General features: G+C 36.0%; 10 protein-coding genes and 3 long non-coding RNA genes across 15 annotated transcripts; 6 read left to right on the plus strand and 7 right to left on the minus strand.

The window, feature by feature from the left end:
* Window positions 1-24,340: 24,340 nt before the first annotated feature.
* Window positions 24,341-158,722, plus strand: LOC129758463 (synaptic vesicular amine transporter-like). Of its 3 annotated transcripts, XM_055755967.1 has the most exons (9): window positions 24,341-24,993; window positions 89,602-89,885; window positions 136,283-136,432; window positions 142,502-142,640; window positions 142,740-142,798; window positions 142,951-143,546; window positions 143,626-143,822; window positions 148,176-148,296; window positions 157,124-158,722. In XM_055755967.1, the coding sequence occupies exons 2-9, from the start codon at window positions 89,621-89,623 to the stop codon at window positions 157,190-157,192; spliced, it is 1,596 nt and encodes a 531-aa protein (XP_055611942.1). In that variant the 5' UTR covers window positions 24,341-24,993; window positions 89,602-89,620; the 3' UTR covers window positions 157,193-158,722. The 3 variants fall into 3 exon arrangements, with proteins under 3 accessions (XP_055611942.1, XP_055611939.1, XP_055611941.1); XM_055755964.1 differs by lacking the exon at window positions 157,124-158,722 and having other exon boundaries at window positions 148,176-148,710; XM_055755966.1 differs by lacking the exons at window positions 24,341-24,993; window positions 157,124-158,722 and adding an exon at window positions 75,446-75,830 and having other exon boundaries at window positions 148,176-148,710.
* LOC129753322 (uncharacterized) lies at window positions 64,550-70,876 on the minus strand. The gene has a single exon (XM_055749123.1). The coding sequence runs from the start codon at window positions 70,874-70,876 to the stop codon at window positions 64,550-64,552; it is 6,327 nt and encodes a 2,108-aa protein (XP_055605098.1).
* A 15,628-nt stretch (window positions 158,723-174,350) lies between the features above and the next one.
* On the minus strand, window positions 174,351-175,257 carry LOC129758475 (ATP synthase subunit s, mitochondrial-like). Its single transcript, XM_055755983.1, has one exon. It carries the CDS (start codon window positions 175,095-175,097, stop codon window positions 174,492-174,494), a length of 606 nt encoding a protein of 201 aa, XP_055611958.1. The 5' UTR covers window positions 175,098-175,257; the 3' UTR covers window positions 174,351-174,491.
* A 595-nt stretch (window positions 175,258-175,852) lies between these two features.
* Window positions 175,853-178,922, plus strand: LOC129758455 (polyphosphoinositide phosphatase-like). The gene is made up of 5 exons (XM_055755958.1): window positions 175,853-176,142; window positions 176,212-176,927; window positions 176,987-177,870; window positions 177,934-178,525; window positions 178,586-178,922. The coding sequence occupies exons 1-5, from the start codon at window positions 176,071-176,073 to the stop codon at window positions 178,905-178,907; spliced, it is 2,586 nt and encodes an 861-aa protein (XP_055611933.1). The 5' UTR covers window positions 175,853-176,070; the 3' UTR covers window positions 178,908-178,922.
* Window positions 178,923-179,261: 339 nt separating this feature from the next.
* On the minus strand, window positions 179,262-183,125 carry LOC129758454 (KAT8 regulatory NSL complex subunit 3-like). The gene is made up of 5 exons (XM_055755957.1): window positions 182,830-183,125; window positions 182,382-182,674; window positions 181,503-182,327; window positions 180,866-181,430; window positions 179,262-180,803 (listed from the first exon to the last, which is right to left on the minus strand). The coding sequence occupies exons 2-5, from the start codon at window positions 182,666-182,668 to the stop codon at window positions 179,370-179,372; spliced, it is 3,111 nt and encodes a 1,036-aa protein (XP_055611932.1). The 5' UTR covers window positions 182,669-182,674; window positions 182,830-183,125; the 3' UTR covers window positions 179,262-179,369.
* A 381-nt stretch (window positions 183,126-183,506) lies between these two features.
* Window positions 183,507-185,666, plus strand: LOC129758471 (DNA-directed RNA polymerase III subunit RPC4-like). The gene is made up of 3 exons (XM_055755977.1): window positions 183,507-183,902; window positions 184,054-184,412; window positions 185,122-185,666. Exons 1-3 carry the CDS (start codon window positions 183,661-183,663, stop codon window positions 185,637-185,639), a joined length of 1,119 nt encoding a protein of 372 aa, XP_055611952.1. The 5' UTR covers window positions 183,507-183,660; the 3' UTR covers window positions 185,640-185,666.
* A 418-nt stretch (window positions 185,667-186,084) lies between these two features.
* LOC129758474 (probable 28S ribosomal protein S26, mitochondrial) lies at window positions 186,085-186,995 on the minus strand. The gene is made up of 2 exons (XM_055755982.1): window positions 186,880-186,995; window positions 186,085-186,821 (listed from the first exon to the last, which is right to left on the minus strand). The coding sequence occupies exon 2, from the start codon at window positions 186,794-186,796 to the stop codon at window positions 186,140-186,142; it is 657 nt and encodes a 218-aa protein (XP_055611957.1). The 5' UTR covers window positions 186,797-186,821; window positions 186,880-186,995; the 3' UTR covers window positions 186,085-186,139.
* Window positions 186,996-189,394: 2,399 nt separating this feature from the next.
* Window positions 189,395-196,091, plus strand: LOC129758462 (V-type proton ATPase catalytic subunit A). The gene is made up of 6 exons (XM_055755963.1): window positions 189,395-189,552; window positions 189,981-190,104; window positions 192,562-192,756; window positions 192,819-193,902; window positions 193,961-194,357; window positions 195,048-196,091. Exons 2-6 carry the CDS (start codon window positions 190,029-190,031, stop codon window positions 195,138-195,140), a joined length of 1,845 nt encoding a protein of 614 aa, XP_055611938.1. The 5' UTR covers window positions 189,395-189,552; window positions 189,981-190,028; the 3' UTR covers window positions 195,141-196,091.
* A 605-nt stretch (window positions 196,092-196,696) lies between these two features.
* On the plus strand, window positions 196,697-212,216 carry LOC129758485 (uncharacterized). The gene is made up of 3 exons (XR_008739997.1): window positions 196,697-200,312; window positions 200,374-200,402; window positions 211,846-212,216. It is a non-coding gene; the product is annotated as an uncharacterized LOC129758485 (long non-coding RNA).
* LOC129758481 (uncharacterized) lies at window positions 205,718-207,547 on the minus strand. Its single transcript, XR_008739993.1, has 3 exons — window positions 207,051-207,547; window positions 206,118-206,230; window positions 205,718-206,057 (listed from the first exon to the last, which is right to left on the minus strand). It is a non-coding gene; the product is annotated as an uncharacterized LOC129758481 (long non-coding RNA).
* Window positions 212,217-221,888: 9,672 nt separating the features above from the next.
* LOC129753323 (uncharacterized) lies at window positions 221,889-223,655 on the minus strand. The gene is made up of 3 exons (XM_055749124.1): window positions 223,518-223,655; window positions 222,983-223,133; window positions 221,889-222,907 (listed from the first exon to the last, which is right to left on the minus strand). Exons 1-3 carry the CDS (start codon window positions 223,653-223,655, stop codon window positions 221,901-221,903), a joined length of 1,296 nt encoding a protein of 431 aa, XP_055605099.1. The 3' UTR covers window positions 221,889-221,900.
* Window positions 223,656-234,510: 10,855 nt separating this feature from the next.
* LOC129758476 (uncharacterized) lies at window positions 234,511-235,350 on the plus strand. The gene is made up of 2 exons (XM_055755984.1): window positions 234,511-234,662; window positions 234,731-235,350. Exons 1-2 carry the CDS (start codon window positions 234,618-234,620, stop codon window positions 235,262-235,264), a joined length of 579 nt encoding a protein of 192 aa, XP_055611959.1. The 5' UTR covers window positions 234,511-234,617; the 3' UTR covers window positions 235,265-235,350.
* Window positions 235,351-249,293: 13,943 nt separating this feature from the next.
* LOC129758480 (uncharacterized) lies at window positions 249,294-252,164 on the minus strand. Its single transcript, XR_008739992.1, has 3 exons — window positions 252,037-252,164; window positions 249,641-249,739; window positions 249,294-249,565 (listed from the first exon to the last, which is right to left on the minus strand). It is a non-coding gene; the product is annotated as an uncharacterized LOC129758480 (long non-coding RNA).
* Between the last annotated feature and the right edge of the window lie 36,194 nt (window positions 252,165-288,358).

The following is a 288,358-nucleotide window of genomic DNA, read 5'->3' on the forward strand; positions in this document are numbered from 1 at the left end:
TCCTTTAAAATGCTATAGTATATGCCCTTTTTTCCAATCCATTTTTCTTGTAATTTAAGCATTATTGACGAAATGTATTAAAAAAAGAAAAACAAATGGTAGGTACTTATTTGGAAATTGAACTTTTGTATGGTAGGTTCCATATGTCCAATACTTCTCCCTGAAGTGTCCATTCCAATGCAGTCGGGGAAAGTTAAATAAATTCTGCTGTGAGCTTGATGTCAGCTGCTGGGAAAACCTTTTCTTCATTACCGGCATTGAGTACTTCTTCCATGGTTGAACAAAAACTTCTTCAAGCGTTTCGTCAATTTGATGATCGTTGTTACACAGACTATTTCCACCTGGTACTTGATAGATTTTTCAAGTCTTGGACTAACTTCAAAAAATTTTCTGGAGAGTTTTCAAGATTTTTTTCGAATTTGTAAATTTATGCAAATGTGCCTACATCTCGTAGCAAAACTCGATTTTCCAGCACTTGACGTAATAACCCAACTTGGAAAGTCTAGTTGGATAAATTTACGACTCGTGCTGAAAAAAATCATCCTATTGACACTTTTTGAATAAATAACTATTTTGTTGTGTTCTCTGTATAAAAAATATTTTTGTGTAAAATTTTATCTCGTGGAAATGTAAACAAGAAATAAAAAAAAGCAGAAGAATGAATAAATTGATGAACGAAGCATTGGTGAATTCATTTGACTTATTTTGACTGATCGCAAACTGAACGCAAAAATACAGTGCGAACGCATCGTACAATACAATCAAACTCATCGTAGCTGTCAATACACCTTTCGTTCTACTAGAAATAATATCATCGAATTGACGCCATCACTTAGGGAAGCAGACAGACACGCAACGGAAAACCATTTTCCACTTCTGATGAATTGATTTTTTTATGGTTCCTCTCTTTTAGCTTTTCCATTCCAATTCAGTCCCGAACAGTGAGTCGAACCATTTAAGGACACCAGAGCGAATGTCTGAGAATACATTAGAGGGGTACATTTTCAGCGGAAATACTTGATTTTCCATCGATCGCTATCATCGTACAGAAGCCAAGCGGCTTCCTCGGATGCACATTATGCCCTTATTCACACCCTCCTCGCCCCGTATGATTCTCATTTCCGACTTCGGTTCACCAAGATGTGGATAAATTCCGGGCTAGGTACCTACATAGCTATTCCATCTTCGCATGTCGGCATGTTAGCTTCTTAACCCATGTCCACGTTTATTCTTATTTCGCTCATTTGTTATCGCTCCCTGATACGAGAGTGCTGGTCTTTAACATTCTATTGGCACAGTGGGAAAATATTGAAAAAAAAAAATGATTTTTTGATGGTAAAAAACTGAGAAGGCTTCACATCGGATAGATCCATTCTGAGTTTTTGGCTTGTGATATAGCTCAGTTGGCAAGGCTGTTGTCTCCTGAGCCGATGTCCGCGAGTTCGAGCCCAAGAGTAAACATCGAACACAGTTGTACCGGATAAGTTTTTCAATAACGATCCGCCAACTGCAACGTTGATGAAGTCGCGAATGCCATAAAAATGGTAAAACGACTATAATCGAAACAAAAAAAAAAATTCTGAGTTTGAGGTAGCTTATCTGAGCGATCACGTATCTACCATATTTTAGTTTATTCGCACTGCAAGTTTTCCCGCTTGAGGGGCGAACCACGCTTGGCCTACTAATGTTTGGTGGTAGATGCAACTCTATCTATATCTACCACTTCAAAACAGTTGGCCCGTTAAATCGGTTAAATCGTTTATTTTAAAAATCAAATAAAATTTATTTTTCAAGTTTAATTAGTATAAAATTCAGAAATAATATACAGTTAAGCTTCCGCTTTTTCAAATCCGAATTGCCGGGCCTTACGCGTAACCCCTGCCATCAGATTTTGAACAGCCACCTTGTCCACCTTCTTCGCCGCAGAAAGCCAGTTTTTCTTGAACTGCTATTCGTCCTTAGAAGTTTATTGGTCTTCTTTAGGTTCCGCTTGACAATAGCCCAGTATTTTTTTATTGGGCGGAGCCATGGCGTGTCGGGAGGGTTCTTATCCTTGGGAACCACCTGCACGTTGTTGGCGGCGTACCACTCCATGGCCTTTTAACCGTAATGGGAAGATGCCAAATCCGGCCAAAACAGTACGGAACAACCGTGTTTTATCAGGAAAGGCAGCAGACGTTTATTCAAACACTCTTTCACGTAAATTTCTTGGTTGACAGTCCCAGAAGCTATGAAAATGCTGCTTTTCAAGCCAGAGGTACAGATGGCTTGCCAAACGAGATATTTCTTCGCGAACTTTGACAGTTTTATGTGCTTGAAAATATCTGCTACCTTTCCCCTTCCTTTTGCCGTATAAAACTCCTGTCCCGGAAGCTGCTTGTAGTCGGCTTTGACGTAGGTTTCGTCGTCCATTACCACGCAGTCAAACTTCGTCATCAATTTCGTGAGTCGATAGTCCGGTTCGTTTTTTGGCTCGATGCACGGTTGTAAACGATACACCAAGCTTATTTGCGGCATCTCGGAGAGAGAGGTTAGGGTTTCGCTTAAAACTACCGGCAACTCTCTTTGTCGTCTCAGCGGCTTCCGGTTTTCGATTTCCCCCCGATCCAGACTTCCTGGCTGTCAACAAACGTTCCCCAAACACTTTAATTACATTTGTAACGGATGATTCAGCAACTTTTAGCGATTTTGCCAGCTTTGCATGCGAGTAACTCGGATTTTCGCGATGCGCGAGCAATATTTATATTTGCTAAATAGGCATTGGATTTCTGCAACCTCTTCTATGGGCATGGAATAGTGTGTTTTACAGCTCGAGGTGGGAATAAAGGTCATTGGCCCCAGGTGGACTTTATGGCGTAGCGGGTACAATGTTACCTGTAGCATTGTATTATGTGTTGTCCATAGGGACTAGAGTGGCTCAAGTTTGTAAGGGAAATTTAAAACCTGTAAAATGTAATTTGCTGCAGACTAAAATTGATTATAGGTCTAGTACAAAGTCCCATGTCGAATTTGGGCCAGATCAGAACTTGAGAAGGGGTCACTCAACGAGCCTAAAGTTTGTATGGGATTTTGAGACACTTTGTTCGAGAGAAACATGAAAAATCCATTTTTCAACAATACCTTTGGTTTCTTTTGAATATTGGTTTTCTTAAAGCTTAAATCATTACAAATATTTTATCCGAAGAACACATTTCGATAAGAATAAAGATCTCTCGTCAAATATTGACCAATTATTATTAGCAACCAAATATTTGAAAAATCTATAGATTTTGCAATCTAAAGCAACAAAAATGGTTGAAATCGGTCATCATTTGACAGAATGGCTTGCATTTCAAATTGGAGGTGCCGAACATTTTGACGCGTCATCAATATCACCCATTTTAGCCCATTTTTGAAGCCTACCCAAGCAACCAAAAGTCACATATTTACTTGAATATAGGCATTGGAAGTTACATTTTGGCTGACAAAGAGAATAAACTGCCTAATTCCCTTTAGTGAACTTTATGCACTCATTAATGAACTTGAAAGTTGCAAAAGTGATCTATACGTACGTTATACGGGACTTAAGTCACATAAAGGGTACAAATGTGCTCAGTACGGAATTTGTTAAGTCACATAAAGGGCACAACAGTGCTCAAAACGGGATTTGGTAAGTCACAAAAAGTGCATTGATGTGCTTTCAAAATCAAATCACCACTTCGAGTTTTAGTTTCAGTTAGAACAACATCTAGGTGTGGTCTTGTGGTAGCGTGTTCGATTCTCACCACGAAGGTCGGGGTTCTATACCCAAGCCGGGCAAGTTTTTTTTCAACAAGTAATTTAGTAATTGAGAGACCATTCTGATGGGATATATACAGAAAACGTAGGAAAGAAGCAATTGAGCAATTTGTCGAGTTTGGAATCCGGCGCGTGGCATCATGGCGGCACCAGTACAGAACACAGTAAATAATCGAGAGAAAGTGATATGAACCAAAGCCAAGGGTTCAGTTGAGATAGAGAGAGATTTTTTGCTCATTTTGCGATTTTTTGGAAGCTTAATTTCATTAATCAATCATTAAGACATGTTTTGGAACTTGAAAGTATCAATAAGAACTTAAATTTTGAGCTACATAGAACGTACTTCATATCAATGATGGGGCTGAGTAAGCGTTTTTGTACCTGTTTTATGGGACTTTTGGTTGCTTGGGTAATAACTTTTATGTCTTAACTGTAATCGAAATGCGGTTTTTGGATGAAATATAGTCAAAAAACCCGTATTGAAAAAAATCGCTCGAAGGGGACCAAAGTTATGTATGTTGTATGTTGATAATCTACCATGGGTGCACGGATTCACCGCAGTTTGACCGAAGTATGGAATAAAATATATTATGTAGACAACAAAACTTCATACCCGGCACCATGGCTTCACGTAAGCTGTTATGAAATGAATGTATATGTGTTTATGTACGTATATTTGGAAGAATGAATCAATCTGGTACACAACCAGTTAAAAACGCTCGAAGGTGACCAAAGTTATTGTTAAAAAACTTGTTTTTATGTTCTTCTCTTCCTGAACAAAATGTCTCAAAATCCCATACAAACTTCAGGCTCGATGAACGACCCCTTCCCGTGGTTCGATCTGGTCCAAATTTGATATGGGACTTTGAACTTGACCTAGAATCAATTTTAGTCTACAGCGCATAACATTTTAGAGGTTTTACAGGTAATTCAATTTAACATTTATAAAAAGTCGATAAAAAGTTCCCTTTTATAAAAAACAAATAATTTTTTTTAACAGCCATTTGCTCAATGTTCTTCCTTCCGAGTACTGCGCTTCCCGGTACCACTTGGCTTGATTTTTCCCTCTTGCTGTTGTCAATAGAGAGCTCCGAAGTCATTCATTGGACCAGCATCCATCCATCGGGCACCACCCATCCCAGCCAGCAGCCCCATTCCCAGCCGGATATCCGCTTGCGGCTCAAAGTGATGCGTTCAAGTGTTTGATGTTCAAATGATTTGCCGTGCTGATGACATTTGAATAGCGAACTAATTTACCATGTGATATGGGGTGCAAAAAAAGTGAGAAGTAAAATGAGAGGGAAAATGCTTCCATCCGATCTGCGCGCCGATAACTCTGCTGCTGCTTTTGCTGGCTGGGCGAGCTTTTCGTTTGGGCAAAGCAAAGTTGGTTGGGCTCATCATGATCTAGCCGGTATCAAAAGGACTCAAATTGAAAATTATTGAGAGCAAAAAATACGGAACCGTAAATTCAGCATTGAGAAATGTATTGGAATTGAAATTTAATTTCAATGCTTCGGTTGGTGATAAGAGTGAGTAAGTGAATAAGTGAATGATGGAAAATGTAAGTAAGTTTTGCAAAATCGATTTAGGATTTGAAGGTTTCCAAGTCTGACACTCAGTTAAATGGGACGGATACGAGTCCTGATATGCTAGAAAATTTGTTCATGTACAGCTAACGAGAATAGTTTATCTTACTTTATTCTGAACTAAATAGCTGATCCCATACGAACTCCGTTTCGCTTTCAACTTGGAATATGTCATGAATAGTTTGTATGAAATTCAATTGCCAAGCATTTTCCAGATGCACTCCTGAATTTTTTATTAAGTAATGATTGCAAAAATATTGGACGACCACTTTGTCTGTCGTCTGCTACTAAATTTGAAATCAGGAATCATCCCTTTCGGTTGCTTCTTGTATAATCTTTGATGTTTGAAATCGATTGCCCTTCCCTCTAAACTCCCGTGTGCAAATTTTCAAAGCAATTCATTGTATAATAACGTCAATATTGCTAAAAAAGTAAAAAATAAATTCATATGGACGACCCCTTACGTCGACCTCTGGCAAAACATTTGACATCTAAAATCGATTGCTTGTCCCTGAAAACTATCGTGTGCAAATTTTCATCCCAATCCGATGTCAAATAACGACGATATTGCAAAAATATTGAAAGGTTAATATGACCCCCTTTGCTTGATGGCCCCTTACACTGAATTTAATACCTGGTATCCATTGCCCGTCTCTCTAAACTCTCGTGTAACAATTTTCGTCTGAATCCGATGTATAATAACGACAATATTGCATCAACAGTGAATAGTTAATATGGACGACCCCTTTGGCCGACCCCTGATTTTTGTTTGGATAAGTGAAATCAGTTGTTTGTCTCTTATAACGCCTATGTGCAAATTTTTATCCCAATCCTATGTATAAAAACGTCAATATCACTAAGATACTAAAAATTTAATATGGACGACCCCTTTTGCCGGCCCCTTACACTGAATTTGATATTGCGGTTACTGGGAAAATTTCTAACCGTGCGACGGTAGGCTTCCGTGCGGTAGGCTAGCGAGATTGAATTATTTACGAGATACACACAGATTTTTGTATTTACCTGTTTCATTTCATTCAAGGTTATTCGTTACCTTCATTCATAACAACACAAATGCGTTTTTTAAGGAAGCTATCTCCTCTTCTGGGGGCGAGGATGGAAGCTTCTACATTATTAACAGGGAAGAATAACGTGAGAGCGTTGAAATCCCAGACAAACCAACAAACAACAAAAAACAATCTACATTATTGACAATACATTTTTCCATAACCTGAGAATTAACGAATTTGGCATGACGAAGATTTTTGATGCAATAAATGCGTCCTTGATACTTTTTATGATGGTCGAATTCGATTATGTTGTCGTTTAAATGTAACAAATCGTATATGAGAAGTTAAAAAAAGGAGTTTTGTGCGGTGAATATCTATTATAGGAAATAATACCATTCGCATCGCAAAAAATTGGACTGCGCACTTATAACTGCGAAATTTGTGCGATCTGTCAAATGTATGTATGTATGTATGTATGTATGTAGTTGAACCCACCAGTGGCTGATAGGTCTTTCGACCCGAGGCGGTACGGGAAGTCTCGATCACACATTCAAATATTGTTCATGCTTAACTCACAAACAATAATTGCAGCACAACCAAGGGGTCCGTTACCACTGGCTTGGGACAGGTTTGACTCATCTTACTCACTTCAAACTGTTCGAAACAAATAAAGATACCTGGAAAGGTCCCTAAGAAACCCATTCCAGATTCCAAATTTGCCGAGATACTCCGGCTGGCTTGAACCCACAATCCATTGTATATCAGTTTTCCGCTCGTTTGGTGCCCTGTCCAACCCCCCACTAGTCCCCAAAAATAGAGTTAAGCTATTTTATTATTTAATATAATGAAATTTAAAACGATCAATGTTCAAGTGGTACTTAGCTGATTTTATTCCTTTGTTGATTCCTTTCGCCTTGAAGAAATCCAAGCAATCTACAGGAAAAAGCTTCGACGCTGGCACTCTTATTTTACTACTGTACCCGGAAATAATCTCCCTTGTCAGAAAGATAATAAACATTAAAAAAATCACTAAAGTTTCTCCACCTTCATCACTGATTCAAAATAACTTTTATTGAGTTTTTAATTCTAATCGATAAAAAAAATCCTTCCGGATCTAAATAGACATCTTCTTCACTCCACAAATCGACAAAAAAGCACGGATTGAACTCGAATTCTATTACCGGTTTCCCGAAAATCTATCCACACCAACATCAAGAATTTTCGTTATGTTAAAGTAAATTAATCACTACAATGACTAACTTCGAAAAAAATCTTAATAATGGAAAACAAAAATTTAATTTAAAGACCACAGAAGAAAAACTCGGTCGCGGAAAAACAAACGACCGTTCTCGAGCAAGGCCAACTTAGCTCCAAATTTGTGGGATCTGTCAAATCAGTATAAAATCTGACGGTTTTCTACGCGCTAACCGCTTTTCAGTTAAAGTTTATACGGATAACTGCGACTGCAAAACATAGCACGAAATTCAACTTTCAATGAAAGGGACAATATTCTTGAATATTTTTAACCGACTCGTGTTCAGCAGACACTTTAATTTGCAATAGGCGATGGAAGCAGTGCCGAATTTGAGTGATGGTTTTCCACTAGTGCAAGTTAAAGCCCTAAAATAAAAGTGCGGCAGACTGTCACCGCGGAGTTCCAATCGAACTGTCAAAAGTCGTTCCAATCGAGCATAACCATTTTTACCATTTCAAATTCGTGGCAAGTATTGCAATCTGTATGACTGTGACTTTCAATTTTTTAATTGAAATTAATCAAGAATTCAGAGAAAATTCATTGGAGCAAAACGGAAAGAAGCACTTAATTTTTATTTTAACAATTGACACAACGGAGAACAAATTAAATAATATTCACAAAACGAAAATCAACTTGACAATCTGCGACACAGTTGCACATCAACAAGAAGTCATGCGACTGTTTTCGTTATTGGCAGTGTTGAAGGAATACAGAAGCTTTTTCAGTGCTGCCAAATCGGTGAGAAATTCGGTCTGCCGCACTTTTACTGTAGGGCTTTATATAGTGCAAATGGGATGCAGATACAATTTAACCCAACTTTTGACATATCTTTACAAGTTTTTCTTAAGGAGAGAAAGAATAACTTTTCGATTCCATCGTCCATTGATGTGGTGAATGAAAAAGAAACATAATAAATTCTACCACTTATTGCATTTGATCGCTACCGTGTCGTCAAACTCTAAACTTATTTAAACAACTACAGGTTTTCATTTTTTTCGTGATTTTGTCCGCTGATTGACCCCATCGCGAAAATTTTTTTATTGTTCATTTTTTCCGTGATTTTGACCGCTGATTGACCAATCCCAAGGCAAAAACAATTTTTTTTATAAACAATTGATAATCCGATAATAATATTTGGTATACATGTTTGTTTTGACAACTTTTTGTTAAATCATCTTTCAATGTTTTTCGCTAGTTCATCCGATTTAATTTCAGTCGATAAATAATCCTTATATAGAACAATGCTCATTTTTTTCTTGAATACATACTGTAATTTTTTTAACAGTGGTACCCTACGGGAGCCATAATCAGCTATCGCAAAAATAGAAAAAAAGAGTGGATCAGCAATACCTCAACTCGATTGCACGTCACTCAAAACTATCGTGAACCAATTTTAATCTGAATACGATGTATAATAATAACGTCAATATCGCAAAAACAGCGAATAGTTAATATGGACGACCCCTTTGGCCGACCCCTTACACAAAAATTGACACTTGAAATCGATTGCTCGTCTTTCAAAACACTCATGTGCAAATTTTCAACACGATCCGACGAAAAGTAACGTCAATATCGCGACTACAATATTTGTCTTCTATGGACGATCCCCTTCAGAAGGGGTCATCCGAAAATCTTAAAACATTTTCCATCGTTCCTGGTTCTAATTTTCAATAATCACATCTGGTGTTCCGCGTTCTAATTTTCAATAATCACATCTGGTGTTCCGCGTTCTAATTTTCAATAATCACATCTGGTGTTCCGCAAGGATCGGTTTTGGGACCTCTTTTATTTTCAATGTTTATCAACGATCTTCCATTGGTCTTAGATTTTTGTCAAGTCCACATGTTTGCTGATGATGTGCAAATATACTTTTGCAATACTGGTGAATATGATCGTTTTTTGGTTGCTAATAAAGTGAACAATGATCTATCGAAGCTTTCTGAATGGTCTGCTAACAACCTTTTACCGATAAATTTATCAAAAACTAATGCCATCTTCTTTTCAAAAAGTAAGTTGGATTTGGGGCCTCCCGTTCTATTCGTGAATAATGAAGAAATCAAATTCACTGATAAAGTCAACAATCTAGGAGTCATATTTGAAAAAACTCTCTGTTGGAATTCCCAGATTAAACAGCAGACTTCAAAAATCTATTCTACTTTAAAAAGACTGAACATATGCACCAGACACTTAGACTCCACCACGAAACTCAAACTGTTCAAAACCTTCCTTCTACCTCATTTTACTTATAACTGTTTTACGTTCTCCAACGCGGATGTATATCATTTGATTCGCATCAAAATAGCGTTAAACGCTTGTGTAAGATATGTCTACGGTCTTAACCGTTTTGCTAGTGTAACTTTTCTTCAAAAGCATCTCCTTGGTTGTAGTTACGCAAATTTTTACCAGTTTCGCAATTGTATGATGATTTTTAAAATTATCAATAGTGAAAAACCTCCTTATTTGTATTCATTGCTTACTCCTTTACGTAGTTCACGCTCTTCCAATTTTCTCATCCCACATCATTCATCATCGTACTATGGTAACTCTTTCATAATTAGAAGTATAAAAAATTGGAACCAGCTCCCGACGCGTATTAAATTAAATTTTTTCAAAAAAGGATTCAAAGAGAATTTACTGGCTTTACTAAACGGAAATGCGTAAAACCTAGAATAGTATTGTTTCATGCTACATAACTTCAGGAATAGTTAAATCAGATTGAATAAGTTGTTCTTATAAAATCTAAATTGTAACGATTTAAAAGATCTTTGATCTTATGTTACATGGTAATAGTAAATAAAAAAATAAATAAATAAATAATGAGCATCCATGCCAAATTTCAGACCTCTAGCTTTTAAGACGGCTGAGTCTATAGAGGACAAACAAACAAACAAACAAACAAACAAACAAACATACAGAAACTGCTTTTTATATATATAGATTCACTTTTGATGCAATATTGTCGTTATTATACATCGGATTCAGACGAAAATTGGTACACGAGAGTTTAGAGAGACGGGCAATGGATTTCAGGTATTAAATATAAAAATCACAAGTTAAAAATTTAAAAGACAATCGGTAGGTTGTTTTATGATATACTCAGTGATTGTTTATGTTTAGTTTCCCAGATTTAAAAAATAATGAATGCATAAATTAAATATGTAATAAAAATTTCTTCAAAAAAGTAGAATAAACTCTTACTATTCCATGCAGTTTTCAAATAGCAATACCGCATCAGTAGTAGGTAAATGATGTACACAACTCAAATACGTCATGAAGTGTAATATCACAACCTTTTATGTTATATCGCATCTAGTAGTCAATGTTTTCCTTTGTTGACGTTCAAATTTGATTTCATCTCAAAAATTAAGAAACGGATTACGGACCTCAGCTGTATTTGTTTGTCTTGTAAGTACTACCAAAATTAATTAAAAATATAAGCAAACCCACAGCTTCAAAAACAAATTTCATTATATTTCTTTTTTTTAGGAAATCGGGCCTATATGGATAAGCGGTACGAAACATATTCTTTGTCTCCAAACAGCCGGGTACATCATGATAATGTATATTTAGGTACTTTATGCGACTCAAGTTATGTGCAGGTATTTGATGTAATATCGCATTACTTGTTTTAGCTGTGTAGTTGCCGATCATGTGCTTCACTCCAATGGTTGATTTGAACTTTGTGGACATTTTTGACAGTGTTTGCATGCTTTTCTACCACTCACACACAGTAATTCTTTGAACAATCAACGGTTTTGTCAGCTATCAATTAGATAATGATGGATTTTGAAGTAAATTATGCAAAATTTTTTTTTTCTTTTTCTCTAAACACGTAAATTTAAAATTTTGAAAAAAAAATCAGATTGTACTTTTTACAGGCAGCAAAATGTAGTTAAAATTTTGAATGTCCGATTACAAGTAAATGAGCTATACGTAAATGAAAGTGTCCCATTTCTAAAAGAACTAAGCTTTAGATTGAATCAAGTGGTTAGGTGTTAGGTTTCAATAAAGTTGGAAGGTAAGATCTAACACGATCAAGTACCTCCTTTTTCATCATTGGAGTCCGCTTTGTTTGTGTCCGTGTTTGTTCCTCTACATTTCAGTGATTGAAACTATCAGTTTTAATCCCTGGTTCCATTTGTGATTGCCAAGAAAATTGATTAAAATCCGTTCTTCAAAATTTGATAAACTTTCGGATTTCTGGATGCGATTTGTTAACAACTTCTAAGAAGCTTTTCTATAATTATCGTTAGTTTTCTAAAAGAGTTTATGAAAATTCTTACACCGCTTCATACAATAAGTTTTCAGTTGACATTTTAGTTGACATTCTATTTGAAGGGACGAAATTGCACATTTGAACAGGCAAATAGAATAGATTATAGAAAACCTTAACGTATATAATATTGGATCGTGTTACAAATGATCGAATTTATTATTTAAATTGTAAACTCAGGAAAAATGTAGAACCCGAAAAATATGAGTTAATGATAAGTTCCTTATATATTTGTATGAGTGAATATAAAATAGGAAATATTAACATAGAACTAGAATAAAATAGATATTTCAAAATTGAAAATTTGAATCGGAGTTCAAAATGAAATGAGATACTCAGGACTGGAAGTGAAAAATTTCGAACTAAGAATACCAAACGATTTTTTATATCTCAATCGGTGCAAAACTAAGTACCGTGAAATTATAGCGAGTTTAAATTAACGTAAAAGGTATTTCGCTCTACTTTTTCCTTACTCTTTATCACCTAACAGAACACCAAATAAAAAAAATACCAAAAGCATGATGGTTTTTAATATTCAAATGATTACACAAGCCGAATGCAGTGTTAGCGTAAAAGAGCAATCGGAGACTTCCGAATAACGCCACATTCTGTGTATCCTGAATCAGCAAATGATTCCAGGTATCGGGATAGCGATACCGCGACTGATTACCCTGATTGAGGCGGCATCACGTTGCTGTTAGAAACAACTTCCATTCCGACTGGCAGTAAGCAGCAAGATCCCCCAGATAGGTCCCTGGAGGGCTGCTGCAGCATCGGAAAAACTTTTTTCTCGATTTTCCTAAATTGATAGGGATTTATTTTATTCCCTGCTCTGCTTCTTAAACATCACTAATCAATAAAATCACGTGCCACTACTCTTCGACAGGGGGCTCCGTGCAGGTTGGTCCTGGCTGCCCGATGATGGGTGTATCTGTATATGTGCTTCTCCAGCCAAGGAAGGACAATGAAAGCTTGGAAACAAATCTTTAATGTAAATAGTCAGCGCCGCCACACTGGGGCAGTATTCTGCCTGGCAGTTACTATCATACGAATGGAATTTGATTTTCATGGAGCCATTGCTCCTCGGGGTTTTTCCAGTAATGTTATAGGTGCTTAACATACAGGGCCACATACACACTGAGAGTCGCCTGCAGTACGACGACGGAAGCCGAGCCGAATAAGCAACTGGGAAAACACTTGTTGAAGCTTACCGAGCAGAACCGTTTCCGCTCACTCCTCATAGATCTCTAGGGTGAGGGGTGATCCCATGCCGAAAGTCTTCTTAAGAGAATCGTTTTTTTTTGTTTCCCTTACAACTCCCTGTCGTCGAATGGTTAACACAACATACAGATCCTAAGCAATCATTTCGGCTTCTGGGCTTTCTAACTAACGACTGTGTCTGCCTCCGGGCCGGTTTTATGCCAACATCGAACATACATATGCGTACATAAATTTTCATCTCATTTTTTATCCCCCCCAATTACAATAAGCGATCCATTCCTGAAGCTACGCAGAGTAGGATAGCAAGAACTTTTCTAAGCGGAAACCGAGAAGACGATGGGAAACTGCTACGGAAGCATGGAAGCAACAGAATGACTCTGCTGTATCGAAAACAATAATGATGGTTGGTTCCGTGAAAAGCTGTTATAGTTTTACAGCGAGACCCTCCCATTCCGGAACACGGATGATTGCCATAATGAAGTCTGGTTGTAATAATTCAAGCGTATGCTGAGTAATTGCATTTAAGGTCTTGGTGTAGACTTGAAACACTCGTCAAGTGATGATAAGCAAGGTTTTTGGTCTTCTGATGGCTGTTACTAAGGGGAATAGTCGTATCTATTAGGTATACCAGAAGTCAACATCTGGTACTAAGCAGCTGAGTTGTAAATATGTAGTAAAATTTTTGTTTTGTCTTGTTTTTCTCTGCTTTCGTTGGTGTTGAATCGGAATAGAATTCAGTTCAATTTCGCAGAAAGAATGTGTCCTGAAGATTTTTCTAAAATTTGAATGATTGAAGCGATAGAGCATAGTACTAAACTCTGCTCTATGAATTTATGAAATTTTTAATTTTGCATCATCACTTTTTATGGATGCTCCCTGAAAGCTCAAATTGACACTACTCGCTTTTTAAGCGAATTAATTTTTCCAGTGAAAAATCACTGTATCTCTTTCGATAAAATCTCAGAAAAAAATAATTTTAAGCAAAAGCTTTGTTTCTCAACCGATTTGTACAAAATTTATAGTTTTGAAAAGATCTTGTTTTTCAGCTGATTTGCACATTTTTCAAAGTTTTGGAAACCTTAGCATAATGTAACTCCAATATGATTTACAGAAAAATATCAGCTACAATTATTCATTTTGTGATTTTTATCCGTTCTTGAATAAAACAATGTTAAAACCGTCAATAATTTCGGTAGGTAATCCAAGTCACAAAAAAAAACAACGGAAAATAATGTAAAAAAATATTTAACATGTTTTGAATATCAATTTTTTTATGAGAAAATTTTGACAACTTTTATAAAATAATGAATTACAAATATATAGATCGATTTTTTGACAATTATCATAACAAATGAAAATGAAAAATGAATTTGTTTATACCAAATGGAGTTGCTTTGAAAAGCGATAAAAAACAGTCGCCAATGATTGAATTCACGTCATAAAAAAGGAAACTTTTGAATTTTACGAGGAAACTTTGAAATTTTCTAACAAAAAGAATGAAGATAATTCATAATTTAAAATTGAAATCAAAATTATTGATTAAATTTGTTTGGTGAATATTGAAATTGTTAGAAAAAGTAGTAATTTTTGCGTACAATTCTTCTATATGTTGTTGTCTAAGTGCGAGTCAAAATACGGAAAAAATAGAGAAAGATACTGGAAATTTAAGATTAAAGTCGGAATGACAAGATTTTACTCTGAACACATATAATACCAAGGTCAACAAATAGTTCACTAATCACTAATCACTAATCACTAATCGTACTTCCATAGCCAGAACTTATATCTGAGTCCCAAAGAATAATAAAATGTGTTATTATTCCTCTTTCTTTGTTCATGTTTTCAACCATTTTAACATAAACACATTAAAATAATCAAAAACATAAATTGGTTGGGCCTACCATGGAGCAGAGAACGCAGAGACATCTGGAACACAGGAACAGGAAGAAACGTGGACCACCAGTACCATACGTTTCAAATGGGCAATATCGTTGGAAGCATGCTAAGAAAAATGCTCCTTGTTGATGAAACCAAGCTTAATGTATAGTGATTTCACCAATCGCAGGGACTATTCTTCAGTGGCTGTAAATGATTTATTTTGTACACAGAAATCGCAAAACCTTAGAATACAAGATTTTGAAAAATTGGTGTAGTAAATAAAAGGATTGGAAATTGCTAAGCTATAATTTCTGTTCTAGATTTCTGTGTTCAATCATTTCTGGTCATCGACCAAGGATAAAGCGCCTCAATATAGCGAGCTTTCATAGAGAACATAAATATTGATCAATGAGTGACCATTTATGTTCTAAAATCAAAAAAATAACTTTTCATTTAGAAAGAATTTGTTGTATCTGATTGTACATTTCCTTCAGTCACCAGATTTAGCTCAGTCTTCTATCAGTTCCACATTGATGTACACTTTCAGCTCATATGCTACAAATCAAAATTGAAATAAAACTTGAGTTAATTTAAAACAAAACTAATCTTTTGAATTTTTATGTATGCATTAAATACAACTAAATATGAAACTAATATAAAAATATTTAAATCATTCAAATTTTAACTATAATTAAAAGATACTTATCATTTAGTCATTAGTTGGCTTCAGCAATTTTAAGCGGCCCACCAGCAGAAACGACAAATTGTTTTTGTCATAGCACGCCTTGAATTATTATTCAGGGGCTTCCCGGAAAACTAACCTCCCCCCAACATTTCCAAACTTAACCACTGCCTTAAGCTTTTTTACCCAATCATCACGACTACCTTTCTTCACTTAGAAGCATTTCATTCATTGGACGTACAAAACACAATCACTAAAAGTGTAAAACCTAAAATTAATAGGAATCAAATTTTTGGCCCAACTGTCTTTAAGATCCACTTTTTAATTTTTCTTGCCCAGCAACACAAACTGGCTTCAACACATTTGCTCAAAGCAAATTTAAGGCAGCATAAAAAAAAACCAAAATCACAAGCTTTCAGGAGCAACTTTCGATTTTTAATCATTGTACATATATCCGTCTGCGCGTTAAAAACATTTTCAAATAGATTTTCTCAAAATTCCTTTAAATAAAGAAATAATTGATAATTTTCACTGGAACGAAAAACAAACACGTGCGATGCCATCGGGTCACCGCCTACTTCCATACCAAGGTCAACAAATAGTTGGTACCAAAATTTCAAACAGCTTTAGTTTGTAGAAATTTATTTTTTTCCAAAATCAAAAAATTTTGAAATTTATTTAGAAATGCAATAGGGGTAACTTTTTTTTTTTAATCCCCGACTTTATCCATGTTTTTCACTGGATGAAAACATTACTAAACATTGGTTCAAATGCTGGATAATCCTTGACTTTCCAACTTATCGATTGTGTCGTTACTTTTGAATTTTCAAAAGTACATAAATTCAATAAAATCGTTCAACAAAGTAATTTTGAAGCCAAAAGATCTTATCAATTTTTATTGCAACCAACCCAATGCTCAGCTCACATACCATACAATATCCCTTTTATTTATTATTGTAATTTTCAGATTCTGAGGAATCTTATGGTATGTGATATGCTGATTTTTATAAAAATATATTTTTACTTGTATATTTTTAAAAACAAGGAAAAATATCTAACGCGCAAGCAGAAACATGAAATCCAACAAAGCACCTGGGATCGATAATATGAGAATTTAAACGAATTTAGAAAGTTTTAAACCAATTTGAATTTGAGATATTTTTAAACAAATATCGAAACGTTTTGCTGGCTTCTACAAATTTTCTTGATGAAGTAAAACGTTTTTTCTTTACTTTATTTAGTAATGACAGTAATACTAGTAATGATATTTTTCAGAAATTTTAAAAACTGTAGAATGATTGATCACACTTAAATCAAATTCATGTTTAACCATATAAATTCCATATTACCAGAACTAGAGGTGATAGACATAATCTGACAAAAGTTTCGTGTTCAGGAAGCCGAAATCTTTCATATATGTTTATCAGAAAAACAAAAGCACTGAATTACTGTTCCTATTTTTGTAATTCTATAATTAGTATAACTAAGCTTTAAAAATGATAGAACGTTTTTATTGGAAAAATTTCTTTCTAAAATGATCAAAAATCTAATTTTTCCATCTTAATATTTTGTTTTAACACATTAAGGACCGCAAAGAAATCTATTCCCGAAAACACAAAAATTTGGCGTTCTCTCTCTCTCAGAAATGACTGGACCAAATTCTACAATTTTAGTGACTTTGAGTTAACAAATGTGTTGTTTACAATTTTGTAGAATGAAAGTTTCTACATAATATAACATTTGAGTTATGCTTTTCAGTGAAGCGCACACGCGTGAAGCGAAAACAGAAGATAGGTATCTCGTAGTTGGTCCGCAATGTGTTAATATTTAATTATATTTATCAATTTTTGTTTATAGAATTCATCAAATTGTTCAAATATTTCTAAATTTTCAAATAAATTTACCGAGTTCTAAAGTCAATCTTATAAAAAAATTTGATTTTTAAGTTGACTTTGTTCTTCATTTCGGAAATTTGTGTATAAATCTAAATTTTTATTAGAAAAACATTGCTTGTATCTCTCATCCTTTCCAGGACCAAATATTTCAATTGATGGCAACAGAATATTTAGAACATGAAATTAAAATTAAAATTTATAAACTTTTACTTATTTTTATTATTTTAAAAAATCTTTCAATCGATCGTGATTTTTCGAATCATTCTATGAAAAGTTCGAATAATAATTCGGAATAGAAATTTTAATGAAAATTTTTTAATGCGCAATGTTAACTAGTTAATTATTCGTTTTGTGCTGTCAATATTTACAATAAAAGTTTTTTCATTTTTTCATAAATGTCTTATTGATCATTAAATAAATTAAAGTCGCCAAAGATAGTAAAACGACTATAATCGAAACAAAAAAAAAAGAATTAAGTAAATAAAATGTCCCAACCTACCTGTTCTTTGTCAGTATAAGAAGCATTCAAAGATGAATTGAAATGTTGTCAAGTAATTATTGTTAACATCAAAAATGAACTTTTGAGGCATTTGATTTTGCTTACTTATAGAATTTGAACATAAAAATGATTTTATCACTGACTTTGATCCGTGGTACTCTTAATATAAAAATAAACATTTTCTTCTTTTATCAAATTAAATTCAATAATCAATTATTTGTTTTTCATAAATTCTTTTGACTTCAAAACGTATATTTTTCCTTAGCAATACTCACAATTTAAAATTTTGATTAAATATTTTTTCAAATTTAGGATGTTACCGTGAAATTCCCGAAGCTTTAAATTTTGGTTCAAAATTTCGAAATTTTAATTCGCATTCGTTTTCTGGTGTTTCGGAAATAATGATTTCAAATTTGCAAACTAGACTGCTAAAATTCATTTTCGAGCAAATTTATAGCACTCTGTGTTTACAGTTTGAAACAAGGAACATTATTTTCGAAAATTTATTCATGGCTTACCGGAAAAAATCATCGATTTGAAACTTTGATTCTGATTTATTTTGAATTATATCAGTTACATTTATTATTTTTATGAGTTCGTGTGATAGATTTCCAATTTTCGTATTTTTTGTGCATTTTTGGTATTGCTATAACATTTCTAGCTTAATTTGAATTTCGAATATATTTTTAAACATCTCAATTTTAGATATTTTTCAATTCATAATGTATAAGTTTCATTAACTTGTTAGTGATCATTCCCATTGAAAAAGTAGAATAATTTCCGCCACCAACTCTTCTAATCCTTTTAAACATTTTTCAGCGACAAACGCCGACGAGCTAGAATAAGTGATTGGGTCACGTGTCGGTGAAAATCTTGACATTTTCTGTGGGTCCATTTTTTTGATAGTAGATGGAAAGCGCCCCATGATCGTTGATGCATGGGGAAACTCACACAGCTCAGCTCAGTCCCAATAAATTATGGGGGATTTCGGTGTCTTATCCCTGTCGTCTCAAACGTCCGTTCTGGTTTCGTGCTCTCGCTCAAAGCCGGAACCGGGTCGTTTGGCGGAGGGCGTTCAACAAGTTGGTAGGAATCGGATGAACTGAACAGAGAATCCATTCAGCTCCATCCATTATCAGTCATTGCCACTTGTTGGAGTCTGCCCATCGTCATCGTCATCGTCACATCAGCATCGTCAACGATGACCAGACCATCATCGAAGCCAATTCGCATGTTCACCACGGAACGTGGGGGATTCTTAAAAGGTTGCAAGAATTATCATTCCTGACTACTGGAAAGGATGGCATTAAGGTGGAAGCGAGCAGAGGCGCCGCCGTTTGTATTTTCCTACTTAGTACTTAAAAATTTATTTCGATCATGGATTCAACGAAAAGTTATTTATTTTGAAATAGTTTCCCCCACAGGTTTCCCTGTTCTCTTGAATAGATATTTTTATTTTTATGTATGTATGTATGTATGTATGAGATAATCCACCATGGGTGCACGGATTCACCGCAGTTTCGCCAACGTATGCGCTGAATTGCATTCTTTAGATCATGAGTTCGATTGCTATCGATAGATAGCGTTGCTAGTCTTTGGAGCTTCTCTAGTTTTTGCTGGCATACGAGGAGAAAACGCTTCTCGGGAATGTGAGTTGGTTTCCTTTAAAGCCCGCAGGCCTATGCGGCCCTCATAAGATGGGAACCGATAAAAGAAAGAATAATCGTAGCCAGATTCAGAACACGGGTTAGAAACCTTACAATGGTCCAGTGTTATGCGCCAACTGACGTTGCCGATTTGCAGGAGAAAGAGCAGTTTTACAGTCAATTGAACAGCGTTGTTGAGAAAATTCCAAAGGGTGACATTCAAATCCACTTTGGCGACTTCAACGCAAAGATTGGCTCCGATAATCAGGACTTTGAGCGCATTGTAGGGTGCCTTGGCCTAGGACTGATGAGCGAAAACGGAGAGCTGCGTGTAGAGTTTTGTGGCTTCAACAACATGTTGATCGGTGGATCGCTCTTCCCTAATCGACCAGCACATATGGTCACTTGGGTATCCCGAGATGGTCGAACAGAAGATCAAATTGGCCACATCTGCATCAGTCGAAACCTCTGAACAATTCTCCCGAGTCACAAATAGCGATGGCCGCAGCTCGAAGCGCCAACAGTAAGTCGCATTAATGGCGTCAACTAGGAAGCGCCCTCGCTGGCTGAGAAAGAAGCAACAATCAAGGACATGAAGTCGAACAAAGCGTCTGAAATCGATTGCATTCCTGCTGAGATGCTCAAAACCGTCCCAAAGCTTTGTCAGCACAAATGTTGCACCGTCTTTTCGTTAACATTTGGGATGCTGCAACATTCCCGGCTGACTGGATGCAGGGTATCCTAGTAAAGATCCCGAAGAAAGAAGACCAGACCGAGTGTGGTAACTGACGTGGCATAACTTTGATCTGTACAACTCTCAAAGTACTCTGCAAAGTGATCCTGAACAGGGTCCAGGAGAAAATCGACACTACTCCCCGACGGCAACAAGCTGTATTCCAATCCGACCACAATCCGACCATGTGTGGACCACATCACAACGTTACGAATAATACTGGGCGGCTCTAAGGAAACGAGGAGTCCCAGAGAAGCTAGTCCATCTCATCGAAGCACAATACGAGGCATTTTCGTGCAAGGTCCTGCACGAAAGGTGTCTTGTCTGATCCAATCCCGGTAACTGCTGGAGTGAAACAGGGATGTATCTTATCACCGCTGATTTTTTTTATCGTAATGGGTGAGATCTTGACTGAATCGATTGACTGTAGACCAAACCGAGGATAACTGTGGAATCCTTCGATAATGGAGCAACTGAACTACCTTGACCTGGCTGACGATATTGTTTTGCCCAAAGACTACAAGACACGCAGAGCAAACTCGACGACCTCATCGAAAGCTCCAAGGCAGCAGGTCTCAAAATCAATGTCGAAAGACCAAGTCGATGGAAATCAACACAGTGAATCCTTCCAATTTCGTGGTAGCTTCAAGTATCTTGGTAGCCAGATAACGCCTAATGGTGAAACCAAGAAAGACATCGAAACCCGAATCAGAAAAGCCCGATTTGCGTTTGCGAGTCTCCGAAACATCTGGCGCTCACGCCACTCTCTACGAACTAAAATCCGAATCTTCAACTCAAACTTCAAATTCGTATTATTGTACGGGTGCGAAACTTGGTGCACATATGAGGTGACGACGCAGAAACTGCAAGTGTTTGTGAATCGCTGCCTGCGAAACATCATTTGCGCTTGGTGGCCTGGCAACTGGATCTCAAACGTGGACTACATCGCCGTTGTCATCAAAAGGCGCTAGAAATCGAGATTTGGGAACGTAAGTGGAGATGGATTGGGTACACGCTGCGAAGAAATGAAAACGAGATTTGCAGAGAGGCGATGCCCAATCCAGATGGGCATCGAAGAAGAGGCAGACCCAGAAGCTCGTGGCGGCGTAGTCTAGCCGTTGAAATCCGCATAGTTGACGAAAACCTTGGCTGACAGCAAGTGAAGACGCTGGCTCAGGATCCCCAGTTCCCAGTGGAGCAGGACCTATGAAAGCTTGGTGAAATAAAAAAAATAGCATGGATGTGTTCAGAAAAATATGAAATTTATTTATTTTGGGTTGAGGAATTGAAAAAAAAATCGTGATTTTTTTACGAGCATAAAGGTTTAACGTTAAAAAATTACTAATTTTCATCATATTCGGACATCTAGAAAACATGTTACCCCACTCTCATTCCTGCTCAAACATTTTAATGGAAGTCTCAGCTATCCAACAAAAAAAACTAGTGCCTAATCAAAAGTTATTCACGTTTCAGTGAAACATGTTTTTGGACAATTTTCGTACTTTTGAGATTGCTTTTTATAATGGTTTTTGCTAGAAAAACTTGAACTCAATCGAATTTGGTATTCAGCTCATTTATTTTTTTTTTAAATTAATTTTTTTCTTAGTTATTTTGATAATACTATTTCGGTTTTTTAAAGTTCTATTTTATCTACAGACACGCAGATAAGATTCTTTGGAATATAAACTTTCTATAACCTTCTCAAATCCTTTTCGGTCAGATGCTTAGTATCAGTTAACTAACTTAATTTTTTAACCCTTTTTTTCTATATAATGTTTCTACAACATTCGTTCGGAAGGTAAAAAACTAGACCTTCTAGTTTTACTCAAAAATAAAATAGAAACGATTTACACACTGAATGTTTAGATATTAAAAAAACAATGCAACCGTGTTTTATTGCGGTCATATTAAGCAACAGCCTACTTGATCCATTAGCTACTGATATAATGTACCAATATGAGTTTATGGCTTATTTATCTGAACTTTTTTGTTCTGTAAATGAGCTCTGACCCCGAGCACGTGTTTTTTATTGGTTTGAAGAAAGTTTGGCTGATTTTTTCTTAAGTTTTTTTTTCCGAGGTTCGGTTCAAAATGTTCCGAAGACGAGACTCAATGCCCAACTTTAGTTCGGTTTAATTGGTGAATTCAAGAGTTATACATACAATTTATATTTAATTTGTATGGAAGGATTCGTTTCACAGATGGAATGAGTTTTTTTCCATCATGTTAAACGATTTGTCGTTCTTCGAAATCATCAGAGGTCGAATTTGGTTCAATTGGCTTGATTTGTTCCTTATCAAGTTCCTAGCAGTTGTTAGATCTTTTGTGGTTGCTCGATTAGTTTTTTGAAATGTAGAAATTTTGCACCATTTCTATGAAAGCTCCTTCTTCCAGTGAAAAAATGGGTCTCTAACTAGCGTTAAAATAACATGGATTTCTCTCTTGACAAATTTGGATCCATCTGCATTATTAATTCAAGAGTTGTGCAGATATTCAGGTAACATTTTCCCATACATGCCCCCTATTCTTGTGAGGAGAGGGATCTCAAAACGTCATTTAACTTGTTAACGGTCCTTAAAACCTTTACATGAAAATTTTCACGCCGATCGGCTGAGTACCTTCCAAATTAATAAGGATATTAGCCATACAAAGTTATCTAGATCAAATTTCACAACATCTAGATGAACAAAAATTACATCAAATTTAAGATTTTGACCAAATGAACAACTTTTCAGAAGACTTCAAAGCAGTAGGATTTGATTTGAAAAAGTTATGAGGTTTTGGCCATCGATTGGTCAGGTCTGCCCCACTGTGCGTCGGTCAATCGGCGCCGGACCCTTAGGTAGGTTGGTAGCAACCTGTATACACATCTCAGGTGGCGATGGAAATCCCGTGCTAAGTGTTAATAAATGTTTTTTTTTTGTCAACATTGTAACCATGAAAATTCGTGACGTCAGTTGCATTTTCAAATAAACAACCAACAGCGAAAACTATAGAGAAAAAATCATTGCCAACTGCTGTTTAGGTTCTCGCCTAGGATACATAAACATCCTGGCAAGTGACATAGGCTTTGTTTACCTTTTTACAATTTGGATAACGAGTTTTGTAATAGTATGCGTGTTTGTACATCACCTGTCTTTGTACCACATTGGGTTGGTAGGTTTGTTAAAAAACACAAGGGCTGCTATTCCTATTTCGCACCCTTTTTCATATTTTTCGTCTTTAACGCCAACTGCTTCGTCCTCAAAAAGAAAACTTATACCTGATTTATTTGTTAAACAATTTTAACAAAATTTTAGAAGAAAATTTTAGATTTTTTCAATCATTCTTATTTTAACATGCAAAATACATAGTGGTGCTATTCTTATTTAGGTTACTGTATTTAAAGTTTTGAACTTACTTCCAGTTTCTTCGAATTTTTCAGATAATTTGTTTCCATAAAATAAAATATCTCATTTATGTCATAATTATGTTCCGAATTGAATGTTTTAATATTTAAAAAAAATTATAAATTTATTTCAGACCCAATCGGGCGCCACTGATTACTCGAGTCAGATGAATGTAGGAAACGACCTGAGTCCATTCCAGCGGTTAAACGAACTGTGCCAAATTCATGAATTTCCACTAGAATTTCGAAGGCGCGTGAAAAGTATTTTGATTTCGTTAGAGCTGCTGCCTCTCGCCTCGGTCCGTCTTCGGAAGCCGAAGGAAAAACGAACGGGAAAAGGATGACTCTACAACACGCTGGCTGCCACGTTGGGTGAATCTGATGGGTGGCATTTTCTCTGTCATCTGCTCGAAGCCGAACAATTCTATGGCTGGCTGGCTGGATGCTGGTTTTGTCTATTTGGGCTCGGAAAATCCTTTCAGTACGAGACCAGATCTCGTCGTCGAAGGCTGTGGACAACAGCAGCAGCAGCTCTGGTAGTATTTGGGGTAGCTTTTCCAGAGCCTATCAGTTCTGGTACTGTGTGATTGGTGGAATTGACAATTTTTTCTTCCTGGCGCGGGACTCTAGCAAGGACTAAGACCAAGTGGGCCGTTCAAGAATAAGGGTGAGTGAAGGTGCGTGCGAGTGTGTGTGAGTGATTGTTGCGGTAGTGTTAGTGCGACTAGTGTCGGTGAGTGTTGTGTAAGCGGCAAAAAGAAGCAACAGTTCAACAGGATTTCGGAGTGTGTACGACCGAAACGATTTTCCTTGTGAAACTACGGCTTAGCTTCAGTGATTGTGGAGAAGTTGGAGTAAGTGGTTCTTTTTCTGGATCTTTTTGAGCGCAACAGGCTGCACTGGCCTAAAGGGTGGCACAAGTGATTACCTACAGTGATGGTTGCAAGCGCTCAGACGTCACAGTGCTTGGAAAGTGATTAACAAAATCTGGAAATAATCTGCAACACCCACGAGATGTTTCGTATGTCCGTCGGCCAAAGAAATAACAGTGAATTGTTTTGAGTTTTCCAATGAGATATCACAGCACGAAGTACCACCAGTAATGAAAATCTAGAGCTGTTCCCGGAAGCCAATTTTGGAGGACCCGGTAAACAAAACCATTCATTCTACAACAATCATATCTTCTAGGACTGAAATTGATTCTCGCACACCAATCGAACAAAACGGTCAATGAAAACCCCCATTCATATATAGAGCGCTCCAAATGAGTTTCGCGAAAGTTGACTCGAAAAGTACTATTTCAATACTACTGAATATGAAAGTTGTGTTTGCCCGTCTGGTCGATGGTCTGGATGGTTTGGATGAACCGAAACACCAAACAACTTTGATTTCCAACTGAAATGATGCTGTGTGTGGGTTTAGCGATTTGGATGTGAATCGGTCTCGCAGTTATCACTACCAGATCAATATAAATATTCCACAGTATTCAATTTAACATCTACAACATGTTCCGATTCATTGGAATAGAATTCCTATATGAAGTGATTTATAATTTCAAACCGGTGACGTTAGACATGATTTGACTATTTGCCTTTTAACGGTTGTGCCGGGAAAGTAAAAAAAAAACGTTGGAATGAAAGACATATTTCTTCTTTAATTTTTTTTAATTTACGGTTAACTTATTTCAATTATGATCAATGTTTATTTTGAAATCAATTTCAAAACAGATAACTTTTTAAATCTTCAATGTTCAAATTTTGGGTTCTTTAGGCATACAATAAATAAATTATTACTGCTGAATCATACGATAAAAGTTTAAAATTAAAAATGATTTAAACGTATTTCAGTAATTATCTCAGGAGTCCTGTGGAAATATATATATAAAATTTGCAGTCTGTTCTGAAAACCTAATTGTGCTTTGACATTAAAACAGTTGTTTTATACCTGTTGAAACGAACTGTCGAAATTCGATGTACATATTTGACTTCAGAATTGTCAAATCCAAATTTTTAGATATTCTCAAAAATACCTTATATTAAATTAATATTTCTTTTCGAGCAGTGAATTGTTTTGTAAGTGGTTTTGTGGATATTCAAATCAAAAAATTTTGAGAATTCCAAATTCCCGGGAATTCCCGAACCCAAAAAACAGAGAAAAAACGAGCTGGTCTAGATGTAGATTAATAGACACATATTCTGTACATATCTCAGCTTCTAAAACTAATACAACTCCTTCAATTCATAACTTTTTTCTCCCACGGTAGACTTTTTGGCCCCATAGCGACTTTGAAACCGTATATTACACATTCGTGCACACCAAAAAACCTAAATTCATAAATATTTATTTAGTCTCCTTTCCAGATATTAACTGGAAAAAGGGGTCAGATTCAGCTAGGAAATGATTGTTCTGCCTTGATATATGGATAAGATTTGAATTTTTTTCTCTAAATATGGTTCATTAAATAATATAAAACAAAAATAAATGGTTTTATTCGAAACAACAAAAAAAAAACAACATTTTAAGCCCCCAGGCTCTGGAGGGTCCAGTTCCAAAATTATCAATTCAAAGTTGAACAATTTATTGAAAATCCAACATCCCTACGACTCTAACGCACATTTTTTCGAAAGTAGCTTCTGAACACTTACACCCCCCAAGCCCGTGCGAACGGGGGGAGTTTTAAGGGACTAACCCCCCCCCCCATGGAGATTTTTTCCAAGTAAAATTTTCAGATTAAAAAATGAATTTACTATATTAATCGGAGATTTCTTAATCCCAATTGGTGTCCAAAAATAAGTGTAAACAAACATGTCAGAAAATTGGCTAATCCTGAATCCTGAAACATTTGGGCCAAAGACGTTTCATTTTACGACAATAAGTATATAACCTTCATGGATCAAAACTTTTTTTTTTGTAAGTTTCGAATTGCAATTCAATAAATCTTATGTATTGAAACTCAAATCTTGACACACGAAAACCGTACTACAAGAATGGGTTGTGTATATGAAGTGTATGTAGTGTATGTAAAGTTACAGAATTCAAAACCAAGCATTTTAAATTCCAAATTCATGCATTCATTGAATACTAGTTTTATACATATACACGTTTTAACCATGAGCCGGCTCAGGAAGTAACTGACTTGCCCACTGAGCTGGGGGTTACCATGATCAGAAAAAAAAACCTTCATATCCATTACCTTATTTCTAATATTTTTGATAATAAAAGAAATCGTGTATGTCAATAAAAATTTTAAGCTAACACTAAATATTCTTCAAGAAACCAATTTCAGGCTCAATTTATGTTTTTCTTGTTCTTTTCGATGCTAAAATATACATTCAAAAGAGTTTTGATAAATTACAAAGGCCACAAAATTCAAAAATTTCAAGGTATCAAGAATTTGAGAACTTATTATGATTAATTTTGCTGCCCTGAATCCAAATTTTTAAAAAACTTTCGAAAATAGGTAAAAAAAAACAAGTACTTTAAACTTCTGCGATAAAAAAAATATAGAAGATTTCTGTTGGATTTCTGTACCCCATTTTTCATAAAACGGGAATTTAAACGAATTTTTTGAAAAGTTTTAAATCAAACTTAATTTAGGATATTTTTAAAAGCAAACATCAAATCGTTTTGCAGGATTTAACAAATTTGTTCAAAGAAGTAACACCTTATTTCGCACTTCTTTCAGTAATGTCAGTAAAACTAGTAGTGCTAAATTTTCAAGTTTTTAAAAACTGTACAATTAATTTTTTTTAAGATCATTTTTAATTTTCTTCATCAAAATATTATTGTTTAATTGAATGAAGTATAATAAACTAATTCAAAACTCACTCACTTTAGATTTCACTTAAAACTTAACTCGCTCTATTTGAAAACTCATAAATATTAGAAATGACATACTAAATATGATAAAAGATATGACTTCAGAATGCCAAAATCTACCAAATTTTTAAAACAAAGGCTCCTAAAAGCTGTTTCCTTGAGTAATACATTTAATTTTTAATACGTTTTTGAAATGGTAAGATGTTTCCATTGAAAAATTTTCCTTCTAAATTGTTAAAACAAACTTATCTTTTTTTATTTTCTTATTTTGTTTTAATCTTCAAATAAATTAATCGAATTTTACAGAATCGTTTTCCAGTTTGATTAAAAAATATTCGAAAATTTGACTAAAGAAAAAACTTTTTGAATTTTTTGTAACATTTTTTATAAGTTTGGCTTTGATTTTCAGTCAAAAATTTTTCTGTTTTGAAAAAATAATCTTCTTGGAAGCCTAGTTATCTTAATTTTTGATAAGAAAAATATAGTTTCGTGTACATTTTGTCCTTTCCAGGACCCAATATTCCAATAGACGGTGACAAAAAATTCAGAGCTTAAAATTTTAAGTAACAAAACCTGCGCTCAAAAATTAAAATTTTTTAACATATTTTTTATATTTTAAATCATCTTGAATCGATCATGATTTTTTTAAATTAATCTATGAAAAATTCAAAAAGTGATTTAAAGCTGTAGAGCTTAATTTCAATGGGTAATGTTAACAAAATTAGTATATGCTTCGTGCTTCCAATATTAAAAATATAATCGGGAAATCCTTATTCCTTTTTTTATCATTTCCTTATTGATCATTCAAGAAACTACCAATTATCCAACCTGTACATTGTCAGTATAAGCTTTCAATGTTGAATTGATTATATTGTTTTATAAACCTTTCAATTGAAAATGTAGAAATGGAATTTAAACTAAGATTATCAATAATAAATAATTTTCATAATTTTGCTGATCAATTTTTTATCATGGGTAATTTCTAGCCTGGTTTGAAAATGAATTTTAGATTTTATTATGGTTTCTTTTTAAATCTGATGTTATATTTTGTATGCATTCTATTTCCATGCACTGATTCTTATCTCCAAATCTATAAACTCTAGTTTTTATCGAAATTTCAATTCGCATTCTTTTTCTGGTGTTTCTAAAATTTTGATTTCAAATTTGTAAATTAAACTGCTTTAAATGATAAACTTTCAGAATAAGAATAATAATTTTCGATAATTTATTTATGACTTACCGGAAATCGCATCAATTTAAAACATTGATTCTGATTGATTTCGAATCTTATCAGTAAAATTTAGCATTTTATAAAGCATTGGTCATACGTAAGTAAGAAAATGGTTTTAGAAATAAATTTGCTTATTTGTTGTGCATTTTTGGTATTGTAATTAATTCTAGCTAAATTAAAATTTCGAAACCCCCCCCCCCCCTCCCCATGGACGGGTCCTTCGCACGGGCCTGCACCCCCCTAATCCTCAGCTTCTTATTTATGTATATTAAAGTGTTCACATCAGTTGAAAACACGTCACAAATTTGGGTTTTTTAAACAAACATTGTACTCGTAATATGTACTTGAGAATCCAAACCTCTGATTGAACTAAAACACAAAAAGTAAAAACAAACCGCTTGTGCTTCATAAGTTCCACATAAGCTGAATAAAGGTTTTCCAATCCAAATTTCTAATTTTCTTGTCTGCTCTGAGCATGTTAAATACTAAATATCGAACTTGTATGTATGTATGTATGTATGTATGTATGTATGTATGTATGTATGAATGTATGTTAAACCCACCAGTGGCTGATAGGTCTTTCGACCCGAGTCGGTACGGGAAGTCTCGATCGCACATTCAAATATTGTTCATGCTTAACTCATCAACAATAATTGCATCACAACCAAGGGGTCCGTTACCACTGGCTTGGGACAGGTTTGACTCATCTCACTCCCTTCCAACTGTTCGAAACAAATTAAAATCCTGATTAGGTACCTGAGTAATCTACTCAAGATTCCAAATTTGCCGAGATACTCCGGCTGGCTTGAACCCACAATCCATTGTATATCAGTTTTCCGCTTGTTTGATGCCCTGTCCTACCCCCCACTAATCCCCAATAGAGTTAAGCTATTTTACTTTATAATCAATCATAAATACAACATGTCTACATGTTACCACCTGCAATTCACCACCTGTTATCAAAGAAATATTGAGAACCTTTCCATTGCCACCTTATTTTTACGTCTAAACAAGTACGAGAAAACATTAAAACATAATGAAAAAAATTTAAACACAGAAATCAAGAATGTCTTACTACATGTGTTAATCGCAATTCTATTAAAATTAAATTGAATGTAAAAAATGAAGCATTCTAACCCTTTTACGGGAGGATTGAACAACCACACTGCACAGAATTTAAAAAGTAGTTAAGGTCGCAGCAAGCGTAGCACTACCAGACTGCAGTTTGACAAAAGCATGGAAAAGAAAAAAAACCTCCCAATACCGGCGATAGCAGTTATTTACCTGTTTCCAATTTATAATTTCTATCATATCTATTATCAATTTGATACAAAATTTTAAATTATTCACTACATAATCTCCTCTTAACACAGATTCATTTGATAACAGAATTGCAGATGGTAACTAAGAATAATGCAAGGAACGAGCTCACCAAATTCTCAGCAGCAAAATCCGCATCAGCTAGCAAACACTCCCAGAAGGTATCTTCCCACGATTTGAAAGAGATCAGATAAAGATCTTACAGAGGAACTTTCACCAAATATCCTGTGCTCATCTTCCTTGAATCTTCCCAATAAATGTTTTAATCATTGAAGTTTTTCTTTATTCTTGAATTACCGCATGCATCGCACTTTTCCATTCCATTCATTATTAAATTGTTGAAATTAATGAATGATTCTTGTATAGAAGCACTTTAATCATATTCAAGTTTGGAACAAACGATTTCACTACCTTATCAACATAAATTTAATCGAATTTGATAAAAAATCCATGAAATTTCTGTAAATTTTTGGAAAATATTTGAAGCCGAAAAAAACGCGTGCTGCCGATTCAGCAAACGCCTACTCCTCTGTTAAATACTAAATATCGAACTTGAATAGAAAATGGGAGACATCAGATGCGTTTTTATAACTGGTCAATGAGAGTAAAATAGGGATTTTAACACATTTTTTTTTAAACTAGGGAGTATGAATTAGCGTTGATTTCGAGCTGATTAAGAGACTTTCGGATATTTGGAGAGTTCAGTTTTTTTTCTGAACAAACTCTACTCCGACGGCAAGAAAAATAAAGAAATTGACCTGGCTTGATCAAATCTTCCAATGCTTTAAGATTCTACAATCGTGCTATATGACTTTGTTGCATACATAAGGATAATAAACATTCCCGATTATTTGAAAACGTTTAATTTAACTACTCAAATGGTACGCCTGAAGATGTTCCGGAAACAATGTCATAAAAGCATTAGGACTTCAAATATTTTTGTCAAGATCTTAGTAGATCGAAAAACTTTCTGTAATTTAATGATAATTCATGAACAAGTTTAAAAAACAGAAATTTATCGTTTTTTGTTAGAAAAATTTCTACTTTATGTTTGGTATCTCCGTTGGCCAGGGCACACTCTTTTCAGATGATATTGATCAGTTTTCCCAACTCATGCTTCGTCAAATCTGTACTTTGGGTGGCTGCATCCTCCTCCTTCAATTTCTGATCCTTTTCGGTCCAATACTTCTCTTTTAAATGAAACTGGAGGCAGTTTAGTGGATACAGCTGTTTTATTTTTACAAAACAACCAGCAAATACATACTTTAATGCGCCAGGGACCTTGCTACGAGCAGACATGGTATAGGATTCAAACGCTGGAATTTATTTGAAATAGGGTTTTTCATAAGTTTTGTCGTCCATCAGAAATCATCTGTCTCATAATTAGCCTCGTATCGGCTATACAGCTTCCGAGCTCTAGACCTAGCAAAAATTTGTTGTTCGAGGTTAGATTTGAATGACTCATCATAACTAGGCAACACTATCAGCTTATAGGAGAAAAATTTGCTGGACATTTCAGCGATCTACACTTAGTTTCTCGCTTATTAAAAATTGAAAATTCTGTGACTTGACTTCTCTGATGACCCTTAACCATAGTTGCCGATCATGTGCTTCACTCCAATGATTGATTTGAACTTTGTGGGCATTTTTGACAGTGTTTTCATACTTTTCCACCACTCATACACAGTAATTCTTTGAATAACCAATGGTTTTGTCAGCTAACAATTTAATAATGATGGGTTTTTAAGGAAACTGTGCAATATTATTTTTTTCCTTTTTCTCTTGCATCGTAAATATCTCAGAAACGCGTAAATTCTAAATTTTGGAAAAAAAAGTCGGATAGTACTTTTTCTGCAGCAAAATGCTGTCAAAATTTTGAATGTCCAATCACTAGTAAATGAGCTATCTACAAAAGAAAATGTCCTATTTCTAAGAGTCATGTTTGTTTCTCCTTTATATTTAGTCCATTTAAATTAGGCGTATTTCTAACAACCAAACTACAAGGAAATATTTTTCTAATAATGCATATGGTTACATTTAGTTGTTTCACACATTTCCATGCACTACGTAATAAAACTTTGTGTTCTCTCTGCATGGTTAAAATTTGCTCGCGTTTTAACCATAATGTACAGTAAAGTGACTAATCTTAGAGCAAGTTCACTCGTGTTGGTAAAAAGTGGTAGAAATTTTGACACTTGTAGCACATTTTGAAAATTTTACCATGCAAAAATGTTTTCAAGATCTTTGGGCGTTGTATTCTTTTAACAGCACTGTTTCTATTTAGCCGTATGTAGGTAATAAAAATATAGCTATTTCTCATCACAGCATGCGAAAAAACAACACGTGTTGTAAAATAACTTGAAAATAAGAATTCTTGAAAATGTTTTTGCATGGCAAAAATTTTCAAAATGTGCTTAAAGCACTGACCAGTGCTTAAAGTGTCAAAATTTCTACCACTTTCTCCCAACACCAGTGAACTTGCTCTCAGTATATAGTATATTTCACACAAAGAAATCACTATATCCGCACAAGTTTACAGAGCGTTGAAATTAACAAATGTAAACTATAGGTAATGAACAGTTAAAACTGTTAAAAAAACATGTTAAACGTAAATAACTATTCCGAACAACTTGTAGCAAAAATTGTGAAAGAGAAATCGCATAAAATTCACAACAGTTCAAGTTAAGGAAAAATCGAGCAATCCAAAAAATATATAACAATACCGTATTGGACAGGTCTAGGGGAAAACTAGCTCGATATTTTAATAATGTAACATTTTTAAAAGTGTGACATTTTACAAATTTAGTATCTTTGAGTTTTCGAAAGTGTTGTGTTCAATTTTGTAGACTAGAGTTTCATCCTTAAGACAATAACTTTTGAGTTTTGCTTCTAAAAGTTGCACATGTACGCCAAGCAAAAAAAAAGAGAATTCTCGTATTCGGTCCGCAATGTGTTGAGTTAAGGTTACCGATTATGGTCAAAGCTCAGAAATTATTTTTTGTATTTTTTTTTATTTAACAATCTTTGCAGATGCTTCCAATTATTTACAGAAATTAAACTATCCTATTCTAGATTTGAAAACAGATTTCGAAATATTAAAATCAAATTCACTAGCAACTTCATTAAATCTAACACAGCATACATCTAAAGGGTTGTTTTGACCGTATTGAGTTCGACGATGAGAGAGTCTCAGAAATTCCTGGGATCGGGTAGTCCTCAGAGGAGCATTAAACGGTAGAAGTGATAACAGTTCTGGACAATCCACGTTATTCTGCAAGATATCGAAAATGAAGAGTCGTTGTAAGAATACGCGCCTTGATGCCAGCGTCGGTAGATTAAGTAGCAAGCAACGTTGTTCGTAAGGCGGAAGTTCAAGGGCGTCGTTCCAAGGTAGCTGGCGTAGAGCGTATCTGACGAAGCATCGTTGCACTCTCTCTATTTTTTTCGATTGCACCGCCTGATATGGTGCCCAAATTTGCACTCCAAATTCGATAATGCTACGCACAAGAGCACAATACAGTGATTTCAGGCTGTAGAAGTCACTAAAAAACTGCGTGTTCCGTCGTATGAAGCCAAGAACTGCGAAACTTTTGGCTACTGTCGTGGAAATATGCTGGGAGAAGTTGAGCTTGTTGTCTAAAGTGATGCCAAGGTCTTTGACGACCGATGTGCGATTCAAGTTAGTCGTTGACATTTTGTACTCGAAAGTGATGGGACTTCTTTGTCGAGTGAACGTGATGGTAGTACATTTGGTAATATTCGGAGTCATGCCGTTTTGATGGCACCAATCTAGCAGACTGTCAATGTCCTTTTGGAGAGCGCAGTAGTCGACTAACGAAGAAATAGTTCGGAAAATTTTGAGGTCGTCGGCGTACAGCAGTTTTTCTGACTCAAGAGTAGCAGTCAAATCGTTGATAAAGAGAAGGAATATCAGAGGTCCCAGGTGACTTCCCTGAGGCACTCCCGAGGAAATTTTGAAAGGTGTCGAGTAAACAGAGCCCAGTCTTACGAAAGCAGTTCGGCCTACAAGATACGAGGTTATCCAATTGCAGAGCCAATCAGGAAACCCCAATCGCCGCAATTTTTCAACAGCCAAATCATGCGGTACTTTGTCGAAAGCCTTACTCAGGTCTACGTACACGGCGTCAACTTGCTTACGTTTATCAAGCCTGTCAATTAATTTCGATACGTACGTCATGAGGTTGGTGGTCGTCGATCTTCTTTTCATGAACCCATGTTGATCTTCAGAGATTGTATGTCGCACAGTTTGGTACAGCACATCATAAACGAGACACTCAAAAATTTTCGGAAAACAGCTAAGAATCGATATTCCGCGATAATTTTCTGCTTGGTGTATGTTCCCAGCTTTATGAATTGGAGTAATTGAAGCAGTCTTCCAGATCCGGGGAAATACAGCCTCCTCTAGCGATTTGTTGAAGATTATCGAGAGAGGGATGGACAAAGATTCAGCGCATTTTTTAACCACGAGCGGTGGGATGCAATCCGGGCCTGGACCTTTCGTTTCGTCCAATGAAGCCATCTTATGAAACACATCATTAGGAGAAAAGTTCAGCATACTTAGGTTGAAATCTCGATTCTGCAAACTACTCAAGTATGATTCTGACAAAGGTGGTGTGTAAATAAATAAAAATCAAGAACAAAAGCACTTGAAACTATTTTTTTTATCAAGACATATCGACAGATTTCAAATCGTATTGTCCCGTTTTTTGTCACGCAATAATAAAAAATTATTACAACTCAATTCGAGTTTTTGCTTTTGCAAATAAAGTTAATAAACTCGGACATTTTTCAACGGAATCCGGGCAACCGGTCGGCCCTTTACCGAAACTGGTTTCAAATATCCGGGCAAGTCCGGGTAAAATCGGGCAATCTGGCAAGCTTACTCCAAGTCCTCAAACAAAGTTTAAATCACAATTTAAAAAAAAACTAAAGATAAAATTTAAAAGAAAAAAAAACATCAAATGTAGTTTACGACATAAAATTTGGAGAATTTATTTTTTATATAGGTGAAATAAGTCAGTTTTGTATAAAAGATTAGACCAACATAAAAACGTTGTTAAGAACAAAAAGGTTGGAGGATCAGGACTAGCCCAACATAGCACAGAATATGGTCATATTTTTGAAAAAGTCTCAAAATATAACTCAAGAATTTGGGCAGAAATATACCACATTGAAATTGATCCAAATTTGGCATGTCAGGGTATTCGAATACGAAAAATGTTTCTATAATAAATAAGCCCCTTCTTTCTTTCAGCGGGAAGATTCAAAGGAGGAATTTGGAATGTGAAGTTTTTTTAGATACTTAAAATATTTCTATAGTATAGTTCGCAGGGGCGGTCCTAGAGTCGGCTCTTGGGGGGGGGGGGGGGTGATTTTCCAATTTTCAAAAATCAGTCAATATAAAGGAACGTTAATATCTGGTGAAAAAAACAATCATTTGAGTGAGCGAAAGGAGAAGGGAGGGGTTGCCGGGGGGGGGGGGGGGGGGGGGGTTATCCCTTTATAAAACAACCAGCGAATCTATAATAACCATTGCGAAAAAAATGTAGATATTTTTTTTATTTGTCGGTATATCAGGTATTTTAGAATTGTCATTTTAAGAGCCTTTTAAAAAAATTCTCGTTATAAATGTATTTTTTGCAATGAAAAAAATATACACGTTGTTGAGAGATGAACACGTAGAAAAAAAATCAAGTTATCTTCATTTATTTCCTGAGCTTCTGAATATTAGAGCTCTGGTATTTTATAATTTATCGAAAGTATTTTACTTTTCACCGATAAGCCCGATAAACAAATTAACAAACATAACTAACGGGCATTGAATTCTTCATTGGGGTATTCTACTGAATCGTGATTTGGAAATAGTATTATATTAATACTTAAATACTTAATAGTATATTAGTATTATAATTTTCAAATTTTTCAAACACAATATATAAAATCATCACTTTAAATATAAATTAAGTAGAAGAAACCGATTATCAAAATCAGTTTCTAAATTTTGGAACCGAATTTTATTTGATTTGCTCTTGAATTTAAAGTTTTCATCAAAAATTTTCAATTTAAATTGTATTACAACAAATAAATTACAAACAAAAGTGATTAATCTTTGTTCACCTCCACATAATTACCAATTTTTTATATAATTTTGAGTTATAAAGAAAATAATGAAATGAAGGGTTAATTCTGAATGTTAATACTCTTCTTTAGTTAACAGTCTCAATCATTTGCAATTGAAATAGCCAGGCCTTCAGATTAAGAATATCAAACCTTAAGCTAAATTTTAAATTAAAATTTCAATATTATTGTGTAGATGAGCTGAAAGCAGTATCGGTGACATAATTGCTGTAGATCTATAGAAATCCAGGAGTGTTGGTTAAAAATCACTAAAAGATCTTCTGACTGTTTTGCATGGTAGAATGCCTTGTTGCCAAAAAAATAGTGGAATGCTAAGGGGAAAGTTTTAATTCACAAGGGATAAATTAAAACCGTGGCAAACTGATTTTAGAAGCTTTTTGCGTCTTAAACTCGATTTTTTTGTCTATTTTTTCCGTTCTTATTTTCTGGCATTGAGTAATTTTAAAACTTAGCAGTTCAGAGTGAAATCGATGAATGATAATTGATGAAGTAACTAACCTGAACAACAAAAAATATGGTAAATCTTTTCATTATCCTTTATTTATTCAACGATGCAGGTCAGAGGGAAGAATGCCGAGAAGTTACAACTTCCCGAAAAAAACAATACAGATTTCGTCAAGATAATCTTCGTATTTTACAAAATGGGGAAAGATACTTACTCCTATAGTTTTTTCTCATGGTAAATTACTCACAGTCTTTATGAAAATTGATCATTAAGTTAATACCTTTTTTTCTAATTTCTTTTTGATATTTTACACTTTTGCTAAAAGTGCACAAATTTCTCCAATGAGCCTTGTATTTTCATTATTTATACCGGAAAAAAGCGCTGATAAAATAATACAAATTTGCATTTAGAGCTCCTAAATAAGTTGAAATCAGTTTCAAATTCTTTGCACTTCGGAAAATGTGAATTTTATTTTCTTGTGTTAAAGTTTTGAATGCAGATTTTGCGTTCTAGGGATGAATTTTTGAATCTCTATCTCCAACACCAATTCCTGAAACAGCTGATATAAATACTTTTTTGTTCCTTTTTGGCACTAAAAACTCATAGGAAACGCAAAAGTCATAAAACGTAATCTCTTTCTTCGATTTATTATTGCTGAAATCTCTTGAGAGGTTTTTTTTTTAAATTTAAACTTTTCCCGATCAGGAGGAAAAATCAAAATTATATCAAAATGAGATATTTTGATACTCAATTTTTCTCTATCAATATGAGTTATAATTCAATACTCGTAGAATGTTGAAATATTTTAAATCATATAAAAAGTCTATACGATCATAGCTTAATTATATCAGTTTTTGATATGCTCAAATCAAGATTATATCTCATTCAGATAGCATAGCTTGATATTGGGCAGAACAAAATCTTACATAATTATAACTCGTCAAGATATGAATGCTTCGAGTAAAATTTCTAGAGGAATTTCAATAACTCATATAGTTTTCTAAAACCTTGCTCCATTTATGGTTTCCCAAAAATTGAATTCAATTTTATGAATGGGTTGAGCGAATTTCATTAAAGCACGGTTTGGGCCGTTGACTTCGATGTCCGTGTTTTATGGAATGTTGTATGCATATTAAAATAAGATATGATCATAATATTTTATAACAATTTGAAGCAAATTCTTTATCGTTGAAAGTGAGTTCAATCCTGTTCGAGAAATTCAATCAAAATAAGATATTACCCAGTTTTAGGAAACTTATAGTCGAAAACCTTGAGATCCAAATTTTATCTAAGAAATATATAAATATCTCCTTGAAATATGTTTTAGTTATTGTTTTGACATGCTCTCCTGATCGGATTACTATGAATATTTTATATTCGATTTTTGTTTGGCAGTACTTGTAATTTTTTCACAGTCATCCATAACATGAATGTTTGATGTAATACATTTAAAACAGAATTAAATAATATCAGATCTAAAATTTAAATTTTTGTTTTTGAATTTCATAATATAGGTTATTAATTTTAAGTTTATAATTCATATTTGAATGGTGGATTAACTGTGATTCAGAATCTGATTTTTTATTTTGCAATTGAAGGCAATAAATGTATGATGAAAGCAGAACAAATATTTCAAGTATTTCAGTGTTATAACCATTTTCACCCCCCTGTATGACTTTCCCAAATTTTTCATTTCATTCAAATTCAAAACAAAATCAAGAATTCAGAAGCTCTGAATTTGAAGCAAATACTAAAATTTGTTGCGATTTGCTGTGTTAATTGAGGCCTATGAGGGAAATTAGTGACAATTTAAAAAAAAGTTGTCCCTACATTTTATTAATAGCAAATTCCAAATCAACACTCAACAACACACTTTCGTTGAGTAACTTATCAACAAAAGTTATTTGGTATAATTCAGTCCAGGAAATCCTAAGTTACAGCTGCTTGAGTTTGGTGAACCGACTTTTTTCAATACTGAGCCTTTTAAGTGATAAATTAACTTTTTTGTGGAATAAACACCCCCACGGAGTGGAAAATTTTTAAAAGTAGAAAGCACATCTACTAAGAAAAGTTCCAACTTTTTATAGAAATTCGAGCATTTGCGGGTATTTTGTAACGGATCACCCCGATCACGCCCCCCCCCCCCATAGGACCGCGCCTGATAGTTCGTGAGCCGCTCTGGCAAAGGAAGTGGTAATTAGTGGGGAATTTTTATCAATTCAATAATCGAAGATCTTCTGAAGCTTATAAAATAGATTAATATTATCAGATCTTAAACACATATTTATAGTTTAAGTTTAAGTCATCTTTGTCTTGCAATTCAAAACTCCAGCTGCAGCTCTCATTTTATAGCGGTTGCTTTTGAACTATGTTGTAATTTGATTTAAAATAATGCCAACAGAACAATAAAAATGGGAATAACTTATGGAAATTTCATCATTTTTTGAAAGGTGTTGCAAAACACACAGGGTCAGCTAGTAAAAAAAAAGTTGAATAGTGGGTCCGCTGAAGAGAAGTGAAAAGCCAAAAGTAACTCAAAACGGCCGGACCAACTGACAAGTAGATAATTTTGTAGTTTTTTATTCGCCGAAAAAAAAGTGGATAATAAAGCTAATTCAATAATCTTGGTATATGAAGATTAATCTTACACGCTTTAGACCAGGGGTGAGCAACGCGCGGCCCGCGGGCCGCTTGCGGCCCTCGAAACATGTTTGTGTGGCCCGCGAAGCAAGTCTCAAATTATTTTTTTTTCTGTTTCTGTGAATTATCATAAAATAGCAGTAACAACTAACCAAAACAAAATTCAAAAAAAAAAACCAAGAAACAAAAATTCCATCTGCATTTGCCCCATAGTTATCCAGATTGTTGACTTTTTTGTAGGATTTAAGCTTTTCATTGAGTTCTTATGAAGGCATGGATGCAATATTGTTTATTGGAAAAAACGTAATATTGGTTTAGTCTTTCAAGCAAAGTTAAAATTGTATGAAAATGTGAAATATTTTAGTTCTTGATTATTGACGGAAATAAGGAAAGTTTTACAATGAAGACTGGGTGAACGATTATAGATTTCTTATCGACTTGAATCAGAAATTCTGATTTCTCGACTACAATCATATCTGTAATTCTGTGATTCAACCAAAAAAGTTTGTAACAATTACACAGGAGGGCTGCATTTTTGGTGCCTATGATTCAATAACTGATTTTATAAGATTTTGATGTCCTGAATTCAAAACATTTAACAGATATTGTCTATCACTTGCGTGTGAAAGTTTTTAAATTGATCAGTTTTAAGTATAATCGATCTTTCATAAATGACAAACCAATAAACCTCCATAAAAATCAAAAGCTGACTTTCAATAATTTACTACCCTTCATTCAATCAAGGACTCAGATATTGCCCAGATACTCATGTATCCAAGATATAATGCTTTCAAAAATTTAATTCTACTTACAATTTATAGAACGAATATGAGACGGAATACTATGTAAATAAATAAAATAATTACAATCTATAGAAATTAAAAAAAAAATTAAACTTCTTCTCACATCACTAAATAAGGTCATTGAATATTGGATATTAAAATTTTAATTCATTCAACAACTTCGTTTTTTTCTCGAGGGATTTTTTAAGCGTCTTTATGGCTTGCTCATCCCGAAGTTCGTTAAAGACTGCGAAATGATTTGACTTACGGTTTTAAAAATATCAAAGATTTAATTTAGTTTAATTTTTCTATAAAACTACGTCAACATTCCTTTTTTTTGCAGGATTGAAAAAAATAAATTGAAAACTGCCATAACTTTTTTCTCAAAATTTAAAATTACTCGCGGTCTCTGAGAAAGTTGATCATTGAGTGTGTTTGTATTTTAAAGTTTTGTCAAAAGAGTACGCAAATTGAATAACTAATTTTTTAACCTAGTTTTTAAAGTTATCTCGAAATCTCGTGCTGACAAAAAAATGATATTTGGACTCAGCAACTCCAAATAAGTAAAAATCAGTTTTGAGATTCCTTGCACCTCGAAAAATGAGAATTTTGTTGTCTGGTGTAATGCTATTTTCAGAAATTTCATGGGCAAATCAAGCTTGATGAACATTTATTAAATTAATGTGATTGAATTGAGTCATTTCACTTCAAAATAAGCAATCCACATTACCAAGATTTTCATAGTTCAGCCTTAGAAAGCCCATACCATGGGTAAATGAATTAAATTAAGAAAATTTATGAAATTTGTAAAAAATTACTAGAATCAAAAATGTAAACTGTAACATTGACAAATCTGGTTTAAAATCTGTGAAATTATGAATTTTTCATGAACTTGGAACCAATTATAAAAAACCGTTGATAGGAAAAAGGAGGCTTTATGAAAAATATTAAATAAATTGTAGAGAAAACTTTTTCGAAAATAAGCACAGAAAAAAATCGCTATGGTCATGCTCCATGAAACTTTTCAATGGAAGTGATGACGAAAAATACCATGGCATCAGTTCGAACAAAAAACGGGTTTTTTTTTTCAGAAAACGGTTCAAATCTTTTTACGAATCTTCGAAAGACTTTCGAAAATTTTCGTTCATCGCCACGCTCATTTTGACAGTTTTACTAGCCAGCCCCAAAAATTTTTCGGAGCAAGGAAGTAAAGAGAAAAAATTCCAAAATTTGAAATGTGTTGCTAAACTGAGCGGGTAAAGAGTTTTTTAATAAAAGAAATGAAAGCAAATGATGTTTGCTTTTTGTAAAAATAGAATCTTCATTTCAAATCTTTGAAAACATTCAAATTATTGAAAAATGATCCGGTTTTAGTCATGAAACTAAAAAATACGTTTAATTCTACCAATTATTATTAACTTAATTTTATTTTTAATGCGGCCCGCTGAAAGAATTTCATATTAAAAGTGGCCAGTTGCTTCAAAAGGTTGCTCACCCCTGCTTTAGACTAATGTTGATCATTGGCTTACCAAAAGATCTAATGCCAAGTTTTAACAAGATCTGACTTCCAGGAAAGGTGACATTGAATCATGAAAAATGATAAAATATGAAAATGAAACAAATAATTTTGATGTTTTGTAATCCGAGATACCGTCAAACGGGGCATCATGCAACAGCGGGGTAGATGCAACATTTATATAAAACCACACTGAATCAATTTTTATTTTAATGTATTGTAATAAAGTTATCTTTTAATGATTACAAAATGATGATGACATAATTTCTCGCATCTCAAGCTAGTTTTTTAAAGTTTTTTATTTTTATATAAAATTTGAAAAAATCGAGGAACAAATGTACAAATTTTAACATTTTTCGATGCCGAAAAAAACTTAACCCAGTATGACGGATTGGCTTGATAATATTACCTACAAATTTTTTATTGGTTTTCTCATGCTATACCAACACTGTTGGTGTAAAAATATTATTCGAACAATCACCCAATTTTTTAAAAATAAATATTCTAATAGTTCAGTTAGGTGTCTGGAGTAAAATGCAACAAAATACAAATCAAATAAACACCTTGTAAATCTCGTTTCCATGTGCTGGAATATGAATGTTTTGCATCACGCGTTTGTAAACATTGAAATTTCTTTCATCAAAATATAAATTTTTATGATTTTAGCATAGGGTTGCCATCCGTCCCGCAAAAGCGGGACATGTCCCGCTTTTTTGTTGAATGTCCCGCTGTCCCGCTTTTTCCTCCAAATGTCCCACTTTTTTTTCTTGGAAAATTTTTACAATGTTAACTGACTAACACTGTACAAAATCAAATTTTACTTTCAATTTATTTCTGTGCTAAACAGAAAATCTTTCAAATACGTCTTTTTCTAAAAATAAGCAGAATTTTCCACAGTTTATTTAAGACAATACTGAATAACTCTAAAGCTCTTAGCATTACAGTATGATTATGATTCAGGTAAGTGTTCTTGGAGCCCGTTCAATCAATGTATGAACGAAATGTTGTTAAAGTTGCTTCCAAAAAAATATGGTCATAGAATCATAGAGATGAATGTTTTCGCCGGGATCTTACTTAAGTTGGCTTATACACCACCTTTTTTCGACTCAATTTTCCGAAGTATAGAAAGATGGAAGTTTTCTTGAGTTTTCAGATTTTTATACAAATTACCAAACAAACTAATTTTTTATATGCATTACGCAAAGGCTTTTTACGCGGTTTATAATCCACCGTTTACATTTACGACTTGAATTTTTTTTTCCCAAATAAGTTAAAAGTAAAGGTGAATATGGGAAAAAACTCGTAAATAGAAGTCATGTAAGAAAAACTGAACAAAATCAATCTGCGTTAAAATGAAAACCTTTGTGTACTTACTATAAATTTTGGGTGATGGTAAACGTGTCAGTTTGGCTACACAATTAAGCTTTTTTAAAGATTTTCTCCCGACATTTGTCCCGCTTTTTTCGACTGTGTCCCGCTTTTTTTCGTGAAATGTCCCGCTTTTTTCTGAAAGTATCTGGCAAGCCTATTTTAGCATGTAGAATTTTTCGTAGTATTATTTAACCCCTAAATGTATGCAGCATCCTTGTTTTAAAAAAAAATTGTGAAAATAAGTTTTTACAGAACAAAAAAATACTGCAATTGGTGTTTTCATGCGTAATGGTCTTTAAGGCATCGCAAATATATTAAAAACTATAAATTTTCATACGTGTTCATAAGATTTTTCATTAAAAACAAAGTTTTTTGCAAGTTACTCCATTTTCTGAGGAGGGTGAGCACGTTTTTAGAAAATTAAAAATAACTAAAGAAATCAATAATTTTTCTAACTACGCCAATTTGATGTCCCATCATCCTTAAAACTTTTGATGCATAAGGGGTGGGATTTACTTTGAACCTACGTTTTTTATAAGACATTGAAGTTGAAAATTGTTGCATGTTGCCCCAGTTGACGGTATTTGGATTCATATCAAAGCTCTTTTTTCTGTTACCAAAATTTAATAATTGGGACATAACTCAAAAACTGTTCTGGGGAATTTTTTTTTGAATTTCCTATTTTTTATTCAGTGACCAATTTTGCATTAGAAATATGGGTCTGTATTTTTTTTTAATTTTGTAAATTTTGTGATCAAGAAATCTTAACCAAATCTGCGGACAAAACTCACAAAATTGTCCTAGAAAAAAAACTTACCGAATCGGAAAGCTTTGTTATGTTTACAACCTTCCCTGTCCGAATCAGCTGCAAACACTGTTAATGAAAGGAAAATTTGCTAACATTTCTCACTTCCGATTAACATTACTATGGAAAGAATTGCCGGACTCTTACTGTACTTATTTGTTGTAACAAGCCAACAATAATCGCTATAATAGGCACGACAAGTAAGGAAATATATAACAACATCACGAAAGGAAATCGACTTGCTCAACATTTCTCCAAATCACTAGCACTTATCTCGATCGCAATGCCTAATCGAACTGATGAATCGAAACAATGTCCAATCCAAACGCCCACGCACTCTGTTAAGGCTGCTGTTAAGAGCAAAACATTTTGCTAAGTAAAACAACTGCCGGGCACGCGGTAAAGATCTTGAAAAATCATTCGCGCTAGGGAAATCGTGAAAATTCTTACACGAACATGGGTGTTGATATTGAAAGCCGTGTAGTCCGACTGCAGTCGAACAATAATCTAAACAAATCTGTGAAATTGTTAATTCGATGCGTTCAAGCTCGCAACTTACCACGGTGCGTGGGTAGAACGAGGAGAACTGAGTTGTTGATGAGCTGGTGCTATACAGAACTGAGTGATGTTGAAGTTCAAACCTAAGTAGGTATTCGCAAAGTTGCTAACTTGTGCTAAAGCGGAAGTTTTCGTTGCTGCCTGCTGTCCGTCTGCTGTACAATATGATATTATTGTTGGATTGTTACTAAACACTGGTTTGCCGCGCGCCGGCTGGATGGAGCAGAGAGAAAAAAATTCTCCTGTTTTTCGGCGAAGGTCATGTGGCTTTGTTTCCATCCAGGCGCCGAAACCAAACCAATACCTACTTCCCGAATGTTTCTGGCGAGGTCATAAATTCTCTGGGCTGTGACCATGTTATGTATCGACGAGCTAAACACGGCATCGCTGACACGCAACAGCAACACAAGCCGCGTCTCGGATGGATGAACGCTCCACAGTTTACGAAACCACGAAAAGACGTCCAGGTCCAGGAACGCGTCCCGTACATAAGACATAGGTATCAACCGGTTTCTTGTTGTAGGTATTGCAAAATAGCGGCCTCTTCTTCACTTTCATCACATACCGGTTTTTGGGACCACCGCCAGCTCCAAAATTGAGCGAGAACATTTTTCGTGGCTCTAGAACATTTCTTCGTCAGTTTTTGGGAGCAGGGCTTTCCACGAAAAACGTATCATTATTTTGAACATTTTAGTTAAATGGAAACTTTTGAAACAATCGAATTACAAAACATTAGAAATAATCAAATTACCAAAAATAACAATGCTTGCATGAGTCATTGTTCTAAAACCTTTGATAAAAACATGTACGAAAATGTACAATATTCACTGCAACGTTGAACAAAAATTCAGCACACCGCCAAGCGGGGCATTAAGCAACAGCAGGGTTAGATGTAACATTTCTATACCAAAACTCTGATTCAATTTTTATTTTAATATAACGTAATAAAGTTATCATTTGATGATAATATACAGATGATGACATAGTATCTCACATCGTTGAATAGTATTTTTTTGAAGTTTTTGATTCTCATAGATAATTTTAAAAATCGTGCAATAGATGTACAAATTTTTACATTTTTCGATGCCTTAAAAAATTTACCTAGTATGACGGATTGGCTTGATGATATCACATACATACTTTATATTGCATTTCTTATCCTTTACCAACACTGTTTGTGTAAAAATATTTTAAGGACAATCACCAAAATTTTTTAAATAAATATTTTTGGAATTTAGTTATCAGTCTGGCAAAAATGCATCAAAATGCAAATCAAAGATTCATCTTTTAAATCTAGTTTCCATATGTTGAAATATGATTGTTTTGCATCTCGCGTTTGTTAATTTCAAAATTTAGTTCATCCAAACATCAATTTTTATAATTTCAGTTAGAGGAATTTTTTGTAATATTTTTTAACTCTAAGTGTATACAGCATGTATGCAAATGATTGACAGAAAAAAATTCACTGCAATTGGTGCTTTATGCGTTATAGCATCACAAATATATAAAAACTATAAATTTTAAAACTTTTCCAGATGATTTTTCATTAAAAACTAAGTTTTTGGTAACTTACCCCTTTTTTCTTAGTAGGGTGAAAATCGAATGTTTTTCTAAATTTAAAAATAACTGATGCAACCAATAATTTTTCTGACTACGTCAATTTAATGTCCCATCAACCTTAAAATTTTTGATGTAAAAGCCGTTGACAGTAATTTTTTTTATCGACAAATAAAAAAAAATCCTGTTTTATTCTACTTACAATTTTTGACCAAAAAAGATACTTTTTCCTGCTCATTTTTATATAAAAAAAATTATTTTTTAGATCATGTCGAAATTAAGAGCCACAAAATTTTCATTAAGCTTTAAAAGAGCCCAAAACCGTTTGATATTTTAAACGGGTAAATAAGACTTTTCTTGTGTTTATGTTTATCGCTCACTGTTTTCGAAAACTTAATATCACGCAGACTAGTTACGTAATCTTAACTTCAAACTTAAAACTATGCTGACTTAAATTGAAACGAAAACATAAAAAACGAAAACGATTAGTTCACAAAAATCTTTTTTAATAACTTGATCCAAAGTGGACCCAGATGACTTCCTTGAGTTATTACTGATGGAACCCTGATGTTTCGAAATGTTCAAGAAATGACTCAAGCCATTCTTCTTTTTTTCTTTCTCACTACCATTTTTTTCACAAGGAAAATACATGGTCTACAAGTTTAAACTTTGTTTTGAGAAGACAATTGAATAAGACCTATTGCGTTAGCCCTAAATAAAACATTCGTGGCTTTTTCATCAATTTCAATTTAAGGTCTTTGCAAAAAAACTTTTTGGAAGCAACCATTTTCAAATGATTTTTTATTTTGGTCTAGAAAATAATGCTAAAAAAATAAATTTCAAGATCGAACTTCTGCAAATATGATTTGCCTACCATAGAGCTAAAGCTTAGTTTTTTTAGAAATGGGACACTTTCTTTTGCTAATAGCTCATTTACTAGTAATCGGACATTCAAAACTTTGACAGCATTTGGTTGCCTGTGACAATTACTAATCGACCTATTTTTTTCAAAATTTTAAATTTATGCGTTTTTGAGATATTTACGATGCAAGAGAAAAAGAAAAAAATTATTTTGCACAGTTTCCTTCAAAAACCATCATTATCAAATTGATAGCTGACAAAATCGTTGTTATTCGAAGAATTAGTGTGTGTGAGCGGTGAAAAAGTATGCAAACACTGTCAAAAATGTCCACAAAGTTCAAATCAAGCATTGTAGTGAAGCACATGATCGGCAACTACGGTTAAGGGTAATCAGGGAAGACAAGTCTCAGACCAACAATTTTAATTTTTAATAAACGAAAAACTAAGTGTTGATCGGTGAAATTGTAACAATTTTTTCTCTGATAAGCTGACAGTGTTGCCTACACACTTAGAAAAATCCACGTAACATTACATGCAATAGCATGGGTAGAAGGGAATCGGGTATTTACATGTAACAATACTGCTTGTTTCATGTAAACTTCCCATCGCATTCAACTGCTTTGTTTACTGTAGGTTTACATTTCCCGTATCATCCTTAGGTATATGGCTATTTATCCAATAAGAAAAATATCGGGCTTTCTTTTATAATATGTACTTTTATTTTCGTAAACAACATCTACAACATCATACATTTTAGTCGAATTTAACACTTTACATTGCACACTACTCACTTTCACAAAACGCTGGTTGATGTTTTTCGATTCCCTCAGCAACGGAAACGACGACAGGTGCCGGACGGAGGACATCGAAGCCCTATCGAACTTCTGCAAAAAACAAATGGTACAAGTTAATCAACATTGTAACTATTTCTTAAAACGATATTTTAATATTTTTTCACTTACCTTACTTATAATAACTTTGTGCCAACTACCTCCGGGAAGAGGCTCCAACTCGAAAAAAAACAAACAGCATACGAACAGGTACAACGAAATTAGAACGAAGGTTGCGACACTGAGATTTACATGAAATTGCAAGTTAATTTCATCGCAAATGCCAAGGTGCTATACTCTTTTTCATATTTTCTGTGACGAGGATGCGAAAAAGTGTAATGTAAGTTTACATTTTTCTTTCTGTGTAGTTATGAGTCATTCAAACCTAACCTCAAACAACAAATTTTTGCTAGTTCCAGAGTTTGTAAGCTGGTTCTGAGGCAATGGGACTGGTGATTTCTGTTGGACGACAAAACATGTGAATAACCCAATATCAAAAACATTCCAGAGTTCGAATCCCATAACATGTCTGCTCGCGGTAAGGTCCCTAGCATATTAAAGTATGTATTTGCTGGTTGTTTTGTTTAAAATATAATGGTTTGCCAAGATTCTGCTCCTATGGAAGAAACAACAATTTTCAAAACAAAAACATTGTTTTTTTCACAGTTTTTAAAAGCCTAAAAAGAGTAATCTTGTATGTATTATTCGCAAACTACGATCTCTACTAACCGATTATACTTTAACATTAATCTTATGATGGTTTTACTTCGTTATCGTCAGATTTTGGCAGCAGAAATTCCATTAGAAACGCTTTTAAATGGCTCAAAATTAATCAAGTTTTGTTGATTTTGAAACAGCTTTATCCACTAAATTGCCCTTAGTTTCTTTTAAAAGAGAAGTATTAGACTAAAGTAGTAGAAATTGAAGGAGGAAGATGCATCCACCTAGAATACAGATTGGAAGAAGTAAAAGTTGAAAAAAACTGAACAATATCATGGCTGAAAAAAGTTTGCGCCGGTCGATTGGAGACACCGAGAATAAAGTAAAGATTTTTCTTACAAAAAACGATAAATTATTTTTCTCATGATTTTGTCATGAATTATCATAAGATTAACTTCATTTCTTCCATAGAAAGTATTTTGATCAAACGAATGGTTTTTGAGATACACGCATTCGTAACTGCCCCATTTCTAAAAGAACTAAGCTTTATACAGAGTATTTGGCAGGCCCAATATTTGGTTCGACTATCACCCAAATTCTTAATTTGGCTCAATATTTGGCTAACCTAACCGAATAGTTGAGCTTAAGATAAGCGTATCAGATCAAATTGAAACTTTTAAAGAAATTTAAAAATTAACAATGAAAAACTAATACTTGGATGGAACAACCAAAACAGTGTAAAACAGCATTGCAGAGCATTTCTAAGATCTTTGATTGCAGGTGTGTTCTCCAAGTATATCCTATGAAACTGTTTCAGTTAGTACTAATTTACAAAAATTAAATGTTAATGCTGAACCCAACTCAGGCTAGAAATCAGTTCCTTCGAAAGTTTCTCAATTGTTTTAAACTATTTAACATTTAAGCCCAAAGAGAAAAAAAAACCGATCATATAAACTGACACAGCGGTAATTTTAAATTCGCTGGGCCAAATTTGACCAGATAACTTGAAAGTTGAGTTATATAAATTGTTGAGATTCAATTTGTTGACCATTTATTAACTACGTTTTGACTGTGGAGGCAAACTGTTACTATTTTTCTGTCGGTGTGCTTGAATTAATCACGAGCAAATAGTAATGAATTTTCTATTTGCTGCAACTTCTGAGCTTCTAAAATCATTGTTTTATTTTGAATTTCAATAAAATACATTTGCAATTTTCTTCAACTTAAAAAAAAGTTCTACCATTCTTCTAAAAAATATCTTCTACCATATTTTCAGGGTCAACAGATCTTAGGCCTTTCAAAAAGTGAAACAGTCGTCGGGCCTTTATGTCACAAGGAACCGCACATTCAAGTTTATTTATGAAAAAATAATCATGATTGATCCAGAAAACTTAGACATAAGGGCCCGACGTCTTTGCAATCATGATCGTTAATCTGAATAGTAACACATAAATGTTGAAAGCAGAACTTCAAATAAGTAGTTTTAGATCAAACATAAGAGAGCTGAGAGCTACAAACGTGACAGATGATCTTTTTCCTTAAAAAGGGAACTTATGTTTCTTTGTAGGGGAGAGGAAGGCTATATGCGCATATTAAGGAAATCACTCATTTTCTCCTATACTCCAAAAGATAGGAGTCTGAAAACTATATGCACATGAGCGGACATCTGTTTTATATACGTTAGTGAAATTTGTCTGTTAAAATCTCTTACAGTTTTTGTGAAAATAATTTTATAATAAAAGAAGTCAAAATAGCCGATTTCCGAAACTGGCGGGCTAAATGCGCATATTTATGTTTTTAGCTATATTTCATTACCACTTGCAATATTTTAATATTATTTAATTGAAAATGGTAGAAACGAATGTTAAGCATACGTCAAGGCCGAAATTTTGGTGAAATTTTTTACATAACTAGTTCTTTTGCATGAAACATAGTTAAGTATGCCATATGGCCATATTTCAGGGTAATATTTTGTTCATATTGTATTTTTATCGGATCAATAGGAAGTTCTTCTTTTTTCGCTGTAAGATCGTGATTTGAGCGTAGATTTCATGTTTAAATGATAGAAAGTAAAAAATTTATAAGACTAATCTATTTTTCTTGATATAGGCATTTAACCTACCTTGATATGGGCATTCAGAACCTGTCTCTTATAACAATATCTTCTCATTTACAACTTTGCCAAAAGCTTCGATTTGTTGAATTTTTGATTTCCAGATGAATAAGAAAGAAAAACCACTAAAATTTTTGTTCACAGAATCTGTATGCACAATAATTAAAGTTCAATATATTATAACAAAACTGACAAAAATCTTGTTTGAATTTTTAAATTTTTTCGACTTTATATAATAATTTAATTTTTTTATGCCATGTGTTGAAAGCGTATTACCCTCAAACTGCACTAATTAGATATGATGAATCTCCAGCCATATCGTCAATCGGCTGTATGCGCATATTACCCAATATGCGCATATAGGAACACTTCCCCCTAATGCTACTTAAGTGTCAATTTTCACGTATGAAATCACACACGCAAAATAATCTGCACTTAGCGGCTACGTGAAAAACTACATAACTTCTATCCAATTGATTTTCACGTAGATGCTACGGAATAAATATGTAAACGCGTCTCTATAGGAATTGACGCTTCATGAAAGTCAGCTTCAACTTACGTGAATTTTTAATGAGTTCAACGCGATGTGATGATAAAAGTTGAAATGTGTTCAGTATAGAAATGATCTTTTCTATTTTTTTCGATTTTATTTTCGGTAAATAAAAAAAAATAAATTCAATTTCATGATAAAAAAAATATATTTCAATTATCATTACTGTTGACATTGTCGCACACGTTCACTGTCAATAAACTTCATTAATCGATATTAAAAAAAAAACTCAATTTCGGGACCTCTTGCCAGCGAGTTGGTTAGTGGAATTCTGTAGAAATTGGAAAACAATTAATAATAAAAATACCATTTTCAAAATGATGAATAATTCACCTTGGCAAATGGGAAATTTGGCTCATGTTTGTCCACATATGTTTTTAATTTTTTTTTAAGTTTTTATTGAGATTATTCACTGTGTTTATCGATTTAATTTTTTTTTGAAGAAGCATACAGTTTTGAGCATATTCAATAGAATTTCAAAATAATTTGCTTTCCCTTTCCCTATCACGAAAAACTTTTTTTAACCCACCTTTTTTCTAAGAAGCTCGAATAGATTCGGCCTTTAATTTTTTAAATGCAAATGATAAAATAATTTTCTATCTTTCCCATCCTCTATTCAATGAAAATCTTTTTTATGAGATTATCCCACTTTTCAAGATGGATGATGTACTTGTACAGTGGTATATTTAAGTTTTATTCACTTAAAAATTTCCAGAAAATACTTCCGAACCTTGTTGAACTATGTTTAAGACTCATTTTGCAGGTTTTTAATTGTATGTGTGCTTTTTTCGCTTTTTAATTGAACACTGTTTTATGATTAGTTTTCCTTACATGTAGAAACTTTTACTAAAAGTTTCTTGGAGTTATCGAAAATAAATCATTTCTGAACCGAAATTACCATTTAAATGTTATGGTAATGGTCTTATTTTAGTTCTATTTAAGTTTTTTATCCTCGGACACAATCATTCTATTAATTATTTTGAAGAGTGATCAATGTTAAAATTCTTTGATATCATTTGTTTGAACTCGCATTACCAAACGATTTTTTTTCCAAATTAGATGGAAGAATTGAACACATTGATACAATACAAACAATTTCAAATCGGAAGCAGTAGGTTGTTAGCCTAAAGTCCCTATCCCGCGATGGGGCTGCCATCTTGGACTTAGCTGGCGGGAGCCGCATTTCATAAATTCAGCCGCTTGCTGCAAGACAGACAATCAAAATCAAAAGTTATAAATTGGTCAATGAAATAGAATTGTATAAAGCTTAAAACCTTTGATTTAATTATCTAATAAAATTTCTACTCCCCCGTTTTAATTTCCCGGCGGCTATCAAAGCATTGAAATTGCAGCCTTCAACGTATAACTCTGAATCTTATTAATTTTTTTTATCTTTATAAGGAATCCTAAAAATATGAAAATGGTTGCTGGAGCTGGAGTCTATGAAACGCTGTTCATTAGTTTTTCAGCCTCCAGTCCAAATAGTTATTCACTTTTCAGTTCACTGTGTATCCTTGTAGACTCTCAAAGCCCCCGGGCGGTGGTAGGGAGCACTTTGAAAACCACTGAAATTCTAGTCAATATATTCCTAACATTGTAATTGCATTTTTCAATCCTTAATTAAGGCATTGCAATCAATTGCAATCAAATACCTCGTACCAGTACCACGTGCTTTGAACAGTAGAAGGACAAAAACCCGCCAAAAACTTCGCTTTGAATTTTTAAATCGCTAGCAGGCTTTGATTTGCTATCCAGTATTGTGAACTCTGGATGGTCGTTTCTAATGCCCAGCCCATGGTGATGGTGAAAACAACCCCGCCAAAGGAAACTAAAAACGGTTGGCAAAATGGGTGCCATGACTTTTGGTTCGTGAAAGAAAAAACGAAAGTTGTATGGGAGGGTCCCTTTCCTTAGGTGGGAGGGGCTCAAAGCTATTACTAAAACCTTACCATGGTCCAAACACATAACTGTACCAAATTTCAGGCTGATCGGTTAAGCGGTGTGGATTTGTATAAGGTGCATACAAACAAACATATATAGTCCAACTCATCTTTATATATTAGAAGATTACATTAGTTACTACAAAGCACACGAAGAATCGATGTGATACATCGAAAGCTTAGTTTATGAGAAAAATCCCGTATATTTAATTTCAAAATTATTTTGGGTTCAAGATATCTGCGCTGAAGTGACGCTTATTTTTTTTTAAACCCTCATCCGCATTAGATTTCGTTACCCTAATCAGCACTAGGAGTGTCAATTTGACACTACAAGCTCAAATCGTTATATTTTTTGGCGTGTTCAACCGATCGAAACCAAACTTATATCAATAGAAACCTTGTAATGTCAGTAAAATATGTTTAGAACATTATGTATACCTTAAGCTACTAGTTTTCTCATCATTCATCATGAAAGAAAAAAAAAAACGAAAAAACATGCCTCAGGAAAACTGCTGTGGTTCATATATTACACGTCCAAAAAATTGAGTTAATGTCTACATCATGAAGCCAGGAAATATTTTTTTAATTTTTATTTCAATGGAATTGTCACAAAAAGTTCAAAAAAGTGGTCTGAAAAATCTACTTTTCATTCGATTGCTAGTAAAAACTGTTTGAGCGGTGGTAAAGGTTTTGGAAAAATATGACTACAAAATTTATTCTAATTGTAACATTTTGTTGTCTTTTGATTTTTGATGCAACAAAAATTGAATTTACTGGAATTTTTCAAAATTGACTACTTTGCGCGATTTTTTTACACATTGAAATTTCATCTGTTTTTGTGGGCCACCGTCAGGTTGTATCCGGATTTTCAGTGCTTTTACTTTGTTTGAACCAATAAAAAGTATATTCATTGGAAAGAAAATTTATTCTACATTCTAGTGATGTGCAACAATTCACGCTGTGAGATTTCATAAAAATATGTAAATTATAAACGTAAATCATTCCTGTATTTCTAGAACCAAAAGCAGCGCGTCCAGCAGAACGTGTTTGTTTGCTCTCCGAGTAGGTACGTGGTGGTGGTGATTTGGGAAGAGAGCCAAGTCGAGAGCCGAAATAATGATGCGTGTCGTGACTGGCAAACGCGAACTACTATCAATAGAAAATTTTCAACCAAAAAACGCACGACACGCATCATTATTTCGGCTCTCGACTTCGCTCTCTGCCTAAATCACCACCCACCGTACCTACTCGGAGAGCAAACAAACGCGTTTTGCTGGACGCTTGTGGTTCTAGAAATTCAGGCATGATTTTACGTTTATAATTTTCATATTTTTGTGAAATCTCTCAGTGTGATTTGTTGTACCTCACTAGAATGTAAATTAAATTTGCCTTCCAATGAATATAAATTTTATTGGTCCAAACAAAGAAAAGCACTGAACATCCGTGTTCAACCTGACGGTGGACCACAAAAACAGATGAAATTTCAAGTAGTCATCTTTGAAATATTCCTGTAAATTTCATTTTTGTGGCATCAAAAATCTAAAGACAACAAAATGTTACAATTAGAATAGATTAGTCATATTTTTTTCAAAAACTCTATCATCGCTCAACCAGTTTTTACTAGCAATCGAATGAAAAGTAGGTTTATCAGACCACTTTTTTGAACTTTTTGTGACCCTTTCAAAAAAAAAATTAAAAAAAATATTTCTTGGCTTCATGATGTAGAAATTAACTTCAGCTTTCATATGCATTGTTTTTTGCATATGCATGTTTTTTCGGATTTTTTTATATCATGCTGAATAACGAGAAAACTAGAAGCTTTAGCTATATATAATGTTTTAAACATATTTTACTGACATTACAAGGTTTCTATTGATGTAAGTTTTATATGAAATTCATAATAATTCAAACGACTTAGATAGATTTTACTTTTGGAGTGTCAAATTGACACTCTAAGTCGGAAAAGGTAGTTTTTTTGTCCAGGCTTCCAGGGTTCGTCCATAAAAAAAGCAAAGATACAATATTAAAGAACTTTTGAATTCATTTAGGGTCCCCGAAGAAATTTTTGTATTTTGAACCTTCTGAAAAAAGTTACAAGCCTTCAAACTTGCAATAGTGTCAAAATGACACTCTAATGCAGGTGAGGGTTAACTGAAGACTTTGATAAAAATTGCATGAATTTGAAAATATACAAGATTCACTGAAATGTTGAACAAAAATTCAACATAATTTTTTTTATCGATAAAAAACAAAAATTCCTGTAGGTAGAATTTATTTAGAAGCATTATCATCACATATCAAATTTTTGTTCTGCACGGGCCAACTACTATTTATGAAGTGGTAGATACAGATAGAGTTGCATCTACCACAACACATTAGTAGGCTAAGCATGGTTCGCCCACAAGCGGGAAAACTTGCAGTGCGAACGATTAAGATGTCTCTTCTAAAAAGGTCATCACTTTTCACCGATAAGGCCGATAAATTAAAGTAACAAACATAAATAACGGTGTTTAATTTCTTCATAAGGTTCTGGATTGAAAATTAAAATTTTATATTGAATCCGAGTCAGTTTTTAACACAAACCAGAAGAAATAACAATAAAATTTAGATTTTTGAGCAACCTTGTTTATTTTTTAATTTTACAGGATTCTAATCATGAAATGAATAATTAATGATAATTTTGTGGCCAAAGAATTTGTTTTTGTCTTCAAGTTAAAATCTAACTGAAAAATATTTCACTGGATTTTTGTTTAGTATTATTTACATTGCAAAGTTTCAAACAAAAGTCTTTTATTGTATTCGAGTTTAAAAGAGTAAAAATTGATCTGATTTCAACCTCAAACTTAATTATTTCCTCATGTTTGATGAATTCTTACTAATGTCTCAAATACTTATTCTCGTGGTTAAAAAGAATTAGCTAACTACTTTCTAATGAAAGAAAATAAAACAAGTTTTTTCTTCAAAATGAAAACTCCAAATCCCTAATTTATTTTTTTTTACTTTTTGAAAAAAAAAATTGTCTTCTTCTAGGACCTATTTTCAAAAATTAGAATTTTGAACAAAAACCCTACTTTTAATGTAAAATAACTCAAACTTGAATAATTATAAAGAACCTCCAATCGTTTAACTTTTCTTTAAGTATGCATTGTTCAATAAACACCACCACGCGAAGTATTGCTTGAAAAGAAATCATGCAATACCTTGCTTTTTTTTCAATGCCACAAGACATATCCCTGTTAAACAGTCAATAACTTTTTCGCCTTAATATATACGAAGTTACAGTCTCGGTTCCACAGAGGAAACAAAAATGCTGTTGATTTTTCAGTACAAAATATTCAATTTTCCCATACAAATACAAAGTTCAAATTTACTCATGCAAACGTTACTTAAAAATTCTGAAAAAAAAATCATGAATGGGTTTTGAACTGAAACGCAGCTTTCGAGACCACAGAGTTGTGAAATTCAAAAATGACCCGGAATCGATTCAGTCTAATGCCGCATATCACAAAATTTTTGATTTTTTTTACTGATTATACAGTGTTTTTTAAATATTTCTTTCTAATTTTTACCAAATTACGGGAGAAATGCAATGGTTTTCTTTTAATTCCTGGGCTATTCTAGTGTTCAGTGTACACTCATTTTTGGAATAACTGTAAGTGGTTGCCTAAACTACAATTCAATTTTAACCCTAGATTGTAAGATAGCAGTTGAGGACTCTGGAAATAAATTATTAAATAAATGAAGAAAAATATAAACGCGTTATCTATATCTATATATATAAAAAGCAATTTCTGTATGTTTGTTTGTTTGTTTGTCCTCTATAGACTCAGCCGTCGTAAGGGCTAGAGAGCTGAAATTTGGCATGGGTGCTCATTAGGACCAGGAAGGATGAAAAATGTTTTTAGATTTTCGGATGACCCCTTCTGAAGGGGGTCGTCCATAGAACACAAATATTGTTTTCGCGATATTGACGTTACTTTTCGTCGGATCGTGTTGAAAATTTGCACATGAGTGTTTTAAAAGACGAGCAATTGATTTCAGGTGTCAAATTTTGTGTAAGGAGTCAGCCAAAGGGGTCATCCATATAAACTGTTCGCTGTTTTTGCGATATTGATGTTATTATACATCGTATTCAGATGAAAATTGGTACACGATAGTTTTGAGTGACGTGCTATCGATTTGAGGTATCAAATTCAGTGTAAGGAACCGGCAGAAGGGGTCGTCCATATTAAATTATCAGTATCTTAGTTATATTGACGTTTTTATACATCGGATTGGGGTGAAAATTTGCACAAAGGAGTTATTAGGGACAAACAACTGATTTCCCTTATCCAAATTAAAGTAAGGGGTCGGCAAAAGGGGTCGTCCATATTAACTATTCACTGTTAATGCGATATTGTCGTTATTATACATCGGATTCAGACGAAAATTGGTACACGAGAGTTTTGAGAGATGAACAATGGATTTCAGCTATTAAATTCAGATTAAGGGGCCGGCAAAGGGGGTCGTCCATAAAAACCTTTCAATATTTCTGCAATATCTTCGTTATTTTACATCGGATTGACATGAAAATTTACACACGGTTGTTTTCAGGGACGAGCAACCGATTTCAGATGTCAAATGTTTTGCCAGGGGTCTACGAAAGGGGTCGTCCAAATAAATTAATTTTTCACTGTTTTTAGCGATATCGACGTTATTATACAATGGATTGCTTCGAAAATTTGCACACGGGTGTTTTGAGGGAAGGGCAGTCGATTTCAGTCATCAAAGATTGAATAGGAGCCCCCGAAAAGGGTTTAGCTTTTTGGCAAAAATTTATACACGTGGTTTTTTGGGACGGCCAAAGGATTTCTGATTTCAAATTTAGTAGCAGACGACAGACAAAATGATCGACCAATATTTTTGCAATTATTACTTAACAATGAATTCATAAGTGCAACTGAAAAATGCTTGGCAATCGGCTTTCATACAAACTGTTCATGACATATTCCAAGTTGAAAGCGAAACGGAGTTCGTATGGGATCAGCTAGTATATATATATAAAAAGCAATTATCTGTATGTTTGTTTGTTTGTTTGTTTGTTTGTCCTCTATAGACTCAGCCGTCTTAAGAGCTAGAGATCTGAAATTTGGCATGGATGCTCATTAGGACCAGGAATGATGAAAAATGTTTTTAGATTTTTGGACGACCCCTTCTGAAGGGGGTCGTTCATACAAGACAAATATTGTTTTCACGTTATTGACGTTATTTTCCGTCGGATTGTTATGAAAATTTGCACTTGAGTGTTTTGAGGGACGAGCAATCGATTACAGTATCAAATTTAGAGACAGGGGTCGGCCAAAGGGGTCGTCCATATCCACTGATTAATGTTCTTGCGATATTGGCGTTATTATACATCGGATTGTGATGAAAATTTGCACATGAGTGTTTTAAGAGACGAGCAATCGATTACAGTTATCAAATTTAGGGTCAGGGGTCGGCCAGAGGGGTTGTCCATATCCACTGAATAATGTTTTTGCGATATTGGCTTTATTTTACATTGGATTGTGATGAAAATTTGCACAAGAGTGTTTTGAGAGACGAGCAATCGATTACAGTTATCAAATTTAGGGTCAGGGGTCGGCCAAAGGGGTCGTGCATATCCACTGATTAATGTTTTTGAGATATTGGCGTTATTATAGATCGTATTGTGATGAAAATTAGCACATGAGTGTTTTGAGGGACCAGCAATCGATTTCAAGTTTCGAATTGCGGATCAGAAGTTGGCTGAAAGAGTCGTCCATACCCAACTTTAATGTTTTTGCGATTTTGACGTTATTCTACATTGGATTGAGATGAAAATTTCCGCATAGGAGTTTTGAGGGACGTTCTTTTGCTTTCAGGTTTCAAATCTTGACTCAGGGTCGGCAAAAGGGGTTATTATCTGTTCACTGATTTTACGATATTCTCTTGATTGAGCATAGAATTGTAATGAAAATTGACACATGGGAGGTTAACAGAAAAGATAATTGATTTCAGGTGTCAAGTTTTGAATCGTGGTCAAAAAAAAGGCCGTCCATGACAAAAGGGAGTTTTGAGGAACGTAAAATTGGTTTCAATTATCGAATTTCGGGCCATGGGACAGAAAAAGAGGGTTTCATTGAAAGTTCAGTGTTTTGTGCAATAATTTTGTTGGAGGCAGTTAATTGATACCAATTTAAGTGTGAAGGTCAAGCAAAAGAGTCGTGCACATAAACAAATAGTACATGTTTCTGCCATAATGTCTAGATTTTGCAACCGATCGAGAAGAAAACACTCTCACATAAATTTTAATAAAAAGCCAATCAACCGTTTAATTTGAATTTCAAGTAATAGTAACAGTAGCGACTTTAAACACTGTTGAATTTTTTCCCCAAAATTGTCGAATGAATGTTTCGAATTCATTTTCTAAACTCATTTTGACGTACCAATGATTTAAAGCGAAACGAAGTTCGTACGGGATCAGCTAGTATCATATAATTTCTGCCATACATTAATTGATATTTTTAAAATGTCCGAGTTAATGGACGATCCCTCTTGTTTATCCGGTGGCTTTGTTATCCCGAATAAGCATTAGGATGATTATAAACGTGCCTCAAGCCACACTCTTCAGCAGGGATGGATTCAGTTGCAGAATGGTCTATTTTTAAAAGACAATCGATTGAAGAAGATGTAATGTTGATAAATTTTCAAAAACTTGTATTAACATTGCTGTTTGAGTTGATTGATTCGAAGGTTCAATTTTCATTTAAATCAACAAACAAATCCGTTATTTAAACAGATGCTCAAAAGTATCAAGATGTTCCCCGCAAACATACAGCAGAATTGAAACCAAATTCGAACTTGTTCTGAATGAAAGATTTTTTTTTCGTATTGGGTACCTACCTACTTCAGATTTATTTTAACAACATAATCTTCATTTATTACTTGTAACAGTGAACGTTTACGAGCCAAAGTAAAGAACTCAAATTTATTACAATCAACCTTGTTCTTCCGCTCAATTCTCTCTTCAAACCATCCGCTTGCTCGTCAATCAGGTGTCTAGTGAATTGCTCGTTTTACAAGGCTAATTCGAATTTCAATCGCAATGCAAATTTCCGAATCATTTCTTAATTTTCCTCCCTTTTCGTAGGCAGATCTGAGTCAGATCAGCAAAGATGAAAGAAAAAATACACCTAACTTTATTGCCTTCTCTCGCATTCGGTTGAACAGAACGTTCCATGCGCCGCCTGTTGAACTTTTTCTTCACGTAGATTTGTACCTTATATTACATTCGACGTTTGTTGCCTGTTCGAGTAGGTACCTGCCTGGTTTTTATTTTTTGCTGCCTAGAGGACACTTAAAGATCACCTTTGACCGGATTCCAACGTGGTGGGAGGAGAAAGAGATAAAATATCTTTAAAGATTCGGGCTATTCGTCCGAAACATTCCCTTTGCATCATCGCTTCATCGGTATCATTCGTTTAACCTGTATAGACATGTCAGATCACTGGAAAAAATTTGATGTCTGGCTGGCTGGAAGGGTCAAAATTCTCCGAGTCGTTTGCATATCATCGTTATGGTTTAAGAATTTTGGTTGTCAGTCATTCATATGCCACAACTTATTGGAAAGCTGGTTTGGTCGATTTGAATATTAAATTAAAAAAAAAAGGTTTCGTGCACTATCATATCGACTCCAATTTTTATAGTTTCAACTTCAAGTTTAAAAAATAAGTTTATTTTTTACAACTTCTTAACCTCAGTTCCCCCTATGCTTGATTTTACTGATAAGTGTAACTAACTTGAACCAATTATTTACACAGTTTTAATGTGTCAAGGATGGAACGTAATCCGAATTTCGGATTCCGAAATCACTATATAGGAAATTACTAACTTTTTGAACGCATTTCGTGTACACTCAAGTGCAAGTGTTGATGTTCCTGCTAAAAATACCGAAAGTAGCTCAGTACTGTAAACTGTAATTTTTGCAGATAATCATCATTAACTAAGTCTGAAGTTAAAATATCTGAAAACTGTTTACTACGTTTGAAATCCTATAAATTGATTTACAAAGCTAAATTTAGTTATTATTCGAAGATTTTTGATATTGCTGAAAATGTCAATTTAAAAGCTTAAAATATCTGGTTTTTGAAAGGCTCACAAACAAACATCTCTCCTGATCAAATTTAAGCATTTAATAGCGAATGGTTTGTTTCATGTGAAAGTTCAACTCTTTTCCTTGGTTAGGTTTAGTTTAAGTGTTATTTTTAAGGTCATTTGAGGATAATTTTTGGATATTAAAAAAAAAAACGGTGATTTTTTATAAGAAAGCTTGTTAGTAAAAAAATGGCTAAAACCCTATCAAATGGTTAAATTTGAAGAAAAGAAGAACATGCGAACAGTGCGAAGACCTAGGAAATTGCATGGAGGTAAAATTTCATGTGTTTTTGAGGCCAAAAATAATTTGAGAAATGTTTATAATTTTTACTCCTAGACGTATGCATCAACTTCGTCCATCTTCTGATTATAAATGTTTTTTGAAAAAAAAAACGTTGAAAAAATTATTTTAGTGCTAACAAAAATTACTGTTATTAATTTTTATTCCTTTCTGTGCTAAATGGCACCTTAACAATAAATTTAAAGATGTCGAGGCACTTAAAAACCATAGTGATCAAAGTTACTCCGAACCTTGATATCAGGTTTTGTAACAAACCTTGATTTATAGTCACCAATGTCGTTTGAATTTACTGCAATCAATGATCATGTTTTATACTCCTCACCTCAGTAAGTGTTTTAAAACTTTTAGGTATTACGAAAAAGCAACCCCTTCCAAAATTTTCAAAAATGAATGAAAAAAGTGATCAAAGTTTCCCCAGTTTACGGTACTCTTTTTCATCGTAGATGGTACATAAACCTAGTAATTGTTATTCTTCAGCTTACCAGAACTTCTTTATTTAAAATTTAAATTGAAGGACCAATTTTCTCTAGAAGCTCATGATCCATAGAAGAATGATCTTGTGTCTCCTTACCTATTCCGTAAAATATGGTAATTTAAAGTTATGTTTGCACAAAAATTAGATGAAACTTTTTGCAGTCTACAAAAAATTTTTTTAATGTATATCCGACATAAAAAAAACCCAGACCTTTTTTTATGCAAAGTACATCGATTAACAGCCGTTTTTGTGGAATTTTAATTAAGATGGAGTTGTATCTGAACATGTAAAATCCCAGCATTGATTCATTTGGTTTACGATTAAGAACCATCTTTGGCGGCGTACAGGAGAACGGAATGTGGAGGCGAAGGATGAACCACGAGCTCGCGCGACTCTACGGCGAACCCAGTATCCAGAAGGTGGTTAAGGCTGGCCGGATACGCTGGGCGGGACATGTTGCGAGAATGCCGGATGACTGTCCTGCAAAACAGGTGTTCGCCACGAATCCGGTAGGAACAAGACGAGCTGGAGCGCAACGAGCGAGGTGGTTAGACCAAGTGGAGCGTGATCTGGCGAACGTGGGGTGCCCGAGAAATTGGAGAACGGTTGCCATGGACCGAGTGAGTTTTAGGAATTATGTTCGTCAAGTTATGTCGTGAGACGGAATACTATGTAAATAAAATAAATAATAACGATTAAAATAGTTTCGCAAATTTGGATATCACGATTTAGTTTTTTTTGACAAAATCATAAGCTATGATCCTCAAAAGCTAATTTAAAAGTTTGAATTTTTGATTTCCAAAACAAATATCTTTTGTTTTTCAAAGGTTTTGACTGTGGCGGCGATCTTACATGAAGCATTCAGCATTTTCTAGAATATGAATAATGTAGGACTTCAGAGAAAAAAAACATTTTTTATCTATATACTTTACTTTTTGAAATCATTTTTAGAATTTGAAATTACAAATCATAAATTCAGAAAATGGTGAATTTTAAAATCCCTTTGAAAAAGGAAAAAAAGGAAATGGTGGGAAATGATACAGAACCGGTTGAAAATTTAAGAAGTTAAACAGTACCTAATTCCTACTTGCATTTTTGATTTATTTAACGATCCGCAGTTTTATACGGGAGAAGTAAAAAAATACTGGATTTTCATTAATGTCTGTTGTCTTCACTAGCCGGTTGATTTTTATGAATGCTTTTCTTCAAGCCTAAATTAGGACAAAAAAAAACTGAAAATTTGTGTTCCCTTCAACGCATAGTGTTGTTTTAAAAATGTAAATGTGGATAGTTTTGAGTCGGATTTATGTATATACCAAACTTGTGCCAGAGATTAATAAATCGGATTATTGTATGTATGTAAACAACTTATTTTTATGGTGTTTCAGAATTTCGATAAGATACCCAAGCAACCAAAAGTCCCATAAAACAGGTACAAAAACGCTTACTCAGCCCCATCATTGATATGAAGTACGTTCTATGCAGCTCAAAATTTAAGTTCTTATTGATACTTTCAAGTTCCAAAACAAGTCGTTATGATCTTCTATTCAGCTTCCAGCGGCCTCTTAATTCAGCTTCCAAAAAATCGCATGATGAGCAAAAAAATTTCTCTCTATCTCAACTTAACCGTTGGCTTCGGTTCATATCACATTCTCTTGATTATTTACTGTGTTCTGTACCGGTGCCGCCATGATGCCACGCGCCGGATTTCAAACTCGACAAATTGCTCAATTGCTTCTTCCCTACATTTCCTACATATATCGCATCAGAATGGTCACCCAAATACAAAATTACTTATTGAAAAAAACTTGCCCGGCTTGGGGATCGAACCCCGAACTTCGTGGTGAGAATCGAACACGCTACCACGAGACCACGCCTAGATGTTGTTCTAACTGAAACTACAACTCGAAGAGGTGATTTGATTTTGAAAGCACATTAATGCACTTTTTGTGACTTATCAAATCCCGTTTGAGCACTTTTGTGCCCTTTATGTGACTTACCAAATCCCGTATTAAGCACTTTTGTGCCCTTTATGTGACTTAAGTCCCGTATAACGTACGTATAGATCACTTTTGCAGCTTTCAAGTTCGTTAATGAGTACATATAATTCACTAAGGGGGCGTCCATAAATTACGTAACGCAAAAAATGCACTTTTTTGACCCCCTCCCCCCCTGTTCCGGACGTGGTGGTGATGAAAAAACTGATTTTCAAGAGCAGATGCTGAGCAGCTTTAAACTGCAAAAATTTTGTATTTAGATCGGGTGTTAGGAAAAATAATTAGGTAAACTTACAGAATCAGTGAATCAGGTATAATTTTTACCACGCGGGAACAAACTTTAAGTTCCTTCCGATTGCTATCGCTTTGTTAACGCTGTAAGTATTTTAAGGTTAGGTAATTTACATAAATGATACTAGAAAAAGCGAACCTTACGCGTATCCTAACTGTGATGATACAATCGTTAAACGTAGATACGTTTGCGATAAACTTTATATACGATGGAATAAACTATAGTAACTTGTAGTAAACTTTTATAATTTTAATCTGCAGTAACTTTTCTCGATGCTTCTGGTACCGATGATTCACCGAAATAGACGATCCGAAAACCGCCCAACAGCTAAACGTCACTTGATTGACAGCGACGATCCTCGTCGCAAAGTGCACCTCCTGCAGTGCTCCCAGTTGTCAACATCCTCCCCCCCGTAACACAGGTCGATGAAGCGGGAGATCCTTTGTTACAAGTAGGTAAGACGTCCAAAACGGCCAACTTGGACACTGCTTGACGACTAAGACCTCTGGTCGTCTGAATAATCGCTTTCCTAACTCGACCATCTGAGCCCAATATGACCTCTAAGACCTTACCTCGAACCCAACCATTTCTTCTTCCCTCGTTTACGACTACTACTAAGTCTCCTGCTGCAACCGGTTTAACTTCTCCGAACCATTTCGTACGCTTCGTGATAGTCGGGAGGTATTCCCGAATCCAACGCCGCCAAAACCCATCCAGCTGGTTTTGAATAAGATTCCAGGTTCGGTTCGATGTTCTGCCCAAGTCGATGAAGTTCATCGGCGGTTGTTTGACCCCTGTAGAACTACCCAAAAGAAAATGGTTTGGGGTTAGCGCTTCATTCTCCTCAGACTCCAGCGGCAAATAAGTAAGCGGCCGCGAGTTAACAATTCCTTCGGCGTCGACGATTAAGGTGTACAAGGCTTCATCGTCTAGCTTTCTCCCATCTTGAATACTGGCCTCGAGAGCTGTCTTAACTGATCGTACCATGCGTTCCCAGCAACCCCCCATATGAGGGGTTCCGGGAGGTATGAAGACCCATTTCGTGGAGGTATTGGTAAACGTAGCGGCCATATCTTCGTGGAACTTGAGAATTTGTTGCTGCAGTATGTTGTCCGCACCACGGAAGTTAGTCCCGTTGTCGGAATGGATCTCAATAGGAGCTCCTCGTCGTCCTATGAACCTGCGGATACCCATGATGCAGGATTTTGTACTCAGCGTGTAGACCACTTCTACGTGAACGGCTCTGATGGTCATGCAGGTGAAAAGGGCAATCCACCGCTTGACCGAACTTCTTCCCACTTTCACCAACACCGGGCCAAAGAGATCCAAACCCACGAAACTGAAGGGGCGTACGTAGGAGGCAAGCCTTGCCTCGGGTAGGGGTGCCATCTTGGGAATCTTCGGCTTCGACTTGTAGATCTTGCACCACTGACATTTACGGATAACTCTCTTTACAGTTGGGCGGATCTGACTGATGTGGAAATGCTGCCGCAGCTCATTAACAACGGTTTCGAAATTGGCGTGTAGGTACTTCTGGTGATAATAGTGGACTATTAGTTCTGTCACAGGATGATCTTTGTCGAGGATTACCGGAAACTTAGCACCGGTGGAAACATTTTTCGCCGCTCCGACTCGTCCGTCTATACGAAGTACGCCACGTTCATCGAGGTACGGTGTCAACTTGTAGAGTTTACTCGACTTGGGTATAGTAGCTTGGCATTTAGTTGGAAGATCTTGATTGGCTTTCAGTAGAGCTACTTCTTCTGGGAAGGCCTGCATCTGGACCATACGAAACAAGGCATTTTCTGCTGCTAACAACTCTTCTTGTGGCCCCGGGAAATGTCCACGCGGCAGCCTGGCGCGAATTGGAAATCCGTTCAGGTATCGGTCCAGAAATCGGTACACGAATGACATAGATCGTAACAGCCGCTCCCACTTTGAAAATCGGGAAAACGCGACCACTACTTCGAGATCAACGGGCACGTGATGTACGCAGGTGGCCTTAAGCTCTTCTGGCGTCGATGTTAGCTTTCTCGGTTGAGGCCATTCCCTCTCGGTCTTCTGCAGAAACTCTGGACCACTAAACCACGTATCGTCCGCCTGCAGCTGTGGCCCAAGGGCCCATTTGGTGGCATGGTCAGCAATGTTCAACTTCGACGGAACCCATCGCCAGTCGGTGATGTTGGTTGTTGACAATATCTCTCCTACACGGCACGCTACAAACTGCGAATATCGCCGGTGGTCGGACTGAATCCACGAAAGAACGGTACTTGAATCGGACCAGAATATTACACGTCGGGGAATTACTGTATGACCTTCCATCACGAACTTCTTCAGACGCGTTCCAAGCACTGCGGCCATCAGCTCCAAACGAGGAATAGAACAGTGTTTGAGCGGCGCTACTTTAGTTTTGGCTGATATTAAGTTACACTTGAATTCCTCTCGATACGAAATGCGGAAGTAAGCTACGGCGGCATAGGCGTCTTCGCTGGCATCTACGAAGATGTGTAGTTCCAAACTCTGATAATGACTGGTTCGGATTTCAGAAAAGTAGCAACGAGGAATACGCAAGCTTTCAATCTTCGGAAAATACTCTATCCATTTCTGCCACTTCTCGAAGGACCTTTCATCGATTTTCTCATCCCAAGATGTTCCGAATCGCCAGACGTCTTGCAAAAGGACTTTTCCGTAAACGACGAATGCTGCCAAGAGACCAAGGGGGTCGAAAAAGGACATTAGGCATCGTAGTAGTTGTCGTTTCGTTGGAGGTGTTTTCGTAGCAATGACTTCATTTATTTCGGATGGTAGAACTGTGGAGTAGCTTAAGGTATCTTCCTGGGGCAACCAATGCATGCCGAGAACACGTTCAAAGCCATGAGAGCTCTCTATGCTCAGATCTTTTGGTTGTGATGTGGTTCCACCATCAAGATGTTGTAGGACTTCCGGTCTATTAGATCTCCAGTCACGTAAATTGAACCCGCCTTTTGCGTGGATCATCTTAACTTCCGGCGCAACCTTTGCCGCTTCTAGTTCCGTCTCGAAACTGTCAAAGTAGTCATCCACGTAGTGACACTTAACTATGGCTTCAACCGCCCGTGGATAGACCTTCTCAAACTCTTGCGCGTTTCTATTTTTGATATACTGCGCTGTAGCCGGGGAACAGGTGGAACCAAATGTTGCTACATCCATCACATAGACTTCCGGGGGTTCTTGAGGGTCTGTACGCCAGAGAAATCTCTGCGATTGACGATCAGCTTGGATTATTTGTATTTGGTGGAACATCTCGGCTATGTCCGCACAAACGGCGACTGGGAACTGACGGAAACGGAAAAGCACATGAGGCAACGTTGTTAACTCATCAGGTCCTTTAAGCAGCATTTTATTCAGCGATATTTGATCAACGGTAGCAGACGCATCCCAGATAAGACGTACTTTTGATGGCTTTTTAGGATTGGTAACAACTCCGAGCGGTAAGTACCACACACGTCGCGGATCGGAGTTCAGGAGTTCTTCTTCTGTGGCTCTATGAGCGTATCCCTTGGCTTGGTAGTTCTTGAGCTGCTGGATAACGTTTTCCCGTAACTGTGGGTGTCGATTTAGTTTCCGCTCCAAACACTCTAGTCGTTTGACTGCCATCGGATATGAATCTGGAAGTTCGAAGTCATCGCATCGCCATAATAGCCCAGTTTGGAATCTATCCCCTACTCTGGAGGACGTATCTTGCATAATTCTTCGTGCTCGCTTATCAGCTTCGGACTCTATCTGAACAGAAGGGTAAACACCAGCTTCTTCCAACGAAAAGTAATCGCGGACTATGTTGTGCAAGGTTTCATCACTAGTGCAACTACAAGCATGATAGTTCAGCAATGGAGTAGATCTACCCGTTGAAACGCCTCCGTACACACACCAACCCATCCTGGTTTTGGTAGCCTTTGGTTCATGAAATAGGCCTTCTTTGATTTTCAGCGGAACAGTGAGATGGATGTTGTTGACCCCGATCAGAACGCGCGGAGTAGCATTGCTGTAGCTCCTGACCGGAAGTCCCTTGAGATGGGAATATTGCTTTGTTAAACTTTCGAAATTCAGTGACTGACTTGTGAGGCCCAACTTCTTTACAGTCCTTGTCTCTTTCAGAGTTGCCTTCAATCCCGTCACGCTCGAAACTTGCAGATCAATCACCTTCGATTCTCGTTCTGTTCGTGATACTTTACCAGTCCATTGTAGACACAGTTCTCGCGGGGTACCTTCAATGCCAAGCTCTTTCACCAACGCTTCCTCCACCAACGTAAGCGCAGAACCTTCGTCGATGAATGCGAACACCTCCTTCGAATTGCCATTGCCGTGAACCGTAATAGGTAGAATGCGGAACAGAAACGGAACCTCTGAAGCACTATGAGAGAAATTTCCGCTTGCGACTGGATGTGATGGCGAATTATCTTGAGTACCACTAGCTGCTACTGGTTTGGTTGAATGAAGCAATGGATGATGTCGATTGGTACATGCATTGACTCCACAGCGACTACTGCTTCGGCAAGATCTTCTTCCATGTGGGAACAGACAGATCCTGCAGATGTTGTATTGTTGAACAAAATGCCACCTTCCGTCCACATCGAATGACTTGAATTTGCTGCAGTCCCGCAACCGGTGATCTCGAGAACAGGCGGGACACTTCTTCTTATCGGGCATATTCTTGGGAACTTCTCTGGGAGTCTCGGTGTGTGTATTCACTGCACCCCGCTTGGGCTTGTACTTCTCCTCCTTCAACTGAGACCCACTGTAACGAGTCACTCTACTTGCAGTCTTCACCAACTTGGCCATGAACACACCGAAGATTTCCATGTTCACTTCACTGAACTCAACACTAAAATCAGACCACTCGAGTTGCTGCTGCGTGGGAAGACGACCGACAAGCTCAGACATTAACGTGGGATTCGACAAATGTGCGCGTTGATTCGCGGCTACTAAATGGTCGCACAGGCTTTGCACCGCTATACCGAACTCCATCAGTGTTTCTAACTTGTCTGCTTTAGGAGCGGGAAGGGATCTGACCTTTGTCAACAGGGAATCAATAAGAAGCTCTGGTCGGCCGAATAAAGAACGCAGAGTGTCTATAATTTGAGGCACAGACTCGGGAAGTAGAAGTTTACTGCGCACGGCTTCTAAAGCTGCGCCTTTCAAAGAGCGCTGCAAACGATCGAGATTCTCAGCTGGGTTGAAACCGCACGCCAGGGTAGTATTTGTGAAAATGCTGATAAATAACGGCCAGTCGGCTGGGTTACCGGAAAATTCTGGCAAAGGTCGGTTCATGACCTGGCGTGTGGCTAGTTGCGAGGGGGATGGTTGATACGAGGTCATAACATTTGCAACAACTGGCAGCTCATTAGGTCCGAGGCCGAGTTGCTTAATATATGGTTCGAGGTGGTCATTAACATGGGCATTATAATCATTTATTGGTCTGGGCAAAGTATTAAGTGGAATGTTCCTACCTTGTGTTTGCTGGAGGGGGTTGAGAGGGGGAGGATGGCTGTTACGGTTCGCCGACATTGGGCGGCTGAACGAAGGCTCTCCAGTACCTCCCAACGACGCCTGGTTCCTCGTCCCGATGTTGCCACCTTTCGGCTGTGCACCACTTGGACCTCGAAAACCGCATCCGGCATTCAACTTTGGTGTCGAATTTAGCTGAACCTTCGATTTGGTTGATTGAAGACTCGGGGGATGTTCCTTGGATGGTCCCGGTTGAGACCCAGACGAATTGTCCACCAAATGTGGGATCGGAAAATGTCGATCCGGTAGCGATGCTCGCCGATAACTAGCTGGTTCTGTTGTTGGCTGCTTTTCCACTCCTTGCCTTCTAGAATTGGATTCTGTGGCCTCGGTACCTGGATTCGCGATGCTGGCGCGCGATTTCGGATCCTGCATTCGAAGAACGCCTTGCTGTAGCATAACCGACTCCCACTGGTGCACGCCCATGATCGACCAAGCGTGTGATTTGCTCCATAGGTTACGGGAGCTAGAGCTTTCCTGTGCGCTAGTATTACTACGGGGAAATGCACCGGTGTATCGTCGTTGTCGATCGGAAGTGGTGAGTGTGACTGTGCTGCTCGTATGGGGCTGCTGCTGGTCACCTTGATTGCGCGAAGTTTCCGAAAGAACTACCTCGCTTGCTGCACCTTCCGATTCGGGTGTTGATTCCAACCAGCTTTGAACCTGCGACTCATCCGGATCTATTTCGAAACCGCTTACCTCGCTGTCATCGGAATCCATTTGTTCCTGGAGTAGATTGAACCGTTCATCAACATAAATTTTTTCTGCATCAAGTTCCTCTAACTTGGCCTGCAGTTTCAACTTCCTTGCTTGACTCTCCAGTGCGCGCTTTGCCTCTAGCTGCTGCAATTGGAGGTCGCGACGACGAGCCTTGGAACTGGACGTGCTGGGAGCTCGTGTGTTCTGAACCGGAACACAAAATTTGCAGCTCCACGGTCGCTTCTCGACGGACTCCGTTACACCGGCACATGTTTGGTGCCACCAAGCTTGACACGTGTCACACTGCACCATATTGCTGGCCGAATTCGGAAGATCGCATCCTGGGCACAGGAAGTCCGTTTCCTCCGGTTGTGGCGTTCCAAGTTGGCCGCTTTCATGGTTATTTGCCATGATTCTTTTAAAGAATTGTTCCGGACGTGGTGGTGATGAAAAAACTGATTTTCAAGAGCAGATGCTGAGCAGCTTTAAACTGCAAAAATTTTGTATTTAGATCGGGTGTTAGGAAAAATAATTAGGTAAACTTACAGAATCAGTGAATCAGGTATAATTTTTACCACGCGGGAACAAACTTTAAGTTCCTTCCGATTGCTATCGCTTTGTTAACGCTGTAAGTATTTTAAGGTTAGGTAATTTACATAAATGATACTAGAAAAAGCGAACCTTACGCGTATCCTAACTGTGATGATACAATCGTTAAACGTAGATACGTTTGCGATAAACTTTATATACGATGGAATAAACTATAGTAACTTGTAGTAAACTTTTATAATTTTAATCTGCAGTAACTTTTCTCGATGCTTCTGGTACCGATGATTCAGCGAAATAGACGATCCGAAAACCGCCCAACAGCTAAACGTCACTTGATTGACAGCGACGATCCTCGTCGCAAAGTGCACCTCCTGCAGTGCTCCCAGTTGTCAACACCCCCCGTTTGTCACAAATGGTCACGCTTCGACGTACCCCCCTATGGAAATTACGTAACGCTGATAATGACCCCCCCCCCCCTCCCTCCATCTTTTCATGTCTTTTACTAATGATTTTCGATGGTAAGAAAAGATTTTAATGTACAATTTTTTAACGTTCTTCGAAACGGAATTAATATCTATAAAAATCGCTTCTTAGTGCTCTTTGATAAAATAAAATGATTGTCTTATTACTAGTTGTTCTTTGCTTGTTAACTGATGATCTACCTTGTTTAATTTATTTTGTTTAAGGAGCAAAATAAATTAAACAATTATGCAAAATATACTCCTCTAAGTATTATTCGTCGGAATAACCAAAATTGCATTTTTTAAATAAATTGAGAAAAAATAGTAAAATTTCCGTCTTAAGGTTAAATTGAGTTCTTGGGGGTAAATATACATAATAATCGGTTTTCTAGAGCTTATTTCTTGGATATCCAATACACAGTTTAAGGAGTCAATCTCGGAATCATTAAAAGGGAAGGTTACAAACCAGTTTAATCATGTTAAAGCTTACAAATTTTAAGCTGATTTTGGTGTGCTTATCATTCTGAAAAAATTGCATGACATCAAAATAGCTGCGATGAAACTATATTTTTTTAGAAAAAAATCGTTACGTAACGATGAGCATACCTCCCCCCCTCCCCTATGTCACAATTTGTAACGCTCGAGCTCACTCCCTCTCCCCCCTAGGAGCGTTACGTAATTTATGGATGCCCCCTAATGGAAATTGGGCAAAACAAGTCACATACAACGTACATATTAATCACTTTTGCAACTTTCAAGTTCAATAATGAGTACATAAAGTTCACTGAAGGGAATTGGGCAGTTGATTCTCTTTGTCAGCCAATATGTAACTTTCAATGCCTTCATTCAAGTAAATATGTGACTTTTGGTTGCTTGGGTACACTCCAAGTTTGAGAAAACCCAAATTCAATAACAATAACCCTGTTGCCGATCCGGAGCCAGCGTGTTCATTTGGCCCCATTCAAGACGCTTCATATACGTTTTTTTTTTGTAACAAATCAATAGGGGAGGAGCGGGCTATATGCGCCTATTAAGCAGAACACTGTTTTAATCAAATATCACATAGAATATGTGTACAAAAACTATATACACGTGTTCAGGCATCTGTTTCCTATACATTGGAGTAATTTTTATGTTAAAATTTTCTTCTGTTTCCAAGAAAATGATTTTATTATAAATGTTGTCCAAAATGCCGAACCTCAAACCGTGCGGGCTAAATGCGCCTATTTATGTTTTGAACAAAATTTCTGTTTTTTGGGCAATATTTCCGTATAATTTCATTGAAACTGCTAGAAAGTAATAATTTTCGTACGACAAAGCTGAAGTTTTGTAAAAATCTATGTATATTATAATTTATGGAATAAAACATAAGTTAGGGTTGCCATACTATGGAGGCAGTTCATCTATAAGAAAACTTTATCAAATCTGTTTTTAGATCTTCAATTCTCTCCAAAGATGTTATTCAGAGCTTAGATTTGAAGGTTCAATGATAAAAATAATTTATTTATTCTATTTAACCTGTTATTTTACGATGGAGGCATTTTACAAACATGATGGGGGCATATAAAAACACTCTATTATTCCAATATATAATCATTATTAAACCTTCACAAAAGCTGAAATATGATAAATTTCTTAAGTTCATTTGAGTAAGAAACAAAAACCATCCTAGTTTTTGTTTTTAGCTTCTTTACGTATAGTTTTTAAAAGTCTAAATATTACATCAAAATGTATCAAAACCTTGTATGATTTTTTAAATTTTTTGAGTTTGTATATTCATAAAATTCTTTCTTGCCTTATGTTCTAAGCGTATCACCCTCAAAATGCATTGGTCAGTTAAGCTGTCTAGTCAGCCATTTCATCAAACAGCCGTAGGGTCATTTAACCCGATAGGCCCATTTAGGAAACCTTTCCCCTACAATGTTAAATCGAAAACTGTACAAAGTTTGGATCTCACCATAAAAGTTGTCATCGAGGGGATACATTTTTCCCTGATTCGGATCCGTTCGTTGTAGTTTGCAGGAGCATGGCTGATGCGTTTTTGGTACTGCGAGCTTTGTCACCGGTCCGGCGAGCTTTGTGGTTTTGTGTCCGGTGTATGAAATATTCACTGATTTTCCATAAGCTACAGTGCACTTTACAATAATGTTTATCTTCGTAATTATAATCAGCTGGATTCGATGTTCTTGTTATCTTTTTTAATACTATTTTCTTACTTCATGAAAAACTTTTCAAACGGAGCAATAATTCTGACGTCTTCACAAGTCAACGCCTACTTCTAGATCTTTCAAGTAAAATGATTCAAGTAGGTTCAAGAAAATTTCTTCTTGTTACAAAGAAGGCTCTACAAATCCACATAATCACTTTTATATAAGCTTAGCTTAGTTTAGCTTGATTAACTACTCACATCCACTTTAAACCGTGAAACCCGAAATGCATGGCTTTATAAATTGTATGCATTAATTGTTCCGAAATCAAATTATGATAACAATCACTTCGAGTTCCACGATCGCTGGTGTAGCTCAGTAAAACGAAATTCACATCACCAATAGTAACTACCTCGTGATTAACCGAGTCCACCAATTTTGTTCAGAGGTCAATTGAATGGTGCTTGGGATTAACAGATCAATCACACTGCACAAAACTGATGTTCTTTCTTTGAACGTCAATAACGGCGCCGACCACGTCCTAGTAGTCAATGGATGGATTTGGAAAAAAGAGAAAGCTGTGAAAGGTTTTTTTTGTGCATTAGGACCGAGGTTACCTGTAATTTTTGTTGGGACTGAGGTAAATGTAATTTATTGAGAGACACTTTTTACCAGTGTTACGGTGAATCATAGAAATTATTTTCCTGATTGGTATAAAATCCTATGTGAAGCTTTTAGTTAATAAGGAGGTATGAGTTTGTTTAGTTCAATGGTGACAAAAAATTAACTACCTACTATCGCCAAGTGCTTATTTTTTCCAATAACATTCCTAGTATCTTTCCCCAACATATATTAAAAATTTTTTTTTAAAAACAAATGATTGATTAACAAATAAGAATATAATTTTTGTTATGTTATCTCTGGCAATATTCATTTCCAATCTCGTTTAAATATTAAAAAAAAAATTATTTATTTTAATTTTGTGACAGCAAATCAAATAAATTTTAATAAAAAAAGGTTTGTAGAATTTTTTATCATCCAATTGATCGAAATGAAAAATTTTTATTGAAAGAATCTGTCCATTTCAATTGTTTTAAATTTTCATTAAAAATAAAAAATTAAGAATTATTTAAATGAAACAATAAACCGAATCGTATATTTATAGAATTTTTTTGATAAACCTGTAAAGAAAAATGGAGTATTTCTAATTCTAATTCTAATTTGTTCATTTAGAGAAAATTTTAACCAGGTGGAGGATTATAATAAATAAAAACATAACCAAACTCGTATTCAGAAATCTAGACATGCTCAAATCTTCTTATTTAAGATTATTTTCAATGAAACTGGAAAACCAAATGAAAAATTAGAAAAAAGTCAATTGCACAGCAAATTAAGTGACGAAAATTTATTTTTGTAACGAATTATTTAAATCCACACAATCACTTTTATATTGATTTGAAATAATGACTTTCAGTAAGTATTTCAAAATGGAACCAGCCTTTGCTAAATCGGTCATACTCTAAGCATGAATAATATGGCTCGATAAGAACACCCGATAAAGGGCTGACTGACTCTAGTTAGGCTGACCGGGAACTGGAAAAAGGTGGGAAGGGAGAAAGCCACAACGAGGCATGCCAAAAAAAGTTCTCTAAAACTGACGAAACAGCGGCGTGGCGGCATGACGAGAGGTCAGAACGAACGCACGAAAAAATCTGAGATAAACATCCAGCATCCAGATGATGCCCAAAGCTCGCAACTCAGACCTGCTGATGCTTTGATGTTGGGCAAGATGAGCTGCAACGGTCAGTCAACGGTTGGGATTGGGGAGGAAAGCATCGTTTTCTCTCGTTTTACGTCTTTCCGTCGGGTTTCGTTTTTGTGGGCTCACCTACCTTATTCGAATATTCGAATGTTGTTGCTGCTGTTCGACGTACGACAACGGCCCGGTTCGGTTGAATTATTCTAACGAAAAACACTTGTCGCGTGTTTCTGAGTGTTGCGATTATTGCTAGCCATTTTTTCCTCGTCGCACTGTTTTGATTCCGGTGTGTGCTCGATCGTTATTCCAGAATCGTGGAAATCGTAACGAATACCTAGCCACTTCTTATCGATTTAAAAACGTTTAAAGGAGTGTTTTGGGTGAAATTGGTTGTAACAGCTGCCCTACAGGTGGAATCCGCCTCGTCGCGCTTTTTCGTGTTTTGCCAGGTAGATATGGAAGAAGAAAAAATTTAAACCCGAGTAATCATCCGTTTTTATCAACATACTAGGGTATACGGGAAAGTGATCAATTAAAATTTTCAAATTGCCTCATTTTACTTGTTTTCGATACACATAACTTTCAATTATATTTTTTTAATTCTAACGTTATTGTAACTTATTTACTTTGTTAAAACGTCAATATTTATAATGACTCAATTCTACTCATAATACTCAATTTTTGAATGTGATAACTGTGATACATTGTTTGAAGAGAAATATCATATTTTGCCGTCCAACGGCCCGGAAATTTTCTAGGTTTCTTATACGAACCAGATTAAAAGTTCGAGAAAAAAATCCTTATATTTCAAATTTAAAACAAAGTAAATTTTAGTACAATCATCACTTGTGTGTGGCAGTGGAGTAGGATCGGCGCCAATCAGCTGGGTAGACCGACCGGAGGGAATTAGCTAAACTCAACCAGATGCAGACTGATATCGGCTTAATTGATGACAATAAGGAAGTTACCTTAGTTTGTCATTATCGTAGTGGTTCATGTGATAAGTGAATTGTAAGCCAAGATGCAAAAGACATTTTAAATTGCAATCAAACTATTTGATCAGTAGGGGAGAATGAGGATACTTGATCCCTGGGGATACTTGATTCCATAGCTATTTATATCTCGAAACTGGAATGTCTTACAAAGATCAAATGTTTTAGAAAAATGTGCCAAAATGAGCAAAATAACAATGCTTGTAGTTTAAAAAATTTTAACAAAATAATTGTTTGAGTAATTGAACTTTGTTTGAAAAATTTCACAAAATGTAACTTAAAGATCTTTTTCCATCACTTTAAAATGTTCCTTACATGGGAAAATTATGAAAAAAATATTTGTTCCAATATATCAATCGTTCGAGCGTAAAATGAACTTCATAATGCCATATTTTCAAAGCAATGGAAAACTCTCAACTTTTTTCAGAAAATGTTTTCTAAAATGTTGGTTATGGGTACAATTGATCCCCTAGAGTTGGGTTCAATTGATCCCCCTTCCAAACGGCATATTCTTCTTCTGAATTGATCGTTATGATTGCTGATTACGAAATTACTAATATTTATCCAAAAACTGATATTTATCAAACAATTGTCTGAAGAAAAGAGCAAAAATAATTAATTTTCTTTTAATTATAAAAAATATCGCCTTTAAGTATGCAATGTTATTAGCGTTGAGACAAAGTTATAGAATTTTCTTTTTATGTCTGCTATAAATTGTGAAATGAAAACAAACATGACCAAAATAGTCAATTAACATTCTATCTTGGGGTTTTGTTTGATTTTTATACAAGGATTAGGGCTTCCTGAATAAAAGATCAAGTCTCCTTCAATAGGGGATCAAGTCTCCCCTAACTTCAGAAAAATCGCAATTTTTTCACTCCCACGAAAATGCTTCTAGTTCATCAACGGGTTCAAGTATCGTTCTAATTTTTGGAGCATAGAAACTTGAAGTTACAAGCTGTCAGAAAATGTCAAAGACGGCGAGTTGCTAAATTTTTCCATAAAGATATGGTGAAAATAAGAAAAGGGGATCAAGTATCCCCACTCTCCCCTACATAATTAGAAAAAAAGATCCCTCATCTGAAAAATTTAAAAAAAAAATACATGTAAACATTCGCACGCAATCTAAACAAGGTACACCGGGGTAAGTGTGGACGGTTTTTCGTATAGTTCAACTTTAAAAATTCATTAAAAAATCAGTAGTGGATCAATCTTGATAAAATTACGTTCAGTGTGATACAAAACACGTTGTTTACAAATGCTGGAGGGATGAGCTTGATAGATTTTTTTTATTTACAAATGGTTTTATAAAGGCACTTTACTTATAAAGTTATTATGTGCCGGTAGTATTTTTCCTAACTTTGGGTTAGTAAAAGCAAGTTCACTGGTGTTGGAAAAATATGGTAGAAGTTTTGACATTTTGAAAATTTTACCATTTAAAAATGTTTTCAAAATCTTTGGGCGTTATATTTTTACAGCACTGTTTCTATTCTAGTCGTATGTGATAGAAATATTGCTATTTTTGCATCACAGCATACGAAAATAGAACACGTGTTTTTAAAAAATTTGAAGGCCACAGATCTTGAAAATGTTTTTGCATGGCAAAATTTTAAAATGTGCAAAAAGTGACAAAATTTCTACCACTTTTCCCAACACCAGTGAACTTGCTCTAAGAGGGGGGAGCTTGATAGATGCAAAGCGAGAAAAGTTATCACGTAAATTGTTATGTACTGCTTGTGCCTTCATTTACCTCGCTTAATGGGGTAAGTGTATACGGTAGATGACCCCTATGATTTTTCAGGAAATTCACAACAAATTTGTGTTTTCTTGGATGAATACTTTATGGCTCGAACCGTCTAAAATACCGTGATTGACACTAATAATCAAAGGTTTGAAGAACCTCTTAGCTGAATGAAACTATGATTTCAAAGTCGTCGAAGATTCCTTTGAATTCAGCTACAGTATTTGAAAGACCCAAATACTAGTATTTCACTAGCTACTTGCTAGCATCCTCAGTGGATTATCGACTCAGTCGATAGCTAGTGAAATACTAGTATTTGGGTCTTTCAAATACTGTAGCTGAATTCAAAGGAATCTTCGACTACTTTGAAATCACCGTGGTTGAATTAAAGGGAATCTTCCGATTGCTTTGATTCAGTAGAATTATTCAACAAAGTAGGTTCACAATACATAATAGAGTTCCAAGGAATATTGAAAGAAGGTAGTGCCAAGAGCCATATTGGATTTTTTTCGTGACGTCACTGTTGCCAAGCTGTCGAAGGTTTATACTGGTAGAACCCAAAATTTCAAAGTTAAACACATTAAAGAACTAAATTAAAATCCAATTTGATTCGGATTATGTTGTAAGGTTACTAGTTGATTGTGCTATGAGTTTTTTTGTGTTTAATAGACTGCAGTGTGTATTATTCTTGAATTTGTTATTGAATGCACAGTCATGCTCTATGTGAAACGAGCAGAAATAATAATTTTCCCATTTCAAAAGGTCTGATAGGTAGTTTATGGCAGTGCTCCTCATCGTCATGATTTGAATCTAACATGGTGTACCATATGAATTTCTAATTTAGAACAATTAACCCCAATAAAACCATTGCAACTTTGGTTTACTAAATTCAAATAAAAAATTGTGGTTGGATCCGAAAAAATACTATTTTTGGTTATTTTATTTTATCAACGATTCAAACCTAACTGATTTCAACATTTACAAGCAAAATTTTGAACTAATTATCAAGTTTTGTCAATTTGAGTTAGGATACCTCAGCAACTTCAATCGTCTGAATTAAAGCAAAACAACTACTACATTCAACTTTTTTAGTATCAGTCTTGAAGAACAATAATATTTCTAGAATTGTGTGCCTTCAAAGTTGAAAAAATCTTCAAATTTTTGTAATTGCTAATAAAAAAGGAAAAATTTCCATATAAATTCACAGATTATTGGCAACAGTGACGTCACAGGCGTTACTAATACTAAAGCAAGGCTGCCTCGGCACTACCTCCTTTAAATATTCCTTGATAGAGTTCATGGTACTATTAGTTAGGCATCTTTCAATGATTATTGTGTGTAATTTATGTTGCAACACACGATATCCGATTTTATCGAAAATATATATGTACTTATTGCAGAACCAACAAGTACTTTACTCAACTTTTCATGATCCGAATGCTAAATATACATAGCTAAATTGTATTGGATGAAGGAGAGTAAATTGAAAAAATATGTATCTAAACATCAAGTCTGAATAAAGCCGTCCACACTTACCCAAGGTAGGGTTTGTAGACAAAATTTTAGTTTTTTGTAAATAAACTCATGTTTCTTCATTTTTAACCGCCCCGTTTCTTTTCCCAACTGGCTGTTTCGAATAAAAGGATTGTTTCATTGCAGAGGTTTTTGCCAAGAGTTAGCTAGTGTACGAGAAATTTGTAATTGAAAAAGGGCACATCAACATGACATCACAGCTAAAAAAGAAAAAAAAAGTCACTGTTAATATCCGCTATTGTCGGAATCGTATCTCTTTTACAGTTATTGGATAGATTACAAGTAAATTTAGCATTCTGCATTTAAAGTTTGATTAAATGCCTTAATAAAACTACTTATTAAGGGGAGGGGGGTAGGGTCTAATGGGCGAAAAAAACAACAATTTCCACGATTTTTTTCTAGAGCTATCGTTCAAACAAATGTATTCAAATTTTTTGCATTATACAAAGCATTGTTAAAAGAATATTTAGTAATTTTTTCGTAAAAAATATTGAAAAATGAGCCGGTGACGGAGCACTTTCGAGGATGCCTTTTAGAAAACAGGATTTGCGGTGGACACTGTATCTCAGCACAGAATCATCTGAAGTCAAAAAATCAGAGCAAAATATTTTTAATAGATGTTTTTCTGGACCCCAACGTTTTTATTTAACTTAAACAAAATTAAATGAAATTTTTGTGGCTGTTTGAAGTAAAAACTACGATGTTTCACGAAAAAATCCGCCATTTTTTATCTGTAAAATCTCCCCAAAGTAAGAAAAAAAGAAAAACGTTGGGGTCTGGTATTTTGTATGTAGAAAATATGTTCCAAATTTGAAAAGAATCGGATAAGTAGTTTTCAAATGACGATGTCCACGGACTTTAAAAATGTGCTTTCGAGAAAAACGCGTTTGAAGTTTCTGCTCTTGCTTTCTTGCAGTATTAGATAGGAGGAGATAAAGGCCTATAATTTCCATAGTTTTGCTTCAATTGACTTGAAAATTTGATACAACATTCTTGAAATGTTTTACAATAAGAAAATAAAAAAATTAAAAAAATAGATTTTTTTAAAAGGGTAAAACCCCCCCCCCACCCCTCCCCTAATAATAATAGCTTAGTTCATAGTTCGGTTTAGCTTAGTTTTTATTTTTGTCATTTCTTCCTTACCGTGTTCACCGAATAATAACACGCTGCTGGTAGTTGCAGCAGCAAAGAGAAATTGGAAATATTAGATTTGGGAAACATTTAATATTATGGAATTCTGAGAATTCAGAACAAGTTTGAAAGGTTCCGTGTTTTTTGGAATGTTGGTGCAAGGGGCTGAAAAAGAAGATAATTTCAGTACTGACATTTTAGTACCACACTGACGTTTTGGTACCAAAATTCCATTGAAATCTGGTTCCAAAAAGTCAGTACGGTTCGTTTTTTATGTGATTTGACATAAATTTGATTTGCTTCAGTCCCTTGATTTGGTGTGGTTTTCTCTTGTATCAGAGAACCAGGCTATATGCGCCTATATTAAGCAGAATACTGATTTTATCAAATACCCATAAAATCCTATGCGTATAAAAATTATTACACATGAGTAGACATCTGTTTTCTATACATTGGAGTAATTTTTATATTGAAATCTCCTTCAGTTTTCGAGAGACAATTTTATTATAAAAGTTGTACAAACAGCCAAACATCAAACCGTGCGGACTAAATGCGCCTATTGATTCTTCTAAGCAATATTTAAGTTTCTCAAGCAATGTTCGCATTAATTTTATTGAAAATGATAGAGAATGATAACTCTCATACGACAAAGCTGAAGTTTTATCAAAATTTATGTCTTTTATATTTTTAAAGAATAAAACAATAGTGAGAGTTGTCATGTTATGAAATCAATCCATCAGTGAGAAAAAATTATCAAATCTGTTTTGAAATCTTCAATTTTCTCTTGAGATGTCTCTTAATGCTGAAAGTAAAAAAAAAAATTATTCTTTTCACTTGTTTCTTTTCTGGAATAGAGGCATTCACAAACATGAAGACATACAAGACATTCTCTTATTCCATTTTCTAATCATTATTAAACCTTCATAAAAGCTTAAATTTGTTATACTTTTGAAGTTCATCTGAATAAGAAACAAAAATTTCCCAAGTTTTTGTTTTAGGCTTCTGTGCGTATAATTTTTCAAATTCAAAATATTACATTAAAAGGCGTCAAAAACTTTGTATGAACTTTAATTTTATTTTTTTTCAGAATTTTTTTTTCATTACTTTATTATCAAAGCGTTGTACCCTAAAAATGAATTGATGGTAAAATTTTATTTTGTCAGCCACTTCATCAAACGACTGTAGGCGCAATTAACCCGCTAAGCGCATTTAGGAACACTTTTCCCTACGTTTAACACAAATGCGGTCCGGGTATTTGGAATTTATGTTTTTTTTTTTCAATCACGATATGTGCACAAGTGTTTCAGTGTAAATACCTAATGAAATGGTTCCGATTAATTGGTAGCATCAGTGATATTTTGGAGGTCGTCATTAGAGACTCGAGTTTTTACAACTGTAAATGAAGATGAACATGTTGCTTCAACAAAAACTGTCCCACATAATTAAATCTCGATTGATAAACCTTTTAAGCCTTAATTTATCTTTTATATTATGCCAATTTACTTTAGTCCCAACGGTATAAAATAGCCCATTAAGCGGTTTAAATTAGCGGTAGCTTAGTTTGACCGATCTAGCGGTGCCGAACTCTACAGATTCGTGTTTAACGAGAACGGATACTTCTGAATATCTCACTAAGTATATTCCACTTTTAAAAGAATGGCCATCCATTCCATGCGAATTTTCGATTGTTCATTATTAGAGCAATTGACCGAAAAACCTTCCCTGGGTACGACTACTAAATACATATGACAAACTTTGCCCAAAAAAAGCTGAATCGGATAGCAGTTTAGTAAATTACTTTAAAAAAACTGAAAATCGTTTATTTTCATTTTTGTGGGGAAATCGAATCGTTGGAAACTTGTCATTGAATCCTCCACTTTTGTGAAGCTACATATATGCTATTTTGGTAAGTCAAATACAATCTTTTCATCTGGTATATTTGTTTGAATAATTCTGTTGTTCCTGCGATATACCTTCTTAAATGTTTGCTGTGATGAACATTAATCAGAGATCGTAATAGTTAATTGTTACGATATTTTATTATCTCATCTGAAACACCGAACAATAAAAAAAAAACGAATACACCTTGCAATACTTAGTTTCGCGACCATGCAACATTTTCACAAGCTTGTTAATTTCCCAAAAACCTTTCTGATAATGTATGAATCGATAGCATTATGTACATATGTCTAATTAAGTAAGCGTGTTCAAAGATTGTCAGGATTAAATTATATATTTGCACGCAATAAATTGACTTCAGTTGATCATAGTTAACCAGTTTCAATAAGCTAGATTTCATATTAGGAAGTTTAAATGTGATGATTTAGGTTCATTATCTGAAAATCTGTATTTCAACGAACAATATTTAGAATTTAAGTCCCGTATGAGTTGTCATTATGCAAACTAGTTCTCAGGATATTGTTACAATTTGATTGAGACGTTTCCCATACTCAACACACATTATCTAAACAAGGTTTTTTTGCTGTTATCGAATAACATTGATTGGATTCATGTGTGTGATATCAGCACAGACGGGGAGGCAGAAGGGCCTACAGCTTCCCAGCAAGAACTGCGTGACATGGCACGATAAACATTCGGCAGAATATTGTACCTTCTGAGAACGTTCTGTAAACTGAATCACACGCTTTTGTTTCATTATAATCGATCTCAGGATTCTTAACTGTGTCGATACAACGCACACTAGTCATATGTTTATGGAATATTTCCAACATCAACTTTAAAATATCCACTTGTTAAATCAACTTTTTTCAAATTCAACACCAGTATAGTTTTTCACCGACTTATTAGCGACTGTTTGTTCGATAATTGGGAAACAAAGTTGACAAACGAGGGCCACAGTAGGATTACAAACGTTACCGGAAGTGTTGTCACAATTTTAGCAATAGATTATCAACTTTTATTGCTATTCAGAATGTGTAGGGTGTTTGGACTCAAAGTAAACTTTTCAAAAGTATGTAACTTTCTTTCATTTGAAACTATAAACTATAGTCTGAAACAGTACTTTCTCGATATCTTAAAAAACATCTATTTTAGCAACAATGATTGATCCTAGGTTTGGAAAACTACCCTAGGAGCGGTTTCAAATGTCAAATTAGACATTATAGCAATAACATTGGATGTTCAATTAAAATTGTGCAAGGAATCAACGCAATACATAACAGAAAGATTTCATTGAAACCAGTTCAGTCACCAATGTTTTCTCGTTTATCTAATAAATAACCATTCATTAGATGCCATTTATTCCATTGTCAACTCCCTTAATCGTAGTAAGCTGAATTTAAACACCTTGTTGGCAAGATTTGGTGAATGGCGCATCGTATTACAGTAAAATGCTCATATCCACATGTATAAGTAGGCGCATCCTCTGATGTCAAGCGTCACAATGAACTCGACGTACTGTACATATGGGGCCATTTAATTGGTCATCATTAAACCACACAAACTATATCAATCATCATCGAATTTCGTGCTAATCTTCACATCGTGTTGTAGTGAATTCTTTGTTACAACTCTGAGGTATGTACGATCAACTGACATGTGGTAATGAACTTGTAACTGCAAAAACTTCACTTACCGGTTGTAGGCTATGCGTGTTTTGTTTTTGCACCACGCCCACCCTTTCGCAACAACAAAACCTCTTATCAGGGTATGGTTTCCAATTTCTAGCAGTGCACTCAGAGATAATCTATGCACAGCCGACCACTTTAAATGTAGTGCGAACATACCGAATATAATTATATCTGCTTTTTTTCTCCAGATTCCACTCATTTCCTTTATTATGCAAACATGTTAGAACAATGTAACTGCTTACGGCGATAATTATTAAGCGCACCTTTTTGCCTTCTGGAATGAACAGCATCTGTTTTGCTACCTTCCGCCACACTTCACAAAACGATCAAGCGCTTGTGCTGAGTTGCTAAGTTATCATAATGCTATACCTAATAGTATGCAAGCACTTTCTTGTTCGATTCAACTGTTGTGGGTCTCAAGATCAAGACTATTGATTTGTTGAGAAAAATATTTCTACTTACAAAGGGGTCTTCCTTATATCTATCTATTATTTGATTAGAAAGCTCATAAATAAACCACATTTTTTCTAGTTGTTGCAGATCATTCACGTAAACAGCGTTGTTTATGACCGATTCTCTATTATATTTACTGTAGTTCATAATGGTGGAGTGGCACGTGCTGGAACTGAGTTAGGGGCCAACAAAAAATACGGTAGAATGTACTCTATGAGATCGTGCTAATAGATTGTTCGCAGCTAATGAAACCGAATGAAATAATTAGCTACCGTGCTATTTCTAGTTAGGCGCTAAACGGCTGCTTCTCGGGTAGTACATTGATTAGTTTGACAAATTTTGTCTGAAATCTTTTGAGGTGCAAGGTCGAGGAAGAGCTATTCTCATCGTTTTCTTCCTTCTGATATTTTGCCATCATCTCCTAAGAATGAATTGCATATCAAAATGAGATTGAGTCCTACATATGTAGTTTTAACTGGAGTTTAAATTGGATGAATTTCTCCCCAAGCAAGGAAGTTTCAAATATGATCGAAAGAAATGCATCCATGCGATTGTGTGCTAGTGATCAGGCCGATTCCGATAACGTGAATGTAAAAACCATTCTTATTCATGTGATGTAAAAAAATGTCACGTATGAGAGGAGTGGGCAATGAATGAAACTTGGAAACCAAAGGAAATCTCTAAAAAGCCATCTAGAAACTGTTATCTCTATTTTCATTTTTTTTACATTATTGTTAGTTATCGTTTGTCATAGTACAGCATATTGAAAATTAGCGTGGCAAACAAAGTTGCAAAAATTGCACTGGTGATTTTTCTCATGACGCATTTTAACCGTCATGTCATGACCGAAATTTTCGAGATCCTCATGATCGATGACATAATGGAAAAATCTTTCTTTAACAAAACAATCATTCATAGCATGCTTTCATTTCGAAAAAACCTCAAACTAACGACATGTGAGGAAAAGAATGGGTCACTAGCTCATGACTATGACATAATCCCATCCCTGCTAGTGATTCTTGTTTTAAGAACCAGATTTTTTATATGCTGCATAAGCTAGATATTCATCTGGCTGTGAGCTTTACGAGCCCATGACTGCAAAAGTTATGAGCAAAGAATAATGAACAAGAAATAAATTAGACATTCTGTCGAACTAAAATGCTTAAAAATGGTGTTGGTAGACCATGTACAGAACTCAAATAGAGTTCATTTCAAAATTGTTTATAGAATGTTATACAGCTATTTAAATATTTTACATTGTTTACTATTTAAAACCCAAGTGATCATGGTTGGTAAGCACCTCTCAAATCCGACAGCGCGCTGTGTAAATCGCATTGTTTTCTGCTACTATTTTCAGAGCGCCATACTTACTTCCGAAATGCCGAAGCCAAGTGCCGATCAAACCGGTGCCCCAATAGCAGCACTATTGTGAGAGAAGGAGAAATCCCAAAACACACAACAGAAGTGCAATTGCTCTAGCCCTCACTCTGGCGAAGCCTTCTCTGCTCTTTGATTGGGTGTACGCTGTACGCTCGGTGTCTGAAGAGTGCTGGGCAAGTGTTTTAGAACGAAAAGTTCACTGAGTTGCATTTTTCAAGCCGTTCGGGGAAAAATGGACAACCATGCAAGTGAAAATAATGCAAGTTTACTGTTCAAATTGCAAAGCATTATACTATACTCACACTATACTTATTTATACTCAAAATTAAAAATAGAGATTTCTTCAGTTTTTTTGCAGAATGAAGAGACTTGATGAACTAGCTGAAGGGAAAATATATCGAGAAGATAAAAACAAACTGGTTAAAAACAAAAAAAAAACTAAATAGCTAATGAAATTTCGCCAGAACTGCTACATATGAAAACAAACGAACAGAAAAGAATGCATTTTATACACTCCGGTAACAGAATGTTAGAGGAAAAAATCATTAATGCCTTATTCGGGCGATGATCCGTTGAGCCCAGAGTGACTCTGGGCTGACTGTAAAGAGGAACTGGGATGTCTAGTCCCTTCTTCAGTGAGAAGCAAAAGTCCAACCAACAGTTTTGAGCTGTCTAGTAGGGAGTATTTTCTACACACTTGTCCTTCGCTTACATCTTCATCGCCTTTTCACTTCTTCTACGAAGCGCACTCGCTAGATAGTATTATTTCACATAGTATTCAAATCTCTACCTTAGATTTCATGTCGCCGCAATTCCATTAAAATATTATCTAATGAAGATGGGTTGTACTATATACGTTTGTTTGTATATACACCGATCAGATTGAAATTTTCTAAAGATATGTAAATGGACATTAGAAAGGTCGTGGTAATAGTTTTGGGACCCTCCAACCTTAAAAAAAGTGCTGAAAAATAATTACTCATTTTCATAAATTCCAGATTTTAATTTATTTAAAAACCAGAATTTCGAAAAGTAAATCCACTCATTTTGATTTATATTTTACTAGCTGACCCGGTAAACTTCGTTTTACTAGTTACTGAATAAATCGTTGGAAAATGTTTACAGTTCTTTAACTTCTTCATGCTCGTGAATCAGTTTTCATGAAAATCGTCTTCAAGCTGTTCGAGTTTTGTCCCGTTTCTAGTTGATTTTGTATAGGAGCCCCCCTTCCATAAAAAGTGAGACTCTTGAAACTATTGTACAAACCATCTCTGACCCGAAAAACCCTCGGATACCAAATTTCACTTAATTCCGACCGACCATTCATACGTGATGGTGTTACAAAGAAAATGCCTCCATTTTTATATATAAGAAGATGTGAAACCAAGCAGGGCCAGATAAAATCAATTAGTCATTCACAAAATATTCCAGGCATCACTAATTCTTCTCATTATCTTGTAGGTATCAAATATTTATAGATTGCATTAATCCATACAAGTAATATTCACATTAAAAAGTTAGTTTATACATGTAGTAAAGGTTGGTTTTAGTGTTGCGAGAAAAGAAAAAATGATGCTAGTTTATGAAAAACTAATACTATCTGAATGTATAAATTGTACCGGATTCTAGTTCTTGTAGATAAAATGCAAAATTATAAAATTTCCTTACATTAGTAGTAAACAACTTATCTAAAACAAATTGAAACAAATTTTCTTCAAATGTTCTCTAATTTCATAAAACCAAATCTTTTCTAAATAATTATTGAGTGAAGAAGAAAAAGAAGGAAAAGGTTTGAGCAAAATTGATTGTGTGAGCATTGCGTGTGTCTAGGAAATGTATTAAAAAAACAGGATTGATCAAGAATTGAATTTTTAACCATGTTTAAATTAAAAAAAAAAAAGATCTATTCAATCTAAGTCTTAATAATTTTTGTAATTAAATTTATAGTTTGTTTAAAGCAATTACTTCCATCATATTTACTAAAAACTATTTTTAAAATGCCTATCTGCTAGAATGCGCATTTTAATTCTAATTCTATTCGATCTTAAATCATAAAATTTAATCTTTTTTGCTTGAAAATGGATCAAAGTACCATAATTAAGCTAAGTCTAATTTTCTTCATGTTAGATACCCTGAATTATAAAAACAAAAAATTAAGAATTACTTGCAAAATGATAAACTGCAACCATCAAAAAGTGATAATTTCCAAAATACTCAATTAATATTTTATCACACTAGTCAAAAGTGTTTCCTGATCACATTCCTCCACCCAAATTTCCAAACAAAAATTATTTGCTAGGATGCTTAAGGTGAATTCGGTTCTAAAGCGAAAATTTGTTCTTTTATCCTTTTATCTTTTTTCCAATCTATCTAAATATTGACTACTAGGACTTGGCCGGCGCCGTTATTGATGTTCAAAGGGAGAACATTAGTTTTGTACTTTGAAAATGAGCTCCTTATCCCAAGAACCATTCTTTTGACCTTTGCACAAAATTGATGATGAAATAAGTATTGCAATGCCAATTCTGGTAATTTTCATTAGAAGATAATATATAATCCAAATCCGAATAAAGTTTAATGCTTTGCAATTTTACAACAATAAAAGGTAAAGAATAAACAAAAAACCCATAAACCCATTACATATCTTGACATGTTACAGAAGATTAAAGAATTTTTGAAAGTTTTGAGTTTTGAGATTATCATATTTATCACCCTAAGCACAAACTGTTGAAACGTGTTTACTTAGCGACATTTTTCAATGCGAATCATGTCTTCTGCTTCCAGTACCACTGCATGAAAGAGTAGTATGGACTATGTAGACAGATTAAATTTTTATATTTCCCACATCAACCACTCGCATTAGCCCCCCCACATGCCATAAATTATGAGATCATTCCATTTTCGCCTCATTGTATTCTGTCTGAGACTTCAACCTCGACGGCTACCGAACTAGCGCCTAGAGATATCATACAATATGAAACAACATATTTCAATTGTCACATTCTGCCTTTCCAACTTTCGGTCTAGGATATATCACGGGTTGATTTATAAGAATCTTAAGGAGAAGGATCATCCTCCCTCGTCCTGGCAACATCATCATCATCATCATCATCCGATAAAGACTTATAAAACCTCAAAATGGGTTGGCCATCAAGGATAATATGTTGCAATCAGAACTCTATCTCGATCCCTTTCGTGATGCTACTTATGACGAGCGAATGCTTTAATCCGCTTTTTTATTTCAATCTCTCTCTTTCCATGGAAACGAAACGTTCGTTGGCTGCTCGGGAAAATCAATCGCTTATTTTCTAATATTTATTGGGATGTTGTGTCTTGACGCACCGGCACTGGAAAACCCTGGGCGCGCTTCACGCATCCCCAAACGCTTCACGGCACGCAGTCAACAAGGCTGAATTGCAATGCAAACATCCGATCCGGGGGGAAACGGCCAGGGACCCACCGCAGCGGCTAACAGCAACTATCAGACTACCACCACCACCACCAACAATAGCACATCGACGGCGGCCAGTTCTCCCCCGAAGGCGCCCCCACCGATTCCACCCCCGCCAGGATCATGGGCGTCGATGAAGGCCCAGGTCCTGCGATGGCGTGGTTCAAGAAAGCTGGTGCTCGTCATCGTTGCCATTGCGCTGCTGCTCGACAATATGCTGCTGACCGTCGTTGGTAAGTGAAATTTTACGCTATACTTTCTTTGCTAGTAAAAATTATTTGCAGCCCGAATGCCGGCATGAATTGAGAAATTTTGGGTTTAAACATAAACCTGAAGACGGTTTGCAGCTTTGATTTTCCACTTTTTGTGTGAATTATTTTTACCGAAGGTGTATTGATCGAGTTGATGGATCATATCATAACCATAGACGCTGAGTCAAGATCTTGATTTTTTCTATTTATTATTTTATGATACATTTATTGACATTAATTATTTTATGATAAAACATGAAATAAATTTAAAAAAAAATCATCCTTTTTTTTAAGAAATTTTGTTAGTTTATTCTTGGTACCTACTATCGGCCGGCGCACACTTTTTTCAGTCATGATTTTGATCAATTTTTCAATTGTATACTTCGTCTTATAATACTGATTAAGTGGTTACATCCTCCTCCTTCATTTTATACTACTTTTCGGTCCAATACTTTTCTTTTAAAAGAAACCAAGGGCAATATAGTGGATACAGTTGTTTCTAAATTAACAAAACTTGATTATTTTTGAGCCCCTCTAAAGCGTTTTTAACGGAATTTCTGTTGGCAAAATCTGACAATAACGAAGTAAAACCATCTGAGATTGAACTTAAAGAATAATCAGTTAGTATAGATCGTTGGTTTCGGAGGGTACATACAAGATTACTCTTTTTACTTTTTAGGCTTTTGAAAACAGCGAAAGCCAAAGTTTTGGTTTTGAAAATTTTCGTTTTTTTGTACAGGAGCGGAAAGTTGGCAAATCATTATATTTTATGCGAAACAACCAGCGAATGCATATTTTTATATGCTAGGGACCTTGCCATTAACAGTTATGGTATAGGAAGCGGACTTAAGATTTCATTTTGAAGAGTATGGAAGGTGTCATGAAGACAGTAAGATCAAATCGATCTATCGATTTAAAGTCATTAAAAAAAATCACCGAATCACATTCCCGTGATGATGAAAACTATATTTTAACAGTAACTCCACTAATCATGAAAATTAAATAGTTTTTTGGGACTTTTTTTAACCAACTTAGTACACAAACGAACTTTGACTTCACGAGATGAATTATTGCACTGCATTTGCACTTTCAATACGGGTGTGAGGAAGGTCTTCAACTAAATCAACGCAAATTCGATTTCAGTATATTAACTGATTCTCATGAATAATAAATAGATAGCATAGCATAGCATTGGGTGACTACACACATCTTGCATTGGCTGATACACAAAGTACAACTTAATCATTAAAACAAACACAAGATGCCAAAACGAGTAACTGGCTTCAATATTCGTTTCAATTGTTGGTTTCAAAAATAAGTGTAGTACAATAATGCACACCGCGACAAGTCAATGTAATCATAATGGGGATGATCTGATACAGCAAATAAAACTTTTCAGGTGCTGAGAACTCATACGACCCAGAGCACTGTATTCAGTTTGGAAGGGAAAGGGATATTTACATATTTAGGAAATCCTGCTCGGCAAATATGACTGAAAAAATGAGTAAAAGCATTAAATTTTCAAAAAGAAACGATCGGAGAACTAAGTTGGCCTTGCTCGAGTGCGGTTGTGTTTTTGATCACGGTCGCGTTTTGCTTCGTTATTCTTCGAAATATTTTTCCACGTGTTATTTTGGAGCTACAAAATTAAAATTAACATTGAATAATGTAAAGTGAACGTGATTGTACTTTAGTTAAAAATTCGTTAATTAACTCTAAGATAACAAGGTATTGCAGTGAAAAGTGTAATTTTTATCAGTTGTTGTGTGAAGATGTGAACTGTAAGTGGGATTGAACAAGGGCTTCTGATAGATTCGGTTTACTAGTTTTTAATAATAAGAGGAATTAATAGAACCGTACACTAAGTTGAACGTTTGAGTCCTGATGCTTAGCCTAAATTCCACAGGCCTAAGGCCACAGGTTAACGGTGAATATTCGTGAAAACGTCGGGGAAAAGGGCGCGTCTCTTCAATGGTGATGGAACCTTCGCAGAATTGCAATGATTGCTACGATTTCCAGCAAATTCCTTGAAGAAGAACAACAGAAGTTCCGGTGTTCATGGCTCGGATAAATCATGCAGCTAAGTCCTTGTTTTGAATTATTTTTGTTTTAATAAATCTTGACTGATTGCATAATGTAGATTACATAACATTTATTTAGTTATGATAACCGTTCATATATGTAAACTATTTAATCGGCAGGGTGAATGGTTGAAAACGTGTAAGTTGGTCATAATGAACTGAAACATTAAATTTTCACCACAAAATCTTTCTAAAAGTAAATTTTGAAAGGTTTTGTGGCTGTTATCACTAATTAGGATTCTCTTTTCTTTAATTTTTATTTTCAAGAGCGAGTAACGGCGCTATAACCAAGGTCTTTGACCAGAAATGATGGTGCATAGAAATTCAAAACTTGCGAAAATTTAGAAGTGAATTTAAACCACAAAACATTTCATTCAAATTCAATCAATCCATTTGCTATAGTTTTGAAGTTTTATGCTGAAATACCTCATTCCCAGCCACAGAAGAAGGAAATTCCAAGGACCATCGTCGAGGAGTACCATAAATTTTAGCATATGTGCTCCCAACGTTGGTATTTTAATTGTATATTCATAATCACAGAAACGTATGGTACTGTTGTCCACGTTTCTTCCTCCCTGTGTTCCAGTTGTCTCTGCGTCTAATACTGCACAGTGGGCCCGGCCGAGTAAAGATGGGTAGTAAATGTACTTTTACTACTCACCGGGATGCTGACAAGTTCTGGCTGTGTATGTATCATAAGCATAAGCATAAGCATAAGCATAAATTTTCAAAAAGAAACGATCTCACCAAGTCCATTAAATGGTATAGAAAGTTTAGGCCGGAGCTGTCTCCCAATTCTTCTTGATTGAAGTCAACTGGAACGGGTTGCATCCTAATATTTTCAAAATATCTGTCGCCTACAAGCAACGCGCATCGCAGCAATCTAAAAAAGAACTGCATTTTTTCGCCCATTGCGGAATTTTCCCTTTTTCACTTGCTGTGGCCTAATAATTGGGCTGCGTCACTGCATTGCTGTTTTTCCAAATTCTTCAGATGTCTTTTGAAACAATTTTTCCTGACTTTACCAGCAGTCGACCACTGAGCACATTTTTATATCGGAAAGTACGCTTCAAAATCAATCGATAAATTTGGTACTGCGTAAGCGCAAATCAGATCATACCGATAGTAATTTTTCTATTTTTTTAAGCATTTTTTTTTTGAATCGCAATTAATATATCCCGGGAAGCTGCTTTCCAAACTTCACCCATCATTACACTTTACATCTACTTTATGCTTTCTAATCTTTATGCACAATTTCAAGATTTTTTGGCTATTTACAGTATTATTTTGAAAAATTTTCACGGAGCACGAAAAAATTACGTCAGATGCCAAAAATTCATGGCCAACTTCCGATTTTTAGGAATAATAAATAGATTTTGACATAAAGAGATGATCATTTGAACTGGATCCTTTTTAAACAAGGAAGGGTTTCAAAGAAACTCAATATAAAATAGTTGCAATTCGAACGAAGTTAGAATGATTAACATCAAATTTCATATGAAAGAGAATTTAACATAACCAGAAGATTCAACTCCACTTGGCGAAAAAGCTTAACAGCGAGTAGGCAAATTTAAGAAATACAATTTTTGTATTTAAAAAAAAATCAGAAGATTCACTAATCTGAAAGTTGTCTGTGCTTTCAACAGATAAATTTAAACAGAAAAATGTATGATTACGAAAATTAAACCAAATTCGAACAGCTCAGTATTGATAACATATTCTGTATTTGAGTTGGTTTATCAATAAAGACAAACTAAATAGAAAATCCAGTTGAGTAAAATTGATCTAGATTTCAACTTAAACTGTGAGCTCGTAAGCAATATTTCAAACAGTTTTTAAATTTTCGCTTTTTAATAAGATTTTCGAAATTTTGTTTTTTTAATATAACAAAATTGTCGTTTGGCCCTCGGCAAATCTCATCTCTCAAATTTGGCCCGCCTGTTAAGAAGCTTGGCTACCCATGTGCTAAACAATCGTATGTGACCTCCCGTCTTCCCTAACTGTATCCCCAATTGAAGGAAGAAGAAGTCTCAAATAAGTAAATAACCATTTTACGTATCCAAATGCATTACCATGCCAAAGTTGTTTCCATTTGCTCGATTAGTTCTCGAGTTATACGAAAAACTTGTAAAGAAGCCCACCTCTCTCCTTCCTATAAACCCACTGGAAGGAGACAGTAATACCAAATATTCATAGAAACATTCCTTGTGCTCGAATACCCTTCCAAGCCAAATTTCGTTCCATTTGCTGGGTAAATTCCCGAGTTATGTAAAAAAAAATGTAAGGGAGCACCTTCCTCTTTTAAGATTTTCCAACTGGAAGAACGGAGGGTTCTCAAAATATCATAGAAACATTTCTCGTAATCAAATACCTTCCCAAGCCAAATTTGGTTCCATGTGCTTCATTAGTTTTTAAGGGTTGTATTCCATTTTCCCGAAAACCATTGCCCAGAATGAAAATTCACCAGAAATCCACTTCCCCAGATTTTTTTTCCCCAGAATGCACCGTTTACCAGAATTTTTTTTCCAGAATGAACCATTTCCCAGAAATTTTTTTACCAGAATGAACCACCGTATCACCGTCGGGGGACCGTCAACAGTTTTTTTCAAACTTCTTCGGTCTCAATAAACTCAATTAAAGTAAAAAAAAACCATTTCCCAGAAAATTTTTCGCCAGAATCGCCATTTCCCAGAAAATTTGATATATTTATCCAACCTGAAATTCTCCAGAAAGTTCTATCTAAAGAACACTCAAATGGACTGGGTCAATTGAAGAAACACAATGGGGAGCTAACTACAGACCCAGAAGAAACACTTCAATTACTACTAAGTACGCATTTTCCAGGATCCATCGAAGGGTTAGAGATTATGGACACTCTGGCTGGAAGACCCAGTCGAAGTGTTAGACGCGAGGAAGCTCTCCGTAAATCGCGCACAATCTTTACACCGTCAATGGTTAACTGGGCAATAAGTACATTCGAGCCATTTAAAGCTGCTGGTGAAGATGGAATTATGCCAATCCAGATACAGCAAGCAAAACAAATGGTAACACCTGCCTTGGTAGAGATGTTCGTCGCCAGTATGACCCTCTGTCATATTCCCACCCAGTGGAAAAAGGTGCGCGTTATCTTCATTCCGAAACCAGGAAAAAAAGATAAAACTCAACCAAAGGCATTTAGACCTATCAGTTTGACATCCATTATTTTGAAAATAATGGAGAAGATACTTGACGAGCACATTAAATCTCAGTATCTTAGCTTTTGTAAGCTGAACAATTTTCAGTTCGCTTACAAAAAAGGTATGTCAACGGTTACGGCCTTACATACCTTAACACAAAAACTAGAAAAGACAATGGAGGCAAAAGAAATAGCACTTGCTTCTTTTCTAGACATTGAAGGGGCATTCGACAACGCATCTCATTACTCAATCGAATCAGCTATGAAAAGACGAGGGTGCCACATGGCAATTGTTAACTGGACTAGTACCATGCTGATAGATAGAACCATTTATGCAAGTTTGGGAGGACTCACGATCAGTGCCACTCCAACTAAGGGATGTCCCCAAGGTGGGGTTCTATCACCGTTGTTGTGGTCATTGATCGTGGACGACCTCCTAAACAAACTTGTATCTATGGGTTTTGAAGTTATTGGCTTTGCAGACGACGTAGTAATAATAGTTCGGGGAAAATATGAGAATGTGTTGTCAAACAGAATGCAATCTGCACTTAATTACGCACTATTCTGGTGCAGAGAAGAGGGACTGAACATTAACCCTTCCAAAACTACTGTGATAGCATTCACTATGAGACGAAAAATTGCATTAAAACCTCTAACACTAGATGGGGAAGTGCTAAACTTCGAATCGCAGGTGAAATATCTAGGAATCATACTAGACTCAAAACTATCATGGAACCCACAGTTAGAGCATGTAATAGCCAAGGCTACAACAGCTCTATGGGTTTGCCTCAAAGGAGTAGGGAAAAAATGGGGACTAAGGCCGAAAATCATCCATTGGATATTTACAGCTATAATAAGACCCAAAATCTCCTTTGCCTCCTTAGTATGGTGGACCAAAACTGTGCAAGCTACGGCCCGGAAGAAATTAGCGAAGCTTCAAAGAATAGCAACGCTATCTATAACTGGCGCTATGCGAACCACATCAAGCGAGGCTCTGAATGCACTACTAAATATTCTGCCACTACATCAATTTATTGAGTTAGAGGCAGAACGTAGTGCCTTGAGACTCTCAAAAATCAAAACTCTCTTTGAGGGGGATCTTACAGGACATCTAAAAATCCTGAATAAATTTAAAATAAACTCACTTATTGTAAGGAATGATGACTGGATGGAGCCCGTTTTCAACCTAGACATACCATACAATGTAACTATCAACGATAGGGACGTGTGGGAGTCAGGTGGTCCTAAGGTTCCTCCCGGATCGATTAAATTCTTTACTGATGGGTCAAAAATGGATAACAGAACTGGGGCAGGGGTGTTCGGACCTAGACTCAGGATCTCAATTCCTATGGGAAACTGGCCAACAGTATTCCAAGCAGAAGTTCAAGCAATTCTAGAATGCGCTTTAGCCTGTTTGAAAAGAGGATACAGGTACACAAGTATCTATATATTCTCTGACAGCCAGGCCGCTCTGCGAGCACTAAGTACGTTCACATGTTACTCCAAGCTAGTATGGGAGTGTATTGTTGCACTAAGAAACCTGGCCATACGGAACAGAGTATTTTTATTCTGGGTTCCAGGCCACTGCGGTATCCTAGGGAACGAAGAAGCAGACCAGCTAGCTAGGGAAGGATCTCAGGGCCTGTTAATTGGACCAGAACCCTTCTGCGGAGTATCGAGGAGTGCCTTGAATATGGAACTCAAGAACTGGGAAAGCACCACTATGATCTCCAACTGGAGAACAGCAGAGGGAGCAGCTCAGGCGAAAAGATTCATCGAACCAAGCGCACGACTCTCCAAAAACATGTTGAACTTAAGTAAGCACGAGTTAAGTACTTACACAGGTCTCTTGACCGGACATTGTCCAACAAAACAACATCTCAAACGGATAAACATTATTCAAAACGACGACTGTCGGTTCTGCGGGTTCGAAAGAGAAACTGCAGAACATCTTCTATGCAACTGCTGCGCCCTCCTTAATAGGAGAGAGCGTGCTCTTGGGGCAAAGTTAATAAGCGCACAAGACATATGGTGGCATATCAGCCCTAAGAAGGTTATATCATACATCTTTGATATCATACCCGATTGGGATAAAATGCTTAGTCAGCAATCAACTGTCACTTTAACCCATAGTGCAGGTGAGCCTGATAGCATACAGTAACGCGGGGTAATTACCACAATAGATCAACTACTGGTCGCAGTGGGCTCTCCGCTACAAGGAAAAAAAAAAAAAAACCTGAAATTCAAAAAATTAAATAAATTTTTTCCACAAAAATTGGGTTCCCATAATACTATTCTTTTGCGGCAAAGTCGCAACCAACGAGGATGAATGGGGCCGAGGCGGCACAAAGCCGCTGAAGCTCTAAAATCCGGATGGCCGCCGACCCGCCGTCGGAAGCGGCGGCCCTTATTCATTGGTCTAGGTCTGCCGGGGCTTCCTAGGTCTGCGCGAAAGCTAGGGGTGATCCCTTAGCGTGAAGGACAAAATGTCTTTCAAGTTCGAACGCGCAGCGTGAGGAGTCGGATACAAAAAAGTTTTTTTAATGGACCATGGTTAGCATTAAATCAATTAAAGTACCCAAACCACAAACAAAACACAAAATTGGTTCTAAAATAAATTAAGTTGGAAAATTTCAAACCTGTAGTTTCATTCAAAAAATCATTTTGAAAAAATAAATTTCGAATCATATGAAATTTACAAAAATTTATTCGAAAAAAAAACAGATAAAAATACTAGAGGAAAAAATCTGGGATTTGTGCCATTCTGGGGAAAAGTTTGTGGGTAAATGGGATACAATCGTTTTCAAGTAATGCTGAAATTGTAAAAGAGCCCCCTCCCCACTTTCTATCTCCTTACTGGAAGGAGGAAAAGGTACCAAACATTCATAGAACTATTTATCGTACCCAAATACCTTTCCAAGCTAAAATTGGTTCCATTGGCTTGAATAGTTTTCAAGTTATGCAATAAAAAAGTTATCAAAGCCCCCCTCCTTCCTTCCTGTATCTTCACTGGAAGGAGGGAGGGGTTAGAAAAAATCATAGAACCATTTCTTGTATTCCACAACCCTCCCATGTCATATTTGGTTCCATTAGTTTGGTTATTTTTCCAGTTATGAAAAAAAAAATAAGGTAGGCCCCCTCTCCTCTCCCTATCTTCCCATTGGAAGGAGGGGGGATACCAAATATTCTTTGAAACATTCCTCTTACCCAAGTACCCACCCATGCCAAGTTTGGTTTGATTTGCTTGATCAGTTCTCGAGTTATGAATGATTATTACTTTTTTATGAGAGACCTCTTCCAGCCTTCCAGGAATAGGGAGGGGCCCCAAACTATTATAAGAACCTTCCTCGGCCTCCAATAATCTCATCTGCCAAGTTTCACGCAAATCGGTTCAGTAGTTTTCGAGTCTATAGGGAACGGACCGACAGACAGACAAACAGATAGACAGACAAACAGATAGAAATCCATTTTTATATATTTTCAAAAATTAAGTTTAGTTTACAACCTAAGTGAGAGCGTTGACATTGCAACCATTCAATATGTTACTATGTGAAGCCTTCGCTATATATATTCAACAGCTGTGTCCAACCAGCTGTATCTGCTTTAAGATTTTATTAGTTTAGGGGTCGGATAATTTTCAGCGAAAAAAATTAGAAGCATGTTTTTTTTTATAAATTTCTTTATTTGAAACTTTGAGAGTTTTAAGGAGCCAAACTCGTTTATAACCATTGATTACTTAGGTCTAGCAATTTTTGTTTCAAGAGGAGAAAAAGATAGAGAGCGAAATAGGATAATAAAAAGAATTATAAACGGAGATCGATAGCTTTTAGGAAAAGATAAATTTCGAACATGTAGTCCAAATCTAGCACAGCTAACACATCCCTCACTGGAACATATTGGGTGGTTTTCCTCGGGCCCGAAGGAATTAGAAGCATGTATAAACTAAAGAATATGAAAAAAAACCTACATTTAAAAATTGACAACTAAAACTTAAAGCCAGAAATATAAAACTAAAACTTAAAGGGCGATACGGTCAAAGTTTGGTCAATATCAACTTGACGTATTTCTTTCAATTTTGCATTTAAAAAACCTGAACACCCCTCATTTTGAAGGAGTGTGTGTGTGTAGAATGTTGCTCCTATTTTGATTTTGGAATTCACTCCTCAGTTGTCAAAATGCCGTCCAAGGAAGAAGAGCAGCGTATCAAAATTTTGCTCGCGCATCGCGAAAATCCGAGCTACCCGCACGCAAAGCTGGCAAAATCGCTAAAAGTTGCCGGATCTACCGTTACAAATGTAATTAAAGTGTTTGGGGAACCTTTGTCGACAGCCAGGAAGTGTGGATCGGGGGGAAATCGAAAACCGGAAGCCGCTGAGACGACAAAGAGAGTTGCCGGTAGTTTCTAGCGAAACCCTAACCTCTCTCTCCGAGATGCCACAAATAAGCTGGGTGTATCGTCTACAACCGTGCATCGAGCCAAAAAACGAGCCGGACTTTCGACTTACAAGAAGGTAGTGACTCCAAATCGAGATGATAAACAAAATACGACGGCCAAAGCGCGATCCCGGAGGCTGTACACGACGATGCTGACGAAGTTTGACTGCGTTGTAATGGACGACGAAACCTACGTCAAAGCCGACTACAAGCAGCTTCCGGGACAGGAGTTTTATACGGCAAAAGGAAGGCGAAAGGTAGCAGATATTTTCAAGCACATGAAACTGTCAAAGTTCGCGAAGAAATATCTGGTTTGGCAAGCCATCTGTATCTGTGGCTTGAAAAGCAGCATTTTCATAGCTTCCGGAACTATCAACCGAGAAATTTACGTGAAAGAGTGTTTGAATAAACGTCTGCTGCCTTTCCTGAAGAAACACGGTTGTTCCGTACTATTTTGGCCGGATTTGGCATCTTGCCATTATGGTAAAAAGGCCATGGAGTGGTACGCCGCCAACAACGTGCAGGTGGTTCCCAAGGACAAGAACCCTCCCAACACGCCAGAGCTCCGCTCAATTGAGAAATACTGGGCTATTGTCAAGTGGAACCTAAAGAAGACCAAAAAAAACGGCTAAGGACGAGCAGCAGTTCAAGGCAAACTGGCTTTCTGCGGCGAAGAAGGTGGACAAGATGACTGTACAAAATCTGATGGCAGGGGTTAAGCGTAAAGCCCGGCAATTACACGCGATTTCCCTTGACCAAATTTTGACCGATCACCCTTTAGACAAGCGATTGTCTGTCCAAAAGCCTTATTCGTCCTGTTGAATCAAACTCGAAGTCTAAGATGATTTTCTACTGCACATCTTCTGTAAATTAAAGAGTGATACCAGAAGCGAATGATTCAAGAGCAGCAGCAACAAAAAAATCTCTTCACATTTATTTTGCTCCGGAACGTTTTCGAGGATATCATTAACAGGCTCTCGCTGCATAATTTGTCCAGTAGTTGCCTGGGTTAAGCTCTATCGATGTGATGAATTGCCGGGACCAGGCAAACGGAACAGAACAGACAGAAACACCAGCACCAGAGCTCCAGCATCTCGTTGCTTACAATAATCAATGTATTTATGCGCCATCGTTCAAGAGGTTACTGAATATAAAACAAACGGCAGGATATAAATTTATCGTTTGGCGCTACCCATTGGCATTGGCACACATGAGGCGCCATCACCGTTTTTCGTTCTCGATTCTGATACTCTGGCTGGCTGCTGGATGTGCAAAAGCATTACCTAATTGAATCTCAACAGGTGCTTGTGCTTTATCGGCTTGGTTTTTCGGATTGTTTGCATTTATTGGCGTTCTGGGAACGTATTTAGTACTTTCTCTGATTGTATAATCCTCTTAGCCGAGAAGTTCATTGCATGAGATGAGCGAACATAAATTTCCGTAGATATAATTGCCACATTAGATTAAACTGAAGCCTCGTGCCGAAATGTAGCTCACTGGAGCCTCTTGGTGACAAAAAATAAAAATTAAAACCAGTGTTACACTCAAATGAGCGCGAAACCAGATTAAATATTTCCAGGAAAATAGTTCATTTTTTTTACCTCAAAGATATTATTTTGATTGCTCGTAGGCTGATAGTACCTGAGTAATTCTCACATAGTCGTCCGCCGTCTGAGTAGAGTAATTGGATAATCAGCTACCGAACAGTAGGTTTAAGGTTCTAATCTCAATCGCTGCCGGAGATTTTCTTCACGTGTTGCTAAACTGCCGAGTGACGTGATTGCATTCTTGTCTGGCATTAAAACGACCGAGACGATTCGGTTTATTATGATGGCGTTAAGGTCGATTAAGATGAGTTGAAAAAGTGATTTCGATTAAAAAGTAAGCTAGTGAATGTTAACAAGTAAAGCCAATAAAACGTGTCAAATTTAGAAGCAACTCTAAGAAGACATTTTATAAATATTTCATGTTACTCTTCTCAATAAGTAAATTTTGTTAGCAAATGGTTGTGCGTAGATTCAGCTACTAAATATCCAGTTATCCAAGCCACCTAAATTTAAGCACTTGCTTTTCTGCAACGAGTGCAACCTACTTATTTTGGTCGCGTGCCCTAAAGTGTGTTGTTAACCTAAAAAGATCAATATCTCGATAACCGTTGAAAGTCGGAAGAGATCACAAACGGGCTTGTTAATTGGATATAAACAAGTACCTGATTGTCTATAATCCTTTCTTTGGGAAAATTTAAGTACACGCGCCAAGTTCTAAGTGTTTCTTTTCGTCGGTTCCTTTTATATTTAATTAAAGTTTTTTATACTTAATTTAAAAAAATCTTTAAATTAATCAAACATTCAAAGACTTAAAAAGCGAAAAACAAATATGAATCTTTATGCAGTTTGGTGGCTTCAAACTTTATTCATATTTACTTGTAACAAATCCTCTCCTCAATGAATTCATGAAATGTTCAATTTTGCATCATTACTTTTTCATGGATGATTCCTTAACGTTCAGACAAAAAATTCCTCGCTCAAAACCACTAGTTTTGGAAACCTCGTTACGTTGGCTAAACTTTATTTTCAAACAATATTCAGCTATAATTTTTTTAAGTTATTCAAAGTCTTTAAAAAAATAAAGAACGTGCTTAGGATAAGAGACTATAGTGTAGGTAGATCATCTTCCAAATCTTGTGAAATTTATTCACTTATTGATGAAATAGGTCAATGTGAAATCCTTAACTATTGAACTTGAGCATGGGTGGCCAACATTTTCAGGTGGCGGGTCAAATTTAAGAAATTGAATTTGTCTACGGGCCAAAAATTCTTGTCAACATTTTTTTTTCTTTTAATACTTTTAAAGTATTTTTTCAACATATTTGATTAAGTAAAAATTTAGAAAAACGCATTTGTAAAAGTATTCCAGAGTTTCAAAGGAATTGTGGCCATAGTCATGGTATGTAGATGATATGCAGAAAAAAACCTGTTTCTATTTAATGTTGTAATTTATACAAATTAGATATATTTTAAACCTCAATGAATAACAAAAATCTTCCAGTGCTCAATAAATAATATTTGATAGAATTGGGCAAAATAGTATGGGCATAAATTGACCATTTATAGATTGTAATTATAATTTGATGAGCCATAACTTTTATAGGACCCAAAAATAACGACTTTAAACTCGTTCAGTTGTGTTATTCAAATAAAAATGATGTTATTTTGCTGAATCAATATTTGTTATACTCATTAGAAAAGCAATATCCAGAGTAATGGCTTGCGCTTGTGATATAGCTCTGTCGGCAAGTCAGTTGCTTCCTGAAGCGATGTGAAAATTTTACTATGTAAAAATGTTTTGAAGATCTTTGGGCGTTGTATTTTTTACAGCCCTGTTTCTATTCCAGCCGTATGTGATAGAAATATTGCTATTTTTACATCACAGCATGCGAGAATACTTCACGTGTTGTAAAAACTCTTGAAGGCCACAGATCTTGAAATGTTTTCGCATGGAAAAGTTTTCAAAATGTGATAAAAGTGTCAAAATTTCAACCACTTTCTCCCAACACAAGTGAACTTGCTCTAACTGTCAGCCAACTGCAACGTTGATATAAAGTCGCGAATGGCACAAAGACGGTAAAATGCCTATAATCGAAACAAAAAAAGATGTCTAGGGTTGCTAGAGATGTTTCCTTTTGAAATTTTGAAGTTTTCGAGGTTTAAAAATGATGATTTACCAGGTTTTGATTACATTAGTTTTGTTCGGGCTCGATGGGGGGGGGGGGGGGGGGTTCGGATTTCGAGGGTTTTCTTTCCGTCTCTAAGTCGACGGCATCCACCAGCAGCAAAAACTCAAGTAAGTCACCAATCAACTTTACACAACAGCTCGTTCACCCGCTGGGGGAGTGATTTTGTTTCACTTCGGTGTTCCTTGATTAGGATTTATTAGTCATTAAGCACCACTGCACAAGCCTTGCATTCGTTGCATCGAATGATTATCCGCGAATTTCCGATGTTTTATAGATAAGTCGCTTGATTGGACTTTAACTAATCGGTTTATTAGGAACGAAGTGAAAATCCGTGCGATTCGTTTTACGTTACTTTCTATTCTAACTTCTAAAATGGCTAACCTAAACTATTATGTGAACTCTCTCCGCGATGTTCGCTATGTTGCGAGAGAGAGTTGATTTTATGCTAAAGTACGATCACAAATAATGGTGTTTACGAGCAAATGGATTAAAATGTCAAGTGAATATAGATTAAGACACATATTTGAACAACAAGAACATTATTCATGACCGGTGTAGTACCGATCAAGTTTTTAATATGAAAATATGGCTTATCAAAAATTTTAACAGTTTTGCGAAAACGAGATCAACAACTCTTTTTTGAAATTTTAATAGTTTTAGACTTCTTTCGAGTCACATCACAAAAGTAAACATTTTGGCTTCTGAATTTTTTTCCAGAGCTGTATTAAAATGTTGATAGCTAAACATAATTGAAAATGTATCACGTGAAGAAAAGACTTCTTCGAAGAATCGTGTTGGCTTAACTACATAAAGTGAATATGATCCAAAACAAGAAAGTTTGATAAAAAAAATTACGACGATTTAATAATGACAATTCACCAAGTTTGTTTCCTTTTTGATATAAAATATCATAATTTTAAAAACTATCCAGGATAGAAGTCAGTGAGTAAGAATAAAAAAAAGATATGAACATGTTCACATGTGTTTTACAGCAAAAATTAAGCCTGGATGATTTTAACCCGAATTTCGATCAAATCAATTCATTTACACGTCTGCGATTAAACTTCTGCATACCGTCAAACGGGGCATCATGCAAAAGCAGGGTTAGATGCAACATTTGTTTATCACGACACTCATTCAATTTTTAATTCAATAAACTGTAATAAAGTTATTACTGAATGATAATAAATTGACGATGACATAGTTTCTAACATCGTGAAAAAATTTTTAAAAGTTGTTGATTCTCATAAAAAAATTTGAAAAATCGAGCATTAGATATACAAATTTTTACATTTTTCGATGGCGTTAAAAACTTTACCTAGTATGACGGATTGCCTTAATGATATCACCTACAAACTTTATATTTCTTTCATTATCCTAAAATAACACTGTTGGTGTATAAATATTTTTCGGACAATCACCAATTTAAAAAAAAAAAAATTTTATAATTCAGTTAGCTGTCTGGGGCAAAATGCAACAAAATGCAAATCAGAACTAAATCTCATAAATCACGTTTCTATATGCTGGGATATGATTGTTTTGCATTATGCGTTTTTTAACATTAAAATTTCATCCATCCTAAGATTTATTTGTATGATTTCAGCTTATAAAATATTTTGTAGTATTTTTTACCCCTAAATGTATGCAGCAGATTAACACTTTTTTAAACAAAAAATTTGGACAGAAAAAATGTAAAATTTGATTCGAACAAAACCAAAAATAACTGCAATTGGTGCTTCATCCGTTATGACATCACAAATGTATCAACAACTATAAATTTTCAAACGTTTTCATTTGATTTGCATTAATTACAGAGATTGTTGCAACTTGCCCCTTTTTCTTAGTAGAGTAAAAATCGCATGTTTTTATAAATTTAAAAATAACTGGTAAAACCAATAATTTTTCTGACTACGTCAGTTTGGTGTCCCATCAACCTTAAAACTTTTGATGTACAAGAGGTATGATTATGAAGCATTAAGATTTTAAAAGCCATTGAAGTTGAAAATTGTTGCATGTTGCCCCAGTTGACGGTATTTTCAAAAATTCTGATGAAAAATATATCTTTGCTTTTGAAGGAGCTTTGTTAAATGACAATTTTTCTGGTTTCTGCTTAAATTTTCAATTTTTACGGTTTCCTGGTGAAGGAATGACATTTCAAACTTAGCAACCCTTTATCAACAAACCAAGTTTATAAAATATACAAAGCTCTTCCAAACCAAAATGATGATATTTTTTCTCTTACTGGGTATCACAGCACATTTTGCGGTGTTCCATTTGTAATAACTCTGGGAAAATTGTGTTCTAAATGCATAGAAAAGCACACGATGTTTTCCAATATCTTGAATCCTGTGTCAATTTTCAATATCAAGTCCGCAACTTTGCATGTTTTGTCATTTTAGTGGTGTTTGGCTTTTTATTCAAGCTTTTGAATAAGTCGTTGAATGGTTCGCACGGATAATCAAGTCCAATGATGCTACTTTTTACTGCCTAAAGCTACGAAATCATTTGAATACAATTCTAAAAAGCGTAAATTGGAAATAAATTCGAATATTTTTTTTTTAAATTTTCAACTTACAAGATGTTCACAAATATTATGATCTTGCTCCGTGTTATAAGTATAATTCCTTTTTAAATAAATTGAAGGTTATCAAACTGCGGTGAATCCGTGCATCCATGGTGGATAACCAACATACATACAGTTGCGTTCAAAAAAGAATGAAATCGTGTGAAGCTGCGCACCCACTTTCAACTTTGACGAGCTGCCATTTCTCTCTCGGTTGATATTTTTTTATGAAAATTTCACACAATCTAGTTTAGCTATTCAACTAACACTATACGAAATTTGAAGTATTTTCAATTACGGGAAGCAAAAATAGAGCTATTTCCGTATAAAAGAGAAATTTGGAATTGTTTCACTAAACTTGCTGTATCTTCGACAATTTTCATTGAAAAATCTTACAGAAACATCCGTCCGAAAATGAATGAAATCGTATGTTGGGCGATAATGAACCTGATTTTCTACCCGGCACCATTTTTGATCACGTGCATCGATTTTGACGAAACTTGGCCTGGTATTAGATCAAATATTTTTACATCTTTGGACCAAATTTCAAGTTTTTTCAATGAAAATTGTCGAAGATACAGCAAGTTTAGTGAATCAATTCCAAATTTCCCTTTTCTACGGAATTAGCTCTATCATTATTTCCCGTCATTGAAAAGACTTCAAATTTCGTATAGTGTTAGTTGTGAAATTTTCATAAAAAAATATCAACCGAGAGAGCAATGGCAGCTTGTCAAAGTTGGAAGTGGTGCGCAGCTTCACACGATTTCATTCTTTTTTGAACGCAACTGTACATACATACATACATACAGAAGTGAAAGAAGAACTTGTTGTCTTCATTTTCAACATCTAATAAAGTCAATTAGCTCAAAAATAAGTATCCTTAATGATTGTAACGCGTTCTGTGAGATGCTTCTTTTATTAAACACTGAATTTATTTATGGGTGGAGAACTTTAGGGATCTTAAGGGAATATCGTTTGGATTGAAATTTTAGAAAAAACCTTTCGAGATTTAACCAGACCTCGAATGGTTTTATGTTCTTATAATATTTTCCGTTTCTCTTATTTATTTTTAAGAGCGAGTAAAGGCGCTTTTCCCTTGTTCGATGACTAGAAATGATTGCACACAAAAAACACAAAACTCAAGAAAAGAAGCATTTTTTATAATTTGATGTAAGGAGTAAAAGGATTTTGAATTCTAAGCTTTATTTTTCTTATTTGAACTTTTATGACTTCTGTTGATTCGGCTCAAGGTTAAGAAATCCATTGAATTCAGAAGTTTTCGAATTTTTCAAAAAATAATTATGGACAAGCAATGAACTTAGTGCAATGACCATGAGTGGTATTTAGTTATGCTGATGGTGTTACGATGAATGTAGATGTTACGGTAGCGAATGGAGCCTTTAAACACATAACAATTTTCGGTTTGCCCCCGGAAGTTGACGACAATCAGATTTTCAACGTTTTGTCGAAGTTCTAAAATCTTGTACAGGACGTTTCTTGGCTGAAACAGGGTTCAAAATCTTGGACAAGAACGTTTTTTGTCTGAACAGAGTTTCCCATTTGAAATGGAGTAAGGGGTGTAGAAATGGAGGTGGATCCCAGCGCAACTGAGCATCCAGAATGTATAAGCCAGGATTTATCATGTAGATTGTTCTCAAATTCATACATTTTATCGTGAAGTGCGAGCCACTTTAACCAAAAAAACAATGCTAAAGATTTTTTCGATTAAAAGATAGACTCCCGGAATGCCAAATGTTTTATTTTTATATTTTTAGGAATAAAGAAGCCCCAAGCAAAAAGAGTTAACAATTCGAACATTTTATTAAATGCCTGAACGTTCCCCACCAGGTACCATGTAAACAAGCTCCAAATCCTCAACAATAGCTCCAGTAATCATTTGAATTGGACAATCAACAAGTGGCTACCTTCACCACAATAAGACCCCCCTGGGGGAGGTTAATAGGGCTTCCACAGTTTCCATTAGGTATACAGGCTCAACAAGCTCCGCGTAAATATAAATTACTCGCAAGCAGCATGGCTTATCCGCTGCCATTTCCGGATACAGTATGCTTGCTTGCTTGCCTGCCTCCGAGGAACTCTGCCATTCCAGACTAAAACAAGCGCAACAAGTTGCACCAAGGACATACAACCTTACACAGTCCTACTGCAAAAAGCATAGCTATAAAAAGACGTACTTCCTTCCTTTTCACCAGCAGAGCCTTTCATCTGCTGAGTCGTATTTTCATTCAGGACGTGCTTTCCATTTTTCTCCCCATTTACATTGGCCTGTGTGAATGGTTGGGATAATAGGTTTCCTCGCTCATGTATCTACCCACTCACACACTCCGATTCCGGCGTCCGTTCGTCTTTCTACGGGACACGGTAAGACATCGTTGGGAAATGGTAGTTGACATCTCTACTTCAGGAATTATAATCCTCCGCAGCCGTATGATGTCCTTGAACTATGAAGTGCGTAGAGTTATTCATGAAAGGAGGTTAGTGTTTGGTCGTTATACCTAGGACGTGTGAGCTTATAACGCGAACTATAGAAACACACTTTCACACAAAACTTGTGTAGTGCTAAATACGTTAAACGATTCCTAAGGAACTTGGCCGGAGAAATGTTAGGTTCTTTTGATTTCCTGTCAAATTTGCTTTCAAAATCTGATTCAAGATTAAATTTGTATTTTTTCTAAATTGAAAAATCATTTATATCTACAGCAAAGCGTCAAACCTCTAAACCAAGTTCTATCTTTTTTTAATCAATAAAGTAAGTTCCTGATCAGATTTTACTTCAGAGTGATAGGATAATACGTACAGGTTAGATGATCTTTTATAAATGTTGTTTTTTCATAAAACGTTAATTTGTATATATGTTATTTTTTTTTTTTTTTTAAATTGTATATATGTACCTAACTTGAATAAGCTTTGCAAGGAAACAACGTGTTAAAATTCAAAAAAAAAATATATGCAAATTTTGTGAAAAGAAATAAGAAATAATGAGGGAAAAGAGTATACCTTTATCCTCTAAACTGTTTCACAGGGGTCAATTTGACATTATATAATAAAATGTACCTGTGAATAAAATATGATTTCTAATAATTTTCTGCTATTTTTCGGTATAGGGCTTCAATCAAACAACATGGTTTAGGAATTGGGCATTACAAAACCTCAGTTGTTTGATTGAATCCCTAGAGCGAGAATAGCCAAAAATAATTACAAATCATCGATCACGGTTGAAAACATAAATATTAAATACTAGTTGACTCGGTGTGTTTGGCTAAATTATCCAAAAACTGTTCAAACTTGTAAAAGATCTGTTAAAGATTTCAAAGACTTTCATAATTGGAAACAGATCATTATTTTTAATGTTTGAGCTACAATGCCATATGAATTGAGTTTTTAATTTTTTGCACTTCCCATTTTCTATTTTTCCTTCCTAATTCAAGGCTGAGCTGTTTGAAATGTTTATAGAAACTAGCCTCGACAAAAAAAAACTTTCATGTACCAAATTTTATGTTGATTGGTTCAGTAGTTTTCGAGTCTTTGTTCATCGGGGTAACTTTGACCATCAATAAATTTATCCACATTATCATCAATAACTTAGTTTATAGTTTGAATTTTTGAAAACTTTTTTTTTTTCGTTTGGAGCCTATCAATTGCGTATCAAATAGACAAAATTTGGATTGTATTTGAAATTGTTTTCTGTTAGAAAAAATGTATGTAATTTCAAAATCTTTGAATATCTATTTTTTCAAGGCTCGCAAACAAACAGCTCTCCTGATGATAGCAAAAAGTATTTAGAAGCAAAAGGTTGAATGTGAAAGAACAACTTTTATTCTTTGTATATGTAAAGTTATAGTGCTATTTTTAAAGTTATTTAATGATAAATTTTTAATATTTTAAAAGTAAGTACATTTTCCAAGAGTAAACTCTTATTGGACAAATGGATAGGAATCCTATCAAATGATTAACTTTGAGGAAAAAATGAAAGGGCCTAGGGGAATGTGTGAAGGTAAATTTCATTTGTACTTTGAAGCTAAAACTATTTAGCAATTATTAAAACTTTTGCTCCAGCATCATTGTTTTTTTTTTCGATTATAAATATTTTTAAAAGGAAACGTTAAAACGCAAGGTAAAATTGATAAATTAGACTTTGTAAACAATTCTGAAGGTGTTTTGTATCCTTTATGATCAAGAAAACTCGTTAAAACCGTCAAAATGGAGACTGATCAATGTAACCCCAAAGCATCATTTCCTGAACAGCGACGAAATCGATTTTTAAATCAAATTTAAAGTAGTCCAATAAATTTCTTTAACCATATTTTACGTTCATAGGAGTACAGTACTGGTTTTAAAAATAAGAAATATGCCACATTCCCCTTAACGGGAAAAAAAATCGAAAAATATTAAAAAAAAGTGATCAATATTACCCCGGATTACGGTACCTAAAAAAGAAAAAAAATCGATCGAGGTAATACTATTTCGATTCTAGTGAATATAGTTTGATGAGAATTTTCTTGTGATATAATATATGAAGGAGCACATTGCAAATATATGTTGAAAAACAGAAAAACAGCCTGAAAACCTATTTATGGAAAAACTTTGACGAATGATTGGCGTAGGGGAGATGAGGGCATAACGAGCACCCAGGGCATAATAAGCACTCCATTTTTCTACATAAGTACGTATTTTATAAACAAATTTTCATGAGGACTTGTTTCGTACTACCTATAGTATTAATATTTCACCAAAAAAGAAATATCCTTTTCATCTTTACAGAAATATTAAATAATAATCAGCTAGGTTCTCAAGTGACGAAAATATTATAATTTTTGAGCACCACCAAATAAGCTTCTATGACTTTTAAATCATCTTGATCTGAAATGTACGCACTGCAACATTGTTTCTCAATTTTCAGTATCATAAAATTTTTGATTTTTCACTCAAATCAATTTTAAAACGCGTTTTACTTTAATTTGTTCACTGGAGGCGAACAGAGCACTATCGATGAAGGCATAATGAGCATTTTCTGCCGGGGAATCTAGCAGCGAATTCGACTCGATGAAGTCAACTGAGTAATAGATCTACAGCTTAACTTGTATTGTCTGACGATTTGGCCTATTGGTTAGATGTCGGAGAGGTAATCAGTAGACTCGAGTTCGATTCCTGTTCGAGGGGATTTTTTTTGCACATACCATTCATAATTGATTTTTTTTTATTGTTACATTGTACGGCTATTAGCATTAAAGCATCATCCGTCAAACAAAAGACCAGACCAGAACTACAGCTAGGAGCAGAAACATAATGTATGAGCATGTGTTATTTCTTTGAATTCTACAAACAGACCTAGATTATTTTGTTATTGCTTTGTTTGATGAATCTACGCCTCACCGTCTAGTGTAATCATGATCATGAATGATAAATGAAAAAATAATCACCTCCACCAGGAATCGAACTCGAGCCTATTGATTACCTCTCCGACATCCAACCAATAGGCCAAATCGTCAGACGATACAAGTTAAGCTGTAGCTCTATTACTCAGTTGACTTCATCGAGTCGAATTCGCTGCTAGATTCCCCGACAGAAAATGCTCATTATGCTTTCATTAATGGTGCTCATACTGCAAGTATTGGAAATGGTTCAGCTATTATTTTGCTTGAACTGTTTTGGATTTCTGTGTTCTATCATTCCTGGTCATCGACCAAGGATAAAGGGCCTTTACTCGCTCTTGAAAATAAAAAGAGAAACAGTAAATATTATTCCTTCGCAAAACCTTTCGAGGTCTGTTTATAGCTCGAGAGGTTCTTTAAAAAATTTCATTTCATTTCACATATATTTAAGTAAATATTTTTTAGTAATAAAATCAAGTTTCTTCGAACCCCAATTCAAAAATTCACACTTCAGTTTTGTAACTGATCTACAAAGAACCTTCAACAAAGTTTCGAAATGGATACATGACAATTCTCAAGAATACTAAGCTTTGCGCGGCTTCAATATTCAACCCTCAGTTGTTTTTCAAAAACCGCAATTTCCATTTGAAAATCAAGAGTAGTTACAGTGCAGCAGCATAAAAAGCATCACATGTGGGGGAAACGATAAAAAAACACTTCACTGATGGTATAGAATTATTTTCACCCAAACCATAGTAAACATATTTTGCTTTTCAGAGCTTTTACGGACTTGAACTGGAAACGAGCTTGTACTCAAACTTTTTACTATAAGCGGTTCCTTGTAAAAAGCCCACTTTTCTACGTAGCACAAGGCGTTTTCATTTTTTCCAAATCACAGTAGATACGCTGTAACACAAACGTCGCCTAAAGCATGGATCACTACAAATCTGGACGCGATAAAACGGGTCTATCTCGGAGATATGTAAACGAAATAAAAATGTTTTGTAATCAAAATGTAGGGTTTTTATTGAACTTCAAAGGAAAAATAAGAAAAAAAATCGATGTTTTTTTGAGAAAATTTCGAACTTTTCGTCTAGAACCACTCATTAAAGTTTGGACACCCTATTCACTGACCTCAGCGGCCATTTTGTTCCACAATCTCTTCATCTCTGTTGCTTTCCGAGTCGTCCTACCATTCTTCTTCATCTTCTGCTTGACGATTGCCCAAAATTTTTCAATAGGGCGGAATTGAGGGCAGTTGGGTGGGTTGATGTCCTTTTCGACAAAATCCACCCGTTGGCCGGATACCACTGTAGTACCTCCTAGCTGTAGTGGCAGCATGCCAAATCTGGCAAAAACTTTACTGGTCCTTCGTGAGATCTAATGTACAAAAAAAAAACGTTTTTCAGGCATTCCTCCTTGTACATTTCGGAGTCCATGGTCTTGTTTTTCACAAAAACCGGGGTTTTTCGTCCGCAGCTGCAAATACCTTGCCAGATCAAACACTTTCTTGCCAAATTATCGGCAAAAACGAATTTGAACTTGGCGGGGACATCACCCCGACCAGTGCAGTGCACCACTGCAGTGGCTTTATAAAATTTTTAGCCAGGAAGCTGCCCAAAATCCATCTTCACGTTCGTTTCGTCATCCATGAGGATGCATCCGTCGTACTTCGTTGGAATCTTGTTGTATAACTTCCGGGCACGTCCTGTGGCTACTAAATTCTGCTTCAATGTCCGGTTTGGTTGCTTACTGGCCCGATAGGATTGTATTCCTTCGCGGAGACTAATCCTTCTGACGGTGTATTTCTTGGCGATGTCGTAGCCCGACTACCCTGTATTTGCCTTGATCGTTCTCAACGACTTCAAATGCAGTTCGCCGATCGATAGTATGCATCTCACGGAAACGTTTGAGAACGCTGCACTCGGTTGATTTAAGCATTTTTAACGATTTCGCGATTTTTTTCACCCGACAACGTCGGTTTTTAACGTGGGTGTCCAAAATTTATTTTCGTCTCGCGGCTTCCATCACGTGTCACTTTTTTGGAACAAAACGAATCGTAATGAAATTTTTAGCACTGATAGAGGAAACATTTCCGAACTAAGTACTGTCAAAACATTCCAGATCCAACAACTAGGAGCGCAATGGTATAATAAACAGTGCGTCCAGATTCATGGTGATCCATGCTTTAGCTTCCATAGATGTTAAGATAACCGACTATGAAAAGATCTAAACCTGTTCTTTCAAGATCCTGTTTAAAATTCTTCTTCCAACCACACAGCACAAATTTTTTTTATTCACTCCTAGCACCCGTGTCAATTTTTAAATTAAAATTGTTTTCTCATTTTCAACCACAACACTAAAAAGTAAAACTCCGACCTGAGTTTCCATCACAATTGTTGGGGTCCGGTTCCCAGCAGAGCTCCAGAAAGTACAAATTAAACACCAGAGAAGCGCTAACAATACTCTATCAAGCTGCTCATGATTTTACTGAATTCTAGCCTTTTTTAGTCATATTTCGGTTATGATCTTTTAAACACATTTTCCGAGAATTCTTTGAAAAATATTTTAAAATATATGAATAAAACCGATCAAAATATTAAAAACGAAATTGAAATTATGATTCTGGTTTTCGGAACCAATTCAGTTCAACTGTGTTGATTTTAATCTTCTGCTCATAAGGCAAGTGTTTTACCTACTAAACTGTGACTCAAGCGCCGTGATTTCAGAATGCAGAACTAATATTTTGTTCATGGATTACGATTCGGAGTCCATATTTATAACTTTCTAATTGAGTTCAGACTGAGATATCTGCACCACATTTAAAATTTTATTTTTATTTCAAAACTAAAATTAAATTTAGGTTTCCAATCCAGAATCCATATTCAGAAGAAAAATCCTTATTTCAGAGTATATATAAGGAAATGAATTCATGATTCATGATTCAAGATTCAGATTTAAACTTTAAATCCAATTTTAAATTCAATGTGAGGACTAGAAAGAAAATTCGAAGTCGAAATAAATGTTTGAGTCAAAGTATTAATGGGCGATGTACCTATCTAATTTGATGAAAAAATATCTGCTTTCAAATTCAGAGTCTTTTATCAAATTACATTTGGAGTTTAGTTTTACTAAGGCTATGATCATTTAGTATCCGGGCACTTTATTTCGGTGATATCTACGTTAATAGAGCTCTGATATGCAAAACTTTAGTAGCGTTGTGTTGGTTATGAAAATGACTATCTTGCCTATTTTTGATCGATTTTTAAGCTTACGTGTGTTTGAGATATTTACGACGCAAAAAGACATGATAAAAATAATTTTGCACAAATTTGCTCCTTTTACGCATTTTGCGCCTCGAAAATTCTTCATTGTTGACTTGAAAGCTCATGAACTATTGACTTTTTCTGATTTTTTTTCGGATCAAATGGTTAATAAGTATAAGAAGCCACTCTAGGATGCTCACGAAGTTCAAACCAAGCATCTTAGTGGAACCCTTGATCTTAAATATGGTAAAAAGTCTATGGTTATTGGGGATAACTGAATGCAGACTCCTTAAATAATGCAAAAAATCCATTTCCGGCAGGCAAAAATTGTTGCCTGACTAGTAGACACCAGAGTAAATAACTAATAATCATCAGTTCCAAAGATTGTAATCTGTGCATCCGGTTTTTACGCAATATGACAAATGTGTTCTGATGGTCAACAAAATTTATGTTCAAACCGGATTTAAGAGATCAAATTTATCGAGATGCCTACTCATGAGAAGGTTCCAACACGATTCCAATTGCTTTTTCCAGGTGAGTTTGTGTAAAATAGCATGATTTTGCAAAGGTTTTGCTTCTGTGGTAAAAAAAATAAATCAATACATGACTGAAAAAAGTGTGCAAAGATGAAAAAGAGATTTTATGTAAAAGTTAGAGTATTTTTTAAAATCATTGATAAATATATTTTTTTTATATTTTTACATTAAATGTCATATTAAAATCTTCATTTCCTCCATAGAAAGTTTTTCGATCAAATGAATAGTTTTTAAAATAAACACGTTTGTAACTGCCCGGATACTAAATGATCATAGCCTTAGCTGATTTTAACCGGCCTTGCTCGGGTTCATGTAAAAAAAATCAATCAAAATGAGTCGTTTGACTTTTCTAAATTTGAGAAGATTTAGAAATTTGACCGATTTTTGGTCACGTAATTTTAGTCTTTTTAAATTATTTAATGAGATTATAAACTGTGTTTATCGTTTTCATGTTATTGGAAAACTTATAGATATTAGGTTTTCATGAATAGAAATTTTAAATGATTTCCCATGAATGAAATCCCATCTCGAAAGACATTATTTTTACCCACCATTTTTTAGAAAGCTTGAATAGATATTTTTATCTCCAAATGATAAAACCTTTTTTTTTTATCTAACTCATCCCCCATTCAATAAAAATCTCTTTTGGAGATTATTCCACTTTTCAAGATGTACCCCGTAGGTTTTATTTACTTAGAAATTTCTAATAAGACTTCAGAACCTTGTTGAAGACTCACTTTGCATTGTAATTGTGTGTTTTTCGGCTGTTTAATTGCACACTATCTTATGATCAGTTTTAATTAAATTGAATGTTTACAAATAGTTATTTAAGTAATCAAGAACAAATAATCTCGGAACTAAAATCGCTCATTTGATAATATTATGATAAAGGTTTTTTAGCTCTATTTAAATTTTTCTATTCTTGGAAACAATTATCCCAATAATTATTGTTAATAGTGACCACTGCAAAGAATTTTAGATTCTACTTCTTTGAAATCGTAGTAATGCACGGCTGTACAATTAGTTTTCTCAAAATTGGATGGTAGAATTGAACACATTGATGACCAATAATAACTCAAAAGTTATAAATTGACCAATGAAATTTAATTGTATTAATCTTAAAACTAAAGATTTAATTATATAATCAATTTTCAAATCCCTCGTTTAAATTTCCCGACGGCTATCAAAGCGTTGCAATCGTAGCCTTCAACTTATAACTCTGAATCTTGTTAATTTTTCTTTCTCTAAGAGGAACTCTAAAAATATGAATATAGTTGGTTCTAAAGCGGGATTTTATGAATATCGGCCCATTAATTTCCAGCACTCAGTCTGAATAGTCATTCAGCTGAAGAAGTCAATTCTCTGTTAACTTTCAAGTTCACTGTATATTCTTGTAGTCTCTCAAAGCCCCCCTGCGGCGGTAGGGAGCACTTTGAAAACCACTACATTTCAAGTCAATATATTCCCAACAGGCTAGTTGTATTTTTCAAACTAAAATGTAGGCTCTTTATTGCTTCCAAATATCTCGTACCGACAACACGTGCTTTAAACTGCAGAAGAAAAAAAGCCCGCCAAAACTATCAGCCATTAAATTTTCCATCAGTAGCAGGCTTGGATTTGCTGTCCAGTACACATGAACTCTGGCTGGATGGTTGTTTCTAATGCCCGGCCCATGGTGATGGTGAAAAAACCCCGCCAAAGGAAACGAAATTCGGTCGACAAAATGGGTGCCATGACTTTTGATTCGTGAGAAAAAAACGAAAGTTGTATGGGAGGGTCCCTTTTGTTAGGTGGGAGGGGCTCAGAACTATTACTAAAACCTTACCCTGGTCCAAAAACACCTCTGTACCAAATTTTCAGGCTGATCGGTTAAGCGGTGAGGATTTGTATAAGGTGCATACAAATATATATAGTCCAACTCATCTTTATATATTAGAAGATTCGATTCAATATGGTTTTTGAAATCAACTTCCTTTAATTTGTTTAATTTGTTAATTAGTTTCATAAAAATCCAGAGATTCGTCAAAAAAAACTGAGACAGTTCAGGAATAAAAAGTAAAAAGGAAAAATAAGAATTATCGTTGAGTTGATAACTCACTGAGGAGCAAGTAGCTAGTGTAATAGTACTAGCATTTGAGTTTTTCAAATATTGTGGCTGAATTCAAGAAAATTATATACTTTTGAAATCATAATAAGATATATGCTCAATGTTTGATAAATTAAAACATCATTAAGACTTGTGTTGAAACTTGAAAGTACCAATAAGAAGAATTTTGAGATGCATAGAACGTAGGTACTTCATATCAATGATGGGGCTGAGTAGGCTTGTTTGTACTTGTTTATGGGACTTTTGGTTGCTTAGGTAATTAGTGAAGCTAATTTAAAAAAAAATGATTTAAAATTGTAAACTGTTCTACACTTTATAAGATAAAGCATGTCTAAAGGCTTGGTTGGGTTTTGAAGGGTTCAGATATCAAAATAGGATACAAGCCAATTGAAACGATTGAATTTATTTTCACTTAGAAAAAAAACCCTTTTTGACGAGAGAGGGGAAAAAACGTTCGCCGGCCCCTTCATAACAGACGCTGTTCCCGAAAAAAACACCACATGGAACTAAGTACCAGAAACTGTTGACGTCGTACTCAATCATGAACGACTCTCGGGTGATGATGTTTTATTTGAACAGCACTAACCGGCACGCAACAACGCTAATTTGCTCCCCAAGCAACAATCATCTCGTCCCTTCCTCCATTCTCATCATCGTCATCGATAAAAGGGCTCCCCATGGACAAAGTCAAAGCCTGTGGATGCTTTCCCCGGATTTTTCCCGTACCATTTGCAACCTCACAATGTAACAATTTCCTTACATTAGAAATAGTCTAGTATATGTAACGAAGACGTATAGGTAGGCATCCAGCTAGTCGGCGAGGACTGCGACGACGGCAAAGACGGGAAGTTTCCAGTTGGGCGAGCTTCTCATGGTTCCATTTCCTATTGCAGTTACCGCACACAATTGACTCTAATGTTTCCTAATCGGAAAATTATGTTCTCTCGCATGAAAAATGGGCCCCGCTGCTCCGATCGGTGGGTGTAGGTATTTTGGTTTGGGTTCGGCGACGGGAAATCCATTTCGCACTGTTCTCCCTTTTGTGACAGGAAATGTTCCGCGTGACAGCTTGGGAATTAACACAGCAGCGTTCCGAGAATGGGATATTGGTGGCTGGTTGCGAATTGCCAAAAATTAGACAATCAGCTTTAGCAATCAGTTCCACATTACTTTATGAACTTTGACTCCTCAAAAATGTTTGCTTTTTACAATACTTCCATAAATCACTCGAGACATTCTGTGCTTTCAAAGGAAAAATTCTTTCAATTGATACCCATCTATTTATGTGTAATCTGTTGGTTGAATTGTTGTTCAGGCAACAAAAAATTTCAAACTACAATTCAGAACTCTTACAAATATGGATCAAGGCATATGATATTCCTCAAATCAAATTTGAACTTCAATCTGAAATATTTTGAGCATCGATCATAGCATTATCGCGGGCGAAATAAAAAAAAAGCATAACTCTGTTTTTGCTAGTAAAAAGTGAATGATGACCGTCAGATTTTTCCTTTGCATTTGGTTTTGAACTACGGCCCCCTCTTACTAACCCAAAGTTAGGAAAAATACTCCCGACACATAAAAACTTTATAAATAAAAGGCCTTAATAAAAAAAATTGATTTTGAATCGTTCAACGGATAAATAACGTATAATTTTACTTTTCTAAGTAGAACCAAGAGTTGAAACCCGAAAATATGAAAAAAAAACAAGAAAAGTGCAAAATGAATATCGCAACACTACTGCATTCCTACAAAATCAATATTGTTTAAAAAAAAATCATCAAATTAAAAAAAAAATCTAATTAAAAGTTTCTCGGATCCAAATCCAACCCAGAAACTTTTTTCATCATTTCACGCCATTTAAAAAATGGAGTTTAATAAAGATTTACAGCTGATTTTTTGTTTGTTTCGATTATACATAGTTGTTTTACTATCTTGGGGCTGTTGACATACCACGTGGACAGAAAAATGAATTTTCGACCCCCAACTCAATAAAAACCTTTTCTATAAGGTTCATAAATAAATTTTTTTTTGTTAAACTTTGATTGATATATACACGTTTTCTAGCCCCAATACTTATTCTTTTTACTACAAACAATTTTCAAGAAAAATATTAATCTTCGATGGATTGTTTCTTACAATTTTTTTTTAAAGTCATTGAATGATCCCGTTTTCTAAGCACTGATGAAATGCGGCTGCCTGTTGCCATCAAAGAAGAAACAATCACGCCGGGGACCAGTGAAAATCACCGATTTTATACCGGGCAAAAATGACTGCGAACGGAGGCAATTTTCATTTACTCGTTTCGTTCATCTCCCCTCCCCGGGGACCACTTTTCATCAACTGTCAAGTCATCATCGTCGGAACCGTTCCTTCGGCGTCGAAAGGCGTGGACGATGATGGTGGGTGGGGGATGTCTATTAGAGTGATTCAAATTTAAGAAACACCTATTAATTGAAAATTTTCAAATTTTCTATTAATAGGTGTTATTAATTTTCTTGATAGAGTTTACGCTTTTGGAACGTGTAAAATACCTTAACCAACTTTAATAACAAAATTTTAAAAAATTAGGATATTAAAAATTTTGTTTGATTTTGAAATTGAAGTTAACAGAAAAAAGAAAATAATAATAAATAAAAAAATTTATTAAATTGAAAAATGAATGAAAAATGAACCAGACGAATCGAACGAACAGGCGAAAACATCTTAGTCACAATCCTAACAACAGTGATGAGTGCCAGATTGAGGTGAAATGAATCGGGGGAGCATGTCCAGAGAACGTAACTGGAAAGATGTTTCTATTTGCGGTTTGGATGTACCAACTCAAATTGGGTACGTGATAGGTTGTGGTTTGGGGACAACTTTATAGCTGGCTGTGTCCTTTCTACACATTTGAAAGCGATTTAATGAGAAATTTTGTTCGAAGCTCACAAAAAAGAAGAAAAAAGTTTTTTTTAAATGGTTTGGGAAATGAATAAAAATGGTTATGAAATAGTGCTTAAATTATCAACATAAAATTTAAAAACCTTCAAATTTACACCAAAGCTAGATAAAGATAAGGAGAATCGTTTGGAATTGTTAAGGAAAGTTTTTATATTTTATTGCAATTTGGCGCCTCTGGCTTCAAACGCTTCAATTTGAATTCAAAATTTTGCTGGATTCTGATTATAATTTCAATAAATATCTAAACTCATGCTTTTCGAATGATCTTGGATTCTAAAATAATGATACTCCTATCAATTCTGATTCCGAATTGCCAATCTAAATTTTTAGTAAAACAGCATAAAGATTCGGAATTTTATACATTCATATTCAACTTCATAAAAAGTATAAAATCGTGAATGTCTTAAAATGTTAAGACAAAATTAATCGCTACAAAAATAATTTCCATCTAAAATTCTTCAAATCTCAAACAGAACCAGTAAATGTTATTGATTTTATAGATCTTATCCGTTATATGATTATTGAAAAATTCAACCGAGAACTTAAATCTAAATCAAAATTCCAAACTAAAAATAGATTTGAAATTCTCAAATAAGCACTCAGCTTTTAATTTTCAAAAGTTCAGTATAAAAACTGATAATTTTTACAGAAAAACTCTTACACAATCTAACACATGTTAAAAATTAGAGTTGAGAGCTTGCACATGTGAACATTTTGGAGCGTTTTCAAAAATTTAAATGTTAAAGGCAATCATCCAATAGTAACATTTTGAATTCGAGAAATCGAATGACAAAGAATCAACTTTAAAAAAATTCTATGAGTTTGAAAAATAGATTTGACAACTGTCAGGATGTATGTGAATGTTAATCACGAAGATTCAAATATATTGAACAACTAAAATGAGATCTATGAAAGTTTATACAATTTCAAATAAGTTTTCAAAACACTCCATGATAACTTTAAATATTTTAGAAACAGTCGCAATATAAGAATGTTGGGGATTTTTTTTTATTATCTGACAATTTGCGCCGGGGGTCTTCAGATCTTCCCCAAAATTGAAAATTTGGTTCATTTTTGCGACTTAAAAACACATGTATTTTTTCAGATTTCTAACATTTTTATTTTTTGAGTTAGCTTCGGTTAGATTTTTTCGTAAATAAAAAATAACCATTTTTCAAAGCTACATAACTCTGTTGTTTCTCAACGGAAATTATAAAATAGCACATCAAAATGCATTGAAATTTTATCAGCTTTCCAAATAGAATAGTTGAAAAAAATAAAATAATGACCTTCAACATGAAAAGTTGTAAATAAACTTTAAATGGCGTCTAAAAGTACCGTCTGCACCACCGAATATTTTGCAAAAAATACCATTGTATAGCTCGATTCATGATGCAACTTTCATCTGAAGACACCAAAGTGGGCCATTAACACCTTGAAGAGTTATAAAAGAAATAATGACAATAAATCTCTTTTTTTGCATCGAAAACTAACAATGGTCGAACAACTGCACTCACATATGGAGATAGCAAGCACTTCTAACAACATGGAAACAAAAGAACTTACCAAAACAGGTAAAAAACACTACTTTTTCGTGCTTTGTAGAGTGTTTGCAGCAAAACTGACTTTAAATTTTAACCAAAATTCTGAATATTGTATTGTTTATGTGATATAACTAATAATGGGAATGTTGCTTTTACAACCTGGTCATATACTATATAATTTATTAATTTTTCGATCAATGCCAATAGTAGAAGGTTCAGTTCTTGTGTTTGGGATCACAAAAATGTGATTTAAAAAAGCACTGGATTCCAAAATCCTTTCCCATTGATCAAAAAAGTATGAGAAAGTGGCACAAATGTTGTAGAAATAATCAAAGAGCTCAGTATGGCCAGCCCAGGCTGTAAAATAATGAAAATATGATACTTTTACCGTATTCGTTTTCTACATTCGCCCAGTTTTGAGGTTTACCGTACTAGAACGAACATAATTCGTCGTCAGTGTTTTGCTACCTCGATCGCTCACAAACGAATCTTCAGTGTTCCACCGTCCATTTTAAATCAAATCTGGGGAACTACGGATGCAAAATTTAGCGCATAAACTTCTAAAAATGACAGTAAAATGTGCATAACTGGTTGTGACCTGGTGCAAAACTGGGTATAAACGAATACGTTATTAGATTTTTGGATATAACATGAAGTCAGTTAAGCTGCAACAATCTGCCGCCCCTTCTTTCATAACAGTCCCATATACAAAAATAAGCAAGCGAGACAATCAGCTTTTTCTGTTTTGGAATATATTTTTAAATTGTGACCACCACTTTCAGCATAAACGAAAATCGTTTCTAGGTTGTCATAATATATCGTTAGACCTGAAATTTTCGAAATTGGGTTATTGATAAGGTCGAGAGCACCATTTTTATTCATTATGGGACTGTTAATCGACCATATTTGAAACCTTTTTCGAATTTACTAGCATAACAGTCCCATACAAAATATATTTTTCTCGCCAAGCTACTTTCTAAGACTTAAATTTGATCATTTTTGAACTTCTAAATGCAATTGTCAGAAAAAGAAACAAACTTTTGCAAAAAAATATCATGAATTCCACATTGTAAGTTGAATCTTTTTACGATTTTTTGATTGCATCCGATAGTTTTTCGCACAGGAAGTCATTCCTAAGGAAGTCAGACCTGCCTTCGAAAACTAGTGTGCATCATTCGACATCAAGTGAGTTAAAAAAATGTTTAAATGATTCAAAGCAATAAACCAAAGACTATTTCGCTGAAAGAAACATTGAAAAGTAACCAAATCCGTGGTATTTCACATATGGGACTGTTATTCAGGTATATTTCATATAGGACAGCCACGAATTGATATTTTTTTTCGAAATTTCTAGAACAAAACCTCTTTTTTTAGTCTTTTATGTTGAAGCCTTATGTTGACCTAAAATGATGAAAATTCATATGGGACTGTTATGCGAGTAGGGGCAGTCTGAAAAGGACGATAAAATAGTGTTTTTTACCAGTTTTGATAAGTTCTTTTGTTTCCATGTTGTTAGAAGTGCTTGCTATCTTCATATGTGAGTGCAGTTGTTCGACCATTGTTTATTTTCGATGCAAAAAAAGAGATTTATTGTCATTATTTCTTTCATAACTCTTCAAGGTGTTAATGGCCCACTTTGGTGTCTTCAGATGAAAGTTGCATCATGAATCGAGCTATACAATGGTATTTTTTGCAAAATATTCGGTGGTGCAGACGGTACTTTTAGAAGCCATTTAAAGTTTATTTACAACTTTTCATGTTGAAGGTCATTATTTTATTTTTTTCAACTATTCTATTTGAAAAGCTGATAAAATTTCAATGCATTTTGATGTGCTATTTTATAATTTCCGTTGAGAAACAACAGAGTTATGTAGCTTTGAAAAATGGTTATTTTTTATTTACAAAAAAATCTAACCGAAGCTAACTCAAAAAATAAAAATGTTAGAAATCTGAAAAAATACATGTGTTTTTAAGTCGCAAAAATGAACCAAATTTTCAATTTTGGGGAAGATCTGAAGACCCCCGGCGCAAACCCGTTAGATAATAAAAAAAAATCCCCTGTTGCCAGTTATAATTTTTCATGGCGATTAACCAAAACACCATGTGATTATTTTCTTTACCAAATACTATGCTATTCCAAATCATACAAATTCACTGATGACGGTGGCTCGAGTTGAGAGAATTTATGTCCTTCACTATTGTTCGAGGCATAAATATCATCCCAAAATATCATAATTTACTGTGTTGAGCAGTAAATTTGAAAATTAAATACCAAGCAGCATCATAGACATAGCTCTGAAATGAGTTTTTTTTTTTCATATAAGGAACCGTCCAGTACATCGATCGTAACGCTTTTTTCAAATTTTTAGATCCGAAAAATTCTCGTTTTTGTCAGCCAAAATCTTACTTAAGCTTATCGAAATCAAATTTCGAAATTTTGAAAAAGTAACAAGGAATAAAATCTCAAAATCTCTCAACCAGCCTTGTGTAATAAGGAGTGTATTCGAAAAAATGCAACACTTTGTTTTGCGAATCACTTTTGAATGCATGGATGGAAAATGATAAAATTTTCATTGAAGCTACTTAGTAATGTAATGCTATAATGTGCATGTTCTATAAGTGGTTTTTGAAATAGCATTCAAAGAAGAAGTTATTCGACTTTAATTTTTGGACGCCACGTGCGCCATCTGTAATGCATATTATGAACCACCCCTTTTCCAAATCAAGGTTTTTTTTAGTACTTTTTTTTGTTTCCTGAAGCTTGACTTCCAAAACTACTCAAAATTTTCAATGTGATCAAAATTATGACAATTTTAGCAGATTGTCCTTCTTCGAAACAAAAACAACATATTTGACTATTAATCACTCCACTTCTGATTTAGAGTAATTTCACCATTCCCGATCCAACCAAAATATAGTATCAACTATATAGGATCCATGGAAGTGTTTTTTAGAGAGAAATATCGCATTTGGAGACAACCTTCTTTGTATATTTAGCCATTCATTGTGTCAATAGCTATGTAGCACTGACTGATTCGCAGCTTTCACAGATTGTCAGGCACGTTAAGACCTAGACATCAAATTTTTCACTTCTTTTTCTTTGTTCATCTTCGGAACATCCAAGCGAGACTTGTCAACGAAAAATTTCTGGCTGGAAACCTGCAAGGTGCCCACGAAAGAGTTCGATTTTTTCCTTCACCTAATTTTTCAAAATATCTCCCCGCTACCGTATTTTGTTTATTTTACGGCGGCCTTTATTTTTGGCAGAAATGAAGTCAGGCGTGTTTCCAAGTCAGCTATATGAATTAGTAGAAAAAAAAGTTTTTTGTTACTTCCCCAATCGAAGTTTTCGATTTGCGCTTTATAAAACCTGTAATATTCCCTATCTTCATGGAATTCATCATCTTAACTTCTATTCTTGAATTAGAATGAATAAGCACAATTTTAGATCCTATTGGTCGTCTTAAACGATTTACTATATATAAACTTTTGGCGAATAGTTGATTACCAGCTGTTTTTGAGTCCTACACTGGGACTTTTCTGAATTTTTCGTGATCCTGCACAAAAAAAAATCAATGACGTTCTGTATTGGACGATATCGATTTTGGAATAGTAAAAAATAATGCGAAAAACAAATAAATTGCATGGATGGAGGCTTGTATGCAAAAAAAATTAGATACTAAAGCATTGCACAAAATTTATAAATCGAGTTAAGGCTGGAACAAATATCAATTTCTTCTTTTGTCACCCCCTCTCCTTTGAAATTTCCAAAAACCTGAAGGGTGGAATAAATAAAGTTTGAAGTATTTAATGTAAATTTCGAAAAAAAATTCAAGAATCCAAAAGATTACAAGATGAAAAAAACAAATTTTGGAAGATGGAAGTTATTTCACCTTTTGTATTCTTGATTTTATTAAATTTTTCGATAAAAAATTACTTATTTTTTAGGTTTTGTGCGATGATATCGTATGTAAATTTGTTGCATACAAGCTTTCGTAAAATTTATTCCAATTTATTTGTTTTTCACATTATTTTTTATTGTCCACCTGCCCCCCCCTCGCGATGTTCCAACTCCGAGTGACAAAAGGATTTGAAATTTGTTCTGGCCTAATTACACTAGTTTACAAAATTTAAAAAAAAATCGTGAACTTGATTAACTGACCAACATTTTAATGTAAAATCGGGCGCTGAATCCGAAAATGAAATTAAAAAAAAAACTCACTAGAACCGTTTTTGAGTTATGCTCCAAATATGAAATTTCGAAAAAAATAAAAAAGTTCTTGTACTTAGATTAAAATATCTCGGACGGCATAACAGTAATTTGAAATCCCTCTTTTGCATATTAAAGGTGAATAAGTTTTCTATCGATCATCTGAACACTGTTTTTGCGTTTGATTAACAGTATTGCAGATATTAGTGACTTTATGAGAAACAAAAAAATTTAAATAACGCATTTTATTAGAGAAAATTTTGTTTCAACGAAAGTTTTAGACTCGATGGTAGCATTTAAAAAATCTGATTTTCTTTTGCGCTTGAATGTTAATTTAAAACAAAGATTTCAAGTGGTTATTTATCAAAATCGGTTGAAAATTGAAGAAGTTATGGCTACATTACCATAACTGAAATTTTTGGAGTTTTTAATAATTTAACGAACCGCAGTACACTTATCATAGTATAGGAAGAATGAAATATGAAAAATCTCACTTGCTCCAAGTCAAAATTATTTATTAGCTTACCAGAAGGTCACATACTAAGTTTCAGGAAGATCTGACCATAGGGAGGGGTTGCTTAAGTCTCAAACGTGTATAAAATTTTGAGGTATTTTGCCCGGAAGGAACGAAAAATACTGGTTTTTCATCAATAACTTTTTTCATCACTAGATGATTGTTTTTTATGGTTGATTTTCTTAAAACCTAAGTTGATACAAATATTTCACCCGAAGACTGTAACTCGATTGGATTTGAAACAGAAAAGTTATTGCGGTTCAAAGGCCCCAAATTTTGTCCAACACGCAATGAGTACTTTTTACGCATTGCGTTTTAAACGACAATTTTCGACCAAAATACAATCTTTGAACCGCAATAACTTTTCTGTTTCAACCACTTGAAATCTTTGTTTTAAATTAACATTCAAACGCAAAAGAAAATCAGATTTTTAAAAAGCTACCATCGAGTCTAAAACTTTCGTTGAAACAAAATTTTCTCTAAAAAAAATGCGTTTTTTATAAGTTTTTTTCTCATAAAGTCACTAATATCAACAATACTGTTGGTCAAACGCAAAAACTGTGTTCAGATGATCGATAGAAAACTTATTCACCTTCAATATGCAAAAGAGGGATTTCAAATTACTGTTATGCCGTCCGAGATATTTTAATCTAAGTACAAAAACTTTTTTTATTTTTTTCGAAATTTCATATTTGGAGCATAACTCAAAAACAGTTCTGCTGAGATTTTTTTAAATTTCATTTTCGGATTCAGCGCCCGATTTCACATTGGAAATGACCTTCAGTTTACTGAGTTCAAAAATGCTGTAAACTAGTGTTATTATCGAAAAATTCAATAAAATGAATAATACTAAAGATGAAATAACTCCCATCTTCCAAGATTTGTTTTTTTAGTCTTGAAATCTTTCGGATATTTGATTTCTTTTTGAAATTTACATAAAATACTTCAAACTTTATTTATTTCCCCTTTTGGAAGGAGGGAGGGGGGGGGGGGGGTGACAAAAGAAGAAATTGATATTTGTTCCAGCCTTCCGATAAAAATAAAATGTACCTGCTGGATCGTAATATGCGGATGCCCCCCGGACAATTGCGGTGAACCTAGGGAAAAGAGATTTGTTACCCTGACTGCGATGATTTTCCGCTTCTCCGATATAGGACCAGGCGTTTTTTTTCACTTTTTTATTTTCATTCCTTTTTTTACCTTCACTGTGCCCCTTTTTGCATGCTTGCTTCTTCATACTTGTGGTTGTCGGTAGCGGTTTCCGTTTCCTTCGAGAGGGGAGAGTCCATCCAATTCTTCCCCCGCCTCAGAATGGAACGATAAGAATGCTAAGTATTATGTGGGCTGGCTGCTCTGCGGTGCAAAGGATACGGAAACAAAACCCGATAAAGCCGATTTTTTCCTACCTTCAATTTGTCATTACTTTTAAATGTTATTTCTTCATTTTCAAAGCATTCGTAGGAAAAGATTAAAGTTGAATGTTACATACTTCGGTAGGCACCTACACATTTTAAAACCAGAAGGCAGAATTTTCTTGAACTTATCAACCATCCCCGTAGTCAAATCAATGTAAATGCAATTACCAGTGATAATGGAAGCTGTCATCGCTGGAATGCACGCTTTTCGATCAGCTATCGACTTATTTCTGGTCCTCAGTGAGTTGCTAATGGAAAAAGAATTATTAGTTGATTCAGGAAAAAATAAGTAAAGGCTACATCGAATCATCAGAATTTACTTTTGCATTTTGCACAACAGTAGTGTTCTGGAAAGAACAAGAAAAAACAATATGTTCCGATTTGTTGAACCGATTTAATTTATTCCGCTGATCGGTGAAAAAATTCCTGTGGTACATATAATCCGGTTTGTTGAGTAAGGTTTATATAATAAAAGTTTAACTTACGTTTGTGTTTTCGTTAATTTCTTCAAATTTGAGCTGGGTATGATTTTGTTGTTTTCAACTCTTTTCACCTATCATTTGAAAACAAACTATTATTTCTTTTTCAAACTCCTTCTTTGTTTTTCAGTTACCTTATTTGAAGAGTGGTCACTTTAGTGTCCGGAATAACAGGGTATGATACGAAATGTGATCGAGAATCCACTCTAACCTATAAATCACGGATTTTCTAAATGTCTTTTCAAGGTGTAATATATATTTTAAACCCTAGTTACCTATGCTCTGCTACCAACGATTGTTCGCTTGAAAGAGTATTTGCAACCACAGCACAGCTTAATCCTCTAAATCCGTAAATTTCTATCGATTATAATAATCGCGCACGAACTAAAGACACGCTTTGTCATAAAGACTTTGCTAAAAGAAGTGGTTTAGATCGATCTGTTTTTTGACATTTAGAATAAAGGTACGCTACGGTATGTTTTTTAAATAGTGTAAGTGTGTGTTGGATTAAGGTGCGTTGACACGTCCGAAACGTTCGTCACATGTAGTTTAAACCACACCTTAACTTGCTAATGCCACTTAATTATTTTCACTGCAATTCATAAATAACGGCTATGCACAATTTCACAATTTTTTTACTATTTAAACTTTTATTTTGATAAATTTTAACGGAGCACGAAAAAATTGCGTACGATTTCCAAAATTTATGGCCAACTCCTCCCTCGGGTAATGTGGATTTATATGAGCAAGTTCGCTCGTGTTGGGAAAAAGTGGTAGAGATGTTGACACTTGTAGCACATTTTGAAAACTTTATCATGCAAAAACATTTTTAAGATCTGCGGCCGACAAGTGTTTTACAACACGTGTTCTATTTTCGCATGCTGTGATGCAAAAATGGCACGATTTCTATCACTTACGGCTTAAATAGAAACAGTGTTGTAAAAAAAATCAACGGTCAAAGATCTTGAAAACATTTTTGCATGAGAAAATTTTCAAAATGTGTTAAAAGTGTCAAAATTTCTACCACTTTTTCCCAATACGAGTGAACTTGCTCTAACAGAAATAAAATTATGGTGGAAAATTTGAAAAATAAATTGTTTTGATTGATTCGATAGACAAACATCATACTTTATGCTTAAAAAATCTTCAACTTTTACCAACCTCTTGTACTTTTACCAACCTTCCTAGCCCGCGATTACGGTCTCGCTTATCCTTAAATAAGTGAGAATTTATTTGAAGAACTACTACTCTACAAATCAACCTATTATTGGTCTATTCAACAGGCGATTGCTGAGAAATATTGAGATATTTATTTGCCCTGTTTGATAGCTGATCCATTAGGGTGTCCCAAAATTGCATAATTTCTGGGAATCGGGGGGCTCACTCTCCAAATTCCAAATGGTAGATTAGGATGTGGAGAACAAATATTTGTATGGAGCCGATTAAAAAAAAATGATGTTTAGAGGTTCCGCAAGGGCGATCTTTGAAAAAGTCCACTTTCAAAATATTTGATTTTGAATAAATTCTGGGTCCAACAATTTTCACAAAATTTACATATTTTTTTAATATTTTTTTAATTTGTTAGGGTTAAATACTACACGTAAAAAATTAATCAAATTCGTATCAAAACTGAAAATAAACAAGCTATTCATAAGAAAAAAATTTTTTGGTCCAAAAATTTTGCATTCAACTAACCAAAATGTGTACTTAGCGTAAAATATTTTTGTTACCAATGCCATCAGAAGATGCGGATTTTTGTGCACTTAAACTTTGCTGAACAAAGCATGTTGTTTTTATCAACGTGTGCAGTGCTATTCACGATTTAATCCTTAATAAAAATCACAATTTTGGATATTTTTTATTTAATTTATCCAATTCGTCTTAATAAATACCTACTTTAAAATCAAAACAATTGCAAAAAAGACTTCGACGGTTTACATGAATCATCAGAAGGCTATATGCCAAATTTTGGCTGAATCTTACAACGGAAAAGGGTTGCACTGAATTTGAAGTTTAATCCGCATTTTTTGATGGCATTGGTAACCAAAATATTTTACGCTAAGTACACATTTTGGTCAGTTGAATACAAAATTTTTGGACCAAAAATTTTTTTTCTTATAAATAGCTTGCTTATTTTCAATTTTGATACGAATTTGGTTAATTTTTTATTTTTTACGTGTAGTGTTTAACCCAAACGAAATTTAAAAAAATATAAAATATGTAAATTTTGTAAAAATTGTTGGACCCAGAATTTATTCAAAATCAAATATTTTGAAAGTAGACTTTTTCAAAGATCGCCCTTGCGGAACCTCTAAACACGATTGTTTTAGTCGGCCCCTTACAAAAGTTTGTTCTTCACATCCTAATCTACCATTTGGAGGGTGAACCTCCAGATTCCTAGAAATTATGGAGTTTTGGGACACCCTAGTGATCCATTTTAGATCTGGACGCTGACTGTACAAAATGTGAGGTAGAATCGAATGGAACTTGAAAGTACGCAGATTCTTAAGTAATACCGGGAATGAATTACAATATGTACACACCAAAAGACCATCTGAACGATATCAACGATTCAGTACTGTAATTTGTAATATGAATATTTCTTTTTTTCCTAGTAGGGGAGAGCCCACTGCGACCAGTAGTTGATCTATAGTCCTATTTGCCACTGATAGTGTTCGTGATATTAAGCACGTTGTTTCACCAACACTTGTCAGTTTTGGGACAATCAACCTCAAAAACGATTATGTGTGTCGAGCGGCTGCCCATTTTTTGTACCGAGAGTTTTTGAGGTTAATTGTCCCGTCTCATCTGTACACGCTCAGCAAGTGTGCGTAAGAGATGTCAAAAACAACTCTATTGTGGTAGTTACCCTGCGTTACTGTATGCTATCAGCAAATATAGTATAAAACCAATATACCCCACTCTTTAAAAAACAAGGCGACACATCAAGCACGCCATCATGTGGAGAAAGTTCCAACTATCACGTATAAACTTCGACGATCTGAACTATTTCTGGCAGATATCTGACTTGTAGGTGGTGCTGTTGTCGCTTAGGGCGGTGATGGTGGTACTATCAGAGACTTTAGTAGGAACTTTCGTCAGTAGGTGGTGCTGACATGCGTGTCCTTGATGAGATGTATGGAGAAGTCTGACAGTGGGGTATATTTGTTTTAATATATTTGCTATCAGGCTTGCCTGCACTATGGTTTGAAGTGACAGTTGATTGCTGACTGAGCATTTTATCCCAATCGGATAAGATATAAAAGATGTATGATATAACCACAGAGAACAGACGTACAGGCTCGAACAAAAAATCTTCCAAAAAGTGTGTAAAATTTCAAATGCTGACATCCAAAAATACGTTAAAAATTGACTTGAAACAGTGCCATCTATTGCGCCGTTCAAAAGTTTCAAATCAAATTTTCAAGTGCCCAGTTTTCGAAAAGACGTAATTGTTTATGAACTCATTAATAGTAAAACTAATGCCTCTCTAAAATAGACGGGTTCAATGTATTGCTAGATAAATGCGATAAGAGTTAGCTTTGGCTAAATAGAATTTCACTTCCTCTATTTTTGCGATTGAGACAGTCAAAATAACTAACAGTTTTGGAACAAGTTTATCGTCAGAGGACGAATCGGCTATATCCAGCCAAATAGGAACATTCTTGACGATCAGTCTTACCCATCAGAACTGATTCTAGACATCTCAAAACGGGTTACTTTCACGTATCGCTTTTGCATCCCATTGTTCAAAATTTACTACTCCAAGCTTGAAGGAAATAGTGATTAGCTTTTAAAATATTTTCCCACTTCACTTAGAAAGTGTCACAAAACTTTAACAGCAATTTTCTTGAAACATGAAAAACAGTTCATACGACCTGTTGAAAACTGACCAAAATTTTGTTATTTTTTCTCAGTTTGGTTTTGACAGTTCTCTTTGGTGTGTTTGGAGACATCTGGTGGCCCAGCCAAAAACAAAAATTGGTTCAAAATGGTCGCTCGAAATTTTACACAAGTTTCTAAGGCTAGCTTGTACGTCTGTTCTCTGTTATATAACCTTCTTAGGGCTGATATGCAACCATATGTCTTGTGCGCTTATTAACTTTGCCCCAAGAACACGCTCTCTCCTCTTAAGGAGGGCGCAGCAGTTGCATAAGAGATGCTCTGCAGTTTCTTTTTCGAACCCGCAGAACCGACAGTCGTCGTTTTGAATAATGTTTACCCTTTTGAGATGCTGTTTAATTGGACAGTGTCCTGTCAATAGACCAGTGTAAGTACTTAACTCGTGCTTACTTAAGTTCAACATGTTTTTGAAGAGTCGTGCGCTTGGTTCATTGAATCTTTTCGCCTGAGTTGCTCCCTCTGCTGTTCTCCAGTTGGAGACAATAGTGGTGCTTTCCCAATTCTTGAGTTCCATATTCAAGGCACTCCTAGATACTCCGCAGAAAGGTTCAGGTCTAATTAACAGGCCCTGGGATCCTTCCCTAGCTAGCTGGCCTGCTTCTTCGTTCCCTAGGATACCGCAGTGGCCTGGAACCCAGAATAAAAATACTCTGTTCCGTATGGCCAGGTTTCTTAGTGCAACAATACACTCCCATACTAGCTTGGAGTAACATGTGAAAGTACTTAGTGCTCGAAGAGCGGCCTGACTATCAGAGAATATATAGATTACTTGTGTACCTGTATCCTCTTTTCAAACAGGCTAAAGTGCATTCTAAAATTGCTTGAACTTCTGCTTGGAACACTGTTGGCCAGTTTCCCATAGGAATTGAGATCCTGAGTCTAGGTCCGAAGACCCCTGCTTCAGTTCTTTTATTCATTTTTCAGCCATCAGTAAAGAATTTTATTGATCCGGAAGGAACCGCAGGTCCACCTGACTCCCACACGTCCCTATCATTGATAGTTACATTGTATGGTATGTCTAGATCGAAAACGGGTTCCATCCAGTCATCGTTCTTTACAATAAGTGAATTTATTTTAAATATCTTTAGGATTTTCAGGTGTCCTGTAAGATCCCCCTTATAGAGAGTATTGTTTTTGGTGAGTTTCAAGGCACTACGTTCTGTCTCTAACTCAATGAATTGATGTAGTGGCAGGATATTCAGTTGTGCATTCAGAGCTTCATTTGATGTGCTTCTAATATTTCTTATTTATTGGTTTTATTTTTATGGTTTTTTACCATTTTTTGAATGTACTTCGATTCTACTCCCAAAAGTTTATCAGATAGTATACAAAGGCTTCATTTGAAAATAACGTCCTGTTTATAAATCCGATTAAAGCTTGTGTTTCTTTCTATCAGACCCAACCTTACTTTGGCAAATAAACGGTTTATCCACTCATATATCAGTCACAAGCGATAACAGAATTATGATTTGGCATCCATGTTCAACCGGTTCTAGAGATTACCCCAAAACTGCGGGCTCGCTAATCGTTTTGAGTTTCATTCCTTGATCCTTATGAACTCCATTGTCAAAGCATCTTCACAGGACTATGATTTAAAAAAATTACATCTTCCTCCCAGTGCGTTTTGATGACTCAAACATAAATTAATAATGCTCCTCTCAGATCTGGTCATGGCAAGTCCTACTACGGAAAGATACAACAACTGACCTGAAGCAATCAGGATCCGGATCCCAGTGTCAATGGAAGGATGGTTGGTTGGGTCTGTTGGCAGATGCTGGTTAACTCGGTATAGCTAATTTTTCCCTCTATTTAAATTATCGTTGTAATTACATGCTGCTTGTTTTCGCAGAGAGGACGACGATACGACATGATGATGCGGGTGATGGTAACTGTTGATACCTATCCCTTGCTTGGTAGATTCATTGCTTTTCCTCTTGATGGGTGCACAATCTGTTGGGTTGAAACGGAAATGCAAAAGGGGTTAAAACGGGTGACTGATGATGTCGTTAGGTTTAGTTTTCAATTAGCACTTGGATTAAGTGACAATCGGATTACCGGATGATGATGAACCATCTTCGTTTATTTTTCGTTTTTTTTTTGTTTCCACTTTAAAATTTAAAGGAATTCTACCCAAAGCCTTTTAACAATTTTCCTTTGAATTTCGATTTGTACTAAGTTAATTTGGCAACCAAGATATTCAATTTTATGTTTTGACGATACTCGACAACCAGAGTCTCTTCTAATTGCACTGTCCCAAAAAAAAATCCTTTTTAACATACCATCTCTTCCTACCATGGGTGACACAACAATAATCAATCGGAACAACTTCCGGAATGTATCAATGGCTGTATAAGTAGCTACCATTAAACGAGTATCGTTCAACACCTTCCTGCTGCTCGAGAAAAAGCTGTGTCGGTAGGTGAAACTTTGGTTATTTTTTCTAATAATGAAATATTACAATTTGTATAATATTATTTTACAGAAAAAGACCAAACCTAATATATACTTCAATACATAGTTACCAATAAATCAGGCAAAAAAAATAAAAGCGACCCATCCTTGGGTTCGCATAATATGCCCGAAAAAGAAAAGTCAATTCGAAAGGGGCTTCCGACTGACTGATGGCACGGGAGAGGTGACAAAATGAACCAAATAAGGTTGATGGCAACATAAAAGGAAACAATTTGCGATCTAATAAATTTCCCAGTGATTCAATTATGTATCACTTTGTAAGCGGAAACACGGTGTGGTGCCGTTCCGAATGTATTGGAAGTACCGAAACCTAACTGATTTGCGCTTCCTGGCCATTTGGCGCAATTTTGTCGGTGTATTGGGCTTTAAAATTGATTGTTGTCATCTGGCGAACGATTTTAAGTTTAGAATTTTCTTTCCGGTTTTTGTCGAACAAAATAAAATGGCTGTATCTTCTATTGAATTCCATTCAAACCTCGTTCGTTAATTTCATTATTTTCCCCGTATTACGATTGAAGTTATAATAAAAAGTTATTGGAAATCAAAGATTAAACTTCGGTCGCAAATTATAGTCTTACACTCTTTGCATTCATTCCATTAGCTGATGTCATGCAGTGTTCGGGTGAACTATCTGTTTTAATTGAAACTTCAATAAAATTAATCAAAAGAATATTAATCGACTAATAAAGAAAAAAGGGATTAATGAAAAACCAGCATTCTTTGTTTCTCACGAGTGAAATGCCTTAAAATTCCAACAGTTAGGTCTAGAGGCTAGTAGTCTAGTACCTAATTTTTATTGCGATTCTACCTTAGAGTGTCCGTCTTACCCGGCTTTTCCAACAAGTACTTTTTTTCAACAAAATTTCAACAAATTTCCTACTGAGATTTTTCAAATTTCATTTTCTAATTCAGTGCCCGATTTGACATTCAAAATTATCTTCAGTTTACTAAATTCAAAAATCCTATAAACTAGTGTAATCAGACTCAGTTTGAAGTTTTCCTAACCCCGAGCAATAGCTAACAGTTTGATTACCCATTCACATAAACAAACTGGGAATAAAGTAGACATTTTTCAATTCAATTAGTTTGGCAGCTAACCGAACCAAAACTTTGGCAAAGTTCATCTTCCGGAAAACCGAACGTTTTCCTTGTCTATTCACTTCCTGATTCACGGTTAAATTTCAATTTTCCAGCTCAAAGTGGATAACTCAATTGGGCGTCAAAGACACTTGTTGCCTCTTTTCGTCGTAGTTAGGCTATGCGGTGGTGGAGCTATCAACGTAGATTTAGTTAGTAGATATACATTTTCGCCCTCAAGCAACTTCATTTCCGGCATACAATCCTGCAGCTTGCGTGTCAGGAAATTTACTGTGGCTCCACCAGACGATTGAGACAGACATGTTGAAGGAGATGGTTTGTTTTCAATTTACCCTTCGGCGTTGGTTTTGTTCCGTTCTCCAGAACCGGGCAACAGAATCTGCCCCCAAAAGTCTGAGCAACGCAAATTTTGAAACTTGTTCTTTTTCTGTCCTCATATTTATGATCGAATCTCGCCAATTACAGTTAGACGATGTTTTAACGACCGATTTTTGTCTCTTTTCTTTCCAGTGCCAATCATACCCGAGTTCCTGTACGACATCAGACATCCGGATGCTCCATTAGCTAGCTTTCCGAAAACTCCTCCGACCACACTGTCCCCTTGCCAGAAGGAAACCACCACTCCGTATAATGGCGTCGACGTCACCACCCCTGGCTACGGTAAGGGAATTAAAAGATTAAACAACCAAAAAAGTTATGGGAGGTGTAAAAATTAATAATTGCATACAAAGCTTGCAACGTTCTAGTATAGACGCTTATTAAGCATGATACTAATCACGGTGTCTTTGGGAGAAAACTTTTTTTTCGAAAATTAACATCTCTAATTTTTGCACCATTCAAAAGCTGGGACTTTTCCCTTTCATTTGAGCCCAAATTTGAAATAATCCACCGAGGGGTCTAGAACATTTTTTTTTTTTTGAAGATTTTTTAAACCTTTTTGCGGGTTTTTTCAAAGACAAAATCATACTAATCACTATGAAAATGCTCGTTTTACCTTTAGCGTAAATCCAACATCATATGTCAATAACATGATTTAATAGGAAATTTTCCAGACTACAATTTTGTAGAAGACATCAAAGTGATACAAATTGAGAGAAAAGAGTTGGAATATCACAAACAGAGTGATTATTATTTCATTTGAAAAATCTAATAAAATTTGTTACCAATGATTACACTAAGATCAGAAATAGTATTCTACGAGCTTAGTTATTGATTAAAGAGTGTATAAATGTTCAAAACGGTTTATTTTCATTAAAAAAACTAACTTTTACATAAAACTGATCAGGATTATCTGAAGTTCATTTGTAGGGTTTTATTCTGTAAAAAATGTCTCCCGCCATTCTTGAAAGTTTAGTTATTTATATTTTGAGCTAAGTTAGTGTGAATACCTCATGAACAAACATTTGGGACTAGGAAACAGATAAGATCTTACATTTAAGCCCAAATTTCAAATAATTCTCCTGGATTTCAAAATCAAACATCTTTGTTGAAAATCTTTTATCATTTTTGAAGATTTCTGAAGGTTTTCATACTGTTCACTTTTGATTGATTGTAAAACCTTAGACACGAGTATCACAACCATGATAAAGTGTCATATATAAAATTTAAAAAAAAAATCAATCTATTGTTTATGTTTGATTGCATAAATGAGTGTTTTTGTGTATGTAAAAATGTGGTCGAATTCAAGTTTTCAAGCCAAAATTCTAGATTGTTCATTTTTGTTAAAAGTACACGAACTTAACTTCGTGTCTTTGATAGATTTTTTTTCGATAAAAAGTAAAAAGAAGATTACAAATTCTCAACATCAACATTGTTTTCAACAATTTTTTTGTATTTGTTCAAATTGATGATTTTTTTTAAATTTCCTAGATAAAATAAAATAAAAACATGGGTTTTTTATCTGATAGTATGGAACACTGCAAACATTTGTCTGTGGATTTCTGCACTTTTGGCTTTCCCCTGGAATGTTGTTTTTCTTACTTCTATGAAAACAAAATATAACATCGTGTCATGAACAGTACTTGAAGCAGTGGCTTGAAATGCTTAAAATAGTTTGCAATAATTGCACAAAATCAAGAAATCGATAAAATTAAAATAAAACATTTGAAAAATCTTGTTAAACAACAGGTGATATTACTCCCATCTTCTATAGTTTGGCTCTCGCTCTTTCAACTGTTTGAATTTTCGAAGAATGTATCAAATTTTTGTTTAAAATACCTTAAACTTTATTTATTCCCCACTTCAAGATTTTTTAAAAAATCGGAGTGACAAAAAAAAAGAATTTGATATTTGTTCCGGTATAATAAAACCCCAAGAATGCTCATAACTTCAAATAATCCTGATCAGTTTTATGTAACAGATTGATTTTTTTATGTAAATAAACAGCTTTGAACATTTACACACTCTACAATCAATAACTAAGCTCGTAGAATACTTTTTCTGATCTTAGTGGTGAAAAATTTTATTAGATTTTTCAAATGAGGCCCTCAGAGCCGAATGGGGTATAAGTGACAAAATGGTCGATTTTGAGTTAATGATGCCAAACGATTTTTCATATTTCAAACTATAATTGGTTTTTTTCAGATTTTTAGAATTTTATTCTCATACTTTTAGGTTCCAAAGCAAAATAATTTTTTTCGAAAAATATATGCAAAATTGCCAAACACAGCAACTTAGTAGCTTGTTTTCTCGAAATAAGCTTCCATGCACTTACACTGCCGGCCAAAAGTTTGGGATCACCCCTAGTATGGTGTATCGGCCAAAAGTTTGGGATCATTCTTTTAAAAACATGCAAATTTATTTCATTCATATCTTTCTCATCTACCATCGTATTGCAGATCTGAAGGGTGCATTTGAAAGCTTAGGAATTGTTGTTTGTTCATAAATTCATTAAAAAATTATATTTTTAATCTCTTACCATAAAAAATTCACAATCATAAGTGTGATTTTTCAAAAAACAATTAATTTCAGGTAAATTTTTTATGGTTATCGCTTTAAAATATATTTTTTTATGAATTTATGGAAAAACAACAATTCCTAAGCTTTCAAATGCACCCTTCAGATCTGCAATACGATGTTAGATGAGAAAGATATGAATGAGATAAATTTACATGTTTTTGGCCGATACACCATACTGAGGGGTGATCCTAAACTTTTGGACGATAACTTAAGTGTCTATTTTATTAATTAATAGTACATTCTTAAATTTTTGCACAAAATTTTTTGATTGTGTTTTGAGAAGTATAGAATAAGGATTCTAATGCAACTCAAATTTTGAAATTTGGTTCACCCTATCGCGAGATGATTGGCTTTGAATATTGAGTGCGATTTTTTGAAAATGTTCCAACTTTAGGTTAAGTTTTAGGTGCAAAACTAAAACATTATTTATGGGCAAAATACCTCCGAGATAGCTATTGCTCATTATCTTTCAAATGAGATCAGAAGATTTGCAATATGTCCTAAGACGGCTGAGATATAAACGATCCAAATTTGCATGTTTTTTAGCGGGTGATCCCAAACTTTTGGCCGGCAGTGTATACCCCTTTGGCTCCAAGGGCCTCAAATGAAATAATAATCACTCTGTTTGTGACATTCCAACTCTTTTCTCTCAATTTGTATCACTTTGATGTCTTCAACAAAATTGTAGTCAGAAAAATTTCCTATTTAATCATGTTATTGACATATGATGTTGGATTTACACTAAAAGTAGAAAGTAAAACGAAAATTTGGGCTCAAATGAAAGGAGAAAGTCTCAGCTTTCGAATGCGATGCGATGCGATGCTAATTTTCGATAAATAAAATCGTTCCATCAGAGACACCGTGTAATATTATCGAATGATTCGTGAAATCGAAATATCATATTCTTTTAATGTAATCAGTTCAACCATAAGAAATTATTCTGTCAAATCTGTTTTGAGATGTTCAATTCCCTCTTAAGATGTTGATAAGAGCTTAGATTTAAAGTTAAAGTGATAAAATTCATATATTTGTTGTATTAAACTTGTTTTTTTTTGTAAAGTGACATTTTACAATCATGGGGACATGCAAAAAAAACTCTCTTATTCCACTTCCTAATCATTAATAAACCTTCAAAATACATAATTTTGTTGTAATTTTTAAATTCAATAAAATGATAAACAAAAACCACCCAAGTTTTTTACTAACTTTTGTACTTGTAATTTTTGAAGGTAAAAAATTGAAAATATTACATCAAAGGGCATAAAAACATTGTATGAATTTGTAATTTTTTTTTTTAAGTTAGTAAATACATATAAAACTTTTATGCCTTACGTTCAAAGCGTTCTATCCTAAAATATGTTGTTTTGTCAGTCATTTCGTCAGACAGCTACAGGCGTATTCAACCCGATAGGCGCATATGAAAACACCTTCCTCTACAGAAGCCAAATGACGTTAGGCCATGCGATGATTTGACTCATTTTTTTCGGGATAAATTGGCCGATATCAGGTCATGTATCAATATGGGGGTAGCCTTAGAAGCGGTAGGGGCAGAAATATTGATAGGGTCAGTTGCCCTATTTTGGACCATTTAAGCGATGTGATTTTCAAAAAATTTATTAAAAATTAATGATCTTCACAGCAACAGATTGTTAAAATGAGAATTTGAAACATTGGTTTTGCCTAGAGTGTCCTGCCCGGGAATTCCCGGGAGTAAAATAAAATCGGGAATTCGCGATTCCTTGGAAACGCTTAAAATATCCCGGGAATTCCCGAAGCCAATAAAAAGTGCTAAATTACTTATAATTTGCACCATCTAAATAAATTTCAAAAATGGATCAGATTGAGCAAGGAAAATGATAGTTCTATCTTGATCTATGGTTTAGACATTAATTTTTTTTCTAAAAACTTTTAAATTCATTAAATTTTATAAAAAATGTTTTTTATTCGAAAACTTAAATTAAAGGTAAAAACGACAAAGCATCTATAAAACCAAACAAATTCAATAAAAAAAGCGCTACGAAAAGAATCTGAATATTCCATTTTGACTGTAGCGAAATCATCCGCATAGAAATGCAAATTTTGAAACAAAAGGATAGTTACCAGATTTGATGAATAACATGAAGTGTAGATAACCTACTCCTATCAATAGTAAAAAAATCTTTCTTAACTATTTCGAATATTTGCAGCAAAAATCAGTCAAATTTTTCAGTTAAAGTACGTAGTTTTTTGCCTTGGGTTTTATAATTTCAAATAGAAATTTTGTGGCATTGGTAAAGTTGGTATCTAATGTTTTGTAATACTACTACCTAAAATTTTGAAAATACTATGTAGACAAGGTTTCGTATGCAGAAGAGTGTTAAAATCTTCATGTTAGTTTTTCCTGGATCCCGAGAATTCCTCGAGAAAGGATCATCAGATTTCCCGATTCCCGAGAACGCTAAAATGGCTTGGAAATGGACACTCTAGTTTTGCCGTTATTGATATCGATAGATTTACAAAGATTTCATCTATTTTTTATCTTTACATGATGTTGATTTACAAAGATTTGGATGATCAAAATTTCTAACATTGAACCTACTGCACAGAGAACCTACTGTTCCTGTTTTGGTACTAAACTGGTTCTTTTTACTGGACGAAGTTCTAAAATACTATCGATTTTTAAAAAAAATCAACAAATTTTTAGAAAATTTTATTTTAAAACAAAGATTATTATGAGAATGTATCACAGCTTCTGAATGATTAAATAATACTAATATTTCTGACTGATCTCAAACATTTTCTCTCCTAATGAGCATTATCATCAGCACCATAGTTAAAACTTTTTTGTATTTACTTGTACTTTATTTGCATAAAGCTGACAAAAAATGTTAGATATTGATAGATTTTTTTTTACTACTTTTCTGAAAACATTATTACTACGGATTTAAAAATCAGAATAATATTTTTAGTCTAAATCAATCACGAACTTCTTCCTGCACGATTGTTTCTTAGCCAGCAGCCTTGGCTTATAGGTTAGAGCGTATGTCTTCTAAGCCAGAGGTCATGATATCGAATCTCGGTCATGACATACATAGTATTTCTTCTGGAGGTTGGTGGTTTTAGCATTTAAAGCATACTAGCTGCCACTTCTGGAAGATTGTTACGCTTGAGTTCATTGATATGGATACCTATATCTTTCAAGGGAACATACGTTGCACTTATTATTATTATTATTTATTGAGATCCAAGATCGAGTTTGATTTTTTTTTTCACGCACACACATGCACCAATGCAAATTGCATTATTGTAAACAATATAAACATAAACATTGTGTGAGTGGAGTTCTGCTTGATTTTCTAAATATTAGTGTGATGATGTGCTTCCACTCAAAGCTTGAATGCAAAGCTGCAATACTTGTGTGGAAAGCTGCAAAGCTTGGATCCCATCTCCTTTGTTTTGCTTGACGCGAGTGCGTTTCATCGAGAAGAATAACTCAAATGTAGTACATTTTATAGACACACATTGTTCTACATATGTATGTACAACACTTTCGATAACTCAAAGATACTAAATTTGTAAAATTTGGTTCAGTCGTTATTGAGATAGAGAATGCCAAATTTCGTTATTTCCGGCTCATAACTCTTCGCAATCCTTAATGTGTTAACTAAAGTTTATAATTCAGTTAGGCATACCTGTTGATTGAGAGTTCCGTCACGCGGTCCGCAGAAGAAATCCCAATGTTTTGAAACCAATTCGAAGAATTACGCATTGTTTATTTTAATTGGTCCACAGACAACGCCAGCTGGTACGCCGAGGCGGAGGAACGGCACAAGGAGCTGGTGGAGGAAACGGTCGAGGTAGGCCTTATGTTTGCATCGAAAGCATTCGTCCAGTTACTTGCCAATCCCATAGTCGGGCCCCTTACACATAAGTAAGTCCTAGCTTCTGTTGGATACACATTACCTTCACCTTCCAGCTGAGAGTTATCACCAGTAATTAACTTGTTCTTGTTATGTTTTTCTTTCCTCAGGATAGGCTATAGTATTCCCATGTTCGCTGGTTTCGTCATTATGTTCGTTTCAACAATAAGTAAGTATCACTCAACTTAAATTACTGCCAGTCAGTTTCAAATCGTTAATAATTGTAAGGAAGTCAATGACGATTTCTTCTTTATTCAGATTTCGAAAAATTTGCATTAAGTAAATGAAAATGTTCCAAATTAATTAAACATTTGTTTGTAGTTTTTGCATTCGGCAGAACGTATCCCGTTCTGTTCATCGCTAGGGCATTGCAGGGTATCGGATCGTCCTGTTCGTCTGTGTCCGGTATGGGAATGCTAGCCGATCGGTACACCGACGACAAGGAGCGGGGCAATGCCATGGGTATTGCGCTGGGCGGTCTAGCTTTAGGCGTACTCATTGGACCTCCATTTGGTGGTATTATGTACGAGTTTGTGGGTAAATCGGCACCGTTCTTGATCCTGTCGGCACTGGCCCTTGGTGATGGTTTACTGCAGCTGGTGATGCTCCAACCTTCGGTAGCCCTGGACGAATCGGATCCACCATCGCTGAAGGAGCTGGTCATGGATCCGTACATCATCATCGCTGCCGGAGCCATCACATTCGCCAATATGGGCATTGCCATGTTGGAACCGTCGTTGCCTATCTGGATGATGGACAACATGGGAGCCAGCCGATGGGAGCAGGGAGTGACCTTCCTGCCTGCTTCGATCAGTTACCTGATAGGTACAAATCTTTTCGGCCCACTTGGACACCGGATTGGCCGATGGTTGGCGGCATTGCTTGGGCTGGTTATCATTGGACTCTGCCTGATGTGTGTAAGTTTGAAATCAACGGAAAAATATAAGCACGCCGGGATAAATCTACTAATGGCTTTGACATGTTATCATCCTGCAGATCCCGTTGGCTACTTCTATCCACCACCTGATTCTACCTAATGCTGGGCTCGGATTCGCCATTGGTATGGTTGATTCATGTATGATGCCGGAGCTTGGATACCTGGTGGACATCCGACACTCAGCCGTTTACGGCAGCGTGTATGCCATTGGAGATGTTGCTTTCTGCGTAGGATTTGCTATTGGACCGGCATTGAGGTGAGATTTGCGAGACATTTGTTTTTTTTTAACAATCACCGTAAGAAGAGAGTGCTACTCTCTGGAGCCACTTGCGAATTAAAGGAAACTGGGAAAATTGGATTTTTGTGTGTTGTGGGTGTTTAACACGTTCGTCGCTAAGCGCATTTAGGTAGTTTTACTTGCCGGGCCCAAAGAAATTCTCGGAGCGGAAAAGTGAAAAGAGAGAACTAACTTGAGTAAGAGAGCGTCACACGTTTTTTGATGTGACGGGGCCTCACAGAAGATACACCCGTCACCTGAATATGGATCCCATGACGGTGAACGTGTTCATATACTAGTTGAAAGATCTTATCAAAAACCAGAAAAAGCTACTATAAATAAAAAAAAACTACCCTGGTGCGAGTTGTGAATTGAAGAATTTGTTTTATTCCAAGAAAGGGTGGCGAAGATATTCAGCTAGCAGGCTGATTTCCTAATTTACTAGTTTTGAAAGTCAGCTTTGTACTAATTTCATACCAAAAACAACTTCTTTGTATCATAACTTTTTCTCTCTCGCGCTAAATTTGTTGGCCCCATAACGACTTTTTCCTGTCTCGTCATGATCTTTCGAAACGTAGATTGTACATTCGTGTTCCTTTTTTGCCTATAGTCTTCTTTATGCTGCTGACTATGAATACATTAACAGATTATTGTTTACGTATTCAACTGTATTTAATAAAATCAAACATTTTTTAACCAAACCGAACTAAATCCAAAAAATGTTTATACTTCAATCTTTTAAATACTGTAAGCTCAATAGTAAACCAGTTTTTCTACGTCCTGACAATTTTTAGCCAGTTTTTAGTTGACAAAAATGATTGAAAATTAAGACAAATTACCTCTACCATTCACAATGGAAACTGGAATAAAAAATAAATGAGTTTTTTTGTGTCAGAGTGGGAAAAACATATGAGCTATTTCAGATTAAGTGAAGTTTAAAGTGGAACAACAGATTTTTTAACCCAATTTTTTTTATTTTTATACCTATAAAGATTGAATAGCTGAAATTTAGGAAATCAAAATTCTAAATCAAAACAAGAACGTAGAAGATGATTCTGGGTTTGAATATGAAGTTTAAACATCTTCAGGCTGTATGAGGAATAAATAACTACAGAGAAAACTTCACCGTTCAATTGGGATTCGAAACTTCCATTAAACAGGAGATTTTTTTTTAAGATGATATTTCAATTTTGAATAAGAAACACATTTGTAAATTTTCAATCCAAAGAATAATGAATATCAAAGTATAAATTAGTTTTTTTTCTCTTTTTTATAATTTCTGAACACTAAGAAATTGATACTTATTTGAAGAAAGTATAAAATACAATATAAATGTTGCCAATAAATTAGCTATTTGGTTAACTCGTTTATGGGTTGAAATGTAAAAAGTTCAAGTTTGAAACACCTATACACCTATAGTTGATTGAAATGCAACCATTATTCTATTACTGATATTTTACATCAAAACTTGAAAGAGTTAGTTTCAGAAAGTTTTTAAAAAACAACATTAAGAACCACGTGATAATTCTAGAATATTCATCCAATTTGGTATTTCAGGCAAGCTAAAGAGTTGTGTTGATTCTGTAAAATTTAATTTTTTTCCTTGTAAAAATACAATACACAAAATTTTTACAAAAAAAACTCCAGAAGATGTTAGCATAAAAATTATATAAATAAATTGTGAAAATTTGAACAATTTTATGTCTTAAAACAGCTAGAAAAATAACCAACTTTGACGAATGAAATCTTTTATAAAACTTAAATAAAAATGTTTTCAAGCTAAATAGTGAACCTACATGTAAGAGAAGCGACGTCTGAAACACAAAATTCCAATCGATACAAAAGAACTGTCAAAATCGATTTCAATCGATCCTTTTTCGTGGAGCTTTTTTTCGTGGAGCTTTTAGTTTTCTAATAGAAAACTCAATCAAGGAGAGTATTGTGATTGCTGTTGTAGTTCAAGAAAATAATTTTAAAGCTTGTCATGTGAATTCACGATAAGGAGCAATTTTTTCACTGCTCTGGTGTTTTGTGTTCGTAGTTAGAAAAGTATGTATTTGTTAACTAAATTTAAGTCATTTATTCCGTTTATCGCAATCCATCGGCCATCAAATTCAATATTGTTTTGTTGGATTTACTGAGCGTTTACTTTAGAGCTTGAACCTTGAGCCACAATTCAGTGCTGAAGATTTTTTTTGTCCAAGCTTTCGGCGATGTGGCCAGATATTTTATTTTTTACCCTTATCAGACTTAGGAGTGTCAATTTGACACTCCAAGCTAAAATCGTTATAACTTTTTTCATATCTAACCGATTAAAACGAATCTTATATCACTAGAAACCTTGTAATGTCAGAACATTATATACAGCTAAAGCTACTATTTTTCACGTTATTCAGCCGAAAAGAAAAACAATCCGAAAAAACATGCCTTAGGAAAATTATTGCAGCTCATGCATTACATACTTACTCAAAAAAATATCTATCTTATACATATGAAAGCTTAAGTTATGATCTAAATAATGAAGTCAATAATTTTTTTTTCAATTTTTTGTAATAAAAGTTTCACTAAAAGTTGAAAAAAGTGGTCTGAAAAAACTACTTTTTATTTGATTGCTAGTAAAGACCATAAAGTTTAAAAAAAATATGACTACAAAATTTATTCTAATTCTAATATTTTGTTGTATTTATATTTTTGATACAGCGAAAAATGAATTTGCTACATTTTCTTTTAAATCCAATAACACAACTGAACAGGTTCGAATTCGTTATTTTGAGTATTACAAAAGTTAAGGTTCATCATAGTTGAAAAATAATTTTTGAAATTTTTTATTCATTTCCATAAGATTTTGCTTTTTTTTTCAAACCTTGTCAATTGGGTGCAAAAACGTGTTTGTGATTGATTGAGGTTAAAAAGTTTGATAGAATTTGCAAATCTCAAGAAATAACAGCGATTTTCCAAAAACTACTCCTGTAAAAAAATTTGGTTTTTGAAATTTTTACGCATACATTGTTCGATATCTCACACATACATAGATACATTCATACATATCTTGGAAAAAATACCATAAGCAAATTTCTTTTAATCTCTAGAACATTTTTGGTTGTAACTTACTCAAAAATATCCACGCGTTTCCGAGATATTTGAATTATGAAAAGTGTTGTTTTAAAACAACACTATGCATTAAAGGGTTAAATTGATCATTATGAACAAAATTTAACGAACGTGAAAACCCAAATGTTGGTGATAATTGTTTTGCTCTATAAAACTGTCTAAGAAATGTCTTCTTTATCGCAGCTTAAGAATAAAAATTCTAATCGATATAAAAAAAATCAGATTTAAATATTTTTATAACGTAAAACATCCTCACAGTCTGACGAATAAAAAGAGATACTTTGTGATGATTGAAAAGAGTTGAGCAGATTGAAACAGCAAAAAACTCATTTTTTAACGCTGAAAAACAAAAAAAAAGCAGTTAATTCACCTCATGGCGCTGATTTTAGTAACCCCTCAAGGTTGGAAATATTAGCTCGGATGACGTGTGATCGATCTTCGAAATTGATCTAAACTCACGTTTCGTTCCGTGGAGTCAGGACGACCCACGCAGTGAAATTTCGCTAGTAACGTACAAGACTCATAGAATAAAATGTATTTTTTCTGAAGTTCTCTCTGGAGCCACTAAAGCAAAAAACGAAGTTAAACAAAATTTCTCCGTTTCATGTACTTAAAAATTCTATCGTTGAAAGTTGAAGATTTAATTCATCGTGTCATCAAAATCAGAAAGGGTCTTTTATTTATTAAATGTAGCTATGTATAATTGGTTTAAAAACTATATTTTAGAAGTTTTTTGAAAATCAACTGAAATATAAATTTGGTTACAGTTAAATATAATATCCGTATAAATCCTCACAAAATGTTAGCAATTTAGAGGCTGTTTAAAGAATTCTATACCGTTTCAATAATATTGGATAACACAGATACATATGTTTGATTGATTCAATTATTTTCTTCAATCTCTTCAAGTGTTAAATAAATGAAATTTCATACCCTTTGCACCCCAATACGATACCACACATATCGACAGAAGGACGTCTATCGTTTAGTTCATACCTCCTCTCATGTGTATTGTTATAGTCAATCTAACGTTCTATTTATTTTTCTCTCTTCCCAAACACTCGATGCGGACGATCACTCGGCCACAACTAACTATACTTTGCAATTATCCCTTCGTGTCGGCCGTCCATTCATCGTACTCATCTATTCCACCGGACCGGTCATCTAAACCAACAATCCGGCCACTGTTTGCACGCACTCCTCCTACATATACTTATGTAGTGGCACCTTGGTGAACACAATCGGCTTCGAGTGGATGTTGGTGGGCATTTCCATCCTGTGCTTCCTGTACGCACCGCTGCTGACATTCCTGCGGGCTCCACCGACCAAGGAAGAGAAAAAGGTAGGTGGCTTCGAGAATGGGGGCCTCTCGGTGGACGATGTCCCATCCGTGGGCAAAACCTCGGCCAGTGATGGTATTGTCCACACGGTTCTGGGGATGACCTCCGCCGAAAAACCCTCGTCGGAATTGAAGAGCTCAGCTACAGCTGCTAACTGCGACGAAAGCTTCACCACTAGACTTTAGTTATTATTTTTGCTTATAAATTACCTATCTTCCTATGTGTTTTTGTTTCCTATCATTTATGAAAAACCAATGAGCTCGATACAGGTAAATGTTTTCATAAAACCAATCTAATGTGCCTTACGAAACTGTGCCTTCCCAGAAGGATAATGTTTTAACTTCCAACATTGATCTTATTAGTTTTTAGGTTAAGTTACTTTTTATAATACGCACCAGACGATGAAATAAAAGATAAGTGACCACATTATTGTTTTGTTTATTTTTCTGTTTATTATCACTCCCCCTTGATTATTTAATTTTGTTCGACTTTCTTCAGAGAAATAACAGAAACCCGGTGATATAATTTTATCACTTATAAAAAAAAGTTATGTTTGATATCGGGTATTCATTTTGAATAGCGAGCATAGCCAATAAGTCGTCTATAGTATTCCGAAAGTTGACAATATAGAGACAGTTCCAACATTGAAGATTTTCCTAAAACGATGTTCATGTTTGTACAATGTTGGTTATCCACCATGAGTGCACGGATTCACCGCAGTTTCTGTCAAAGTATGTGTTCGTTCACATGCATTATTTTAGACACAGTTAAACAAATCTTCAATGCTGCGTATACCATACCCAGACCCCATAGCTACGTATGAACTGTTATGCATGAGTGTAATGTGTTGATGTACACTGTATCAAAAAATTGTCCGTACAGCACGTTCTTTGAAATCCGAACAATCAAAAAGAGCACTTTTTCAGTCAATAAATATACTACAATTACGCCATTACCTGCAGAAACTAGTCCTTTTTCTTGATCAGTATAAAAAATGTTTATGAATTAAACTTTAAAAATAATTCAATTCATTTTGTATAGAAAAGTCCCAAAACGATGTCAAAAAATTGTCCGTACTCTTAGGCCTTTTTCAAATATTAGTCAAGTAAACAGTTATGTGTCAGTCTGTCAAACGCAGAAACGTGAGTTGAATCTCAGCAAAGACAATCTCCAGTGGTCTGAGCGATAAATACAATAAAATGAACGATTTTTAGCGTAAATCAGTAGATTTCAACAATTTGTGGATATAATTAACAGGAAAATGACTGCTCCTCACAAAAAAATAGCCGTTGACATCCGGAAACTGATTGTGGACCTGAAGAATGACGGTAAAAGCTTGTCCGAAATTGCAGGTATAGTAAAACGGCCACGATCGTCTGTTCAGTATGTCCTGCAGAACTTTAAGAAGACTAACTCCCTGGAGACTACTCCAGGAAGAGGCCGCAAATTGAAGCTTACGGATCGCCAGCATCGCATCATTGTCAGGGAAATCAGTCAGAATCCTAAAGTCAGTGCCCCTAAACTAGCTGACAGCCTGAGGAAGTTTGGAAACATACAAGTCAATCCTCAAACGGTACGGAACATACTTCATGAGAAAAACTACCGAGGTCGTGTTGCTCGTAAGAAGCCGTTTATATCTGCTAAGAGAAGAAATAGTGGCTGGAATACGCTCAAAAGTATGTCCTGGAACCGGAAGAGTTCTGACAGAACGTCATATTCACTGACGAAAGCAAATTTAATATTTTTGGGTCTGACGGACATGTAAGAGTATGGCGCAAGCCAAATACTGAATTGGATCCGAAAAATTTGCGACCGACAGTTGAGCACGGTTGTGGTCATGTAATGGTGTGGGGTGCTTTCAGCGCAAATGGCACCGGAAACTTGACATTCATTGAATCTACGATGGATCGATTCATGTATCTTGACATTTTGAAGCACAATTTGAAGGACAGTGCGATGAAGCTGGGTCACGGTTCCGATTTTCATTTCGTCCAGGATAATGATCCGAAACATTCATCGAAGCTAGTAAGGGAATGGCTTCTTTCCAATGTCAAATCAACACTCCCACACCCTCCCCAATCACCGGACTTCAACCCAATTGAAAAATTGTGGGATCATCTCGAACAGTAAATTCGTGAACAAACGATTCAGAACAAAAATCAGCTGAAGGTGGTTTTGCAGGAGGAATGGCGTAAGATTTCGTTCACGACTACCCAGAAGTTGGCCATTTCGATGAAAAGACGCCTACAGAGTGTAATTGCAGCAAAAGGCGGACATACTGTGGTAGGCCACGACCACACGACCAATCAGAAGCTACTAGAATGTCGCAGCATGCTATCTTCACGCTAGGGGTACTTGCTGGTATAAATACCACCCCTTGTGTGAAAATCTGTCATTCAGTTGTTACACTTGCTTGAATAAACATCAATATACTTTAGTTTAGTCAACTTGCCTTTTCATTCGTCTGGGAACACGACAAATTGGCGACGAGAACCTCGGAAGATCCCGATCAGAAGATGACCGACATGGATATTAAAAACGCTCTCCTCCGGCTCACCGATATCCTGGCCAACCAGCAGCAGCAGATTGCAGTTCTCCTACAGAACAACGCAGTTCCCCAGGCTGGAAGCGAGAAAATAATCGAGTCGCTGGCAACGGGAATTCAAGAATTCCGGTTCGACCCAGACGGCGGAATTTTCTTCGACTCCTGGTTCGCTCGGTACGAAGACGTCTTCAGGCAAGATGGGCAACATTTGGACGACGCTGCGAAGGTCAGGCTGCTCCTCCGGAAAGTCGATACGCAGTTTCACGAACGGTATCTGGACAGCATTTTGCCTAGTCACCCCCGAGACTTTGACTTTGAAACAACAGTGACAAAGCTCAAGCGTCTCTTCGGTCGACAAAAATCGCTGTTCAACGCACGGTACCAGTGCCTGCAGTACAAGAAGGACGACGCAGATGATTTCACCGCATACGCAGCTTCCATCAACAAAAACTGCGAGGCGTTTCAACTCAACCGGCTTACTAGTGACCAGTTCAAAGCTCTGCGTTTCGTATGTGGCTTACAACCGCCACGGGACGCTGACATACGAACTCGGCTCATTAGTAAGCTCGAAGCCGAAGAAAGCGCCCCACCTGCCGAAGGTTGCCAGCTTACCCTGGACAAGCTGGTAGACGAGTGCCACAAGCTCATCAACCTGAAACAGGACACACAAATGATTGAGAAAAAGGACCCCTCAATCAACGCTGTGTCCCTCCATCCAAAACCACCCGAGAAGAAGACGAAAAAGGTTCCGAAGACGCCCTGCTGGCTCTGCGGGGACTTCCATTACGTTCGTGAGTGCCCATTCCAGAATTCCACCTGCGGAAAATGCAAACGCAGGGGCCACAAAGAAGGGTACTGTTCTTCAGCCGAATCAAAGCGGAAACCAACCGACAAGCATCACCCGAGCAACCGAAAGATGAAGAGCATCAGTTTGGTGAAACATGTTGACATCTCCAAAAAGCGCAAATTTGCTGAGGTAAATTTGAACGGTGTCAATGTGAAGCTCCAACTCGACTGTGCGGCCGACATCACCATAATTTCGACGGAAACTTGGGCTTGCATCGGGAAACCAACAATCAACCAAACGAACATCGTTGCGAATAGTGCATCCGGGAATATGCTCGACGTTTTGGGTGAATTCAGCGCACGAGTAACCATCCGGAACGTCTCAAAACGAGCATGCATCTACGTCACCAACCATCCAGATCTGAACGTCCTTGGCATCGACCTCATCGATACATTCAACCTTTGGTCGATTCCCTTCGATTCACTGGACGGGTCCACTTCGAACTTCCCTATGCAACCAACATTCGTCGCTGGGGATCAAGTCAAGGCGAAAATTCGACAAAAGAGTTCGGTCGAATGGATACCTGGTAGAATCATCGAACTCAAAAACGGAGGGAAGTACACCGTACTGCTGGACAACGGTCGACTCATCAGATCTCACACCAATCAACTGAAGGCCTGGTTCATCGAAGCAGCAGCACCGGTTCCAACACCAAATCTTCCTTTGTCGGTGTTGTTGGATGATTTCGTTTGAGCTCGTACAATCTTTCTTAAAAAGGGAGATGTGGTAGGCCACGACCACACGACCAATCAGAAGCTACTAGAATGTCGCAGCATGCTATCTTCACGCTAGGGGTACTTGCTGGTATAAATACCACCCCTTGTGTGAAAGATCTGTCATTCAGTTGTCACACTTGCTTGAATAAACATCAATCTAGTTTAGTCTTTTAGTCTAGTCTTTTATTCTTCTGGGAACACGACACATACCAAGTATTGATTTGATATTCTGGACTTTCTTTGTGAGAATTTTCTTGATTTTTTAAGTTTATAAGTCTTTCTAAGAAAATAAGTGAAATGATTGTTGATTTAAATGCTGCCTAAGATTCAGCAACAATTTGAACGTATAATGAAATAAAAATGGGATTTTTTTCGTTTGGTCTCATATGTTTTATGAAACGATTAATACATGCACGGCTGTTTGGACAATTTTTTGATACAGTATAGGTATATTTTTGGAAGAACGAGTTAATCATGTGGGCTAGTTTACTTACAGGTATTTCCAGTAAACATGAAATCTCATTAGAAATGATAAAGGGTGATAGGTCAAAATTTCTTTCAATTTTGCATTTAAAAAACCTGAACACCTCTCATTTTGAAGGTGTGTGTGTAGAATGTTGCTCTTATTTTGATTTTGGATTTCACTCTTCAGATGTCAAAATGCCGTCCAAGGAAGAGCAGCGTATCAAAATTTTGCTCGCGCATCGCGAAAATCCGAGCTACTCGCACGCAAAGCTGGCAAAATCGCTAAAAGTTGCCAAATCAACCGTTACAAATGTAATTAAAGTGTTTGGGGAATGTTTGTCGACAGTCAGGAAGTCTGGATCGGGGGGAAAATCGAAAACCGGAAGCCGCTGAGACGACAAAGAGAGTTGCCGGTAGTTTCAAGCGAAACCCTAACCTGTCTCTCCGAGATGCCGCAAATAAGCTGGGTGTATCGTCTACAACCGTGCATCGAGCCAAAAAACGAGCCGGACTATCGACTTACAAGAAGGTAGTGACTCCAAATCGCGATGATAAACAAAATACGACGGCCAAAGCGCGATCCCGGAGGCTGTACACGACGATGCTGACGAAGTTTGACAGCGTGGTAATGGACGTCGAAACCTACGTCAAAGCCGACTACAAGCAGCTTCCGGGACAGGAGTTTTATACGGCAAAAAGAAGGGGAAAGATAGCAGATATTTCGTGCACAAGTAGCGTACTGTGAGTGGAATCTCGTTGAGAAAATTGGCCAAAGAAGAGGATGTGAGCGTCGGAGCGGTACGGACAGCTTAAAAAATATAGTGAACATTGTACATTTGAAGATGAACCGAGAAGTGGTCGAAATTCTGGCCCTGTAAGTCCTGCTATCGACAAGAAGGTCAGGGATGCCTCAAACAGAAACCATCGGCACACCCATGTAACTTATCGATCATTCTTTCTATACGCTCAGTGCTGCTCCCTTCTGAGAAGAGGGATTATAACAGGCGACTAAAATAGCTTGTACACTCCATGGGGGCCAATGGTTTGAGTATTCAACAACGTCAACGTCAAATAACATACAAAATTATCAAAGCAACCGTTGTTCGTATTCGCACTGTTGGAATCAATTTTAACATGCTTGTTTTTATGAGCGAAAAAAAATCCCAATTGAGCATTCTATAGACGATTTTCTTCTCGAACAGAGTACAATGAGAAAAGCTGAGTTTCGGTTTAGTTCAAATTCAAATCAAGTGTTTTCCAGATGGCAATATAAGGTTAATAATTCGTCCAAAAGATCAAACAAAAAATATTTTTTCACCATTTAAAGCATTGTAGATGGCTCTGCAGTACTTACTTCCAACAGATATACTCTTAAAGCTGATTTGTTTTTCCAAGACACACATTGCCCAAGCAACCAAAAGTCACATATTTACTTGAATGAAGGCATTGAAAGTTACATATTGGCTGACAAAGAGAATCAACTGCCCAATTCCATTTAGTGAACTTTATGCACTCATTAACGAACTTGAAAGTTGCAAAAGTGATCTATACGTACGTTATATGGGACTTAAGTCACAAAAAGGGCACAAAAGTGCTCAAAACGTGACTTGATAAGTCACATAAAGGGCACAAAAGTGCTCAAAACGGGATTTGGTAAGTCACAAAAAGTGCATTGATGTGCTTTCAACATCAAATCACCACTTTGAGTTTTAATTTTAGTTAGAACAACATCTAGGCGTGGTCTAGTGGTAGCGTGTTCGATTCTCACCACGAAGGTCGGGGTTCGATCCCCAAACCGTGCAAGTTTTTTTTTCAATAAGTAATTTAGTAATTGAGTGACCATTCTGATGCGATGTATGTAGGAAATGTAGGAAAGAAGCAATTGAGCAATTTGTCGAGTTTGGAATCCGGCGCATGGCATCATGGCGGCACCGGTACAGAACATAGTAAATAATCAAGAGAAGGTGATATGAATCGAAGCCAAGGGTCTAGTTGAGATAGAGAGAGAGATTTTTTGCTCATTTTACGATTTTTTGGAAGCTGAATTAAGAGGCCGGTGGAAACTGAATAGAAGATCATTAAGACTTGTTTTGGAACTTGAAAGTATCAATAAGAACTTAAATTTTGAGCTGCATAGAACGTACTTCATATCAATGATGGGGCTGAGTAAGCGTATTTGTACCTATTTTATGGGACTTTTGGTTGCTTGGGTGGTTACCATGACTAGATGCATGAATCTTGTTGCCGGAACCCTTAAGATGGTGCACACAGGGGTAAATGCATCTATTGAGCGATCAAAATTATTTGCGGACACACGGAAAACGGTAGACATTTGATGTCTTCGCAACATTTTTATATTTTTTGATGATCTATCAAATTCTTGAAAGAAAAAAGTGATTTTTTCATTTGGAAGCAAGATAAAAAAAATATTTTATGAAATAATTAGTGAAGAGACTTGATGTCTTCACAAAAGTGGTAGATCTTATTATTTTAAGCAACTTTGTTGAAGTTGAGTAATTTTGAGTTTTTATTTAATATCTTTTTTAGTATACGATTTACAAACTTGGTATAAGCTCATTTTTGATTGCTAGTTTGTAAAAAATCTATCCAAAACTAATATTAAATTCATATATCAATGGAAAGCCAATAGCTTGACCTACAAACCCCACTCAAAAAATTATACGAAGTTTGCCGAACTCTTTAGGTTATAACTTACTGAAAAAAGGCATTATTTTGGATATTTTGTAGTATATCTCCTTTCATAGTTGAAATATGTATTTAGAATGTTCGAAAAAATTGTGTGTTTCAACAATTTGAACAAATATACCAAGTGTGTAAGTCGTATACTAAAAAAGATATTAAATAAAAAATCAAAATTACTTGTTAAAATGCTCGTAACTTTCATGATTTTCATGCGATCTTGATGGTGTCTTCAACAAAGTTGCTTAAAATAATAAGATCTACAAATTTTGTGAAGACATCAAGACTTTTAACTAATTATTTCAAGAAATATTTTTTTATCTCGCTTCCAAGTGGAAAAATCACCTTTTTCTTTCAGGAATTTGATAGATCATCAAAAAATATAAAAATGTTGCGAAGACATAAAATGTCACCCGTTCACCGTTTGTCCGCAAATAATTTTGATCGCTCATTAGATGCATTTACTCCTGTGTGTGGCGTTGCGAATATCGAAAGTCCGTATAGGAAAATTAATGTTCGCGGCAATGCCCACTTCTTTATCTTGAAGTGACGGTATCTTTGTCATCGGCTTCCGTTCGGGATGTGGCGAGAAAAGCCGGGACCTCGACGTCTAACGTGATGCGTGCTAAAGAGCGACTTGAGCTCAAGACGTACCGGAAGCAAAAAAAAAAACTTAAAGGAACCCAAATCAAGCTGCTTCTGTCAAACCAAGAGCCCGAAAACTGTATGATTCAATATTTTGCAAAAGTTCTGGGTGCATTATCATGGACAATGAAACGTATGTGAAATTGGACAAGGATATCCTTGAAACGGAGAAGGCCATTTTCCACGATAAATTCGGCAAGAAGGTGATATCTAGCTCGTACGTCACATCGGAAAAAATGAACACCCAGAACTATATCAAGGAATGTTTCCATAAGCGTATATTGCCGATGATCAAGCTGCATGATAGACCCGTCATATTTTGGCCCGATTTGGCAGTACATATGTCATTACGCCAAAAACAAACTAGGGTGGTACACAGATCAAAACGACTGTTTTGTGCCAAAAAACATGAATCCGACAAATCGCCCCAAGGCACGGCCAATCGGGACTTTTTGGGCTTTGACTAAAGCAAAGCTTCGAAAATACATAAAACCAGCTGATGACATCGGAAAATTTAAAAAGGACTGTGCAGAAGCTGATGTTGAGTCATGTTTGAGGAAAAGTGCGAAGTCTGGCTTATGACTAAAGATTTCCATCAAATACGAGTACAGTGTTGGGTAGGACACAAATATTTAATGATACAGTGTGCCAAATAAAATTAATGAAATTTAATAAAAAAAAACTTTTTTTTTATTATTTTGAAAGTGTGCTTATAATTTCTGGAACAGTCTATATGCTGATTGCTTTTCATCTATCTTTACATAGTGCCTTCGTTTGTGTAATAAACATGAACAACATCCTTTTTAAATTCTAATTCCCAGCGTGTCAACATAACGACAATGTTTAATTAATACATAATGCTAAAAAAATTTCCCATATAAAACTTTATTTTTCTTTTACTCTTTTTTCAGTCCTTGATTATCGGTGAACGGTCATCTGTGCGTTACGTCACTTACTCGAACGAAGATGATGATGAGTAAACCACCTAGTAATTTTTATTCAACACCACAAAACTATACTGATGACAGACCTATCGCTTACGGCATAATGGAAAATTGAACTCTGGAATCTCAAATGGACTTTAGCTAAGAACCTCATTCTAGAAGAACGGTAACATATTTAGCGTTTATCAAACAAGATAGTCAAAAATAAAACAGAAGAATAGTTTTGCTAAAATGTTTAAGTTTTGGAAACCAAAGTTTTACAAACAAGAGATATCACTTAAAACTACACTTGTTGAAAACAGCACAGCAAAACATGATTTAGAAAACAATCAGACAGGAAATAAAAAAGAACAAAAAAAAAACAAAATTCATTACAGTTGACTGCAATCATCGAGATAGAGTATTTGAATGAAAAATTGTAAATTAAAAAAGACAAAAGCACTACCCGAGTTAAACTTTGAACAAGAAAACTACTCATCAGTAGGTTGAGTTTTGATGATCGTCTTCTAAACAAAACCGACACAGTTATTTATTTACGAAACTTATCATAGTTAAAAAATTGTTAAATATTCTTTTAAACTTAAGACTTTATATTTTCGTAAATAAGTTCCAATAAGAGCTCATGTTTATCTTTCAAAAATTTAACTTTTTTTGTGGTAAATTATCGCAACACAATGTGAGAAATATTGAAATTAATCTTTCTGATGAGTATTTTTGACCTCTGTATAGTGGCAGACAGCAACTGCCTCATAAACTTGAGATAAAAAAAATTAAAAACAAAAACATAGGATTACTCCCTGCAAACTTTCAAGTCAATCGGTTTCCAGTGTGACATTGGCACTGTGTTGTCTAATTGATGGCGATAAACCCCTTTTTCGACAAGACATCCCTGAAGGACAATTCAAGATCATTTGTTTTCTTTTTCTAGTGATTAAGGATAGCTGCGTTGCTGCAACCCAGATTAGTTTAAAGTTCTGAACACTACTCTGGTAAGCGGTCTAAGATTTAAAAACACATTTACTATTCACTGTTCTCCATAGTCCGAATCCTCCTAAATTTTATTTTGCAAAAAAAAAATGTCATTAAAAATTAAGCACAGACTGCCAATGTCACAATGCAGAAAGCCGAATTCCAGCCTATAAAAATCTGTGGTGGCGAGATAAACGCTTCAATGTCCGGTAAAACAGAAAATAGCAACGGAACGAAACGAAACGCCCCGAGAATCAACCGTCATTTGGCTAAAAATTGGCATTCCCGTTAAGGAGATTTGACAATTAGGAGCAAAGTTTCTCTACCAATTGCGAATCAATATAACAATGCCAATTAACTGGAAACAGATGCTGCGGATAATACCTCTGGTGGTATTTCAGACTTGGTGTTGATAGTAAACTTCAAAGTTTTAGTTCAATATTTGCCAATTTTCCCAATACTAACTAATAGAGAGAAAAACCTTCAAGATAAAACTTTTAAACTTTAACAAAATCCTGTTGAAATAATAAACATCCAGATCTGAAGTTACATTTTGATCGTAAAATATGATTTTAAATCGTTTGTACTGAATAAAGATCCCCAATTTCTAAAATGAATTTTGATTCTGAATTCTGTTCTGCGATTTCGAATTCTGAATCTGAATTCTGAATCTGAATTCTGAATCTGAATTCTGAATCTGAATTTTGAATCTGAATTCTGAATCTGAATTCTGATTCTGAATTCTGATTCTGAATTCTGATTCTGAATTCTGATTCTGAATTCTGATTCTGAATTCTGATTCTGAATTCTGATTCTGAATTCTGATTCTGAATTCTGATTCTGAATTCTGATTCTGAATTCTGATTCTAAATTCTGATTCTGAATTCTGATTCTGAATTCTGATTCTGAATTCTGATTCTGAATTCTGATTCTGAATTCTGATTCTGAATTCTGATTCTGAATTCTGATTCTGAATTCTGATTCTGAACTCTGATTCTGAATTCTGATTCTGAATTCTGATTCTGAATTCTGATTCTGAATTCTGATTCTGAATTCTGAATTCTGAATCTGAATTCTGAATCTGAATTCTGAATCTGAATTCTGAATCTGAATTCTGAATCTGAATTCTGAATCTGAATTCTGAATCTGAATTCTGAATCTGAATTCTAAATCTGAATTCTGATTCTGAATTCTGAATCTGAGTTCTGAATCTGAATTCTAAATCTGAATTCTGATTCTGAATTCTGAATTCTGATTCTGTATTCTGCTTCTAAGTTCTGATTCAGAATTCTTATTCTGAATTCCGATTAAGAATTCTGATTCTGAATTCTGATTCTGAATTCTGATTCTGAATTCTGATTCTGAATTCTGATTCTGAATTCTGATTCTGAATTCTGATTCTGAATTCTGATTCTGAATTCTGATTCTGAATTCTGATTCTGAATTCTGATTCTGAATTCTGATTCTGAATTCTGATTCTGAATTCTGATTCTGAATTCTGATTCTGAATTCTGATTCTGAATTCTGATTCTGAATTCTGATTCTGAACTCTGATTCTGAATTCTGATTCTGAATTCTGATTCTGAATTCTGATTCTGAATTCTGATTCTGAATCTGATTCTGAATTCTGATTCTGAATTCTGATTCTGAATTCTGATTCTGAATTCTGATTCTGAATTCTGATTCTGAATTCTGATTCTGAATTCTGATTCTGAATTCTGATTCTGAATTCTGATTCTGAATTCTGATTCTGAATTCTGATTCTGAATTCGGATTCTGAATTCTGATTCTGAATTCTGATTCTGAATTCTGATTCTGAATTCTGATTCTGAATTCTGATTCTGAATTCCGATTCTGAATTCTGATTCTTTCATCTGATTCTGAATTCTGAATCTGATATCTGAATTCTGAACACAATTTTTAAATTCGGAATCTGAATCATGAATCCAAATTCTAAACCTGAATTCTGAATCCTTACTATGGATCCTGAATCTGAATTCTGAATTGAATTCTGATGCCTAATATTGACTTTGAATTCTTGTTTTGACTTTTTAACTTGATTCAGACTATAAATTTTGATTCCAAAGACTGTTTTTGAAATTCTAAATCAAATTAAATGTTCAAATTGTGAATGTGATTGTCATTTTTTTTTTTCAAACTATTCAAATTCAAAAAGAATTGTTTTTTTTTTTTAAATTTAAATGGACTTTTTCAATCACGCCAGATCGTAGTAAGCAGCTGCCACCACAGTAAGGCTAGTCGTTATATGAATCTATTACCTTTAGAATGTTTAAAAAAAACTTATGCATCGTATAATCTCTGTTGTTATACTTACAACACTTACTTTAACCCAACTAAACCCAACTGAACTAAATCTAGAAACAATCTGACATGTTATGGAAATATTTTACGAATTCGAACGCAAATCCATTTATCTCTCTAATCCATTTATCGAGTACCAAAAACCAAACTCTTAGTCAGGTCGGATGATCGAATCCAAAAGAACAAGATTCGGCTGTACAAAAAAATGATCATCTGGGAAGCTGTATTTACGTTTGTGTGCTTTATTTTATCTATCGAATCAATGCTCCATCAGAATATAAAATAATAGGAAAAAATCTATTTTGTGCAGAAAACTTGTAAAAATCAAGAACCCTATAACACTATATCATAACCTAACGTTTCCCGAGGCAGTGTTTCGTGTAAAAAAGTCGATAGTCTGTGCAACTGCTAAAATTTGCATAAGAAATTTATTGAAATAGCAGAACCAAAGTTGATTGTGCTACAGGGATGGTAAAGTTAACCGAAACCATTTGGGGGAAATTCACACAAAATTCGAATGGCTGCGAATTTTGTTGTCTATCGCCTATTGGTAATGGTAAATTGTCCTAGAATATTTTTTATTTTTCTAGTAAGTTTAACAAGGTGAATCGAACACAAGTATCCATAGCAATACGAGAGAAATGTTATACGTTTTAGCAAATAGCAGAATTGTCTCCTAGGTTTATACAGAATTCACATTTTTTATGTTTATTGTTCAGTCCAATTTTTGAGATATAAAAAAAGATCTAAACCTTGTTGGCTTTCATCACTAATAGATAGCAATCGTCAAAGCGTTTATGTAAATGAATCTATTGCAGTTTCAATAGAGACTAGATAACTAGCAGTATGAATAATTAGAAGCATATCTGCATAGTCTATAGATGTGCTTGGAAAACAGAAAAACGATATACTCAACAAGAATTCTACTACTATTGTATTTCCAACTTTATCCTTCACTTATTACGAATTGCTGACTCAATCAAAATGCGTTGTACAGGGAATTTTTTTACCTTCAGTCTTCAAATGTTGTTTCTACATTAATTAATACATATGCTCATGTAGAATGCTTTTATCAGTTAACAAATAGACTAGTGAAGTAATGCATCATGCTAATCATCTAACAATATCACTGTAGAAAAATTCGGTCTTACTTGCGCCGTGTTATTGTGAATTAGACAATAACTGCTATCTTTTCTTGGTATTGTAGAATCAACATAGACATTTCAACGTGTGAAATTATAGCCATAGTCCATTTACCATCAAAGGCGTGGCAAATTCATAACAAAAAAATGTGAAATTCTATCTAAGAGGAAGAGGTTTTTCGGTTTCTGAAATTAATCATGCAACATATTTTTGATTGTATTTACTTAGAGGCTGGTATGGGGTCACACATCAAGGAACTAAAATTAGACTTTTAAACAATACGTGTAAAAACAGATATCTCACTAAACAGAACACATTCGCCTAATCTAACAACAATATTATTATTCACAGTAAATTAAACAATATCAAGTGATCGATCGTGTATTATTATTGTTCTCTTTGTACTGATCATTTGATCAAGAAACGAATTTTAAAACAAATCAGCCCACACAAACTATGGCTGAGAACAATAGTTTGCTCAAGGGGCGGCCGTATAGTTGAATGTTGTGATTGTGAAACTTTATCCTATAACCGGAAAGGAATATTTCCAAATCAAATAAATATATATACACACACTAAGCGACTATAGGAATATGTTTGTTTGAATAAGCCAATATACTGTAATATGAAACCTTAACAAGATATGGTATGATAGAGAACCTTTACTTAAAGCTTTACACAAATTGTAGAAAAAATATTTGCCAAAGCGAAGCGCCAATCTTAACAAAGAAAATAAAGTGACGGAAACGAACTTAAAAGTTCTATCTAGAGACTGTAGAAGAAACAGGTCGGGAAAACGTTGGATAAAATATGGAAGAGATAACAAATAAAAAAAAACAATGTTTAAAAGAAATACGTGTAGCTGAACAACCATGACCAAAGTATTTACATATGAAATATATATACAAGGAACTATAAACAAAAACATGAGTAAACGATAGAATCATCTACAAACAATAATCATGATACAATAACTGTATACACGTGTGCTAATAAATTTTTACACAGTGAAATAATGATACCTATCTACATATATTATTAAGAGAAGTGGTCAGAATAAATAAAAAAAAACAAACCCAATAGTAAACTAAATACAACATAAACGACGTGATAGGTGTACGAAAGACAGAGCAAACTGTACTTAGAATCATAAGAAGTAAGTGAAAAATCAAAAGGCTATAGGATGTTAAAAGCGTTAAACCAAATCAAATCTCAAGCAAAAAAAACATGTGTGTACAATCTGCAAGCAAAAAAAGGGGAACACTAAATAAAGTTGTTGGTGAAATTTAAATGTTTGTGTTTGATTTTCCTTGGGTATTGGATATCACATGAATTTTTTATTCTCAGATGAACTTGTGTGTAAAATGCCAGACGTAAGTTCAACTTGAACTTGCATACAATCCAACGTAGAGATTCATTAAAAACACTGGTCTGCAATGATATAGGATTTGTCTATGTATCGTGTGCCCAGCATCTTTTTGCTAAGAGCAAGTTCACTGGTGTTGAGAAAAAGTGGTAGAAATTTTGACATTTTGAAAATTTTACCATGCAAAAATGTTTTCAAGATCTTGGGGCGTTGTATTTTTTTACAACACTGTTTCTATTTCAGCCGTATGTGATAGAAATATTGCTATTTCGATCAATTTCGTGCCGAAAATGTTAAACCATCCCAACACTCCGGAGCTCCGACCCAACGAGAAGTATTTACTGGGCGATTATGAAGCAGCACCTTCTTAACCTCCTGAGGTAGTGAAGACAGTCGAGGAACTGAAGAAAGAATGGATTTACGTGCATCATTATTGTGCATTAAGCGGGCCATAGACTACACAACATTTGTACAAATGCGATGAAATTCGATGAAATTTTGTCGCTGTGAGCACGATTTGCATAGTGTATGGCACTGCTTGAATGAGCGCCCAAACGGTTGGAGTAAAATCGGTCGGGATCGAAATATTTTGTACAAAACATTCTCCCAGCCGGGGTGGAGATGGTTTTTTTTGTTGCTGTTGCTGTTTTCGCCAGCAATCATTTGTGTTCGCGTGAAATATGTTTGTATAGTGTATGGGCGAGCATAGATCAAACAATCGTCGTGGAAACATCGAATTTGTACAGGCCAATTTGTGTAGTCTATGGCCCGCTTTACACGCGTCATTATTTCGGCTCTCGGTTTGGCTCTCTGCCCAAATCACAGCAGTTGGATTACAGCAGTTTTCCTGATGCATGTTTTTTCGGATTTTTTTTTTCCTTCATGCTGAATAACGAGAAAACTAATAGCTTTAGCCATATATAATGTTCTAAACATATTTTTCTGATATTACAAGCTTTCTATTGATATATGAAATTAATTATAATTCAAACGACTTAGATAGATTTTACTTATGGAGTGTAAAATTGACGCTCTAAGTCGGAAAAGGGAGTTTTTTTTTGTCTAGGCTTCCAGGGTTCCATAAAAAAGTAAAGTTACAAGATTAAAAAACTTTTGAAATCATTTGGAGTCCCCTAAGAAATTTTTGTTTTTTGAAGCTTCTGAAAAAAAGTTACAAGCTTTCAAACTTGCAATAGTGTCAAAATGACACTCTAATGCGGATGATGTTTAATCTATATCTATATACCTATATAAAAAGTAATTTCCGTTTGTTCGTTTGTATGTTTGTCTTCAATAGGCTCAGCCGCCTTAAGAGCTAGAGAGCTGAAATTTGGCATGGGTGCTCATTAGGGCATCCGCAGCAATCGCGAGTATAGTGAAAATGCTCACGCGTTTGATCACTTTTAAACCGCACCGGGGGTTAGTATGTGGGTGAGCAAAATAGGGCCGTTGCCGTCGGGACCGACAAAATCACCAAATTTGCTCACTAGAAAGGGGCGAGAGCAAACATGCACTGAAAAAAAATCTACCATTTAAGGCTAAGTTCAACAAACGATATTTATTAAAATTTTGTAATTTTGGTAAACAATTTGTTGATTAATTAAGCAATTGTGGCTCTTCTTTTGATTCGTTCAAACGTGCGGACGGAATTTTGTTCGCGGGGGGATCGGAAATGTGTCGAAAATTATATAGAGCCATTTTGGAAGTATTCTGTGCTGGCTCGAAAGAGGTGAAAATTTAGGCCCTCGGAATCGGTGGCCCAGGGTTTGTTCTTCGCAGCCGAGTGGGTCGTCGGAATTAGCATAATTTTGAACAGTGCAGAACTTGCAATTGACCAGCATCGAGTAACAACAACGTAAGCAATGAAGGTAAGTGAAAAAACTGTTTATTGAGCGAAAATTTATTTTTTTAAAAATTTTTTCTACCCTCCGTACAGGTTGGAAAAGTATAGGCAGCAGATAGAAAAAAAACATCACTGTCTGACCGGGGCCATGAGCAGCATCTTTAGCAGATAAGTTTGAACCGGGGCAATGACGCATACAATCCTGCTTCTCGCTGCGCTGCACCAGGGAAAACGGTTCCGACTCACTGAAGCCAAAGTCTTGGACTAGCGGCGGAAAACCTCCTGTTTGATCGTGGAACTCCACAGCAGCTGGCATATTTCGCGCAAGTTCCGCTGAATTTCGGATGATTCCGGCTGACACTGCACAGAAGTTCTAGCTGCATCCGCAACCTGACCCGGTTGCTGGTCGCTCGAAACTGCGTGGCCCTGTTGCTGCTGTATGGCATCTTCAACCAGCATGTCGACTTTGGCGTCACATAACGGATAGCAGTTAACCCGTCGAATAACCTCCAACAATCGCTGTGCATAATAATAATTAATAATTAATAAAAATGATAATAACAGAAATTGAAGCGAAAAAACTATCGACTCCGAAAATTTATTCGATCATTAAATTTAATTTAATATTTTCTGTTAAAGTTTTCTCAGTGCAATGCACAATTTAAAAATAATATGCTTCCACCCGGTGCGCGAAAGAGTGTGTATACCAAAATCGGTCCGCTGAAATGAGCAAAATCGGGCCGCGTATACTCTCGTATTGGTGCGTTTGCTCTTAGGACCAGGAATGATGAAAAATGTTTTTAGATTTTCGGATGACCCCTTTTGAAGGGGGTCGTCCATACAACAACGGTTTTATTCCCACGAACCAAAAGTCATGGCACCCATTTTGCGGACCGATTTTCGTTTCCGTTCAATTCGTTGGCGGGATTATTTTCACCATCACCATGGGCTGGGTATTAGAAACGACCATCCACACACTCATTTGGCGCAACACCTTAAACTTGTAAAATTGACCCATTATTGCGAACAGCAGAAATCTGTCAAAAAAAGTGTCGTTTCCTCGAGTCAATTTTACACATTATTTAGAAAAGCTGGCTTACTAAATAAAGGGTAGTTTTTCAACTTGTCATTCAGAATATAGAACTGTTTCTGCCGTAATCGATCTCGTTCGACGATTCAATGAATCGGTTAATGCTGAAAGATCAGTTCAATTGATTGAGTTGATTGAATATTTTCCTATTCTATAACAGGAGCATGAAAATTATACCTTGCCGAATACAGATATTCAAAACGAATTGAATTGTTTTTATTATTTTCTTTCCATCCTTCTGACATTTTAAGGGCTAACATCAAAGGGCTGACATCGCAGAGCGGGCTTCCAAAATAATGTGTAGATTTTACATGCTTACATTACTAATTTTCACCTCTGCTTTGACGTACATGCTGTGTACACTAAAAGGGGTACAAGGACTTTACATGAAAAAGGAGTTAACCCAGTCTTTTCCGATAACGGGTCAAAACTACACTTTAAGGAGTTGCGCCAGATGAGTGTGCAGAGCTCACATGTACTGGATAGCAAATCAAAGCTACACACTCATTTGGCGCAACCCCTTATAGTGTAGTTTTGATCCGTTATCGGATAAGACTGGGATAACTCCTTTTTGGTGTACAGGCCTTGTACCCTTTATAGGGTACTTAGGCTATACGTCATATCGTCGGGTCAAATTTACACATTATTTCAAACGCTTGCCCCCTCGGTAGAGATGTGAGCAGTTATTTGTGGTTCGAAATATTACATGCAAAATGGAAAAATCGGATGAAAAACAGAATTTCAATTGTTTTCAAACATACATTGACGTTTTTATTTCCAAAACTAATTTTAATAAACTTACAACTTAGACACACATAAATGTCCCTATAATTTCCCTTCTTTATGGAATCGGTATGTCGGTTTCGGCTCTGGCAACAGGAAGAATAAATCTGAAAAGAGTTGAAACTTCCGGTTATTTGATTATATTTTAATTAATGTTAAATTACTTACCCTCAAAGCCTTTCTAGAAGAGTCTCAATAGTTTTCGGCTCGCTTCTGCAGATCGCCCACCGCAAAGAATAAAATTGTCGCCTTTCATTTGATCTTGTCGTGCTTTTTGTTTCCACCACACAAAACGGATGAAATTTTGACAAGCTCTGAAACTACACGCCTTGAAGCGTACCCGGGCTGTTCAAAATAATGTGTAATATTGACTCGACAAAATGACCCGTGTTTTGACAGATCATGCAGGTTCGCAATAATGGGTCATTTTTACAACTTTCAGGGGTTTCGCCAAATGAGTGTGTAGCTGAGCATTAAAAATTTGAAAGTAAAAGTTGTGGCGGGTGTTTTTTGTACCTTACTGTTCAAAGCACATGCTACCGGTACGAGATATTTGGATACAATTATAAGCCCACATTTTGATTGAAAAATGAAACTAGCCTGTTAGGAATATATTGACTAGAATAGTAGTGGCTTTCAAAGTGCTCTTCACCGCTGCTGGGGGACTTTGACGGTCAACCTTTTTTGTATTTTTGGAATTCCTCATAGAGAAAGAAACATTTTTTAGATTCAGAGTTTATGCCGTTGAAAACATGCATAGTGAGTTTTCAACATGTTCAACAAAATCATCCATATTGAACATCTTGCCGTTTTAATACATCGGATTGGGTTGAAAATTGGCACATAAGGGTTATTTGGGACAAACAATTGAATTCACTTATCCAAATTAAAGTCAGGGGTCGGCCTAAGGGGTCGTCCATTTTAACTATTCACTGTTTTTGCGATATTGTCGTTATTATACATCTATTTAGATGAAAATTGGTACACGAGAGTTTTGAGGGACGATCAATCGATTTCAGATATTGAATTCAGCGTAAGGGGCCGGCAATGGGGTCGTCCATATTAACCTTAGAATAATTTTGAAATATCGTCGTTATTATACATCGGATTGGGATTAAAATTTGCACACGGTAGTTTTAGAGACGGACAATCGACTTTCGGATATCAAAGATTGTATTAGAGGCCACCAAAAGGAGTTTAACTTTTTGGCAATAATTGCGTTGTTATGCGACGATCGACTCGAAATTTTTACACGGGGTTTTTTTATGGCACGGACAATCAATTCCTGATTTCAAATGAAGTAGCAGACGACAGAAGAGGTGTTCGTTCAATATTTTTGCAATTATAACTTAACAATTAATTCGGAAATGCATCTGGAAAATATTTGCCTTTTGACTTTCATACAATCTGTTCATAACATATTCCAAGTTGAAAGCGAAACGGAGTTCGTATGGGGACAGCTAGTCTATATATATAAAAAGCAACTTCTGTATGTTTGTTTGTTTGTTTGTTTGTTTGTCCTCTATAGACTCAGCCGTCTTAAGAGCTAGAGATCTAAAATTTGGCATGGATGCTCATTAGGACCAGGAATGATGAAAAATGTTTTCAGATTTTCGGATGACCCCTTCCGAAGGGGGTCGCCCAGACAAGACAAATATTGTTATCGCGATATTGATGTCATTTTTCGTCGGATTGTGTTGAAAATTTGCTCATGAGTGTTTTGAAAAACAAGCAATCGATTTCAGTTGTCAAATTTTGTGTAAAGAGTCAGTCAAAGGGGTCGTCCATATTAAATGTTTGCTAATTTTGCGATATTGACGTTATTATACATCGTATTCCGATGAAAATTGGTACGCGATAGTTTTAAGTGATGAGCAATCCATTTGAGGTATCATATTTAGTGTAAGGAGCCGGCAAAAGGGGTCGTCCATATTAACTTTTCAATATCTTAGTGATATTGTCGTTTTTATACATCGGATTGGGATGAAAATTTGCACGTAGGAGTTATTGGGGACAAACAATCGATTTCACTTATTCAAATTAAAGTCAGGGGTCTGCCAAAGGGGTCGTCCATATTCACTATTCACTGTAAATGCGATACTGTCGTTATTATACATTGGATTCAGATGAAAACTGGTACACGAGAGTTTTGAGGGGCGAGCAACCGATTTCAGGTATTGAATTCAGTGAAAGTGAAATTTTTGCATTATCGTCGTTATCACACGGTAGTTTTCAGAGACGGGCAATCTATTTCAGATGCCAAATGTTTTGCGAAGGGTCGTCCATATTAATTATTTTTTCACTGCTTTTAGCAATGTTGACGTTATTATGCAATGGATTGCTTTGAAAATTTGCACATTTTGCACATTTTCATTCTTGATTTCAAATTTAGTAGCAGACGATAGAAAAAGTGATCGTCCAATATTTGTGCAATTATTTCTAAACAATTCATTCGGAAGTGCATCTGGAAAATCCTTGGCGATTGTCGTATTCATATAAACTGTTCATGGCATATTCCGAGTTGAAAGCGAAGCGGAGTTCGTATGGGATCAGCTAGTATTAAATAAATTATACAGACAAACTACTACACAGCTTCAACGGAAAACAAGTCAGCTAAGAACCATTCCAGGCGGATTTAGGTTTAATCAACAACCTTTTGTCCCTATATATTCCAAAACCTTGTTTTGGAAAATGTTGAAACAAAAGCAAGTCAATATCACCCACTATAAAAACCATCTATACGTCTGCGGATCTATATTCTCTGTGCTTTAAAGTGGCTAAAAAATAATCAAGTTTTATTAATTTCTAAGCAGCTGTATCCACTAAATTGTTGTTGTTGTTGTTGATTTATTTGTCTCGTGGCGTAAAGGTTAACCTTTTTTAAAATTGCCACTATCGGGGTAACTTAGTACACATGGTTATTACATTTTATCATCCTAGCACTTTAACTTTTAAACTACTCTTATTTAATCCGAATACAAATTAAATTAATTACGGCTCCAAAACTCTAGACAGCCCCTCTTAAAAATTGCTTCCTGTATCGTTCGTTTTAATGTGGAAGGTAGCGAATTCCAGTGAACCACACCTCGCACGAAGAATGATTTTGAATAGGTTGATGAGTAATTCGTTGGGATGATCAGATTTTGCAACCGTTGCCCTCGGGATGACAGTAGCTTGCTGGAAAGTGTTGGCGGGTTTCCTGTTGTAATAAGCTTGCGTATAAATAAACAGGAGCGATGAGCGTACAGGTTTTCCAATGGACAGCCAATTAAGTTTTTCTGAAGGTGACTAACATGTGCGAATCTATCCAAGCCATAGACGAAGCGTACGCAGCAGTTGAGAGCCACACGAAGCCTGTTGAAACTTGTGGCACTTGGGTTCACATGCAATAGATCGCCAAACAGGAAATGAGGTAGGATTAACGCTTTAAACAGATTCAGTCGGGTGTCACGAGGAGCCAATATCGCGCTGCTTCGCAATAAACGAAGACTCGCGTACACCTTACCGCATTGTTGGTTGATTAACTTGTCCCACTGAAGATCGGTTTGGAACACGAAACCAAGATTCTGTGCGCTTTCCGTCCAGTTTATAACCTGATCACCCAAAGTGATGGCTTCCAGTGGGGTCACGTTCCGTCGTCTTCCGTTGAGAAAAAGTGCTTTACTTTTTGTTGGATTGACAAGAAGTTGGTTCTGCTGGGACCATTCCTCGATACTTTTGAGATCTTCGTTGACCATGGTGATAATCTCACGTCCACAAGGACCTAAACGGCCAATATGCAGTTGAACATCGTCGGCGTAGAGTTGGATTGAACAATACTTAAGAACACCAGGCAGGTCGTTCACATGACAGCAAAAAAGAAGTGGGCCAATAACGGAGCCTTGAGGCACTCCAGAGGGTACCGCGCCACGTCCTGACTGCTGTTCCCCACAGAAAACCGTTTGAGATCTTCCTACCAAGTAGGATTCAATGAGAGTTACAGCGGAATCAGAAAAATTGAACTGCGTGCTTAGCTTGTGACAGAGTTTGTCATGTGGAATAGTGTCAAATGCCTTAGAAAAATCAAGTAGCACCAAAATGGCTGTGCCTTTCTTGTCCATCACGCGAGCTAGCTCATCATATACGTGAAGTGCGGCAGTTTTGATGCTGTGGCCCTTACGGAAGCCAGCTTGGTGTGCGCTGAGGAGTTCATTTTTCGCGATAAAACTTGACATCTGTTGCTTTAATAGTTTTTCGAATGCTTTAGAAATGGCGCATAGGATACTTATTGGCCGAAGATTGCTTATTGAGCTCAAATGTGGTTTTTTCCGCAGTGGTATAATTTTGGCGTGCTTCCAAGTTGTAGGAAAAACTGACGTTTCGATGATCTGGTTAAATAAATGAGTGATTTGTCCTACTACAAATGGAAGTATGATTTTTATAAACTTAATCGGTAGACCATCAAGACCCGTTGCGTTGGATTTGACATCTCTTATGGCATTGACGACCTCCCACCATTGAACAGATCGAAAGGAGAAATTGTTTGATGAAACTCGGGATGCCCTTCTTTCGTGGATATCTGTTTCGTTTTGTACGTAATTGGACAGAAAAGTTCGATTTACTTCATCGGGATCCAAATCGCAGATTTGGGTGGATCTCTCCTTGCCTACGCCAACGGTTTTGAGTCGCTTCCATAAAATCGAAGAAGGCAAACGACTGTCCAAGAAATTTGCGAAAAACTGTCGTTTTGCTATAAATACCAAAGAATTAACTTTGTTTCTGAGTTGTTGGAAACGACTTCGAGCCAACGCTTTGTTTGCTGTAGGAGCAAAACGCCAGTCTCTATAACTCAAATCGCGTTCCAACATTGCTTTGGCGATTTCGTCATTAAACCATGGATTGCATACCTTTCGGCGTTTACGTTTGCGCAATGGAATGCATCTGTCGTGAATCAACTGCAAGTGATTGTTGAAAAATGTTATTAATTGGTTTGGATCATCCATTTCGTAAAACTCATTCCAAGGGACACAGAAGATGTTATTTTCTAAAGCTCTGAAGTCTAAGCGCATGTAGTCACGGAACATTTCCACTTTAGGTGTGATCGTCGTATCAATATCCAATGAACCATAGATAAGGTCGTGGTGAGATAATGTTGGGAAGCTCACCTGGTTGAAACGGAGCACATTTCTATTACTGCTAGTTACAAAAAGATCCAACTGAGAGCACCCATCTGCATGGAAAAACGTAGGCTCAACACCGACGGAAGAAAGTGAAAAATTTGTGAAAACATCCTCCAGGTTCGAGCGTTTCCTACTTGGCCTTGAGAGATCTGTATTAAAATCTCCGACTAATATAATACAGCTGTAACGGATGGCATATTCTTCCAACTTATCAGAGAGAAATTGAGAACAATCATTATCCGGTGGGTTGTAAATGCACAAAACAAGTATTTTTTCTCCGCCCAAGTTTAACTCCAACCCAATACATTCAGTTTTGTCCACCGTGTTCATTGTTAGCTGTGAATTGAATACAGTTATGCATGATATATTTTGTTTTACGTAGACCAGTAGGCCGCCACCTCGCCGATAACCTCTGTCGTTCCGAAAAGTTGTGAACCCGGGAATTCCAACACTACGGTTGCTGTTTTTAGTGGACAACCAGGATTCCGTGAAACAGGCAACCGAAATTTTGGAATTTAACAAAAGCTCCTTTACTTCGTCGAATTTTGTAGAATTCCGAGCTAAGATACTCTGGGCGTTTCCATGGCAAACATTTAATTTCCCAAACGGTAATGAGGCATTCAAAACTGCACTGATGATGTGCGTTGAGGTGTGGTTGTTACAATTAAGAGTCATGTGTAATAGGGAAAGCAATTTTTAGGGGGCTGAAGGTAAGCGATTTGCAACTCTATTTTAAAACACATTCTACTACAAACAGGTTTAGAAAAACAATAACTAAAAAACGACTTGTGATCGAAAAATAACTGGGTACTTAGCTACAAATATTGTCCAAGTTGCCCCTCGTTCCGGATCGCTGCTGGTGGTCCGTCGATTGTCCGTTTCACGTAAACGACACCCATTTTCGAATACACCGGAACCAACTTCCCGGCCTTCTTCAGTTGTAGAGCAGCTGCCTTGATTTTGCGAGCCTCGATGGGAAGGTTCTCGTTGATGTAGAAACGTCGATTTGAGTCAATACCAAGATGAGAGAGCTGCAGGTCACGTTTCCGGAGATAGGCGCTGTAGAAGTCGTCTCGATTGTTCCGAAGCGCAAACTGAATCAAAATCAAGCTCTGATTTTGAGGGCCCGATTTCAGCCGTCTGACGTCAACTGTCGGTGTGTTGTTTCTAGGTAGGCCAACGTGATCCCACATTGCGGCAAAATATTCAGCGAGGTTTTCATTTGGAAGAAACGGAATCCCACTAGCAATTAGTTCGTTTCTGTTCACAATACCACCAAATTCATTGGAGATTTCTTCGACCTTCGTACCCAATGCACGCAAAGCTTCTTCGTTGCGGCTGAAACGATTCGTGCAGTCTTCTTTGATCGTGTTGACATCACGGGAAACCAGATCGAGTTTGCTATCCAATTCAGCTTTCACTGCGTCGATTTTGCCATTGATAGAATCAATACGTTCGAAAGTTTTGGTAAATTGTTCGTTTATGGCTTGAAGTACGGCTTCCAGAGTCAGAGTTTTGGCGGTTCCTTCGGTATCGTCGTCGGATCGGATTCGCTTGGCATTTGTTTTGGTTTCATTGCTGCTGATGGCTGATGATGGTGGAGTACGTGAAACCGACATAGTGCAACTTTTCGAAGTGCGTATCACTGTGCGAGAAGGACAGCAAAGAAACTATAAAGCGGGACAGTGCACTTATCGCGATGTGAACAAATAGTATAGCACACAATAGCTGATCACGGCTTGCTCAGAAGATAAAATTATCTTTTAGTTTATAAGTAGCTATGGATAGCTTTTTCACTAGATAACGCGTGTGAGATTGCAACTCAAGCTCCGAAACACATTGAAGCGGTTTTCGGGAATATTTACAGCGAATGTTCTTCCACAATCGTTATTTAGTTCACACGAATTCTAGTAACGACACATGTCTTCTTCTTCTTTGACTTAAGACTTGCTCTCTGTTTCTTTTGAAGGAGAAGTATTGGATCGAAAGGTATCAGAAATTGAAGGAGGAGTATGTAGCCAACTAAAATACAGATTAGACGAATTACAAGTTTGAAAAACTGATCAATGTCATGTCTGAAAAAAAGTGTGCGCCGGCCTATGGGAGATACCAATAATAAAGTAGAAATTTGTCTTACAAAAAATGAAAAAAATATTTCAAATTTTTTTATGAATTATCATAAGATTAGCTTCATTTCCTTCATAGAAAGTATTTCGATCAAACGAAGGGTTTTTGAGATACACGCATTCGTAACTGTTCCATTTCTAAAAAAAACTAAGCTTTAATAGGAAAATTAATAAATTTTAAATTTATAGTGTAGACTGCTGACGGAAAAAGCTGTTTCATTATTTAGGAGCTGCTATTCGCAAAAAAATACAATTGAAAACGCTATAAAAAGTCAAGTGCTTCGCAATTGCTTATTTATTGTGTTTCCAATGAAATTGTCCCAATTTTTTACCTTTGGAATTCTCTTAAAAAGTGTACATTTTTCGAATACACTTTTGAAACACAAGAACTACATTTGGATACTTTTTATGTACAAGATGCTGATTTCTAAAAACGTATGAATAAAGTAATTTTTTTTAAAATCATTTATTTGATAGTTTATTATATAAACTTGTGATTTGTTCCTATATTTGTGACTAGATTTCACCCACAATCTAAACTTGCAAATCGATGCTACAATTTGGTATGTACTTCTTCAATTCTTGTTCGACAACTTTCATATCTTTAACATATGGAAGATTACTTGCAGAAAGCAATTTTAAGTTCTTCAGATCCTTTATGTAAAGCAAGCCCTGATCGGTGATGTTTTTGCAGCTGGACACTTCCAATTCTTCCAATGTATCTACCACGAACTTCAGTTTATCCAAAGCCTCGTTCTCCACGTAAACACAGTTGTGTAGCTTAATTTTTCTCAGTCGTTTTAGATTTTTAAGATGATCAAATCCTAGCGAACTTATACCAGAATCAGTACCGTCAATCTCCTCTACCGCCAGTGGTACGCTTTCATCCGGTAGAAAGTTGTAGTTAACGTGAAGTTGCTTTTGGTTGCAGAACTTAACCCGGGCTCCATTTCTCAACAACCACTCGGCACAGGCTCTGTCCGGGCCAAATTGTTTCAATCGATCCTGATCTACTCGGTTGAACATCATATTGATCCATGCCCATAGCTGACGCGAGCTGCCTCCGTCCGAGCCAGGTCCCCGAATGAGGTTCGCCACTCTTGGACGGGAGAATCTCTGCAGTGCATGGCGAGCAAACATACTGCCGTTGATCAGCGAAATAAAATTCAATCAATTTACACCAAACATAGGAAGGGCGACAAATGTTTAGATTTTTACGATTTTTACCGGTTCCAAAACAGAGCGAACAAACAAATAATAACGCTGCTTCAGACGGAACCATAAATTGTTAAAAAGTAACAATTTTCCATTTATTTCGAACTATGCCTTTTCTGAGTATTGACAATTTTTCTCTAAAAAAAATTAACAATGGTTCAGTTACCGTTACACAATATTTTTATGATATTGCAAAATGTAGCTTAATTTATTAGAGAGGCTTGCTTGGTAGATTCGCCTTTGGTTATTAAAAAAAAAAAGTTCATACAAAAAGTTTGAGCATTAGTAAAGGTATTTTTATAGCAGAATAACTTCAAAAAAATTAAAGAACTAAAAATTTATTTAACGAGAAGCGTTAATCACATATAATTTCCCATCTGAATAAAGCTCATTCTTTTAATGAATGATGTTTGATTCGACCAATTAATTCAATGCGATAATGATTTTGCGTGAAATATTATCTATACTGTACCGTATATACTATACATCAAACACGCCCTCTCAAGGAATTATATAACCAAATTTGTTGAAATCGTCGCAAGATAAACATTGTACAGTTTAATTAAAAAAAAAACCTTGAAATGGCTCAAGAAAGAATAATGAGAGTTCCAATTTTTTAATCTTTGTGGTTAAAAAAGCACAAGCGTGTGAAAACAAGAATAATAAGATTTTACACAAAACTTCAGGTTACGAATCCTATATGAATTGTTTTTTTCTCATTACCTTTATTCTTATAGGAAAATAAACCACAAATCCTATCGATATTGAAAAATCATTTTGCCTTCAGTTTTTAGGTTTCCATATTTCAACTCTAAATAGTTTGAAAATCGTGTTTTGTGCAAGTTCAAAGTGGGATTTCGATTTAACATAATTTGGCATACCTAAACGGGATTCAGAAATGGAAAGCAGCCATAAGTTCTATCCTTGGATAAGCTCAATTCAGAAAGTGGCACTTTTTGAAACAAAATCGGTGAGTGATGATAAACATTCAAAATATGAGAATATATAGTTATGTTTATACTTTTACCACTTCCATCAGAAACTTTACCTTATTGGAAGTAACAGTAGGGAAACACGATTTCGCCTTCTGGAAATTGACCGAAAATCACCGGAACTGTTGATCCATGAAGATCCGAATGAGCTGGTCAAAAGCGATATCCGCAAGTTCGTCCAGTCCCGTTCTTTCGTGCGCTCAATTAGCGCTTACGGTGTCCTGGGTTTTGTCAAATTTCTTGAGGGTTACTACTTGATCCTGGTGACCAAACGAACACGATGTGCCTTCATCGGGAAGCACATCATCTACACCATAAAAGATACCGCGATGATTCGAGTCAATGAAGCTCCGGTCGGTAAACAGGTTCACCCCCTGGAGCAGCGTTACGTCAAAATGTTTAACAATGTTGATTTGAAGAGTAACTTCTACTTCAGCTACAGTTATGATCTTACTCGGAGCTTACAGTATAACGAATCAGTGCCGAGGTTTGTTGGAACTAGCAGTGATATCGAAAAAGATGAACCATTGGTGTGGAAAAGTAGCGCTGACGGTGAGAAAGCTACGTATGCATTCCGAGGCGTGTCAAGGGATCGGTTTGTTTGGAATAGTTATCTTCTGAAACCGATGGATACAATTTTGCAGAAAGACTGGAAGCTGGAAGTCATTCACGGTTTTGTGAGCCAATCGAGTATAAGCATTTTTGGTAGGCCTATTTATGTGTGCTTGATTGCGAGACGAAGTACCAGATATGCCGGAACAAGGTGAAATCCTTTACCAGAATAGTTTTAAGAATTTTATTTAATATTTCAATTTGCTTTAGATTTCTCAAGCGCGGTGCAAACTATTTCGGAGACGTCGCCAACGAGGTGGAAACTGAGCAGATCGTTATAGATGGTAATCGGTTGTGTAGCTTTACGCAACTGCGTGGTTCCGTACCATCTCATTGGTCACAAGATGTAAGCAAAATGGTTCCAAAGCCTCAAATAGCGCTAGATCTGTCCGATCCTTATGGGGAAACCTCTGGCAAACACTATGAACGATTGATGTTCCACTATGGCGCACCGATAATTATTTTAAATTTGGTTAAAAAGCGAGAAAAACGAAGACATGAAAGTGTGTTGAGCGACGAAATGCTATCGGGAGTGGAATACTTGAACCAATTCCTCCCGCCTCAACATTACATCAAATATATTGATTTTGATATGGCTCGCAAAAGTCGTGGCAAAGGTAGTGTAATGGAAAGCTTAGCGAAGTACGCAGAAAGCGTCATTCAACAGACGGGTATGTTCTTTTTGGATGAAGACACTCGAACTGAGCAAACCGGTATCGCTAGGACAAACTGTGTAGATTGTTTAGATAGAACCAACACTGCCCAGTTTGCTATTGGAAAATGTGTACTTGCTTATCAACTGTACGAACTAGGTTTCTTGAAGGAGAGAAAACTTGAATTTGAATCGGACTGTGTTACCATGCTGGAGAACTTGTATGAAGATCATGGAGATACTTTAGCTTTGCAGTACGGTGGTTCCCAGTTGGTGCATAGAATTAAAACTTATAGGAAAACGGCAGCCTGGGCATCCCAGGGAAATGATATAATTCAAACGTTGAGTCGATACTGTAGCAATACATTCAGCGATACTGAAAAACAGCACAGTATAAATTTGTTTTTAGGGTATTACATTCCATCGCAATCTGAAGTTAACAGTAAGATGAGCCTAACAGTTTCTTTTATTCTATTTATCTAAAAACCATTTTTCTACTCCGCAGAATCGACGCACATTTGGGATCTTGAAACGGATTTCTATATCCACAATTCCCGTATAGATCTTGTCAGAGAAATATCTCCGGAACCACTAACGGCCTGGGTGAAGCCTTTCGTCATGAAACATTTGCCATACTCTACTAGTGATAAAAATCGAGTTGTCAAAGAGCTTATAAAGTTGCACAGCCAAGAAGTTGAAATCATCGATTACTATTCCAACTTTTACTATGATTTTAAGTTGACCTTTTTTGAGGAACACATCGCTTACCAAATAAGCCACTTGGCTAGGAACTTCGTACCCACATTCCGTACCAATTTCAGTCCTTTTGAACCGGTACGCCGCGGGGATATGGGTGTTATGAAGAACCCTTCGCTGACTGGACATTCATCAACTGGCTCCAATAACAGTTCCTCTTCGAGCATGGAGGATGATTCGGACTCGGAAGACGATGACCGTAGCGTGCGAAACACGGCACCAAGCAGCAGTGCTAACAGTAGTAGGGCTGAAGATCCCATCACTATAAGTAGTATGTTTCCGACCACTGGGGATATGTACGGTTTCGAAATCAAACCACCGAAGAAGGCGGACATGATCAAGTAATTTTTTCAAGGTTCATACAAGTGGTGTCACAATAAATAAATAATTCAAATTTCTAGGTACCAAAAGTATGTTCAAATGAACCGCATTTGTAATCCGAACAAATATGTAGGTGTAAAGCAAGACCAGATTCCTCAGAATCAATCGTACCACTTGCAAAATCAACCGTCTCCTTCCGATAGCATCGTGATTCAGAACGACGAAATCTACGTTCGAAAGGATGCGAATTTAACGATATCTGAGGACATTCCCATCCCGACAGTCAGTGCTGAAAGTATTGACATCTACCGGAAGTACTGTGAGCTGCGAGAAGCCGCTCTGGAACCAAGAGAAGTGGATCCTGTCATCCAGAAATACATGCAAATATTAACCCTTCATTAATAAAAAAAAAAATAATTTTTGTATCAATCGTTAGTTTGGGTTTTATTCGTCTTAGATACTTTGATGGGCGTTTGGATTTGATATCACACGGTCCAACTGCAATGGCATCTGTTTGTGCTGAGATCTGGTTGGTAATCAGCACCATCTTGTATTTGTGGTTGACGAAAAGCGGACTCACAGTGTATCCAGAGCCCTCAACAAATTTTAATAAAATAACAACACTTCAAATAATGTGACCAGGCAGGACCTCATTAATCATGAGTATTTCCAGGTCCAAAAATCGTAGGACTTAACCCCAAAATTTTGCAATAGCATGATGTTCACTCTGACAGTTGAAAAAAAAAAACAAAATGATACAATGCATGTACTCACCTGTTACTCCTAGGTCGATATTTTATCAAATCATTAAAACATTTTCAATTTACAGATCTTTGTCCGTAGTACTAAACTTAGCATTACAATCTATGGCGCCTTGGGCTGTTGCTGGGCTTGATGTTGCTGATGTTGCTGCTGTTGCGCTTGTGGTAGCTGTTGCGGCGTTCCTAACGTAGTCGATCCACTTGCCGTTACCGTCTGCGCCCCGGGAACGATATTCACTTTGCGAACGGTGATGTTCCGATTCAAAATGGTCGGTTTTCGAGTAGCATTGAAATGGGACAGAGAGTTCGTTTTAATGAGAATGGTGTTGGTGCCAGGGATACCCGGTGCCAGCTGAGGAGTGATGGTGTTGGTTCCGGGGACACTAGTCTGGGAAGTTCCCACAGGCCGAATCTGCGTTTCACCAACACGCACGAAGTTTTTCATCGTTGTCGTTTTTGACGGATCAACGTTGATGATTATCGGTTGATACTTCTGATGTGAAGTTCCGGGTGTTGTAGTGGTGCCAGAAACAACCGTAGCAGGTTTTACGATGGTGCTGTTCAAAATTTCCAGTTTACCGCTAGAAAAAATTTGTCCGAGATTCTTCGTGACAGTGACCTGGTTTCCGGGAGCTATTCCACCGGGTGTACTTGATTGAATGGTCTTGGCGAGCGGATTGGATAATACAACTTTGGTAAACTTCTGTCCAGAAGTCGGAGTGATAGTGGTGGTCTTCGCCGAAGCCGTAGCGGTCAGCACATTTGCCGGAACCTGTTTTATGTTGTTTTTGTTGATGATGACCACCTTGTTCGGCTTCAGTGATGGTTGCAGTGTGATAATTCGGTTACCCGGCTCAGTTTTTATGCTCGATTGGTTGGGAATGGTCGATGAGATAGTCACAATATTTGAAGCAGATGGTTTAGTTGTAATAATGCTGGGTTTCTGGGGTGATCCTTCTTGTATGTTACCCTCATTGTCCGCGAAAACGATAGGAATATCGAAAATATTTGTGTTCGATAAATCAGGAGTCGGTGGTGATTTGGTGGTCCTGAGCATTGCGCCAGCATTTGTGGGTGTAGAACTGCCACTGAGACCTGTATTGTTGCGAACAATCGTAAATTTGGTCGGACTGAAGGACTGTTGCTGATGCGGTGAAATTTGTGTGGTTTTGGCAAGAGGGCTGGGCGTAGACATGGGCTGCTTCGGGACTATGGATACGACCGGTTTCGGTGAAGACTTGAAGGAAATGAATTTTTGTGTCGTGTTCGATGGCTTGAGCTGGATGAATTGATTCGATGGAATCACCTTGATGCTTGATGGCGTAGAAGTTGGTTGAATTTGTAACTGCTGTGGTAAAGACGTGGTGGTTATCGATTCTCTTTTGATCATTGGCAGCACAATTGGAGAACTGCCCAATCCCGAAACAACCTGGGGGCCAGATGATTGACGTATTTCAAGATTGTTTCCGGGAGTAGATGATATTTGGTAATTTGTCATCGGTGTAGATGTTTTTTGCAACAGTTTAACGTCAGAGCCCTGCGAATAGATTTTTTTTTTATGAAAAATGACATCTACAGAATTAAAAAACACAAAATTACCTTGTCCGGTTCGGGCAGAATGCTTTGAATAGCCGCATCTAAAGCTTTCTGATTTTGATGTAAAAGCATCTTTTCAGCACGTGTTGGTTTAATCGGCTTGACAATTTTCTTTGGAGTTACCCTACTGTTGTTCATTTTCAATGTTTTATTCATGTCGTGGTCCCCGGCTATCGGACTCATTTTTCGTTTACGATTTTGGGCTGTGTAAGGTGTAGTGCCGCGACTACCGGCTGCATTTGCAGCATGTACAGATGCTGCACCAGTCGCCGGAATATTCGGAATTCCACCAGTAGCAGCCAGATTACTGCTGTTGTTTGACAGCAACAAATTGGACTTCTGCCCATTAGGATCTTTGATGCTTTGCTTAGGGCGAGGTGGGTTCAGCAAACAGTTGGTAGCGAACTCAGCAACTTCATCCATAATCATGTTATCTACCATCGATTGAGTCACACCTTCGATTTTCCTCTTGGATTTGCACACCCTTAGACAATCGTCCGCGGAGCCAACCACGACAAGTGAAGTCTGGGCAACCATTTTCTCCCGCAGGTGCTCGATTTCCTCTTGACTGTCAATGGAATAAAATTACCAAGTTTTTAATAAAGAATTAAACCAATAAATCTAATTTTTAAAGTCTCACCTCGTTTTAGCGGACATTTGCCCAACGACGAACAATACAGGAGCCGTAATGTCCGTGATGTGGTCGTCGGGTGCACCTCGCGGCCCATTGACTGTGTTGTAGGCGAATCCTAAACATACAACGCTGTTAACGGGCTCGACCAGGCCAATTTGGATGGCCAACGCTGCTCCAGCGTTAAATCCAACCAGGATTATCGGCCTGTTAGGGGCTTCTTGTCGAACTTCTTGAATTTTGGCCCTCGTAACGGCTACTAACTGTTCCGAAACAGTTTGGAGACTTTGCTTGTTAACGGCTTGCCCATGATGCGGCATCAATATCGGAATTACGGAGGCCATTGTAGCGAACAAAGCGTACCATTTCTGTAACCGACTGCTAGTGGTGTTCATATTTGGCCCCGAGGGAACCACCATAATGAAGGGCTGCCCCGGAAGTTTCCTGTTTTTGTGAGCAACGATCGGTTCCCAGGGTTTCTTCAGTATCGGACCCACCAATTCCTGACTGATGTTCAACGGCTTCCCGAAAATCATCTTATCGACCATCGTGGGAAGTTTCGCTTTCAATGTTTGTAGTATGTCGATGTATGCTGCCAGATAGCTCGGCGGAAGACTTTCCATAAGCAATCCGTGAATCCATTGGGTAAGTCGCGGTTCCCAGGACACACTGGCCAAAGCTTGCCGGAGACGACCCACCGATTTGTCAATAACCATCCTCCTGTGTACCGGTTCATGCTGTTTGTCCTCAATCGTCAACCGGGCCAAACGATCCATGTCCAACAGTTTAGTTACTTTACTGAAGAGCCGAATCTGCTGCACCGACCATCCAAGTCTGAAAATAATCTGTTAATGTTTCCTTTCGCAACAATCCACAAGTCATGCTTACTTGTTTATGCGGTCCTCCCAGTCGACGTCCTCGGAGTTGCAGTTTCTCAACTGTTTGGTTACATTTTCGCTTTCCAGCATCGCTATTTTAGCACTCTCTTCATTGTAGGATGGAATCGGAGGATTGTACGATTCCTCCAGATCGATCCCTTCATCATGGCCGCTGCTTCCGCTGCCATGGGTGTGACATGAGGGACACTGTGGTGGTCGGTGCACCATCAGTGTCCGCGTCGTTGCCGTCTGACTGTTTTCCATCGGTCGGAAATCACGCGAATAGCTGTGTTCCATTGTTTACTGTTTTCGTTTCGGGGAGTGGTTTCCGTAATGGGTATTAAATGCGAATCCAATTAGAATTTTTTAGGTTAGGGTCAAGCGCAGAAATTTTCGTATTAGTTTTCAAACCACATTATGCAAAATTACGAACGGAATTCAATGGCAACTGAACTTACCTGGTCCAACAGGAGTAATGACTTCCAGGGTTCCCTCCTTCTCAAGAGGGAAGCTAGTAATCTGGAGTGATTTTCGATTGTGAAATCGAAAACACTATTCCATACATAATAGAACGAATAATCGAACAAAAAAAAATGAAAAACAAAATCTGAAACTTAATCCGGTAGGAATAATGTTGTTTTTCAGCTGAATCAAGCTGTTTTTCGGCTTAAAACACGATTTTTAACTGATTTTTAACTATTTACGATATTAAAGCGTCATTCAGTGCTCCTTGTGCGAACTTTTGATTTTTTCCAATTTTTGGATCACGTTCACAGATAATGAAATATTTCTTCGAAATGTTTCGGAGTGTATATCTACACGCCTAAAAATGTAAAATCACTGTCATACTTTTTTTTTAACCAGTTTGTTACTTTTTTCTAATTTATGACTCAGAAGTCAGAGACTTCAAGGAGCCTTGGCTTGCAAGCTCGTTATCATCGGTTAGACTATTTATAACAATTATAATTTAACTATAAATTCAGTTAAAATCTAAATGGTTTTTGAAAATCATGACAAGTAGATTTAAATGTTCGCAAAAAAACAGGACGGTCCTTTGATAATCAGGACAAATCCTGATTCATCAGGATACCTGGCACCTCTGAATGAGCTGTTTTACACGCACTGCATAGTTTTATCTTTGAGTGCAATTGTCATCGTGTAAAAATGTATTTTGATCAAAAATAATTTTTAAAATAAAGTGGAAGGTTTCTAGATTTATATCACTGTTTTATGAATACAGTTTGCAATTTCACACTTCGAACTGCAACTGGCGTTGTCACATTCAGACGATGGAAACGTTAAAAATCAAACAAGAACCCGGGCTCAAAACGAAAACCGCACCAGCCTCGACAGCAGCAAATGCCACTCAATCTGCCAGCCCCACGGCAGCGATAAAAACGGAACGGCTATCGTCGTTTCGTGTTCCTCGGGACCTCACACTGGGTGGCATCACCAATGGTAGAACTCCGAAGCTAGCTCCCAACAAGAAGGTCTATACGCCAAACCTGAACGCAGTCCGCAATAAAGATACGTAAGTAATTTGTGATTGGAGAGTATCGTAGGAATCATTCGTTCCTAACCGGAGTTATGTGATGAAACTCATAAGATGGATTGGACCACATAACGTTAATTTTAAAATTGATCTGTTAATTGTATGCTTGATTTTAACAAATGTCACGCAGAAATGTAAAAACAGCTTCCACCGGTTCCAAACAGCGGGTACGTCCGGAACGCAACAAAGACGCGAAAAGCCAGGGTAGGAAAGGAAACCTCATACAGACGGCCGGTATTTTTTCCGAAGGTTTGGCCCAACGAACGTTGCAGCGGTCCAAATATGATAAGTTTTCTACCGGTTCGTCGAAGGATCCGGGCGAAGCAATGCGGCGACCGGTGCTACGATCCGAAATCAAAGTGGACCCGGAGGAAGAACGCAAACGGATGCGGGACCTGTTTGGCCATGATCTGGATGATGACGAGACGATGAGCGAGGAGACGAAAAAATACGAACAGGGAATGGATATGCCCGTTAAGTTGGATAACGGTAGGTTTTACCTTTTCAGACTATCAAATCAACACGTTCTTACGTTTAATCAAAACTTAAGCAAGCTCCTAGCTGAACTACGTTATCGCTCCAATTGTATTTGCGCAATATTAAAATACAAACTTGTTGGCTTTAACAAATGCAAAAGACCAGTTTCCAGGCGACCATCCACCATTCTTCCTGTTATTAAAAAAAATACAATCAAAATGTGGCGCTTTGAATTATGAATCTATATTGATACTAGCTGACCCGGTAAACTTCGTTTTACCTTCTAAAGTATGAATCGAAATAAATGTTTAATTTCATCTACACGTCCTTAACTGCATCGTGCTCGCGAATAGATTCTTATGGAAATCGTAACAAATAAAGTTGAATTTGTATTGGCACCACCTTCCATAAAAAGTGAGATTCTTGAAAGTATTATACAAACCATCTCTGACCCAAAAAACCCTCGGATACCAAATTTCACTTCATTCCGACCGACCATTCATACGTGATGTTATCACAAAGAAAACGCCTCCATTTTTATATATAAGATATCTTAAACGATTTACTGAAAAAACGCTGTGAAAATTTCGTGACGTAACCGTGGAATAGGCCATTATTAATTTTCATTGCTTATTGAGAAAGTAAATTCTGTTTAAAAAAAAGCAATCTAAAAAATCTGTCTACTTAATTTTTAAATAATTTGCTTTTCTTTCATGTTTAGTTGATTACAAATTAAAAACATCGGCTCTCAAGACGGAAATTAAGGACGAACTGACTCCTAAACCGGAAGCTGCCGATTTGCTGGAGGCAATCAAAGCGGACGCAACACAGAACAACTTTTTCCTGCTGCAACTACCGGATGCCTTGCCAGCTAAAACGGATACCGCAGAATCAACATCGTCTAATCGAAAAGCAGTCGACCCTCAATCAGCGGACCCCACTGCTGCTGTTAATAGCAATGGGGACCAGCAGCCGGAACCGGCACGCTGTACCGTCCGTGAATTGGAGGAAGGCTACATCGGTAAGGTGCTACGGTATCGTTCCGGGAAGGTGAAGTTTTTGCTCGGAACTACCATGTTCGATCTAACCATGGGCATGGATAGCGGATTTTTGCAGGAGCTGGTTTCCATTAGCACGAATCCGGAAGAGCGAAGCGGTAATATTATCAATCTGGCCTCCGTCAAAGCCAAATTGAACGCCTCGCCAGATTGGGAATATTTGTTCCAGAAAACGGGTTAAAATATAAACAATTTTTGAGTCTTACAAACGGTATTTTATATCCGAACTTGAACGAAAGCCATATTCGATAAGAAAATTAAAAGGTGGATACACTTTTCTGCCCCGATAGAGCAAGTTCACTGGTGTTGGGAAAAGGTGGTAGGAATTGACATTTTGGAAATTTTACCATGCAAAAATGTATTCAAGATTTTTGGGCGTTGTATTTTTTTTACAGCACGGCTTCTATTTCAGCCGTATGTGATAGAAATATTGCAATTTTTGCATCACAGCATGCGAAAATACAACACGTGTTGTAGAAAAACTTGAAGGCCACAGATCTTGAAAATGTTTTTGCATGGCAAAATTTTCAAAATGTGCAAAAAGTGACAAAATTTCTACCACTTTTTCCCAACACCAGTGAACTTGCTCTTACGATATTCCCTTTCGGAATAAATAATAAAAACGCTTTCAACAACGGATCTACGGTCTTGTTCTATACTTTTCCAACGGAAATAGGCAAATTAGGATTCCACCTTTACGTTCTCGGTCTTTGCGTTCCGCTGAATGTTACCACCCACATCTAACGAAAAATTATAACTTACAGGCTGAACCAGGGCGAGTTCAATAGCTTGATCGATATTGTCTCTGGTGATAAAACTCTTAGCTTGCTCCTTTTCGCTACGAACCCGAGCCTCGATCCGTTCCAGCCGGTCCTGGTCACGTTGCTCTTTGGCTGCCAAACGCTCCAGGATGTAGTTGTTCCGTTGTTGCCGCTCCTCTTCGAGACGTTTGTCCCGTATTGCGGCTATTTTACGGTTCCAATCTTCGTTTATCCGTTGAACTTCGTTCCATTCTGCCGCCTCTTCTTCCGGAGTCTGAATAACCATACCGGCTCGGGACACCAGCTTAAATGCTTCCACCTCATCCCGCAGGAAACGACGGACGGCTTTCATCTGAGTGTGATAGTTGTTGTGTAGCCGCTTCAGTTCGTTGACTTCATCCTCCAGCTGCTGACGGCGCTCTGGCACCCGGAACAGTTTGCTTTTTGCCGTTCCAAGCCAACGGGGTTTCCTTCGGAACCGAACAGTGGTGTATTGCAGCAAAACTCGCGGTAAATAGGGTCCCTTGAGCAAACATTTGTTGGCCAACATGCCAGCCAAAGAGCACACGCTGGACATCTTGCGTTTGATTGTTTAAAAAAATCTGTTCGTTTGTTTGATAGATTAGAAATTTTGAAATATTTAGTAAAATCACAGCTTACCTAAGCACCAAAATAATTCACTCGTTTTTTCGGCATCCGAGCATGAAATGCATGCATGAAGCAAAGTGCACGAATATTATAAATGACTTACTGCATGCTTAAATATCAAACAAAAACGATGATTAATTCAAATAAATCTTTATTATTCAGCAATGTTATATCTTAACATTAAATGCAAATATTTTTATCGGGCTCTGTGTTAAAATCAATCAGATAGTTTAAAAACCATTTTTTTCTTCTATTTTACATTGAAGATTAAATATTTGCATTTTTATTGTTGAATAATAAATACTACTACCAAATTTGCTAAAATTATCATTTTGCAGCCAAAATTATTAATATGCTCATTTTGATATTTTTTTATATAAACTTCATATAATGTATAAAAAGTGTTACGCAATCGACAACATTTTAAGATTTGAAATCAAAATTATTCGCCAAAAATGGCCGAAAGTAAAATATTAAAAATATCAGATATTATTACAAAAGCGCCTATGAGAATACGTCGTGAAACGGCAGGTCCAATAAATAATCATACTTTGAAATTTGAAAGTGTTCAATGTTTATATAATATAATTAGTCACAAAAATCATATTTTCTCGTGTGGATAGAACACATTTATTTATTTTATTTACATAGTATTCCGTCTTACGACATAACTTGACGAACATAATTCCTAAAATTCACTCGGTCCATGGCGACCGTTCTCCAATTTCTCGGGCACCCCACGTTCGCCAGATCACGCTCCACTTGGTCTAACCACCTCGCTCGTTGCGCCCCCGCTCGTCTTGTTCCTACCGGATTCGTAGCGAACACCTGTTTTGCAGGACAGTCGTCCGGCATTCTCGCAACATGTCCTGCCCAGCGTATCCGGCCAGCTTTCACCACCTTCTGGATACTGGGTTCGCCGTAAAGTCGCGCGAGCTCGTGGTTCATCCTTCGCCTCCACACTCCGTTCTCCTGTACGCCGCCAAAGATGGTTCTTAACACTCGTCGCTCGAATACCCCGAGTGTACGCAGGTCCTCCTCGAGCAATATCCATGTCTCGTGCCCGTAGAGAACAACCGGTCTAATAAGCGTCATATACAGGTTACACTTCGTGCGAGGGTAAAGTCTTCTCGACCGCAGTTGCTTGTGGAGTCCATAGTAGGCACGACTTCCGCTGATAATTCGCCTCCGGATCTCACGGCTGGTGTCATTGTCTGCGGTCACCAGTGAGCCGAGATAGACAAAGTCTTCGACTATCTCCAGCTCGTCGCCGTCGATCGTGACCTTGTTATTACTGGACAAGCGGGTTCGGTCGGTCTCGGATCCGCAGGCCAGCATGTACTTCGTCTTGGACGTATTAATCATCAACCCAATCCTTCCTGCTTCGCGTTTCAGTTTGCGGTAGATGTCTTCCACCGCCGCAGATGATCTGCCGACTATATCAATGTCATCGGCAAAGCGGATAGAACACATAACGATTTGGATTAAAATTGATTATATATAATTATCGATTTAACAGTAATGACTTATTTTCATTCGGTATTCATTCGGTCAAGTATTAATTTTTGCATCAAATAAAAAAAGATTTTTTTTAATATTATAAATTATTTATAATTAAACCAAGCCGTAGCTTGGTGTACAAGCCGAGCTCCGCATATCGTGTTTAAATGTTTAGCTTGATATCGACGCTGTCACATTGTCGCATTGCCAACCTGACGAAAATGAACTGTCGCAGTCCGGTATGATGGTGTTAGTGCAAGCCCCGTGACTGTTCACGGCAGTTCATTCGTTGTGCCTGTGTGAGTAATGCATCCGCGTGTAGCTTCGTTCAATCGTGTAGGCAAAAATTGGTTTCAAAGTTTCAACTGTACAGTTTTTCTCAACTGGTACCCAGATCGAACAAATAGGATGGAAATCGGTTCGATTTTCATCCGTTCATCAAGTATATCGGTCCGAAATCGGATACTGTTTTGGTCCGAAATCGCGCGAAAATAAAACGCTTTTTCGAATGACGCAAGCTCTGTCAAGAAAAACGGACCGTTTTCGAACTAAAACCGAACCGAATCATATAATGACTATCTTTTTTTGACATAATTGATCCGAAAGTACAATCGCTACCGATCTGGGTAGTTGTACAATGAGCCAATGTTTTGGTCGAAACTAGTTAGGTCGTTGTTCAATGAAGCAAGTTGAAATCGATCGAAGCTAGTCAAAACCCATCCAGTTTGGCAGAAGGATTCGTTTCAAGAAATCGAACAGCCGAGTTGGGTCGGTTTGGACTAGTATCGATCGATTTTAAATTGCTTCATTGAACAACGACCTTTCTAATTTCGACCAAAACATTGACCTATTGAATAACTACCAGTAAACAAAAACCAGTAGAAACAAATTTCTTCTTACGATTGAACGAAGCTATCATGGCAGAACAAAAATGAACCACAACCTGAGGTAGTGTGCGTGAGAACTTGCAAATATTTCGCAAAAAATGATCGAGTGAACTCTCTTTGCTGACCGTCATCGTCGATGGGGCGGCTGGATGATTGGAAAATTTTTCATTCGTGTATCGCAGAGTCCACCAGTGAGTTCGGTTGTGTGGATTCGTCTCTAGCCTGAGCTTGTCCAAATATCATCCTTCCTTGGCCAGTGTCTGGTGATAGGACCACTTAACTTTCAAACCATCACGGGGTAAGTATTATTTGGATGCTCTTTTTTGAATTTTTGAATAGTATTTTTCAAAAACTACTTGCTAAATACTTGCACAAGTGATAGGGGAGCAGGAGTAGAAATTTTTCTTTTTCTCGTCAAATCGATTTTGCGTAGTCTTGTTCCCGAAAAGAAAGTCAATTTTTACTTTGTTTTCTAAGAAAGTTAAGATTGTTATCACTAAATTAATTATCTCGTTAAGTAATTTTAGCAAATATAACTGCAAATTCCGAATCCTCAAATCTAAGAAAATGACACTATTACTAAACTGAGTCACATGACTATGACCACCTGATTCTAATGTTTTGATATGATATGGGACACATTTCGGTGTTCCAAATAATCGGATCCTAACTCAAACTGTCCAAAGATTATCAAACTCATTGAATTTTATCCTTCCCGGCCCACAGGACACCTGAAAGGACGACGCGGATCACAGGAACACCCTAATTGCCAAGATGTCAAATCTGAAGAAGATTGCCGACGAGGACCGGGAGTCCAAGTTCGGATATGTATTTGCCGTATCCGGTCCCGGTAAGTTTGTTTTCATGAAATCATAACGAGCGGAGAAAATCCAGTTCTTCCCGAAAAAAGATGTGTTTTTTCGTGAAAAAAACCGAAAATCAGAAAACCATTGAAAATAAATTTGAGGCTGTCCCACGAAGTCACATGACTTGTATGTGTATGTGTGCTTTCACTGATTACGCAGAGCTCCCCAATACAATGGAGGCGTTTACAAGATGGGTGGCCTCTCAAACAACACACCACTGCTGTCCAGATAAAACACCCCCTCGCTGCTGCTGCTGCCCTTACGGTTGTGCTAGTGGGGGTGATGGAAGATATTCCATTGCACGATGCCTGTTTTCCGATGTCATGTTTTTAATCAGTCAAAATATGCCTACGTAAATTTAGCCATTGACAGGATATGGAATCAGCGAGATTTAAAATTTTGGAAATTGATTTCGAAATTCAAGGTTTTACGATACTCTGTATAGGATTTTCTGATTTTTTTAAAATATTGTTATGATTAGTATTTTATTTTCGCCGATCATGTTATGCAATGTTTAATAACCCGTTTCTTATTTAAATTTAAAAAAAGTTGCAGGAGTACTTTTTCAAGAAATTATAAACCGCTCAATTTTTTTTTTAATTTTAGTGATTTTCAGAAATGTTTTTAACGTTGTTTTTTTCATTTTTTAAGAGACATAATATTATTATTTTTTTTTTTTTTGTTTCGATTATAGTCGTTTTACCATCTTTATGGCATTCGCGACTTTATCAACGTTGCAGTTGGCGGATCGTTATTGAAAAACTATCCGGTACAACTGTGTTCGATGTTTACTCTTGGGCTCGAACTCGCGGACATCGGCTCAAGAGACAACAGACTTGCCAACTGAGCTATATCACGAGCCACATAATATTAATGAATTGAGGAAATTTATAAGCTTGGTGGAATTTTACTTTTCAAGAAAAAATACACAGTTCTGTTAACTTGAATCTTAAAGCAAATTATAAAAGCTGATATTTTGGTTTGAGCTACATTGTGTTTTTAATTCCGTTTAACTCAAATACATGTTGTATTTGAGTTCAACTTGAACTGCAAACTGGTTGATTACATTAAATTTGTTTTTGTAATTTCGAAAGAAGTAGGAATGTCCAGGATTAGTTTTAACATGTTCGAAAATCGTTCAAAAAGTTATAGAACAAAACAACAAATTGAAGCTTTTTTGAAGGTTTAATAAGAAATAGAAAGTGGAATAAAAGAGTGTATGCCTCTGTATGCCCCCATCATATTTGTCAAATGCCTCTATCCTCAAATAACAGGTAAAATAAAAAAAAAAAATTCCAACTTAAACATCGAATCTTAGCTCTAATCAACACCGTAAGATAGAATTGAAGATCTTAAAGCAGATTTGATAGAGTTTTTCTTATGGTTGAACTGATTCCATAATATGGCAACCCTAACTTATGTTTTATTCCATAAAATTATAAAAGGCGTAAATTCTACATAAAATTACTGCCTCGTCATATGAGAATTATCAGTTTCAAGTATTTTCAATGAAATTATACGAAAATATTGCCAGAGAATCTGAAATTTTGATAAAAACACAATCAGGCGCATTTAGCCTGTATGATTCGAGATTCGGCAATTTAGACAACTTTAAAAAAATCGTTTTCTCGAATACTGAAGGAAATTTCAACACAAAAACTACTCCAATGTATAGAAAACAGATGTCTGCACATGTGTATATAGTTCTTATTCACATATTTAATGGAATATTTGATGAAATCAGTATTCTGCTTAATAGGCAAATATATCCTGCTTCTCCCCTATTAATTTAAAGTGACGTAATGAATTGTACCGCATCTTTTTTTTCTTAGCGACATCTAGTGGCTGGAGTAAGATATTTTGTTGGCGAAGATTGTAAAACAAACGGTTAGCATTATTTAACAAACCGCTCCATCTGATTTTGAATTTATAAAAGCTTTTATTTACAACTTCTTTTAAACTTCGTCAAAAATCTTGTACTTTATACAACTGTAGCTTTTTTCTTTGAAGTCAAAATCAGTCGCACTCTTCGAGAAAGATAATCACTGATTTCAAACCTTTATTATCGAATATTAATTGATAAATAATGCCCAAATTTTCTGCTGATGAAGTGCTGATGAAATAAATACATAGTTGCATATGGTGCAATCAGCGCTAAAAAGAAGATTATGAAATCTGATCTACAATACATGTCATATATTAAATAATAGAATAATATTATATAATATATGATGTATGTTATATAACATTTAATCTTTGAATAAACTGCTCTTTATAAAACAGTATATGAGAAATCCCGATACTGCAACAGAAATTCTATAGAATAAATACCTATAAAAAATTGCTATCGTCTCATTTTTAAATTCCGATCATATTCGTGGCTTTTTTTTTAAATGCAATGTCTATCAACATAATAAAAAAATAAATTATTTCACTTCCAGTCGTAACGGCCGAACGTATGTCCGGTTCCGCTATGTACGAGCTGGTTCGTGTCGGTTACTTCGAGCTGGTCGGAGAGATCATCCGTCTGGAGGGTGACATGGCTACCATTCAGGTATACGAGGAAACGTCCGGCGTTACCGTTGGTGACCCGGTGCTGCGTACCGGAAAGCCACTATCGGTCGAGCTAGGCCCTGGTAAGTTTTAATTTTTCTTTCCATTGGAATCGTTACTAAACATGACCCATTCATTCATTCAGGTATTATGGGTAGCATCTTTGACGGTATCCAGCGTCCACTGAAGGATATTAACGAGCTGACCAGCTCCATCTATATCCCGAAAGGTGTGAACTTGCCCGCTTTGTCCAAAACACAAAGCTGGGGATTCCAGCCGTTGAACGTGAAGGTTGGCTCGCACATCACCGGGGGAGATCTGTACGGTCTTGTTCACGAGAATACCCTGGTCAAGCACAAACTGATCGTGCCACCCCGCGTGAAGGGTACGGTGCGCTACATTGCGCCACCTGGCAACTACACTGTAGATGACATTGTGCTGGAAACGGAATTCGATGGTGAAATCAACAAGCACAGCATGTTGCAGGTGTGGCCTGTCCGTCAGCCCCGTCCAGTGACAGAGAAACTGCCCGCCAACCATCCGCTGCTGACTGGACAACGTGTGTTGGATTCCTTGTTCCCTTGCGTCCAGGGTGGTACCACTGCCATTCCCGGTGCTTTCGGTTGTGGAAAGACTGTCATTTCCCAGTCGCTGTCCAAGTACTCTAACTCCGATGTCATCGTTTACGTCGGTTGCGGAGAACGTGGTAACGAAATGTCTGAAGTATTGCGTGATTTCCCTGAACTCTCCGTGGAAATTGACGGTGTCACTGAGTCTATCATGAAGCGTACTGCCCTGGTTGCCAACACTTCCAACATGCCTGTCGCTGCTCGTGAAGCCTCTATCTACACTGGTATCACTTTGTCTGAATACTTCCGTGATATGGGTTACAACGTATCCATGATGGCTGATTCCACCTCCCGTTGGGCCGAAGCCCTTCGAGAAATCTCCGGTCGTCTCGCTGAAATGCCTGCCGATTCCGGTTACCCAGCCTATCTGGGTGCCCGTCTGGCCTCCTTCTACGAACGTGCCGGTCGCGTCAAGTGTCTCGGAAATCCGGAACGTGAAGGTTCGGTCTCCATCGTCGGTGCCGTATCGCCACCTGGTGGTGATTTCTCCGATCCCGTTACTTCGGCCACTCTGGGTATCGTACAGGTGTTCTGGGGTTTGGACAAAAAACTTGCCCAGCGTAAGCACTTCCCCTCGATCAACTGGTTGATTTCTTACAGGTATTTACTCGCTTGAATATAAAAGATCGAAAATTCTAAAAGTATTTATTCTTTCCAGTAAATACATGCGTGCCCTGGATGACTTCTATGACAAGAACTTCCAAGAGTTTGTGCCATTGCGTACCAAGGTCAAGGAGATCCTGCAGGAAGAAGAGGATCTGTCCGAAATCGTGCAACTGGTCGGTAAGGCTTCCCTGGCCGAAACCGATAAGATCACTCTGGAAGTGGCCAAACTGCTGAAGGACGATTTCCTGCAGCAAAACTCGTATTCGGCCTACGATCGATTCTGTCCGTTCTACAAGACGGTCGGCATGCTGCGAAACATGATTGGCTTCTTCGATATGGCCCGCCATGCCGTGGAAACAACCGCCCAGTCCGAGAACAAGATCACCTGGAACGTGATCCGAGATGCGATGGGCAACATTATGTACCAGTTGACGTCCATGAAGTTCAAGGCAAGTACTTACCAATATTTTTATGTTTTTTTTAATGTTAACCTTGCACTAAATACCTAGATGGAAAATCAATCCTAGTTTGTAACCTAATTTGCGCAAAGAAGAAACTAACTTTTCTGGAAGCTTTCATTTTGAAAATCGAGAATTTAAATTATTTTTCATTTACACATATTAATTGAGTATATGGGGAATGTAAAAATAAGGTTGAGAGTAGCAACATACATAAACCACATGTTTCCGTCACTCACTACACACTCCTACGCCGTTTGGCCTAAAATCATTTGGCTTAAAGCAGTCTGGCATAACGCCGTTTGGCATAAAATTATTTGGCATAATGGCTGTTTGGCATAATGGTCATTTGGCATAACAGAAAGGTGAATTTGAAATGAACTTCCCATGCATGTTAAACTTTTATCACGTTTTGGCTAGTTCTTTTTTTGAAAACCAGTGAGCGCTCCAATAAGTTTGATGTCAAGCGTCAAGTGTTTGTCCCTGATAGAAACTCTCACACTAGCCACTAGATGTCTCTGTCTTCGATGTCTGATTGAATTATTAAATTTAAAGCATGTTTCGAGAACAAACTTTAAAACTGTGATTTCTGTAGAACCCGCCTGGTTTTTTTTATCACATTAGAGTTTTTTTTTTATAAAACCATAAATTTATTTTCAACTATTTATCTGTTCTCCACAGGACCCGGTGAAGGATGGCGAAGCCAAGATCAAGGCCGATTACGATCAGCTGTACGAGGACATGCAACAGGCTTTCCGTAATCTGGAGGACTAAACAGACACCGAACCATATTGCATAATGCGTCCGAAATTCCTTAAAACAGTTTTATTGTTTTTTTTTTCATTTACGATCAAGATGTGCTGCTGAGACAAAATTTAAGGAAAATAGAGCTAATCCATACAGCAACTTAGAGCAACAAAAAGTAACACAAACAACATAAATTGTTATATCTCCTGGAATTTTCCGGGAAAAAGCTCGATCAGGTACCCACAGTCAAAGGGTCCTAAGGGAAAAAAAGGTCAGCCGCATGACCTTTGACAGGAGTTAGGGTTAAAATTATTTACACACATGTCATACAGAACCATGCATACAGAGTGAAGAAAAAGATGTAACATTAGCAGAAACGGCAGAAAGGGAAGCATTCAGAGCTAGAGACGTGGTGAAATATTGGATAAGAAAATGAAGATCTTACGGCTCGAGAGTCAATAATCAAAGGGGAACCAACATCATAAAAAAAGAAATAAAGACAAAAAAAGACTCTCAGCCTCGTACTAATTTGTGGCGTCGCGAAACGTACAATAATACTTACCTTAAGGAAGCATATTTAAAAAAATGTCTTTATGTCACACCACGGATAATGGAAAAAAAAAATAGAAGAAACTTTCGATTGCACTAGAAAATATATGAATGTTCAATAAGACTATGCTGTAAGAAAGATATAAATAATCATCTAAAAAGTTTTACTATAATTAAGATAATCATGTTGTTATATTGCTTTATTTAGTTGGTATATGTTTACTTTTAATTTTGTAGTCGTTTTTTTCCATGTGAAGACCGCTGACGGAAACGTCGGAATGTGGATTGACTGTTGCGCTGGTGAAACAGCAACCAGTTCAGTTTAAATTGTTTGAAATATTAAAAAAAAGCCTGTCTCTATAGTGAACTGATGTATCGTTTTAGGGCATAACCCAATGAGAGAAAATAAATCCTCTATTAAACCTACAATTTGCGTTTGTTTTTTTTCGAATTTTACTGACGAGCAAAATAAAGGAAACAAATTATTTCGAATAATTTTCGAAATCCAGCTTCCTTCGATTTTATATCTAAATCCAGATTCTTCAAAATAAGAGAATTGTGGAATACTTCAAACATATGTAAGGTCAGAGAACGGTCATCCAAAATACGAGAATGTTTGTTTCTATGTTGAATATATTCGTGATCATTTGTTACCTAATTGAAATGCTTAAATTGGATTGTCATCCCATAAATAATGAATCCTTCGACTAAACAGGCGCATCTATACTTTATATTTTGCAAACAAACAAATCAAATCACTGTGACTGGGACTTTGCTTAAGTATGTAATTGATAAACTGTTGATATGATAATTTTTTTAACCTTCGGCTTTGCCATTACACAGGTACCGATTTAAATTCTTGTTTTCTTATGATCCAATACATTCACAACGTTAAAGTACAACCGCGCTCTGGCGATGTCGATGGGCCTTCGACCGGCCAGGTTGCGCAAACTCCCATCGGCTTTTGCCTCCAGAAGAATTTCCACAGCCCGTAGTTGATTCTGCTCTACGGCATAGTGCAGTGGAGTTTCGCCGCGACAGTCCTTGAGATCGACGATTTCCGAAGCACCTTCCTTGGACCTGAGGCTTCGATTCAGCAGCAATTTTATGACATTCAAACGACGGGCTCGGCAGGCCAAATGTAGTGCCGTGGCGCCAGATTTCGTGCGAGCCGTAAGATTGACGTTTTGATCTAGCAGGATGTTCAACATTTCCATGTTACCATGCAAAGCTGCCACATGTAGGGCTGTGTGTCCTTCTCCGTTGGTCGCGTTCAGATTAAGTTTTGTAGGAGCAGTAGATTTGGATGCGAATGGTTTACTCAGTAAATTGTAAAAATTGGCCGATTCGTTAAGACATCGGGAACAGGTACATAAGGGATGGCAAACTTTTTCGGACAGTAGATCTTTGTTAGGGGAAGACGATTCGATGAGGCCGTCCGATGGAAGAACATCTAATCCAAGATAGTAGCAAGCTAGTTTATTGTCGTAAGCCGAAATAGCAGCAATGGCTTTATCTATTCGTTTCATCTCTTCTATGTTGCGGTATTCAACATAAGTTTCATCATCCAGAAGATCCTCTTCCGATATGAGCACGTATTCATCATTCGTGGCTGGCTTGGAGCTCGATTTCTTCAAACGTTTTTGCTGAACGAAATATGCGTCTCTCAGCATCTTACTGATTTTGGAATTATGGGCATATTTGAAAGGAGTAGCTCCCACACGGTTCGGAATATTGATAGCTGCTAAATGTTCGATCAAAGTTTCTACAATTTCTGAAAAGCCCCATCTTGCGGCGTAGTGAAGTGAAGTTTGCCCTAGCTGTGTTTGGGCATTGATATCGACGTGAATTTTCATATGCTCGGAAAAATAAAGTAGTGCTTTAACACATCCACTGTGCCCATTTAGACAGGCTAGATGGAGGGAGGTGTGCAGATCGTTGCTGGTACTATTTATGTTTATTCCGGCATGCAACAGCAGCAGAAGCAGATTTTGATGGCCATTGGCTGCGGCGTAATGTAGAGCAGTCCAGTTCTTTGCATCAACGGCGTCAACATTCGGTTTCAGATTCAGAATGATAGTGAGCAATTTCGGACTGCCAAGGGTCGCTGCCAAGTGAATAGCCGTTAAACCGTTTTGATTACGGTCGTCTATGTGTGGATGATATGGAAGTAGTTCACATCGACTGCAACTGCAAAGCGGATGACATTTTAGTGCAGTTGTGCTAGCCTCGTTGTTGTTGAAATCTTGGAAAATATCCAAAATCTCGTCCTCTTCATTGTTTTTCATCAGCATAAAGAGGTAATTCAGAAATTGATCGGAATTTTTAAACTGCATCTCTCGAAACTTTTTGATTTTGAGCTCTTCGTTAGGCATAAGATCTATGCCCAAACGCTGAGAACGTTCAATACTACAACAATTTATGTACACAATAACGGCTTCCAGAGTGGTGATCAAATAGCTTTTTTGGCCGTTTTGATCCTTCTCCATGGTTTCTGATAAGTCGTTCAATTGAAATTCTTTGAGAAATGTAAGATTCATTATCCAGTTTGATAATCCTGAAATGTAAAACAAAGAAAATAAATATCAAAAGACAAAAGAAAAATCGAAAATATCATGCAAGCCCACCTGTTTTAATGATGATGAAAATAAGCAATGGAATAACATCGTCAGTTGTGGCTAGCTTACCGCTCATTTTGCCATTCCATTCGGAATGTTCTTTGGCAATGGTCTCGAAAGCCCTTTTCAAACAAGCCACCTTATCAATGACTGTGCGACAGTCATCAATGCGTAGCAACTCTTTCTTCACCAGGGGAATGACATCACCGTAGCAGCGTTTCAAGTTCATCTCGGCTATGTGTATGTCTGAGAGGTTCCTGATAGTCTTATTGAAGCTTTCTACTTGATCCAGTTGGCAAACATTGATCACATCGCGTACATGGTCGTACAGTTTATCCATCATGTAGCTTTCAACCGCCAGCTTCACATTTCCTTTGAGGGTGAAATCTTTCTGGCAGCTATCTTTGAGTTGACGATTCTGCAAGATTATCTCCAGACATTGAATATACAATTTCCTGACATCTTCTTTGTACTGCTGCAGATGCCATTGAGAGAAATCACTTCGCGCTTTGACAAAGGACTGAACAAGGGCATCAATTTTAGTGAAGACATGTCGTGATCTCGGCACAGATCGTATAAACTCAACAGCATCCTGCAGCTTGTTTATCATAAACAACTGACCGATGTTATCTTCTAGAGTCAAGCCGTAGGGCTTCGTATCACAAAGAGGTCTTTCCGTGCACCAAACTCTAAACTTTAAGCCATCTTTGGTGTAGAAAATTTCCTCGAAAAGAATAGTCACTTTAAAGGTTTCGCTGACCAAAAGCCGGCCATTGCGGCGGATATCGATACACGATAGATTGGTGAAATGTGTCTCCGGTAGTTCTTCGTTGGGAACCAAAATTTGAGCAAGAAGAAAATCCTGATCCCCCAGGCATTTCTCGTTCAGAGTTCCGCTACGTGGAATACATATGATCCAACCTTCAATTGGTGCAGTATCCAGAAATATCTGGTGATCCTTCTGCAGTTTTCGGTAGAATGGATTTTTCGATAGGTCTTCGTCGTATTGTATATCCATAATCTGAAAGCATGAAACTTATTTAGTTACTCGATTAATTCAAATATCCGAATACCAACCAGATATAATACTTTATCTTTGCTATTAGAAATAAATTTACATTCTTTATTAGCTGAAATAGTTGTCTTTGTCGCTTAGTGCAAGCCACTGAACTACATCGTAGAACGGTCTGAAACATACGTGCACAAATAAATTTACATTACTAAGTCATCCTCGTCTTGTTTTCCATTGGAGGAGGTTTCATTCCACTTACCTGCTAAGCATGAATGAATAGTCTATCACTCACTACGCTATAAAGGCTTAGCCACCAGAAGTGAACAAACACAATCGCTTTCTCACATTTCAAGCATTTAATACTTTTTCTGCATCACTTATTGTACGGTATAGAACAAGAAATTGCTGTAATCGTTCGCAAAACTTCACCACTGCCATTGACTTTTTTCCAGCCCAGAAAAAACTGCGTAATCATAATTATTCATTCTTTAATGTCGCTGATAAGAATTATGCAATATGCTTCCTGTTAGCTACCGTAAACTTGAGGTTTGTATGCCGTGAACTTGAAATATTTGGGATAGTGATAATACTGGAATTAAGTGGAAAGATTCGCGATAATAACAAAACAGCACTAAACCACTACTTTTTTTTCTGCAAATTTCGAGCTGACGGCTGAGGAATGGACTGGGCTGCCCTCTCGTGATCGGTATTTGAAGCTTCTAAAATAGAGTAGAGCTGTCTTTATCAGAAAGAAATTTGGGGTTTGTTTTGATTTTGAATTCAAATCGATGCGGTGTCCAAATTTACCTGTTTTTTTGAAATTCAATGAAAAATAAATGTTTTTCATTGTGAAATGCCTCAGTAGCGTTTTGTGTGCATGGGAAGTTAGCTTTAAAATTAAATGGTTTATAATCTAATGCTATATTGTGAATTTTCTGACGATTTACGCGAGTTGCAATTCGTTTGTTTAAATTATAGCGGTTGCGAGGAGGAGTCTACAGCAGGGAAATGGCTGTTTTGGTAAGATCATAATTTCATTACGATTAATTGATCACTAATTAAGAAATTTATCTACCTGCAGGTAATGTGAACCAAAAGTTGCTGAACATGGTAAATTTTCCTCATCCTACATTTAGGTACATATTTCATACCATATTAACCATTCTCGTGGATGAAAAAAGCATGTCACGAAGCGAAATATTATATGCATGATTATAATGATTATGTACCGTGGAAGCCCTAGAAGAAATTCGAAGGCCAAGCCACACATACATAGGCAGGACCTTGCTACCGATGAGGGAACCATGCATGCATACATACATACACAATACATACATGATTATAATGATTATGCTATTTATTTATTATGATTATAATATTATGCACGTTTCGGGAATAATTATCCATGTTTGTATTTGGTAAGTCCAATCAGAAATTCCTCGAGGAGGGCAAAAATTCAATAAAAATACCGTTTTCTGGGAGACTCAATGGTATTGTAACTAGCTTAAACTAGCTGGTATTGTAACTGTCTTTAGTTCTACTGGGAGTACGACGTTTGGCATAACGCCTTTTGGCCTAAAGACCATTTTGCATAAAGGCCATTTGGCATAATTTATTTTTTTCGTGTGATGACGTTGAGATTAAAATGTCAACCAAAATTAAAAGTTTTATTTAAGTAATTTTGCGACATTGCCGCAAACAGCGCTGATGTCGTCTAGTGGATAGACTGGCGCGAGTCTGGTAACCCAGGCGTACTGGGTTCGATTCCCGGTATCGGCAAGAAAAACTTTTGGGTTCGAATCCCCGACAGGTGAGATGCTTGGGGAGTAAGTAGAGGCCAGTCTCGAACCCACCCTTGTCCTTCCTCCAACTGGTATCAGGAGGGGTTGGTCTAACCAACGTCTCATGATCGCTTACTATTCTACGCTGCCTAATCTAAACTTTAAAATTTCCTTCTCCAAACTATCTCTAATTTTCATTTCCAGCGTCAGCTCCCTGAGCTATTTAAACGCCACAAAAAAAAATTGCGACATTGCCGCAAACATCTAGGATGCAGGCATTATGCCAAACATCATATTCCCGTTCTAATAATTCGAATAAATCTTGTATCAAATTACTATAAATTTCAAATTTTCGAATAAAAATTAAATAAAATTTCTTTAAATTTTAAATAAGCTATCAAGCCCCCAAAAATGTTATGAAATCCTTTACATGTTAGAACACTACAAAGTTTATCCTCAAAATTCTCAAAAGTTAGTATTCCTGACCATAGTCGAGTACAACATTTTGTTATAATGTGAACTTCTTTAAGAAAAAACCTATTCAATAAAAATCTATCTATCTCTATAAAAAGCAATTTCCGTTTGTTTGTTTGTCGGTTTGTGTGTTTGTCTTCAATAGGCTCAGCCGCCTTAAGCTGAAATTTGGCATGGGTGCTAATTACACGCAGAAAAAATTATTTTAGAAACAATAAGATTTCGAACGAAAATAATAAAATTTTTGGTTGGGAAAAAGCACAAATATATTTTTGGCCACATTGAATAAAAGTATCGATTTGATTTGAACTTATCGTTTGATTGAAAACGAAATACCCCCTTTTTGAAAACGATCCATCACACTTGTCAAAATAATAAAATAATTTTGGGTAAAACACACTAAAACTTTTTAGCTTAAAATTAAAAAATAAGTGAGGTTAAAAATTAATCATATTTTATGATTTGAATTCATTTTTTCAAAAGAAAGCAAAATGGTTATTGATTTTCGGATTAATTGAATTCGGTTACAATTAATTGTTTTATGCCTCATTTATTTGATACAAAATGCTTTTTATCATTGGGAAAGTCATCGTTTCCCTTTTTACACATCATGGTCAATCTATATTACCGCTAATAGCTATTGCCTTGGGGGATAATGGAAAGCCTTACTTCGCTCAATGCAGGGTCCCATTCCTTCCTGAACCAGCTTCGAATATTGGTTCGACTTCGATCGGTCCCTAAACATAAAAAAATAAAAATTTATGATACAAACCTGTGAGTTGTGGAACAAATCCGGAGGGGTCCAGCCGCACCGACGAATAAGCCGTTCGGATGAGAAAATTTGTTCATCTTTCCCGCTAATTTTCTTTTTTTTTTTCTTTTATTTTTAATTTTTCGGCCAACTACACGTTTATTGAAATGAACCGATTTTATATTTCGAATTCAATCAAATTTTATATGTAAGTAATAAAAAATGAGTGTGTAAAAATTACAAAATTTTATTATTATTTTCGATCGATTTTTTAGTGAAACGTATCGAAAAATTTGCATCGATATTGTAAAATAAAATAACAAAACGTTTTGTTGAAACCAACCCCCTTTCTTTTTCTGCGTGTAGGATCACGATTGATGAAAAAATGTTCTCAGATTTTCGGATGACCCCTCTTGAAAAGGGTCGTCCATACAACACAAATATTCTTTTAGCGATATTGACGTTATTAGACATCGGATAAAGATGAAAATTTGCACTTGAGTGTTTTGAGAGATGGGCATTTAACTTCAGGCAACAGATTATGCCTGAAATTGATTTGGACTTTAGGCTAACAACTTACTACTCCCGGTCTATTGAATTGTTACGGAAACTGAGAGAAGAAATAACCGAATAGGAACTTTGGCAAAACGACTTTTAGCATGAAAACACGGGAATGAGGAGTTGGTTTCCTATAAAGTCCGCAGGCCCATGCGGACCTCATAAGATGGGAACCGATAAACGAAAGAATAACCGTAGCCAGATTCAGAACACGGGTTAGAAACCTTAAAATGGTCCAGTGTTATGCGCCATCTGACGTTGCCGATTTTCAGAAGAAAGAGCAGTTTTACAGTCAATTGAACAGCGTGGTTGAGAAAATTCCGAAGGGTGACATTCAAATCCACTGACTTTTTTGTGACTTCAACGCAAAGATTGGCTCCGATAATCAGGACTTTGAGCGCATCATGGGGCGCTATGGTCTAGGACAGATGAGCGAAAACGGTGAGCTGTTCGTAGAATTTGGTGGCAACAACAACATGGTGATCGATGGATCGCTCTTTCCCCTTCGACCAGCACATAACACGCTCATTTTCTTTTAACCATTTATGGTTGAAAAGTAACCATTTTTTGGTTTTTGCTGGAGAACTATCAATTTGGTTATTTTTTAACGATATTTCTCGCTTAATTTCAACCACGGTTTAAGTTCTTTAGCATTTACCACAACTATGGTTAAATTCATCTCTGTAATGAAAACTCTTCGGCGCCATTATGGAAGTTGTAAATGTTATTGTTGGTCGCGTTTTGTTGTTTTGCCAGAGAAAAAAATTGAATTTCAAGTATTTAAACCAGTGCTGCAAATTTTCAGTGTCAGCTTTCGATTCTCAATTGAATTTATTGCAGTGTATCGGTCAGTTCAATTCCAACTAGATTCATACGAGAATGAACAGAAAGCTCAGTCCTGAAAGCTCTCTGCACACTCATTCACCAATCGGCAACATCGGTGCTTAGTATACATTCAGGCTCTTTGCAGGTTCATGAGGTAATGCTATCTTCATTTTCAGTTTCAAGCGAACATTGCTGAAAGTGAAAAAAGCGTCATTCTATTATCATTACGTTTAGTTGAATGGTGACAAAAATTGTTTACTCGCTAGACATACGGAAATTTCACAATTACTGCTGAGATCGCTATTTTTGAAGGATTTTGATAAAAAATACGTCTTTTACAAATGGTGACAAGGGGTTGGAAGGTTGAGAAATGAGCGTTCGGGTTGGTGAGACGAACGTTGGCGAGGGAGCGTGTGGGAAGAATATGGGCGACAAAACTATGACAAAATTATGACTCAAAGATGACAAAAAGTTGGCAATAAAATGAAAAAATATGACAAATGTGGTAAAAGTTTGACAGAATTATGACACAAAAAATCTGACGAATATGACTGAAATTTACAATACAATGAAAAAATATTTACTAACACAACACGCAAATATGACAAATGTGATAATAATAGGACAATATTTGAACCAAAATATTACAAAAATGACAAAATTATGGCAAAAATATAACAAATGTCACTAACAATTGACAAAAATAACAAAACTATGACAAGCGTGGTAAAAATATGACGAAAATATGACAATAAAATGTCATAATTATAAGATTTATGTCACAATGTTGTCTTATTTTCATCATTTCCATTTATTTATGACAAAGGTTTCTATAATATCAGCCATTTTATTGTTAAATTTATGTCATATTTGTCAAATTTTTTCATAATCTTGAAAATTTTTTATCGTGTTGTGTCATTGTATTATAAAAAAATGCAATATTTTTGTGATTTTTGTCATATTTTTATCACATTTGTCAAATTTTTGTCTCATTTGGTTTATTTTTGTGGTTTTTTCATTATATTGTAAATTTTTTGCCATATTTATGACATAGTTTTGTCATATTTGTTAGAGGGTTGTCATTTTATTGTCAAATTTTAGTCAAATTTGACAGATTTTAATCATACTATTTTTATAATTTTGTCATGTTTCCAACATATTTATCACATTTTGTCATTTTTCTTACCTCATTTGTCATGTTTTTAACATATTTGTCAGATTTTTGTCATATTTATATCATTATTAATTGCCATAAATTCAATCCTTAAGAAATTTATTTTCATCCATCCTCCTGTCCCCCGTTTTTAATAATCGTATAGTCTTAGCGCATTTCAAGTCGTGTTTTTTTTCGAACCCCAATTCACAGTTTGCAAAAATGGCGAAAACAAATGCTTGCTGAAATTATCAGCAACTTTCTCTGACACTGACTGAATGCATAAGCTGCAGTCACTGATCGAACGCAGTGAGTGACAGAAACGCCTAAGCGAAAGACGCTTTCGTAGCAGTCGAGTGAAACAGGTTAGTTCGGGTTTACGAGTGAGCTTTAAACTGACTGATAGACATACTCACACAGCTTTCTGTAAGCACGAAGATGACCGAGCCGATCAGATGCTTTTATATTTGTTGACTTTTCTATTCCGTTCATTTCAGTTAAAGCTTTTGACACTGATAGAAAATCACAGTCAGTATCATTCCTCCTTTAAGAAAATTTGCAGCACTGATTTAAACATAAAAAGAAAATAAAAAGATACTAATAAGATACTCGCGCTCTCTTTAAAGGTAGGTATTTTTTTCTGAATCTATTTTAAATTGCTACTGGATGCATTTTTGGTTTTTTTTATAGAATTTCAGCAGTTTTTTAAACCAAATATGTTGAAATTCACTTTTCATTTCTATTTTCAACAGGTCCTACACACAAAATTTTCGAGGCCGGAATTTAGCAAAATTTTGCTCAAATTTGACCAGCTAAAAAGTTAGCAATGAAATTAGCAAAAAAAATTTACAGAAAATTTAGCAAAATAGCAAAAAGTGTCCTGACTCAATGTTTACTAATTTTATAGCAAAAAAAAAAAAATTTGTTTGCTAAAATTCTAGCATTTCAACATTTGTTCGTTTACTAAAATTTCAGTTAAATATAATTTTTAATTTATGTGTTTTCATCTATAAAATGAAAAATAAATATTCATATTGGTTCACTATTTTATATTTCTGACTTTTATAATAATAGCACCACTATTTTCACCTATCAAAATTCGATGTTGTTGTGGTTTTCTTTGATAGCATCTGTTTTCTGTTGTTGACCTGGAGTAGTTTGGATAGCTGCTCATTTCCGCTTCCGTCGAGTTTGTCACGCTTTCAGTTTGGAACCCGTTTGACCTGGAGGAAAAAAAAATTTCAGTTTCGTTTCTCACATCTGCATAGAAAATAATCACTTACCACGAGATTCTAACTAGGAAACGTATTAGACTCCACGTTCTGCAGATATGAATCATCGCCAGTTTCGGCTGGTTACTCCATCTGTGTGGTTACACTGGGACCCTTTTTGGAATCTAAGTAAACAATAAATAAAACAGGCATGAATAATATTTCTTATATCGCAAATATTAGCTATATCATAGCTGAAACCAACTGAACCTCAAAAACAGCATGATACTGTACGAAACAAACGGAATCGGCGAATAAATCTAATGTTGTAAATTTGTCTTCTCGTTGGGAGGACAGTATTAATAAATGAAACGTTAGGAAACAATTGGTCACCAAATTTTAAATTACCTCTTGACTGTACAGAAGACCAATTACTTTTAGAAGGTTCAATCTTTGATTAATAGTAGGTACCTACAAATAGCATCATCAGTGCAACAAAGGCTGGTGATGTGATGTTCAATTACAACGCAGAGATTCGAATTGAAAATCTGTCTTATTAGTTATGCTACTAATCTCTATTATATAGTTGATTTAAAACCGAAAAAAAGTTAATTTTTAATGGAAATTATTCTGATTTATTTTTAAATACACAAGAAATATAATTTAGCAAAACAAAATTGGCTTAGGTATCCTTGGAAACAACAAAGTTTAAAAAAATATTCAAATTACCAAATACAATGAAAGGTAAGGTAACATGCAATAAAAGATTCAATTCAAAACTTGACTTTCCATAAGTAAATTGATAGACATGACCAATATGCTTATCAAACAGATTACACCGTGCGATACCCAATGACCGCGCATTTTATACTTTAATCTTAATCGCCATTTCCTTGACTGAGTTAATAACTAATATATATGAGTTAATTAATAAGTACGGAATTTAAAAATTTTGATCCTGATATTGTCCTCCTGACTCTAACGCTCTAACCCCATTTAACTCACCTGGTTTAATCCGCACCATCTCGATTGGAAGTTTGCGCCAGGTTACCATTCAGCTTTGATTCTAGATTGAATCAACATTTCCCGGATCGTGGATATTACTAAATCTGTTGGAATTGGTGGTGGAATTTAGTGGATTTTTTTTTTCAAATCATAAATGTACTTAGCCCTCTCGGGCCCCAACGGGCTAATTTTTATACAAAGTATACTTACCAACTATCTTTCGGGATAGTAGCCTTTTTACATCTTGATAACGGTACTGGTGGGTGGGTGCCATCAGCGCTTCACTTGACAGTCAAGGGACCCCAACAGCTTGGACCTTCCGGATCTGGTACCGGATTCTGTTACCTTTTTCGTAGGAATGAAGTCATCTTTCGGAAGAAGGCCTACATTATCCTACGTTATCCACCAGCAGCATGTCCCAGAATCAGGCTCGGTGCCGCTGCATTTTTTGTGCCTCTGGCCATCAAACGGGGCGAATTTTTCAAGCATCTTACTGTAAAGTGAATAGTTTTGTTTCAAATTTATATTCTTCTTTCTTGAATATGTACTTAGGGGAGATGAGGGCATAACGAGCACCCGAGGCATAATGAGAAGTCCATTTTTCTACATAAGTACGTATTTTCTTAAACAAATTTTCATGAGGACTTGTTTCGTACTACCTATAGTATTAATTTTTCACCAAAAAATAAATATCCTTTTCATATTTACAGAAATATTAAATAATAACCAACTAGGTTCTGAAGTGACGAAAATATTATAATTTTTGAGCACCACCAAATAAGCTTTTATGACCTTTAAATCATCTTGATCTGAAATGTATGCACTGCAACATGATCTACACATTGTTTCTAAATTTTCAGCATCATAAAATTTTCGATTTTTCATTTAAATCAATTGTAAAACGCGTTTTTACTTTAATTTGTTCACTAGAGGCGAACAGAGCACTTTCAATGAAGGCATCCCAACAAACATTTTTGCTGATTAAAAACGTCAATTCTCTGATCGTATGCTGTGTTAAGGTGCTTCTTGCTGTTTCAGCTTGCTGGCTGAAGGAAGCAATACTTCAGCGCTGTTTCATCGTGTAAGGAAGTTTTATTTCAGCCAATAGAAAGTAGGGGAAAATTGGTTGAAGAATAACTCGTTCAGCCTTTGTCCAACCATTTTTGACACTATTCAAATTTGACAGGCGTCAGCTGTACAAGGGTAGTTTCGAAAGCGCCTTTCAGCCATATCAACTTTTCTGTTGTTCAGTTATTGATCAATATGCATGATAGCGAATTAATCGAAATAAGATTTTTTTTATTCTTTTAATCATTTGAAATTTCTCACTTTGCTTGGTAAAATGGCCTAACTGGGAAATTTACTTTTTTCTCGAAACATTTCAATTCCAATTTCTTCATATGAAATTGGACTTGGTTGGGAGATACTTTGGTCGCTTAAGAACGACACTTTTCTGACCCTTCGCAGAATGCATGATTGGTTCTGCGTACTGCGGCATGAGACCATAACAAGGCGTAGGTTCAAAATTCGAGAAATGAAGAAAAAAATAACACGAGAGGGGAAAGATAGCTGGCAAACATCGGACCTACATCGGTCATCATTCTTTTTGTTTTTTTTTTTTTTTTTTGTTGATCCGTCAATTGACGTTTCATGTCATCTTCGCTGATTAATTTCTCCAGATCTCGATGTTTAAGGGTTGAACAGCAGCTTCTCCCTGAATGTTGGTTGCCTTCTTTCAGCAAGTTAGCTGATTTAAAATAAGAACTAAATAATGCTTCAGCGGTTGTTCAGCCAAAAATGTTTGTTGGGATATTGAGCATTTTCTGCCGGAGAATCTAGCAGCGAATTCAACTCGATGAAGTCTACTGAATAATAGAGCTACAGCTTAACTTGTATCGTCTGACGATTTGGCCTATTGGTTAGATGTCGGAGAGGTAATCAGTAGACTCGAGTTCGATTCCTGTCCGAGGGGATTTTTTTTTGCACATACCATTCATGATAGATTTTTTTTATTGTTACATTATACGGCTAATAGCATCAAAGCATCATCCGTCAAACAAAACACCAGAAACATAATGTATGAACATGTGTTAATTCTTTGAATTCTACAAACAGACCTAGATTATTTTGTTTTTGCTTTGTTTGATTATTCTACGCCTCACCGTTTAGTGCAATCATGATCATAAATGATAAATGAAGAAAAAAAAAATCACCTCCACCAGGAATCGAACTCGAGCCTACTGATTATCTCTCCGACATCTAACCAATAGGCCAAATCGTCAGACGATACAAGTTGAGCTGTAGCTCTATTACTCAATTGACTTCATCGAGTCGAATTCGCTGCTAGATTCCCCGGCAGAAAATGCTCATTATGCCTTCATTAATGGTGCTCATACTGCCTCGGGGGGTTTCTCATTATGCCTCTACAGTGACTGGTTTTCAGCTTTCGGCAAAATTTTTTAAAATGCATTTTTAAACGTTTTTATCTACTTTTTCAAGTTTCATCCAATTAGACAATAGACTATTTGAGTGTCGAAACACGAAACAATGATGTAATTCACATATTACAGCTGTTCTCTATGGTTAAATAAGCATTTTCCTTAAGGTGCCCATTATGCCCTCATCTCCCCTACCAAGCAAAATCCGCGGAACATTATAGTTTTTTGCACTCCGTTTGAATTTTGCGCGGAGCGAAAACAAACAAAACACAACTATTTTTTCTCAGGGCGACATCTTGGGGCAAACGGATCAAACTTATCTGACACTGCTGGAATTGAGCAAATTAGGACAGTGGTTTGCGTCCATGCTGCGGTAATGAACTCAAATAAATAGTAAAAAGATTTTTTTACTCAAATTAAGTTAAATTCACGAAAATTTCTGAAAAAGCTAATTCAACAGTAAAAATTTTTTTTTGCTAACTGGAAGTAATGGTGTATTTTTGCTAAGTGGAGCCTCGAAAGTTTTGTGTGTATCACTTGGTCTGGGACACTGGCCTGAAGGATCGTTTAGGATCTCTCATCATGAGAGTAATAAGTCGATATTTTCTAAGTTTTGTGCAAATTCATTTACTCCACGGTGAAACCGCGAATAATCCGTATCTGAGTTAAGTACCACTAGGAAAATCAACACCAGCAAAAGCTGCAGTGAATCGCCCTCCAGAGCTCTTCCGCTTCTTAAGGCTGGATGCTCTCGATTAGTACTGCTATAATATTCGATACCAGCAGTGTCCTGGAAGCTGCAGTCTGATCAGTCTGAATATGGGTGATGAAGTTTTTAGCACTTTTTAGGACCACACAGCGTGTTGACCCAAATTTTTCCCACCATCGGGAACAGGACGATGCGAATGGCTCCAAGTGACAAGAATGGGCGCGGTGTTTATCTGATCGATTTTAGTTTACCGAAATTCAGACTGGAAGGATTCCTGAAGGAAGCTAAATTTTGGGCTAGTGACACTGGCCTGAAGCAGCCGTAGGATGAGGTAAACAAGAAAAAAAAATTAGATGCAGAAAGCTATCAGAGGTTAACGGCAATGTAGGGGAGATGAGGGCATAACGAGCACCCGAGGCATAATGAGAAGTCCATTTTTCTACATAAGTACGTATTTTCTTAAACAAATTTTCATGAGGACTTGTTTCGTATAACCTATAGTATTAATTTTTTACCAAAAAAGAAATATCCTTTTCATATTTACAGAAATATTAAATAATAACCAGCTAGGTTCTCAAGTGACGAAAATATTATAATTTTTGAGCACCACCAAATAAGCTTTTATGACCTTTAAATCATCTTGATCTGAAATGTACGCATTGCAACATGATCTACACATTGTTTCTCAATTTTCAACATCATAAAATTTTTGATTTTCCACTTTAATCAATTTTAAAACGCTTTTTTACTTTAATTTGATCACTAGAGGCGAACAGAGCACTTTCAATGAAGGCATAATGAGCATTTTCTGCCGTATAATCTAGAAGCGAATTCAACTCGATGAAGTCAACTGAATAATAGAGCTACAGCTTGACTTTGTTTTGTCTGCCGATTTGGCCTACTGGTAAGGTGTCGGAGAGGTAATCAGTAGACTCGAGTTCGATTCCTGTTCGAGGGGATTTTTTTTTGCACATACCATTCATGATTGATTTTTTTATTGTTACATTATACGGCTAATAGCATCAAAGCATCATCCGTCAAACAAAACACCAGAAACATAATGTATGAACATGTGTTAATTCTTTGAATTCTACAAACAGACCTAGATTATTTTGTTTTTGCTTTGTTTGATGAATCTACGCCTCACCGTTTAGTGCAATCATGATCATAAATGATAAAAGAAGAAAAAAAAAATCACCTCCACCAGGAATCGAACTCGAGCTTACTGATTATCTCTCCGACATCTAACCAATAGGCCAAATCGTCAGACGATACAAGTTGAGCTGTAGCTCTATTACTCAATTGACTTCATCGAGTCGAATTCGCTGCTAGATTCCCCGGCAGAAAATGATCATTATGCCTTCATTAATGGTGCTCATACTGCCTCGGGGGGTTTCTCATTATGCCTCTACAGTGACTGGTTTTCAGCTTTCGGCAAAATTTTTTAAAACGCATCTTTAAACGTTTTTATCTACTTTTTCAAGTTTCATCCAATTAGACAATAGACTATTTGAGTGTCGGAACACGAATCAATGATGTAATTCACATATTAGAGCTGTTCTCTATGGTTAAATAAGCATTTTCCTTAAGGTGCCCATTATGCCCTCATCTCCCCTAGAGGTAATTTATTTATTTTTCTCCCCCACAGGGTTTACCTGCCATCTATGCCTGGTAATGTTTGCTCGTTCCAAGAAACGGCTGGCAACGTAGAGGATTCGTAATCGTGTTTGGATCCGGTTTCGCTCAGCGATACTTCGTGCCGTAGTCGATTTCCCATCATCTGGTGACCCCAAATTAAATCATATGGGAAACGAATTCGAAATCCTAGCCCGTAAACCGGCTTCCACTGCTACGGATTTCTAGATGCGTGGAATAAATAATGTTACCGATTGGACGGACGGTTTCCACATATAATAGTTGATTCCCGTTTTACTACTAACACACCACCGTTGAGAGCAGTATAATGCTGTCCATAGATACGGCAGTTTCTATCGATGCCAATGAAAAAGTACACAAAAATAAAAAATCTGCTCTAAAACACGCAGTAATTTTTTTTTTTCTAGTTAAGAAAATCCCAATTCTAGCATTTTTAAGAACAAATTAATCTGCTTTCTTTCTATTTGGCGATACGGTTAAAAATTAACCGTTTTTCAACTTCTCCGCATTAATTTCTTGCGGTTAAAAAGTAACCATATTTCCACTTCTCAAGAGAAGTCAAAAAATGACTTCTATGGAAAAAACCAAAAAATCACTTAACGCGGAAAGGTGTGAAAATTGTTACTTTTTAACGATAATTGGTTAATAAATTTCGAGCGTGAAGGTCACATGGGTATCCCGCACTCAGCCGAAAAGGAAACTTTAAAATCACCTGGATTTTCACGTAGGCACTCATTACGTGAATTTTTCTATGATTTACGCGAATCACTTAAAAGCTAATACAAATTCATTTGATCCGTACGTGAAAATCACATAGCCCTTTGTTGTCAAAACTAAGACACATTTGATTTACGTGAAAATCCAGTGATCCTCCAAGTACAAAGGGGTTTGGTGCATTCTATGTGATATTCACGTAACTCAGAAAAGAATATTCACGTAGCATCTATGTGAATGAAAACAGTTTTCAATATGTCGCCGGATCCAACAGTTGGTGCTGGAGCTGGAAGATAAACAAATTTTGGGGCATGCAAACGCCGATTTTTCGTAAGTACATAGTAATTATTTCATTGTGTCTTTGTTGTTTTAATCTTTTACTATTTACACAGGATTTGGAATCGGGGTCGCTGGGACGGCCAGCAACGCGGCTCATCCTCAAAATGTCATTTCATCGACGATGTTTTAGTGATTATGTGAAGTGTAAATGTGTAGTTAAAGTAGAAATAAGAAGTATGTGCTTCGTGTTATAAAATTAATTCGACATAATAAAACTCCCTGCAAAATTAAAACATTTTTTTTTTATTTAATAGGCGAAATAAAACACCCGCTACGTTCATATCAATATGAAATCTACGTGAATTTCATGTAACAGAACGAATTGTTTTCTACGTACGCTTCAAGTGGAACTCACATGAAAATTACGTGAATTCTGCTCGCTACGCGGGCTCTGTTTACTACCTGAAATTCACGTAGATTCCACATGATTTTCAGGGTGGCAAAAATCCATGTACATTTTCACGTAGCGGTCATGTGAATAGTTTTTTCGGTGCGAGATGGCCGAACGATAAATCAAATTGACCACATCTGCATCAGTCGAATATGGAGAAAGAGCCTTCTTGATGTCCGCAACAAACGAAGCGCAGACATTGCATCTGACCATCGCCTCGTCCTTGGTGAGATACGCCTGAGAGTCGCGCGTGTCCAACGGCGAGAGGAGAAAGTCGGATGTCGATACGACGTCCGCCGGTTGGAGAATCCAGAGGTGAAAAGGGCATATGTTGAACAGCTTGAATCCCGAGCCTCGGAACTGCCGACAGACGGAACAGTCGAAGAACAGTGGTGTAGAATCAAGAATGTCTTTATCACGACAAGCCATGGTACTCTTCGTAAAGTTTGTGGAAGAAGAAGTGAATGGATGTCGGATGAAACCTGGAAGATGATCGGAGAAAGGCGAAAGTCGGAATTGAGCAGGCATGTACCGGGTCAGTCAAAGCAGCCGCCCGCTTACGATATGCGGAGCTGGAAAAGGCAGTTAAACGAGCTTGTAGACAAGAGAGCCTGGACAAACTCCCTAGCCGAAGACGGAGAAAGAGCCGCCGCCATTGGAGATATCCGATTACTTTTCGCTGACATTTGGGATACTGCAATTTTAGACTGAGTCGATTTGGGATCATTTTTGAATTTCTCAAATCCTGGGGTCTTAAAAGCTTCGTTTTGGTCCAAAACCCATCCATGATTTTTTGCAGAATTTTTAAGTAACGTTTACATGAGTAAATTTGAACTTTTAGATTTGTATGGGAAAACTGAATTTTTTTGTACTGAAAAATCAACATAATTTTTGTTTCTTCTGTGGAACCGAGCCTGGTTATGGGTTTTGTGCCAATTTATAAATTCCTTCAAGGAAATTTTCCGTTGAAAAACTTTGTCTAATATCATAACTTCGTACCTTTTTAGACAAAAAAGTTATTAGATGTTTATCAGGTGTATGTCTTTTTGGATTGATAAACCATAAACTCAATTGACACCACTGCTTGTGCCCCACGAACAAGGCGGGTAAAGCTTCAGGTGTGTTCTTATAAGAATGCACGGAATCGTCCATCTTGTGACAGGCAATCGTAATCGTAGGCATGGTAGACGAACAATTCGCTGTCAAAAAACGCTCCGTTTCCACCCCCCACCAATGAGAAACTTTTGGTACCCCTTGCCTACTTTTCCTCAAAATGCACCCACCCTACTGACTCACCCTGCCCACGAAGTATGGCATGAAAAGTGGTCTTGCCACCAGGGATGCCAGGTGTTGAGGAGTAAAAATCTGGGCAATTTCGAAAAAAAGTCTGTGTTTGTCTGTGCACAGGGAAGATCACAAATTTGATACTAAATAAGACATTTGACGGTGCGTGTGAGCGGGGGGGGGGGGGGGGGGGGGGGGTGGTGGTTTTCTGTGGTATTCAGGTTATTATCGCGCTAAGAACACTGTTTCCTACCACGTATCATGTTCATCTTATTAAAAAAAGAATTGGTAATGAATGCATGGTGAAATACCAATGAATACAAGCGAGATTTCAGTCTAATCTGGCACTTACGGATCAAATCCGATGCATAAATCTTGGTTTCATCACTCAATTTTGAAAATCTGTAAAATCTGGGCACTCTCAGCAAAAATCTGGGCAAAATCTGTGTCTGACCAATATCTGGACGAAGGGTCAAAAGTCTTGGTTTTACAGACAAATCTGGGCACCTGGCAACCCAGCTTGCCACCACGCTAGGAACCCAACAGTGGTGTCGATTGACTTTATTGTTCACGGTCAGCCATGTTGAACCATTAATGTTTGAAAAATAACCATAATGGCAGTTTTGTGGGTTAAGTCGTTTTATGAGTTTTCACTGAAAACTCATAAAATGAGATTTCAAGGAGAACTTGCATTATGGTTATTTTTCAAACATGCTCTCGCAGGCGAAAATGGTTGAAAAATAACCGTTTTCAAAAGAAAGGAGCCAGTTCAATATTTGAGAAATAAAACAAAAACTCATTTAATTTGAATTTTAGCGCCAAATCTGCTTTTATCAATTTCACCAATTTATTAGTTTAATAAAGTTTGCGAAACATGAAATGTATTATATTCAATTGATTCTTGAATTGAAATCTCTATTTAGGAAATATGTTGACGAAAATGTAAATCGATGTTTTTACTCCAGGAATTCAAAATAATCAAAGCTGACTTCGCACTCGCACTTCCGTTGAAAATTTTCCGGAACAGCTCTCTCCAATACTACTAGCCTGTTCATGGAACAGATCCAGGCCTAATAAAATCTGGATTTATCCATCTGGAATTTAGAACGGTATTTCAATAAGATGGGATTTTTATGGTGGCCCTCTCTACTGCCATGAATATGCCGACCGGAACCCTGTAGCTAGATCCCTCCTCAATTTTGCTTCTGCTGGTTCCAGACGTTTTTCGATGAGCCGTGCGGAGCAGCATTTTTCCACAGCTGGGACGAACCATTTTTTTCATTATTCTCGGACATTATTATTTTGTTGCCACCGTTGCCACACAATGCGATCTGAAAGGGAATTCATTTGACCGTTAAACGGATATGAGGTTATGTTACCCGCATTCAATTTTTCCATACCTGTTCTTATATTATTTCCGCTGGATCTTATGGCCACTCGGATCTACTCCTGAATTAATCTATTGCAATATTGTTCGGAATCAGCAGCAGAATCAGATTCAGAGAGAAGCAAATAAACACACCCGAAAACTTTATGCGCTGTCAAAGGTGCAAACACTTTCGAGTACAGCAGTGAAACTTTTCCCGATTGAATTTAACCGTTTTTCTGCGATTTCGATTGGAACTTCAAGAATGGTTAAAATTCAACGATTGAGTATGGTTCAAAAATAACAATTTTAGAAGTTCTTCAAGAAATACCAAAAAACGGTTGAAAAAAAGTCAAAAATGGTTAGAAAAAAATGAGCGTGTTTATCAACGCCAAAAGACACCTGAGGATTTTTTTTTATTATCTGACAATTTGCGCCGGGGGTCTTCAGATTTTCCCCAAAATTGAAAATTTGGTTCATTTTTGCAACTTAAAATCACGTGTATTTTTTTCAGATTTCTAACATTTTTATTTTTTGAGTCAGCTTCGGTTAAATTTTTTTTTAAATAAAAAATAACCATTTTTCAAAGCTACATAACTCTGTTATTTTTCAACGGAAATTATAAAATAGCACATCAAAATGCATTGAAATTTTATCAGCTTTCCAAATAAAATAGTTGAAAAAAATTAAATAATTACCTTCAACATGAAAAGTTGTAAATAAACTTAAAATGGCGTCTAAAAGTACCGTCTGCACCACCGAATATTTTGCAAAAAATACCATTGTATAGCTCGATTCATGATGCAACTTTCATCTGAAGACACCAAAGTGGGCCATTATCACCTTGAAGAGTTATGAAAGAAATAATGACAATAAATCTCTTTTTTTGCATCGAAAACAAAAAATGGTCAAACAACTGCACTCACATATGGAGATAGCAAGCACTTCTAACAACATGGAAACAAAAGAACTTACTATAGCAGGTAAAAAACACTACTTTTTCGTGCTTTGTAGAGTGTTTGCAGCAAAACTGACTTTAAATTTTAACCAAAATTCTTAGTATCGTATTGTTAATGCTAATAATGGGAATGTTGCTTTTACAACCTGGTCATATACTATATAACTTATTAACTTTTAGATCAAAGATCATTGTCAAGCATAATCAATGCCAATAGTAGAAGGTTCAGTCCCTGTGTTTGGGATCACAAAAATGTGATTAAAAAATGAAATATAGACGTGCTTTACATTATTTTTATATCGGGAGCTATGCACTGGACACCAAAATCCTTTCCCATAGATCAAAAAAGTATGAGAAAGTGGCACAAATGTTGTAGAAATAATCGAAGAGCTCAGTATGGCCAGCCCAGGCTGTAAAATGATGAAAATATGATACTTTTACCGTATTCGTTTTCTACATTCGCCAAGTTTTGAGGTTTACCATACTAGAAAGAACATAATTCGTCGTCAGTGTTTTGCTACCTCGATCGCTCACACACGAATCTTCAGTGCTCCACCGTCCATTTTAAATCAAATCTGAATAGTTACGGATGCAAACCTTAGCGCATAAACTTCTAAAAATGACAGTAAAATGTGCATAACTTGTTGTGACCTGGTGTAAAACTGAGTATAAACGAATACGTTATTAGATTTTTGGATATAACATGAAGTCAGTTAAGCTGCAACAATCTACCGCCCCTACTTTCATAACAGTCCCATATGCAAAAACAAGCAAGCGAGGAAATCAGCTTTTTCTGTTTTGGAATATATTTTTAAATTGTGACCACCACTTTCAGCATAAACGAAGATCGTTTCTGGTTGTCATAAAAAATCGTGAGACCTGAAATTTTCCAAATTGGGTTATTGGTAAGGCCGAGAGCACCATTTTTATTCATTATGGGACTGTTAATCGAACATATTTGAAACCTTTTTCAAATCTACTCGCATAACAGTCCCATACAGAATATATTTTGTTCACTTAGCTACTTTCTAGGACTTAAACTTGATCATTTTTGAACTTCTAAATGCAATTGCCAGAAAAAAAAACATACTTTTGGGAAAAAATATCGTGAATTCCACATTGTTATTTGAATCTTTTTACGATTTTTGATTGCATCCGATAGTTTTTCGCTCAGGAAGTCATTCCTAAGAAAGTCAGACCTGCCTTCGAAAACTACTGTGAATCATTCGACTCAAGTGAGTTAAAAAAATGTTTAAATGATTCAAAGCAATAAACCAAAGACTATTTCGCCGAAAGAAGCCGTGATATTTCACATATGGGACTGTATATTTCCTATAGGACAGCCTTTCCTATAGGATTTCCTATAGGACAGCCACGAATTGATATTTTTTCTTTCGAAATTTCTAGAACAAAACCTCTTTTTTTAGTGTTTTATTATGAAGCCTTATGTTGACCTAAAATGACGAAAATTCATATGGGACAGTTATGCGAGTAGAGGCAGTCTGAAAAGGATGAAAAATAGTGTTTATTACCTGCTTTGATAAGTTCTTTTGTTTCCATGTTGTTAGAAGTGCTTGCTATCTCCATATGTGAGTGCAGTTGTTCGACCATTGTTTGTTTTCGATGTAAAAAAAGAGATTTATTGTCATTATTTCTTTCATAACTCTTCAAGGTGATAATGGCCCACTTTGGTGTCTTCAGATGAAAGTTGCATCATGAATCGAGCTATACAATGGTATTTTTTGCAAAATATTCGGTGGTGCAGACGGTACTTTTAGACGCCATTTTAAGTTTATTTACAACTTTTCATGTTGAAGGTAATTATTTAATTTTTTTCAACTATTTTATTTGGAAAGCTGATAAAATTTCAATGCATTTTGATGTGCTATTTTATAATTTCCGTTGAAAAATAACAGTGTTATGTAGCTTTGAAAAATGGTTATTTTTTATTTACAAAAAAATTTAACCGAAGCTAACTCAAAAAATAAAAATGTTAGAAATCTGAAAAAATACACGTGTTTTTAAGTTGCAAAAATGAACCAAATTTTCAATTTTGGGGAAAATTTGAAAACCCCCGGCGCAAACCCGTCAGATAATAAAAAAAAATCCCCACCTGTTAAATAGCTAATAACTTATTTGTCTAAAAAGATACGAAGTTATGATATTCGACAAAGTTGTTCAGCGGGAAATTTCCTTGAAAGAATTTATAAATTGGCACAAAACCCATAACCAGGCTCGGTTCCACAGAAGAAACAAAAATGATGTTGATTTTTCAATACAAAATATTCAATTTTCCCATACAAACCTAAAAGTTCAAATTTACTCATGTAAACGTTACTTAAAAATTTTGCAAAAAATCATGGATGAGTTTTGGACCAAAACGAAGCCTTTAAGACCCCAGGGTTTGAGAAATTAAAAAATGACCCCAAATCGACTCAGTATACTGCAATATTCCCGGCCGACTGGATGCAGGGTATCCTTGTAAAGGTCCCGAAGAAAGGAGACCTGACCGATGACCCAAGTAACCATAAGCACTAAAAACTACCATCAAATCTGCTCTAGCTTCAGCTATAGAGCTTGATTCTGTGCATCATATTAGCCATGTGAGCCAAGTTTGGCGAAATTAACTGCGGCTTTAGTGCAGAAACTGTTATAACCCTATAAAAGCACTGTGCTGTGCTAAGTTGATGCTATAGCGTTGGCGAGCAAAATGCTGGGAAAATGCAAATGGCGTTCAAATGAGGTACAACCATGCGTTAAAAAAAATCGATTTTTGTTTGGCTCCATTTTTCTGCCATGATAATGAAATTTTGCTTATGTTGATGATGCATAAGCGAATATCAAGGGGATTTCTCGGGTTGCATTTTCTACATGTTTTTTACATGACCTGGAATCGAACTCATGACATCCTGGGGAAGGAAGACTGAATGAAAAAAGAAAAAAAAACTTTCAAACGTCAAATTTCTCTCATCAATCTACCGACCAGTGCGAAGGTTCAAAATTTTACTTTCTTATTTAGAGATTTTCAATGAAACTTTTTTGATACTGAAAAGCACTTGTTTTACATTCAACAATTATTTTATTAGGTTTTGTTTCACTCTAGCAAATTCTTGCATGTTCAGGCGTATTAAGTCGCTCAAATTTCGTTGCCGTTTTTGAAGCTGATAAATAAAAATTGTTTGATCAATGTTTGTTCTTGAAAATAGAATTAGATTTTGGGTAGTTCCCATGGACCAAAAAACATTTTAATTTATTTCAAAGTTTAAATTTACGACGGAGGTGTCAGAATGGTATTGGATAATCTAGCTGGTGTATTCGACTTCGATGTTTACTTTTAAATCTGCAGCAATTAACTCAGAAGACGTAAATGTAGCACCTAAACAACTGAGTTACATGACTCGCTACACAAAACCTGATCATCGAAAGTTAAAATTTGAACGATTACAAATCTTTTCAACAATTGTTGTTTTTTTGCCGAACAGTACAAAAACGATACCGAAATCGATACAGCGAATTTCAGTCTTCCTGCCCCAGATGACATCTATGGCTCTGACATTTGACATTGACTCTGCTTGTGAACCTATCAGGTCCGCGTTAAATCTTTGAAAAAAAGCCCTAATCTAATTTCTAGCAACCGGTGTCCTAAATTTGCATAAATTCATCATCAATCAATGCTAATGTGCTTTGGCCTCATGCCACTGTAGTGCTTACATTGTGCAAAAAGGCATTTAAGCAAGCTTGCGTGATGTTAATTTAATGCTTAGAAAATATAGCATTTTTTATTCTGATTTAGAGCTATGTTGCATTTCAAAAGCATTGTGCAAAACTGATAAAATGCTAGTTGCATTTTAAAAGAGTGGTATAAATCTAATATGATGCAGCATAGCACTCGAAGGGCTGTTGTAAAGCTAAATTGCACTTGTTGTGCTGATATAGTGTAATTTAGCACTTGAATGCTGGTGTAAAGCTTACAAAATGCAATGCTTTAGTGCTTATGGTTACTTGGGCTACTCAGAATTTCAGTTGTTCTTATTAGTTCTCTGTGTTATTAGTGCTGCTATTCTGCATTTTAGATTTTAGTTACTGATCAGGTAACATTTTCAAAAAAAAAAAAAATCAAAATGTTACCACTAAAAAGTGTAAGAACAAACTCGAAAGCATTGTGATGGGTGTTGGTGTTGCATATATTACTACATCGTAAAATTTAAGATCAAAACAGTGTTGCATAATGGAAATTTGTATTTTACTACCTGTTATAAATTATGACCGAGAAATTTACTCTAATTCTTTAGTATTTTGGAACCGGCTTCGCAAAAACTAGTTTGCGCATCATGGGAGTATTTTATAAGCACTTATGGACGTCATATAAATACCAATATCCCAGTGAGTTGACCACCTTAGAACCGTAAGACCAAATTTTTTCGATGAACTTGTCATTGCTGTTACTGAAACAATCCAGGGAAGCCTAAGAGGATTGATCCTTTCAAAATCGAGAGTTAAGCTGCTTACCAGCGTTCTTAAAAAAAAAATCATAAAATTTAAAGAATAATAAATCCACAAGTAAAAGTCTGGAAACTTCCAGAAAAAATGGAGTAGGCATTTGGAAGAATTTGAAACTTCGAATAAAAATCATTTAGGTAAAAGTGCCATAATTCTTAGAGAACGAACCTGAATATTTCTTTGTATAATTGACTTCTAGACTTAGTTTTTTTTATAGAAAATTTTTCAATCATTGGAATTTCCCTATGAATTTCTTAAAAAGTGTTATGTAAATATTTTTGCTAAGATTCGTAGAAAATTGATCTGTCTAACGGTCAGGTTTCGTAATTCACTGTATGTTTTGTATTTGGAGTGATAAGAAGCTCATGTTCCCTCTATCGCTCCCGAGCTTTCACATGCTAATCAAGAAACATATACACAACTACGGCTACTATCACATGTTTGTTTATTTATAAAATACCATTTTCGAGCGTTTACCTGTAATCCGGTGGTCCTCTATCTCTCTTCGCCGCTTTGGTAAAGTTTAGCTAGTCGCCTTATCGATTGCTTCGTCTTTTTCTGGATGAAACTGTCGACGTGGGACATGATCGTGACGAATCCCATGATCCGCTCAAGAGCGCCCTGCATTCGTTCGGCCCGCTCTACGCTTAGCGTGTCCTGCTGATCTTCGAAGGAGCCGTACTCGGAATCGTCGTTTTGGTATGAATCAACCAGGAGCCGCTTCGATCGTGGAAGAAACCTTTGGGGAAGGGTTGTTGTGGTCGGTAAAGAGGTGGTAGTGGCGTAATTTGAATCATAAAGCCTGGGTGGGTCGATCTCGTAGTCATCTTCCAGCTCATCATATTCGTATTCGTCGTAGTTGAGCGGTTGTTCTGTTGTTGAGGTTGTTGTCGTAGTCGTACGCTGGTTGGCACATGGGCAATCTAATTTAGCTTTCGATTTCCTGGGCTTTTTATTCTCGGAAACCAAAAGTTTTCTGTCTATTTCTTTGCCATGAATATCTGAATAGTTGGGCATACTTGAGTCAACGTCTTTCAAACTGATTGGCTGATTATGATCCCTTGCGAGTCGCTTTCGACTCGACAGCACAAATGCTGATACAGTAGTGGGATGAGTTGATTGCTTTGTTGACGGTTTAGTTGTCATTTTACTTGTACTTTGAACTGTCGTTGGAGTCATCGTTGTGTGCTGCGTATAATGTTCTTCAGATGATTCGGGAATTTCTAGCTTAGAATGAACCCATCCATGTTCTAAAGATATATCTCCATCGTATATGTCAGCATCCATAGGAGTATTGGTGATTGTAGTCACTTCCCTAGTCGCAGTTGTAGAAGCACTCGAGACGTTTAAACTTTCGACACGCTCGGTCGTCTTCCAGGTAACATTTTCAGGTGACTCATTCACATTCTCATAAGAAACATGGTCTTGGTTTTCCGTTACGAACGCAAAGGGCGTTGCATGATGGTATCTATTTAACAACCGCACGGATATAACCTCGTTATCTGCAAGCAAAGCACAACATTTGAATATGAACGTATAGAAAAAATATTAAATTCTGTCTATGGGCAAAAACCTACCTTCGTCATTTTCTGCTGACTTAGCCCCGCGGATTGTGTCGTATTTTTGAGGGAAATAGATACCATCATTATCATCACGGAAAGCACTTTTTATAACTCCGATAGCGTCTGCTTTGGTGCCGACTGTTCTGGAAGACGTGCATGTCGGTAGCTAGAAAAAAATAATTCCGGTAATCATAATGCTACATCAAATAAACATATATTCTAAACATTTTATTTAAAAGTCTTGATTTAAACATGAGTCGATTGATTCGTAGGTCTCCAAAAAATAAGTCTAACAATATTAAAATTTATTTTTATACGACTCGAAGAACAACTAATTATGTGTTTTTTCTAGTTCGATTGTGTAAAAGTAATGGATATCTCAAAAACTGAATAACAAATTCAACATGAAAAATTCATACTCAATTTCTTTCCTAAAGAGAGTATGTATTTTTTTTAAAATAAATCAGCAAAGGAATAACTCCTAACATTTGCTCAAACTTCTGTAAAATCTATCTTGAAAACTTTATAGTTCCAACTGCTTTTAACTTACCAGGAACATCATCAGCACCACAGTTACGGGGAATGTTCTTTGTGCACAGTTGATCTGCATGATGCTAGTGGATAACGGAAACTGAGTCTGCACGAAGAAAGGTTCAAACGGTGGACTATCGTGATGTTTGTTGATCATATGTTGTTTTGGTGTTCTGAAGGAAACCCCATGCGAAACAAACGGTGCTTTTGGACAGGGCAACTTTTTTTTATGTGAAGTCTGACTGTTGCTTGGAATGCACTTTTGAACCCTATGATGGATTTATTTTTGGTGCGATAGACGGTTTATGGTTGAAAGATGATATCTGAATTTTTGTGGATGTTAAAAAACTACATTTAATTAAATTTTCCGATGCTTTGAAACATTTGGTTTTTTGCTTCTAGTTTTCTAAGAAATAATGATTGTTGAAGTTAACACTCACGTTCACTTTTGTGTAAATTCATCTTAATGTTTTTTTTTATTTCAATGTAAATATATTTTTATTTTTTTTATATGAGGTATTCTTTGCTTGAGTTAAAAACTAGGCGAAAATTTTTTAAACATTATTCTTTACGAAGGAAACTCATTACTAGCAATGCAGCCATCCAATTTTATTTTTACACTAGCTGACCCGTTGTGCTTTGCTACACCTTCCGGAAATAAATGTAATTTGTAAAAATTTATTAAAATTTAGATTTTAGAGAGCATTGTTTTAAATCAAACCTCATCATACTTCAGAACCAACAACTTTGAAATGAGAGCTGCAGCTGCAGTTCTGAATAGCAATTTAAAGATGGTGTATATTATTTACTGATCTCTAAACTCGTTTTTCAAGATCTGAAATTTGTACTCTGTACCCAAAAAAACCTTTTTAAATATCGTCCCTTCTTTGAAAAGCTCTTTATCTTAAATTTACATGGGAGCTCTCCCATCTTTTTCAATTTTGTCCCCCACTGCTTGAAGAAGGTAGGCAAATTTAACCGGCTCGATACCCAAACAGCACTTATCATGGTAATGAAAAATATATGAAATTAGTTATGTATTGAATACAGTGCAAATTTCTTTTTTTTAAATAAATTTACTACGGTAAACATATAAATATTTAAAAAAATATCAGTTGCATCACTAAATAAGTTCTCAGCGTTTTTTTATTTTTTCTTCGAAAGTCAAATTTTCAAAAATTTAGTTAAAAACAAATTTCTAAGTTTACATTTGTCCCGCATATTGGGGCAAGTGTCGATGCAAAGCTTATTTACAGATGCGTCAGAGTAATGGCTTTAAAATGGATTTAATACAAATTCCTGTTTTTTGTTTTATCAAGTTTCACTGATACCTTCGCAGTATTCCTGCAATAAAAATTTATGTTTGTTACTCCACTTTTAACGAATGCTGTTCAAAGGGAATGACCTTCATTTACAAAGACATTTAAGAATTTTCAATATCCGCTGCAGTTTCAACATTCGGAATACCCCTTCTGGTCTTTACAACATATTGAATCATTTTGAAGATGAATTTCTTAAAAGTTCGACGTTTGCCCTTGCCCCACCGTGTAAGTTGACAGAGAGGAATATTGTTTTTATCACTTTAAGGGTAAACTAACAATTTCTTTTAAAAATTTTGCGTCCAGTTGAATATCGGTTCTAAAGTCTCGCTTTTCAAAAACGAAGCGGATTAAAAGTCTCTTTTATGCAGCCATGTAACACAAAAACACTTTTCATGTTAAGTACGTACTTGAATTGGTATGTAAGCAAAAAGTACAATGGTTTTTTCAGAATTATTTAAAATAAAAAGCTCCCATTTTTATTTCTAAATTCGTTTCAGTTGTGTATTTGGGCCGAAGTAACAATTTCTAGAAGAAAACCTAATTTTTAATTTTTTTTTTAACAGAAAAAGTTGAACGTTTGAACATGTTCTAAAGTTCCTTGAATGAAAAGTCGAATGCTACCTACATTAATACGAACTAAATATGGAAGTATTTTAGCAAATCTTTCTTGGTTTTGATTCGATTAATAAAATACCAATCCGTGTCACATATAGGCGTCATTTATTACCACGTGCTGTGTACAAATCAAATAAGCAAGAAAAAAACACATCTAGGTTGCATATCGCCCCACGTGTTTGAGAAACAGGCGCCTTATTGTTAAATTTTCCAGCAATCAATGAACAGTGTGCTTTGGTTACCATCCTCTTGCGACGACGTTTGCTCGCCCATGGAGACGAAAAACACCCTTAAAGAAAATATGCTTGGTTGAGAAATACGCGCCAAAATATTCCTACTGATCAGTATGCTATGCCTGGGTTACTATCCTTTTGCGACGTTGGCCGCGACGACGCCTCGACCATAGAGACGAAAAACAAACCGCCCAAAGGAAAAAAAAATCTCAAGAAAATGGATGTCATGACTTTAATTTGTTTCGAAAAACTACAAATTTTGTATGGAAGCCTCTCCTTCCTTAAGTCGGATGGAGTTTTGACTATTACAGAAACCATCCCCGGCCTCAAAAACCCTCAGATGCCAGTTTTGACGATGATCAGTTCAGTAGTTTCCGAGTCTATAGGGAACAGACAGACAGACAAACATTCATTTATATATATATAGATTATCTATTTACAGATTTAGATATTTACAAAGTTAAATCCTATATTCGTTTGTACATGATTTCAAAGGCTGATGATCCCGTATATTAAGCAAACTTTTTTTAATCAGCAAAATATCCATAATATTTTTAGAATGAACAAATCTCTGAAATGAAATACAGCTTCGGTTTTTCTTTTTGAAGTTTAAAACGGGTCTATTTTCCATCTTTTCAATCGACGTCTGCAATTCTATAAAGGTCTACAGTACTTTACTACAAAATTACTTTTAGAAGTTGATTTCCTTTGAGAGAATGATAAATTTGGTATACAATATAACATTTTAGAAAATATTTTCAATGTGATTTGAAAAAAGTGTTGCTTAAAAAGTTTAAAAAGAACCTAAATTTTGTTACTATTTATCGGTTCGACCCGTAAATTTAGACCTCTGGAAAAAAATAGAGTGTCAACAAATGATTTTCTACTTTTTGCCAAGGTTATTAAATAACTAGGTTCTCTGACTTGTACGGTAAGTAAGCGTGGAGAGCGCGGTGAAGTGGGGTGATGCTCGACCAAACAGAAAGCTACTTGGGACCCCTTGATGTGGGTGTACCACAAGGCAGTAATATTGGTCCATTAATTGTTATTCACGATTGTAACCAACGGGCTGATTTACTGCAAAAAGACTTAGAGATTCTTCACAAATATTTCAATAGTAACCTTCCTTTTTAAAACTTATCGAAAACTATGTACATGATCTTTCGCTCGTCCAGAGGAGTTATCACTTCTTAGCAGTAATCACCTTTTTTTTCGCAAATTCTACAATTAAATAAGCTTACAACTTTAAATACTTGGGGTTGACACTGAATGAAACACTTTCCTGGAGTCTTCATTATTTTTTTACATAGTATTCCGTCTCACGACATAACTTGACGAACATTATTCCTATAATTCACTCGGTCCATGGCAACCGTTCTCCAATTCCTCGGGCACCCCACATTCGCCAGATCACGCTCCACTTGGTCTAACCACCTCGCTCGTTGCGCCCCCGCTCTTCTTGTTCCTACCGGATTCGTAGCGAACACCTGTTTTGCAGGACAGTCGTCCGGCATTCTCGCAACATGTCCCGCCCAGCGTATCCGGCCAGCCTTCACCACCTTCTGGATACTGGTTTCGCCGTAGAGTCGCGCGAGCTCGTGGTTCATCCTTTGCCTCCATACTCCGTTCTCCTGTACGTCGCCAAAGATGGTTCCTAACACTCGTCGCTCGAATACTCCGAGTGTACGCAGGTCCTCCTCGAGCAATATCCATGTCTCGTGCCCGTAGAGAACAACCGGTCTAATGAGCGTCATATACAGGTTACACTTCGTGCGAGGGCTAAGTCTTCTCGACCGCAGTTGCTTGTGGAGTCCATAGTAGGCACGACTTCCGCTGATAATTCGCCTCCGGATCTCACGGCTGGTGTCATTGTCTGCGGTCACCAGTGAGTCGAGATAGACAAAGTCTTCGACTATCTTCAGCTCGTCGCCGTCGACCGTGGCCTTGTTATTACTGGATAAGCGGGTACGGTCGGTCTCGGATCCGCAGGCCAGCATGTACTTCGTCTTGGACGTATTAATCATTAGTCCAATCCTTCCTGCTTCGCGTTTCAGTTTGCGGTAGATCTCCTCCACCGCCGCAGATGATCTGCCGACTATATCAATGTCATCGGCAAAGCAAATAAGTTGACTGGATCTGTTGAAAATCGTGCCCCGCATTTCGCCCACCGCTCGTCGAATAACACTTTCTAGCGCCACGTTGAACATCATGCAGGATAGACCATCACCTTGTCGAAGCCCCCTGCGCGATTCGAATGAACTCGACAATTCACCCGAAATCCGCACACAGCACTGCGTTCCATCCATCGTCCCCTTGATCAGTCTGATCAGCTTCCCGGAAAAGCCGTTCTCGTCCATGATTTTCCATAGCTCGTTACGGTCGATCGTATCGTATGCGGCTTTGAAGTCGATGAATAGATGGTGCGTAGGGACTTGGTATTCCCGGCATTTTTGGAGGATTTGCCGTAATGTGAATATCTAGTCCGTCGTTGACCGTCCCTCCATGAAGCCGGCCTGATGACTTCCCACGAATCTGTTTGCTTGTGGCGTTAGGCGGCGGAGTAGGATTCGGGACAACACTTTGTAGGTGGCATTGAGGACAGTGATCGCTCGGTAGTTCTCACAGTCCAATTTGTCACCCTTCTTGTAGATGGGGCATATTACCCCCTCCTTCCACTCCTCCGGTAGTTGTTCTATGTCCTAGATCCGGACTATCAACCGGTGTAGGCAATCGGTCAACTTGTCCGGGCCCATTTTGATGAGTTCAGCTGCGATGCCATCCTTCCCAGCCGACTTGTTTCTATTCAGCTGGCGAATGGCTTCCTTAACTTCACTCATCGTTGGAAGTGGCTCCTCTACGTCGCACAGTGGGCAAGGAACCACACTTTTGCGGTCAAAATTGACTGCAGGCCAGAGGCTTCGTTGTAGCTCATCGGTGTCTTCGACAAAGTTACTCGACCTTATTTGCGCTATCTATTGATGGATTTGAACTAGTTCTATTTTTCTCCGCAAGGTGGCGCCAAAATCTAACTTTTTACAGAAGCAAGATACAGACATGGTTTCTTCTACAAAGTTGTTCATTAAACTTTTCACATCAACTTTGTAGAACATTGTTAAGCTCTATATTGGCTACGCCGGCTTTGTACCTTCCCCCACCGTCTTGATCTCCTGCATGTGCGCCGTTCAGGTGTTCATGGAAGTGCTGCTTCCACCTTGTGATCACCTCACGATTGTCCGTCAGGATACTCCCGTCCTTATCCCGGCACATTTCGGCTTGCGGCACGAAGCCTTTGCGGGATGCGTTGAGTTTCTGATAGAACTTTCGTGTTTCTTGGGAACGATGCAGCTGCTCCAGCTCCTCGAGCTCCTCCTCCTCCAGGCGGCGCTTTTTCTCCTGGAAAATTCGGACTCGCTGCCTCTTCCGCTGTCGGTGATTTTCCACATTTCGACGGGTGCCTATTTGCACTACTGCCGCCCGCGCGGCATTCTTTTCGTCCATCACTCTCCTACACTCCTCGTCGAACCAGTCGTTCCGTCGAGTTCGCTCCACATAACCGATGACGTTCTCCGCAGCACTGTTGATGGCTGTCTTGATGGTATCCCAACAGTCCTCGAGAGGGGCTTCATCAAGCTCGCCCTCTGCCGGCAGCGCTACTTCGACCGATTGCGCGTAGTCTGCCGCGACCTCAGGTTGCTTCAGTCGTGCGATATTTAACCGAGGCGGGCGCCGGTGTGTTGTTCACTACGGAGAGTTTTGGGCGCATCTTCACCATCACCAGATAGTGGTCTGACTCGATGTTGGCGCCTTGACAGGATCTGACGTCGATGATGTCCGAGAAGTGCCGGCTGTCAATCAAAACGTGGTCGATCTGTGATTGCGTTTGGTACGGTGATCTCCAGGTATACTTGTGTGGGAGGCGGTGCTGGAAAAAGGTACTACGTACGGCCATTCGTTTGGAGGCGGCGAAATCGATAAGTCTGAGGCCGTTTTCGTTGGTCAGCTGGTGCGCGCTGAACCTTCCAATTGTCGGTTTGAATTCCTCCTCCTGGCCGACCTGAGCATTGAAATCCCCGATGACGATCTTGATATCATGTTTTGGGCAACGGTCGTATTCACGCTCCAGCTGCGCGTAAAATTCGTCTTTTTCGTCACCGGTACTTCCGAGGTGAGGGCTGTGCACGTTGATGATGCTGATGTTGAAGAACCGGCCCTTGATTCTTAACCGGCACATTCGTGAGTTGATCGGCCACCATCCGATTACGCGCTTTTGCATTTTTCCCATCACTATAAAAGCTGTTCCAAGTTCGTGTGTGTTGCCGCAGCTCTGGTAGCAAGGTTGCCGAAATCACAGAAAAATCTGTATTATCACAGAATTTTAAGCATAATTTCATCACAGAATCTGTGTCACGGATCACAGAATATTTCAAATTTTCACAGAATTCACAGATTTTCTAAATTTTGTACAAATTTCCAAAATTTTTAATTTTTATGTCCCTTTCGACTTTTTATTTTTGACTCTAATTCATGAAAATATAGAATCAAGGTAATGTATATAGATTTTTTTTATTAAAACTATAAAAAAAAATTCAATTTGTTGGTGTTTAACATGATGTCCCAATAAACTTCATAAAAATAGCGTCACAGAAAACCGTCACAGAATTTTAGGTTCAAATCACAGAATTCGAGAATTTTTTTGGTCAAAAACACAGAATTTTTTTCGGCAACCTTGTCTGGTAGATGGCACGACCATTTGGGTACGTTCGTACCGTGGAGCCCTTCCAGCATACCTCCTGCAGTGCTACGATGTCGAATTTGCGGCTCTTCAATTCGTTGGAGAGCACGTGGGTACTGCCCACAAAATTTAGAGATCGGCAGTTCCATGTTCCAAGTTTCCAATCGCTAGTCCCTTTTCGTCGCGTGGGTCTTTGCCGATTTCCATCCGAAATTTGTTGTTCGTTGTTCGTTGCTTATGTTTTTTGTAGTCACAGGCTCGCAAGGCCCGCAGCTAACCCCACTATCTCGCAGGAGGACCGTCGTGATGTTGCTGTTTTGGGTCCCGAAACGTTGTTGCACTCCGCACGCCGCCCCTGAAATGGAGAACAGACGCGTACGAAGCCCCCTGACTCAGTCTGCATGCGACCAAAGCATCCACCGGGGTTGGGTACCCGATCTCCGCTAAGGTTGCTCGCACCCCAGCTAGCACCACGGGAAGGTAGAGAATCGGAGTTGCAGACAAAAGGTGATATGACCACTACCCGAAGGTTGGGTTTGATAAAAGTATTAGAGTTATGTCATTGAAATATGAAAATAAACTCCGGATTTCACCCTGGAAAAGGAGAGATTCAAATTATTCGTAGACAAATCACCTAACTTATAAAATATGGTCCCTTTTGCTTGATATGCTCTTGATTTATGCCAAAAAATTGGTAAGAAAGCCCTTGTTCTCTTCATTCCTCTCTGCTGAAAGGCGGTCACGGTCTTTAATAATCATACTCTTTTTTTTTATACCCAAAAATCTACTCATATCAAATATAGCTCAATTGGTTTACACGTTTTTAAGCTTTACAACTAAATTTATATCGAGCCTCGTCTTAACTCCACACTGTAAGGCGTAAAGGTCTATAACAATCGTAGAAACATAACTCGTAATCAAATACATTTCCATTTCATTGTTGATTCCATTTGTTGGTTTCGTTAGCATAAAATTGTATTGGGCCCACATCCCCCTTCCTATGTACCTTCTCACTGAAAAGAGGATGGTGTGTCAAATAATCATAGAATCATACCAACATGATTTCCAATTCTAAATTATGTTCAAAAATTGTATGGAATCCCCCTTTTTTCATTTTCCTTTTTGAAGGAGTGAGGGATACCAAATATTCATAGAAGCATTTCTCGTACCCAAATATAGGCTTGCCAGATACTTTCAGAAAAAAGCGGTCATTTCACGAAAAAAAGCGGGACACAGCCGAAAAAAGCGGGACATTTAAGAAACTCTTAAAAAGCTTAATTGTGAAGGGAAACTTATACAAATATCATCAGCCAAAGTTGTTCATAGAAAGTACACTAAGGTTTTTCCAACGCGGATTGATTTTGCTAACTTTTTGCTTCTATTTTCACGGTTTTTGCCATGTCACCGTTATTTTCCACGGTTCTCGCAAATAAACACGCTATTTGAGAGAAAAAATATCGAGTCGTACGTGTGAACGGTGTATTTGATACCGCGTAAAAAACCTTTGTGTAATTTGTATAAAAATTAGTTGGTTTGGTAATTTACTAAAAAATTTAAAACTCAAGAATATTTCCATCTTTATACTTTGGACAATTGAGTCAAAAATGGTGATTTATAATAGAAGGCACTTTAATCTAGATGTATGTCTAAAACTCTATAATCTATAATTAAAGCAATTTAAACAATATTTTCTTCAGAAATTGGTTCAACGTGCTTCAAGAACACTTAATGAATCATAATACTTCTGTAAGGCTAAGAGCTTTAGAGTTATTCAGTATGGCAAGAAGCGACCATGAGGCAAAAAAGTAGGGCAAAATAGTTACTTTTAATTCAAATTAGAGCAAAATAAGTGACCACATCACGTCAAAAATAATATCAATAGAGCTTCAAAAAATAACAACCTGAGGATTGAATAATCAATTTGTCAGTTCTGTTTAAACCTGTTTAATAACAGTTTTTTTTTTTTTAATGATAGCTCCTAGACTGACTTAATTTGAGTCATTATTTGATTTTTCAGGTCCTGAGGTTTCAATTATTTTTGTTTTAAGTTCAAAATTAAATTTTAAAGTGACGTTTCCATGAGAATCATTTAGGTTATTACGGGAATTTTTTTAAAATTCTGATAATGAGCATGATAGTTCTATTCTGGAACCGAGGTATCTAATCTTAGTATCTTTTTGTTACAAAAACCAAAACAAAAAAATTTATACCTGAGGACCTGAGAAATTTACGAAAAACATTCATGGAAAATTTTCGAAACATTTAAAATTTGAGATGAACTATTTTTTTAAAATTAATTTAGAATAAAAAATTTAAAACCTGTATTGAAACCCTCTTTGTGTGTGGTCAAACTTCCAAGCTTGCGTGAAATTTACGAAGCGAACATGTATAAGTCCGCAGAGTCAAAGGGGTAAAAGTGTAAACATGGTCGATTTTAAGTTAATAATCTCAAACGATTCTTCATATTTTAGATTATATTTGGAGTGTTTTCAATTTTTTAGAATTTTATTCAAGTACTCTTACGTTCATCAGAAAAAGTCAAATTTTCGAAAAATATGTATATGGAAAATTGCCAAACATAACAATTTAAAGCATGTTTTCTCGAAATATGCTTTTATGCATTTATATCCCTTTGGCTTCAAGGGCCTCATATGAGACTTTTGAGAAAATCCCTTGACTATTGACTGTTGACAATTGACTATTGGAAAAAATCAAAATTTTGTACCTAAAACAAATTGATGTTCCAATTCATTCTCCTGAACATTTAATTCCACATTTTAATGTGTAAGCTCATAATCTTCCATTTTAACTAAATTTCACTTAATTTCAATTATCCCACTTTAAGATAATTCAAAACCAAAGCAAACTGTAAATGAGCTTCATTGAATAAGACTAAAAATAAACGTTGATAAAAACGCGTTTTATGAAAAAAAAATTTTCCTAAAAATACGAATGAATGAATAACGGATAATTAAGTACGACCTGTGGAATAAAATTTTAAAAATAAAAAAAGTTCGGATAATTTAAGTTCTTACATAAATTGGATGAAATTTTTTGAAAATAGTTACGTTAGGGACCAAATTTGAAAAAAGTAACTGGTCACTCACCAGCTTTATAAAGAGACTACTTTACTTAAAAGTAACAAGTAAGTTTATTTTTTTCCAGTATTAGTCAGTTAATTTTGTAAATGTTCTCCAAGAAAAAAAGCGGGACATTTTGAGGAGAAAGCGGGACAACAAAAACAAAAACAAAAAAGCGGGACATGTCCCGCTTTTGCGGGACGGATGGCATCACTACCCATATACCCTTCCATGCCAAATTTGGTTGAATTTGCTGTAATTTTACGAATCTTCCCTCCCCCTTTCCTTTTTCCGCTTAAGAAGAGATGGGCCCAAATAACCTTACACACCAAATCTGGTTCCTTTTGTTTGTTTAGTTCTCGAGTTATGAAAAAAAATCTTCCTTCCCCCCTTCCTATTTTTCCACTGGAAAGGAGGGGTTCCAAACCAATAAAACATACCGAAATACACTCCCATGACAAATTTAGTTATATTTGCATAATAAGTTTTCGAGTTATGAAGACTTGTTACTTTCCCTCCCCCTTCCAGTGAGAGGGAGAGGTCTCAAACATTCATAGGAACTTTCCCTGGCCTCAGAATCCTCACACATGCCAAGTTTTACGTAAATCGATTCAGTAGTTTTCGAGTCTATAGGGAACAGACAGAAAGATTTTTTATTGCGATCACGAATTTGCTCAGACGATTCTCCTCGAATTTTAAGTAAGTTCCTTCCGTAAAAGCATTCGAATCTTTCTATCGACCAATATGGGAACACATCATTATCTCGAAAGCTAATGTTTGTTCTAATCATTCCACGGATGTGAGGACCGATTTGGCGGCATTCGTATGGATCTGTGTGCGCTTTCTCAATCACCGATCGTTTGCAAGTCCCAGCGAATACACAAAGGTGAATGTTTTAGCACCAGGTTGGACTGGCATTATCAATCATTCAATTTGAGCCGCAATCATTAAATGTAAGCAGCTAGCCGGGACGACGATGGATGATCGCGCGTTGGCGTTTCTTGGTGTTGGTAGGTATATAAAATTTACAGAGAGCTATTGCATCGAACTAGTCGAGATTCAGATTTTGGCCGATACTAAACTACACGCCTTTGGAGCTTCTCTTGGAATAGGCTTTTCGAAATAGATCTCAAAGCCATGGCTAGGTTCGCGTTTGTGATTTTCGCCTTGTGCCTGCTTCAGGTATGTATCTTATCCGGATTTTGTTTTTCCAAAATTTGAATTATTGGTTTTCCCGTTTCTAACGACAGGTTTCATTGGCACGTGTAGCTAGGGACGCACCAGTTCCCGCTGAAGAAAACACATTCTTAAAAACCTTGACTGATTTCGGTGCCAAGATTCAAGAGGCAGTCAGCGATACTCAGCAAAATATTTTGAAATCCCTTGGTTTCCATTCGAACGAAGAAGTTATCGAAACCATCAAAACTAATACCAACAAATACGTAGAACAGCTGAAGTCGATCCAAACTAATTTCGCAGAACAGTTCCAGACGGCATCCGATCCCATAGTAAGGGATTTGAATAAAAGGATAACGGAAACGACTAAAACTCTGAGTGAACAAAACCCAGAAGCTTTCCAGAAAGCCAAGGATTTCCAAGAAGCAATTCAAGGCCATATTCAAGGCTTTGTGACTGAGGCCCAAAAAGTTGGTGAAAGATTGAAAGAGGAAGGGCAAGGAACATCGGAGCAGCTTCAAGCTGGTGTTAAACAGTTGCTTGATGCTACAGTGCAACATTTCCAGAAAATGACCAACGAGCTGAAGGCTCCAGAACCAGCGTCTTAATAGGCTAGATCAATTGGATCAAGTGTAGAAGTCAGAAAAGTGCAAATAACAACCAGCAATAAATGACTTGATGATTTTATCAGTTACATGCGTGCTTCTATTTGTGCTCATTAAGTGAACAGTTCATTTTCAGATATACACCGGATGATAAATTGCTCGCATGGGTGATTGTGCTAGCTAAGTTGTGGTGCTCAATAATCATTCAGCCACGCCATACAGTCTTGTTGACTAAATTGGTTCAATTTCCGCTTGAACGGGTGGTTTGAATTTCTATTAAAAGCTGCCCTGTCCAAAGGTCGATTTGTATGTTATTGTTTATTTGCAGCTTTATCAAATGTTATGGTTTACCTAGCAGATGCGGTTGAGGCCATGGTTTACTTTGGCTCGTGTAGTTATGGGCATAATTAGAGAGAATTCACACTTCTAAATGTTAAGATCTAGCTGTAAACTAATTTTGCAAGGTGCTTATTTGCTTCAGATTTCTTTTTGCACTCTAGACATTGAGGCTGACTCGAGACCTAGTGTAGACGAGGCTTAAAAGATCTTCATAAGTACAACACACTTATTTAGATATAGACACTTATTGCTGATAAAATAAATTAATTTCGTAAAAACATTTCGTTTAATATTGTAACAAGTTTGCAACAGTTTATGTATGTATTTATATTATGTATATTGGTGATCTATCATGGATGCACGGATTCACCCCAGTTTCTGCCTAAGTATGTGTTTCCATGCATTCTTTAGATTTAGTATTTCGAAAAATCTCCAATTCATTCAAAAAATGTTTGCTATAGCTCATTAAAATGACCAGTGCATTGGAACCGACTCAATCATATTCGAGCGAGGAGGAAGATCTTTTTGAAGATAACAGCTGCAAAGCGAGAAAAAACGTGCCAATATGGTGGATACTCTTATAGGTGCTGATTGCAACTGAACATTGAAACGTTGTTATAGCTAATTGTTAACGACAAACGACTGCAAACGAACGTACGATTCCTGATTTAGAAAACGAACATCAATTTACTTCAAAGCATACCAAGTAATACGCTCCCAATCGTCGCCACGTTCAAGCAGATTAAGAAGGAAAGCTATTTGGGAAGCAAACATCCTTCATTTATCTTCTGAAGTACGCTGCATATTTACGTATCAATTTTGAAAAAAAAGTCATTATAAGTTTTACAATTATGTTGAATAGAACCCCTCCTCTTTTCCTGAGGTTGGAGGAGTATCTTTTTATTAAAAAAAAACCATCATGTTCAGATAGCCAGGTATCCTTCTAATGGATGGATGGATATTAGTCAGATCGTCTTAAAAATGGCACATTAGTAACTTCGTTTTTCTTAATTTACTCAAAAACTATTCAGTATTTCACAAAACAAATTCAGAACATTTGAAAGCTTATAGAAACTGCATAAAATGACGTTAAAAAGTCAAAATCAACAAAAATGGATGTACGTCACTTTGTCATATCACGGCAGTATAGAGTGTACACTGCCGGCAAAAAGTTTGAGATCATCCCCTCAAAAAAATGAAAATTTTAATCGGTCATTCCATGTAATGACATATTGCAATTCTTTTGATCTTTCAAGAGATCGTGAGCAAAACCTTTTTTGTATGTTTTCGACAACATGTTAATGTTGAGTTTATAAGATTTAAAATTAGTTTAAAGTCGGACACTTTCCAAAAACTGCACTTAAAATTCAAACCCGATCATCTCTGGGTGGGGTGGATTAACATCAGTAGCGTTAAAATACAAAGTTGTTCCGACTTTCAAAGCGTTTATATATGATAAATACCACGATTATAATATCATTTATACTGATTGATCTAAGACTCACGATGGAAGAGGGGCAGCTCTGGTTGACGGAGAAACTGTAATGAAATTTCCACTTCCGGGTAGTTGTAGCATATTTTCGGCTGAAGCATACGCACTTAAACAGGCTGTAGCAGAACGTTTACCAGATGGGAAAAATTTGATATTGAGCGACTCAGCAAGTTGCCTTGATGCTCTGAGAAGAGGGCGCTCCAAACACCCATGGATTCAGGAGATCGAAAAATTGATCCAGACCCGAAATGTGGTATTCGCGCGGATACCACGACACTCAGTAATATTTGGGAATGATAAAGCAGACTTCCATGCAAATGAGGCTCGTAAAATTCCTCCTCAAAATATCCCATTACCATCTCAGGATGCAGTCTTCGAAATAAGACGACAAATTTGGAATAAATAGACAACAATCTGGTGGCAATCGAGATGTTCTCTACGCATCAACAAACCTTATCCAACCAAATATGTTGATCGAAAATGCGCTTCTGAACAACGTGTTCTAACCCGGTTGCACATTGGACACACTAGATTCACACATTCATATTTATTCGAATGCAACAGCCCGCCAACATGTTCTTTTTGCGGCGTCACACAGTGGGCCAGGAACCACACTTTTGCGGTCAAAATTGACTGTAGGCCAGAGGCTTCGTTGTAGCTCATCGGTGTCTTGGACAAAGTTACTCGAATATATTTTCGCTATCTATCGATGAACTTTAATTAGTTCTATTTTTCTCCGCAAGGTGGCGCTTAAACCTAACTTTTTACAGAAGCAAGATACAGGCAGGGTTTCTTCTACAAAGTTGTTCATTATACCTTTTACATCAACTTTGTAGAACATTGTTATGCTCTATGTTGTGCACTTACCTTGCAAAAATAATAATTTAAGGAAACCTTGCAAAAAAATGGGTTTTTTCAACTATTTTTGTTTTTTGTTATACAATACCTCAAGTTTCCACAATGTTCGATTGAAATAGACTCAAATGAGATATCTTAGTGGAAAACTTATTCGTTTCGCAGATTTTTTCTGTCAAAATCGCAAAAAATTGGTTAAAATTATACATTTTTCTAATTGCAATAACTTTCTTGCGAGCAGTTTGGCGCACCTCATTTTTCGAGAAGTGACAGTTGTGATTATGATCTATATGCATGTAAAAAATGTCAATGGGTTTTCGTGGGTTCCTTGCCAAACGATTTAACAAAGTTGGTAAATTTTCAATACAAATTCACATATTTTAAGACCTGTTTCAAAGAAAACATCCGAATTTCTCGTAGAAAAGGCCAATTGAGCTACAACGAAGCCTCTGGCCTGCACTCAATTTTGACCGCAAAAGTGTGGTTTCTGGCCCACTGTGCGTCATAAGAACAGTTGAACACATCCTCATCGACTGTAAAGGTTACGAAGAACTCTGAAAAAAGTACAACATAACAGGGACGATTTATGAAGTTTTGGTGAGTGATCCAGACAAGGAAAAAAACTCATAAAATTTCTGAAAGAGGGTAAACTATTCGAACTTATTTAAATAAGTTAAAATTAATTTTAATTAGCGGTAGTTTAGTAGTTATATTTTAAGTATTATAATATTAATGTAATTTTTTTCTAAAGACACGAAAACCTCAGGAGTGGTAAAATGTCTAAAATAAACCATAATAATAATAAAGTAGAGTTAAAATCGTTTCTTAGGATTGAAAAATTTGATATTCATTTTAAAATTAACTTTGAAAAATCGTTTTTGGACGCAAGAGCTAAAACTTTTCAATGAGGAATTTGAGTTTTTTATTTGATTTAGTAAATAATGTGAATGAACCAGGGCAAAATCCGGAAAGTTATGTACAGACCCCGTTCGATTTTGGCAACATTCGATTTTGGCAACATCCGATTTTGGCACATGTGCCAAAATCGAACGGTTTTTAGAAACAACATTACCTTATGGTTTTTGTTATAACAGGACCAATTTAATTTAGACAAACACCATTAATATATTTTTATGTTCTGAAATGGTGATAAAATGCAACAATAAAAACAAAAAAAATTTAAAAATTTTATAAAGCACTCAAAAATGACAAAAAGATGAAAAATTCAAAAAGTTAAAAAACAAATTCAAACAAAAGAATGAAAGTAACAAAAAACAACTAAAAAATGATGAAGAAATACAAAAACAGCAAATATGACAAATGAAAACAAACATTTTAAACAAAACAAGAAAAGTGCAAAATGCATCAAAAACATGATGAAAAAAATAAAAAATTAGTGCACATGGTCGGAAATTGACTGAAAATAACGTTTTTGGTGATAATAATAGTTATTCTGTAAAAATAACTGAAAAAAAAAGTTGAGAAAAAAAACCGTTCGATTTTGGCAACATTCGATTTTGGCAACACAAAATGTACGGGCGTGTTGCCAAAATCGAACGGGGTCTGTATATATCTTGGCATCCTGACCAGATTTGACTTATCTCGAATTCTTTTTTAATTTTTTGGGCAAACCCGGATATATCCAAAGAAATCTGGAATAAACGATACCTGTCAGCATTCTCCAGCACAATCTACAGTGAAATATATACGATTATGAAGATGATTCACTGAAACCTTAAGTTTTTGGTGAATGTGTAGCTTTTCTAACATTTCCTTTGGATATTTTATAAAATATTCAACATCATTTGAAAAATTTGACAAGTATGTTAGTGCAAATTTATGAAAAAATCAACCTATTCAACCGAATACTTAGCTCAACTATTCCGTGAGTCGAATATTCGGCTTAGCAGGTTTTGGGTAGTATTCGGCCATCTGAATATTCCGTACATCTCTAACCGTGCGCCAACTGTAACGTTGATATAAATTCGCGAATGCCATGAAGACAATAAAACGACTTTAATCGAAAAAAAGACAGCTAAGCAAAACGGTTGGATTTTTAGTTCCCAGAATTTATTGATTTTTTCGCTAAATAATACCATACTTACTATGTTGTACTTACACTTTGTAAACTTATGTTTATATAAGGTATTATGTTCCTGGGTGTGCTTAGTTTGCTCCCCACACAGGCAGATTTTCTGTTTTGATGTACAGTTAGTCGTTTTTAAATATTCTTAACACTTGATAGTTTTTAAACACTTACCGTGGTAAGGGTTATAAAGCCTGATCGTTGTAGCAAAATTATCGAACACCCTTACTAGTTACAATTGGATGGTTTAACCTACAACACGATTTCATGTTTCATATATATATTTTAAGGAATTTGGAATTCTAAATTTAACAATTCAAAATAAAAAATGCCGAATTTCACTTCATTGAAGCCGGTTATAGACGTAGAAAAGAATTTGAGTATACATGAACTCTAAACATAGTTAGTGATCTTGTGATTTGTTTTCTTGTTTTAATGTAACCCCAGTTAACGGTACTTGAATATGTTACAAAAATAAAACTCCTTTATTAAAACAGAAAATATGCAGATGTCTACTTAGTGCCCATTTTGCCCCTACTTCTTCTATGAAGAAGCCTAGTGTGCATTGCGTGTTACTTATACTTTGCAGGTTTTTGTTTATAAAGGTGCCCATTAGGACCCACGGGGAGGGGTCAAATCAAAATATAAACAAAAGTTTGTGATAAACATCTATAAATTTTGCTAATGTAAATCTTTGAACAAAGATACTTCGTCGTAATTTAATTTCTACATTCGCGTTAGGTTCTCGTTCCTTAATGTCCTCTTAAAATTAAAACGTTGATGATAAACATAACAGAACTTTTTTCGACCAGAAGTTGCTAGTCGAGTTTTAAAACTTTCATCGATGGATCAAATGAGTAACGCGATGCTAAACTGGCGAATCAAGAATCAATCCATTCTACACACACACATTCTGATTAGCATTTTCTAGTGTGGTGTCGCACTTCTTACCGAATAAGGTAAAAGGGTTTCCTTATGTGCAATATGTGTGCTCAACAAACCCGGTGTGTAGTTCGGTCACGTTTAAAGCGATTATGCAAAGAATTCACGTTTTTTGTCCGATTTTGTCTAGCTCATCGTTTGGTTGTTTGTAGGTAGAAGAGAGTGAAAATTACTGCCAATTTCGAGCAGGCCATAGCGTACAATAATGCGACGAAGTAAATGACTATCAAATTACAATCCATTAGTAAAATCACGCCATATGATTAACCACATTCGCATCAGTAAAATTACGATGACTTACCTTCTAGGTAGGTAGCAGCTGTGGTAGCATTTTTGAAGGTGGCGTGGTGTGGTATTCGAAAAAAAACTAGTATGGTTCTGGAGTTTTGGTTATTTATGTGGGAAAATAACACAAGCTGACAATATAAAATTTCATCAAGTATGACGTATGACGGTTGGGCTTACCTTGGCATTCGAGTTTTTTAACCTTCTTTTATCTAGCAGCTCGTAATTTTGTGCTGGTTAGTTTGATAGCCAAATCGAAAGGAAGAAACTTCATCTAGGATATCTCTATGTATGTATCTGTATCTAGAATTAAAAGCTGTCACTGCTTATAAAAAGTGATAAGTTGATTATATCATCAATTAGCTTCGCTAGGTTCTTGTTATCGAGAGTTAGTGAACTTGAAAAGTTCCGTTACGTTTAGTGTCCGTTGGGTCTGGAGATATATCAGTTTAAGTTAATTTATGAATGTGCAAATATACGAAAATAAGCATGCAAAATATGCAACGCAATATATTTATATCAGAGGGTATGATGTGCTAGAGAGCACTTAGAAAATTCTTAGGGGATAATAATTTTCACAATTACTTTTGAAATCATAAGATGATAAAACAACGCCATAAAATGTCAAAAAGGATATGGAAGAGGAATGTGGTAAAAATTCATACTTATTCATCATGGAAGGGGGCTGATGGAAATGAATATAGCATACTCTTAGAACATCTGGATTTTATCGATAGCTCCGAAATATTGCATTTTTGAATTAAACTCATACGATTGTAGATTCATATTAGAAATTGATGCAAAGAATCATGTGAGATAAAATAAAATACCAGTGACGTACATATAGCAGATACAACTAAGAATTTTTATAAAATAATCAACCAAGCAACGGTTAGTTTTATATAGTACTTTACAGCGATAAAAATCTAGTATTGTTGAATTAACCTTACATTATGATCGATGACCATGAATTGCTGATATCGATGCCTTGGATTTGGATTCTAGATGGACTTGAATTCTAGATGGACGTGGATTCTAGATGAAGCAATTGATCGTTATAAGTTGGTCGGAGATTTGATCTTCTAGAAAAAATTTCTGGCATCAATTTTGTCCAAGAGGGTTAGATCATACTAATGGAAAGAAAAAAATGATGTCTTGGCATGTTCAGCGCAGTTAGTTTATATAACAATCTGCCTTTTTGTACTTTTGATCAGGGGTTTTCAGAGCCCCATGGATTTCAAGATTCGAAAAAAGTTTCAAATTTACACACCCTACTAAAGCTTAGTTCTTTTAGAAATTGGACACTTTCTTCAAAAAACATTTTGCACAGTTTCCTTAAAAATCCTCCATTATCAAACTAATAGCTGACAACCGTTGTTTATTCAAAGAATTACTGTGTTTGAGTGGTGGAAAAGCATGCAAACACTATCAAATATGTCCACAAAGTTCAAATCAAGCATTAAAGTGATTTTGAATATGCGAAAAACTAAGTGTAGATCGCTTAAATTTCCAAAACAAAATTCTCCGATAAGCATAAAGTATTGCCTAGTTATGAGTCATTCCAACATAACATCTAACAACAATTTTTTGCTAGTTCCAGAGCTCTTAAGCTGTATAACCGGTACCGAAGCTATGAGACAGATGATTTTTTATGGACGGCAAAACTTAAGAAAAGTCCTATTTTAAACTTAAGTTTCAGCAGTTGAATCCTATGACATTTTTGATCATGGAAAGGTCCCAAGCATATTACAGTATGTATTTGCTGTTGTTTTGTATAAAATATAACGAGTTTTCACTGTTTTTAAATGCCTAAAAAGAGTAAGGCTAGGTGGGGTAATTATGAACAAAATTACTCATTTTGTCATACTATCATCTCAAACAAGTAGGGGAAAGGTTTCCTAAATGGGCCTATCGGGTTAAATGACCCTATGACTGTTTGATGAAATGGCTGACTAGACAGCTTATCTGACCAATGCATTTTGAGGGTGATACGCTTAGAACATTAGGCATGAAAGAATTTTATGAGTTTACAAACTCAAAAAAATTTAAAAAATCATACAAGTTTTTCATACATTTTGATGAAATATTTCGACTTTTAAAAATTATACGTAAAGAAGCTTAAAACAAAAACTAGGAAGGTTTTTGTTTCTTACTCAAATGAACTTAAGAAATTAAACATATTTCAGCTTTTTTGGAGGTTTAATAATGATTACATAGTGGAATAATGGAGTGTTTTTGTGTGCCCCCATCATGTTTGTAAAATGCCTCCATCCTAAAATAACAGGTTAAATAGAATTAATAAATGATTTTTATCATTGAACCTTCAAATCTAAGCTCTGAATAACATCTTAAGAGAGAATTGAAGATCTAAAAACAGATTTGATAAAGTTTTTCTCATGAATGAACTGCCTCCATAGTATGGCAACCCTAACTTTTGTTTCATTCCATAAAATTATAATATACATAGATTTTTATAAAACTTCTGCTTTGTCGTACGGAAATTATTACTTTCTAGCAGTTTCAATGAAATTATACGGAAATATTGCCCAAAAAATAGAAATTTTGTTCAAAACATAAATAGGCGCATTTAGCCCGCACGGTTTGAGGTTCGCCATTTTAGACAACATTTATAATAAAATCGTTTTCTTGGAAACAGAAGAAAATTTTAACATAAAAATTACTCCAATGTATAGAAAACAGATGCCTGCACACGTGTATATAGTTTTTGTACACATATTCGATGTGATATTTGATTAAATCAGTGTTCTGCTTAATAGGCGCATATAGCCCGCTCCTCCCCTAACTCTGAAATTTTTAAATTCTGGAAAGTAACCAATAATGAATGACTGGTTTCCTTCTTCATTTTATGATTTTTTCTTCTTATTTTTAAGTTAAAGCTTGTGGGCGCAAAACGCTTGTTCATAATTACCAAGTTTGTTCATAATTACCCCCTTGTCTATGGGGTAATTATGAAAACTGTAACGATTCTTGTTATGTGATAACTTTTGATATTGGTTTTATTTTTTAAACCGCGTCTAAACAGTGCATAGTAGTGAGATTTGTTGTTTTTTTAAATTTACTGTTGAAAAGTTACAGGTTATTTTCAGTTTTTCATAGCTGGGAGGTGTTTTTCATAGCTGGGTTTCATATAATCACAGATCCACAATTCTAAGAAAAATATAAAGTAATGTTTTAGGCTTATTTTCAAGATTTGGATGGTTATCATGATTTTGAAGGTAAGAAGTAAATTTTAATCATAAAGCAATGCTGAGAAAACACGTGTTTATAATTACCCCGCATCTTGAAAACTATGGGGTAAATATGAACACTTCTTTGTGCGTGGGTGGAAATTTTCTTCAACGTAGAATCATATCACACCACATGGAGCATCAATTATCAAACGTTAAACTTTTAAAAACAACATTTTGTCTCCATTCACATTGACGAGGGAGTCAATTAATAACACACGTCTGAAAACGATTTTCGTTTCTCAGAGACATAAATTTTGTTAATGACTGTAACTACAAAATTTATACAGTTAGGTTTGCGAGTTATAACTGTAATTTATCAATAGAATGACAGACTATCACATTTGATCAGTTTTGAGACCCTACAATGACCTTAACGGCGCTTACGGTGTTTGTTCGGAATTACCCCTTGTTCATAATTACCCCACTTAGCCCTAATCTTGTATGTACCCTTCGCAACCTACGATCTATACTTACCGATTATACTTTTAATTTTATCTCATGATGATTTTGCTTCGTTATTGTGAGATTTTGCCTGTAGACATTCCATTAAAATCGCTTGAGGTGGCTGAAAAATAATAATATTTTGTTAATTTCGAAACCTCTATATCCACTAAACTGTCCTCAGATTCTTTGAAAAGAGAAGTCCAGGAAGGACCAAAAAGTAGCAGAAATTTAAGAAGGAGTATACATCCACCTAAAATACAGATTAGTGGAAGTATAAGTGGAAAAAACTTATCAATATCATGACTGGAAAAAGTGTGTACCGGCTGATGGGAGATACCAAGAATAAAGTAGAATTTTTTCTTACAAAAAACGATAAATTATTTTTTCAATTTTTTTTATGAACTATTATAAGATTACCTACATTTCCTTCATAAAAGTATTTCGATCAAATGGACTGTTTTTGAGATATACGCGTTCGTAACGGTTCCATTTCTAAATGCACTAAGCTTTAGTCAGTGAAAGGACATTAAAGAAATTTATGTCCAGTATTTAGAAGAAACGAGTTATGTTGTATTTCTATAGTAATTCCCTTGAAACGATAACCATTTACAAGAAAAATTCTTCATTACTATAATCCAGACACTGTGTCCCCATTTCTAAACCGTTTATTTTGACTTGAGTAAACCATATTGCGATTTCACTGAAACCTTTTCTCTGTTGAGTTGGCCCGGCACTGGATGATTCATTCCATCACGATCGCTTATCAGAGATCATCAGAATTTTTACAGCACGTATCTGGGCCGGCAAATCCGGGCAACTTTATATTAAAACCTAACAAAATCCGGGCAAAATTGACAACCAAAAATCCGGATAAATGTTGTCAATATCCAAAAATTTCTCAACAAAAATCAAGAAAAAAATGATTTTTTTTTTCATATATATCCGGGCAGTCCTAGCAGTCCTTAGATGTCCCTACTAAAAAGGACCTCACTTTTCACCGCTAGGCCGATAAATTAAATCTACAAATATAAATTACGGTGATTAATCCTTCATACAATCCGAGCAATTTTCAATGAAATCCGGGCAATCGGACCGGGTCGGACTGTTCCCAAATTTTGTATTAAATATCCGGGCAAACCCGTGAGAGATTTCATTCCTCTTACCGTTTTTATGTCTGGCAAGAGTGGTTTACTTAAGAATTTTTCTCGGTGATGGTTGTCGCATCATTTTCGGATGCGACAATGGTGTCGGCTGATCGCTTTTTCATGCTAATAATGGCGTCGTCGAAGTAAGAGAGTAAGAGTTATTCTAAAGCATGGGTGGCCAAACTACGGCCCGTGGGTCACATGTGGCCCGCGACCAACTTTTTGTGGCCCGCGAAGCTCATTTTGGAAAAGCCATTTTCTAAGAATTGATCGGTTTTCTTGGTCTGCGCATATTATTTGGAGAAAAAAACAAGAAGTGTATAAAAATTTTCAAATTTTCAAACATTTGCAATTTGCTTTCGAATGTAAAAGTATGCGAATATAATTTTAAAAATCTAAAATAATTCGACATGGAGAATCGTTTGGCATTATTTAGTCGAAATAGATCAGTTTTGCACTTATACTATACCCCTTTGGTTCTGCTGGCCTCATATAATTTTTAAATTATCAAAATTTTACGGTCTTTGACCTATTATCTGTAAATTCCATCATACATTTTTCAATGTTTCCCGATTGAGTTTTGGTGACTATATATCATTAGTATGAAGAGCATTCAAGCGGACTCTAGTTTTAATATTGAGGAGTTTGGATAGCCTCAGAAAGATAGTAAGCAAAATCATTTAAAAATCGTAAAAAATCACCAGAGCATATCAACATCATAATAAAATTATTTTTTTACAACAACTTCAACTTTTGCAAGTTATGTAAAATATCAAAAGTTTGCTCTGTAAATTTTTCCAATTTGATATTGTTAGCTAAGCTTTAGCAAAAAGGGTATATTCATAAAAATTAAACCAAATCCAAATATATTTTAATTGGCATCTTGCTCTGTATTTATGAACATCAATAATGAAAAACTAGACCGAATTTACAGTTGAGTAGTAAATTTCAACTAGAACGGGTTTGGTACTGTCAAATCTCTCAGAAGAACGATTTTTTTTAGAAAATCAAAAAGACTCAATGATTCAAAAAGATTCGAATTCGTATTTACCCTGTTCATAGAAGGCCTCCCAAATTCACTTGTCTAATCGAGATATTGAAAAATTAGGAAAGAGTTGAGGTTGAGGTCCGTCAATTCAGGTCAATTTTTTTTCTTTTAAATGTCAAAAGCTTGATATTTCTGCGGTATTTTTTTAAAATTTGTCTATCAAATTTTTCTAAGCAAAATGGTTAACTAGAAAACTATAAAAATGGACGTTTTTTTTTACATTGGTCTCCAAATGTAAAATTGACTTTATATCCATTGTAAACCGATTAGATTTTAAATGCCTTGAAAAGATTGACGTACATTAGTTGGGAGGCATAATTCATACCGTATTGCGTAATATTTATACTATTCTTCAAATGGAGCAAAATTGTAAAAATATGCAAGAAACAAAAACGACTTGTTAAGATGAATCTATAATAAGGTTTTCAGAAATTTTTCAGCACGTATCCGAGCCAGAAAAATCCGGACTATTTTTATATAAAAACCTGGCAAAATCCAGGCATTTGATTTCAAAATTGTCGACTAAAACGCCAGGCAATGTCAATAGCAAATCAGTAGCAAACAAAAACTTGAAATAAATAAAACCGAGCATTTTTCAATGAAATCTGGGCAACGGAGCCGAATCAGACTTTTCCCAATTTTTGTATTAAATATCCAGGCAAACACGGATAAAACCGGTCAACCTGGCAAGCTTAATCTTTACTCGATGTGACCTAGGCAAATGGTTTTATAGCGATTTAAAAAATCTGTTATTGTTTTTTCCGAATACTCCAGAACAATTTGTTTTTTTTGGCCCGCCAGCCAATCTTATTTTTGAAATTTGGCCCGCCTGTTGAAAATGTTAGCCACCCATGTTCTAAAGCGTCTGAAACACATAAAAAACAAACATTAAAAAAGTGACTCCAAACGTGACACTATCTTTGGGTTTGACTAATTTCCATTCCCTATTTATACGGACTTTATTTTAACGGCTTTCTTGACTCGTCTTGTCAGTTGGACCACTCAACTAGTTTCTACATGGGTCAGCTGGAGTTCTTTTCGGATTTTTTTTTCATCCTTGCGTTTCATGACTACAATGCATTGGTAATGCAAAGTAATGTTTGTAATGTTCTTCAAAATGTCATGACGTTCAGGTTGTTAATGGGAATGATTACTGAGAAAACCACTCACTTTTTCCAGTGGAAGGACTTGGATTGTAGATAAAAGAAACACATTTTATAATTGTTCGGAGATTTATATCGTTTTGATTAATTGTTTTCGAATATATGAAAGATGCCACATTCCCCTTGACAGATAAAATAATCGAGAAATTTTGAAAAAAGTGATTAATCTTACCCCGTTTTACGGTACATAAATAATATTAAAATGATCAAACTAATAATTGTAATTAAAAGATAAACTTTAACAATTTCAAAGCATTTTGACTGTATATATCAATATGGTTCTCGCATATTTTTATCAAAACACGTTAGCAGATTTTTATCTGTATTTACAACTTCAAAAAATCGTTTATTTTTAGTTTTAGGCTCACTCAAAAAATTTCGTTTTTGGACACAAAATTCAAAAATTATGAATAGTAACTAATTTTAAGAAGAGGTCAGGCAGGAAGATTTCGTCACCGGTTATCTTATTTCTTCGGAGACTTTTTTTCAGTATCATCGGTCAGAAAAAGATCTCCAATCTCTTTTAGCTTCTGTCGATACTAAGATGAACAAGAGAAAAAACATATGTGTATTTATCTGATTTTGACTATGTCTTCTAAGATCAGCTTACGTCGACATTTTCCTTGGTGGTGGTTTCGTCTAATTCTTTTCTAACGCTATCAATGACGTCACTGAGGTCATAACGTCGCGGGCAGGCTGCGAGGTTGCACTAAAAAATAAAAGAAGTAACACGATGGGTACAATGTTGTTAGTTTGAAAATCATCAAAGGATCAAAGAAATAAATATTATAAATTTGACACTATATTTGGGTTCATATCCTCGTTCTAGACCTTAATTTATTAAGTTCCTTACTTGACGTGACCATGACACACATGAAACATTTTTGGCCTGGCCATGCATGTGAAAAGTTAAGTTAAGAATGGTTCTAATTTACTTCCCTCGGAATGATAATCGTTATCAAGAAAATTTCTTTCATTACCATAAACCAGACACTGTTTCCCTTTTTCTAATCAGTTTATTATAGACTATGCAACCGGATAAATTAGGATAAATCATCCGAAAGGATTAAAATCCCAGCAAAAAAAAAATATTATCTACTTTAGTAAACAATATAGCGGTTTCACTGATACCCTTTCTCTGTCAGCGAATTAACGCTCAGGAAGGTTTTGGCACCGGTTATCTTATTCCTTCGGATACTTTTTCTCAAGCTCGGTCTGTATGAGATCTCTAATCTCTTTTAGCTGCTGTCGATACTATATTAGATGAAAAAGAGAAAAAACATGTGTTAATTTATCTGATTTTAATTATGCCTGTTGAAATCAGCTTACGTCAACATTTTCTTTGGTGGCGGTGTTGTCTGATCGCTCTCTCATGCTATAAAAGGACTCTTGGAGATCATAACGTCGCAGGCGTGCTGCGAAGGTGAACTGGAAAATAAAAGAAATTGTCAGTACCTAAGAGTTAAGCTGAATACCCGACCACCCGTCATTCACCTAGTTCGCACTTTATATTTCGAATATAAAAAATCAAACCATTAAAAAAAAGATTTTTAGAGCAACACTTTTTTATATTTTTGTTCAGAAAGTAAGCTTTGAAATAGATAGTGCAAAACAATAATAGTTAGTACAAGTTTTTTTAAAAACTGGAGAGTTATGATGTTATGTTTTCGTAAAGAAAATAACTTGTACAATTAAAATGAAGCGCTTTCAAGTTTGAATCTATATGGTATTTATTTCTATTGTACGCATAGAATAAACCTACAACTTCTATAAGTTCTATACATGATTTACTTAAATAAATTTTGTGACTTTTCGATGCGTCGAATGTTTCTAATGATGTTTTAAACCCTTAATGTTTTGCTTTTTTTTATTTTTCCTTAAAATCATTTAACTATGTGTATCGTGAGCTCCATTTTTCAAAATATTCGTGAAAATGAGAAGCGAAAAGGGAAGACGTAAGCATTGGAGTGGTTTAAAATGTGATTCGGAAGTATGGAGATAGAGGCAGCTTCGTGTTCAAAAAAAAATCTGGGCAAAAACCGGGTCCGGTGGACAAAACTTTGGACCAGAAAGACATGAGTGCTGGCCTCAGTTCGGGATGTGGCCAAACAGTGGGATCTCCTCTCAGCACCGTCCATCTTGCCAAGGTAAGATTAGGTTCGAAGCAAGGTTGCCGAAAAAATCTGTGTTTTTGAGAATGAAAATTCTGACTTTCTGTGATTTTACCAAAAAATTCTGTGATAGTTTTCTGTGATGCCATTTCCTTTAATATCAGTGAAAATTCATGATAAATTGGGGTTTTATTTTACATTTTAGTTGGGAAAAATCATTTAACATTACCAATACATATTATCATACTTTTCAAATTCAAAGTAGGAAATCTTATTGGTAATATTGGTAAAAAAATATTATTTTTTAAATCCATTCAAAATTCAAAATTTAAAAATTCCGTGAAATCTGTCAATATTTCAAAATTCTGTGTTCTGTGACACAGATTCTGTGATAAAAATTTGCTCAAAATTCTGTGAAATTACAGATTTTTCTGTGATTTAGGCAACCTCCGAAACATATAAGAAGCAGAAGAAGCCGAAGCGGAGTCAAAAACAACCTGCTTCCGTCAAACGTTCGTAAATTATATGATCAACTGCTGTGTGGAAAATCGGTGTGCGTTATCATCGACGAAGATAACCTATTGTAAGTTTGGTTACAAAACGCTTCTGGTTGATCAGTATTACACTGTTCAGGATGGCCAAAATGTTCATGAGCCGGAGACATTAATTTTTTCCGAAAAATACGGTAAAAGGAAATGGTTCCTGTGGAATTTCTGTGTTTTTCCGAAGGAAAATTCTGACTTTCTGTGATTTTACCCAGAAATTCTGTGATGATTTCCTGTGATTCTCATTAAAATGTAATGTAATGTAATGAAAAATTGGGTCTTTTCATACTAAACTTGAAGATAATCAGTTAAAATCAATTAAAATAAAAAATCTTATCATTATTTTCCAATACAAAGCTAGAAATCCAAAATTTACACAAAAAAATGTTTGTACTGTTCTGGACGAATTTGTGATCAGTTCTCTGCTCAGAGGACACGATGCCTTGGTACAAATCCCACAATGTCCAGATCGTACCGAAGGAGATGAATCCGCAAAATTTTCCTCAAGCGAGACCGATTAAAACTTTTTGGGCCGTATTCGATAATACATGTAAAGCCTAGAGATTCTATCGAAAACTTCACAGATGTCGATTGACTGGAATCTAATTTTGTATTGAAACACTGTTTGAAAACACTATAGAGAACATTAAAGTGAAATAGAATTATGTTTATACTGTTCATTTTAAATCGTGCTTAGACATAATGGGACACCCTACATGTTTGCATCATACAATGAAAGGTGGTTAGAAATTCCATTGTCCGATATTTTTTAAATTTTCGTTGCAGGCTCACTACGCAGTTTTTTCATGTACCTTGGAAAAATTAAAATTTTAGGATGCAACACAGGTTCACAGTTTAGTTTAGATCCTGTCTAGTTTTAAAAAACATTAGTTCACATTTTCTTTCTTGTTGTATCAAACATCATTAGACCTAAAGAAGGTTGCACGATTGAAACTTATAAAACAAATAGAAGTAAAATGATATAAATTTCAATGAACATTGAATCAATGAAAAACAAATTTATCCAACCAGTGTCACGATTGCACTTGATTCTAGTTTCCCATAATACCTGAATGATGCAGAAGAGGACGATGAACAACAGTCCCAATTTAACCATTTTAGAGGGTTTTTGGTTTTCACAAGCTTTTGAATTACTAAATCAACTTCACTGAGATCGATCCTTATCAATCGAGTTATCCACTTCCATCTGTACCGTTGAGCCGTCAACACGTACGCCGGAGCATCGTATCGTTGCTGTGTACCTGCAGGAACATTTTACATTATTTATTTTTTTTTTCCTTACCTGTTTTTCAATCAGCACTTTTCAGTGCTAAAATTATTTTCATTTTCTTTTATTCATATTTTCTCTTTTCTTTCCAGCATGGGGAAGTCATCGGCTGGCACAAGGGCTGGTAGAAAGCGTATTGCCGAAACTAATTCAGGTCCATCGCCCAAAAAAGTTGAAATTTCCAACTCATTCGATGTCCTTCATAACATCGGTGATGAGGAAATATTCATATTTAATTCTGATAAGAGTACTAAGAAACCTTCTTCTTCTTATACTCTTAAAAACGAAAAGATTCCACCAATAACGGTCACGATTCCTGACTTCAATGCCTTTCGAAAAGAAATCGTCACTTCCGTCAAGGATGTGAAGATTTCTTTTCAGATCGGTCGAAGGGGAACTGCTCGTATATTGGCGGAATCTTTTAATGATTTTCAAAAAATTTTAAATTATTTGAATAATAAAAAACAGCAATTTTTTACTTACGACACTAGAAGTGATCGTCCATTTAAAGTTGTACTTCGTGGTCTCACCGGCGATCAGACACCGGATGAGATCACAGCTGAATTAAATTCTTTGTTAGGTTTTTCTCCAATTCAAGTAATTCAAATGAGGAAAAGAACCAACACGAATAATACCAGTAGTGTTGGTTTTGCTCCTGAGCTTTATTTGATCCATTTTAAAAAGGATCAGGTTAATAATTTGAAAATTTTGGAAAAGGCTCGTCTTATGTTTCATTGTCGAGTAAAATTTGAACCTTTTCGTAAATCCCATACCAATTTTTTACAAAATATTACGCAATGTCGTCGTTGTCAAGCTTTTTGTCATGGCACTAAAAATTGTAGAATGAATGCCAGATGCATGTTTTGCGGCTCATTCGATCATGAAAAATCTAAATGCCTTTTTGGTGGTGATAAGCCAAAAACAGAATTTTTTAAGTGTGCGAATTGCGCAGGTAATCATTCCTCGAATTCTCTAGATTGTCCCGTTAGGGCAAAAATTGTTGCTTCTAGGAAAAACCCCAAAGTTTCCAGAAAAGTTTCTTCTCCTCCTTCCTCTTTTTCGTCTACACACGTCAGACCGGCAAACAACCTGCCTGTTCGCAGTCAGCCTCGGCCTACATTGGAATCACGGCTGGGTAATACCCGAAGTGATTTTAATGTTACCTGGGCTGATTTTGCGCCACAAACTCGTTGTTTATCGTTCTCAGAGGTGGTTGAAAATGGGTTGCCCTCTTCAGGTTTAACTAATAAAAATGGGAAAAAACCAGGTCTCAACGTTCACGCGAAGGCTTGGGAAAATCCCCGAAATTCAAATACTTTTTCTTCTCCTTCATTTTCTGATCCTAACAATTTTGTTGATTTGGGTGAGATTACTGAGGAAAAATTAAAATTTTTGCATCAAAATTTAATGGAAATGATGCAACTTATGTTGAAAGCAAATTCAATGTTTGAAGCTTTCCAAACTTCTTTTAATTATGCTAACAAAATTATTATGACTTTACGATTCCCTCATGGATCCAAATAGATGTTTAAATATTATGAATTGGAACGCTAGATCTTTGCTGGCTAACCAAGATGAATTCTTTTTATTTTTGAAAACTCAAAACATACATATTGCTGCCATCACTGAAACTTTTTTAAAGCCAGACAATAACTTGAAAAGCAATGCTTTCTTTAAAATTTTACGAAATGATCGACTTGATCGACAAGGTGGGGGTGTAGCTATTGTCATCAATAGTCGTCTCAAATTTAGACTTCTTCCTTCTTTCAATACAAAAGTCTTAGAAACAATTGGAATTGAATTAGAAACTTCTATGGGGAAAATTATAATTGTTGCCGCATATTTGCCTTTTCAATGCAGCGGCGAACAGAAAAATTTTTTAAAGGGAGATTTACAAAAACTCACCAGAAATAAATCTAAATTTTTTATTATTGGTGACTTTAATGCAAAACACCGATCTTGGAATAATATTTCATCAAATTCAAATGGGAATATTTTGTTTAATGACTGCTCTGCAGGTTATTATACTGTTGAATATCCTAATGGGCATACTTGTTTTTCTTCAATTAGAAATCCCTCCACAATTGATTTGGTTCTAACGGATTTAGGCGAGCATTGTAGTCATTTTCTTTATCCCAAAGTCCCATTGAAAACCCTTTAAAATCAACTTTTAACTTTCAAAAGGCTAACTAGGAGCGATATATGAATTTTATTGAACGTAATTTAGATGTAAACGTTCAACTGAATTCAATAGAAGATATTGATTTGGCTGTAGAAAATTTGACAACTGCAATAGTCAATGCTAAAGCCGCTTCAATACCTAAAGTTAAACATAAATTCAATCAACCTTTGATCGATGATGATCTTCAGTTTTTGATACGACTGAAAAACATTCGTCGACGCCAATATCAACGTACTAGGGATCCTTATTTGAAATTAATTTATTGCGACCTTCAAAAAGAGATCAAACGTCGTTTAAATTTCATTCGTAATGAAAATTTTGCTAAAGCAGTAGAGGATATAAAACCCTACTCAAAGCCATTTTGGAAATTAACTAAAACTTTGAAAAAGCCCCAGAAGCCAATTCCTACTTTGAAAGATGGGGATAAACTTCTTTTAACTAATTCAGAAAAGGCTCAAAAATTAGCCCAACAATTTGAGTCTGCTCATGATTTTAATTTAAACGTTGTAAGTCCAATTGATGCTCGAATTTCCCTAGAATTTGATGATATTCTTTCTAAGCAAAATGTGTTTGAAAGTTCTTGTGAGACAAATATTGATGAACTTAAATTGATTTTCAAAAAATTTAAAAATATGAAAGCTCCAGGGGAAGATGGGATTTTCTATATTCTTATTAAAAAGTTGCCTGAAAGCACTTTAAATTTTTTAGTTAAAATCTTCAACAAATGTTTTCATTTGGCTTATTTTCCCAATAAATGGAAAAATGCCAAAGTAACTCCAATTTTGAAACCTGGAAAAAGTGCTTCAGAGCCTTCAAGTTATCGACCAATTAGTTTGCTTCCATCTTTAAGTAAACTATTTGAGAGAGTTATTTTGAATAGAATGATGATTCACATTAATCAGAATTCTATTTTCCCTGATGAACAATTTGGTTTTCGTCATGGACATTCTACTACACATCAACTTTTGAGTGTAACTAATATGATTAACGCTAGCAAATCTGAAGGTTATTCAACTGGTGTTGCTCTTCTTGATATTGAAAAAGCTTTTGACAGTGTTTGGCACAAAGGTTTAGTAGCTAAATTAGCTCGATTTGATTTTCCTGTATATCTCACCAAAATTATTCAAAATTATTTGACTAGCCGAACCTTACAAGTAAGCTATCAAAATTCATGCTCTGAAAGGACACCCATTAGAGCTGGTGTCCCTCAAGGCAGTATACTTGGGCCAATTTTATACAATATTTTTACTTCTGATCTTCCTGATGTACCAGAAGGAAAAGGTAGAAGATTATTTGCTGATGATACTTTGCTTTCAGCAAAAGGTCGAAATTTACGGGTGGTACGCAGTAGATTGCAACAAAATTTAAATTCCTTTTTGAATTACTTGAAAATGTGGAAAATTTCTCCTAACGCTTCCAAAACTCAACTTATTTTATTTCCCCATAAGCCAAGAGCAAATTTTTTAAAACCTAATGAAAATCATTCCATAACTTTTAATGGGGTTTCTTTAGAATGGTCTGATCACGTGAAGTACTTGGGACTTACACTTGATCGGAATCTTACTTTTAAAAATCACATTGAAGATATTCAATCTAAATGTAATAAATACACTAAATCTCTTTATTCTCTCATCAACAGGAAATCCCGGTTGTGCCTGCGAAATAAGATGCTCATCTACAAACAAGTTTTCCGACCAGCGATCATGTATGCAGTTCCGATTTGGTCTAGCTGCTGCGCGACGAGGAAGAAAGCCATCCAGAGGATTCAGAACAAAGTTCTGAAAATGATTTTGCGGCTTCCACCTTGGCACAGCACCGAAGATCTTCATCGGATTGCAGGCATTGAATCTATCGAAGAGATGGCCAACAACATCATCTCCAACTTCAGAGGCAAATCGATGCAGTCTTCCATCGCAGAGATTCGTTCTCTTTATGTTTAGTTTAATTTTAAGATAGTGTTTAGTTTTAAGTATAAAATATTTTTGCTATTACAGGATGTTCTCCTACATTAAAAACTTGATTGCGCTCAGCAAATTTAAATCTTATACATAAATTTTTATAATCTAGTTACTTATAGGGCTATGAACAGTTCATTATTGAGCTGAACACCTAGTTTAATGCAATAATCTATATATATAAAAATGAATGTTTGTCTGTCTGTCTGTTCCCTATAGACTCGGAAACTACTGAACCGATCATCGTCAAAACTGGCATCTGAGGGTTTTTGAGGCCGGGGATGGTTTCTGTAATAGTCAAAACTCCATCCGAATTAGGGAAGGAGAGGCTTCCATACAAAATTTGTAGTTTTTCGAAACAAATTAAAGTCATGACATCCATTTTCTTGAGATTTTTTTTTCCTTTGGGCGGTTTGTTTTTCGTCTCTATGGTCGAGGCGTCGGAAGCCAACGTCGCAAAAGGAAAGTAACCCAGGCATAGCATACTGATCAGTGGGAATATTTTGGCGCGTATTTCTCAACCATGCATATTTTCAATGCAAGGGGTGGCGATATGAAGCCTTGATGTGATTTTTTTTTCTACTTGATTCCCAGCTCATTTGTACAGCACATGGTTATGAATGACGCCTAGATGAGACCCAGGTTGACATTTTGCCGATCGAATAAAACATACCTATACATTTTTTTGCCAAAATCTGAAATTGAAAAGTCATGGCATCCATTTTAAGAGGGGTTTGTTTTTCGTCTCTATGGTCAAGCAAACGTCGTCGCAAGTGGATAGTAACCGAAGCATCGATCGCTAGAAAAATTTAACAATTAGGCGCCTGTTCCTCAACCTATATTTTATATGCACGTGGGGGCGATATGCCACCTAGATGCGTTTTTTCTTGCTTAATTGTACACAGCACGTGAAAATAAATGGCGCCAAGATGTGAAACGGATTGGTATTTTATCAATCGAATTAAAACCAGTTGTAAGATTTGCTAAAATATTTCCATATTTTGTTCGTGTTAATGTAGGTAGCATTTGTTGTTTGAAAAATATACATTTAGTTCTGACGCTAATGAAATAATGGTATGACACTTGCGGACAAATAAAAAAAATACAGAAAGTAAAGAAGTTTCATACAATTCTTTAACCCATTTCGTAAGCTTGCCAGATTGCCCGGTTTTATCCGGGTTTGCCCGGATATTTGATGCAAAATTTTGAGAAAGTCCGGCCCGGCCCGGTTGCCCGGATATCGTGAAAAAATTCGGATATTGCCCGGATTTTTTCACAATTTTCACAAAAAAAAACCAAAAAAAAATCTAAGTTTTTGTGTAAGTTTTAGCTAAATCGATTAATGGTATGGAAATTTTCAACGGTTGTTTCAAATTATTTCGCTGATTTACTTTTATAAACCTTTAAATATTTAAGTGTTCCAAAAAGTTTTTGGAAGTCTGCCATTACATCAATAAAATATTGATTTCATTTTTTTGCATTTTTTCTTTGATTTTATACATAACAACAACTAAATTTTTTCCCGGCTTTTGCCCGGTTTTTAGATTTGAAAAATTGAAATCCATGCCCGGATTTTGCCAGGTTTTTTTGAAAAAATGCCCGGAATTGCTAGGCCCGGATGGGAGTGGAAAAAATTCTGGCAACCTTACATTTCGCCAACGAGGTTATTTTTGAATCATATTGATAACAGGAATATGAATAAGATGTTTTCTACAGAGGTAGATCGGATACATTTTGTTGAACATGTAAAAATGTACTCTGAAGTTTTATCAAGCGCCATTTAAATTTGAAGAAGATAAAAAAATCCGATCCGACACATGAACTGATCAAAAACCTTTTCTTTAAATTAGATTAAATAGAACTGACGTGTGCATAAGTGAAAGGTATCAGTGAAATAAACTGATTTTTATTGACTCAAAAATTGAGGGAATTCATTTTTCGAAAGAATTTTCATTTAACGAAAATTATAGTATGTTCAAACGTTCAACTTTTCTCTGTTACGAAAAAATAAAAAAATATGTTTTCTTCTAGAAATTGTGACTTCGGCCCAAATACACAACTGAAACGAATTAAGAAATGAAAATGGGAGCTTTTTATTTTAAATAAATTTGAAAAAATATCGTACTTTCTGCTAACATAATTATTCAAGTACGTTCTTAACATGAAAAGTGTTTTTGTGTTACATGGCTGCATAAAAAAGACTTTTGATCCGCTTCTTTTTTGGATAGTGAAACTTTGGAATTGATATTCAACTGGAAGCAAAATTTTTATGAGCCATTTTTAGTATACCCTTTAAGTGTTAAAAACAATATTGACTCCTATCAACTTACACGGTGGGGCAAACAGTGGGGGACAAAATTGGAAAAGATGGGGGAGCTTCCTATCAGTTTAAGATAAAGAGCTTTTCAAAGAAGGACCATATTTTAAAAGAGGAGTTTTTTGCGTACGGATGTTTGGCATAATTCAAAAATAGATGTGACAAATGTTCGTAACTTCCCACTTTGGAAAAAAGGTGGAAAATCCACAAATTTTGACATAATTTGAGATCAAGTTTCAGAAAATAATATATACCATCTTTGAATTATAATTTGGAACTCCTGCAGCTGCAGCTCTTATTTCAAAGTAGTTGATTCTGAACTATGATGAGGTTTGATTTAAAAATGATTACAAAAATCTAAATTTAAAAAAAAAATTACAAATTACATTTATTTTTGGAAGGTGTAGCATAGCACACCGGGTCAGCTAGTGTAATATAAGTGTAATCATGATTTGATACAAATAAAGACATATTTAATAAAAAAAAAAAAAAAAAATCGAGTTATTGTGTGCAAATGTCTAATGCTGCCGGGTTCGATCCTGTTCTAATATGTGTTGTAAAATAGCCTACTTGGTTGAATAACCAATCGAGGTTAAATCAAAAGGAATCTTTCGATTGCATTGATTAAGTCGATCTTGTAGTTAGATTCCGTCAATTCATGCACCCAAAGATGAGATTGCAAAATTTCAATGCTGATTGGAGCCAACTCTATGCTAAAAATGTGCTGAAACATGCATTGCGTCAAAAATAACATGATTACCTTTGCGACTACTGGTCCAGAGACTCGAGCAAAACGATGCATTCAAACATTCAAGCGAAACAAGATTTTTTTCAGAGATTTTCATAATATTGGATAATTCATTCTCGAAATAAAATGCCAACGGGAGAGTGAGCATCGAACCCAAAACGACTTTCTTAACTCGGCTTGCCAGTTCGAGTTTACAGAAGTAAAAGATAAAGAAAATACATTTTTTTCCCTCAACGGATTTATAGTTTATGCAGTTGAGGGTTATTACCAATTTGGTACAGCATCTTTTGCCAATTTTTCAACACCTCAAGGATGTCATGATTGGAGTAACTAGAGTCTGATCTGTGATCTGTGGGTGTAGTTATTGCGTTGTTATCAAAGTGAATTTTTAAATAGCAACTCACAATATTTCTAAAGGCTTATCGTATTATGTACTTACAGAAATATTATTATAATGTTCAAGCTGATAATTGTAAAGCCTTGACATGTCCAGAACAGTTGATAAACTTTAACACTAGGTTTCCGCGGTTTTGAGCTATTCCTATATATCTATAATGACTATTTTTTCATAAAGTGTTTCATATTTTTGCTTAAACAATGTATAGATACCTTAATGAAAATGCCATAAATATGACTAGTAGCAGGAGCTTTCTTAGATTCTAGTTGCTTTGCATTGGTAGTTTTTTGTTGTATGCAGAAGTAAAAGTAAGACATCGAAAGTTTGCGGTTTCAACACGACTTATTTTTTATTCTGTAAACTCGAATAAAACTTTGGATTTTAGTTTGTAACTTTTTTTTGAATAATCAACATGATTGAGTACATGTTCTTTTGTCAACAAAAAAATCAAGAGAATTTAGTTCAAAATTATAATCCGACGAACGATTTTTTAAATCCTAATTTAGATTTTTGAAGAACATAAACATAAACTAAATCTTCAGTTGGTTTGTATATTAAAACTGACTCTGATTGCATATTAAAAATTTGAATTTTGAATCAACAATCAAAATAATGAAACTGCGTTCTCTTACAATTTGAATTCCTTTACACAACTCTCAAATTGATCTCGATTATCAAACTTAACTACGAGCTGAATCTGAATTTTTAATTTCTATTCCGAATCTGAATTCTGATAAACTCGAATTTAAAATCTAAATTCTATATTCTAAATTAAAATATAGGTTAGCTATACAAAATTTATGCTTTTTATAGTTGAAACATTCGATCTACGCTATAATCATAATCTTACAGAGCCACAAGGTGGTAAGTGTCATAAATAAACTTATAAAAAAATATATATATACACGCAGAGAAAACTTGGATTTTGAAACAAAACAAAACTGACTTTGATTCAAAAAATTCATTTTTTCGATTCAATCTCCTGTTTTCTTTGAATCAATGAATTATGGTTTTGTTTCAAATAAATAATTTTTGAAAGAAAGAATTAATTTTTTGAATCGAATAATTTTGGACTTTAATTTTAAACAAATTCTTTGATTCAAAAGACATTTGTTCAATTGCATTTTTATTTGGAAACAAAGTAAATTTTCTTTCAACTAAAGAAAAATGCATTCAATGCAAAGGAATAATTTCTTAAAATAAAAACTTCAAACCTAGAAGGTTTTTTGCATTGAGTAAGAAGAATTTAAAACATTGAGCAAGAAGAATTTAAAACGATTTGGCTGGTCGAGTGAAAATGTGGATCAGAGTTAGCTTAGTTAGGAGGATTCAGGATAAAGTATGGTAAGTTTATGTTTATTAAAGAATGAATATTGAAGATTTTCAATAAGTGCTTGAAATTTTACAGGACCACGGCCGATAGATGGTTTTCCAAGTCCCTGGATGCCTCAACCGAGGTGACACCGCTCCAATCCAGCGATCAGGTCCACGAAAATTTAAACCGGATGATTCGATTGAAGTGAACCAGTGTGTGACCCAATGTTTCATTTATTTGTGAATAAAAATAAATTGAATAAAAATAAAGATTTTTCAATAGAAAAATTCTTTGAAACAAACGAAAATGCATTTGAAACAAAGAAATTTTTATTTGTCCCAAAATCAAAGGAAATTTTCTTTTGTTTTCGCTGCACTTTCCTTTGAAATAAAAAATCTTTTCGCTGCGTGTATATATAAATAATCTTACAGTAGGAGTGGAAGAGCTTAATACAGATTTGATAAAAAAAAATATATGAAATATTACCATGAAATGGCATACCTTACTATGTTGATAAAAAAAAACTTGTGATATTGAAAATTTCGCCAAAATTTCAGCATTGACGTATGCTTATCAACAGTTTCTACCATTTTCAATTAAATTATACGAAAATATTGCAAGCGGAACTGAAATTTTCCCCTAAACATGAATATATTCATTTGGCCTTCCCGGTCTTGGAAATCGGCTATTTTTACTACTTTTATTATAAAATCTATTTCTCAAAAACAGTAAGAAATTTTAGCTAAAAAAGTTGCTCCAGCGTACAGATGTCTGCGCATGTGCATTAGACTGAGTCGAATTGGGATCATTTTTAAATTTCTCAAACCCTGGGGTCTTTAAAACTTGATTTTGATTCAATACTCATCCATGATTTTTGCTAAATTTTTAATTAACGTTTACATGAGAAAATTTTAACTTTTAGGTTTGTATGGAAAAATGGAATATTTTGTACTGAAAAATCTACATCATTTCTATTTCATCTGTGGAACCGAGCCTGCTGATGGTTTTTGTGCCAATTTATAAATTCTCTAAAGGAAATTTTCTGCTGCTGCACAACTTTGTCGAAGACCATAACTTCGTATCTTATTAGACAAGAAAGTTATTGGTTGTTCAATTGTCTTTTGGCATTGAAAAATTATAAATTCAATTGACATCACCGCTGGGTGCCCAGCGAGGTACTACTTTTGACTACTTTTCATGCAATACTTCGTAGGGCTGCAGCAGTGATGTCAATTTAATTTATTGTTTATCAATGCGAAAAGACATTAATAAGCTTATCACTTTTTTGCCTTATAAGATACGACGTTATGGTCTTCAACAAAATTGTTCAGCAGAAAATTTCCTTTAGATAATTTATAAATAGACCAAAAACCTAAAAACTAAGACTAGACTAAAAACCATCAGCAGGCTCGCTTTCACAGAAGAAACAAAAATTATGTTGATTTTTAGTACAAAACACTCAATTTTTTAAGTAAGGGAGCATGAAAGAATCTTATATACCCGGTTCAAAATACATTACATTTTTTCCTTCCCTCGATATGATAACCTTTAACAAGGTAAATTCTTTCATTAAAATAAACCAGACACAGTTTCTCCATTTCTAAACAGTTTATTATCGACTTGAGTAAATAATATTGCGATTCCACTAATACCCTTTCTCTGTCAACGAACAAATGCTAAGGAATGGTTCGGCACCAGTAGTTAAATTATTCCTTCTTCATAGCTTCGGATGCCTTATCAGAGAGGGTCTGTCCGATTTCCGTTGCCTTAGTCTTTAACACGTCTCCAAGCTCGGTTATCTTCGCGAGGAAAGACTGTAAAATGAAGATGGAAAAGAAAAACAAAAAATGTAAATTTTTCTGACTGTGATTATCTCTGTTAAGAGTGGCTTACGTCAACATTTTCCTTGGTGAAGGTGTCGCTGATTCCCTTTTTCACGGTATCAATGGTGTCGTCGAGAGCATCACGTCGCAGGCGAGCTGCAAGGGAGAACTGGAAAAAGAAACAAGTTTCAGTAAGAGTTATGTCAAGAATGAATGTTATTAGTTTGGAAGTTTTGAAAAGCAACTGACACTGTTTCAAAATAATCAAACACGAAAAACGTGGAATTATTCATGTATGTATGTAACGCATAGACTTGGGAACTACTGAACAGATTGACGTGAAAATCGTCGCGGTGAAGTTTTTGAGGCCGGGAATGGTTTCTACGAAGTTTGGAGCTCCTGCCCCTGCTAGAAAAGGTGTCTACCATACAAATTAAGGGTAGAATTAAGTAAAACGCTGTACATGTATGTATATTAGTAGGGTGTCCCAAAATTACATAATGTCTGGGAATCTGGGAGTTCAACCGCAAAATGATAGATTAGGGTGCACAGTGGTGCAGAACATCAATCTAGCTGTATAAATTAATGCGCCCAGGGATGAAGAGATAGACATTTGATGTCTTCAGCAACATTGTTCAGTTTTACATGAAGCATATTCCAATATCAAAATTTTTGCCGAGGGGTTCATCGATGGCGAGATAAAAATGCTAAATGTTTTGTTCTTCAAATAAGGGCTTTGATGTCTTCGACAAAAATGTTTATCTGATCAAAATACATAAGTTTGTTGAATATGTGAAAGTCCTATCACATCACCCTCAGAAGTTACAGTCAAAGTAAAAAAAATCTCTTTATCTCTTTATCTCTTTAAAAACAGTTTATTGAACCTGGCACGTTGTAGAATGGATAAAATGGTTCGCTGTCTTTGAAACAAAGTTGTAACAAGCTACGATCTACAATTGTCTCATACATTATGATGGGTTTAGAAGTTGCTGAAGCCCTATAGAAAGCATTTTGTGTATTTTATTGGCAATTTTTGAAGGCTCGTCCATCGAAAAGTGCACATTTTCGCAACACCCGCTTTTTTGTGATTATTTTTGATGATAAGCGGAACCATTTCCATTTGCAATTAGCGGGGAAATCGGTGGAAATAGTAGAGATTTGAATGATTAAAAATACACTTTTTGTATGAAAACTACCTACACAGCAAACGAAAATTACCGAAATCCTAACATGTGTAAATCGTTAAACTGTTCGGTAATTTTTTCGGTAAAAAATAAACGAACATCGGTAAATCGATTCTTCATTTACCGATGTTCGTTTGTTTTTACCGAAAAAATTACCGAACAGTTTAACGATTTACACATGTTAGGATTTCGGTAAAAAAAATTAGCGAACTCGGTAATTTTCGTTTACTGTGTATTTTACTTAAAGAAAAAAAGTTGATAACATTTAATTCATTGATAAAGTGTTGCAGTTTTCTTTTATATATTTTGTTTTATTAATAAACATTTGAATTCAATTTTTCAAATCATTAAAACTCAAAAAAAAATAAATGAAACTAATCTGTTAAATTTGGTAGAGCACTAAATTGAACCGGTTGAAGCGGTTATATTGTACTGGCAAAACCGGTTCTATTATTCATTTATATGATATCAAATACTAATTTAGTGCTTTACCAAATTTAATAGGTTAGTTCCATTACTTTTTTGAGTTTAAATGATTTTAAATGTCTTTTAATAAAACAAAATATATAAAAGAAAACTGCAACACTTTATTAATGAATTAAATATTATCAACGTTTTTTCTATAAGTAAAATAGGTAATTTTCATATAAAAAGTGTATTTTTAATCATTCAAATCTCTACTATTTCCACCTTTTTTCTCGTTAATTTCAAATGGAAATGGCTCCGCTTATCATCAAAAATAATCACAAAAAGGGGGTGTTGCGAAAATGTGCACTTTTCGATGGACGAGCCTTCAAAAATTGCCAATAAAATACACAAAATGCTTTCTATAGGGCTTCAGCAACTTCTAAACCCATCATAATGTATGAGACAATTGTAGATCGTGGCTTGTTACAACTTTGTTTCAAAGACAGCGAACCATTTTATCCATCCTACAACGTGTCAGGTTCAAAAAACTGTTTTTAAAGAGATTTTTTTACTTTGACTGTAACTCCTGAGGGTGATGTGATAGGACTTTCACATATTCAACAAACTTATGTATTTTGATCAGATAAACAACTTTGTCAAAGACATCAAAGCCCTTATTTGAAGAACAAAACATTTAGCATTTTTATCTCGCTATCGGTGGACCCATCGGCAAAAATTTTGATATTGGAATATGCTCCATGTAAAACTGTTGCTGAAGACATCAAATGTCTATCTCTTCATCCCTGGGCGCTATTAATTTCGTACAGCTAGATTGATGTTCTGCACCACCGTGGGGTGTTGAAAAAAAAACTTTTATATGAGGCCAACTAAAAAAACTCATGTTTAGAGGTTCCACAAACGCGATCTTTGAAAAAGTCCATTTTACAAAAATATATTTTTTTTAAATTCTAGGTCTTGAATTCTTCTCAAAATATGTATATTTTATATTTTCTAAATTATTAAAAAATATTAAAATCACACAATCACACTGATAGAAATCAAGAACGAAAGGTAAAATATAAAAGGTATGGAGGCCCCCAAGTCAGCACAAATTTTTGCAAAACCTAGCAAAATCTGAGCATTTGATTCCTATTTTTTTAAATAACACAATTCGGACAAATCTAAGCAGAATACAGTGATTATTCGAAAAAACATCTATAATAAAGTTACGAAAAACATTTAAAATATTCATTTTTTATCGAAACACGTGAGCATCGTTCAAATTGTTTTCCAAACTCTCAAAAAACATAATCATAACATTATCAGTTTCTGAAAGAAGATTTGGTGGAAATAAGGTAGAAAAAAATCATCTCACATTTTCATTTTTTTTTCTAAGTCAGAGGATTTTGAATGGTGGTAGAATCATTAAATAAAAAGCGAATGAATTTTTTATTTAACAGTTCTAATCGGTGTTTTCAGAGAATTTGCATGTTTGCAGGGAAGTGTTTGTGTTAATGAATGCATCACAACAATTACACTCAGGGCCGTAGGAAGAACTGACTCATGGAGGGGGGGGGGGGGGGGGGGGGGGTTTGTTACCTATTTTTTCTATGACTTTTTTCTCAAACAATGTATGAACTTAAAAAAATATTATTTTTAAATACTATTTAATTATTCATGTTTAAGTTCTTTATCAAGAATAATTTTTCGTGTTAAATAGAAACTTTTAAAAATCCATCCCTAAATCTGTCAAATGATGATTAGGATTTGTATAAAGAATTTTTTAGTAACAAAATAGGAAACTTAGGTTGAAATCTTAAAATTTGCTTAAAAACCTGGGGAGCTTAGCTTAAGATTGCAAAAGTTCTCCCTCAAGTATCCGGGCTGAGCAAACCTGGGCAATTTTATTTAAAACCTGGCGAAAATCGGGCATTCTATTTCTAAATTTGATAAAAATCCAGGAACGATTCATCAAAAATAAGAAAAATTGTATCATTTTTGCATCGAAAACAATTACCAGATGTCATGGCCGTAGGAACGGGGGAGGGGGGGGTTTGGGGATTAAATCCCCCCGATGAAGATCCAAAAAAGCAAGCGAGGTATTCTACTTTACACTCAACACTTTAAATTTAGAAACAAATTATGATAATAGAGTAAGGTTAATCAAGAGTAACAATCTAAACTAAAATTATTGCCAAAAAGCCATCCCAAGTTCAAAATTCTGCCACACTTTTTCAAAATTTTCTCACTTGTTCATAGAAATTCAGGTCTGAGTATTAAATTTCAAAATAAATCAAACCCACTTAGGAGGTTCTGATTTTATGATTCCCATAAACAAAATCCAGTTCAGTATTCTTGATTTTCAGTTCGAATAATCATAAAAAGTTAGAAATGAAAAACTGCTTTTAAATCCTGGTTCAAGTTGAGTTTTGCATTTCATAACACAAAACTCCAGAAAAAAGATTTCATGACAAATTTGAATCATTATTTTCGGGAAATTATGTTTTATATTCAAATTCAAGTTCCTATTCTTAATTCTTCTAACATTTAAAGCTTTTCAAAATGTCGAACCCAAATTGAATCCTGAATCCAGATTCAGATTCATCATATAAAATTCATATATTAATCACATTCACAATACAGATTAAAATAAATAATTTAATTAGTGAATTTATATTAAACCTAAACTATCGTATTATAATAATAGATTCTTGAATGGAGGCTCTAGGCTCATAAAATTCTAATCTGGAATTAATATTTGGAAATCGTATTTTTTGTACATTTCAGAAATCGTTTAGAAATTCGAATTCAGATTCATAGCTCAATTTTTGTATTCAGGTTCACAATTTAAGTGTCAGAATGTAGATTCAAAATTCAGAAAAAGATTTAGCTTGTAAATAAATTTTACAATCTACATAAATTGTTGAGGAATTCAAGATATCGTGAACTTAAGATTGCTTGTCAATTCAATTTTCTAGATTTCAAATTTTCATCCAAGATTAACTTCTACACACAGTTCAGCTGAAAATGACAATAAAAGTAAAATTTGAGTTAATGCTCTTAGTTTTCTTTTTTGTTCAAAAAACCCAAATTTTATTAAAAAAAATCATAGACAGGATATTTATTATGGATTTGATTCTTTATGCAAAATATTTGATGTTATAGAAACATGTACCTGATCTTCACCTAAAAAATGTGCACAAAATTCCATATTTTATCAGTGTATTGTTCAACATAATTAACACATTAAGGACCGCGAGACAATCTGAGCCCCCAGGCACCAAAATTTGGCATTTTATATTTCAGAAACTATTAGACAAAATTCTGCTTACTCAATATATTTGAGTAACGGACAGTGTTGCGTTAAATTTGGTAGAATGATTCATTTCATACATTCGATAGCGGATAACTCATCACAGTCAACTCGTATCGCGTCATAATCTTCTACAAACTTCTCTGTTATCGTTTGAACTACAATGCCTAAAATTCTGAGCTTTCTAGCACACTGGAAACATATTTTAGAACACAAAGAGTGAAAGTATGTCGATTTTTCATATATTTTGCCGAAAATCTCCATACAAATTTCAAATACTTTGCGCCAGCTCGTGTTTCTGCCAAATGACCTGAAACTTTCTGAAAGTCATTTTTTCACCTAAATGCACCAATCTAGGGGGTGCCGTGTAGAAAACAATGTTGTAAAAATCATCCCATACAAATTTGGGCCAGTCTTTGAGTCTGTTCTTCCTACGGCCCTGCCAGATGTTGAATTGTATTTCGAACTCCCAAAAAATCATTTATCCTATTTTTTAATAGCTTGAAAAATTTCATTTTCGGGCGACAAATTTCATAATTATAATGATGCAACTACAATTTTTATTTGATTTCCCAAAATGTGAATGTATCCGGACAAAATCAGAATATTTTTTAACAAAACTCGTGCAACTGACAGAGGTAATCTGGCCAGCTTAATTTAGCTTATTTGATTTGATTTGAATTTTCCACATTAAAACTTAAAGATTCAAATTTTGCAGTTCGAATAGGATTTATGCAAACTCTATTCTAGTTGAAAATTTTAGTCTAAAATTTGGTTCTTGAAAAAACTGCAATATTAATAATGTGGAACCATAAGCCAAACCATGCGGAATTTCCTGCAATTCCTTTAAGAGAAGATGCATGTGTCATCATCAATTAATTTCTATTAAAAATCGATCGGTTTATTTGAATAAGTTTTTCATAAGTGAAAACTTGCAAAATGAACTCAAATTCTACTTAATTTTTGTCATTTTCGGTTGAATTGTACCAACGAACTGACTTTGATTAAATTTCAAAATCGAACAACATTCAGAATTATAAGCCTGCGATCACATGCAATTTAAATTCTTGACCGAAATAGTCATCTTGATAATTTTATTTTGATTGTGGAACTGATCTACGAGCTAAATCTGAATCAGAATTTAGAACCAGAATTCAAAATTTGAATTTTTAATCTGTTTCGGAATTTTAATACGTTTTCTTAAATGTACAAAAAAAACGGTTTCTTAATTCAGAAATATGGCCCAAGAATTGGAATAAATGTCATGGCCCTCAATCATGAATCCATAATTATAGTTCGGATGTTTTGGGTTTTATTGATTATTCTTCATTCCAATTATGTATTTCTAATCCGACTTGCAAATCTTAATAAAAAAAATCGAATGCTGAATCCATATAGCTATTTTGAAGCTATGTTATTTTTTTAACTTTGCATATGATTTCAAAGTTTTTTTTTCATCCTATTCGGAAAAATATTAACTATATAATGCGTATGAGTTTCGAAAATCATGAGTCAATTTTTTGTAAAAATCATTTTTGTAGAAAAATTTATTTTGTAAAAACCAAACCAAATTTAAACGACGAATTCAAACACAGCTTTTCATTTCAATTTTTAATCCAGAACCGGATACATTATCCGGAATATGAAAACACGATTTTGATTATAAGGAACCAGAATCTCTGAAATGAGTTAAATCTTATTTAAAGTTTTGAATTCAGAAATGAATTACTATCAATAAGTGAGAAAACTTTGAAAAACTGTAGCTGAATTCTCAAGCTGTTATTAGTTTTCGAGGTTTTGACATCAGTTCGGAGTCAAGATTGTTACTATCGAATAACCTTACTCCATCATCAAAATTTAAAGAAAAAAAAAATTCGAGTGCAAAGTAGAACACATCGCTTGCTTTAGATGGACCCTCCTGAGGGGGGTTTAACCCCCAAAACCTCCAAACCCCCCCCCCCCCCCCCCGTTCCTACGGCCATGATTACACTAGTTTACAGCATTTTCGAACTAAGTAAACTGAAGATCACTTTTAATGTAAAATCAGGCGCTGAATCCGAAAATGAAATTTAAAAAAATCTCAGTAGAACAGTTTTTAAAGTTATGCTCCAAATATGAAATTGTCGAATAATTAGAACAGTATTTGAACACAAATTCAAATATCTCATACTGAATATCATTGATTCGAAATTTCTTTTTCTTGCATATCAAAGATGAATAAATTTACTATCGATCATCTGAGCTTCATTTGTGCGTATGATCAACAGTATTGTTGATATTAGTGACTTTATAATAGAAAAGTTATAAAAAAACGCATTTTTTAGAGTAAATTTTGTTTCAGCGAAATTTTTAGGCTCTGAAGGAACAATTAAAAAATCTTTTCGTTTGGACTAGAATATCAATTTAAACCAAAAATGTCAAGTGGTTATTTATCAAAATCAGTTAAACATTCAAGATGTTATGGTTACATACTTTACCATAACAATAATTTTTGCATTTTTAAATAATTTCACGAACCGCGGTGTATTTATCATAGTATAGGAAAACTAAACATGGTAAATCTCACTCGATCCAAGTCAAAATTAATTATTAGCTTACGACAGGGGTGAGCAACCTTTTGAAGCAACGGGCCACTTTAAATTTGAAATTCTTTCGGCGGGCCGCATTAAAATAAAATTAAGGTAACAGTAGTTTGCAGGGCTCTACGTTATTTTTTATAACGACAATTTTTTTTTACAAAAACTAAATTGGAAAAGGATAATTAAAACGAGTTCAGTACTTGATTCAACTTTTTATAATTAAAGGTGAATAAACCAGCCAGAATTGAATAGGTTCATCACTCAATCTTGATCATTTTTCAATAATTTTATTGTTTTAATTGATTTGAAATGTAAAGAGAGTATTATTTTTTCCTTCCTTTTATTTTTTGATAACGATATATTTTGAAAGTCTTTCTATGGTTCGTAAAAAGATTTGTACCGTTTTCTGAGGAAATCCATTTTTTTCGAACCGATGCAATGTTATTTTTTTATATCACTTCCATTTAAAAGTTTCATTTAGCTTAAACATGCCAATTTTTTTTCTGTGTCCATTTTGAAAAGGTTTTTCACAATTTATTTTAATTTTATCGTTAAGCCTAATTTTTTTCTGAAATGGTGATTTTTTTTTGTAATTTGAAGTTTCGTATGAAATAATTGTATTGAGATGTTGAGCAAAGTTTCAAAATCATGAAAAATTTATAATTTCACAGATATTTAACCAGATTTGTCAAAGTTACAGTTAAAATTTTGATTCTTGAAAATTCTTACAGATTTAATAAATTTTATCAATTTAATTCTGATTTCTCTTCGACACGCTTTCTAGGGTTCAATCATTAAAATCGTTTGACTTTGGCAAAGTGTATTGCTAATTTGGAAGTAGAATCACTCAATTTAATCACTGTTTGGCATGATTTGTCTATGAAATTCCTGAAAATAGTTTCATACATAATAGTATCACACATTTTTCCAAGGTGCAAAGAATCTTAGAACTGGTTTTAACTTATTCAGAGGCTAAAATTAAAATAGTTTTTATCTAAGATCAAGTTTAAGAGATAACTTTTAAAAGTAGATCACGGTGCTTTTATGGAAGATGTTTAAAAGAAAAAATACAGTAACTCTAATTTTTTCAGAAATGAAAAATTAAGCCTTTTCTGAATCATATTCAGGCAAAATTAAAATATTTGGTCGGTGAGTCCTCATACGTTTTGTTTTTTTGAAGATTTGTAGTCCATATTTAGAAATTATTACCTGTAAATTTATTCCAATGCAATGGAATAGTAACTTTTTTCGTGGAAAACTTATTTTTTATTTTTACTGAAATATTTTGTCATTCTGAAACAATAAAAAAATTTCACCGCCTGGAAAGATAAGTGATTTGGACTTCCTGAAAAACTTATTTTTATATGGACATTTTATTTTAAATTTTATTATTTGGAATATCCTTGTTATTATTGGTGTTATCCAAATGTAACATGAATTTATATTTATATGTGTGTATCTTGGAGAACTAATTCTGGTTAAAAAATGTTATGATACATGAATAAGAACAGTCCAACACCATTTGATTGGTTTCCAACAAAATACTAAAAATATTTTTTTTTAATTGTTCTTTGCAATATTTCCACAATATTTGCAGGCTCTGATGCATATGGGTACGCACTTTTGAAAACAAAAATTTAATTTTTAATGATGCCACTCGTTTACGGCATTTTTAAAATAAATTTAAAGATAAATATTAGATTTAAACATATCTAAGAAGACCAGTTTTTAATACAATTTTGTTAAAAGTTAAAGTACTTGCACTGAAATCTGCTTATCTTCCGCTACATAACATCTATTTTAAATTTCTATTTCTCATATTGATGGTGAATAAATTTTCTATTAATCATTTGAACTTCACTTTTGCTTAAGAATTGGAGTACTGCTGATATTTTCATATTCATGATCAACAAAACGATGAAAAACGATTTTTTTTCTAGAGAAATTTCTATTTTATCGACGGTTTTGGACCTGATTTATGCGTTTTTTTTTTGTTTTTATGGATTTCTATGGTTTATTCAAATCAATGATTTCTATACTTTTTGCCATAATTGGTATACAATTGTAGAAGTTATGATTGTTTTACTGTAACATAAATGCTTCATTATGGTTCTATTTAATAATAAAGTGACCTTCAGTGTACAGTAGAATAATTAAAATAAGTTAGGGATGAACAAAATATGATGAATCCGACGCGCTGCAGGCTAGTTTGCTATCGATAATCTGCAATTCACTTTTGCCAACAATACTGATAATTTTTGTACATGTAAGATCGACAAACACATTGAAATGCATTTTTTTAGAAAAATTCCAAATTTATCACAGTTTTAGACTAGATTCATCCATTAAATAAATTTATTTCCAAAAAACTGTAAAATTTTATTTAAAACAATGAATTTAAGAGATGATTTAAATAATATAGTGGGTTGGAAATCGTGGAAGCTAAGATTATTTAATCTTAACAGTAATGCTAGCTCTTTGAACAAAATGTAAGAATCACAGAGTGCAGCAGGGTTACAAAACTTGGGCTAGAAAATAATAAAAATAAAAAGGTTAAAGCAAACTAGAGGCTTATAATGATAATTGTATCAAAAGACAGAAACAAGCAAAATTTAAGCTAGATTGAACTGTTGTAGCGATTTGCATTGAGTCTGAAGTGCGATTGGAATTTTGAGACATTTAACTCAGGAGAAGTATAAAAACGGATTTCTCATCAAAGATGTCTTTTAACGTATCGTTATTTTTCCAAAATTCATTATCGTAATATCTTTTTCAAAGCTTAAATCAATGCAAACGTTTCTGCTCCTGAGCGCATTACGATAAGAGTCATATAAAAAAGTTAAAGCGGTTCCTAGTGTTCACTAATTTTCTTAATCATTGAACTTTTTTTCAATAAAATTTCCTCCAGTGTTGCCACAATAAAAAAATCTAAAAATTATGGATTTAAATGGATTCATATTATTTTAGATAATTCTAATAATTTCAGATAATTTGACCCTCTCAAACTACTGACAGGATTTGCCAGCAAATTTTTAAATTTATTTTTTAGGATACGAAGATACTTTTTTAGCATTTTTCATGTTAAACAGCTCTGTTACTAGTTTAAAAAAAATTGAAAATTTTTCAAAGTTTTTAATGACATTGTTGAGTTTAATTTAAGGGTATTAAAAGTTAAAACTAAAAAAATTAGCTCCTCTGAAATTATAAAACACTAAAAATATATTTATTTTTTAAAGATTTCAAATAGAAAATTTTCAAAAAAACAATTTGTATTGGGAGTCACCGACAAAATATTTTAATTTTCGGTGAAAATGAACCGGAAGAAGCTCTACTTTCTACCCATGCAAAAACTAGCGTTACTGTATTTTTTTTCTTTAAGTCCTTCTACGAAACACACCGTGAGATACAATATTAGCTATTCAATTTGTGTACTTTTTTGACAACAATGTAAAATACAAATACTTATTGATTCAATGAACAACTTTCCCAAAGACTGTAAGCTATTTTTAATTCTGAGAAAAAAGTTATGTAAGTCTTCTTTTAATTTTTTTTCAAACCTGCAAAAAACGGCAATTTCGACGCACCTTTAAAGGAAAATAAAACTTAATTGATTCTTTGATATTTTTAAACCCGAAAGTAAAATCATTTCGCATCCTTCAAAAAAGTTGTTGAATGAGTTAAAATCTTTAATATTCAATATTCAATAACTTTTTTTAATGATCTCAAAAGAAATTGTAATTTTAATTTTTTTGAGTTTCTATAAATTTTAGAATTCAATTTTTTGAAAGCGTTGTATCTCTGACACAAGAAAATCTTGGCAATATCTGAGTCCTTGATGATAAATTGATTGAAAATCAGCTTTTGGTTTTTATGTAGGTTCATTGGTTTATCAGTTGTGAAAGATCGATTGTACCCAAAACTGATCAATTTAATAATTTTCACCCGCCATATCACCGAAACTAGAAGTGATTGGCTAAATCTGTGGAATGTTTTGAATTCAGGACGCTAAAATCTTACAGTTGTTGAAACATAGGCACCAAAAATGCCGTTCCCCTGTGTAATGTTTAGATTTTTTTTTTGGGTTGAATAACAGAATTAAAGCTGTTGTTTTTTTTCTCGATAAATTAGAGTTTCGCTGAGTCATATCGATAAGAAATCTATAATCGTTCACTCAGTTCTTATTTCCGGCATCAATCACGAACAAACATATTTTACTTCATCATACAATTTTAACTTGGCTTTAAATGAAAAATAATGACTTAACTTACTAAAAATTTCGTTTTTTCCATAAAAAAAACATTGCCTTTAAAATAATTCAATAAAAGCTCAAATCATACAAAAAAGTCAACAATCTGGATGACTATGGGACAAATGCAAATGCAAACAAGTGACGTGCACATAAAGTTATTGGTATCTCTTTTTTTTTGTTTTGTAGGGATTGCTTTTTGATGATAATTATCAATCCATGGTAGGAAAAATCGTGAAATAAATTAATCTTGAGATAGGCTTCGCGGGCCGCACAAACATATCTTGAGGGCCGCGAGTTGCTCATCCCTGGCTTACGACAAGGTCACATGCCAAATTTCAGAACGATCTTTGGGATTCTAGAAAACTCCTTAAAATGCAGTTATCTATTCAAATAATTCGTAGAAGCATTAATATTTACTTTTACACTATAAATTTTTAGAAATAATCTTTTTTTGTTGAAAGACACAAGTGGTACTATTCTTATTTTGCCCCCCTTTTTTCATATTTTGGGTCCTCAACGCCGATTGCTACGTCCAAAAAAGCAAACTTATGCTTGATTTATCCGTTAAACAATTCAAAACTAAATGTAGAAGAAAATTTAGGTGATTTTCAATCATTCATATCTTAACAAGCAAAACACATAGTGGTACTATTCTTATTTCGCTCACTGTATTTGGTGTGAAAGTCTAAACGGACATTTTCCCCCCATTTTTACTATGCTCATCCCATTTTAAGTGTTCAATTCTGGATCATCGGCAATCATTTTTAATGTTGATTTCCAAATAACCAAATCTGATGATATGTTAAAAGTGTTACTGTGATCGATGTTTACTCTTGGGCTCGAACTCACGGACATCGGTTCAGGAAGCAACTGACTTGCCAACTGAGCTATATCACAAGCCCATAACCTTATAAAAATATCAATCCACCTTTATGTCATTGCTTTTAATTAATCTTAATATTGCATTTTTTTTATTAGAATTTATATTTTTCCAAATTTGTGTTGTACAATTTTCAAACTTTACTTCAAACTTTCTTCAATTATCTACCCCGTTAAGTGTTGAACAAGTGTTTATTGGTATACAACTAAAATACCAGCTCACAACCGATTGCATGTGTTGAGAACAAGTTTATTACACAGCAATTCAACTCATTCATCAATTATTATTTTGAGATAACCCTTGATTATTTGTAGTGATTTGTGAATAGTGATTTCCATCAGAGCGTTATCAGCGCAAGCTGTCAGCTTTTGATTTGTATGTTCGTGTCATAATGAAAGCAGGTTCAAAATTTGGCTGATATTTTTTTATTTCAATTTCATGTTCACTACGCAGTTGATCGTAATTTTGATAGATAACTTTTCGTATATTCAGTTGTTATTTAGTATGATTTTAAGAAGTACAAGCCTGAATATCGGTTGAATACGGGTAGAAATTGACCATAAAAGTTTAAAAAACGCTCGATTAAATCAAATCGAAATATCAGATAACTGATCTGAAGATAAATTTAATAACATTGGTGTTCAAAGTTACATGTGAGATAAATATGTTGTTTTTTCATTGCCTTGCATTTAGAGTTCATTATTCGTTTACGTGAGGAAGTGAATCTTAAGCACTTTTATGGCTGGTTCGATTGCAGAAATATCACTATTGGTTTATCAAACTTATAAGAAAACATTGTTGACACTTAAAAAAAAGAAGTATGATAAAACTGGGTACATTCAATAATTGAGATTCAGCCTTGTCTCAAAATTGATTTTTCATAAGCAATAGTTTATATCTTATTACTTCCCAGATAAAATTGCTTTAATCACCCAAATTGCGCACTTGATATTTTGAAACAAACTTGAATAAAATTAGAAATAATTCTAATGAAATCAAATTGAAATTTAAAATTAAAGGGTGATCTCCCCAATTCCACTTATTTCCACTAGTTTCCCGCAATACCTGGATGATGCAGAAGATCACGATGAATAACAGTCCCAATTTGGCCATTTTGGGTGGGTTTTTGGTTTTTACAACTTTTGGATCACTAAATCAACTTCACTGGGATCGATCTTAACCGGTCGAGTTATCGCGTGCGAATGTCGAATGCTGACGGAGTCGATCCTGTTGTTATATTTCGCCGAATCATGGAGTTCAGCTTTTATTTTTTCTATGTACATATGTAAGTAAACATTCGGAACCGTATACATACAATACTTAGTGAGCGTTACGTTAAGAATTGTCCGTTACCGGAAAATCGTTAACCCAGAGCACCGGCCATTCTAGATTGGAGCTGATCTGCCCAGACGATGAACTATCGGAAATACGAACGATGTGAAATCGTCAACACAGTGAAAGAAATATGTTGACATATTAGACCGACTTGAATTTTAATTCAATTTTCTTGACTTAACCATTTTAATTGATAGTTTGAAAAAAAATTCTATTCTTCATGAAAGAAAACTATATGACTACCTCGATGGTATCTATTTACCCAGAACTTTCAAAGAGGTTTCTGGGGTTCCATTTTCACGAAGTTCAACGTATACAAAAATGACAAATTCCAGTCGGCCTCGGACACACGCTTCGTTCCGGGATCCGTTCTTGTGTTGATAAATAGAATATAATCAAATTACTCTTGAAAATAAACAGGCTGACCGGCGACGCGACCCGTGGCCATGACGTTGGATTGATAAGTAGGACTTGAACGATTGTAGCTTTGGGGTGTAGAGAGAGTAAAAATGATCATTTCGGTTATTCCCGACTGAGACGAAAATATGGTATGAAATTTCACTTTACATAATTTAAGCCACTAGAGCGCGCCCGTGACTCGCCATGCATTGCTGCAAACAGCATCAATTTGTTTTGCCTTGTTGCAAATTCCGGAGAAGGTTACAATATCTTCCAATTGAAATTTGTAAAGTCGATTACATACCAGGGTCTACTGACCATCTCAACAAAATAAAGTGTTCAATAAAGGTTTTTCACAGTACCGTTCATTAATTTATTGACATTCATTACGGTGATGGCAAGGCTACCTATACTGAATTTTTAAACAAACCGTAAAAAGTTGATTATTGATAATCGATTTATTTAAAGCAATAATATTGCTGACTGAAACGTTTATTTTCGCTTGGTTTGAGCAATTTCTGAGTACTTGCAATTTTAAACTGGATGTTGTAAAAGATCTGACTGAAATAAGAATCACTTGATTTGATCGGATTTCATTGAACTTTCCAATACCAATAGACATACCTTTATTCAATAGTTTATAATTCGGATATATAAAGAGATACAAATTTACTGACTTGTACAAAGTTGTTCAAAACGATTACATGGCTCGGTTCCAGAATTTAAACAATCATTTTTAAAAACAAAATATTCCATTTGCCCATACAAAACTAAAAGTTAAAAACGAAGTTTTTAAATCTCAGGGTTTGAGGAACTTGAAAACTACTCCAAATTGACTCAATAATCTAATGCTACATCCCTAGATAACATATTTTTTTATTTTTCTAGCGATATTGCGCTTTGATCAAGGTTGCCCTATGGGTTTTCAAAAAATCTGCATTTTTCTGTTAATGAAAGTATAACTTCAGTTTTTTGTTGATTGTGTTGATTTTTTCTAAAATTATAATACAAAAACTAACTGTTAAAAGTGGATTTAATAGTGTTCATTTTCCTATTCATTGAAAATTGAAAATTCAGTGTGTTCAGAGTGTTGAAATATGTTAGTTCTAAGTAAGTTGGATATGGAAATTCGTACTGAAGGCTGATCCACACCAGATGATAGCTATGCAATTTTGTTTGCTTAAACATTTTTGTATAATTGTGAAAATCTATCAAATTTACGAACAATAATGGTCATTGTTGATTAAAGAAATAAAAATCATCGTAACTGGATTCTGGGAATCGAACTTGTATTCCAGCAATCTCATGTTAATGTTATTATTTGAAAACTTTGCGTAATGGAAGTTTTAATTGACAGGTTGCAAAATTTAGATGAAAATCTTCTTTCAATCCTACTGTTCTTTTGAAGCAACTTAAGTTTTTTTTAAACTTTTATAGAACTATTTTTCTTTTATAGAATTATTTATCAAATTTTCAAATACAAATTTGCAATAAATAAGTTATCAAGGTGAAAAAACGTTTTTTGTTTTCTTCATGCAGGTACTTGCATATAATTCCAAATTTTTTAAATCATTTTAAATTATTATAAAAAAACATGAAATGAAAGATTAATTCTATTCTATTCTACTCTCAAGCAATTGCCAATGAAATAGCCAAACTTTCAAATGCAGAGTATCAAACCTTAAAGTGGATTTTTACTTAAAATTTTATTTATGGATGAGCTGAAACAAGTTTCGGCGATATAATTGGTGTAGACCTTAAAATCCAACAGTGTTAGTCAAAAATCACTATAAGATCTTCCGAATGCTTAGCTTGATAGATTGCCTTATTGAGTATGAGCTTCCTATCAACTACGGTCCATCTGCGGCTCCTCCTGGCCAATGGCATAATGGTTGCACTCCATGATTGGATCGAGATAATCAACATTGCACAATGAACCAGCTGAAAGATTGCTGGGAACAAGTAATACATTCTCGCTGTGCAGTTTTGAGAATCTCCTACTGTACAGATCGGCCGTGAAGGAAACGCAATTTTCAAAGCAGACGCTTAAAAGCTGAAATTATATTTCCTGACGTTAAGCAGGCCACAGACCAGGCATGCATTTTCTCCACGGAGAATCTCCGCGGTGCGGGTTTTCTTAATCCCCGCGGAGTTTCTCTGAATTTCACCACGGAGATGTTTAGCTAACACCACTGGAGAGGATTTTAAAATTCAACACCAACGAGCGTGAGAATGAGAGCTCTTATGTTCCCCACATTCACCACCGAGAAAACCGAACGATCCAATTATTGAAAACGAAAACATTGCAGGCGATTGTATACATTAAGGGGTATTTCGTGTGATAGTATACTTGAAGGGGCAATTCCAATTGGACTGGTAACAAAGAAAATATTTGTTTATCTGAAAAAGAAATATTTACATATCCGTTGCTGTCATCTCATATTTAAGATTTCTATAAATGAAAATGTTTATTTAGTGAAAAAAAACCTATTTTTTAATCATAACAACTTTTTTTAAAGTTCGGTCCGAGTTTTTAATGATGCATATGTAGTTTAAGATGTACGTACAAAAAAGATTTTTGTAAAAAAAAAGAATCGTACTCATCAGATTGCAACATTTTTAAACCTTATTATACAGCGTTCATAAATTGGTTTTAAAGGAAAAAATGGCACGGCGTGGTAAAAATCCTAGAAAAAAATATGATGTTTTTGAGCGAAGTGATTTTTCGAATTAAAAACAAATGTTTTGGGAGGTTTTTTTTACATCAATCAAAATAAATCGATCAACTGATGTATCACTCAAAACGATCAATTGACGAACACCTGTAAGAATGACTAAGGAATGGTTACCGTCTTATAGCACATTACTTTCAACTTCCAGCTTGCCTTACGTTCGGCAAAGCCAAGTCACCAAAAAACGCAGGTGATTCTCGCCGGTGAGGAAATGTGCCACTCCACGGTGCTCTACGGTGTGAACATTCATGCTCTAATGTGAGGATCTGGTGGCGGTGCGAGTTTGAATTAGTGTTATGACACTCGGGAGCTTCGAAAGCAGATAGAGAGTGGTGAAAAACTAACAATCTCTCCGGAGAGTTCGTGGCAATAATAGTGCGGTGTTGAAATTCTCCGGCTCCGTAAAAACCCCACGGAGAAAAGCATCCCTGCCACAGACTACACAACATTTGTACAAATGCGATGAAATTTGATCAAATTTTGTCGCTGTGAACACGATTTGCATGGTGTATGGCACTGCATGAATGAGCGCCCAAACGGTTTTAGTAAAATCGGTCGGGATCGAAATATTTTGTACAAACCATCCTCCCAGCCGGGGTGGAGATGGTTTTTTTTGTTGCTGTTGCTGTTTTCGCCAGCAATCGTTTGTGTTCGCGTGAAATATGTTTGTATCGTGTGTGGGCGAGCATAGATCAAACAATCGTCGTGGAATCATCGAATTTTTACAGGCCATTTGTGTAGTCTATGGCCCGCTTTAGAGTATGCTTGAATATTTAATCATTCCAATGTAGTGCATACTTTTTGTGCTCTTTCTAATGTGCTCTATTGCTATTTCAAGCACGTTCTGAAACCCGTTAGCACCAGCTATTGATGTATGTTGGATGACAGTAGGTTTTGATTATTGTTAGTGGGATATAATTACTCTTACTAAATAAGTAGGCAATTCCCACACAGCAGGTAAGATAGTCACTGTGAGGACTATTAGCTATTTAGCACTTTCTGTAAAGTACTGCGAAAAACTGCTAACAAGCGACATAAATTCGTTTTCTAACCAAACTGGGACTAAAGACTCAACTAATAATAAACTCCAAGCTATTCCGCTCAACAACGTGTTTCTACTAAGCCACACTACTTCATATGCTGAATCTCAGGGCTGTGGTGAACGACTTTTTTCTTTCACAATCATATTTCACTTTTATTTTCACACACACAACACGATATAAAATAACCGAACCGCTATCGTCAATCATCGTTGAAAGAATGAATTTGCTTAACGTTTTAAATGAATGCACGTTCAATTTATCCCAGTCCATTAAAACTTAAAACTAAACTACACGATCCAGAATTACACATCAAGTTTTTTTTTACTATTTTATCAAATACAATGTCTTTAATGATTCAACATAATTCTATATCCTGCTAATTTTAATATTTCCTACTTTTATCCACCTCATTTGTTCCCTCCTATACACTATAAATATAGATTTTATGTTTCTGAAATGTAAAGGAAACAATTTTTGTTAGTTTAATTTAATTCTAATACTATTTAGACTTGTCCTCATGCAAGCCATCTCTTATTAAATTTCATTCAAAACAACGGGGACTTGTCCTCTTGCAAGCCTTCTTTTATTTAATTTCATTCAAAAATATTGGGGACTTGTCCTCTTGCAAGCCATCTTTTATTTTCCTTCAAAATAATGGGAACCTGTCCTCTTGCAAGCCATCTTTTATTTAATTTGATTCAAAACAATGGGCACTTGTCCTTTTGCAAGCCATCTTTTAATTACTTTCATTCAAAACAATGGAGACTTGTCCTCTTGCAAGCTATATTTTATTTAATTTCATTCAAAAACAATGGATACTGATCCTCTTGCAAGCCATCTTTTATTGAAATGTAATCAAAACAATGGGGACTTGCCCACTTGCAAGTCATCTTTTATTCAATTTTATTCAAAACAATGGGGACTTGTCCTCTTGCAAGCCATCTTTAATTTACTTTCATTCAAAACAATGGGGACTTGTCCTCTTGCAAGCCATCTTTTATTTAATTACATTTAAAAACAATGGGGACTTGTTCTCTTGCCAGCCATCTTTTATTCACTTTCATTCAAAAACAATGGGGACTTGTTCTCTTGCCAGCCATCTTTTATTCACTTTCATTCAAAAACAATGGGGACTTGTCCTCTTGCAAGCCAACTTTTATTTAATTGCGTTCAAAACAATGGGGACTTGTCCTCTTGCAAGCCATATTTTATTTAATTTCATTCAAAACAATGGGTACTTGTCCTCTTGCAAGCCATCTTTTATTTAATTGCATTCAAAACAATGGGGACTTGTCCTCTTGCAAGCCATCTTTTATTTAATTTCATTCAAAACAATGGGGACTTGTCCTCTTGCTAGCCATCTTTAATTTACTTTCATTCAAAACAATGGAGACTTGTCCTCTTGCAAGCCATCTTTTATTTAATTTCATTCATAACAATGGGGACTTGTCCTCTTGCAAGCCATCTTGTATTTAATTTTATTCAAAACAATGGGGACTTGTCCTTTTGCAAGCCATCTTTTAATTACTTTCATTCAAAACAATGGAGACTTGTCCTCTTGCAAGCTATATTTTATTTAATTTCATTCAAAAACAATGGGGACTTGTCCTCTTGCAAGCCATCTTTAATTTACTTTCATTTAAAACAATGGGGACTTGTCCTCTTGCAAGCCATCTTTTATTTAATTTTATTCAAAACAATAGGGACTTGTCCTCTTGCAAGCCATCTTTTATTGAAGTGTAATCAAAACACTAGCCATATTTTATTTAATTTCATTCAAAAAGAATGATGAATTTATTTAAATAGTTTAAGTAAAATATTGATTTGTTGTGTCAATGATATGAAATTTTTCATTTTAGATCGTGTATTATGTAAATTATTGTAAGAATAGTTTTTATATTTTATTGTCCTCTTGCAAGCCATCTTTTATTTAATTTTATTCAAAACAATGGGGACTTGCCCTCTTGCATGCCATCTTTTATTTAGTTTTCTTCAAAACAATTGTATATTAAATAGGGGACTAGTCCACAGCTAATTATCCTTCAGGGCTTGTCCTTGCTCGCCTTGATTGCCCTGCAGAGGGCAGACCTCGCCACTGCGTAGGGTACTCTCCGCTCCGCTCTCGCTGACGGGGACCTCGCTCTCTGCATATGTCGCCTAGCCCGAAGGCAGCTAGTACGCAGGTCCGCGATTTCCGCCGTCCACCAGTAGACGGGTTGTCGAGTGTCCTTCCGCTTCGCCCTTCTCGTCATCGCAGCGTCGCATGCACGTGCGAGTACCCTCGCTAGATTTTCCGCGGACAGGTTTTCCAAGGTCCGCTCCCAGTTTAACACCTCGACAAAGACGTTCTGGTCGAATTGTGTTGTCTTCCAGAGACGTGCTCCTGTTGTCGTACCTCTTCTACCTGCCCGCGAACTTGTGCCCACACGATAACGGATCGCGAAGTGATCGCTATCGGTGAACACGTCGCTTACCCTCCAGTCGCTCGTCCAGCCCGGACTGCTGAAGGTGACGTCGATGATGGACTCGCTCCCATTCCTGTGGTAGGTCCTCGTGTTGCCTACATTCCCCAGGTCAACGTCCAGCCTCGCCAGGGCTTCCAGTAGAAGCTGTCCCCTGGGGTTTGTAAGGCGACTACCCCATTCTACGGCCCACGCGTTGAAGTCCCCGCCTATGACAACGGGGCTCCGACCCGTGAGACCTTCGACGATTCTGTCCATCATGACGCCGAATCTCTCCAGAGACCACCGCGGGGGGGCGTAGCAGCTACAGACGAAGATCCCGTTGACCTTGGCTATAACGAAGCCTTCCTCACCAGCGGAAACCACCTCTTGTATGGGGTATCTTCCTGTAACCCATATCGCGGCCAGTTTGGCTCTATCGGTTACCCAATTGCTGCCATCCGTGGTCCTGCGATATGGGTCTGCTACTAACGCCAGGTCCAACTTTTCCTCAGACGCCAACTGCCACAACAGCTGGTGTGCTGAGTAGCAGTGGTTGAGGTTGAGCTGAACCGTTTCTATCCCCGCGAAGGTGCAGCCGACGCCTTTTGAAAGGCGGGGCACCTAGGGTTGCCAGCCCTGTGTCCTCCACCGCAGTGGAGACACTTCGCGTCTTTGGTGCAGCCAGCCGCCTGATGGCCAGCTTCGCCGCACCGCCAACATAACCCGCTCCTATCAGCGCCCTTGCACGCAAAAGACTTGTGCCCATATTCGACGCACCTGAAGCACCTTTCCGGTTGCTGGAACCGGAAGCTTCACAAAGGCCACCTGTGTCCCAGATCTGGGAGGGCCATCACGCATCCTGACCGAGATCTGGTCAGTCCCGATCTTACATAGATCCCTCAGCGCGTTTTGCACCTCAACATCCGTGGCTATCTCGTCAAGGTTTTTCACCCTGACGGTAACCGTGGTGCTGAGGGCACGGATTTCTGCGGCTCCCCCCACAATCTCTTGCGTGAGGGCGCTGTATTCCGAACTCTTGATCTGGGAGCCACGTCGGAGCTCGAGGATCATCTCGCCGGAACGAGTTCGGCGGATTCTCCTCACATCCCCTCCAAGGCCCACCAGCCTATCGCTCGTCCTCATTTGACGGAGGACGTCAGCGTAGGTGCCTTCGGGGGCCTTTACCACCAAAGCCTCCCCCTTGTCCCTGACCCGTTTGGGCTTGGGCTTGGGTTTGGGTTTGGCCTTAGTGGTCCTTTTCCTCTTACGCTCAACCGTCTGCCACCCAGTTGGCGCATTAGGAACTTGGCCGCCCGCATCTCCAACACTCTCGTTATCATCGCCCGGATCCTGCCGGACCGTAGGATCCCGGGCCCGCTTTTTTGGGGCTCCTGGCCTCGTCTCGCCTGGTGATCCCCTTTTTCTCTTGCCATTTCCGGCTACCTCTGTATTGCCATCCGTTTGTACGCAGACGCTGACCTTCTTCGGGCGGGTTGTATCTGCCCGAAGGGGAGTCGCAGCGTCTTCGCGTGCCCTCGTCCGGCATTCCGGAGCTGTGAGCAAGCTCACCACCGCCCTGTTTGCTTTCACAAACAGGGCCATCACATTTGCGAGCTTCTCTCGCACCTCTTTGTGGATGTTAGATTTTTTCCTAACGCAGTTCACGAGGTCTTCCATCCCGGCCATCGCTACGGCCAGTTCAGCAGGGGTCTCAGGGTCCTGAAGCTCCGGAGAGCTTAGGAGTTCCTCGACTGCCTGCTGAACCTCTGCAAGGGGGTCATCGCCCTCACCACTTTCAACCGGCGTCCTCACCGGCTCGGCGGGTTGCCTAACCGGCGAGCGCCTTAGTCCGCTTCTACCAAACGGATTGGGACAGGTGTCCCTCTCCGTCTCATTCGCATCCATCCTTCTGTTTCTAATATTATTGTTTGTTGTCATGTTGATCCCACGAGTCGCGAGGTAAGTATACGGTCCACTGCGCCAGTGACCTGCTTAGCGCAGCAAGGACTGGAATACTGTGGGGTGTGTCCCGGTGCCCCACAGGCTACCGTTAGAGACTGGCGTGATTTAGCGACCCGCCAGCCTTCCAGGTACATCGGCACGGTTCAGCATAACACCTTCACCAAATGGAGTCGGTTTCCAATAGTTTTTCCATTTTCGATTTCCGTGGTCGTTGCATAGGTCTTCATAAGTGGGGGTGGGGTTGTAGTTCTCTCGGCCGTACATCTGCGTAAAGCAGACACGTTTCCACTCTGCACCACGAGGAGGTGGAACTACTTCGCAGAGCACGATTCAGGCAACTCTGCGAGGACGCCAACGACAACCCCTGGGGCGACGCTTACAGGATTGTCATGGCCAAAACGCGGAGTGGAGGTGCGCCACAGGAATCGTGTCCGATAAAACTGCGCGAGATCGTCAACGAGCTGTTCCCACAGCATGCGGAAGTGACATGGCCGAGGGTCCCATACGACTGGGATACGAGCGACGAGGAGAGGATTTCACTGGAGGAACTGCGCGACATCGCTAAGTCCCTTCAGCTGAACAAAGCTCCGGGTCCGGATGGCATCCCTAACGTTGCAGTGAAGGCCGCGCTCATGGAACATCCCGAAATGTTCCGGTCTTCACTGCAACAGTACGTGGATGATAGGGTCTTCCCAGATGAGTGGAAGCGGCAGCGATTGGTGCTCCTGCCAAAACCGGGCAAGCCACCTGGTGAACCATCAGCGTATCGACCGATATGTCTGCTGGACACCGCTGGCAAGGTTCTAGAAAAGGTGTTGCAGAGTAGGATCCAGCTCTACACCGAAGGAGCGAACGGCCTATCCGACGAACAGTTCGGTTTCCGGAAAGGTCGTAGCACGGTGGATGCCATTCGACTGGTCATCGAAAGGGCAGATGAAGCCCGGTTGAAGAAACGGAGAGGAGATCGGTTTTGCGCAGTGGTCACTCTCGACGTTAAGAATGCGTTTAACAGCGTCAGTTGGGCAGCGATTGCGTCGTCGCTCATCAACATGAGGATTCCGGCATATATCTGTAGGATGGTGGAGTGTTACTTCCGTGACCGCCAACTACAGTATATGACCAGCGAGGGACTGGAAACAGTGAGAGTCTCGGCAGGGGTTCCACAAGGATCGATACTTGGCCCGGTATTGTGGAACATCGTCTACGACGAACTGCTGAGACTGCGTCTCCCCACAGGAGTGAGACTTGTGGGATTCGCCGACGATGTAGTTTTCCTGGCATCGGGCCCGTCAACAGAAGAAGTCCAGCTACTCGCCACAGTAGCTATTGAGAAGGTGGAAAACTGGATGCGCTCTAAGAGCCTACGCCTAGCACACCATAAGACCGAGATGGTGCTGATCACTAACTTGATTTCGGCACAATCCGGGACGATCGCAGTTGGCCCGTGTGCAATCGAGTCCAAACGTGCGGTGAAATACCTGGGGGTGATGATCGACGACCGGCTGAGCTTTACGGCCCACGTCGACTACGCCTGTAAAAGAGCGGCAATGGCGACAGCAGCCCTTTCTCGGGCCATGTCGAACAACTCGGCGATCCGCTGCAGCAGAAGGAGGGTCCTGGCGAGCGTGACCTCGTCCATTCTGCGTTACGGAGTGGCAGCCTGGAAGGCAGCCTTGAGTAGGCAGTGTAATCTGCAACAGCTCTGCAGGGTGCAGCGGCTGATGAACCTGCGTGTAATCAGCGCATACCGAACGGTGTCCTCGGTAGCTGCTGATGTTGTGGCGGGGGTCATGCCCATCTCGGTCTTGCTAGAGGAAGATGCCTTCTGCTACGAGAACAGGCACGTGCCCGACGTGCGGAAACATGCCAGAGAGAACTCGCTGTCCAACTGGCAGCACCAGTGGGACAGCTCGGAACGTGGCCGGTGGACCCATCGCTTGATCCCTAATATCGGATCCTGGATGGATCGAAGACATGGTGAGGTGGACTTTTGCATGACACAGTTCCTGACTGGCCATGGATGTTTCATGCAGTACCACCATCGGTTTGGACACGTGGATTCGCCATCCTGTCTAACCTGCGGAGACATAATTGAGACGCCAGAACACGTAGTGTTCAGCTGTCCAAGGTTCGAGGAGGTACGTGCTAACATGCTTGCCGCCTGCGGACCAGACACGACAGCCGACAACATAGTGCAGAGGATGTGCGAAGACGCCAACACTTGGCGCGTGGTCAGCGATGGGTTCACCCGGATCATGACTGCCCTGCAGAGGAGTTGGAACCAGCACCAGTCCGCGATCGGTGTAGGGTGACTCCTTCGTCGGGGAGCACCTGAGTAGTGTGCGTCCGACCCTGGCAGTAAAGCATACAAAGATAAGACTATACCTTCTGCGTATGCCGAGCTGCTAGGTACGTCGCACGTCTGTGTGTAGGTAACCTCCAACGTTATCGTCGTGGAGTATCCGAGTCAAACGCGCCCTCTACGATGGAGGCTGTGGGGATAAGACTATACCTTCTTCGCAGTCGAATTCGTAGGGGGAAGAGTATTCACGTCGCGGAATACTCTCGGGTAGAGTGGTCTCACGTCGCCGCCGGATGAGCCACTCGAGTCGGGTAGGATGACATCACCGTCGGGATTCATCTGAGTCGTAAGCGTCTAAGACCCGTACGTGTGCTGTGACAGGCGCGAGTCCAGGATAAGCTGCTCTCGATTCGGCACACGGCGGGCAAAAACCCTAGGGTTGCCAGCCAAAAAGGGAGGAGGAAGACCGGACCACGGTCGGAGTAGAATGTCCTTTCGGCGGGGGGCATTCGAGTAGTGTGCGTCCGATCCTAGCA

Source organism: Uranotaenia lowii, chromosome 3 (genome assembly GCF_029784155.1).
Source record: "Uranotaenia lowii strain MFRU-FL chromosome 3, ASM2978415v1, whole genome shotgun sequence".
Lineage (NCBI taxonomy): Eukaryota > Metazoa > Arthropoda > Insecta > Diptera > Culicidae > Uranotaenia > Uranotaenia lowii.

Excerpts from the sequence above, each read along its gene's own strand:
- LOC129753322 (XM_055749123.1), bottom strand. The coding sequence starts at position 70,876 with ATGGCAAATAACCATGAAAGCGGCCAACTTGGAACGCCACAACCGGAG.
- LOC129758463 (XM_055755964.1), top strand. The coding sequence starts at position 89,621 with ATGCAAACATCCGATCCGGGGGGAAACGGCCAGGGACCCACCGCAGCG. Across the intron at positions 142,641-142,739 it reads GTCGGGCCCCTTACACATAA|GATAGGCTATAGTATTCCCA; the intron begins GTAAGTCCTAGC and ends TTCTTTCCTCAG. Across the intron at positions 142,799-142,950 it reads TATGTTCGTTTCAACAATAA|TTTTTGCATTCGGCAGAACG; the intron begins GTAAGTATCACT and ends ATTTGTTTGTAG.
- LOC129758475 (XM_055755983.1), bottom strand. The coding sequence starts at position 175,097 with ATGTTTGCTCGCCATGCACTGCAGAGATTCTCCCGTCCAAGAGTGGCG.
- LOC129758455 (XM_055755958.1), top strand. The coding sequence starts at position 176,071 with ATGGAAAGCAGCCATAAGTTCTATCCTTGGATAAGCTCAATTCAGAAA. Across the intron at positions 176,143-176,211 it reads CACTTTTTGAAACAAAATCG|AAACTTTACCTTATTGGAAG; the intron begins GTGAGTGATGAT and ends CACTTCCATCAG. Across the intron at positions 177,871-177,933 it reads ATCGCAATCTGAAGTTAACA|AATCGACGCACATTTGGGAT; the intron begins GTAAGATGAGCC and ends TCTACTCCGCAG.
- LOC129758454 (XM_055755957.1), bottom strand. The coding sequence starts at position 182,668 with ATGGAACACAGCTATTCGCGTGATTTCCGACCGATGGAAAACAGTCAG. Across the intron at positions 181,431-181,502 it reads CAAATGTCCGCTAAAACGAG|TCAAGAGGAAATCGAGCACC; the intron begins GTGAGACTTTAA and ends TTCCATTGACAG. Across the intron at positions 180,804-180,865 it reads TTCTGCCCGAACCGGACAAG|GGCTCTGACGTTAAACTGTT; the intron begins GTAATTTTGTGT and ends ATCTATTCGCAG.
- LOC129758471 (XM_055755977.1), top strand. The coding sequence starts at position 183,661 with ATGGAAACGTTAAAAATCAAACAAGAACCCGGGCTCAAAACGAAAACC. Across the intron at positions 183,903-184,053 it reads GCAGTCCGCAATAAAGATAC|AAATGTAAAAACAGCTTCCA; the intron begins GTAAGTAATTTG and ends AATGTCACGCAG. Across the intron at positions 184,413-185,121 it reads GCCCGTTAAGTTGGATAACG|TTGATTACAAATTAAAAACA; the intron begins GTAGGTTTTACC and ends TTTCATGTTTAG.
- LOC129758474 (XM_055755982.1), bottom strand. The coding sequence starts at position 186,796 with ATGTCCAGCGTGTGCTCTTTGGCTGGCATGTTGGCCAACAAATGTTTG.
- LOC129758462 (XM_055755963.1), top strand. The coding sequence starts at position 190,029 with ATGTCAAATCTGAAGAAGATTGCCGACGAGGACCGGGAGTCCAAGTTC. Across the intron at positions 190,105-192,561 it reads ATTTGCCGTATCCGGTCCCG|TCGTAACGGCCGAACGTATG; the intron begins GTAAGTTTGTTT and ends TTTCACTTCCAG. Across the intron at positions 193,903-193,960 it reads AACTGGTTGATTTCTTACAG|TAAATACATGCGTGCCCTGG; the intron begins GTATTTACTCGC and ends TATTCTTTCCAG.
- LOC129753323 (XM_055749124.1), bottom strand. The coding sequence starts at position 223,655 with ATGATCAACAAACATCACGATAGTCCACCGTTTGAACCTTTCTTCGTG. Across the intron at positions 223,134-223,517 it reads TGGTGCTGATGATGTTCCTG|CTACCGACATGCACGTCTTC; the intron begins GTAAGTTAAAAG and ends ATTTTTTTCTAG. Across the intron at positions 222,908-222,982 it reads GTCAGCAGAAAATGACGAAG|ATAACGAGGTTATATCCGTG; the intron begins GTAGGTTTTTGC and ends CTTTGCTTGCAG.
- LOC129758476 (XM_055755984.1), top strand. The coding sequence starts at position 234,618 with ATGGCTAGGTTCGCGTTTGTGATTTTCGCCTTGTGCCTGCTTCAG. Across the intron at positions 234,663-234,730 it reads TCGCCTTGTGCCTGCTTCAG|GTTTCATTGGCACGTGTAGC; the intron begins GTATGTATCTTA and ends TTCTAACGACAG.